The following is a 288358-nucleotide window of genomic DNA, read 5'->3' on the forward strand; positions in this document are numbered from 1 at the left end:
TAAAACACAAACTCAAAAATAGATTTTTAATGTAACACTGTTTTTATGCTAAACCCTCCCCCGAAATATTATTATAAGAACAGGTTAAAACCTTAGAGGGGGGGGGTAAGTACCTGCACTATCACAGATTCATTCTGGCCTATTCTTTCAGCCATATTGCCAACATACAGGCGTACCCTGGGCTGGCAGTTTTCTACTAACAGGAACAACAGCCAGAGGTTAAGTGCTAATTGACCATAATCATAAACAGGGGGGCACCCAACATTTGGTGGTATGCACCCACTGAAATTAATTAGAAAACACAAAATACACCCGGTGGAAAACAAAAAACAAGAGGGGATGTTATTTCTAGTGTCCCAGATTCTCCGTTAGAGTGAGATCAGAATTTGATTGGGCGATTGTTGGATGTTCCTGTTTATGAGCCACTCCAATGGTAATTCCATCTTGTGTTATGATCATTGCATAAAAAAAATTGTCAGCCCAATCTGCAAGTTTCTGGTTTTAACTGAAACTGGATTCTCAGTATTTACTCAGTATTTACATGGATTTCTCACTAGGGATGGGCTTGTATGGCGGCGTGCGACAATTTTTTTTTTGCCGCGCGTCCAAGCGAATCCGGTCAAATTCGCCCATCCCTATTTCTCACTATTAATTTGTCATTAACATATTAACATAACAGGTTCTGTTCCTACAGCAGGGACTGGGCGTCCCAAGGCCCTTTTGCAGGATGAATGTGCTATAATAAACCAAACCAAAAAACTAGGGATGTACTGAATTCTTATGTTTGGGATTTGGCCAAATCCAACCCGAATCGGAAACCCTAATTTGCATATGCAAAGGAATGAAAAATAAAAATGGTCGCTCTAGCTTTCGGGTTTGGATTTGGTTTGGCACTTGGATTCAGGCCCAGACTGGCAATCTGTGAGTTCTGGCAAATGCCAGAGGGGCTGCTGTAGATTGCGTAGAAAGTCACTATTTCGTGGGCTGGTTGATGGCTGTTTGGGCCTCTATGAATTTGAAATGGCAGGTCCTATTTTGACTCCCAGTCCAGACCTGCTTGGATTCACCGTCTAAAAAAAAAAAGGCTTGGATTCTCCTGAATCCTGGATTTAGTCATCACAATTGAAAACCCTGATCTAAATCAATAGCATTATTTGGAAGCAGAGGCCATTGAGAGTCTGAATAATCTGAAAAAATCTGCCTGGAAGAATAGGGCCGCATCAACCATGGAAAGCCGCTAGCTACTTACCCCAAAAAGTTTAAATCTGTTATTGCTGCAAAATGCACCACTAAAATTTCATTATTGGGACGGAATACACATACAGCACATTTCTGTTGGCTTTATTTTTCATAAAATATTGAACAAAAAAAAAAAAAAAAAGAAACTGAACAAATAAAGTGAGTTATATGCTTTAAAATAAAAATATGATGGAGAACAACATTTCAGGTGCAGATTTATCAAAGCTAGTGATGAGCGAATCTGTCCCGGGTTACTTCGCCAAAGAAATTAGCGGCACGGTAAAAAATTTCAAAAGACGATGCAAATCAGTGTTTTTTGCAACAAATTTTTTCCTCTACACAAAATACATTGACGTTAATGGGTGTTTTTTCTCAGCAATGGTTTCTGCCCAAAATAAATTGCGCAGAAAAGGACTTCGCAGAAAAAAAGTCCTTTGAATTCAATGTTGAAAAATTCACCGCAATTAAAGTGTCCACTGCCCTCAAACTACATTGGATCATTGTTTTTTTGTTGCCGTGCTTTTTTGTGCAGTATTATTCGTGATGGTGAACTGCACAATTTTGTTGCAAACCCTGCTGAAAAATTTTGCTCATCACAAAACCGGGTTTGTTTTCCCTGGTAACATTTTTTCCTGTTTAATTTCATTCCCCACAATTATGAAGCACTGAAGCTATTCCGAAAAGTTTTCCAGAATCTAAAAGGTTTATCACACTCTCAGAAACATATGACAGTAAATATAGCGCCAGACAATTGTGCAATTTAGTCAATTTAGTGCAATTTGTTTTTCAAATCTTTTCAAACACTAGGGAACAACGATACCATTTTGAAACATTTTCAAACTTTTTACCTGTGAATTTGTGTTCAACCTCAACATAGATCTGTTCTCCATTAAATATATGATATATAAATATATAATTATGGCCTGTGGCACATTAGGGGGCAGGACATTTTCTATTCGCCTGCAATAAATGTGTCTCTGCCAGTGAGTGGCTACATTAAGTGCTTTCTATTGAATGCAAATTTTGCATTCACACGAAAAATTACAAATACAACACAAAATATCAAATTGTGCCAGAAATAAACTTGAAATATATTCAATACCAAGACACATTAATTTATGATATAAAAATGTTTTCTCAAAAAGTTAAACTCAATACACCTGTAGAATAACCACCTGCACTAATGAACTTGAGCGCTAAGGAAATAGAAAAGGGTGCTAATGTGATGAGCAAGAGAATAATAGAAGCAAGCATTAGCGATATGCAATATGGCCGCAGAAGCCCTGTTTGCAAATTTCAGGCTTGAATTACGATATTGTGATATAAAGTGATAAGATAAAATAATGAAGTTCCTTTGCACCCCGCTCTTGCATAAAAAGTTGAACTGATTGGGCCTTGTGATATTCAGAGGAGAGGGAGCTTCACACAGGGGGCTCTACTGGACTATATTGATTCCCATTACAATGATAAAATAGATTTCAATATAATTAAAAGAGAAAATACTCATTACCCCAGAACTCCAGGTCACAATAGCAGCAATGCTAAATGTTGGGCATTAGTTGGTTTTTAACCTTAAAGTTCACTTTTAGTATGATGTAGAGTGCTGTGCGAAACCAATTTCTAAGACCCGGACTCGACCTGACCCGAGCCACAACCCGCATATTTTCCCACTTTGATCCTCTACGCGACCTGGATCCGAAACTGCCTTATCTGCAACCCGACCCACAACCCGCCGACCACCATCAATCAGGAAGTGATGGTGCTGCAAACTGGAAGTGACGTCATCAAAAGTGGGCGAGGACAGAAACACGTTTTGTAAAACTTTAAAATAGACAATATTACATAATATACGAAATTTAGATGAGACCCGCAACCCGCGGCTATACCCACACCGGAAAATCCTCCCCTCATTCCGTAGAGTGCACACTCTTTTTGTGGGTACCCGACCCGCTGCAGGACTCTAGTATGATGGAGAGAGTGATAATCTCAGACAATTTGAAATCAGTTTTCATTTTGTTATTATTTGTGCTTTTTGAGTTATTTAGCTTTTAAGTCATCAGCTCTCCAGTTTGTAATTTCAGCCATCGGATAGCTAGGTTCCAAATTACCCTAGCAACCATGTATTGATTCGAATGAGAGGCTGGGATATGAATAGGAGAGGGGTTGATGGCAAAGAAGAATAATAAAAAGTTGCAATAACAATACATCGGTAGCCTTACAGAGCATTGGTATTTTAGATGGGGTCAGTGACCCCCATTTGAAAGCTGGAGGGAGTCAGAAGAAGGCAAATAATTCAAAGACTATAAAAAATGAAGGCCAATTGAATAGTTGCTTCGAATTAGCCATTCTCTAACATACTAAAAGTGAACTTTTTGCCGAACCACCATCTGAAATATTTAAATCCAGTACTGAAATCTCATAAACACGCAACATGTTCAAATCACTTTACACAATCTTCAGTCATGTTGAATGTAGGGAAGGTATAATAAATTGGCAACTGTTCTTGTGTCCTTGACAAGAGAATTATTGTGGATTTACAGCGGTAGCTTAGCGGCTATGTTCTTGCCGTGAAAATGAACATTTAATAATATTTCGAAATATGATCAATCAAAAACTCTGTACCATTTCTGAGATAATCAGATTAAGCTTCAGTATCCCCATCTCAGCAATATGTCTCTCTCATGGAGTTTTATTTCACATTTTGATCAAATAAATTAGTGTGTGCTGCCTTTGCTTAGAGAATGAGTTAGAATCAACTACATGTATGGGATCCCTTACCTGGAAACCCAATATCCAGAAACACCGGCTCCCATGGACTCCAGTTAAAGCAAATAATTCAAATTCATATTGGTGAAAACACAATCCTAATGGGTTTATTATGGGCAGATTTATCTAATTTCGAGTTTGTGATTTTTTTTTACTCTAATAAATTGAAATATACTCAAAATTCGAATGGGAGGTTATTTAAAGTGGACCTGTCACCCAGACACAAAAATCTGTATAATAAAAGTCCTTTTCAAATTAAACATGAAATCCAATTTCTATTTTTTATTAAAGCATTCATAGCTGTTGTAAGCTCATTTAAAAATCTCAGATGTCAATCAAATATTGTCTGCCCCTCCTCTATGCCATGGGCATAGAGGCGGGGCAGACAATTACTTTCACTTTCCATTTAGCACTTCCTACATGTCACTGCTCTCCCCACATTCTCCCGTTCTTTTTACCATTTAATTGTGTAGCCAGGGCATGGGAATGGACATCGGGTCCCCCATTCTGGTGCACAAACAAGATTCTGAGATGATGCAAGGCTTTCCTTAAAAACAGTGTCCACAAAATGGCTGCTGCCTGCTTGCTATCATTTTAAATTCCCAGACTGAAGGAAACAAGATTCAAATAATTTAAACAGTGTAATTAAAGTTCATTTTGCTGTAATAATGTGATAAAATAGGATTTTGAATATTTTTTTTGGGTGACGGGTCCCCTTTAAGAAAAAACTTGAATATCTAAAACTCTAATTAATATTCCCGACCCGAAAACTTGAATCAATGTCAAATCTAATTTGACTTAACTCGAATGTCAGAAAGGCTACTAACATCTTCAAATTGGTCTCTGGACCTCTTCCATTGACTTCTACATGAACTCGGCAGGTTTTAGGTGGCGAATTGTCGAATTAAAGTTGTTCCCAGGGTCCAGGTATGATAAATCTCGAATTCTAATTATTCCCAACTCGAATTTGTAAGTTCTGACCAAAAATCCAAATCGAAAATTCAAATATGAATTTACAATTTGACCCTTAATAATTCTGCCCCTTAAGTTGACGTGCAGATTTACCTTCTTATCGGACGATCGTTCGGTGCCATCTCCCGACCTGCCACTAACCATTCAGATCAAATAAAGTAGTAAAATTACAGATCAGACAATGTTCTGCCCTGACCGCAATCGTACCAAAGTTATGTCTGACAAAAGCTGGTGACAGTCTCCCACTGATATAGGCAATACATGCAGAGATAGTATCGGCAGCTGACAGAAATTTGCTAACCTGTCCGAAAGTCTGAACGACCGATCGGCACGAAAAATGTCGGGGCACTCCACACACGGCCCGAAAATCGTACGAATTAAAGATTCGTACGATCAAATTGTTGCGTCTATGGCCAGCTTAAACGTTTAAATGTTTTTTAGCAGAAAGATGTAGGAAGAGAAATGGCTGAAATGATTACTTGATTATTTCAGAAATGGAACAGAATCTCTAAAAGATTATATTTAGAACGTTTCTTATTTCCTCGAGATGAAGTTCATATTCAGAATTTTGTTTTCAAGACAGTTCCCATTTAAAGCATGGGCAGGTAGCACAGAATTTCTGCAATCATTAAATGGCATTTTCAGTCAAACCGAATCTGATTTGTCTGCGTCTGGTTGTTGAATAACAAGAATACTGATAAAACAACACTCTAATGTTGATTCTAGCACGCTCCACAATGTAAGGGATTTCTAAGCATCCCTGTGCCATGTTTTCTTTAGGAAACAATATCCTTCTGCTAATGCTTTCTCCAAAACAGGGAAAAATGTAAACATTGGAAACAATGCATTCTGAGCACAAACCATAAGAGAGAAAGTAGAAAGAAAGAAGTGCGAGAGAGAGGTTTGTGTATCATGGAATACATACAAAGTGTTCATTCCGGTTAATGATATTCTGTGAGTGGGAATATAAAAAGTGCATACACTTCAGTTTAACCCCGCAAGGCAGGGAAATAAAAAGTTCCAATAACATAGCTTCATGGAACATACTTCTCCCTCGGACACAGCAGGTGTTAATAAGATTTTGCATAATCTTGCTTGCTGATCAGAACTTCCAGAAGTCTCAGTTTGGCTTTAACTTTCTTGTACTCTCTGTATACTTCGAACATTGGCGCTCGGTCATCTTTCTGCACATGCCTACGAATATAAAAAACAAACAAAAACGAAGAGTTTAATGACACACTTGTAATAAATAATCTGTAATGCTGAGTAGCGTCGGACACGTAACTACCATATGGCAGACCCTGCGGTTGCACGGGGGGCTGCGGTAGGACTGCTGCATGATAGTTTGCACATACCAACTACTTCCAGCGCCAAACTTGCTGCCTCAAAAAAACGTAATGGGCTGCAGCACTGGGGGTGGCGCAGGGTGGAGAACAAGGGCTTGCAGGTGCACACTGGGCCCCGAGCCAAAGCCTTTTGTGCAGGGGATAGGGAGTGACCTGGTTCTATGTATGTATTGATTAATGTATGTATGTATGTATGTATGTATGTATGTATGTATGTATGTATGTATGTATTTATTGATTAATGTATGTATGTATGTATGTATGTATGTATGTATACCACTGGAGTGGAAAATGGGGAGGCCCATTTATGAAAGGTCGAATTTCAAATTCATGTGAATTTTTTTTTAATTCATTTATTCTCACAATTCAACTGGGAGCTTATTTTAACATCTCCAATGGCTCAGTGGACCCATGCCATTGACTTGTACATGAACTCGGCAGGTTTTAGGTGGCGAATATTCGAAATAGGACTGTTTCCATGGTCGAGGTGCGATAGATCCCACATTCAAATTTACATAGGGGGATTAAAGTTTAAAAGTATGAATTTTGACACTCAAAAATTTGTATTCAAAATTGAATTTACTAAATGACCCTTTATAAATCTGCCTCGTAGAGTAACGTTTGGTGCTTACATTAAAGGGGTTGTTCACCTTTAAGATAACTTTTAGTACGATGTAGAGAGTGATATTCTGAGACAATTTGCAATTGGTTTTCATTTCTTTATATTTGTGTTTTTTATGTTATTCAGCTTATTATTCATCAGCTCTTCAATTTGCATTTTAAGCAATCTGGTCGCTATGGTTCTAATTACCCTAGCAACCATGCAGTGATTCGAATAAAGGTGGCCATACACGGGCCGATAAAAGCTGCCAACAGACTGTGTCAGCAGCTTATTGGCCCGTGTATGGGGCCCCCCCCCGACGGGCTTCACCGATCGAGTTCTGGCCGAAAGTCGGCCAGATCTCGATCGGATGGGACGAAAAATCCCGTCGGATCGCGGCCGCATCTACTCGTTGATGCGGTCCCGCAATACGACCGCCCATTACTATTCGTTAGGATCCGATCGTTGGGCCCTAGGGCCCACGATTGGATCAGCCCGATATTGCCCACCTCAAGGTGGGCATATCGGGGAGAGATCCGCTCGTTTGGCGACATCGCCAAACGAGCATCGGATCTCTCAGTGTATGGCCACCTTTAGAGACTGGAATATGAATAGGAGAGGCCAGATTGAAAGAGAAGTAATTAAAACTAGCAATAACAATACATTTGTAGCCTTACAGATTGTTTTTTTAGATGGGGTCAGTGACGCCCATTTGAAAACTGCAAAGAGTCAGAAGAAAAAGGCAAATAATTATAAAACTATAAATAATGAAAATCAATTGAAAATTTGCTTAGTATTGGCTATTCTATAACATACTGAAAGTGACCTTAAAGGTGAACCACCCCGTTAAGTCCATTCCTGTAGCTGCAAGATTACACACCTGGGGGCCCATTTACTAAGCTCGAGTGAAGGAATAGAATAAAAAATATTTCGAATTTCGAATGATTTTTTTGGCTACTTCGACCTTCGAATCGAACAATTTGAACTAAAAATCGACTATTCGACCATTCGATAGTCGAAGTACTGTCTCTTTAAAAAAAACTTTGACCCCCTAGTTCGCCACCTAAAACCTACCGAAGTGCAATGTTAGCCTATTGGGAAGGTCCCCATAGGCTTTTTAATGTTTTTTAGGGCGAAGAAAAATCATTCGATCGATGGATTAAAATCCTTCAAATCGAATTTTTTTTCGTTCGATCGAACTATTTGCGCTAAATCCTTCGACGTCGAAGGATTTAACTTCGATGGTCGAATATCGAGGGTTAATTAACCCTCGATATTTGACCCTATGTAAATCTGCCCCCTGCTGTGGTGAGCAAGTTTCTTTCTTATGCTGTGCGGTGTAACTACATGGCTCATGTATGCTGTGAATTTTCAGGTCGGAGAGCGGCTGGGTAATGGGGATTTCTACACAGCAGACCCTTCAGTCTAGGTCCATCTGTCTGTCACCATGGGGTCGGCTTTCTCTAGAATTACTCCACTGTTCATGAGTCACTGTTCATCTGAAAATCAATGATATTCTAGATGACAGACACAGTTTCTTTCATGAGCTTATGATTAAGTGTCCTTGGGGGACACGAAACGCAGAAGGCTTTTATCTTTTATACATAATGTAAAATAAAGACTTTTTATATTATTTACAATTTGGGCTCCTGGATTCTACGGACATTTATGATTTTGGTGTTCTGGGTTAGGATTACGGTACCTGCCTGCAAAATTTTCGTCAGTTTCTTTCATGCACAGCATAGGAACATGGGAAACCTTTTAAAGGAAAAAATACTCCCTTATTGACACACACTTATTCAGTTGTAATCATGTACAAAAAAAAAGATGCAGAAACACTACAGTACAAAAAATTTACATTCAAATTTTATTCACACCTTCCATTCTGTCGATGGAATTCTTCTTCAAACTCCCGTAAAGATTGACGCAGTTTCTTTTTTTCTGCCTTTGTTTTCCAGAGCTGCTCAATCAATTCTGTCCTAAAAGGTAAATCACAAATACACAGTTACACTCTGGAAGAAAGAGCACCCCTAGTGGGTAAAGTCAGAACAGATTGTATTCACCTGAAAAAAGCTTTAAAAAGTAGATATCCAATATTTATACTGCACCGATATATTAGTTTTTTTCAGGTATTACTAATGATCTATAACAACAAAAATGTAAAGTGAATGGCCCTGTTCAGAAGAGGAAGGAGTGTGTTTTCAATAGCTTGAGAGAAAATATTACAAATAAGTGCCTCCAGCGGTAAAGCAGTAGCCAAAGTATTTTTATAAAAGTAAAAAAATCTTTATTAGGACATATGTAATAGTGATGTGCGGGCCGACCCGAGGCCCGCGGGTCGGACGGGTTCGGGCCGACCCCTGGACAAAACGCGCGGGTCGACCTAGTACTGCCGGCTTCCGACGCCAGAATTTATAGACTAGCGCCCGACCCGCCCCTTTTGTGACTTTACTGAAGGGCGAGCTCGGGTCTATAAATAAAGGGGAGCAGCGGGCCCGGGTCGGATGCGGGTAGGGAGCGGGCGGGTTAGGGTCGAGAAATTCTCGACCCGCACATCACTAATATGTAGGCCTGATGCGTTTCGTGCCCGACAAAACGCGTTTAAGGTACGAAATGTGGCAGGCCTACATATGTCCTAATAAAGATTTTTTAACTTTCATAAAAAATACCTTGGCTACTGCTTTACTGTTGGAGGACCTCTTACTACATCTAAATGCTTTGAATTTTCCCAAAAATTTGGCAAACCCTTGGACTAGGGGGTTACCCTGGTAAGAGACCATCCTTAAAAAATATTTTTGTAATTTTGACTTTGTACTTGTTCATTATACATTATCTCAATCTTTGCTTTTTTGACCTTTGTCAAAGAAATGGAGCCACACACCAGCATTTATATGGCTTTAGAATAAGACAGAGTGACCTTCTACTTCTATAGGGGAAACATCCAAAATGTTAAAGCTAGTATTTAAGTTTAAGAGAAAACAATACAGAGACTTCCAGCTATTACTGAACTACATCTCCTCCCCCCCCCCCACCTCAAGAGCTCATTTAATCTGCATCTCCAGTCGGGGAGACAACATTTTGGTTAATATTAGGATGCTTAAATATCTCACTAATATTTTCCTAAGTGTTTTTGCCATTTCAGGCATCTTTTTTCAAGGAGCATAAAATATAGCATAACTTACATAGAAGTAGTCCTAGAACTTGATAAACTTTCTATTGACAGTTTCACTTGATGTTTAGTTAACGGAGTTTCATCATCCTGCCTCTGCAAAGACTGCTCCATTATACAAGTGTTGTCACCGCTGTCTGAAAACAAGCTGCTACTTTCATCCTCTTCTTCCTGCTTTAGAACAGAAAGTACAATGTTACAAGATGTTACCTGTTGGTTTTAGGAAACAGAATAAGAATAAGGTTAGCCTTACCTTTATGTCATCAAAAAAATGAGATGTTTCGCCTTCAATAATTGGTGGCAGGATCTGAGCTCTTCGTTTTAAAGATGGTGAGCCCTAATAGAACAAAACAGGCACACATATATTACAAAAAAGTGCTATAAAAGAAAAACTATGGCACCCAAGACCGGGTAAAGGAGTAGAAAGAGAAGCAATTTATTGTGAATTCAAGAGTCATATTGGGCCAGAGACTTAAGCTGAGTACTACAAGAAGAAAATGTGGTGCAAGATGGCACTCATAATGATTTGCCCTTTTTTTCTGCGTCACAGACCCTATAGCCAAAAAGGGGATTTTGTGATACTCACCATTAAGGGCAGAGACACATGCGAAGATTCGGGGCAATAAATTACCTCTTCTTCGGGCGACTAATCCAAATCGGCAGCGGGATGGCACTCTTAGATCTTAGTTTTCCGAAGTCGCAAGAAGTTTCCTTGTGAGGCAACTTCGGAAAACGAAGCACTCCGAGTGCCATCCCACCGTCAATTCAGATTCTAGCTGGTGGGAAGGCAGTTCAGGGAGATTATTCGCCCGAAGAAGAGGTGATTTGGCGCCCGGTCGACTAGATCTCCCCGAATCTTAGTGTGTGCCCTTACCCTTAATCCTTTTCTCTTGGGATGTCTTGTGAGACACAAAGACCATGAGGTATAGCATCCACCAGCAGGAGGCAGGACACTAGAGAAGAGGACGAAAACTCCTTCCTGCTGCTATCCCACTCACCACTGCCTGATCTACTCAATTTTATTTAACAATGAGAAGTAACTAGCAGTAACATATAAAAAATGGCAGTCAATAGCAATTGAAAGAAGCCCACTTCCAGGAGGGAAGCCGTGTGTGCCACAGACACAAACAGAGAAAGGGATTTAACAGGGATTATCACAAAATCCCCTTTTCTTTGAAGGAGTCTGTGGATCACATGGACATAACAAAGATGTTCCATCACTAATGGGTAGGTAGAAGTGAGGCCTGGGCTTTAGCCACCGTGGCCTGCAACACCTTTCTGCCAAAGTGTGAGTCAGATGCCACAAAGACCTCAAGACAATTTTAGAATTTAGAGAAGGAATATATGGCTGGCCAGGTAGCAGCTTGACACAATTGCTCTTTGGAGGCCTGGTTATGAAAGGCCCAGGAAGTGGCAACCACCCTGGTAGAATGTGATGTGCAGAGGTGGAAACTTTCCCCTTGCCACATAGCCCCTGCAAATGGCCTCCCTGATCCAGCGAGATTGGGGATTTCGAGGCAGCTGCTTCCTGGTTAGTGCCAGATGGAAGAACAAAGAGTTTGAAAGAACCTTATGTCTTTTGTCCAGTCAAGGTTAAATGTGAGGGCCCTGACTGGGTCCAGGGAATGAAGTGCTACCTCCTTGGGGTTGTGAGGTTTAAGACAGAATGTCAGAATCATAGTGTTCTGGCTTTTATAAAAGGAACTGACCACTTTGGGGGACAAAGGATGGAGTAATACGGAGTACGGCCCAGTCAGGATAAAATTCTAGGTAAGGCTTCTGGCATGAAAGGGCCCAGAGTTCTGAAACTCAGTGCACTGAGTGAGTAGGAATACGATCTTCCAGGTAATCCACATTAAAGGTACGGATGTCATAGACTCAAAAGGTGGAGTCTGAAGTGCAGAGAGCACTAGGTTAAGGTCCCAAGGCGGCAGTCAATCCCAATAACGGGGGGGAAGGGGTGTAGCACCCTGCAGGAATGTGCGGATGTCTGGGATAATAGCAAGGCATCGTTGAAATAGCGGCGAGTTGTGATTTAAGGGAACCAACTGATTAACCTTTGCCCATACCGGCTGGTAGGAAGGCCAAGACATGGGGAACAGAGAACGTCTTGAATGGAATGCTCTGCTGGATGTACCAATTTGTCTTCCATACCCAGTGGTATGTGTGGGAAGACACTGGCTTGCAGGATGCTAGCATAGTGGAAACAGCTGCAGAAGAATCCCTTTTGCCTAAGGACAAATGTCTCAGGAGCCATGCCATCAAACTGAGGAAGGTCGGATCTGGATGGCAAATGGGCCCTTGAGAGAAAAGATCCAGAATCTGTGGGAGATGCCAGGGTTCGAATTTTCCGAGGTTCACCAGGTCGGGAACCAGGCTCATCGTGGCCAGTAGGGAGTGATCATAAACAAGGTTGACCGATCCGTTTTGATTTTCTTGAGGACCCTGGGTAACAGAGGCAGGGGAGAAAACACGTATGCTAGGTCAAAGTCCCAAGTGACCGTCAGAGCATCTGCTGCCAGTGCCAGCTGATCCAGACCGTGCCATGAATTGAAGCACCTTGCGGTTCTGGGGAGAGGCCATGAGGTCCACTTCTGGAAGGCCCCATCGTTTGTTGATGCATAGGAAGACGTCCTTATTTAAGGACCATTCCCTGGGTCGATCTTTTGGCAATTTAGGTAGTGTGCCTGCCAGCTTTGGAGCAGTATGTGGCTGACTTCGCTCAGGGCTTGACAACTCCTTGTGCCCCTTGATGATTTATGTAGGCCACTGTTGTGGATATGCTCCTTGCACTTGATTGCCGTGTTCCCGAGACAATTCTGCTAATGTAGGAGTGCTAGCTGCACCGCCTGGCCTTCCAGAATGTCAATGGGGAGGAGTGCATCCCGTTGGAAAAGAGTCCCCTGCACAGTGAGGTGTCCCAAGACAGCTCCCCCCCCATCCCTGAAGGCTGGCATCCGTCAGCATGACCCAGTGCAGTTCCACAAACAACCTGCCCCTTGATAAATGGAAGGAATTGAGCTACCACAAGAGGAAGGTTCTGGTCTGGGAAAGAAGTTGAATCTGCTGGGCGAGAGAGGTGCAGTGCCAGTGGGTCAAGATGTTCCTTTGAAGTTGTCTCAGGTGAAAATGGGCAAATGGAACTGCTTCCATGGCGGATACCATAAATCCCAGAATTTGCATGGTGAACCTGACTGATGGGATCTGTCTGGTGGAAGATACATCTGCTCAGCAACTGTATCGAATATCATCCCCAGAAAGATTCGATTTTGTGGTGTTGACTGTACATCCCAAGCAGGTGAGGAAGTCCACAACCATGGATAGTTGTTTTTTGGTTGCCATGAGTGATGAGGCTTTTAGGAGGATGTCATCCAAATATGGAGTTCTTGAACTCCTGGAGAACGTAGTGGGGTGGCCACAGTATCCATCACCTTGGTAAAAAGTCATGGGGCCAAAGTAAGTACAAACAGGAGAGCAATAAACTGGAAATGATGATTTTGGAATGTGAAATGCAGGGGGAAAGATGGGAATGTGCAGGAATGCGTCCTTGATGTCTAACGCCATGAGAAACTGATGGATTAATTGCTGTGATGATTGAGCAAAGAGACTCCATTTTAAAACCGGGAAAACAAATGAAGGTGTTGAGCCATTTGAGGTCCAGTACTGAACCAAAAGAGCTGTCCTTTTTGGTACAATGAATAGATTGGAGTATAATCCTCTAAACTGGTCTTGTTTGATCTTTTCGTCTAGTAGGTTTTGAATGATAAAAATGCAGCAGTTGAGGTTTTTGTGGTGTCGGAGACAAAAACTTGGGGAGGGTTTTCAAAGAAACTCCAGGCAATAGCCATGGGATACGATTGTGTACCCATGGGTCGTGGGTCGTGTACCCAGGCTTCCTAAAAGTAAGCAATTTCCCCCCCCCCCACCTGGGACATGTTCTGTGAGCCTTGTGTAGTCTTGTTGATGATGGTTTATCTGAAGATTTGGGTTGGGAATGCTTCCTTTCCACAAGAATTTTGGTTCTGGAAGTGGGGCTTTGTTCCAGTGTTCTTATCTCAGCTGTGGTAAGAGGGTTCTTTTTCCCCCTGTCGCTTGACTTATAATGTTGCTCAACTTCAGTCCAACTAGAAGCTTCCCTTTGAAGGGTAATTTATGGAGGGATTTTTTTGAATGAAAGATTCACCTACGAGATTTTCAACCTAAGAGCGGCGGGCAGCCACAGACAACACCAAGGTGCAACTAATGGCCTGAGTGTCATCAAGAGAAGGTTCGCAGAGGTACTCATTGGCATCTCTGAGCTGTATTGCCAGTTTAATCAGTCTTGGTACTCCAATATTAATTCCATCTATTAGGGAACTGGACCAAGTCTGCATTGCTCTGGTAAACCAAGCCAATGCCAACACTGGGCAGAGGCTTTTGCCCAAGGGGAAGAATACAGTTTTAAGGCATTTTCTTATCCACAAGTCCTTAGATTAGGAAACATCTGGTACTGGGAGAGCAGAGTTCTTCAATAAACTGGTGCATCCACTGAGAGGATAGTGGACCATTTCTCAAGGATTCCTGTGGGAAGGGATAAATGCTCTGAAAACGGCGATTAACCTGAACCTCCTCTCTAGATGTTCCCATTCTGATTGAATTAAGTTGTGCATGAGAGGGAAATATGGGAAGCAATTTCATGTGATGCTTAAATATGGGCCAAGCCAATTCCTGTTCATAGTCAGGGCCTTTAAGGTCTAGGCATGAGATGATCATATTAATTAGGGAGTCAATCATGTCCGAAGATGTTTCAGACAAGATTTCCGTGTCATCTGCATCATCTCTTCTTCACCGAGACTGATCATCCCAGTGAACAGAGGCTGGTTGCCTTCTCTCCCGGTTTAGTGCGGGATTCTGTCAAACCTTGGTTAAGGTTATCAAACAATTTACCTATACATTTCCACTAACTTGGGAATGCCAATGGAAAGTTGCATTGCCCAAGCAGGAGGGTCCTGATTGGAAGTAGACGCTCGAGCAGGTAAGATCTGCGGCACAAGAGGAGCAATAATTGCTTCTGGCTCCAGCGGTATTGGAGGGGTTGCTGGTTCCAGGTCCTTGGGAAACTCCTCAGCAGAGTGTTTTGAGCATGTGGCACATAAAGGGTCTTTTTGGCCAGAGGGTAGGCATTTAAAGCACATAACACAAGCCAGGTATTTTAGTGTAACTTTTGTGATTTTTGCAGTCCTTCTAGAAAAGGGGTCCCTCTTGATTTCCCTCTGCCATGGTACAATGGATTCTACATCTGAAACAGTATCCCCCCGCTCAATGTTAAGCAATACCAGGCGATAACGTAAACACGATGCAGCAAGTACAAATAAATGCAGAAATTGGACTGATAATACAGCAGTAAGCAGGTAACAATTCTTCTGCTCTGGTATAGAAGAGACAGGTATTGCTGTGTGGCCCTCTCCAGAGGAGACTCACTGGCCCATCAGGAAGTGGTGAGGGGTATAGGGAGGAGTCGTCTTCCTCTTCTCTAGTGTCCTGCCTCCTGCTGGTGGATGCTATACCTCATGGTCCGTGTCCCACAGACACAGAGAAAAAACTATTGACTGTGCAGCTAAAATCTTTTTTTTTTCTTTTTATTCAGGCACTCTCCTACTCTTATTCCAGTCTCTCATTCAAACCCAGCCAGGTTGGTAGAGAAAAATTGGACCCAAGCAACCAGATGAACAATAAGCTAAATAATTAAAAAAAATAAGTGTCTACATCATACTAAAAGTCAATTTAACGATGAACTAACACCTTTGTTGCCACTTTCAGTTTTCATTCGACATCGATTACATAGCTACAGAGTAGCAGGGTTGGAAAAAAAAAAAAAGACATTTTCATGAAGATCAATCTGTCATAGAACAAAGTCATCTCAATGTCTTTCACGGTGAAATAACCATATCTGAATTAGTTTAAAGGCTCTTGAATAAAGCATCAGAAATGTTATTGGAACACCTTCTAAGACTGCTTCAAAACAGCAATAGTTAGAATAAAATGAAAAGTGGCTACTTACAAGAATCGGGGTGATAGTTGCACGTGCCAGCATCTGCTTCACAAGTCGATAACGATCATACAGTGGTTTCACAATTTGTCTTTCTTCTCTCGTTACCTTTGAATTGAAAAGTGCAGCTATACATTATTACAAGTGTATGTCATTATTATGGACAAAGTGTGGGGATACATAAAATATTCAGCCCTTAATGTAATAGTCAAAACTGTTAGGGTGGAATGTGGTCAGTGATCCAGCGTAAAGGGCAGAGTCTTGAAAAAGAGAAAAAAACCTACATGGGCAGCACTTTTGGCACTGGGGTCCTAGGTTCAAATGTAGCCAAGGAACTATTTGTATGGCATTTGTATGTTCTCTCCATGCCTGTTTGGGTTTCTTTCAGGTACTCCTGTTTCCTCCCACATACAGACAGTCTAAATGTCTTAGGGGCAAATTTACTAAAGGGCGAAGTGACTAACGCTGGTGAAAATTCGCCAGCGTGACATCATTTCAGAAGTTCGCTGATTTACGGTCGCAGGCGTAACTTCACTAGTGAAGGAGATAGATTCTAGTGGTACTTCGCTCCCTAACGCCAGGCAAATTTTCGCTCTGGCGAATAGGTGTAACTACGGAAATTCACTAAGATGCGGATTTTACTGAACGTTACCTCTTGCGCCAGACTTGCCTTCGCCACCTCAGACCAGACGAAGTGCAATAGAGTAGATAGGAGTTCCTAAAAAATAGTTGAAAAGTCCCAAAAAACGCTGGCGTCTTTTCCTTTTTTCAGGGTGATAGGCTGCAAAAACGTGTACTTTTTTTGGGGGTAACTGGCTCCCCCCTACATTTTCTAACATATGGCACATAAACTATACACTGGGCTCATGTGTAGGGCAATAACACAACTCTATTTTATTAAGGTTTCCTGGACTTGTGTAGTGTAATGTTTTTGCTGAAACATATACGTCCATTTAACTTTAACTTCCCTCTGTATGCAAATTAGGCAACGCTAGCGCAACTTCGCTTCACTTGGCGCAGTGACGCTAGAGCAACTTTCAGTGGAAAGTAGAAAGAGAATCGCACAGACACCAAATATGTTGCAGGTGGGGAGCGTCCCCTATTTTTTATTGTGACCACCTGTGCATCAAGCTAGAGCAACTTTGCCAGTGTTCGGTGCCCTGGACGCAACTTTGGATTTTAGTGAATTAGCGTTGTCCTTGCGAATCTACACCAGGACAACGCTGTGAGTGAAGCCGTCGCTGGCAAATTTTCGGAGTGAATTTCCCCTTTAGTATTCATAAACATAGTATTTAAACATTGTATTTAAACATAGTTTTTGTGAATATTGATAGGTTGTAGAGTTGGGGAGCAACTCAAGCATACAAAAATGTTCCTGCTTGGTGCAAATTAAGTGCTGTGATTGGCCATTTGGAAGTCCCTAAGTGGGACTTGGACAGCCTACAGCTGACTCTGTTTGGTAGTTCACCTGTTTTTTTATGCAACCAAAACAAACCAAAAATTTAAAAATAAGCACCCATTTTGAGGCCACTGGGAGCAACAAACAAGGAGTTAGTGAACATGTTGCTCGGGACCCTCTGGTTGGGGATCACTGTTCTAGAACAAGTAGGGCTATGCTAAACTTTATGCCGCACGAAGGCTTGCTACCTACACTCTACATTTTTCAAGTTGCTTAAAAACATATGCAGCCCTGTATTAGATATAAGTAGTTATAGCAAAGAAATAAATATTACCGGACGGCCATGTAAACTTTCATAATAAAGCAGACTCTTCTGGAGAGAAGTCTTTTCTTCTGCAAGGTTGTCTTTTGACATTTTCTGGAAAGACAGAAACAAATTCCCACCTATCGCACAAAGGAAACATTTAATATTGTATAGAAAGGTGGCTTGATGAGGATGGTAAAATAATGATTTCTGTCAATCATTGACACTTATTGCAGAAAGCCCTCTTTTTGGCATATAGCCAGCCAAACTCTGAGGTACCTGTAACTAATTCATGCTGGAAACTGGGTTCCTGTCTATATTTCCTTATGCACACAAGCATCCACCCAACTTCTTAAAGGGGACCCGTCACCCAAAAAAAGTATTTCAAATCCTATTTTATCATTTATTCAAGCAAAATAAACTTTACTTACACTGTATAAATTATTTGAATCTTGTTTCCTTCAGTCTGGGAATTCATAATTATAGCAAGCAGGCAGGAGCCATTTTGTGGACACTGTTATTAAGACGTCTTGCAACATCTCAGAATCTTGTTTGTGCACCAGAATGGGGGACCTGATGTTCATCCCCATGCACTGGTTTATACAATTAAATGGTTAAGAGAACGGGGGGAATGTGGGGAGAGCAGTGACATCTAGGAAGTGCTGAATGGAAAGTGAAAGTAATTGTCTGCCTACCTCTATGCCAAGAGGTGGCCATACACGGGCCGATAAAAACTGCCGACAGACCGAGTCAGCAGCTTATTGGCCCGTGTATGGGGCCCCCCGACGGGCTTCCCCGATCGAGATCTGGCCGAAAGTTGGCCAGATCTCAATCGGATGGGACAAAAAATCCCGTCGGATCGCGGCTGCATCTGTTCGTTGATGTGGTCCCGCGATCCGACCGGCCGTTCCCATTCGTTAGGATCAGATCGTTGGGCCCTAGGGCCCACGATCAGATCAGCCCAATATTGCCCACCTCAAGTTGAGCATATGGGAGAGAGATCCGCTCGTTTGGCGACATCGCCAAACGAGCGGATCTCTCCGTGTATGGCCACCTTAAGGCATAGACGAGGGGCAGACAATATCTGATTGACAGCCGAGATTTTTAAATGAGTTTACAACAGCTATTGCTTTAATAAAAAAATTGGATTTCATATTTAATTTGAAAAGGACTTTTATTATACATATTTTTGAGTCTGGGTGACAGGTCCACTTTAAAGGAGTAGAAAAGGTTAAAAGCAATTAAGCTTTATCAGAAAGGTCGATATAAATACACCAATAAACCCTCAAAGTAATGCTGCTCTGAGTCCTCTGTCAAAAGAAACACTGCATTTCTGTCCTTCTATTGTGTACTCATGGGTCTCTGTATCAGACTTCCTGTTTTCAGCATAAAGCTCCAGGGCTTGGGCTTGAGCATGCTCAGTTTGCTCCTCTCCATCTCCACCTCCCTTTTCTCTCCTCCACTCCCCTCTCTGAGCCCAGAGCTATGACTGAGCAGGGAGAGACTCAGGCAGGAAGTGATGTCACACCAAGCTAATATGGAAGCCGCTATCCTAAACAAACAAAGAGTTTCTAGAGCTGTTTACTCAGGTATGGTAAAGCTTTCTACAGAATAAATATAGCATTCTAGCTTGCACTATTGTGGTTAATCTATTGGCAATAAACTGCCTCTGTAGCTTTCCTTCTCCTTTAAACGACCATAGCTAGTCTGGTCAAAATTTCCAGGCAACTATTGGTAAAATGTATTTCTTCTTTATATAGTAATAGTAAGGAAATTAGGTCCTGGAAACCGCACACAAATCTTTTTCATATAGAATCTCAACTCCTCTAAATCTCTGTAGTAATAGACAAATTAACCCACAGTTGCATATAGGTCTTTTTGCACATCAAAAAGACACCTTTCCAAATGCAGCTTGGGGTGCCAAGTACAAATTTTTGAAAAAGCAAGTTGCCATGTGGCTGCGCGTTAAAAGACGAGCTACACTAAAAATGTTTATATTTTAAAGAAGTGACAGTATAATATACTGTTGAGCTGCACTAGTAAAACTGGTGTGTTTGATTCAGAAACTCTACTATAATTTATATAAACAAGCTGCTGTGTAGCCATGGGGGCAGCCATTCAAGCACAGGATACACAGTAGATAACAGATAAGTAAACTATAGTTTATATAAACAAGCTGCTGTCTAGCCATGGGGACAGCCATTCAAGCAAAGGATACACAGTAGATAACAGATAAGAACTACTATAGTTTATATAAACAAGCTGCTGTGTAGCCATGGGGTCAGCCATTCAAGCACAGGATACACAGTAGATAACACATAAGTACTACTATAGTTTATATAAACAAGCTGCTGTGTAGCCATGGGGGCAGCCATTCAAGCACAGGATACACAGTAGATAACAGATAAGTACTACTATAGTTTATATAAACAAGCTGATGTGTAGCCATGGGGCAGCCATTCAAGCACAGGATACACAGTAGATAACAGATAAGTACTACTATAGTTTATATAAACAAGCTGCTGTGTAGCCATGGGGGCAGCCATTCAAGCACAGGATACACAGTAGATAACAGATAAGTACTACTATAGTTTATATAAACAAGCTGCTGTGTAGCCATGGGGTCAGCCATTCAAGCACAGGATACACAGTAAATAACAGATAAATTCCAAAGAATCCCATTGTAGGCTAAACAGATTATCTGCTGTGCATCCTGTGCTACAATGGCTACCCCATTACTACACAACATTTTATTTACATAAATTATATTTGTGTTTCTGAAGTAAACACATCAGTTTTACCAGTTTAGCACAACTGTACAAAACAGTTAAACAGTTTCATTTTTTGCTGTTCCTTTTACTTTAAACTGCACCAGCCACAGTTGTGAACAATGCTCCAAAAAGGCCCAAATTACGTTTGTTTTTATGAAGTTGGTGCTAGTTGTGGGTAGCATTTGCAGAGAAGGGATGGAGTGCCCTTTATGAGTACAACTTTGCGTCCGTTTTACCATGCCACCCTTATAAATGAGCCCGCAAGTCTTATAAAAATATCAACAGGCACAACGAAAGAAACAACAAAAAAGCAGCAGCTCAGTTGTGTAGGCTTCCATGCAGGTTTATACGAGTCAGAATACAGGCAGGCAATGCATAGAGTGATCTGACTGTGTAACCATGAATCTATATAAAGAATTTTAGGGGCAGATTCATTAAAAAGTTTGAATGCTAAATTAGAATCCTCGTTTTTTTTGTATCAAAATTCACAAATTTTAATTTAAAAGCACCAATTTGAATATTCGCCACTGCCGAGTTTATTTACAAGTCAATGGCAGAGGTCCTTTGAACTATTTGAATATATGTTAATTGCCTTCCTGACATTTGGGGGTTTTTTTTTCAGAGGAAAACTTGATTCGAATTAGATTAGAATTCTTGGGTCGGGACTATTCCATCGAACATTACAGGTTCAAGTTTTTTCATAAATAACCTCCCATTCGAATTGCGAGTACATTCGAATTTATTAGAGTAAAAAAAATTCGACCTTTGATATAATATTCCCCCAACTATGTTATCTGAAGCACTATTTTGTAAACATACCATATTAATTTTCTCTGGAAGGCCTTTATCAGTTCTGTTTTCTTCTAGTCTTTTAAGAATAAGTTCAACAGTTGCTTCTTTACTGGGCTTCTTCTCTGCTTTAGTTCCATCCTCCTCCTCTTCACGTTGAAGAGATGACCCAAAGCTTTTTGGAAGTGTGTTGCTGCGTGGACGTGTTTGAGGTAAAAACTCTTCATCCAGGTTTTTGTGCTTTGTATCTAAAGGACATTTAAAAAAAAAAAAAAGCTCATAATTACCTGTACCATTTGTACTGTATATTAAAGGAGAACTAAACCCTAAAAATAAATGTGGCTAAATATTATATTTATTTATTTATTTATATACTGAATTTATTGCACCAGCCTAAAGTTTCAGCTTGTCAATAGCAGCAATGATCCAGGACTTTAAACTTGTCACAGGGGGTCACCATCTTGGAAAGTGTCTGTGACACTCACATGCTCAGTGGGCTCTGAGCAGCTGTTGAGAAGCTAAGCTTAGGGGTCGTCGCAAATTTTCAAGTAGAAAATGAGGTTGTCCTGTATTATAAGCTGATGCTACAGGGGTGATTATTAAATTCTGATGCTAATTGCAATGGTTTCTCTGCTGCAATGTAGTAATTATCTGCATTAGTTACTAATCAGCCTTATATTGTGGCACTTCTATTCTATGTGTACTGTATATTGTGAGTGGGTCCCTAAGCTCAGTAAGTGACAGCAGCACCCCCTTGACTCCAGCAGCCCCCTTGTTAGGAAATCCGCTTTTTCCGCCGGGCCTGCAACCTAAACTATTTCAATGGTGGCAAGATCAGAACTTTTCGTATCTAGGACAGCTTTTCTCCTTATTGGGGCCCTATACCCCTCAGAGCTTTTCTCAGAAATATAGTGTGCCACAGGCAGAAAGCTATAGAGTAAACCAAGTGTTGCATTTTGCTCAATCTTTATGGAGATCTTCAGGGGTGGTGAACGGTTCTCAGACCTTTTTTGAGCATTGGTGTTGTATAGCACCCAAATCGCGGAGAATGATTTCAACATTGTACAATAACTTTTTTGTCCTAACTGACACCCGACAGGTTTCGTATACACAAATATGGCAGAGGACATAGGCTGTCAAATGGGTTTAGACGACTGGGAAGTAATTTGGTCTAATATCAAGAAATCTTCACGGAATGTCTCACTCCTAGAAACAAAATTAAGGTTTTACTCCGGTGGTACCTGGTCCCCGCACGTATAGCGTGATTTATACCTTCAGCTGATGATAGATGTTTTAGAGGTTGTACCCACAAGGGCACTATGTATCATATTTGGTGGCTATGTCCTCTAGTTCAAAGATTTTGAATAAGAATATATAATATGATTTATTCCATTTTTAATATACCTATTCCAAAACACCCTAGCACGGCCCTATTATGTAAAAAACCTGATGCTTTCACGTCAAACCAATTCCAACTTTTCCTAATGACGGCTGCAAAACAAATAATCGCAAAGGCTTGGAAAACCAAGCATATCTCTATCGAGGTCACGAAGGGTAAAATTGATTGGATAATGGTCCAATAGAAGATGTCTAGCATCTTACTGGATACTCAACAGAAATACCTGTTGGTTTGGTCCCCTTAAATTGAATATAGATTTGGTACTAATTATCCGACTGCCTTTCTAAGCATTTGAACCGTTACCACTGTCTTATCTCACTTGTAACTATTTTTATAGGATTTTCAGGACTTGTCTGCTAGTTCAAGGTTAATTCTATTGTCAGTATTCTGCTTTCTGTTCACCAACAGTGGATGTTCACAGTTTAACTATAAGCTATGTGTTACATTTGTGAGTATTTTGATGTAACTACACGAGGAGACTATATGATATATTTGAAGACTCAATCTGTACTGTCTCTTAATGTGCTACTGTAAGCTACTATCAACTTTGTTTATTTTATGTAAACTCAATAAAAATATTGGAATATAAGTGACAGCAGCACAGAGCATGTGCAGTGAATCAGCAGAAAAGAAAATGGGGAGCTACTGGGGCATCTTTGGAGCCACAGATCGTTACTGCTAAAGGGCTGTGGTTGCCTTGGCTGGTACAGGAGCCCAAAACATAATGTACAACATTTCTACCTACTTCTTTAGTTAAGCTTTAATTCTCTTTTAAGTACAATAACACAGTACTTATAACTGCAGTTACAGTGTATTCTTTCCCATGTACTATTTCTAATATTGTAAGGGGGCATTATATTTTGCAAACGTCCTAAAGAAATAGAAATAATTATTAAGCCCTGATTTTGAACAAACTCTTAAGTTAGAAGAGACCCAAGTATTTTGGTTTTGCCGTTTTTGGTTGGCAATAAACAATTTCATCGTCATCTAATTAATTGATATAGCTCTATACCCAATGAAATGCTACCGATTTAGAAGCCCAAGTTATAAATACTTATCAAAAATATATACCTTTCATTTGTCTTTTCAGTTTGGTAAGGTCTGTCATCCACTTAAGAACCTTTGGATTGGCAGCAATATCATTATATGTTGGCTGAAAAAAAGAAAAAAGCTGTCAATAAGAAAGAAAAGCAATAGAAATGATCAAATGGGTTTAGGAGTATGTACAGTATAAATTATTGCAACAGACGCATAGATTGAAAACTTGAACCACTTCCCCTTTAATGACACTTAAGCTGGACATACGTAGGCTGAAATAAGCTGTCTAATTTGGGAGGCTTTCCAACAGGTTTTTGATGAATATCTGGATGACATTTATTGGGCAGTTTGGAAAATCCAGTCAAATAAACATGATGGGATCCTCGTCTGTGAGCACAAGCCCCTATTAGGATTTGACCACTGGCCTGAGGCCAAAACAATTCCATCAGTTTGACTGTGCCCAGGACACAGGTGGCTAAATTATGCATTCTTCATGTGGTTTCTCATTTGGTGACCTTGCCAAATATGCAGATGCAGGGCCACCATCGGGGGGGACAGTTGCCCCGGCACCATGGGTTTTGGGTCTTAGGGGGGCCTCTCTGTGCGGCACTTACTTGGATTAGCCAGTCCCCCTACTGTCAGTGAACTGCAGACTTCAGAATAGAGAGTGTAAGTTTGGCTGCCTACATCTCCTGCCTTCTTACAGCATTGTGTGTGCTCATTGGCCACAGAAGTTCTGGCATAGCCGAATGGTGATTGGATGGGCTGAAGGGGAATTTCCAGCTTCACCCATCCAATCTCTGTGCAGCTCTACTGGCACTTAAAGGAGAAGGAAACCATGCAGAAAAAAAACCCCATACCCTCCATCCCACATAGCCCCTCCTCCCTCCAGGCTTACTGCCTCCCCGGGGAAATGGTCAATACTCTATACTTACCCCTCGTTGCAGATTCTGGCAGCGGACTTCAAGGAACCCATCTTCAGGGTCCTCGGTAAGCTGACTGGGAGATCGGCAATCTCCGTCAATTGGGGCAACGAAATTGACAGAGATTGCCGATCTCCCAGTCAGCTTACCAAGGACCCTGAAAATGGATTCCGTGAAGTCTGCAACCAGAATCTGTGACGAGGGGTAAGTATAAAGTATAGGGAATTTCCCCGAGGGGGGGCAGTTAGCCTGGGGGGAGGAGGGAGGGGGATCTACGTGGGGTGGGGGGTACTTGGTTTTTTTCTACAGGGTTTCCTTCTCCTTTAAGCTTCAGTGAAGAACCAGCAACCAGAGTTTGCAGCTTACTGTGCAGGGGGTAAGGAAAAGTGGACGAACTGATAAATTATCAAAAATAATTATGCAGAATTATGCAGTAAATCAAAAATGATTTATGCATAATAAAGTTTTTATGCTAATTGACTAACTGCAAAATGTAGATGTCAGTCCAATCAGAATGTAGTACTTTAGCTAAATAGTTCACACTGTTTCTAAGCATTGCACCTCTCTTTATTGGATTACCTGGTGCTCACATGTATAATATTTAGCTACCCTGCCTCTTTCTCTCTGCAGCTAATATAACTCTGTCCTCACATAAGCAGAAGTAGCTACATGTGTCAGTCTCTGCAGCATAGCAATATAAATTATTGCTTACAACATCCTCGCACCCAGGAGAACAAAGATCATCATCGTATTAAAGCATGTTCTTTTTTGTAACTCCACACTGGCTATTCCATCCTCGTAACAGAGTTCGACTCGTTCCCCTGTATATTACATGGACTGCTCCCAACTCTCTAAATAAACAGACAGAGTTTTTTACATTGTGAGTTTATTCGAAGTAGAAAAAAAACTCTTAAAACCTCACAAATTCTATGTTTTTTTTTTAAATAAGACCAATGCTGTATAGTTGGTCAGTTTTATAAACCTTGATTGGTTTATACATTTTACCCACTTGCTTGCAAGATGTAGGTTTTGCCTAATTTCAGAATCTATTAACAGACAGGCCTGGAACAAAGCTATACAGGTATAGGACAGAAACCAGGGCTGTCTGCTGAGACATTTTATGGCCCAGCATGCCACACAGATTTGAATGACATTAAAGGAACAGTAACACCAAATAATTAAAGTATATCAAAGTAATTAAAATATAATGTACTGTTGCTCTACACTGGTAAAAGCTGTGTGTTTGCTTTAGAGTAGCTGTGTAACCATGGGGGCAGCTATTCAAGCTGGGAAACAAAAAGGCACAGGTTATTTAGCAGAAAACAGATAAAACACCATTGTACTGGACAGGTCTTATCTGTTATTTGCTATGTATTCTGTGCCCTTTCCTTTTTTCCCCACAGCTTGAATGACAGCTTGAATGACAGCTTGAATGACAGCTTGAATGACAGCTTGAATGACAGCTTGAATGACAGCTGCACAGCAGCTTATTTATAAAAACTATAGTAGAGTTTATGAAGCAAACACACAGTTTTTAACAAAGCAGGGCAGCAGTACACTATATTTTTATTACTTTGCTGCACTGTAAGTTTTTGATGTTAATGTTCCTTTAACATATCATCATAAAGCAGCCCACAAATGTATTAGCATTATTGGGCCTTCTACCTTGAAAGCTATTCCAGAGCAGCAGATGTTTAATGCACTCACCTTGTCGTTTTTCTCAATTTCAAACTGTTCTTCATACTGACGAATTTTCTTGTGAAACTTTTTAACAAGCTGATATGGCGTTTTGTCTTCTCGTTTGTCATCTTTGGAACTGAATGAAGCTTTTCTCGTCCTAGTAGAAATATAAATATTTAAAATTCACCTCATTCCATCAGAGGACACTACTCAGTTATATAAAGCTAAAATATCTACACCTATGACTTATCTCACACCTGCTTCACAGCATGAACACACTGCAAGAAAAGCCCCGACAACTTATGGGCAATATGAAATACATGTGCATAGGAGTATGTAGTTTGGTGAAACCTAATCCAGAAAATGGACTGGCAGGATGCTGCCCATTTATAAATCTCAATTTGTAACACACCACAGTTTTTTTTTTTGTTCCTTTTTTTTTTACCTAGAAGAGGATCAGGGTGTTTCACTGACAATGCTGACCAAACTTTCTTCAGCCTCTTTCAATCAACTGGGCATGGCTATGAGTAAGTCAATTCTCTAGGACCTCAGTCTTCCAGCATGAAAGGGGCAAAAAAATGTACAATTATTTAAAAAAAAAATCTAAGTAGTGTTAGAGTGCCAGCATACCTTGGATATTTAAGGTCTTTCTGTGACAGAACAAACTGTTTTACCTAAAATAAAATGTCATAGATGAGCAGTTGGACTCTGGGTTATGCAAAAAGCGCTGACGCTGTCCAAAATCCAATGAACGATGCGATCGAACCGGATTGGTGTCTTCTTCAACATAATTATTTATTCTTCCAGCCTGAGGTGAGAGTTGGGCTTCTCCATATTCCAAGTCCTGTTGCCAAGATTTGAAGTCAGGAAATGGTTCTGAAAAAGAAAATCACAATAATATGCAAAAAAACAAGTTTTGCAGGTGAAAAAAAGATGATTAAGAGACATATTATTCAATACTATTAAAAGGGATCTAAACCCCAAAAAAATATAATTGATGTAAGCTTACCCTGGGATATTCCCTGAGCATTTATGTTCTAAGAGTAGCACCACCAGTGTATATTTGTAAAGCTTTTTAGAAAATATTTATCCTGAGGATCTAAATGGTTTAGAATAGAAAGGCTATACTGCAAAAGCCCAGCTGACATCAGACATTTCTAAAAATGCCTTAGAGCTTGCATTTTGCAGCAACTTATCTCCCACGTCAATAGGTACTGTGATGTGATAAAACATAATACATTTGAATGCCAGGGTTATTCTATGCATAGGGACTGCAAAAGCATGTGGCATATAGAGACCTCAAAATGAAAATAACGCACACACTTTTTTTTTCAGACAATAACAAGAACACTGCAGAATCCCATGAGATCACTAACAAACTAAAATCAATTAAAGCAATAAAATGAAAAAATACAATTAGTTCCTAAAATATGGCTCTCTGTATAGTTTTGTAAAACTATCACATGGTACAATTGCATTGGTTAGATGAAAGTTGACTTTGGGCTAAAAACACATGCCAGACTGGAGCTCAGCACCTTTGAAAAGCCCTAGGTAAATGTTTTGTCCTTTTGCACAACATGCTGGTGCAATCTGATTGGTCAAACAGGCAGGGATGTCATCTTGGGTAAACAGATAACAGCTTAGGCTTAGGGGAAACATAATATAAATGTACAGCATTTAAAAATGTGTTTGAACTAGACTATTTGTGTAACCAATGTAAAAAGATTGTTAATGCCTTCTGTGTGTTGAGCCCGATGCATTTCATGCGAACAAACAGTCCAAAGTGAATAGGTATCTTATAATAAATAAAGTTGGAATGTTTAATGGAGAAATGTATCTTCCAAAACAACTTTCAGAATGATTAGATCACGGACATTCTGAAACAATTTGCAGCTTCTGAATTCTCTTTCAGTTCTGTCTTTCCCTTTATGCTCAGTGATGTATTAATATTTTTATTACTTAGCTTTCGGTTTGAGTCCATGTCCTATTCATCATCCCAGCTGTAATTCAAACTGCTTGGTTAGTAAGACCCATAAAGCCATACTGTACCTTCTAGATCATCACTGGAAATATTTCTTAGCTCTAGATGATGAATGCTCACAGTTTCACATCTAGAAGAGACACTTGCTTGTGACATCTCAAATTCAAGGTTTGCATTGTAATCACAATTACTGGAATCCTGTAGAGGCAGACACAAAATGGATTCAGTTAGTAAATAAGATTTTTAGCTTCATTGAGTTTATTGATAAATCATATTAGTGTGAATGACTCATACATGAGCCGATAAAAACTGCCGACAGACCATGTTGACAGCTTATCAGCCCGTGTGTAGAGCCTCCCAAAAGACTTTTCCGATCGATATCTGGCCGAAAGAGGGCTAGCTGATGATCGGGCAGGTTAGAAAATCCCGTCGGATTGTGGCCGCATATTTTCTTTGATGCAGTCCCAAATCCCACCACCCATTTGGCCTCCGTTCTGATACGATCGTCGCAATCAGTCCACTCTCGCCCACTTCAGTATGAAAAGAAACATTGCTAAACGGCATTTTGCCCATAAAGGGGTGGTTCACCTTTAAGGAAACTTTTATTATGTTATAGAATGGGCAACTTTTCAATTGGTTTTCATTATTTATTTTTTATTGTTTTATAGTTAGCCTTTTCCTTCTGACTCTGCAGCTTTCAAATGGGCATCGTTGACTCCCTTCTAAAAAAAACAAATGCTCTGTAAGTGTACAAATGTGTTGTTATTGCTACTTCTTATTACTGATCCTTCTATTCAGGCCTCTCCTATTCATATTCCAGTTTCTTAAATCAAATCAATGCATGGTTGCTAGGGTAATTTGGACCCTAGTTACCAGATTGGTTAAAATGCAAATCGAAGAGCTGCTGAATAAAAAGCTAAACTAGAGAGGTACATTTCCTGAAGAAAATGTGAGTGGTGCTTGCCGTGGCAAAACTCAGGCCCAAATCTGATTGGCTGTTGTTGCCCCGCCCCTTTTTTTCCTAATTGTGAACCACAGTCACTCAGTGACTAACATACCAAAGTTTGGGAATGCTGTCATTTAATGTGTAAAAATGGCAGCATTTCTATTTTTTTCTATTGAAAATCAATGAATGAAATTTGATTGGTTGTTGGTGGCTCCGCCCACTTTTTCTAAACTTGAAGTGGAAACCCCCAGCGACCACATTTGTGATATTCAAGGTCCCTGACATCAATACTGAGAGAATGGCAGCCTTCTTAATTTTTCCCATTAAAACCAATCAAAGAAATCTGATTGGTTGGTTTTGGCTCCACCCACTTTTCTTAATTTTAATCCCAGTCCCCCAGTGACCAACTGTGCCAAGTTTGAGGACCCTGCCATTAACCGTCTAAGAGCGGCAGCAGTTTAAAATTTTCCTATTTAATTCAATGGCTGAAATTTGATTGGCTGTTGTAGACTCCGCCCACTTTTTGTAAATTTTGGCTGCAGTCACCCAGTGACCCACGGTGCCAAGTTTGGGAGCTCTGGCTTTATTACTGTGAGAATTACAGCTGTTTACATTTTCTCATTGAAGTCAATAGGGAAAATCTGATTGGTTGTTTGCGGCTCCGCTCACTTTTTTGGGTCCCCAAAATAGGACAGAAAAGTCACAACACCCCATTCCCGAATAAGCTGAACGGTTTGACACCTCATTCATGGGTCTGCGACAAACTAATTATTCGATAAATTCCCCATTATAAGTCAATGGGGCAAATTTGGGGACCTCTCCTGCCCCGGGGGTAAAACTTATACCCTCGTGTGGGGTATCATCTGACACAGGTCGCAAACCTCTTCAAATGTGGTAAATTTAACGTTTCTACAAGATTCCCTCTCTGCGCTAGAATCCGTCAAAAGTTGGCCTCAATGTTAATCTATGGGACTTTTCGGGGTGGTTAATTGCCCCCGCAAGGGGCAATTAACCACCCACCCCTTAGAAAAGTCATACCACCCCATTCCCGATTAAGCCGCACGATTTGACACCTCATTCATGGGTCTAGGACAAACGGTGCGGGACTAGTTACGCGCCAAACTTTCATACGGAAGAAGAATAAAAATAAGTTTGCAAGATAACAGTAGTGATGCTTTGCTTCGCAAGCACCACTAAATAAAAATAAGTTTGCAAGATAACAGTAGTGATGCTTTGCTTCGCAAGCACCACTAATAACTTAAAAACCACAAATAATAAAAATGAAAACCAATTGCAAATTGTCTTAGAATATCACTCTCTACATCATACTAAAAGTTATCTCAAAGGTGAACAACACCTTTAAGTTAACTTTTGGTTATAGAATGGTTAATTCTAAGCAACTTTTCAATTAGTCTTCATTATTTTTATTTTTTTTATAGTGGTTGCATTATTTGTCTTCTTCTTCTGACTTATTCCAGCTTTCAAAGGGGGCTCGCTGACCCCATCTAAAAAAACAAATGCTCTATAAGGCTACAAATATTGCATTATTGCTATATTTTATTATCCATCTTTATATTCAGGCCTCTGCTATTCATATTCCAGTCTCTTATTCAAATCAGTGCATGGTTGCTAGGGTAGTTTTAACACTAGCAACCAGATTGCTGAAATTGCAAACTGGAGCGCTTCTGAATAAAAAGCTAAATAAATGAAAAACCACAAATAATAATATCAATCTCTAAGTTAACTCAATCCCTTTGAGGCTGCATGCTTATGGACAGCTTTAGCTACATTTAATATTTTTGATAATATGTTTTTAGGTGCCCCTTGTGTCTACAGACTACAATACCAAACATAAGATTCCATAATTTTTGCACCAACACCAAAAAATAATAAGCAATCTTTACTGAATGAATATACTCCCAAGATAACAATGGTACACAAAAAAAACCACTAAACTAGGGGAAAGAGACAGGAGCGCTCCAACCCCCCCGCCGTATGTTTAATCCAATATATTGGAAGCCTTTTCTTTTTAGCAGTTACTTTTACGTTCTCAGAAACTTGCTCACCGCTATTCTAAAATGGTTCGGGTGCACTTGCCCCGAACCCTTTTAACTTTCCAATGCAGTAAATTGTGGGTCACTCACCGCTCCTGTTCGGTGGCCCGGGTGCTGCGCCCCGAACCCTAGGCTATGATTACGTGTGGTAACACACGAAACGCGTTAGGACGATAGATGTTTGTGTAATAAAGTAAAGTGATATTTTACCGCTGTCTGGAGTCCTGTCGAGTGCAACACATAAAAAATAAACACACTTAAAAACCTCAGGACTGCTTCACCCCTCTGCTGCTAATTAATTATTTTATGTCCCACAGCACTGAGCGACCAAGTGACACTCATGCTGAAACATGACTCAGGTGTTATCTAAACAGTTGTGCAATAGAATATTCACATAATCAGAATCTTAAAGGGGAACGCCGGCTTCCAAACCAAAATTTGATAAACATAACACAGAAACCCCTAATATATGTATCACAGTTATCAGTTTCTTCTAAAAGTATGAATAAATGGCATTTTCTATGCTGAAATCCAGCTGTTTAACAGTTCTTCTCTTTCTGCATCATTTGAAATCCTGGCAGGGAAGGAGGGACTAAGCACTGATTTTACAAATTGTAACAACTTCTCCACAGCTTACAGACAGCATGCAGGAACTACATAACCCACAATGCATTGCACTATGATGTTCTGTTCCTTATTGAAATCATGTGTGCAGGGAATTGTGGGGTTTGGAGGATGCAGGCTGAGGACAGATGGCTGTTGATACAAAGTAACAGTAGTCAGACAGCTCAGCAAAGTAGTCAGACAGATCAGGAGGTGGCTAGGCTTAGGGAACTGTCAGAAACCATAACAAATCATGAAAATTCTTCATATTTTTCAATTGATGTATATTGCAAAGTTGCTTGAATTTATGTTTACTTTTCAAAAAGCTTAAGTTATGTTTGTGTGGAGTTCCCCTTTAAATACAGAAATGTACACACAGTACAACAAGTGAGTCCCAGAATATATCTATCACAATATGGATGTAAACACAGTGGGGGAGAAGTGTCCATGATTCCACGGCACTTGGTCGCTCAGTACTATGGGACATAGAAAATAATCAGCAGCAGAGGGGTAACGCGGTTCTGAGGTTTTTAAGTGGTTTACATTTTGTGTGTATAGTTATTTTCTTGGCAGTATATCAATTAAAGTGGACCTGTCACCCAGACACAAAAAGCTGTATAATAAAAGTCCTTTTCAAATTAAACATGAAATCCAATTTCTATTTTTTATTAAAGCATTCATAGCTGTTGTAAGCTCATTTAAAAATCCCAGCTCAAATATTGTCCTATACCTATGCCTTGTGGAAGAAAACAAGATTAAATTAATTTATATAGTGTAATTAAAAGTTCATTTTGCTTGACTAATGTGATAAAATAGGATTTTGAATTATTTTTTTGGGTGACGGGTCCCCTTTAAATAAACATTGCCTTTTTAACCAATTATTTTTTTGGTTTTGGTGCTAAAATAACAATCTTTTTTGGTATTGTAACGTGGATTGATCTTTGTCCGTATACACATAACCATTCTATTATTATATGCCTGATGCACTGCTCATTTTTTGTGTGACCTCATGCCTACAGGGCTATAGTTATTTAACATTTACTTGGATATTTTCTGAGCTACAGGTAAGCTATGGTTGCATAACTAGTTCTTCTTCTTTCTCTTCTACCAACATCTCATCAGCTCATGCATATATTCACATGAGCAGGGATACAAATACAGGTACGGGTTCCATTATCCGGAAACCAGTTATCCAGAAAATTCTGAATTAGGGGAAGGCTGTCTTCCTCCTGATGAAGGGTGGGTTAAACCCCCCAAAACGTTGATTCTGTTGGTGGCACAATAAAAGGGGAATCTCCCCAACGGCAAAATCATATGTGTGTGGGACCGTTTTCTCTGTTTTGCTGTTGCTAAGGGACCTTGCCCGGTCTACGGAAGTCCAGCACCACCATAAGCAGTGAGAGTAAAATGACAGGTGTGCGGGGGTTACAATATATAAATCCACTGTCTTGTCTCCCATTGACTCCATTTTATCCAAATAATCCACATATTTAAAAAGTTTTTCCTTTTTTTCCTATTATAAGAAAACAGTACTTTGTACTTGATCCCAACTAAAATATAATTAATCCTTATTGGAAGCAAAACCAGCCTGTTGGGCTTATTTAATGTTTACATGATTTTCTAGTAGACTTAAAGGAGAAGGAAAGTCAAAACTCAAGTTCAGCTCTAAGTGTTGCCAATAAATAGACTATATCTGTAACACCAAACATTACATCGTTAGTTTCTTTCTCAATATTAGTGCTGAAATCGTTTTAAAAAAAAGTTTAAATATGTATATGAAATCATACCCTGGTTGCAGTCCGAAAATCGCTCTGAATAGGGCACACGCATGTGCAATAGTTAGCAGCGGTGCCCTGCAGATGCGCACTAATCCGATGGGTTCCCGGTGTAGCGATGATGATGCGCGTAAGAGGAAGCCACGGGATCACGAAGAAGGCGCATGCTCAGTTACGAGGGAGCGCAGGGCGGAAATGATGCGCCTATTTAAAAATGGCAGCGCCAAACTTCAAACTGTGGGAAAACTTTAAGACGCTGGTGCGCAAAAGCTGTTATGAAATGACAGTTTTTAATCCGGCGTTTCAGGAGGGGGCCTGATGTCACACATAATGGGGTAGGTTATATTTTTTTTCGTTTCCTTCTTCTTTAAGGTATGAAGATCCAAATTACAGAAAGATCCATTTTTCCAAAAAATCCCAGGTCCCGAGCAGTCTGGATAACAGGTCCCATACCTTTACCTTGTACTTGATCCAAAATAAGATATAATTAATCCTTATAGGAAGCAAAACCATCCTATTAGGTTTATTGAATGTTTAAATGATTTTCTAGTAGACTTAAGGTATGAAGAGCCAAATTACAGAACGATCCATTATACGAAAATTCCAGGTCCCAAACTTTCTGGATTACAGATCCTACACCTGTATTCCAGTGTTGGCTATGCTAAGATTGGTACCCCTATTTGGAATAATTGGCCTTGCAAATGCTCTCCCCAGTATATAGGTTAAGAAAGCTGGACAATGCTGCACCCAAGACTATGAGAATTAGAAGTGATCTGAATCAAGTAACCATCAAAGTGATCAGCCAGCTACATTAGGGGGCACATTTACTATTGGTCGAATATCGAGGTTTAATTAACCCTCAATATTCGGCCGTCAAAGTAAAATCCTTTGACTTCGAATATTGAAGTCGAAGGGATTTACCGCAATTCGTTCAAACGATGTAGGAAAAATCGTTCGATCGAACTATTAAATCCTTCGAATCGAACGATTCGAAGGATTTTAATCCATCGATAAAACGATTTTCCTTCGATCAGAAATTGCCTAGAAAGCATAGGGGACCTTCCCCATAGGCTAACATTGTACCTTGGTAGGTTTTAGGTCACGAAGTAGGTGGTCGAAGTTTTTTTTTAAAGAGACAGTACTTCAACTATTGAATGGTCGAACGATTTTTAGTTCGAATCGTTCGATTCGAAGAAGTCGAAGGTCGAAGTAGCAAAAAAAAAAAAAAAAAAAAACTTTTTTTTATTCTAATCATTCACTCGAGCTTAGTAAATGTGCCCTAGGTGATAAGATTTCTATTTCTTCCTGCATTAGTCATGCATTTTTTTTTTATTTTGCTCGTGTTCATTTTCCTAAATGATGCAGTCTTTACGTTTAAATTAAGCAACGTCTGCAGTCATTTTATCCATTCACATTTCCTTCCAAAGGAAATATACCGAGAAGCAATATACGAATATGATTTTAAATTACAATTACTTTTGTTCAGTTTAGGATTTGTGATGCTGAATTTTTGATGTTTAAGTACTTCTTATTTGATTGAATAAAGGCACTTGCAAGAGATCAGCATTCAAAGTCAACAGGGGATATTTTCAGGTATTTGTTTCCTACCCAAGGAGCTACAAAATGCTCACAATTGCCACATGTGCAATTGTCGTAAGGTTCAGGAAGAAGGATGTAATTAATGCTTGTCGGGAGTTCGTTTTAAACATATGAAAATTTTTTCAGTACTGTACAAAACACTAGTCTGGAAGTATATTTCTGAATCTTGGGCAAAATAAACACAAAATGAACAGAGAGCTAATGATTATATCATTTTTACCATAGCTGGAGAATGAGGTCTATAGCTGTCATCAATAGGTTTATCCAGGCTGCAATATAATAAAAAATAACTCATGACAATATTAAAATAAAATAAGATATAAACTAGCGATAAGACTAAATAAAACACAATGACCCACTTTGATAAAAAGAAATGACAAACACACCCTACCAGCAGGAAGCTGCAAACTTAATCATTAAATGGATTCTGTCATTATATTTATGATGGTGTTTGTATTTCTAAATTATCCTGCAATACTTAACTACAATATAAAATGTCATTCCTGAACCAGCAAGTATATTTTTTTTAGTTGTAATATTGGTGTGTAGGCGCCATCTCAGGTCATTTTGCCTAGTCATGTGCTTTCAGAAAGAGCCAGCACTTTAGAAAGGAACTGCTTTCTGACAGGCTGTTGTTTCTCCTACTCAATTTAACTGAATGTGTCTCAGTGGGACCTGGATTTTACTATTGAGTGCTGTTCTTAGATCTACCAGTCAGCTGTTATCTTGTGTCAGGGAGTTATCTGGTTACCTTTCCAGTGTTCTATTGTTAGGCAGCTGGGATGGGGGGGGGATGATATCACTCCAATTTACAGTACAGCAGCAAGGGTCTGGCCACACGGGTATATTCGGGGAGCATATAGAAGGCCACAAATCTCCTCTTCTTCGCGGCGACTAATCTCCCCGATTTGCTTTCCGCCGGATAAAATTGTTGTCGCATTGTTTTCTGAAATTTCCTTGTGAATCAATTACGGCGACTTTGGGAAATGAAGTGCTCCATGTGCCTGCCCCCAGGCGATTTACATTTTAGACTACGGAAGGCAGATTGGGGAGATTAGACGCCGCAATGAAGAGGAGATTTGTTGTCTGGCTACTAATCTCCCCGTGTGGCCAGACCCTAAAGAGTAACTGAAGTTTATCAGAGCACAAGTCACATGACTGGGTGTGGCTGGGAAACTGACAATATGTGTAGTCCCATTTCAGATTTCAAAATTAAATCTTTTGAGAAATGGATTTCAGTGCAGAATTCTGCTGGAGCAGCACTATTAACCGATTCATTTTGAAAAAAAAATATTTTCCCGTAACAGTATCCCTTCAAAGAGCGAGAGAATAAATATGCAATGTATTCATGTTTGCCAATGACAACAAATGATGTGGAGCAATTAAGTCTACCCAGGATGCATCTTCCTTGCAGGGGGATATGGACAAACTGCTAATCAGCAACTAAGTGGCAGATGTGATTCAATGTTGATAAAAGGGCATGCATCTGGAATTTAAGGATGATGGCACACCAGATCTGTCACCTGTTATATATATATGAACAATGTTAGACAAGGGAAAGGTATTTCTAGGAGATCTGTCATCTGTGGTAATGCAGACTTATTGCTGGAGACAGCCCTCAGGCAAATCCTTGATGAGGAGCCTGGGATACTTGTGGATAAAAACAAAGCTGCAGAAAGCAATGCAGTCAGCAGTAGCAAGTATTACTCTGTACTAAAAGGGGTATAGATTAACCCCTCTTTCCCTTTACAAAGCACTGGGGAGGCCCAATCTAGAGCAAAAGCATCTCCTCCTGGGGTAAAAGGTTTCTGCAGGTCCTCTAGACTTTCAGAAACCGAATGATGAAATACTCCTTATTTTACAATTTATCCTGTTGTGCTAGGGCTGTCTTCCCTATGCTGCAACATAAGGTTAAGGCATAGAACACTGATGGACAAAGAACTTAATCATTTTAAAGGAGAACTAAGAGAAAGCCCCATCCCCTACCCTCCATTGCCCCCTGCTTTATTCCCACATAGTACATTACTTGAAAAAAGTGTCTCTGAATGTAATACTGACTTATGCATGCAGAGCGGCACAGAGTAGCTCATGATTGACAACTCCTGTATCTTTGTATCCTCTTCGAAGTTTTCAGGCACATATGCAGTAGGTGTGAACAACAGACTGGGGCTCATTTATCAACACTGGGCAAATTTGCCCATGAGCAGTTACCTATAGCAACCAATCAGTGATTAACTTTTTAAAGCCAGCTGCAAGTAGAACAATGAATGCAGCATTTTGATTGGTTGTCATGGGTTACTGCCCATGGGCAAATTTGCCCAGTATTGATAAATGACGGCATATGCGTCAGAAACCTCTGTATTGGATGTTACTTAGCCAAGAAATCGGAAGATAACGAAGATTGCGCCAAAGTGCTCCACTGAGTATTATAAATTATACGGACATCTCACTAAAAAAAATGTGAACAAATACAGGTATTATAAATTATACTGACCTCTCACTAAAAATGTCTTTATCCATAACACCGTCATAATTTGTTTGCTCATCAGTTATTTCCAGTAAAATATCAGACACCTTTTGATTAACGAACACAAATAAATATTTGAGAAAAAAAAACTAACCAGGACAAAGGAATACAAAGGTTTAAAGTACAGAATCACAAGAATGTGATTAAAATAAATGGGTACAAAGTCTGATGGTTTTGGCATTAGATATGCTGCCTCTTACCTGTGTTTGTTCCTGCCCCAGATAAGAAAAGACACTTATACTTTCCGCATCTTGATGTTCAGAGAAGCCGCTTATCAGAGGCTCTGAGTATTCAGTATCATCGCTTTCTATATTGGCATTGTCCACGGAGATATCTTGCCTAAAGCATAACAAAAATAAATGGTAAAGGAATGGTTCAGTATAAAAATAAAAACTGGGTTAATAGATAGGCTGTGCAAAATAAAAAATGTTTTCACTATAGTTAGTTGGCCAGAAATGTAATGTATAAAGACTGGAGTGACTGGATGTCTAACATAATAGCCAGAACACTACTTCCTGCTTTGCAGATCTCTTGGTTTCAACTGATTGGTTACCAGGCAGTAACCAATCAGAGACTTGAGGGGAGACCACATGGGCCATAACTGCAATAGTGCAATATTTAAGTAAATATTGCACTTTTAAATCTCTTGCTTTGAACTACCATTTCGTGATGGTCCCTGTGCTGCCTCAGATCACCTGCCCAGAAATTGCAGCTCTAACTGTTACAGGAAGAAGTGTGTTAATTGGCTGATGTGACCTAACATGTATAGTTTGTTTGTGTGCACCGTGAATCCTACGATCCCAGGGGGCGGCCCTTATTTATTTAAAATAGCAATTTTCTACAGATGATTATCCAATGGCACATACTACTAGAAAAGTATATTATGAAAATGGTTTATTTACATAAAGCAGGGTTTTACACATGAGCTGTTTTAGCAATTTCTTTTTATAGAGACCTACATTGTTTGGGGGGGTATAGTTTTCATTTAAAGTAAGTTCAGGAGAGCAAATTTTAGTACATTAGATAACTTCTTTCCCCTTACAGAGTATGGTAAGTACTCAGTGTAAAACAGATTTCGTCACCAGTACTCGAAAGGCACATTCTGAATTAGAATTATTAATCACTTAATAAAGGGAGATCTTAGTTATGAAGATTGTTTACATTGGGGGGGGGGGAGGAGATTTTATTGCCATGTATAAAATACATACATACATACGGAAACTATTAAAAAAATCTCTCTCTAAACAACTAGCTCTAAATACCCCAATGCATAACATACAAAAAGCAAACACTGTAAATAAAAAGAAATATCTAAGCCATGGTTCCCCAAGAGTTGAGGAGCAGCACAAGCATCAGAAAAGTCCAAGGGGGAGCCGAATAAGGGCTGTGATTGGCTATTTGGTAGCCCCTTTGTGGACTGGCATCCTACAGGAGGCTCTGTCAGAACACCTGTTTTTTTTATGGTAAAACTTGCCTCCAAGCCATGAATTGAAAAATAAGCACCAGCTTTGAGGCCACAGAGAGCAACATCGAAGGGGTTGGTGAGCAACATGTTATTAACAGATGCCATTGGTTGAGGATCACTGATCTATGCAGATCTCTGAAATTTGAGATTTTTTAAACCTGCCCGATGAATATCTGGCCAATATTCGGTCAGATATTAGTTTGGCAGACCTATCAGAGGGCCCCATGCACAGGTCAATAAGCTGCCGACTCAGATGAAGGACCGAATCAAAATTTTTCATTGGCCTGGACACTGTAGGCCTTTAAAATCGATTAGCCATGGGGACTCCGACATTTTTTACCCCTGAGCCACAGCCAATTATAAAAAGAGTTGGGGAGCAATACATGCATGCATCATTGGGATGCCAAATAAGGGCTGTGTTTGGTAGTACTTATTTGGAGTGGCAGTCTCAATCAGGCTCTTTTTGGCAGTACACCTGGTTTATATTCAACCAAAACTTGCCTCCAAGCCAGGAATTCAAAAATAAGCAGCTGCTTTAAGGCCACTGGGAACAACATGTTGCTCACAAGCCACTAGTTGGGGATCACTGGCTTAGACAGTTCAGACTGCCTTTAACTATTCAAATTATTACAAATGTTTAAAGCCTCTATAGTGGTCTCAGACAGCTGTGCCATACCTTGTGGACCCAATTACATCATTTAATTCCAAAAGGTCTTCAGAAATATCCACCTTGGTTACATTAGGTTCTACTTCAAAGCATTCTTCAGATGTGACCTCTGCATGTTCTTCCTTTTGCAAATCATTATTCTGTGGGAAAAAAATAGCAAACGTGTGTGACAAATGAGAGAAACAAATGAGAGTAAACTGATGTGCAACACCGAATTTTAATGGAGCAATATGTATACCATTAGTAAAAAGTTGTGTAAATTGTGTATTTTCGCAAATAATACTAATAAAAGAAGTATGTTATTATGTTTGCCGAAATAAAAAGACTATATTTTATCATTTCACTTGCACCCAGAAGTCTTTGTGGGCTGTAAATGTGAAAAATCTGGACTATCAGCACGGACTGCCCAATAGAAAGAATGGCAGGACTGGTGCCGATTATATAAACAATACTGGGACTGACAAGTAAAGAAATCATTGATGTCTATTAAGGAGACAGCAGTAAATGTTGGAGGTCTGAAGAGAAAGCAAAAGAGGCATTATCAGGTTAAAGGACACAAGCTCTGGGGCACATTAACATTATAATTAACCTGGCTGAGGGTTTACCATTTTAACAAAACATCGACTATTGATTTTGTGCCCGAGTAATTCGTGTAAGGAAGTAAATTAGTAGTGTTATAAAAGCTATGGTAAAGTAGTACCTGCTCAGTAATGGAACTGATATTGTTTGAAGAAAATTCCTCTTCTGTTTCAAAATAATCACAATACCCTTCCAGAAGCCCGGTCATTATTTTTGTCACTATCTCTTGGTCCTTCATATCATCATCAGAGTAAATACTGTTAAGAAAGAATCAACATAATAGAGAAAGCGTTAATACATCACAGGGACTACATCACCAGTTACTTTATAACTACATTTTATAAAAATACCTTATATAAACTACATGCTAGCGGTCAAAGGCACAAATGGTCAGGAATGTAGGATATACAAGCACATACAGTAGCATGCATTAAATTGCAGACAATTAATTCATTTTGCACTAATTCAAGTGACAGCCAATGCAGTTCATATGTACTCATTTTGCCGTTTCTACATGCAGGATACTTTTGTAATCCTTTGCATATAAGGTATCAATCTGTTTAGAAGATAGAGGCATTCATATTTGATATTTTGATAACTGTTTATTCTGGTAATTCTGCTATATCCATACACTGCCATATCCATATACTGCAACTGTTTATTCTGGTAATTCTGCTATATCCATACACTGCCATATCCATATACTGCAACTGTTTATTCTGGTAATTCTGCTATATCCATACACTGCCATATCCATATACTGCAACTGTTTATTCTGGTAATTCTGCTATATCCATACACTGCCATATCCATATACTGCAACTGTTTATTCTGGTAATTCTGCTATATCCATACACTGCCATATCCATATACTGCAACTGTTTATTCTGGTAATTCTGCTATATCCCTACTTGTATTTGTTAACCCCAATAACTTTTGTCTGTCAGGCCTATTCTACTTTAGTTCTTTGATAAATATCTAAAGCACACATCTGTGTCCCCTCCTCCGTGAACAAGAGATATTTTTATAGCCCCAAACCTGGTTCTGGTGTCTGTAAAACTCTGCCCTTTGTTAGCTATTTAATTGATTAATTGATTAATTAGGCTCTGGTTTTCCCAATCAGCTACATATAAATTCAGACCCAGTATTGGGGATGGCACTCGTGTCTGGGGCATGGCACGAGTGCTAACCTTTCCTAAGTGCTAAAATTTCACAAGTGCTTAGAAATGACAGTTAAACAAGGCAGCTGGACAAGGCAAAAGGAACCGGATTCCCCTGCAATCAACAGCGAACCATCTGGGATAAGAAGAAAACAGATTTGCTTGTACCTGCTAGTTTGTTACTTCTTACTCCAAACATGCTTTATCCTGCATTTCTCCTCCTTTCACTCTCATGCTTCATAAAACATTTTTCACTACCTCCTCCATCAAATCCCAGTTCTATACAAATCTCAGCCTCTCTACTCTCCTCTCCTTCCCTCTCCACACATGAAGTTTATAAAGTACTCTGTTTAGCTATTCCACAAAACTCCTCCTTTTCATACAAACGAAGGACTTATAAATCCCACTCTCACTTAGTCTATCTTTCCTTTCTATTGCTGGCAGCTGGGGACATTTCCCCAAACCCTGGCCCTTACCCCATCCCAGTTATATCACGACCACGAGCTCCTTCTCTCCGGAGCAAATTCAATCAGTACAGAACACTTACTCCTATACCCAAAAACCCAGTTAATCTTTCATGTGCTCTCTGGAATGCCAGATCTGTTTGCAACAAACTCACCGCTATACACGACCATTTCATTGCAAATTCCTTTAACCTACTTGCGCTTACTGAAACCTGGCTCTCTGCTACTGACACTGCCTCACCTGCTGCCCTGTCCTATGGGGGCCTACACCTTACTCATACTCCTAGACCTGGTAACAGACCTGGAGGTGGGGTAGGTTTGCTTCTCTCTCCCCGCTGTACTTTTAAAGTTCTTCCACCTATCCCCTCTTTATCATTCTCCTCATTTGAGGCTCACTGCATTAGGCTCTTTTCTCCTGTTTCACTCTGCATTGCTGTTATATATCGACCACCAGGACCAACTGCACAATTTCTGGACAACTTTGCAGCCTGGCTTCCTTACATCTAACATCCCATCCATCATATTAGGTGACTTTAATATACCCGTTAACAACATCAACAACTCTTCTGTCTCTAAACTTCTTTCACTAACCTCCTCCCTAGGCTTATCTTTGTGCTCAGACTCCCCCTCTCACTCCAATGGTAATGCTCTGGATCTCATATTTACCAGACTCTGTTCAACCACCAATTTTACTAACTCCCCATTTCCCCTCTCTGATCACAATATGGTCACATTTCAACTCTCACTAACTCCCTCCTCACCCCCTGCTATTCCCCAAACACGTACTTACCGTGACTTGCAAGCTGTAGACGTGTCACCTCTCTCTTCTTCCTTTGACTCTCTTCACTCTAATATCTCAGCCATCTCATGTCCTAATGTGGCTACCTCTGTCTACTGTAGTACTCTCACCACTGCCCTAAATGAGCTTGCTCCTATAAAAACTAAACGTTCTCGACCCAAACCACTTCATACTGCTCATACAAAAGCGCTCCAAAGACACTCACGTGCACTTGAGCGTCGCTGGCGCAAATCCCGTTCAGAATCAGACTTTTGGAGCTACAAATCCGCCCTGCGCTCCTTTAACACCAGCCTCTTCCAAGCCAAACAAACATACTTTACTTCACTCATTAACTCCCTTTCTAAAAAACCAGCACAACTTTTCTCCACCTTTAACACTCTCCTTTCCCCTTCTCCACCCCCTCCATGCACATCTGTCTCTGCTCAAGATATTGCTGAGCACTTCAAAAACAAAATTGACACTATCAGAAGGGACATTACACTACTCAACCCCCCTAGACTTCCACCACCCTCCCTCCACACTGCCCAGTCTCTCCTGTGCTCCTTCACCCCTGTCACTGATGAGGAAGTCTCAAAGCTTCTGGCCTCCTCTCACCTTACCACCTGCCCGCTTGATCCTATTCCCTCGAAACTTCTCCGCAATACCAATCCTTGTCTAATCAAAGCCTTAACTCACCTATTTAATCTTTCGCTCTCAACTGGACTGTTTCCTTCTCAACTAAAACATGCTCTTGTCACCCCCATTCTGAAAAAACCCTCTCTTGATCCCTCCAATCTTGACAACCTCCGACCTATCTCTCTGCTACCTTTCATCTCTAAACTACTTGAGCGCCTAGTCTACAACCGACTTACCTCATTCCTCTCTGACAATAACCTGCTGGACCCCCTACAATCTGGTTTTAAGCCACAACACTCCACGGAAACTGCCCTGACTCGACTAACTAATGACCTTTTAACCGCTAAAGCCAACAATCATTTCTCACTACTAATACTGCTTGACCTCTCAGCCGCATTTGACACTGTAGATCACCCTCTCCTCCTCCAGTCGCTTGGCCTTCGTGACACAGCCCTGTCCTGGTTCTCTTCTTACATCACCAATCGTTCCTTCAGTGTCTCCTACAATGGAGTATCATCTTCTCCCCTACCTCTTTCTGTTGGAGTTCCTCAAGGCTCTGTCCTGGGACCATTACTATTCTCCCTCTATACTTCCTCCCTTGGCAAATTAATAAATTCGTATGGTTTCCACTACCATCTCTATGCTGACGATACTCAGATCTATCTCTCATCTCCTGATCTCAACCCAGAACTCCTAACTCGCGTCTCCTCCTGCCTGTCCGCTATCTCTACCTGGATGTCGCAACGCTACCTTAAATTAAACCTCTCTAAAACTGAAATGGTTCTCTTTCCTCCAAGAAACACCAGTAGCATCCCCGAAGTATCCATCATAGTTAACAATTCCACTATCACCCCCTCTCCCCAGGCCCGGTGCCTTGGGGTTATCCTAGATTCTGCCCTGTCATTCACTCCTCATATCCAGTCACTTATTAAATCATGTCACTTCCACCTAAGGAACATATCCAAAATACGATCATTTATCACCCAAGACGCTGCCAAAATTCTTATTCACTCTCTCATCATATCGCGTCTAGACTACTGTAACTCTCTTTTAATTGGCCTCCCCCTCCAGAGACTGTCACCTCTCCAGTCCATAATGAACACTGCTGCGAGGCTCATACACCTCAGCAACCGCTCATCCTCTGCCTCGCCATTCTGTCAATCCCTGCACTGGCTTCCGTTACCTTTCAGAATCAAATTCAAATTAATGACACTGACTTTCAAAGCACTTCACAACTCTGCTCCACCCTACATCTCTGAACTCATCTCTATATACTCACCCACTCGCTTACTACGCTCCTCTACTGACCTGCTACTCAACTCTTCTCTCATTACCTCCTCACATGCTCGCATTCAAGACTTTGGAAGGGCTGCACCCCTCCTCTGGAACGCTCTCCACGATCTGTCCGATTTTCTCCCAACCTTTCTGCTTTCAAAAAATCTCTGAAAACGCACTTCTTTCGAGAAGCCTACCCTCACTCTGCTTAACTACCAAACGCAACACCACATACAACACCACATTTCTCACCCACTTACTTCGATCTTGCCCACTCCCACACCTTGTGTATTACTCCCTTCCCTTTAGACTGTATGCCTATGCATAGGGCCTTCCTCACCTCTTTGTACCTGTATTGATTGTGATGTTTGTTACTCCATATATTCTATGTATGTAATTCATGTGATGTAGTTGTATAATCACAGTTACTTTACAGTGCTACGCAATATGTTGGCGCTATATAAATACATGTTAATAATAAAAAAATAATAATAATAAAATATTTTATCTTATCAAAGGATATGTATAAGATCAGATTGTGTAAATACAAGATTTTAGGTCATTTTTGAACATGTGATAAAAACACGAACTGTAGCTAAGCTTTGCAGTTAGATCATTTGGAGTAGAGACTTTTTTACCAATTTTGAATTTATCAGAACGCGTACTTTCCAAAAATATATGGTTTTCTGGGGTTACTTTACTGTTTGCGACATTTTCTGCGTATCAAACCTATGCTGAATTCTGGCTTTATGCTTGATATTGTACCGTTGTGGGTTTTTGATCTAGAAAAGTCAGGAATCTCTAGAAAAAGTAGATATTTGGTACGGACGTGAACACAAGACACGGAGCCAGATCATCAGATTTCTTTGCATATAATAAATGATATTTGATTTCTTTAACTTTTTTTTTTTTTGTAGGTATCCATACTCCTAAATATTGCAGAATATATATCACATAAATACTATATTAAAAAAGGCACATTTAGAAAGCTAAGGGTGTCCTAAAAATGATATATACAGTGGTGTGAAAAACTATTTGCCCCCTTCCTGATTTCTTATTCTTTTGCATGTTTGTCACACAAATGTTTCTGATCATCAAACACATTTAACTATTAGTCAAAGATAACACAAGTAAACACAAAATGCAGTTTTTAAATGAGGGTTTTTATTATTTAGGGAGAAAAGAAATCCAAACCTGTGTGAAAAAGTAATTGCCCCCTGAACCTAATAACTGGTTGGGCCACCCTTAGCAGCAATAACTGCAATCAAGCATTTGCGATAACTTGCAACGAGTCTTTTACAGCGCTCTGGAGGAATTTTGGCCCACTCGTCTTTGCATAATTGTTGTAATTCAGCTTTATTTGAGGGTTTTCTAGCATGAACCGCCTTTTTAAGGTCATGCCACAACATCTCAATAGGATTCAGGTCAGGACTTTGACTAGGCCACTCCAAAGTCTTCATTTTGTTTTTCTTCAGCCATTCAGAGGTGGATTTGCTGGTGTGTTTTGGGTCATTGTCCTGCTGCAGCACCCAAGATCGCTTCAGCTTGAGTTGACAAACAGATGGCCGGACATTCTCCTTCAGGATTTTTTGGTAGACAGTAGAATTCATGGTTCCATCTATCACAGCAAGTCTTCCAGGTCCTGAAGCAGCAAAACAACCCCAGACCATCACACTACCACCACCATATTTTACTGTTGGTATGATGTTCTTTTTCTGAAATGCCGTGTTACTTTTACGCCAGATGTAACGGGACGCGCACCTTCCAAAAAGTTCAACTTTTGTCTCGTCGGTCCACAAGGTATTTTCCCAAAAGTCTTGGCAATCATTGAGATGTTTTTTTAGCAAAATTGAGACGAGCCTTAATGTTCTTTTTGCTTAAAAGTGGTTTGCACCTTGGAAATCTGCCATGCAGGCCGTTTTTGCCCAGTCTCTTTCTTATGGTGGAGTCGTGAACACTGACCTTAATTGAGGCAAGTGAGGCCTGCAGTTCTTTAGATGTTGTCCTGGGGTCTTTTGTGGCCTCTCGGATGAGTTGTCTCTGCGCTCTTGGGGTAATTTTGGTCGGCCGGCCACTCCTGGGAAGGTTCACCACTGTTCCATGTTTTTGCCATTTGTGGATAATGGCTCTCACTGTGGTTCGCTGGAGTCCCAAAGCTTTAGAAATGGCTTTATAACCTTTGAAATTGAACTCAGGTGTGATAAACCACAGTTAAGTTATTTTTTAACAAGGGGGGCAATCACTTTTTCACACAGGCCCATGAAGATTTGGAGTTTTTTTTCTCCCTTAATAACGTAAACCTTCATTTAAAAACTGCATTTTGTGTTCAATTATGTTATCTTTGACTAATAGTTAACAGTTTTTGATGAGCAGAAACATTTAAGTGTGACAAACATGCAAAAGAATAAGAAATCAGGAAGGGGGCAAATAGTTTTTCACACCACTGTATATCTCTCGGAAAACTAACATTGACCCAGGGAAATGCTCATGACAGTGGTGTAACTATAGATGTAATTGGGGCCCACAGCAAATTAATTTTAGGGCCCCCAACATATCCAGAGGCTGCCCTGTTTTACCAATATATATTGAAATTGCTCATTAATTAGGGTCTCATGCTCTCCCTATACCTCCTGCCCCCCCCCCCCTGCAACCACAGGCTCTGCTACCTTTGTAGTTATTCCCCTGGCTCGTGAAGTTTATAGCACAATATATTGAAATATATTGAAATGTGGTGGCATTATCTTTCTTTAGATAGGACTTAAAGGGCATCTATCACGAAAATTAAAAATGAATAAAACCTACTGTATATCTTACTGAAAGAAAATTTCGAAATATACTCAATTAAAAATTCTGTATGGTTTATGAAAGAGTGAAGTTATTCTTCACTCTCCACTCCTGAGCAACCTGTCGCTGTTCATTTTTTCCTTCATGCAGTAGGTGGAGTCAGTTTTTGGCAGTAAAATCTATTAAATCCTTGGGGGGGGGGGGCCTAGAAGATGTATTAGAGCTCACTCTTTCAAAGTTACCATCTCTGAAGGAAATCCTGTTTCTGTGCATTCAGGGTGTTTGCCAGAGTCAGTCTTTTTGTTAGCTCTTGTTTGTGCTGGTTTTGGCTATTTGCATTAACTCTAAATCGAAGTCCCTCTTAAAAACGTATTAGACCTACCTGCCAATCAAAATCTGACCTAGAGGTCAGCATGAAGAGAGTATGAAGAGTGACAGGTTGCGGAGTGTGAGATACTGAAGACTATCTTGATTATTTCTTAATGGAACAGAATTTTTAATTGATTATATTTAGAAAGTGTCTTACTATAGTAAGATGAAGCTTATATTACATTTTCGCGATAGATCTCCTTTATGTTTTTACCATACTGTATAAGCTGAACTCTGCTCAACTGCTTGGCAACCTTACCTGATGAGAGGATTTTTATATGCATGGTCAGCTTAAAGCTGGCCATAGACGCAAAGATCTGATCGTACAAATCGAGGATTCGTCCGATTTTCGGACCGTGTGTGGATAGTCCCGACATTTTTCGTCCAGCGGAGATCGGTCGTTTGGTCGATCAGAGAGGTTAAAAGATTCCTGTCGGCTGCCGATAATATCTCTGCATGTATTGCCGATCGTACGATTTTCAGAGGGAGACTGTCACTAGCTTTGGTCGGACATAACTTTTGTACAATTGCTGGAAGGGCAAAACATTGGCTGATCTGTTCTTTTGTACTTTATTTGATTGGAATGGTTAGTGGCTGGTCGGGAGATGGGGAAGTGTGATCGTACGATGATTCGTACGATCGGATCTTTGCGTCTATGGCCAGCTTAAAGTGATACTGACAATAAAAAATGAATTTTAGCATATGAATGTACATTAAATGTTACCTATAGGTCATGTTGATCATTTTTTGCTGAGAGGTTTGTTTTTGTATATAATGGTCAGTTGAAGTTCCTAAGCCTCACTCTCTGACACTCTGACTTTGCCAACCTGACTGTCCCATCTCAGCCTGTTAGTTACAGTTTCTAATGCTAACGGACTCCTGCTGCACAAATATGGCAGCCCCCTCATACAGGAACCATGGGGGATCAGACAGGTAATGTAAAAGCATCATGCAAATACTTTATGGCAAAGTTAGAAGTAGCTTGCAAAGCCAATATTATAATAGATGTAAAAAAAAGTTTAATTTCAGGTGTCAGTATCTCTTTAAGAGTAGATAAACTTTGTCAGTGAATAACAAAAGCATAAGAAATTAAACAAAAAAATATGTTAACTCACTGAAAAAGATCTGGACCAAAAACAGCAGCCAAAGCAGTTGTTGGCCACATTTCTTCATGATTTGATGCTACGTTAGCTAGAAATCTGCAGAGAAACTTGAGCAAGCTGTAATTAATGGGTGGTAGCTGCTGTAACAGGTATTGCAATTTCTTGGAAAACTCATTTTCATTATCGAAATCTGAAAAGGAAAAACATGGCATGTAATAGGATAATTAACCGAGCATGGCCAATAGTGATTTGCGCAAAAGGAAAGCTCACTAAATGATTATATTCCCCCAACAGATTAAGTAGTTAGATAGGTTTTAAGGTAGATAGGTTAACCCTGGGGTCTCTCAAAAAAAATCTGTCAATTACTTAAATGATTTAGTTTTAAGATGTTGTACCTTATTAGCCATTGAAAAAATGTAGAAAATGTAAAGTTTGGGGATACCTTTTATCGGCTAATTGAATAAGTAACAGTTGCAAGCTTTTGAAGCACACAGGCCCCTTCGTCAGGCAAAATACAAATGAAAGGCTGGAAAGGCACATTATATATATACGGTTATAATCTGGATAGCTAGTGAAGAGGAACTCATGTCTTTCCACAGGAACTACAACTCCTTTCACCCCACCATAGAATTGAAATTGAACTACTCCAAAGCAGAAATCAATTTTCTAGACACCACAATCCATATAAGAAACAATACTTTGGTAAAATCCAATTATCAAAAACCCACAGACAGACGGACATTCTTCAGAAATGACAGTTCCCACCCCAAACATATAAGGAAATCCATAAATTACAGCTAAGCAATAAGATATAACCGCATTTGCTCAGACCCCACTGATCGGGATACATGGCTGTCTGAGCTCAGGAGGGACTTTATCCAACAAGGTTATAGGCCTGGAATGACAGACAGGCAAATAAAGAGAGCAGTTTCCATACCCAGAGAAAACCTCCTCAAATACAATGAGACAGACAATAACCGTGTCCCCCTTGTTGTTGCCAATAACACACATCTGGAGTCCCTACGCAAAACCATAATGGAACTGCAACCAATACTCCTTAATGACAAGAGGCTGCACAATATATTTCCAGAACTTCCACTCCTAGAATACAGATACTGCCCCTAGGGGGCTAATCAATAGCTGGGCTGAAATATTATTACAATTCCTATTTGTAGTCTATTTATAGCTACCTGTATCTTGTCCAATTCCTAATTTGCACTGTTGTGTTAATCTTACCCTATTCTGTCTTGGTCTAGTTCAAGCTATGTGACCTGACTGAAACCAGACCCCTGGACTATTTACAACCTACCCTAATTACTTTTATTAGCTCTACAAGTTATCTCAGTCTGATTTATTGCCCATAAACCCTTTTTCAGTGATCTAACAGTATATATGATGTGCCTTTCCAGCCTTTCATTTGTATTTTGCCTGCCGAAGGGGCCTGTGTGCTTTGAAAGCTTGCAATTGTTCCTTATTCAGTTAGCCAATAAAAGGTATCGCCAAACTTTACATTTTTAACTTATTTACTAAGTTAACGAAAACTCAACAAAACTGGTTTCCTAGCAACAGATTATTCAAACTCCTTTTCCTCTTCCCTCCAGCTCCTATACAGTTTCCAAATGGTGGAGTTAAAACCATTTAGGATATGATTTGGGGATTATAATTATACAACCATCTGTAGAGTGTTTTTCTATTGTTTATTGTCTTAGGGAACAATTCCCCACTATGAAAGCTCGTTATTCATCATATAGATATATGGCAATGGTTCCAAGAGTGTTTGCATGTTTTTATGTCCATGTGTCTGTAAATGTCTTCATGTGTGCTTGTGCTTCAAGGTTTTTAGTAGAAGCTAACTTCCAAAATATGCGTTCTTCTATTAAGATTAAAGGCCTAGTTTACCTAGCTATGTCTGACAGCACCATCTCCCATTCTCTTGAAATCAGCATGGTTGGCAACCATGCTCTCTGCAGCAGGAATCAATCAAGAAAGAGTGCACATGGCTCCTAGCAAGTAGTGTTGTTTTACCTTTACAGTAATGCTTTCATATCATTTTAGTTTGCATAAACACCGTAGGAATCCAAATTTCAGAACCTTGAAGTTTTGTCATACAACTATTCAGAAATTTTTTCATATAGAGTACTATTTATTTTTTTAAATACACATTTAGTGCTTTAGAATTTATTTTCAGCTAGAGAATGCTAAAAAAGAAATATCTGCTTTACCTTGAGAGAGCTGCATAAAGCGATGATGAAGGCTATGTAGAATAATGGGTTGTGGAAGTTCTTGAAGAAAATGTCTAAGCAAACTAATAGCAGATGGCACATCTGCTTCTTTGACCAGGTCCACCTCTTCTCCATTGTCGTACCTTTGCCTGAGCCATTCTACGGTCTCTGCGTTTCCATTTACTTGGAACAGTCCTTCTTGCTCAAGGCCTCCTACACAATGGGAAAGTAAAAAAAGGTTCCACCTAAATAATCGGAAGGGGTTTTTTAAAAGTGAGAGCTGTGAAGATGTGGAATTCTCTCCTTGAATCAGTGGCACAGGCTGATACATTAGATAGCTTTAAGAAGGGGTTGGATGTCTGTTTAGCAAGGAAAAGAATACAGGGTTATGGAAGATAGCTCATAGTACAAGTTGATACAGGGACTAGTTTGATTGCCATTTTGGAGTTGGGAAGGAATGTTTTCCCCCTCTGATGCAAATTGGGAGAGGCTTCAGATGGGGTTTTTTGTATTCCTCTGGATCAACTATCAGTTAGGCAGGTGAAAAAAAATTAAAAGGTTGAACATGATGGACGTGTGCCTTTTTTCAAACTAACTTACTATGTATGTTACCATGCGTGTAACATTTGCAATATTGTTAATATAGAATTCTGCTAGAATTCAATATTTAAGTCTATTTTGGATTCGTCCGAACCCCCGAATCCTTCGCGTAAGATTTGGCCAGATACCAAACCGAATCCTAATTTGCATATGCAAATTAGGAGTGGGAAAGGGAAAACATTTTTTTCCTTGTTTTTTCACGAGATTTCCCTCCCTGTCCCGAATTTGCATATGCAAATTAGAATTTGGTTCCACCGGGAAGAAGGATTCAGCCAAATCCGAATCCTGCTGCATAAGGCCGAATCCTGGCTGAATCCCGAACTGAATCCTGGATTCGGTGCATCCCTAAATTTTATGGGGTTCTGTTGGTGAAATTGGTAAACATTGCGTGGTTAGATTTACAATAAACTTAACAAAAAAGTAAAAGTTACAAGATGCAAGGTGCTTGTGTTATAAGTGCTATAATATATACTGGGCATAATTTAGAATCTAGAAAATTAGGGATAGATCCCATTGTCATTTGACTGAATGATAATAATACAAACTGTTAAAGAATAACACTTACCATGTACTTCTATATAGTTCACAATATGACGAACTATGAAAGGGACTTCATGATCTGGCTGCCCTTCCTGTTGTAGCTCAGCAAGTGAAATTCCAAATATCTTGTTAGCAATAATATTGCAATTTTCCAAGGAAGGATAAGAACTTTTCCTCATATCTTTTAGGCCAGAAATCACAGCTGCCTTTTGTGTAGACCAATGCTAAGGAACAGATGCAAGGGAGAAAATCAAGTGTGGTTAGAAGATGTTGCATTAAATAACACCACACTTTATTTAATAAAGCATGATTTGGATGTATGTCCTCAATTTAGTCACAATCATTTTAAATGATTATTCTTTAAAAAAACCAAAAAAAACAAATGTGTTGTGTGAAATCTTGTACTATTTATAGGTCAACTTCTGTTCCCTTAAGAGATTTGGTGCAAGATGCAAACTGTTCACTTAACAATCACGGTTAGAATTGGGACATAATTCTAATGTACAAGATCAGAAGTAAAGAAATACTCTGGAAAAGTTTTTGAAGCTCCAACCACCCCTCACTTTCACATGTGTGCGGTTTACACATAAAATATATTACATTACTTCAGCTTCAATACCCAGTACACACTCAAATGTTCAATAAATAATCTTTACCGCAGTTCTTCCACGTGTGGAGAGGTTCCTTAGTGCGGCATCATCAGACAGCTCAGCAAGTGCACGGAGATGTGTATTTATACACCACTGATTAAAATAAATGGTAAAATAAACATTAAAACATGGAAGGAAATGTAAAATTTAAAGTACATTATGAATAAAACAAGCTTATTCATCAACATTAGGCTCATTTGCATCTGGGCAGTAATCAAATATTTGCATTTTTTGTTTTACTAGATTCCAGCTGACAAATCGAATCATTGGTCGGTTGCTCTGGACACAGTGCTAATTTACAAAGTTTTGGTAAATAAGACCCACTTTATTCCCCCATAGTGGGGATATGCACAGGGTATACAGTATATTATAATTGCAACACTTAAAGGGGATATTTACCTTCCAAACATTTTCTTCAGTTGAGTGGTTTTCAGATCACCAGAAATAAATGCTTGTTTCAACTCCTTCCCATCTTTTATTTAAAATTTGTTCACCATTCAAAAAATTTTGAGTTGTTTTTAGTTTGTTCACCAGAAATAAAGACTTTTTTCAATTACATTCTTTCTTTTATTTTTTACAGTTTTGCAAAAAATTTAAGATGAATGTTTGTGTCTCAGTCTGGCTGCTCAGTAATCCAGGTATACATTCTAAACTGTTACAATTTGCTACAATTAGTTGATACATTTCTCAGCAGCATCTCTGGAATATTAGCAACTATTGTATCAAGTCTAACAGTTGCCTTTAACGACACTCAGATATTCTGCTCAGCAGGGACAAATAAGAAATGTATCAACTAAATGTATTAATTTAAAACAGTTTACAGGGTCGGCGACCCCCCCCCCCCAGAGCTGCTTTAGAAGGTGAAACATGACAATTTACACTTCAATATTAGAAAAAACTTCACACACAGAAAATAGAAAGTAATTGGAAAAAGCCTTTATTTCGGGTGAACTGAAACCAACTAGGTGTTTGAAGGTGAACAACCCCTTTAATGGAACTCAGGGACTCTACTTAGCAAGTACAAAGATAAATGTATCAACCAAATGTATCAGTTAAATCAGTTAAAGATTCAGCGGCTTTAGAAGGTGAAAAATGAAACTTTACATTTCAATATTAGAATAACGTCAACAAATAGAAAGTAATTGGAAAATGTTATTTCTGGTGAACTATCTGAAACCAACACCAACAAACAAAGTGTTTGAAGGTGAATAACCCCTTTTGTGTTCCCGTATATGGAGTCAGTCTGGCAGCTCAGTAATTCAGATGCAGATCCTGAACTGATACAATTTGCTACATTTAGTTGATACATTTCTCAGCAATAGCGTTGGAATATTAGCAACTATTGTATCAATTCAAAGAGCTGCCTTTAAAGGGCACCTATCACAGTCAAAATCAAACATATACCGTATATACTCGAGTATAAGCCGTCCCGAATATAAGCCGAGGTACCTAATTTTACCTCCAAAAACTGGGAAGGCTTATTGACTCGAGTATAAGCCTAGGGTGAGAAATGCAGCAGCTTCTGGTAAGTTTCAATCAAAAAATTGAGGGTTTCTGCTCCCATTGGAGGTGCCGGCGTCTCGTTTTTGGATGCCGGCGACCATTCTTGGATGCCGGCGAATATACTTGGAGACTATTCTTGGACGCCGGCAACTATTCTTGGACGCCGGCGACTATTCTTGGACGCCGGCGACTATTCTTGGACGCCGGCGACTATTCTTGGACGCCGGCGACCGTTTTTGCGCTTGACCCGAGTATAAGCCGAGGTAAAATTTTTCAGCATATTTTGGGGGCTGAAAAACTCGGCTTCTACTCGAGTATATAAGGTATTAACAATCTGACCAGTACAACCCAAACACATTTAATCAAACTACAAATACAGTTTTTTTGGGGGGGAAAAGAGCAGTTTTAAAAAAATCCCTTACTATGTCAAATGGGTTCTTTCACTGAGGGAGTCCATACTGTGACTCTAACATGCAAATTAGTTCACGAGCATGCTCAGATTGTAGAACTGCCCTGAGTATTCTACCCAGAATGCTTAGCGTTAGTAAACTCCTCCACTAGAAGTATCACAAGATTTCCCTATCTTGTCCCCTGCTGGTGATGTCATTATGCAAATTAGATTTTAATCCTGATGAAGGGAGGTTAAATCCCTGCAAAACATTGATACAGTGGTGTGTGCGGATCCTTGAACATAATTGCTATTATGCAAATGAAGGGCACACACTAACTTCCAGACAAGTGGCAGCACTACTGAACATCTAACACAGAAGTTTGGCTGATTTGAGATTATCTTAGAAGGGTTGCTAGGCAACCAAGGAGTTGCGATTGAGCATGTGCGAGATTTCAGAGCTGCAGTTGGCTGTGAAGATATAGGTAGGAGGAGGCAGTGAAATCCAAGATGCCTTGCCTCAACTAGAACTGCAGTGGAGATAGGGGAGATCTTGCAGAAGGTATAGTGAGCTGATGATTTACATTATACAAACAATTCTGTTTTAAAAATCGTACATAGGGGGCTATTTATCAAGGTCCGAATATCCAAACCTTGAATAATTCTTAGTTTTCAAAGGTAAAAAAAAACGACAAGTTTTTCAAGATTTATTAAAGTCCGATGGTCTAAAAACTCGGAATCCGAAACTCCAGCATCTAAAAACTCTCGAGGTCCTGTATAAGTCGATGGGGAAGGTCCCAGTGTCTGCGCTGATGTCCGTACTGATATCCGATGATTTCAGGGTTTCTGTGGAAGAAACGCCAAAAACTCCCAAAAAAAATCAGTTTCGGATTTTTAAATTAGAAATGCTGAGATAAATTCGAACCTTGATAAATAACCCCCATAGTGTATTTACTTAGTAAATGATTTTAGTTATGATTGGTGCCCTTTAATGAAACTGGGGGATTCTGCTCATCAGGACCAAAGATACATTTATCAACTAAATAAAACAGTTACAGAATCAGCACCCCCCACCCCAGAGCTGCTTTAGAAAGACATAAAGTGAAAATGAAAATTTAAATTTCAATGTTAGAAAAACAGTTACAAATAAAAACAGGAAGGTAAAAATAGGAGTAATTGTAAAAAGTCTAATACTCGACCATGCTCAGGTTAAATTGACAAAATAAACAAAAGTTAAATTAACTGCAAGGTATGCTTACCTCAAGACCATAAGCAATAGTTGTAAAACTCTACCACTGAAAGTTAGCCTCAATAAGCACAGCTTTTTTGGTAATTTATGGCTGCTTAAGATTGTGGCAGAAGATCAGCCTATAGTTCCTCATTGAAGAAATCCAAAGCTCGATTAGCTCTTCAGCAGTATGTCTGCAAAGGAAAAAAAATAATGTTATCACCAAATCATTAAAGAGAATCATAAAGAAACATTAAAAAAGTTGTCATGCCACTGTTTTATTTATTTTATCATTGCCTTTTAGGTTCAACATTAGCAGGCACTTTAACAAACATGGACCCAGAGATCATCAAGTTCGACAAACGATAAATACAATATCGTTTTGAAGAATTATAGAAAAGAAACCCAAAACATACATTATTAAGTTGGCTGAAAATTAAGTGGGAAAAAAAATCACTTCCTGAACACAATGCATTCATTTGTCAAAACTAGATTAACAGTCTCTGAACAAGTATAGTATCAATTATATGGAATGTTGGGAACTGGAAAAGCATTCTCCAGAATAAATATAGCGTTCTAACTTGCACTATTCTGGCTAAACTATTGACAGTAAACTGCCTTGGTAGCTTTCCTTCTTCTTAAATAGGATTCTATAGAAAATGGGGACAAAATCGTGAGTCAAATCGAATTGAGCAATTCTTTTAATTTGACGCCCAATTTTTTAATCAAACGAAAACCAGTGCAAACAGCATGAAACTTTTGAGAACCATGAAGGCATAAAACATGTTCCAAAGGTAAAAGGAACCATCTGCTACTGACTATTACATGATTTTAAAAGGTTTTAACTAGATTATTTTCAGATTTGAATGGTTGGCAACTTTGGGGTATAATAAATCTCTTAAAATTTTAGGTATTTTCCTCTCAAAATCTGAGTTTTTCCCCCTTTAAGGGTAAGGCCACACAAGGAGATTCTGGGAGATTTTGTCGCCTGGCGACTAATCGCCTCGCCTTTTGCGCGACTATCTCACCGAACTGCCTCGGCTTTTTTCCCCATAGGCTAGAATGAAAAGTCGCCTGCGCTAATGCACACGCCGCGATGCGTTTTCAATAGTTGCCCAAAGTTGCCTCAGTGAGGCAGTTCGCAGAGATAGTCGCGCAAAAGACGTGGTGATTAAGTCGCCAGGCGACAAAATCTCCCCGAATCTCCTCGTGTGGCCTTACCCTAAAACTTGACAAGAAAAAATGGTGTTTTAGTAAATAACCCCCTAGTAGCTACAGAGCTAAAAGTAGCAGCTACTTTTTGTAGCTACAAAATACCCTGCCACAGACACTACGGAGAATTGCCTCTGCTAAAAAAACACACAGGGGCATATTTATCAAGAATCAAAATTTGAGGGTTTCTCTACCTTGGATAAACTCGAATTTCTAATGTTTGCGTATTTATGAAAAAACGCCAGGTGAAGAAAAGCTAACGATCGAGTTCATGTCCCGAAAAAATTTGAATCGATTGAATTTATGTCCCGAAAACTCGAATTGATCGAAAAATCGAACACAAAAACTTGAGCTTTGCCTAGGACAACTTCCATTGACTTCTACATGACCTTACCAGCTTTTAGATGGCGAATTTTTACATTCAAATTTGAATTGTTTTTTTTCTTTTTGCTTATCAACTCAAAAATATAACTCGAATGTGAGTTTGGGTGCAAAAAAAAAAAAATTTGAATCGTGGGAGGGAAAAAAAAAATCACATTAGATTTTTGATAAATCTATCTATTTGATTTTTGATAGGGGCAGATTTACTTATGGTTGAATATCGAGGGTTAATTAACCCTCAATATTCGGCTGCCGAATTGAAATCCTTTGACTTCGAATATTGAAGGATTTACCGCAATTCGTTCAATCGAACGATCAAATCCTTCAAATCGTTCGATTCGAAGGATTTTAATCCATCGATCGAACGATTTTTCTTCGACCTAAAAAAGCTAGCAAAGCCGATGGGGACCTTCCCCATAGGCTAACATTGACTTCGGTAGGTTTTAGGTGGCGAATTAGGGGGTCAAAGTTTTTTTTTTAAAAGAGACAGTACTTCGACTATCGAACGGTCGAACGATTTTTAGTTTGAATCGTTCGATTTGAAGTCGAAGTTCGAAGTAGCCCATTCGATGGTCGAAGTAGCCAAAAAAAACAATCGAAATACGAAGTTTTTTTTATTCTATTCCTTCACTCGAGCCAAGTAAATGGGCCCCATAGTGTCATAGCAAAGCCAATTATCACTACTGTCTATTTTGTAGCTGTGACAAGTAGCTGCTACTAGAACCCTGTGTGTCTACATAAACTTCGAACCAATGCAAGTAGCCCACAGCAACAAGCCAATTAAATGTGGAATAAGAAGCTAATATTGATGCAAATTCAGAGCTTGAAACGGTTATTCTTCCCCATATAGGTTTCGCATAACTTACAGGTAGGCTTTGGAAAGGAGCACCAAACAAATTGCATTTGCCTGTTTTTGTGGATTCATTTAAATCAGTCTTTTTCCCACTGAGAACAACTCGCTATTAAAGTTGTGAACCCTGGAGCAGAAAGAAGCCCTAACAAATGATTATAGTAGCTTAAGTTTTTCTGCAACACTCACCATTAACTGCTAAAGGGCCACAATCTGAACAGGATGTAACCATAAAGCACCAAAGTGGTTTCAATTCCCTAAAGAAGAAAAAGAAATATGTTATATGAAATATGGTTATGGCTAAAATAATACTTAATAAAAATGCCCTAGTGCATACAATTTCTAGGACAAAATCTTCGTAGGAAAAATATGTTAAGTAAATGATGCAATAAATGGTTCCATCTATATAAGAATCTTTAAAAAAAGATCTGTGCCAGGAATATATATTTTCTAGGTTTCTCTGTGGCCTCTTTTTCTACGCCATGTGTGTTCCCATTGCAAGTGTCATAAATCACACTGTCAACTACTGATATGAAAATGGTTAAATATAACGTTTATTATTCCTTTTCCTAGAGGTCATTAAAAAAATCCACTTTCCTCTCTAATAATAAAACAATACAAAGATATAATTAATTCTTATTGGAAGCAAAACCAGCCTATTGGGCTTATTTAATGTTTACATGATTTTCTAGTAGACTTAGAAAGTTATGAAGATCCAAATTACAGAAAGATCAAGGTCCCTAGTGTACACTTCACTTATTCACCTATGTAGAATTATATTGATCGGAAATTACATTCAATATATTGAAAATGTTATTACATTTTTTCTGTAGCTCTTTCTAGAAGTATATCTGGTGTGTAGATATATTTTCTCTGCGCCTATGGTGAAGATATTCCCACAAAAGCTTGATAGGGACCAAAGTCTGTGTCGGCCAATCCATCGAAGACAAAGTTATATATATATAATACACAAAAGCCGTGAATATCTTGTAAATTATATCCTTATAAACGGTGAGTAGTGATGTCATCAGTTATAAACGGTGAGTACTGATGTAATTTCTGTCACATGACTCACTAAAATTTGTGTATTATAATAAATAAAGTACCCCCAGTTGTAAAATATGAGGATATTATAAGTTACCTCGGAGTTCCATGACCTGTATAAAAACACTCGGCCTTCGGCCTCGTGTTTTTATATGGTCATGAAACTCCTCGGTAACTTATAATATCCTTATATTTTACAAGAGGGGGTACTTTATTCACTATATATATATTTCTCCATGTACCTGGGTACAGTGAACTTTGTCACCTTGCTGGCAATTTAGTATATTTTAAGGGGTTTATTTACTAAACTCCGAATGCAAAAATCACGAAAAAATTGTGATTTTTTTTTTTTATAAAATCTGACTTTTTGTAATTCATTAAACCCCAAAGATGGAAAAGTCAGAATCTGAAAATCCGGCATCTCAGACCGGTCGAGGTTGCATTTAAATCAATAGGGAAGTCCCAATGATTTTTTTGCTGTGCGCTGGGATTTTGGCAATACCCCGACAACGTGTAGAGTTTTTGAGTGAAAAATCCGAAAAAAATCGTGAAAAATGGATGAAAAATACGAAAAAATTGTGAAAATCTGTCTTTTTTTAAGATTTTTTTCATCCCACAAAAAATTTTTTTGTGAAAGTGTATTAATAAATAAGCCCAAAAAACCTATGCGGATTTGGTTGGAGTTGTTTTCAGAAAATATTGAGATAAATTCAGACTTTGATAAATAACCCCCTAAATTGTGTGATTTTTTTTTTTTATATTGGTACGGAACCGGTTATCAAGGAACCTTTGGACCTGGGGTTTTCCGGAAAACTAGAAAATCATGTAAACATTAAATAAACCCAATAGGCTGGTTTTGCTTCCAATAAGGATTAATTATATATTAGTTTGGATTTATTTAAAAATAAAATGGAGTCTATGGGAGAAAAAAAAAAAATTCCGAAAAATTTGTTAAATTAAAAAAATGACTATTTTTTTGTGATTTTTGCATTCAGAGTTTAGTAAACTGTTCTAAATTGATACATTTAGTTGATACATTTCTTATCTTTGTCCCATCTGAGCAGATTCCCTGAGTTTCATTAAAGGCAGCTGTTAGAATTGATACAATAGTTGCTAATATTCCACAGATACTGCTGAGAAATGTATCAACTAAATGTATCAACTTGTCACAGACCTCCTATGTGGTGACTCCATACTGTGTCAGTCCCACTGGGGCAAACAGAACAAATTAATGAAAAACTAGAAAAAAAGAACAAAAGCACAAGTTAAGGTTTTTGCAGTAGGACACATGACTACTACAGCAATACTCAAGGACGGCAGCCATCTGAAGTACAGGTATGGGAACTGTGATCTAGAAACCCGTTATCCAGAAAGCGTTAAATTTTAGGAAGGCATAGACTTCATTTAAAGGGCCAGTAACAACATTTTTTTTAAAAAAAAATGTGTTAGTATACCATGAAAGATAACCACCAAGAATAATTAAACTTTAAAATCGCAACAGCCTTTATTAAGAAATAACTTACCGAACTCTGCTTGCGCTCCTTTTTAGAAAAGGCAACACAGCCATGATCCATTGTGCGGCACTTGATTTCTCCTCCCTGGCTACCTCCAGGAGTAGAAATCAAGCGCCGCGCGATGGATCGCCTTTTCTGAAGAGGAGCGCAAGCGGAGTTTCAGTAAGTTATTTCTTAATAAAGGCTGTGCGATTTTAAAGTTTAATTAGTCGGTGTATTTTTTTTTTCATGGTATACTAACGATTTGTTTTGATGTTACTGGTCCTTTAATTAAATCATTCAAAATCTTAAAAACATATTTTCTTTTTTGCTGTAATAATAAAAACAAATTAACAGTAGCTTGTACTTTATCCCAACTAAGGTATAATTAATCCAAGGCTACTTCACCAAAGTTGAGAACAGACAGGACGCTGAAGCAGAATTACTGCTGATATGCTCTTTTATTTTCCACACTATAGTGTGGAAAATAAAAGAGCATATCAGCAGTAATTCTGCTTCAGCGTCCTGTCTGTTCTCAACTTTGGTGAAGTTGCATTACTAAATTTTGGTGCTAGGACGGAGCGCCAGTGAGACAGTTACAGGACTGGCGATACTCTCCACCTTGTATATATCTACCATTGTGAATCCAAGGCTGTTCCAGTTGATTTATTTAATGTTTAAATGATTTTTCAGTAGACTTCACGTATGGAGATCCAAATTACAAAAAGACTCCTTATGCAGTAAAACACCAGGTTCAGAGTATTCTGGATAACAGATCCCATACATGAACTAGCCGTCCCCAGTGGTGACATTTGGCCGTTAGCTCACCAGATCAGTACTGCAGCTCACTGTATATTCACTTTAGCGCAAGTAGATGTTGAGGTGGGCAAACTCTGGGCATAGTGAGTTATATACACAAAAGAAATCACTCATACATCTTATTCCATACACTCATAATTGGTTAGTTCCTTGAAAAATTAATATTTAGCATGATGCACAAGTCCTAATCTTGAAATCTGGAAATCACCTTAAAGGGGTTGTTCACCTTCAATGTACAAATCTTATGAAACCACTAACAATGCTCTCAATGTGTTAGAAAAACCATTTTCCATAACAAAAAGTAAAAATGCCATTGTAAAAGCTAATTTTTATACCTATTAACTCAGTCCTTCTCCTGTCTCTCAGACCAGTTTTCTGAAGTGATGGGAGTGGCCTATTTTGAACCTGACACACCAAGAACTTCCTATATGATGACATCATCATGCCCAGGCTTTGCCCTTACTTGTTTCCTATTGGATGTTGATACTGCCCTCCTCCTAGTAATTTATTGGGTGCTTGTGAACTGTAACCAGTCACATAATTTGAATGGTCATTGGTTGGTTATTCAATTGTATTGGCAGAGGTTAACAGACGCAGCATATAAATACTGCAGAAAAGGAAGGAGCAACATTGTTTGGCAACCTTTGGCATTAAGCATAATGTCAGTTATTTACAAAATTGCAACAAAACCAGCACTAACTTGCTTAGAAACATATGTAACTTACACATCTAGCAGGGACAGTAGGGTTGCCAGTTGCCACCTCACCATTTTAAAACCAAACACATATGAAATCCACAGGCTGCATGGCTAATTATCAACTTATTTAGATGCTGCAGACTGAACTGATTTCTGTGCAGCCATGGATCATGAATCTAAATGAATTGCTAATTAGCCATGCAGGCTGTGGATTTCATATGTGTTTGGTTTTAAAAGGGTGAGGTGGCAGCCCTAAGTGACAGGCAGAGCAGTGATGAGGGCAGGTACATTTTTTGAACATTTTGTGCGCTCTCCCGGGGGGGGGGGCGGTAATTTACCTAGGAAAACGATACCTTTTTTTAAGTGTTCCACTTCTGGAACAAGATTTAGAGCTCTAAATACCAAAAAATGAAAAAGTTATATTTTTCATGATATAGGGATCTATACCAGAAAAATATTTTACCTTTTTTATGAGGTAAATACACAATATAATACATGGACCCCCCCAAAAAAAATAATAATATATTTCTGGAAAGTACAAGTGTCATCTCCCATAGTAGCCATTATAATCCAATAATTCAAATTTTTAAAAATTATATCTTTTTCCGGTGTAATAATAAAACAGTAGCTTGTACTTGATCCCAACTAAGATATAATTAATCCTTATTGGAAGCAAAACCAGCCTATTGGCTTTATTTAGTGTTTACACCATTTTCTAGTACTAAGATCCAAATTACAGAAAGATCTGCTATCCGGAACACCCCAGGTCACAAGCATTCTGTATAACAGATGCCATACCTGTACCTTGTACTTGATCCCAACTAAGATATAATTAATCCTTATTGGAAGCAAAACCAGCCTATTGGGTTTATTTCATGTTTACATGATTTTCTAGTAGACTTAAGGTATGAAGATCCAAATTATGGAAAGATCCATTATCCAGAAAACTCCAGGTCCCAAGCACCTTCATCCCCCCATCTGCACAGTTGAAGTCTCTGCAGTACACAGCCCACACTCCCCCTCCCTCTCACAAACTTGTAACAGTTTCTCTTCAGTACCTGAATGCTGCTCAAATTCCCCAGCACAGGAAGCAGTGGCAGATTGACAGCAGACATAGCCAATAGGAGTTAAGTTAGCTGCCAGTACAATGTGTGATGTCATATAAGGAAGAGGAAGTGAACACTGTAGTGTTTTTGGGGGTCAGTGACCCCCTCCCAGCACAGGGTCTGTGTGGAACTGAAGGATTAGTACAGGGACACTTCTGAGGTGAATATCTCTTGAACTGTACTTTTTCTGTTAACTATTTCTATGGAAAAGTTTGTTCTATTCATGTGAACTGTTAGATTTGTCAATTTATTAAAAAGGTGAACAACCCCTTTAACAGAAATTCTGTCTCTTTATGGGGCAGATTTATAAAAATGTGAGTTCAGATTTTAATAAATAAAAATTCACTCAAGTTCTATTCATTCCTATGGGATTTTTAGAAGGGTATTTATCAAAAAGCGAGTTCTAATGTTCACCCATTGATAAATATCCTTCTAAAAATCCCATAGGAATGAATAGAATGAGAGTGAACCTTTATTTATTAAAATCTGAACTCACGTTTCGATAAATCTGCCCCATGTGTCAAATGCTATATGGTGCTGCAGTCTACAGACTAACCTGGATGTGTGTTCTTAGTTACCATCCAGTACAGTACATGGTACTGTTTTATTACTAAAGAGAAAAACATTACCATGTTTCATTGGAAAAAATGAGAATTGCTTGCTTAAACTGGACTACTACTAATACTACTGCCTCATTTAGGATCTTTCTGGATAAGGGTTTCATAATAATAATAATAATAATAATAATAATAATAATAATAATAATAATAAAGAGGGCAAAATAAGTATCCAATATGAACCTGTAACATTACTAAACATTCCCTCAGTAATTCAGTTCAAGGCAAGAATTGTAGAAAAAAAAAAATCTGAATTTACAACAATTTTGATTATTTTAAAAGAACAGAATCAGTTCAGAAACAATAACGGTCTATAGCATAAAGGAACAGTAACACCAAAAAAGTAAAGTGTTTTCAAGGAATGACAGTATAATCTTTTGTTGCCCTGCACTGGTAAACTGGTAAAATTGTGTTGTTTGCTTCAGAAACTCTACTATAGTTTATATAAACCAGCTGCTGTGTAGCCATGGGGGCAGCCATTCAAGAACAGGATACACAGTAGATAACAGATAAGTTCTTAAACGGGACTCGTCACTCAAAAAAATAATTCCAAACAAAATCCTATTTTATCATGTTAGTCAAGCAAAATAAACTTCAATTACACTGTAAAAAATGTTTTAATCTTGTTTCCTTCTGTCTGAGAGTTAATAATTTTAGCAAGCAGGGAGGAGCCATTTTGGGAACACTGTTATAAAGACAAGCCTTGCATCATCTCAGAATCTTCTTTGTGCACCAGAATAGGGGACCTGATGTCCATCCCCATGCACTAGTTACGCAATTAAATGGTGAAGAGAATGGGGGAATGTGAAGAGAGCAGTGACATGTAGGAAGTGCTGAATGGAAAGTGAAAGTAATTGCCTTGCCCGCCTCTATGCCTAAGGCATACAGGAGGGGCAGGCAATATTTGATTGACAGCGGAGATTTTTAAATGAGTTTACAACAGCTATGAATACTTTAATAAAAAAAAATATTTGGGTTTCATGTTTAATTTGAAAATAACTTTTAATATACAGATTTTTATGTCTGGGTGACAAGTCTACTTTAAGGATCCCTTTGTATTCTTCAGAGCTTATCGGTTATCTGCTGTATATCCTGAACCTTGTCTCTCTTTTTCAGCTTTGAATGGCTGCCCCCATGGCTACACAGCAGCTTCTTTATATAAACTATAGTAGTACTTATCTGTTATCTACTGTTTATCCTGTGCTTGAATGGCTGCCCCCCATGGCTATACAGCAGCTTCTTTATATAAACTATAGTAGTACTTATACGTTATCTACTGTGTATCCTGTGCTTGAATGGCTGCCCCCATGGCTACACAGCAGCTTCTTTATATAAATTATAGTAGAGTTTCTGAAGCAAACACACCAGTTTTACCAGATCAGCTCAACAGTACATTTTATTGTCACTTTTAAAACTTTAATTTTTTGGTGTTATTTGTTCACCTTTGGGTTAACTTTTAGTATGCTATAGAGATCAATTTGTGTTTCGCCTTCATTTTGTATTATAAGTGGTTTTTAAATTATTTAACTTTATTGTTCAGCAACTCTGGAATTTTAGCAGTTATCTGGATGCTAGGGTTCAAATCAACTTAACAAACCAGTGAGTGACTGGAGACTGGTATTTGATTATGAGAGGACCTGAATAGAAAACTAAGTAATAAAAAGTAACTATAACAATAACATTTTAGACTCACAGAGCAATAGTTTTTTTGATTACACTTTAAAAAAAGTTGTTTTTCCGGCTGATTTATTGAAGATTTCTTCCAAAACCCTGCTAGTCCTGCCCATCTGTTGCACTTTCTGTTGCCTCCTTTCCCAGGCTGTGCAGGGGAGCAAGCAGCACACTGTATTGTAGTGTAGGAACCTATCAGAAGCTAGACTAACCTGATGGAGAACTGTGTGAATGCGAGACTGTGATTAGCTATTCCCCTCCTACTGTTTTCCTGGCAGGGACCGTTAGGAGACACCCACCCCTTATTTGAAACACGGACAGGGATCATAGCAGATCTATAGGTAGCTCCAATAAAGGGGCAATTTTTAAAAATATTACTTTTTGGCTGAAAAGTAAGCCAGCACCATATATTAATCATTATTGCCTACCTGATTGGATGTCTTTTTAGTTGTGCTCCAGCAAAATTCTGTACTGAAATCCGTTTTAAAAAACAGAACAGATTTTTTTTATATTTAATTTTGAAATCTGACATGGGGTCAGACATGTCAGTTTCTCAGGTGCCCTCAGTCATGTGACTTGTGACTTGTGCTCTGATAAACTTCAGTCACTCTTTACTGCAAGTTGGTGTGATATCACCACCTCAACCCCCCCCCAGCAGCCTAACAAAACAATGGTAAGGTAACAGATAGGTCCCTGGCACAAGATAACAGCTCAATTGTAGAACAATTGTAAGAACAGCACTTAAATGGTAAAAATCCAAGTCCCACTGTGACTCCTTCAGTTACATTGAGTAGGAAAAAATAGCCTTTCTGAAAGCAGTTACATCATGAAGTGCTGGCTCTTTCTGAAAATGCATAACCAGGTAGAACTACCTGAGATGGCTGCCTAAACATCAGCGTGAATTGTCTGCAGTGTAATTTAAAAAAAAACTACACCATACAAATCATGACAGAATAATTTAGTCATTTATCAACACTGGGGATATTTGCACTTTCATTTTTCTACTGATAGTAGGCTACTGACTGATTAATTTGCATGGGTTACTCCCCATTTACATAAACGCCAAGTGTTGATAAATTAGCCTGAGTAAGTTTTGCCGTTTCCACACCCTCGTCACAGCAACCTGACTGGCCAAGGAATATTCTCAGTCAATTAGGTTGCTGCCTACTAGAGACTTGGAACCTGCACAATCTTTTCAGACACTGAGGGACTTATTTATTAAATGTGGAATTTTAGTGGTTTTAGAGCTTTTTAAATCCACAGCTAAATTGACAAACTCTAAAACCGCAGCTGTCATTGAATTTATTAAAAATTCCATATACAAAAATTACTAAAAAACAAAAAATGGAGTCTATGGGAAACTGCCCTTGTGTAATTCAGAGCTTTCTGAATAACTGGTTTCTGGATAATGGATCTCATCTTTTTACTGTATATATATATATATATATATATATATATATATATATATATATATATATAAAATATATAGAGCGAAGAATGGTGGCACAACACGTGTATAGGTATAAGGTGCCTGGGTGCAGAGCTATGTAGAAGTATGTACAATGGCTCTAAATAAGCTAGCACTCCCAGGTCTTAAAAAGTGGAGAAAAGAGTTTTATTCAAGCAAAATATAACTAACTTTTTTGGCTAGGTCCCTACCCTTTCTCAAAGCACTATATATATATATATATATATATATATATATATACACACACATATACATAACATTCAAAAAATGACCAGCAACACCAGGATTTAGTGAATCCAAAAAAAGTATTGTATTTTAGAGTGCATTACACTCTAAACGCACTCTAAAATATAATACTTTTTTGACTCACTAAATCCCGGTGTTGCTGGTCATTTTTTGTATGTATGTATATAAATATATACACACATATTTCTAAGTGAAAATACAAAATATATATATATATTTTACTCAAACTTATGATACATCTACATGTTTCAATCCACAGCTTGGCCACCCTCACGGGCCATCTCACTGCTGATGTGGGGGGGGGCACACTAAATATATATATATTTTTTTTGTTTTCCCCCTTTCTGAATTTCTCGCACCTCCAGACACAGAAGTGTTTTTTTTTTTTTCTGTGATCGGGTCCCCTTTAATTCTGTCAAGTCATGATTGGTCAGGCTGCAGAGTTTTCAGCACTCGCATGTTTTTATTAGTAGCCAAGACCGATGGATATGGCGATGCATCACTGCCAATTATCAGCCGGAGCGAAGGAGCAATTGAAGGTTGAAATATCCGACTCATGATGAAGGCTCAAATAACATAAACACCCATTAAATACAAAGCCAAATCTTAAGCACTCAGACTCTTATGGGCCTCTGTTTTGGGAAATACAGTTGAACCTCAATTTTACATCCTCTGATTTTTAGTTCATAGTATATATATATTATGCAGAATACATTTCCCTGATTTTACATTTCCCTGGATTTTTCTGGTCCCCTGGAAAACATTAAATGGGGGTCCTACTGTAATGCTGTTTGTTCAAAGCAGTCAGAGCAGAAAGTGACATTTAGAAAGACTGACATTTAGCAGCGAGACTTACTTGGTCTGAAAGCCCCAAATCCAAAGATGCTCCAGTAGCACCTGCAAATATGGCACAGGCTCTCCTCTTAACTCAAACAATATCCCTTTGTAGATAAACGCAAACCCAGACAGGCGAATAGCGGCGAAAACAGGCGCTAAATAGAAAGGCAACGCTATAAATCTATTATACTGCAGGGAATAGACCTATTCTATCCTCACACCCACAGCTCGTCGCTCAGCCAAATTCCCACTACCTTCCTTGGAGATGCGCATGCGCCGAGCAGCGAGGCGGACACTTCCTGCGAAATGTGTTTCAATTGTGAGTGATGGGTGCGGTCACGTGCCACCGCGCATGCGCCTTGAATGACGCGCCGGTTGTGAGGCAGAAGTTCTATACTCGGCCCCCTGCGTTTTGCCGCGGTGTATAGTCGTGTATTTGCTATAGAAATAGACGCGTGCGTCGGCATTCAAGTAGTAAAACGGGCGCCACTTGCTTCACAACAGAGCGAAAAAAGCGTGACGGGTCTAAATCCTTAATGTAAAGTCCATATTCATCTTTATGTATTTAAACAGCGATAGGTTATTTGGATTTAGACTTGGGGGCCTAATTAGAGAAGAAATTTGAAGTGTGACCCCCCTCCACCATGAAAATGAATCCGCCCCTGACAAGTGTGTTTATTGAAATAAAAGCGATGACAAATAACACGGTGGACTATAAACAATTACATAAAGACAATTGCGTTCAACATTAACCTCCACATGCAATAATAAAGGTGCAGTAACCCATAGCAACCATTACAATGTTTGCTTTTAAAGGAGAACTAAACCCCCATTAATCAAAAATCCCCTTTCCATCAATTGCCCCCACCCCCTTACTGCTTTCTCCCTCATTAAGTTGGCCATAGACCAAATCAATTTGTACGATTTTCGGACCGTGTGTGGAGAGTCCCGTCGTTTTTCGTCCCACAGAAATCGGTCGTTTGGTCGATCGGACAGGTTATAAGATTTCTGTCGGCTGCCGATAATATCTCTGCATGTATTGCCGATCGTACGATTTTCAGTGGGAGACTGTCTCTAGCTTTGGTTGGACATAACTTTCGTACGAATGCTGTCAGGGGCAGAACATCGGCTGATCTGTTCTTTTCTACTTTATTTGATCTGAATGGTTAGTGGCAGGTCAGGAGATGGATTCGAACGATCGGATCTTTGCATCTATGGCCAGCTTTAGTAACTCAGTGGAAAAAGTATCCCTGTCATGTACCTTGGGATAATTATACAGAGTAGCGCAGCAGAGCTCTTTGGCGCCATCTTCTGTATCTTCCGATACTCTGCTTTTCCTTCGGCAATCTTTGGAGCTTTCTGCGCATGTGCAGTAGGCATGAATACCAGAATGGTCCCAACTGCGCATGAGCGAAAAAGCTCAGTGCCGGCGCTCACTTCCGACAGGAACCAGAAGATGGCGCCGGAGAGCTCCGCTGCACTACTCTGCATGAATATACCAAGTTACATGACAGGGACACTTACTAAGGAGGGAGAAAGCAGTGAGGGGGACAATGGACGGAAGGGGGTGGGGTTTTTGATTAACGGGGGGTTTAGTTCTCCTTTAAGCGGGTGACCAGCTGATTTCTTACTATAGCTTAGGGTTGCCACATGGCCGGCTAAGCATGTAAAACACCTGCCAAGGCCAGTATTACAATTTTACCCTTAAAGGAGACATTTTGTGTAAAAAATAAGAATGTACCAGTGCGTTATACTCATTTAAAGGGAATGTAAAGTCTAAAATAGAATAAGGCTAGAAATGCTGTATTTTGTATACTAAATAGAAACATGAACTTACTGCACCACAAGCCTAATCAAACATATAATTTATGCTTTCAAAGTTGGCCACAGAGGGTCAACATCTTGTAACTTTGTTAAACATCTTTGCAAGACCAAGACTGTGCACATGCTCAGTGTGGTCTGGGCTGCTTAGGGATCGTCGTAAACAAAGCTGCTTGAGTTCTGCATGGCTGGGAAGTAAGGCGAGGGCTCCCCCTGCTGTTCATAAGTATGATTGTTTCCCTGCTTAGCAGTTAGGGACCATCTGACAATTCCTATCCACAGCAGTAAATGAAGGGAGAATTTCACTGCATGCAGTCAGGTTTCTTATAAAAACGGAACACATTTTTTAATTAAAGTATATTGGAGATAGGTTTCTTTTTCATTAAAGAAAGTAAAAATGGTATTTTATTTTTTTACCTTTACATTCTTTTTAACCCTTTAAGTGCCACAGAACGTAGAATCTACGTTCTGTGGAAAAGTAACTTGAAATGCCACAGAACGTAGATTCTACGTTCTGCAGCACTTCCGGGTTCTGGAGCGGAGGAGCGGCTGTTAGAGCCGCTCGCTCCGTTCCGCATCGATCCCCTGCCCCTAGGCAACGAGCAGAGCAGGGGATCGAGTGGCCCCTGGGGCGCGATCGCCCAGGGGCCCAAAAACAGCAGCAGGCACGTGTAACTTACGTGTCCTGCTGCTGCAGCCTACACCGCGCTGGATATCTCCGCCCCCACAGCACAGGCACACAGAGGACGTCGCAGATCTCTTCCTGAGGCCCTTCCAGATCGCCTGCAACAGTCTCCAGCGATTTTTTCAGGTTAGTGCAACAATTACACACACAAACACACACTTATTACAGTAATACACACTTAGATTCACACTTACACACACTTACACATACATTTTTGGGGATTGGGGGGGTCACTTACACTCACTGCACTTACACACATGTGCACACGCACACACGCGCACATAACATGTAATTTACCATTTGTACACACGCACACGCACATACATGGCATTGTGGCTTTTTTTTTTTTTTCTTATCGCATCATTTCTTTTTTTGGCTGAAAAAAATGTTTTATTGCCATTACGAATAGCGTATTCGCTAACCGTACTGTGCAATATCTTTTTTATGTTATTTCGGTGATTATATTGCAATTTTGGGTATTTTGGTGCATTTTTAGCATTTTTATTGAATTTTTAGCCATTTTATTGCATTTTCAGCTCTGCGTATGTTGTGTTCACTTGTTTCTAGCCGTATAACCTGTTTGGCCCAGCTAAAATATTCAAACTGTGATTCTGACGGCCGATAACACGAGTCTGGAAAAAAAACATTGATTTTTGTGGTTTTATTGGATTTTTTTGCATTTCACTCTTTACTGCCTTATTTTGTTTTGCCTTGTAAATTTTATTTACTATATATCCATTTCCATTTGGGGGTCTCTGTGCACCACATAGTTTGGTACCCATGGCGTTCATATTTCATATTTAGGATGTTTCATATTTAGGATGTTTTATGCTGATACGTTACGAAATGTGGGGCATATAATGGGGTAAAATTCAAGCTTTGTGACGATTTTCAGAAATTTCATAAAAACCTTTATGTTCAGCATTGCTTTGCAGTTTGGCAGTTTACAGTAGAAACATTTATTTACCCATATTGTATTCGTCAGAATGTGTACTTTCTGAAAATATATGGTTTTCTGGGGTCTCTGTACTGTTAGGGGGGTCTAATGTCGCATAATACACACACCAGGTGCTCAAATTGAAGCAGCCAGCGCGTCAGCCGTGAAAATGTATATACACTATTGTCATTTGGGGGTCTCTGTGTGCCACATAGTTTGGTATATCTATGCATATTGGGCATCAAAGTGTTCAGTAGACCCCTGGCGTTCATATTTAGGATGTTTTATGCTGATAAGTTACGAAATGTGTGGCATATAATGGGGTAGAATTCAAGCTTTGTGACGATTTTCAGAAATTTGATAAAAACCGTTATGTTCAGCATTGCTTTGCAGTTTGGCAGTTTGCAGTAGAAACACTTATTTACCCATATTGGATTCGTCAGAATGTGTACTTTCTGAAAATATATGGTTTTCTGGGGTCTCTGTACTGTTAGGGGGTCTAATGTTGCATAATACACACACCAGGTGCTTATATTGCAGCAGCCAGCGCGTCAGCCGTGAAAATGTATATACACTATTGTCATTTGGGGGTCTCTGTGTGCCACATAGTTTGGTATATCTATGCATACTGGGCATCAAAGTGTTCAGTAGACCCCTGGCGTTCATATTTAGGATGTTTTATGCTGATACGTTACGAAATGTGTGGCATATAATGGGGTAGAATTCAAGCTTTGTGACGATTTTCAGAAATTTGATAAAAACCGTTATGTTCAGCATTGCTTTGCAGTTTGGCAGTTTGCAGTAGAAACACTTATTTACCCATATTGGATTCGTCAGAATGTGTACTTTCTGAAAATATATGGTTTTCTGGGGTCTCTGTACTGTTAGGGGGGTCTAATGTTGCATAATACACACTCCAGGTGCTCATATTGCAGCAGCCAGAGCGTCAGCCGTGAAAATGTATATACACTATTGTCATTTGGGGGTCTCTGTGCGCCACATAGTTTGGTATATCTATGCATATTGGGCATCAAAGTGTTCAGTAGACCCCTGGCGTTCATATTTAGGATGTTTTATGCTGATAAGTTACGAAATGTGGGGCATATAATGGGGTAAAATTCAAGCTTTGTGACGATTTTCAGAAATTTGATAAAAACCGTTACGTTCAGCATTGCTTTGCAGTTTGGCAGTTTGCAGTAGAAACACTTATTTACCCATATTGGATTCGTCAGAATATGTACTTTCTGAAAATATATGGTTTTCTGGGGTCTCTGTACTGTTAGGGGGGTCTAATGTCGCATAATACACACTCCAGGTGCTCATATTGCAGCAGCCAGAGCGTCAGCCGTGAAAATGTATATACACTATTGTCATTTGGGGGTCTCTGTGCGCCACATAGTTTGGTATATCTATGCATATTGGGCATCAAAGTGTTCAGTAGACCCCTGGCGTTCATATTTAGGATGTTTTATGCTGATAAGTTACGAAATGTGGGGCATATAATGGGGTAAAATTCAAGCTTTGTGACGATTTTCAGAAATTTGATAAAAACCGTTATGTTCAGCATTGCTTTGCAGTTTGGCAGTTTGCAGTACAAAACACTTATTTACCCATATTGGATTCGTCAGAATGTGTACTTTCTGAAAATATATGGTTTTCTGGGGTCTCTGTACTGTTAGGGTGGTCTAATGTTGCATAATACACACACCAGGTGCTTATATTGCAGCAGCCAGCGCGTCAGCCGTGAAAATGTATATACACTATTGTCATTTGGGGGTCTCTGTGCGCCACATAGTTTGGTATATCTATGCACATTGGGTATCAAACTGTTTAGTAGACCCATATGTTTATATTTAGGATGCTTTATGCTGGTAATGATACATGGACAATACGATGCTGGAAAGTTGAAGCTTTGAGGCAATTTCCAGATATTTCACCAAAACCGACAACTTTGGGAAAGCCTTGCGACTCAGTAGTTTGGAGCAATAAGGCATGGGTACCCATTTTAGATTCTGTAGAATGTGTACTTTCCAAAAATGTATGGGTTTGGGGGGTAAACATATATTTCTGTGTTTTTACCCCACAAAAATGCAGTCAATGTGTTGATTTTTCATTAGCTGAAGTTACCCACGGGACTGTTTGTATGCGCTAACTTCATTTTGGGGCCTCTAAATGCCAGATACTTTGGTAAACCTATGAACAATGGCCACCAAACTGTTCGGAGGAACCCTGGCAATCATATTTAGGGTGCTTTTTCTTAGTGCATAACGATACATGGGTGATATGGTGCTGAGAAGTTGAAGCTTTGACGAAATTTTCAGATATTTCACCAAAACCGACAATTGTGGGAAAGCCTTGCGACTCAGTAGTTTGGAGCAGAAAGGCATGGGTACCCATTTTAGATTCGGTAGAATGTGTACTTTCCAAAATATATGGGTTTTGGGGGGTAAACATATATTTCTGTTTTTTACCCCACAAAAATGCAGTCAATTTGTTGATCTTTCATTAGCTGAAGTTACCCACGGGACTGTTTGTATGCGCTAACTTCATTTTGGGGCCTCTAAATGCCAGATACTTTGGTAAACTTATGAACAATGGCCACCAAAATGTTCAGAGGAACCCTGGCAATCATATTTAGGGTGCTTTTTCTTAGTACATAATGACACATGGGTGATATGGTGCTGGGAAGTTGAAGCTTTGAGGCAATTTTCAGATATCTCACCAAAACCGACAATTGTGGGAAAGCCTTGCGACTCAGTAGTTTGGAGCAGAAAGGCATGGGTACCCATTTTAGATTCTGTAGAATGTGTACTTTCCAAAAATATATGGGTTTTGGGGGGTAAACATATATTTCTGTTTTTTACCCCACAAAAATGCAGTCAATTTGTTGATCTTTCATTAGCTGAAGTTACCCACGGGACTGTTTGTATGCGCTAACTTCATTTTGGGGCCTCTAAATGCCAGATACTTTGGTAAACTTATGAACAATGGCCACCAAAATGTTCAGAGGAACCCTGGCAATCATATTTAGGGTGCTTTTTCTTAGTACGTAATGACACATGGGTGATATAGTGCTGGGAAGTTGAAGCTTTGAGGCAATTTTCAGATATTTCACCAAAACCGACAATTGTGGGAAAGCCTTGCGACTCAGTAGTTTGGAGCAGAAAGGCATGGGTACCCATTTTAGATTCTGTAGAATGTGTACTTTCCAAAAATATATGGGTTTTGGGGGGTAAACATATATTTCTGTGTTTTTACCCCACAAAAATGCAGTCAATGTGTTGATTTTTCATTAGCTGAAGTTACCCACGGGACTGTTTGTATGCGCTAACATCATTTTGGGGCCTCTAAATGCCAGATACTTTGGTAAACTTATGAACAATGGCCACCAAAATGTTCAGAGGAACCCTGGCAATCATATTTAGGGTGCTTTTTCTTAGTACGTAATGACACATGGGTGATATGGTGCTGGGAAGTTGAAGCTTTGAGGCAATTTTCAGATATTTCACCAAAACCGACAACTTTGGGAAAGCCTTGCGACTCAGTAGTTTGGAGCAGAAAGGCATGGGTACCCATTTTAGATTCAGTAGAATGTGTTCTTTCCAAAAATATATGGGTTTGGGGGGTAAACATATATTTCTGTGTTTTTACCCCACAAAAATGCAGTCAATGTGTTGATTTTTCATTAGATGAAGTTACCCACAGGACTATTTGTATGCGCTAACTTCATTTTGAGGCCTCTAAATGCCAGATACTTTGGTAAACCTATGAACAATGGCCACCAAACTGTTTGGAGGAACCCTGGCAATCATATTTAGGGTGCTTTTTCTTGGTGCGTAACGATACATGGGTGATATGGTGCTGGGAAGTTGAAGCTTTGAGGCAATTTTCAGATATTTCACCAAAACCGACAATTGTGGGAAAGCCTTGCGACTCAGTAGTTTGGAGCAGAAAGGCATGGGTACCCATTTTAGATTCGGTAGAATGTGTACTTTCCAAAAATATATGGGTTTTGGGGGGTAAACATATATTTCTGTGTTTTTACCCCACAAAAATGCAGTCAATGTGTTGATCTTTCATTAGCTGAAGTTACCCACGGGACTGCTTGTATGCGCTAACTTCATTTTGGGGCCTCTAAATGCCAGATACTTTGGTAAACTTATGAACAATGACCACCAAAATGTTCAGAGGAACCCTGGCAATCATATTTAGGGTGCTTTTTCTTAGTACGTAATGATACATGGGCGATATGGTGCTGGGAAGTTGAAGCTTTGAGGAAATTTTCAGATATTTCACCAAAACCGACAATTGTGGGAAAGCCTTGCGACTCAGTAGTTTGGAGCAGAAAGGCATGGGTACCCATTTTAGATTCAGTAGAATGTGTACTTTCCAAAAATATATGGGTTTGGGGGGTAAACATATATTTCTGTGTTTTTACCCCACAAAAAATGCAGTCAATGTGTTGATTTCTCAGTAGCTGAAGTAAAGTCCTGAACAATTTGGATGTGCTAACTTCATATTGGTGTCTCTAAATGCCAGATACTTTGGTAAACCTATGCATAATGGGTATCAAATTGTTCAGTGGACCCCTGGCAATCATATTTCAGGTGCTTTTTCTTGGTACCTAATATAGTTTGGGATATGCGGAGCAGCAAAATAAAACCTTTGAAATGATTTTTCAGAATTTTGAATTTTTTGTTGAAAAACCGCTATGTTCAGACAAGCTTTTATGTTTGGTAGTTGGGAGTAGAGAGACATAGTTACCCATTTTGTAATCGGCAGAATGTGTACTTTTCAAAAATGTATGGTTTTCTGGGGTAAACCTACGGTTTCAGGATTTTTTTGCCTTGGAATCTAAAGCATGCCGTTTTCTGCCTTAGTGCTTTCAAAATTCGGTAATATACTGCCGGGAGTTTTTGCTGTACAGAAATCCTAAATCTCCCTAAAACTATACATATCTGGTATTGGCACGTTCGAGAGACATAAGGCTTTCCAAATCAGTTGGATTTTCATCCGTAAAATGAAATATTTTTCTGATATAAATTGATATACGATGAAAAATGGTAATTTTTCATTTTTTTTTGGTATTTAGCACTATAAATTTTTTTGCACAGGTGGAAATACATGAAAACTCAGGCAGATTTAGAAAGCTCAGTTTCTACCGAAAAAAACAATGTATAGTTTTCCTAGGTAAACTATAGGTTTCCCCTCAGAAAATGCCCCTAAAGTGAGAGAGCACAAAATGTTTCAAAAACGGCTGGCATTTCGCGTAACCAAAATGTGAAATTCTGCTGGCACTTAAAGGGTTAAATATAGAAGAATTGTGCTTAAAATAGTAGTGTTGATTTATTGAATATTTCTGCAAAAACCCTAATTATCTCTCCCTTCTCTTCCACTTCCTGCTCCCTGAATTCCCAGGCTGCGCAGGGGAGCCGGCGGCTCTCAGCCCACTGCACTGTAGGACAGGAACCAATCAGCAGCTAGCAGGACCTGATAGGGAACTGAAGCCTGTCTGTGCTTGTGTGACTCCAGGGCTCTCATTGGCTGACGCCCTCCTACTGTGCTTCTGGCAGGGACACGCCCACCCCTCATTTGAAACACAGACAGTAACCAGAGAACATCTATTGGGAGCTCCAATAAAGGGGCTATTTTTAAAGATAATATAAATAATAATTTAACACCATGTAAAAGCAACACCACATATTACTCATAATTGCCTATAAAATCTTTTTTTTTTTTATTTATCCTATATGTCAAAAGTCCTTGGCCCTTCCCAAATGCTCCCAAAATTAACTTATCTCTGCCTTCTGGACATTGAGTGGTGTGACTCCACCCCCTCTTACATCACAGTCCGTTCCTTTTACATAACGGCCTGCCCCTTTTGTTCCTGCCCCCAACATCAACATTTTAGGAAACAATGGCAACCCTACCCAGGGCCGCCATTAGAAATCAAGGGGGCCCCGTACAACAAAATTTTTGGGCCCCCCTGGATCCCTCCCACCACAAGCCCCACCCCAGATCTGCCCATACCACAGTTAAAAGACCACACAGACATCAGCGCTAAAAACGGTAAACCCCCCCCCACACAAGTTATAAAAATTCATGATAAGGTCCCCATTGGCTCCTTTTGCGGCTTGAGGACTTCAAGTTCTGCTCTTTTCGTTACTTCGGGTCTTTTCGCGGCATCAGGACTTCGGCAGTTAGGGACTTCAGCGGTTCAGGACTTCGGAAGAGGCAGCATGGCTTTGGCTCTGTCAAGGGAGGCCTGGCTATTTCGAAAAGTGGGCACCACTTTAGGCCCGGGCCCGGTACAGGAGTACCCCCTGTGCCCCCCGATGGCGGCCCTGCTTACAAACATCAGATATGGGACCTGTTATCCAGAATGCTTGGGACCTGGAGTTTTCTGGATAACGGATTTTTCCATAACTTGGATCTTCATACCTTAAGTCTACTAAAAAAATCATTTAAACAAAATTTAGAACAATAACCTCCAATGAGAATTATATCTCAGCTTGGATCAAGTACAAGGTACTGTTTTATTACTAGAGAAAAAGTAAATCAAATAAAAATGTGAATTGTTTGATTAAAAAGTCTATGGGAAATGGCCTTCCTGTAAGTTCTAGCTTTCTGGATAATGGATTTCATATGTGTATACAAATGTCATCAGGTATACACTTTAAAGTGTTTGGGTAGTGGTGTGGGCCAAGAAATAAAGTAACAACTGTTTTGCTAAAAAAAAACAAAAAAAAACAAATATTATTTCAGAGGTAAATTTATTTTACACACTAGATTTTTTTTTCTTTCTTTTTATTAAGTGCAAAAATATTTTTTGTTCATAACACTGATTTTTTAATTTTTTTTTGTAATTTCATTGCCGGTTCCTTCGGGATTCAGATGATGATCAAATGTAAAACCAGTGTCACTTTTAGGCAAGTATGTGAAACAGTAAGCAGTGTGAATCCAACACAGGAAATAACTGTTGCCGACTGATTAAGCAGGGGGTTACAAACAAGTTATATGGAAACATACAGGCAACTGTGAAGTGTGTTCCTAACCAAGATCTCCTGTTTAGGAACCGTCGGACGTCATTTTGTGTGAAGAAAAGGGAGAGCAACTCAAAAGAAAGAAGCAGCACATGCAGCATTTTAATTTAGCGAAATACTCCAAATGGTACACTGTAACAATCCGGGTATAATCTGTCATATTGCATAAAAAGACCATGACATGACGGCAGTCAATGCATACGTGACGTATAAAGACATATTGCACTAGGATCCTTTGGCACCATAATGTCAGAATTGTAACTAGTGTTTTTCTTTACCCTGCAGGTTTTCCAGTCAACAGCTTTGAATTAAAAGGAATTTCCAAAAATAAAGATAAAGCTGATTCCATAGACCAGGGGTGCCCAAGACGTCGATCGCAGTCTACTGGTCGATCACTTCAAAGTCCCTGGCAGACCACAGAAAAAAAATCACTGCAAGTAAAAATTGTGTGCACAAAATAAAAAAATGTATCGCTCGTGAAAAAAATTGTTGCGCGAAAAAGTCGCTCATAGACATCAATGTATTTTACCAAAATGGGGTATTGGGGGCAGGGCGATCCTGGTCCCTCCGCCGCCTGAGGCAGCTTGGTGTTGCTGCCGCTCCTTTTTCGTCCGAGGGGGTCCGTGAGGGCGGCGAAGAGGACCAGGACGCCAGCGCAGAGAGCATTATTGCGCTCTCTACTCTAGAAGAGCCAAATTTCCAGTTTGAAAAACGGAAATTCAGCTCTTAATCAAGTACCAGGAGCAGCATTTTTGTCGCCCCTGGTACCTAGTGGGGCGCTGCCATCTGAGGCGACTTCCTCTGCTCACCTGATTGGTGGAGCGCCCCTGATTGGGGGTATTTATACATGGAAGTGCCTCTGTGCCATCCTGCTATGAGTTCTTCAGGTAGATCTCATGATGGTGTCAGGTGTCAAGAATAGATTGCGAGGTGACAAAGTCTGAGCACCCCTGCTGTAGACTGAAAGAAAACATTGACACTGTTAGTAATTTCCCGCTCCTCTTAGGCTCACAGTGCTATGCAGCTCCCATGTCCCCTTTTCCCACTGTGAAGCGATGGACTCTGGGACATGATGTCCCTCTGCTTTCTAGAGAATCTCAGCACCACCCACTATGGAAAGCAATGAGATTTTAAGTCCCAGAATCCCTCGCTTCACAACAAACAAGGTGAGGGAAGGGTTACGCGACACTGTGAGCCTAAGGGGGAATGAGAAATGTTTCCTTTGAATTAGAGAGAGACTATAATGGTTTCCTTTCATATATGTGAAAAAAAGAAATATATTTAAATTTATTTTTGGAAAATCAGAATGTTTATGCACCTCCTCTACATAAGCCCAACTGATTGAGCTCATGACAAATATGAGGATCTATTTTCCCTTTCAATACAATGCCTAGGATGTAATGTGTTTAACAGTACTTATTTCCATGATTTTGCCTTGTAAAGCTTTTTGTGAGTATGATTTTAACTTATTGTTTTACTACAGCACCATTGTCGTTGCTTCTTGTCTAATAACAACTCTTTTCTTAAAAAAAAAAAACAGTAATATTTTTACACTGAGATCAATTTGACTTCCTTTTTGACTCCTGTTTGACCTTCTCTGCAATCAGCTGTTGGATTCGTTGGTTCTTCGTCTTTCCGAATGTGGATCTTCTCCGGGGAATGGCATTGGGTTGCGGCACTTCATTCTGTAAGTCCTGGATTTTATTCGGAATGTCAACCCTGTTATTATGTTGGTCAGTGAGGCTGGAGTTTGAAACATTTTGCTTGTAATTAAGAGTGAAGGTCAAAGTGGTATTGTAGCGAGTGGGAGGTGATGGAATTGGGCGTGCAGGATTACCACTACTATTCGTTTTGGTGTCATTGTGCAAGCGAGATGCATTGCATGATTTACAACACATTCGGCTGTAGCCAGGCATTGAGCAGTAACGATGCAAAATTCCCAGACGACAAACCATCGACTTGTCTTCAAGGCAGCTTTCATCTGTGAAAAAAGGGAAAAATAATACAACTATAAGCGCATATTTTAAAGTGCTTTAGCTCTATACAAGGAATTATTATTCAGAATGCCTGGGATCTGGATTTCATCTATAAGGTGTTCTTTCTGGAATAACCATACCATGAGGTTACCAAAAGAATGGAAACATGAAATAAACCCAATAGGATTGTTTTGTTACCAATACGGATTCATGCAGCTTAGTTACCATCATGTACAAGCTACTGTTTTGTTATTACTACAGAGAAAAAGAAAATTATTTAAAAAGAAGTCTATGGGAAATAGCCTTCCTGTAATTCTGAGCTTTCTGGTTAATAGGTTCCTGGATAACAGATCCTATACCTGTACCTTGTACACTGTGCCATTCTGTCATATAGAAAAAAAAAATCTGTTACAAATTTGATTTTAGGACACTAAAATCTGTTACAAATCTTTACAAATTTAGGACACTATAAGGGCAATGGTAGATTCATTTTATTGCCGGTGGGAGCATCTGGAGGAGATTAATCACCAGCAGAAGAGGAGATTTGTTGTGGGCGTCTAATTTCCTTGTCTACCATTGCCCTAAGATGTTTAAACTTAAGTAATACAGAGGGATAGACATATGATAAAAGCTAGCAATGAATGAAAACTGTTCAAGATAAAAACTGGTCATTTGAGCTTATTCAGGGCAGAGACACACGGCCAGTAGCGATGGTAGAATAAATTCGCCTGACGCAAATTTGTTGCGAATTTCCACGTTCGCCCCTGAGCAATAAATCCGCAAAAACTCCAATGAAAATTCACCAGCGGGCGGACGTCCGAAAAGTCATTTGCGTCAAAATTGCCGCGCGTCAACACTATCTGGACGCCCAATGACTTTAACGTCAGCATCACAATTTTCTAGTAGGTTTTTAGTAACTCCAGGAACTTGCTATCAAGGCATCCAACCTGTTCTTGAAACTATCAGATGTATCTGCAGTGTAAACACTTTAGGGAGCACGGATGTCCATTGAGGGGGGAAGCAGATTTGGTGATTCGCGATTGCCGCTGTGGACTGATCCAACAGATTGTGCTGTGTCTCTTGTAGGAAGTCTTTTGCAGAAGTGCCATTTAAAGGAGAAGGAAAGCTCTGTTTAATTAGGGGTGCCAAAAGTTAGGCACCTCCAAGTGATTGTATTTACTTACCTCACACCCGGGGCCGGTGCTCCTATCTGGAGAAAACTGCACCGATACAGGGGTTCTTCCAGCGAGCACCACAGATCGATCAACTTCCTTCTTCTTCTTTCTACACGTGGGTGCGCATGTGCAGTAGAGCGAAAAGCTGAACTTTAACAAAGAAGTCAGCTATTAAGTTCTACTGTGCATGTGTCTGCCTGGGAAATTTGAAGAAGGAAGGCGATCGCTCTGTGGTGCTCACTGTAAGACCAGTGCAGTTTTTTCCTGATAGGAGTACCGGCCCAGGAGACCGGTAGACGCCCTTGGCAACCTGGCCGCACGCATGCGTGAACTGCTGCTTGCGGAAGCACATGTGCAAATGGACACATATGCGCGAATCGACACGCGGACGCCAAAATAGAAGATACTGTCGGAGAGAGGGGACCGGGCATAGGGTAGGCGACAGAGAAGGTACGCGCCTGGCACCCCCCCACAGCTTTTGCTCCCTAGGCACGTGCCTACTCTGCCTACCCCTAGTTCCGGCCCTGCCTGGGGGTTCCTAACTTTTGGCACCCCCAAGTAAATAAAGCTTTCCTTCTCCTTTAATATTGCTGTGAGGGAGCAAACCAATTTATATACTGTACTTGCTGGTGGTGTATATCAGTTGACCTACTTTTGCATTATGATTTGCCAAAATGATTCTCATTTGCCAAATGCTTATTTAGGGACTCCACACCTGAGCTGGTAATCAAACAAAGGAAACAATATCCCGAGGCTCTATCTCTCTTGATACTTTCTCCTTCTTTTTTCTATATAAATCGATGTTTAAAATGTAATAAAGAGAATCTGTTAAAAAAAAAAAAACAAAGGAAACAAAATCTAAAACTGCACCTCCAATATACTGCAATGGTGTTGGAAAAAAATAACTTTTCTAGACTTTCAACAACAGCACTTTATATAGCACCAACAGGAGACCATCACTGTTTTATGATCACTGTGATCTGGTGGCTATTGGGCAAGCCACTCTTGGCAAAGATGACTTTACACACAAATTGGTGTGTGTCTGTTTAGTCACCTTTACTCTATAAGCACAGAATTAATAAATAGACCCTGGTACAGTGAGTGATCCGGTTTGCTAAAAAGTGCCGGGTACTACTTTTGTGAACTGCCCCATCTCTTCTGATGTCCCAGGGATTGTTTGAACGTTCCTGAACAACACACATGCGCAGTAGAATAAAAATCTGGTCTTTAACTTTCAAGTTCAGTTTCCTACAGAGCATGCGACCTGCCCTGGACTGTCCTGGATAGCGAAGAGGATAACAGCCAGTGCCGGTCCAAGTCGGCCGGGCAACCAAGGCAACCGGGTCAACTACATCGCCCCCTTCTGATGTGCGTGCACACGAACGGACAAGCACACAAACTGATGTAGTGCATGCACAGAGGAGTGCACGCATTCAAGAAGTATTGGATTGATGCCACATGTGGGGAAACAAGGGTCTGAACTAGGGGCAAAGAGGCAGAAGAGGTACCTTTTGCACCTTTGCACTCTTGACCAGTGTCAGACTGGGCCGGTGGGACACCGGGAAAAAACCCGGTGGGCCCCTGGCTCTTGTGGGCCTCGCCGGCCCAGGACTGTACCCATATTTGCCTCTTAATGCTGTGATCCCCTTTATCGGAAGTTGCGGCAAAAAAAATTTGGTGTGCACTCGCATGTCGCATGTGTATAAATGTGGCGCCACGCGCAGAGACGCAGCACACAGGCCGGCGCAGAGACGCGCCAAACATGGTAGCGTGGCGGGCGGAGGGGGACCCTGGGGCAGTAGCCCCAGTGGGCCTTGGGCCACCCAGTCCGACCCGGCCCTTGGCACGTGCCTTTTCTTCCTACCCCTAATTAAGGCACTGATCAAAGCAAAATCAGAAGAGATGGCGGCACAGTTCACAAAGATAGTACCTGGGCCAGTGCACTTTTTAGGAAACAGGAGCACTTGTCTAGGGTCTAAGGTAGGGATACACTCAATCCTAACTCGCATATGCAAATTAGGGGCGGGTAGGGAAATCACGTGACTTTTTGTCACAAAACAAGGAAGTAAAAAATGTTTCCCCTTTCCCACCCCTAATTTACATATGCAAATTAGGATTCAGATTCAGTTTGTATTCGGAATCTTTCGCAAAGGATTCGAGAATTCGGCTGAATCCAAAATAGTGTATTCGGTGCAGTCCTAGTCTAAGGTAAGTAGTTATAGTTACTGGGGGGGGTGCCTTAAACATTGACACCCCCAGTACACTTTGGTTGATTTCTTTCCTTTAGATATTTTAGCACTATGTCAGCCACAAATTATAGTTAGTTATGTTTATTAAAACTGAGAAATTCAGCACTTCGTACAGAGAGCAGCATCTCAATGATATGCAACATAGGGGCGGCTGAGGGGATGCCCACTTAGCCTCCCCCCGCCAACCTTTTTTAGATCCTGCACTGACTAATCCAGCCAGTGCTGGATCCAAAGGTCGTGCCACATGTCTGTTTTGGAGACCATCCCTATTTCACAGAGGCCTTCGGCCATTGCAGACTGATGAACACATCATTTGTAAGAAGAATTGAGCCTTTTTCCTTTTCACTTACCTGAAGGAATCTGAAGAATACTCCTGCCATTACTTTGTCTGTGTCTGTGTCTTACCATATGGTTCAGTTTTATATCAGTAATTCCCATCAGAAGTTACTGGGATTTAAGTCATGCTTCACATACATACAACCCTTCCTTTTCTATTGGAAACAATGTACAGCTTTCTGTAATTACCGCCCTGGTGCTGTCATTCAACCATGGCTCAGGGCCAATGACATTCACTAAAGCTTTTTTTTCTTTTAACTTATCTACAAATATACTGCATGGGGATAACATTCAAATTTCTATTGTTCTTAATAATTTCTAAAAATGGTGTTGTTTTGTTTTATTTCTTTAAAACTCTAAATATTTGAGATTTATTAAAGGAGAACTAAACCCTAAAAAATAATATGGCTAAACATGCCATATTTTATATACTGAACTTATTGCACCAGCCTAAAGTGTCAGCAGCAATGATCCATTACTTCAAACTTGTCACAGGGGGTCACCATCTTGGAAAGTGTCAGTGACACTCACATGCTCAGTGGGCTCTGAGCAGCTGTTGAGAAGCTAAGCTTAGGGCTCGTCACTAATTATCCAGCAGAAAATGAGGTTGGTCTGTAATATAAGCTGATGCTACAGGTTTGCTGATTATTAAATTCTGATGCTAATTGCACTGGTTTCTGTGCTGCCATGTAGTAATTATCTGTATTAATTACTAATCAGCCTTATATTGTGACATTTCTATTCTATGTGTACTGTATATTGGGAGTGGGTCCCTAAGCTCAGTAAGTGACAGCAGCACAGAGCATGTGCAGTGAATCAGCAGAAAAGAAGATGGGGAGCTACTGGGGCATCTTTGGAGACACAGATCTTTACTGCTAAAGGGCTGTGGTTGCCTTGGGCTGGTACAGAAGCACAAAATATAATGTACAACATTTCTAGCTATTTCTTTAGTTAAGCTTTAGTTCTCCTTTAAAGGAGAAACAAACCTTTATTAAAAAAAAACCCTACCCCACATAGACTCCCCTGCCTCCTCCCCCCAGCTTAGCTGCTACTCCAGGCAAATGTCCCTAACTTTTTACCTACCCCTCGGTGCAGATTCAGGGATTGGAGCTCATCTTCCGGGTCTTCGTGTCTTCTTCCGGTGCTTCGGCAATTTTCGTCAATCTCGGTACATGCACAGTTGTTGCGAACCGGGAAATTGCTCCAACTACGCATGCAGATTACCGAAAACCCGGAAGATGGCTGCCGTGAACTCCGATCCCTGAATCTGCACCAAGGGGGAACTTTAATAAATGGGCCTTCCCATAATGAAAATCTGTAAGAATATCCAAGTTTGATGCTGAATTACCTGACCATTTGGAAGCCATCACAGTACCAACAACAAGTCGTTTTGTAAAAAAAACCAACACAAGCTATATATGACATTTGAATCACTGTATAAGTTTTATACAAAAAAAGAAATCACGTTAAAATGCACATTTCTGAACAAAGAAAATATCCCTGATAATGAAAAGTGCAATTATAGTGCACAATGTTAAGACACCTTATATTACTCTCTTCTTTACCATCAATGCCGTGAAAAAAAACCATTCTGTTAATACACTGACAATAGTTTAACAGTCGTCAACACAGCAGAACAAGAAACCATCAACTGAATTACATAACAGTACTAATAGCCAGGTTTTTGGGTTTTTTTTTTTTTGCATTACACAATTTACAAAAATAATTCACACACATTGTGATTTACTCTTAAGAAATAACATTAGTATACCCTGACAAAATGCCTTTAGTAATAGCATATTATAATACTCTGCTTAAAACACAAAGACAATTAGATTTTCATAAGAGGAAAAAAATGCAGCATATTTTGTTTACAAATATAGTTTTACAACTATCCTTTTTTTAAGTTTAATGCTATATACATAAAGCTGTTGGCAAAAGTATTTAGAAATGAATTGTGTCGTACGCTCTGACTTCAGCAGACTAATGCATTATTATTAGTGAAGAGCGTAAAAAAAAGTATAAAGGCAAATAAGCTGCCATCGATATTGACTCAGCATTGGTGTGTATATAATATATACATCGTACTGATCTATGGTGGAATTGTAAAAGGCCACCAGATTGGTCATACAAGTACGGTCTAAATTAGCCAACGCTGCTTCAATGGTGATCACCAGTTTCTTTTTCAACTTAATTAATTATATTGAATTGTTACTATACTATTACCATATTAACACACACACACAATATATATATATATATATATATATATATATATATATATATATATATATATATATATATATATACAAATCAGACACCATTTTAATCAACATTTCAGTAGTGCACACAAGTAGATTTTTTTGGCAAATTCGAACATGTAATAAGAAAGTTTTTTTTTTTTTCACCAACAACATTTCAAAAAGAAAACCAATGCTAAGGCAACAGATGACAGTAAATACATCTTAAATAAATATTGAAGCATTAGCACTTGGCTACAAATGTGTGATTATAGTCATTGTAGGTAGTCAACAAGGCATGTTATGCAAAGCAGCAAATTCGAGATCTGATGAAATCTTTCTATCTCATTTGAAAATTATCCAAAATATTTCCTCAGTAAAAATACTGTATGATTATGCTCTTCTAACTGGTTTAAGTCTGGTTTCTCTAGCTTTTCACTTAGTGACCTCAACTTAAAACCTATAAGAGCAGAGACACATGCTCAGATTCGGAGAGATCAGACCTGTCTCCCTAAACTGGCTCTGACCGGCTAGAATGTTAATCGCCGGCGGTCGGTGTGCTTCGTTTTTCGAAGACGCCCGAAGTTGCCGCACAAGGAAACTTCGGGCGACTTCGGAAAACAAAGTGCTCCAAGTGCCATCCCACCGGCGATTTAGATTCTAGCTGGCGGGAGGTAGTTCGAGATTAGTCACACCAAAGAAGAGGCGTTTTATCGCCGGCGACTAAATCTCCCCAAATCTGAGTGTGTCTCTGCCTTAAGGCTCATGTATGTCCACAAGTGCAGTTGCAGTTTCCAGGTCTGGATTTCAAAGTTATGGGCCCCTAGGCCAGCAATTATATATCTGGTCTGCCTCCCGCCTCCTCCGCTAAATGCATGTGCATTCACACACCTGCAACACAGAACTGTGTACGCCCCTCAAATCACTTTACAGGAAGAAACTGGATCTGCACAAGGAACAGGAGCTCTGAAAACTGGCGCAGTCCCTATCAGGGCCAGAACTAGGGGTAGGCAGAGTAGGCACGTGCCTAGGGTGCAAAGCTGGGAGGGCGCAGGCTCGTACCTCCTCTGTCGCCTACCCCATTTTCCGGTTCCCTTCTCTTGCCGACTTTTGTGCCTTGTGCGCAAATCCGCGCGTGCGCACTCGAGCGCCGCAAGTGCCGGGCCTGCCTAGGGCGCCTGCCCAGCGTGGCCCGGCACTGGTCCCTATTAATGCATACCTCCCAACTGTCCCTTTTTTGCAGGTTGAACTATCAAAATCGGTTTGAGTTTGAGTTTGATAGCTCAACCCGCAGTCCCAGGTTTCTTACTGAAATGTCTCAACTTTCTTTTTGATCTCCTGCACTAAACAGCCAGAAAAAGATATAAAGTTTCTAAAACGTAATTGGCTTTTGGCAGAGAGCCCAGTATATGTGCCAGGTGCACTTTGATACATTTGTAACAATTTAAGATAAGCAAAGACACAATTTTAACAATTTAAGATAAGCAAGTCTCTTGGGGGAAACAGTGACTTGCAGCTTAAAGGGCATTTCACTTTCATTAGCAAAACTGTAATAACACATAAAAACCACAGAAATGTGTTCAAACTTTCATAAACTGCTAATTAACATGGTAATTAGGGGGTGTGGCCACAAAAATGGGCATGGTCAAACAAATTGCTGCACACCAACTCTTTTTGTCCCTCTTTCTATTTCCAAAATGTTGGGAGGTATGATAATGCGGGAAGCAGAAGGCATGCCACCCCTGAAACTTTGCCATCCTAGGCCAGGTGCTTTGTAGCATTCGCACAAATCTGGGTTTCCCTGCAGTCAGTTGTGTGTGAAACCACTTTAAATGTACTTGTGTCAAAAAATACAAGGGATGCACCGAATCCATTATTTTGGATTCGGCCGAACCCCTGAATCGTTCGAGAAAGATTTGGCCGAATGCCGAATCAGATTCGGTTTGGCCAGGCAGAAGGATTCGGCTGAATCCGAATCCTGCTGAAAAAGGCCGAATCCTGAACTGAATCCTGGATTCAGTGCATCCATAAAATGTACTCCTCTAGCACTTCTATATGGTTGTGTTCTGCATAGCGCAGTCCTTTCAGCCTTCCACTCCAGTCAAGTGATGCCACATCTATTGATGCAGGGGAACCTTTTTTGTTATCGCCACCTCCAGACCAGGCAGGAGCTCCAGGGTTCCCTCAGCTCCCTGCATAAATTGCCGCAGTTAAGTAAACTATGGCAAAAACATCATTTGCAAACCGAACACCAGAAATGACACTGATGCAATAATGCCTGATCTGCCCAAAGCACACATGCATTTGTGTCTAGTATTGCAAATTGGGCACCACTTCGGTAGGCACAGGTAAATTGTGCCAAGTGTAAAGAAATTTTGTTCACTGCACTTGCAGATGTACATGTGCCCATATGTGTTTCTTACTCCCAGGTTAAAGTTAAACAGGCTTTCTTCAGTAGTAGAAAGAACTAAATGCTGAAAATTTGTTGGTGTGGAATAATGGACTCATACCAGAGCAGCAATTTATCTTAAAAAGCAGGAGTACTCTAGCATGGTTGGGATTAACCCTGTAACCTGTGTAATGGCTTATGGCCATTTTATCACCTGAATAAAATTGCCTTTCAGGCATATGACAGAATGCCTGAAAATACCTTGGCATTGAAAAGAAACGTAATTTTCTTCCTTTGTGCAAAGTTGACCTAGTTTTGTGCTATTTATGCAAGGGAGGTCAAAGAGTTGTTGATGAGGTTCTTCACCTGCAGCCACATAGTTGCTCTATTTTGCCTCAAGTAATTGCTCAATTTTTTTTAGCTGAAGACCACGACTTGTATAATAAGCTAACTGAAGCAAATGGCTGGGGCTTGACTGTAGTGACTGATACAGACATCTGCTGCAGAACCAGATCTTTGCAGGCTTGAGGAGCACTAGTTTAGGGGGAGAGCAGTAGAATAAAATACAGGCTTCAAGGTGATACTTTTGAGGTGCCAGGAGAAGGACACAGTTCCAATATATAGTGAATAAAGTACCCCCTTTTGTAAAATATAAGGATATTATAAGTTACCGAGGAGTTTCATGACCATATAAAAACACGAGGCCGAAGGCCGAGTGTTTTTATACAGGTCATGGAACTCCGAGGTAACTTCTAATATCCTCATATTTTACAACTGGGGGTACTTTATTTATTATAATACACACATTTTAGTTAGTCATGTAACAGAAATGACATCACTACTCACCGTTTATAACTGATGACATCACTACTCACCGTTTATAAGGATATAATTTACAAGATATTCATGGCTTTTGTGTATTATATGTAGATAAGCTGCAGCTCACCGTTAAAAGGAGAAGGATACAGGGCTGTTGAATGCAACTCTAGGGCCAAGTGAAATGGCAGATAGTGGTCCCAATGAGAATCACTATAATGAAACGATTGAATGGTCAAAACAACTGGATTCAAGGGGTGGACTGCCAGCTGCTGAAACAGTGTCCAGACATGCTTGGCTGAATAGTTATGTTCAGCACAAGCCCTATTTATTTAATCCACGTTGAAAAAGGGGGTATACTGTCCCTTTTAAATCTTTAGTAATGAACCGCTCCTCATCTAAAAGACTACTAAAGAATTCAGCTCAGGGAAGGGGGATATGTTTATACATCAGTACACTGATGATTTGTTTTGATTATGCTCATAAGAACCTGAAGAATCTTATATTCACCAAGGCACATTTTTGGAGGGAAAGAGGGACCAACTACACCAGATACAACCTTTAGCAGGCTTAGCAAAGTCCTGATAATTTTAGCCCCTTTAAACTTAAATTATTGGCCATGATGTTCCCAGTGATTGGTGGACTTTTATGCAGATATTTTCACTGACAAGAACCAGTTGGGGTATTGCTAAGCTGGGTGCACTAGAGCATAGATGGTGTTTCAGCTTGCTGAGTAGAATTACACCATCAACTATAATCTGGACAAATTTGAGCTGATGCTTTATTTCACAGCCCAAGAAAAGGCTCCTTGGGGAGAAGTGGAGGCAAGTGTGCAATGTTCCCTCTAATTCCTTCTCGCCCTTGTATGCAAAAAAAATTTTCTGTGCGAACATTTTAAACTTGTGTGCACAGTTTTTTAATGTGGGTAATGTGGACTAATGTAATTCTTTCTTACTGCTGCCCCCAAAGAGTTTTATCAGACCAGGGGCACAGTTTTAACTCTCAGCTAGAGATGGAACTGAACAAATTCCAAGGGGTGTGAGCCTCATCAGGGAAATAGTGAGTGTAAATAGCATAATCACACCCTCTTGAACCTACCACCCATCTTGGTGGCATTGCCAAATGACAGTTGGCCAGAATATGTGTCAGATGTATTCTCATCATATACACACTCCAGTCTTTTTTCTGTTTTTGAGATGAACTTGTTTACACTTAGACCTATTGTCACCCTCATCGGGGACCCAGGAATCTGAAGCCTGATAGACTTGGGTGAGGATGGCAAGCATCCTGTAGTGTAATGAGGAAAAGAGTGAGGAAAGGACTATCCCAATTTTGCACTTGAGAGGTGTATGGTATGTTGATTTCTTTATTAGGAAGTCTGTGTTTGTAGTATCATACACTTTGGGGTATATTTATCAAAGAGTGAAGTTAGAGGTCGCCACAGTCTGCTAAAGTGAAATTCTGCCACTCTCCATTCATTTCTATGGGATTTTGAAAGCCATATTTATCAAAGGATGAACTTTCACTTTCACCCATTGATAAATACTCTTTTAAAAATCCCATAGAAATGAATAGAGAGTGGCAGAAATTCCCTCTAGAGCAGGGATCCCCGACCTTTTGAACCCATAAGCAATATTTAGAAGTAAAAGGAGTTGGAGAGCAACACAAGCATGAAAAATGTTCTTGGGCTGCCAAATAAGGGCTATGATTGGCCATTTGGTAGCCATATGTGGATTGTCAACCTAAATTGAGGCTCTGTTTGGCAGTGCACCTGGTTTTTATACAACCAAAACATGCCTCCAAGCCTGGAATTCAAAAATAAGCTCCTACTTTGAGGCCACTGGAAGCAAAATCCAAGGGGTTGTAAAGCAAAATGTTGCTCATGATCTACTGGTTGGGGATCACTGCTCTAGAGGACTGTGGTGATCTCTAACTTCACTCTTTGATAAATATAGCCCAATGAGTGGTCCAACTGTGTTACCGTTTTCTATTTTATTAATTCAGTTTTTGAAATGTGATATTAGCAGTTGTCCTCCTGTGCGAGGGATTAGAAAATGGGATAAGAAATGCAGAAAATGATAGGCTGCTCACCTAAAATGATCACAAATGCATTAAAATTTCAACCAAAACCTGAAAGACTTGGAAGAAAATGGAAAACTACCATTCAAATGGATAGAAGAATAGCCAAAATGGCAAAGACTCAGCCAATGATCAGCTCCAGGAAGATCAAAGAAGGTGTAAAGTTACCTGTGATACTGTTACAATTAGAAGATGCCTATGTGAAGCCAAGCTATAGGCAAGTCCCATTGTTGAAAAAAATACATGTGTTGAAGAGTTTACAATTTGCCAAAGAACACATTGAACAAATGGCACAACATTTTATGGACTGATGAAAGCAAGATTATTCGTTTTGGGTCTAGGGGCCGCAGACAGTTTCTCAAACAACCCCAGACACTGAATTCAAGTCACAGTACAGTGTGAAGACCGTGAAGCTGGTGGCACAAGCATCAAGATATGGGGAAGTTTCTCATACTATGGTGTTGGGCCTATTTATCTCATACCAGGGATCATGGATCAGTTTCAATATATCAAATTACTTGAAAAGGTCCTGTTGTCCTTTGAATGGGTGTTTCAACAAGACAATGACCCCAAACACACCAGTAAATGAGTAACATCTTGGTTCCAGACCAACAAGATTGACTTTATGGAGTGGCCGGACCAATCCCGGACCTTAATCCAATAGAAAACTTGTGAGGTGACATCAAAAATTTGGTTTCTGAGGCAAAACCAAGAAACGCAGAAGAATTGTGGAATGTAACAGGTGGTTTTCATATTGAACACTGTTAATTATATAGTAAAAAGCTAAATAGCTTGCGCACTTGCTCTAGCCTTAATTCTGCCTGAAAGTAAATGTTATTTTGGCCGAAAAACTGTTTATAATTAGGTTTCATTAAACTAGTAAATATCACAAAGATCAAAGAGTCCATTAACAGATGAAAAGGTGTAAAAAAAATCCTTTAAACTCCCATGCAGTTAAGGCCCCCATACATGGGCCGATAAAAGCTGCCTACAGACGGGCTATCCCAGCCGATATCTCGAATGAGTAGGTTAAAAAATCCCATCAGATCGCAGCCGCATCTGTGTATGTATGCAGTCCCGCGATCCGACCACCCGTATCGGATGCATTATAATCCGATCGTAGAGCCCATGATCGGATCAGCCCAATATCGCCCACCTCAATGTGGGCATATCGGGGAGAGATCCGCTCGTTTGGCGATGTCGCCAAACAAGCGGTTCTCTACATCTATGGCCAGCTTAAGGGTAGAACTCCATGGGCGATTTTACCTGTGATAGCTTCCATTCCGAATGAATTAGACTAATCGCAGGCGTCACGTTGGATGCGCAGAATCTAACGTAAGTAATACAAATGTCGCAGGTAGAACCTGATTGCATCCGATACGACACGACTGTCGGATGAAGACGCAACATGCAGCATTCGCATCCGACAGTCGTGTCGTGTCTGATGCAATCAGCTTCTACCTGTGACATTTGTATTACTTATATTCAATTTGGCACATCCGACGTGATGCCTGTGATTAGTCTCACTGCGTCGGAACGGAAGGTATCGCAGGTAAAATCGCCCTTGGAGTTCTACCCTAAAGTTTGGGCCCAGTCCATGGTTCTAGGGTGCTAGGAAGCCTACTACTTACACCCCTAGGTGCACCCTAGCTTGCACATTTAGAATAACAAACAAGTTGAAGGTGAGCCAGAAGATGGCCACATTCTGCCTTCCGATTATCCCTTCTGCATGTACTGCTGCAGAACACAGACTCCATTACATTCCATAACATTCAGCGAGTTGCAAGAGGAGGCCTGCAAATAACATTGGACACACAAGGGTGCAAAGAGCACAAATATACAGAATTCTTTGCAACTTGCTGTGTTTTGTAAATGAGCCTACTGAGTTTTATGTACGCAAGATTTCTACAAAACATACTAATTCAAATATATAAATACTATTTAAAATGTCACATTGATTCTTATAATTGCAGACGCCCCTTTTAAAGGAAAGTACTATTAAAATAGCACCATACATTCATTTGCCTGGGTTAACAGTCCTGTAGAAAACGTTAGCTAAACTGAAGGCAATGCTTTCATAATACTTATATATCGAACGCAGGGCCAGGGCCTGACATGCAGCACTTCCCTGATAACTTTGATTAGAGTGCAAGTGCATATAGCAATAGCAGCAACTCAATATTAAGAAAAATAATATATGAGTCTTAAAGGAGAACTGTCATCATGGCAACATTAATATTATCAGTCGTTGAATTCCCTGGTCACACTGGGGCTTATTTATAAACACGGGGCAAATTTGCCCCTGTGCAGTAACCCATGGCAACCAGTCATATGCCCAGTGTTTAAAAATGAGCCCCCATGTGTCTAAAACGCCTCCCTGCCGAACAGCATTACTGAGGCACCAGGTAGAGTACTTTAGACTGACATGTCATGATAGTAAGTCATTTTACCTCTCAAAACCTATACACACAAAAATCGAAATTGTGAATCGGAGTTATAAATCACTCAATGTGGGTGTGATGTCAAATAGCCCAAACAGTTCCCCTTTAAGAAACATTGCACAGTATTCTGAGTGTTTTTACTCTAACGAAGATAAATTAAAAAATAGAATCTTTTGCAATTATAATCTTATACACTTATGAAAAAGTAACGAGAATGTAATAGAATATTGAATATATACACATTTATATAAAAGTTACAGTGAACAGATATGGGATCTATTATCTGGAAACCTGCTATCCAGAAAGCCCTGAATTATGGAAAGGCCATCTCCTATATAGTCAATTTTAGGCAAAAAATGTTAATTTTATTTAAATTTTCTCTGTAATAATAAAACAGTACCTTGTATCTGATCCTACTTAAACTGTATCCATATTGGTGGCAAAACAATCCTACTGGGTTTATTTTTAGATATTATTTACTAAGCTCCGGTTGGGCTTTTTGGGCCAAAACTTGAATTTTTCTGTTTCGTTTTTTTTTAAAACTCTAATTTTTCTAAATCTATTAAAGCCCTAAGCAGCAAAAAGCCTGAAAATCCGCCATCTCAGACCTGTCGAGGTTGTGTCTAAGTCAAAACTGTATCCATATTGGTGGCAAAACAATCCTACTAGGTTTATTTTTAAATAATATTTACTAAGCTCCGGTTGGGCTTTTTGGGCCAAAACTTGAACTTTTTTGATTTTTTTTTTTTTTTAAAACTCTAATTTTTCGAAATCTATTAAAGCTCTAAGCTGCAAAAAGCCTGAAAATCCGCCATCTCAGACCTGTTGAGGTTGTGTATAAGTCAAAACTGTATCCATATTGGTGGCAAAACAATCCTACTGGGTTTATTTTTAATTATTATTTACTAAGCTCCGGTTGGGCTTTTTGGGCCAAAACTTGAATTTTAATGTTTCGTTTTTTTTAAAACTCAAATTTTTCGAAAACTATTAAAGCCCTAAGCAGCAAAAAGCCTGAAAATCCGCCATCTCAGACCTGTCAAGGTTGTGTATAAGTCAAAACTGTATCCATATTGGTGGCAAAACAATCCTCCTGGGTTTATTTTTAAATAATATTTACTAAGCTCCGGTTGGGCTTTTTGGGCCAAAACTTGAACTTTTTTGATTTGTTTTTTTTTTTTAAAACTCTAATTTTTCAAAATCTATTAAAGCCCTAAGCAGCAAAAAGCCTAAAAATCCGCCATCTCAGACCTGTCGAGTTTGTGTATAAGTCAAAACTGTATCCATATTGGTGGCAAAACAATCCTACTGGGTTTATTTTTAAATTTTATTTACTAAGCTCCGGTTGGGCTTTTTGGGCCAAATTTTTCTGTTTCGTTTTGTTTAAAACTCTAATTTTTGGAAATCTATTAAAGCCCTAAGCTGCAAAAAGCCTGAAAATCTGCCATCTCAGACCTGTCGAGTCAATGGGAGAGGTCCCTATCCTGTTTGGAAGTTTCTGTGGTCTGCGCTGGAGTAAGCCCGAAAATCCTACCTTTTCAGGCAAAAATCCCCAAAATTTGGGCTTTTTGGAAAAAGAAGCCCAAAAAAATTGAGATATTCGGATAAAACATCTGAAAATATCGTATGATTCGGGTTTACGCTCGATTTTATCGAGTTTCTACCCCAACCGATTAAATCAAGCTTTTTTTTAATAATAAATAAAGTCAAATCTTGGATTCTAGTTTGGTCGGACTTTAAAGAATCTGAAAAATTCCGATTTTGATAAATGCATGTCTCAATGTTTGTATGGTGATCCAAATTACCTTTTAAAAAAAGAAACCCTTATCCAGAAAAAGGTCCCATATAATACATCCCATATCTGTAGTTTAAAATTCACTATGGCACAATGACAGCTTTGGAGGTTGAAGAAGCAGAGCACAAATACATATATATATATAGATATATATATATATATACACACTTACGCATGTATATATATATATTAACAGTCAACAGCAGCAAGCTTATACAATTTTAGATTTGAGTCAGTTTAAAGATTTCCCGGAAAAACACTGTTATAGAGACAAATTACAGACTTACAATAGAAAGTCCTTATAGTGACATAATGCCATTTAGTCCCAGTACCTTTTCCTGCATTAAACAGCACCAAAAGCCAGCGAGGAAGCATTCCATCATCACCAAAATGCAGGCATGCATTTCAACATTTTTTGGCAGATCCTCTGTTAGAAATAGCCTTAGATATTATCCACTGCCAATGCTACAATAGCTTGAGAAAGAGGAGCACGACAAGCATAGGTGCCCAGAATAAAAGAAGAGGCTCAACCCAAGGTGGAACTCAGGAATTTAGAACTGTCCGGCATAACGAGAGGAAAAGAGCAAAGTGCATAGTCCAGAGCTGCTGTAGCATGCATTTAATGCCAAAGGCAGAATTATAAATTGGTCTTTTACTTGAAGATATCTTGTGAAGGGGATAGTCGGGGTCCAGTTTTGACAGCCATTGCACAATGTAATTCTTCTTGTATGGATCCGATGCATTTCCTGAAATGCAAAAAACCATCGCAAAATATTATTTACTTTATGAAATGGAAAAAATAGCCTCATTTTGACGTGAGCTTTATCAGTTCTGCATTTGTAGAAAAGGTGCAACACTATAATTTACAGAAATTACTACAGGTATAAAGGTTTTTTTTTTTTCAAACAGACATAACTAATTTCACTGATTATAAGGAAACCATTATAGGAAACCATTATAGCAGTGGTTTATTCAACAAGCAAGTAGTAACCCCACACTATCTGACCAATTATTTTATTCCGATATAATTAAAAACAACAACTACCGTTGAAGTGCAAAAATTTGTGAAAGTGCTTGGTGCTAAATGTACCGTCCAAATTCATATAGTAAATTAGTTGCTAACACAATTGAATGGTTCTAAGTGGGGATTTGCGGTTTTTTTAGATAGCTTCTTATCATAAGAACAGTTTAATATTTAAGACCGCAGTCCTCAACGTCCTGCCTTTCTCCCCATTTGGTGTCCCAGGGCCTAGAAAAAAGCCTAATTTAGGAGATTTTGGGACAGCTCCACCGCTACTCTATTTTCCTTTTCAATCTTTATTTCATGAATTGCTGGTTATTTCATAATTTTCTTAATTATTGATTTTGTTTTTTAAAAATACCTTACTACCTATTTATATTAGAACTTGAATGAATTGACAACTAAAGATGAATTCATAAATGAATGGATTGTATTTATACGTACCAGCACTTGATAAATCTATGCACTCAAGTGACATCCTTTATAAGTATTTAAACAGTTCTTAGCAATTGGCAATTAATTATATAAGCACTAGCACTTTAATTAATGAATATATACACCTATGCAGTGATTTAAACAAGTACTCCAAAAGTTTATTTAAAATGGTAATTAATTGATACTTAGAACCATTCAATTGTGTGTTAGCAATTAATTTACTATATGAATTTGGACGGTACATTTAGCACCAAGCACTTTCACTTGTTGTCGTTTTTAATTATTTTGGCATAAAATAATTGGTCAGATAGTGTGGGGTTACTACTTTCTTGTTGAATAAATTGTTAAATTCACCTCTACACAATCTAACATTATAATTTGATAACTGCAAGAACAACCCTTGGTTTTCGACATTATAGCAGTGGTGTAACTATAGAGCGGGGTTCCCCAACCTTTTTTACCTGTGAGTAGGGTTGCCACCTGGTGGGTATTTTATCGGCCGGGCTGGTAAAAATGATGGCTGATCTCAATGTTATCAATAGGGATAAAAGATAAATATAGAGGGAGGCCAGTATTTTTTACCAGAAGAGGTGGCAACCCTAACCGTGATCAACTTTCAGATGTAAAAAGAGTTGGGGAGCATGAAAAATGTTCCTGGGTGGTGCGCAATAAATGCCGTGATCAGGGCCGGATTTACATAGCGGGCGCCCCTAGGCACACTGCCGTTCGTCACCCGTGCCCCCCCTTTATTGATGCAAATTTTCATTATCGGGACCTGAGCAATGTGGATTGGGCACGGGAAATTTACAAAATTATTGTATCTTCTGCGCATCCCCAGTGTTTTTGAACCAATGTGGATGTGGTTGGACAGCATGCTGCCCCCCTAAAATCCTGCCGCCCTAGGCCTGGGTCTAGGTGGCCTTTCTACAAATCCGGGCCTGGCCGTGATTGGCCATTTAGTAGACCCATGTGGACTGACAGCCTACAAGAGCCTCTGTTTGGCAGTACACCTGTTTTTATGCAACTAAATTTTGCTTTCAAACCTGGAAATCAAAAATAAGCACCTACTTTGTGGCCACTGGGAGCAACATCTAAGGGGTTGGTGAGCAACATGTTGCTCACAAAGCACTGGTTGGGGATTACTGCTATAGAGGATAAAGAGGGGAATGTATTTAAAGTTGCAAAGAGCAAAACAATTCAAACCAATAAGAATAAAAATCCACATTTCGCAATGTAATGTTCCTTAAACTGTTATTGCATTGCGAATTTTAATTGCCCACTGAGAATTTTAATAATGCACTCTTAAGAAGTGCTTGAAGGTGTTGTATTCCTCTGGAGCAAACATAATGTCTTTTTCAGTAAGCCTTATTACATTTACTGCGCATTGGCGCAAACTATTTAAATTCGCAAACAGCCTTCCACTGTCGGAAGTGGTCGGTAAACAGTTTCCGGGTTCGCAAAAGCTATATTAAATTCGCACAAAGCAAAATTTGTTAGCGCAAAGGCATAACTTTTCGCATTGCGAATAGTTTTTCCGTTACCGACTTTTATTACATTTCCCTGAAAGACTCAGTAGTCACGTGGGAACCCCCCCTCCCGAGCTGCGGAAGGTGGGTGCAAGCAGCTCCAGTACTCGGGCACCGGATGGGAGTGGGCAGGCATGAAGTGGGGAGTGGGTGGATATGGAGCCGGGAGAGGGCAGATGCTGGGCTGGGAGTGGGCGGGCACGAGGTTTTGTTGGGAATTGCAATGCGTCGGGCACTTCGAAGATGTTTTTTTTCAGGGGGGCCGGGGCGCACTATAGTTACACCACTGCATTATAATTTGTAGGAACCATTTCCCAACCCCTCAGGGCACAGATTCACTGGCCCAGCAAAGAATTAGGCTAATCACAATAATTCTGCCTACATGATACAAAGGTTCATTGTAAGGTGAACTACTTTAAGACCGTGTATTCCATTCTACATTGCAGCCAAAGTACATACCAGAACATGGAGGTAATCTGCATATCCGTATTATTTCTGGCTTTTCCGCACTACAGTTGGCAGATTTGGTGACATCCGAACCACAATGCACCTGCCTTTCTTCTGTGCCATTGCCACAAGTTACTGAACACTATAATTAGAATGAAACATTTTTTTTTCAGGTTATATAACTATATTTACTAACAGTTACAGTTACGTTGGCAGGACAGTCTTTACCATAGCCGTTTCAGGAGACGTAAACCTAAAAAAAATTTGTAGAATTGCTCAGGGCACTTTTCTAAGTACTTTTGCAATTTACACTCATTTTGTTTACATTTTCAGAGCTATTTATAGTTGTATTAATTATCAATATCCTGAATTTTGTAACAAGGGCTCCACCTGCTGGTCAGGTATTCTGAATGCACAGAGAGATACATTTGGAAGAAAAACAAAGTAAGCATTCTTATATTGCTCTGTTTAGAAAAGATAAGGATAAGTACACCTTAAAAAATTAAATATAAAATTGCTCAGGCCACTTTTCTAAGCACTATTGCAATGTACTTTAATATTTTTTATTCTTCATTTTCAGAACTATTGAAAGTTGTATTAATTGTCAGTACAATACATTTTGTAACAATGGCTCCACCTGCTGGGCAGTAATTCTGATTGCACAGTCAGAGAGATATAAAGTAAGTAAGCGTTCTTATGTCTGCTCAGGTAAGAGAACAGAAGCCTCAGAAAACCTTTTTCTGTCTCCTTCCTAAGCAGAGCAACAACAAAATGCTTATTCTGTTCTCCTATAAACTTATATCAGTCAATCTTAAATATCTCTGAAATGAAATAAAAAAGATAAATGACATAAATGTTTAAAAAAGTGCCTTGAGCAATTTTACATTAATGTGTTTTTCCTGCTCTCATAATGCTTGATTTCCACCAGAAACTCTGGGGCGTATTTATGTACACTGAGCAATTTTAAATCATACAGTAATCACATAGCTTTGGATGTGTAAGTCAAGGTAACACTGTACCACCCCTGATACAGTGTAAATAGAATGAAAACAAATGTTATATTATGATCAGTGATAGGTGAATCTGTCCCGATTTGCATTGCAGAAAAATTCGCAAAACTGCAAAAAATTGGCGAAACGCATTGAAGCCAATGGGCGCCAAAATAATTTTGGCGCGCCACAATTTTGACATAAGTGACAATTATTTTGTCCAAAGGCATTAAAGTCAATGGGCGTCTGAATTATTTTGACGCACTACAATATTTTCGCATGGCAATGACAATAAATTTGCATGTCACAAATTTGCGGCCAATTTTTGCATTTTGCCGCCGGGGAATAAACTTGCTTATTTCCCATGCTAGAATCCAAATCGCGGGCAGGATGGCACTCAGAGCACTTCGTTGCCTGAAGAGGAAACTTCAGATGACTTTGGAAAACAAAGCATTCCGAGGGCCATCCCGCCGGCGATTTAGATTCAAATCAGCAGGAAGGCTTTTTTTGGGAGATTAGTCGGCTGATTTGCATGGCGCTAATTTGCCGCGAATTTTCACATTCAGGCGAATAAATTTGCTTATTTCCCAGGCTAGAATCCAAATCGTTTTCCAAAGTTGTCGAAGAAACTTCGGATGACTTCGGAAAACGAAGCGTTCTGAGTGCCCTCCCGCCAGCGATTTAGATTCAAGCCAGCAGGAGGGCTTTTTGGGGAGATTATTTGCCCAAAGAAGAGGTGATTAGTCGCCGGGCAACTAAATCTCCCTGAATCTTCCTGTGTGTCTCTGCCCTAAGACATATACTAGGTGCCCAACAACAGTTTTATACTGAATACTGGCCTGCTGGGAGTGGGTAAAAGGTATACTGACAAGGGAATTTTCTTCTACTGTTTAATGCCCATTTGGAATTATACAATATCTGGGATAAAAAAAATCATTATATTGCCCGGAAAGGCAATATAATGATTACAGACCATCTTATACTATATAATTACTTGTCTACATATAATGTAAAGATCTGATCTAAAGATCTAATGAAAAGGCATTCAACAATGGCTGAAGAGCCACAGCTTGGACAACCTTAGTGTATATACTAAATAACAGAAGAATAAAATGTATAACTTTCCTCCCTAGGAGACCATATGATGCTACAGTCCCCAGAGCACATTTTCTACTATAGAATAAAACTACAAGTTAACCCAACTGCACCAAAATTTCTTACATCTCACATTTCTAACCATCGTCCACCTCCCCCTTTAAAAACAAGCTTTATCCTGTAAACATTTTATAGTGGCATAAAAACAAAACTTAGATTGCTGTACATACTTGTGACCAAGACCCAGTTCTCCACTGAGCAGGACAAGGTTGACGATTACATGGTCTTTTGGCTTCTGGACGATCATCGCTGCAGTATTTGTTGTGAACAGAGCGATTTTTATTGTCATTTAATGGCTGAATACACTTAACTGTTCGGAACTGGTAACCTGATTTACCACATGTCACAGTGCAAGGATCCCATTCTCCACTAATCCAGCTAGAACACAAAAACATTGCATATAGTGTAAGTTCAAATTACTGTAAGAACCCTATCTGTTAATATTTTTTGTAAAGAATAAGTCATGGACAAATCTGTATATTTTGTTGCTGTTACTTTGCCTTGGAAAGGAGAAGCCCCAATGTACCCAAATCTCTTATAATATAAGAAATGTGGTGGCATTTGGGGAGATGTGCAACTGTCAATTTTCTACTAAAGTAAACTCTAACATTATAAAGCTTTTACAAGTGGAGTTTTTTTTTAACTCCCACAACAAAAAGACCAATCAAAATGTATTAAAAGAAAATCAAAGTGTTTTTCTGTGGGTGAACAGGCTGTATTCAAATTCGAAGTAAGATCGTATTCGATCACATTTGATTCTAAGTATTTAAAAAAAAAAACTTTTTCAAAGTCCACCAATTGACTCCAAATTCTAGGAGGTCCCCCATAGGCTGAAACAGCAATTCGGCAGGTTTTACATGGCGAATCGTCGAAGTTTTAAAGAGACGTTTTCAAATTCAATTCGAATTTGGACTATTCCCTAGTCGATTTTTCAATTAGACTCTTGATAAATCTGCCCCTTAGACATGGGAACCATTTACATAGTTCCAAAAAGTACTAAGAGCTACAATTTAAAAAATTGTCTAAATATTAATGTATACTTAAATTCAGAGAGTAATCATAACACTTAAAGGAGAAGGAAAGGTTAAAATTAAGTAAGCCTTATCAGAAAGGTCCACCTAAATATACCAATAAGCCCTCAAAGTAGTGCTGCTCTTCTTTTCTCTGTCAAAAGAAACACAGAATTTCTTTCCTTCTATTGTGTACACATGGGATTCTGTATCAGACTTCCTGCCTTCAGCTTAAACCTCCTTGCCCCAGGCATGAGCATGCTCAGTTTGTTACTATCTCCTCTCCCCCTCCCTTCTCTGCTGTAACCTGAGCCCAGAGCTATAAGTGAGCAGGGAGAGACTCGGGTAGGAAGGGATGTCACACCAAGCTAATACTGCAGCTGCTATGCTAAACAAACAGAGAGAGCTTCTTGAGCTGTTTACTCAGGTATGGTTAAACAAGCTACAGAATAAATAAAGAATTCTAGCTTGCACTATTGCAGCTAATCTATTGGCAATAAAATACCTCCGTAGCTTTCCTTCTCCTTTAAGAGCTATAGTAAAATAGAAACGAAGAATGCACATACTTACAGTGGCTGGGAACATTCCTGAAGATTGCAGACTCTTCGAATTGGTTTCAGTTTTTGGATAGAGTCACAAAAGTTTTTGTGAACCATTTTGTGGTCAGATTTTCTTCTACAGCCGTATTTTGTGAATTGATGGCCTTGAATAAAAAATATTATACAACTTGAAAATGGAATAATAATAACAACCATTTTCAATTCATGTAAAACTTAATGATTCCACATCCAGTACATGTTTCACAAGTTTCAAGCATCTCACTGGCATATTCAAAAAGGATTGAATCCAGTGCCCAATCTGAGACCCGAGGCAATTCCTACCAAAAGCCATTAGATTCTGGATTTTTTCAACTTCTTGAACCTTATGCACCTTCTTTAGCCTACTGCCTGTTACTTGTACAGTAATTGAACATTTGCTGCCCATCTTGACCCTTGGCCTGGCCTTGCCTAATACCACTTTTTTATCATTTGGAATCTAAGGTGTAGCATGTAAAAACTTTACATTTTCATGGCAATAGATGAAAAGAGCTGGAATGTCATTGCGAAGTCCAGTTACAAGCTGTTATCAGTTTACCTCCTCCACATGGTTTGGAACAGTGGGACCACTTCTTCAAAGTCCATTCATAGGTCACAACCACGTCTTCCACCACATTGTTGTTATCTACATTCAAGGAATCTTCGTGTATCATATATTTATAACTCAATGAAATCTTTGAATGTCCATGGGGAATTACCTAGGAGGAGACACAAAGTTATTCAAGTTTAGTAAATGAAATCCTGTCTTAAATCATTTGTCAGATTGTGGAGGGTATATACAGAAAACAAAAACAAAAAAATAGATTGCTTCAACAAAAACTTTAAACTACACCTGAACCTTTATTACCATTAGTCAGTACCAAATGTCCTCTAAATTCTTTATGTGTGTGCAAGACTCAAAATTACTAGCATTACAGTCTCCACTACCATAAAAGAGCTTATATATATATATTTCTGAAACATCCAAATGTACAAAAGTTCACATGAAACAAAATAAATGCAAATAAAGGTAATACATAATTAAACACTCACACCATATTGATAATTCAGAACGCAGTCATTCAAATTTGATTGTAGACACCATAGTCCTTAATTACAATGCCCCACAAAGTGTGCAAAGTGAAGAGGGCTGCAACCTGCAATAGGCTTGAGAGATACTTGCCAGATCAGGCACCAGTGGGCAGCTAGTTATGATTTGCAACCACCTCCTGAGCTACCGAAAATCACAGGTAGGGGTGCTGCCTGGCTGGTTAACAACCCTAATATGTAAAGTTCCCAAGTCAGACATTCCTTTTTCAAAAACAATTTATACCAGGGGCGTCCAAAAGGTAGATTGGGATCTACCAGTAGACTTTTAGCTGGGGATCAGTAGATCTCAAGACACTGTCAACAAACATCTTGTCTAAATCACCCTCCTGTTTTTTTTCTCCTGCTTTTCATTCAGATATTTATTATGTTCAGGTTACCTAAGAAATAGTTGTTTGTTAAATATAGCAATATACATTTTCCCATTAATCGGTATTTAAGTAATGTTTTCCATGGAATATAATGCTAACAATACTGGTTGTAGATCATAATGGGACAACATCACTAAAAGTAGACCTTGCATTAGTAAAGTATGGGCTCTCCTGATTTATACTCACAATTACGGTGACTGGATTGTGAAGAGGTCCCATGGTCTGAATTGTTTCACGGTTCTCATCGTTTTGATACTCCCATTCAATCCCCATGTTAATAAATAATTTGGAGTCGGGCATGGTGACATTTTCATCATTCAGGATGAATTTTCCCGTTGCTTGATTTTTGATAGCTAGACAAATACATACACACAAAATGGCAAAGGTTATTATAGCTGTGCAAGTGTCATGGTTAACCAAGATGTCATATTCCAATGCTAGAATTTCTTACATGATTGTGGCGAACATTATGTACCGTATATACTCGAGTATAAGCTGAGTTTTTCAGCCCCCAAAATATGCTGAAAAACTCTACCTTATACTCGGGTCAAGCGCAAAAACGGTCGCCGTCGTCTAAGAATTGTAGCTGGCGTCCAAGAATAGTCGCCGGCATCCAAGAATAGTCGCCGGCATCCAAGAATATTCGCGGCGTCCAAGAATGGTCGCCGGCATCCAAAAACGAGACGCCGGCACCTCCAATGGGAGCAGAAACCCTCAATTTTTTGATTGAAACTTACCAGAAGCTATCCGGCATCCTTACTCAACAGGCGAAGGAACCGACCAGACACGCCAGCCGCAAACTAACCTCACACTGAAGACATATGCGATCAGATCTCTTTTGCGATATGATCATTCCATGAATGTGAGTAGATCTGATTATTTAATACCCGCTAAAGTATACAAAGGATACTACACTAGATAGGCTGTGTCTCCCTTTCTCTACAGGTATCCCCAGCGCACCTTTCATTCCCTATTTTTCCTCTGAATTTTATGTGGACAAGTGGATCCATAGATTGAACTTTGGTGCAGCTTTCTTCCCCACCGTTTTGGACAGAGCGCAGTCTTCACCCCATTGACAAATTACCAGAAGCTGCTGTTTTCTCACCCTGGGCTTATACTCGAGTCAATAAGCTTTCCCAGTTTTTGGAGGTAAAATTAGGTACTTCGGCTTATACTCGGGATGGCTTATACTCGAGTATATATGGTACCCTGTTCCTTATAATTTTCTGAATTTGCAGTAGTAGGGGAATTTAATCACTGGAGCATCTTATTAATGTACGCCAACTATCTGGTTTCAGACAGTGAGTGAAGTAGGGCCATCCTTTGCATTATTAGCATTATTGGGGAAAAATTAGTGGAAAATAAATCAAAATCTATCAAACCTAAAACAAGTAGACAAACAGTAAGAGGGGGCAAGTTGGGGGTAGATTACCTAGTTCATAGGCCTGGAGAGGTGTGAAGTTTCCAGTTACTTTCTCATCGTAGGCCTGGGACAACTCTACTGGTAACCTGTCAGGATCAGGCTACTGAGTTTATTGGTTCTTGCATTTCTGACACTATTAGCCTTTTAGGGGGCAGATTTATTAAGGGTCAAATTGAAAATTCCAATTTTTGAAAATCAAAGCGGTCATATTCGACTATGGAGTTATCTAAACTTGATTCGAGTTTTTAAAAGAATTCTAATTTTAGAATCTTTTTTTTTCTAATAATCGAATTTCGAGGAAAATCTAACATGAATTTGAAATTCAACCCTTAATAAATGTGCTGCAGATATCTAGTATTTATAATTGTAAGGAACAGATTCAGCAGTAGCAAATAATTATCATATATTATCTAACATGCATGCAGTGAATGTTCAAATGTTCAAATTAGGGATATTTCCCTGTAACACTTACCAAGATTGTGTAAGGATGCACCAGTTTCTTGAATCAGCAAATGACGTGCCCCAACTGGAATTTCAAATATTTTTACATTCCCTGTTTTAGTAAAAAAAAAAAATCCATCAAAGCTGAAGAAGATGACTATGTGGCTTCTAATAAAACACAATTATTTGTATACAGGGTATCTGCTTAGCAAATGTCTTAACTCAAAATTAGCGCAAAGGGTGCAAATGTATTGTGTATTATTATTTCAGTTTGACATTTGTTTCACTCACCCCTAGTACATATATGTCTACTGAAGAATCTCAGTTAGTCAATGTGCCTCATAAAAAAAAAGAGAAAAAATGCATAACGCTAATCATAAGTCAGTTTTCATGTTATTTTAACCCTTTGCCTGGCAGCCGTTTTGTCCTAAATGCGAACCTCTACTGCCAAGCAGTTTTTAGACATTTTGTACTCTTTCAATTTCAGGGCCTTTCCTGGGGGGGTGGGGGGGTCTTTTAGTTTACCCAGGAAAACAATATATTGTTTTTTTGAGCTTTAAATATGAATTTTGGTGTAATTCTACTTCTGTAAAAAAATATATAGGTGTACCTAAGCACGTGGCATATAGGGGCCCCAAAATGAAGACCCCCCATATAGTCTGTAATTTCAGGTACTGCAATATACTGCAAGTGTAGATTGCGTCACAGATCCAATTCGACAGCCCCCCAGCCTCGTTGCCCAGGGGGTTGTCATACCTCTTGACTCTCTGCAGGAATGCTTAAAAAGTAAATTGAAAAGCTGCTGAATAAAAAGCTAAATAAATCAAAAACCTTAAATAATAAAAAATGAAAACCAATTACAAATTGGTAGATATCACTCTCTACATCATACTTAAAGTTATCTCAAAGGTGAGCAACTCCTTTAAATAAACTCAACAGGCTGGTTTTGTCTCCAATAAGGATTAATTAGTTTGGATCAAGAACAAGGTACTGTTTTATTATTACAGAGAAAAAATAAATAGTTTTCAAAAATGTGGATGAATTGGATTAAATGGGGTCTATAGGAGACAGCCTACCTGTAATTCAGAGCTTTCTGGACAAACGGTTTCCGGATAATCTGAAGAATACTATTGCCACCAAAATAAGTTTGATTCCTTCATCAGGCTGCATAAGCCTGAAGATAGGTGTACAAGATGTGTTAAAGGACCAGTAATTCTTTCACAAATTAGTGCCTATGCATTTATCTTACCCCATAACCATACATATTTTGCTACTGCAGACTGGATCTATCAGTGGATGAGTAAGCATGAGTGTTCTAGGTTTTTGTTTATTGGCCTTGCCAAGTCTCCACCATATTTACCTTCTCCTGGCCCCCTCCAACCCAACTTGTGTGCTCACACATGTAACTTCCTTTCCTTGTGACCAGAAGTGATAGCATCGAAGGAAATGGTGCTTAATAAGCAAGTCATTATCATACCAAAACTATTTATAATGGTAAGGCTCCACATTCCATACCATCCTGCACATTTGTAAATGATATGAACTGGCCCAATAAGCACTATTTAGATATAATATTGAGGTCAACAGCAGCATTTTTTAAATTGTTTTCACAAGTATATGTATTGTTTTAGAGGTAAGTGGTGAACTTCACGTCATAATCATCATTCTCTGCAGTAAATGGTGAATTTCTGGCCCATGACAAAAAAATAATTTGTTTTCTTTTAACCAAAAATGTCCGATTATAATCTGCTCTTTTTGATTTACATGATTCAGCTGCCCTCTTGTGGGCAATTGTGAATATTCTTTTAATCTCTATTCCTAAAGGTGGCCGTAGACATAGAGATACACTTGTTTGGCGATGTCGCCAAACGAGCAGATCTCTCCCCGATATGCCCACATGGCAGTGGGCGATATCGGGCTGATCCGATCGTGGGCCCTAGGCCACAGATGCGACCGCGATCCAACGGGATTTTTTAACCTGCCCGATCAAGATCAGGCCAACTTTCGGCTAGATATCGATCGCGGAAACCCGTCGGATGGCTCCATATACTGGGCAATAAGCTGAAATCTGTCGGCTGCTTATATCGGCCTGTGTATGGGAGCCTTAAGGCTGATTTAATCTGTAACAGGACTCTTCCTTGATGTTGCCATTTCCTCCTTCTATTGAGGAAAGATGAAATGTCTACCAATTAGTTCACTATGGATACGGACCACCTGCTCCATTTGCTGAGACCCAGTGGATAGTTTGCAAAGCACTAGTAACACCTCTACCACCAGGATGAAGAAAGCCACCATTAAGTACCACAAGTGGTATATTCCTCTTTGTTGGGGTTCTTTATAAATCCATGACTTTGCAGAGACCGAAGGCATCAGACTCTTGATGATCAATTATGCCTTGGGCTTCACCGCTTCTCCCAAACATCCCAGATTAGCAGATTCACATCCCTGCTGTAGCAGATTATGTGTGGTACAGAGTATGTTATCAATGGAGCAAGGAAACACCGTCAGAGAAGAGCACAGAGTTTGTTTTTTTTTATCAGAAACCACAAAGAGTGATCACATGGAGAACTTCAATGAAAAGGAGACTTTCAATACCTGCCTAGGGCAGGTGCAGAGCAGTAGCAGAGAAAAATGTGCTTTGAGAGGACAAGGACATATTGTATTAATGTAGTATTTTAAAACCAGTAGAACAGTTCTAATAGATTATTTTTAGAAAATGATTTTATTCAACAAATGGAATATAAATTGTGAAAAGTAAAGTCACGAGAGTTCCTCTTTAAATGCCTGCTGCTGTGTCTTCTTCTGATAAGGAACCCAAAATTCCACCTCCTCCTTGTTATAACAGAGACCCTCAGGCATGTAGGGACTTTGTCAAGCAGTGCCACCAAATTGATCTTCAGCCACTCAAATGATGTTGTTTGACTGCATCAATGAGCTACAATATCTTGATGTTGGCAAAGCACCGGTGTCCCTACTCTGGGAAAAAAACATGGAAGCCAATTCAAACTTCCCTCTGTTTTCATTATCTTCTTCCACTCCTTCTGAGGAACCATTGCAACAAAGAAGACACATCTTAGTGGAGATCTACACCTTTGTGTTTCTTCTGTTGAGGGAAAACTTATTTTGTTTGACCTGTTGCCTGTCCTGACCCTGTTGCCTATACTTGACTACAATTTCAGATGCTGATTTGGTACTGCATTGTTCTTGCGGTATTGACCCTGGTCTGTCCCCTGTCTACATAATGCTTGATCCCAGTTCATCTGTTTTACCCCTTATTCATTGTAAAATATTTCACCATTTCTACCCTACTCCCATTAAATTTAGGATAACAGGAAGAAAGCTGGGTGACTATATAGGATACTTTCCTGTTCTTCAGCAGTAAAGTTGTTGTTTAAATAGGCAGAACATCTTCCATAATTTGCTTTTGGACAGACAGCGACATGCTGTTATGGGCATTTTCACATCAGCTGTTAGATCACCCCATAAATAATGAAAATAATAGCCAATAAGCATTTGCAGAGACCATTCCTGATGTGACAATCTGCCCAAATGAATACTACCGTGAACATACTGCCTTAATTGCGGTTTAAGGTTTTGAGGAACATATATTTTATATATTTAAAATGCAGATAGCACCTGTAAACACCCCTAAGCCGGTAATTACCCCCCCCCCGTTGCAGAGTCAGCGCAGCGGAGCTCACAGGGGCCATCCTTAGCCACTTCGGTAAACTCTGTATTGGCGCATGTGCAGTTGGAGCATTCTACCGGTTTACTACAACTGCACATGCGCCGGAAGTGATGACCCAAAGAAGACCCAAAGATTACCAAAGCGGGGTTTAGTTCTCCTTTAATGGGACCGGGACCAAACTGTGTCAATTCTGGGAAACTGTAAAATCCATAGATGGAAAATTAGGGTTCTATTGTAGTATAATATCTTTTCCTTTAATTTATTTCAGAGCCTATTGCTAAGCACTTATGAACACAGTATTAACACATATAGGTACCTTGTTTCCTAGGTGTTCTTGTGAATGTTCCTTTAACAACCTTGCAGTGTGAGTTATCACCGCCGCACACCCCGCACTTATCTTCTTTTCTTTTTGAGCCGACTACGTTGTCGCAACCAACTTTCTGCACACACAAAACAGGACAAAACACACTACTGTAGCCATGTTAGAAATGCACACAACATTGTCTATGTATACACTTCATGCAGTAAATATTCTGAGACAATTTGCGATTGTTTTTCTTTCTTCTTTTTTTTTATCAATTAGCGGTTTATTCAGCAACTCTCCAGTTTGCAAATTCAGCAATATGGTTGCTGGGGCCCAAATTATCCTAGCCACCATGCATTGATTTGAATTAGAGACTCGAATATGAATAGGAGAGGCACTGAATAGAAAGATGAGTAATAAAAAGCAGCAATAAAGATACATTTGTAAAATTTGTACAGAGCATTTGTTTTTTTAGATCGGGTCAGTGACCCCCACTTGAAGCTGGAAAGAGTCAGAAGAAAGGAAAATATTTAAAAACCTGTATTAAAAAATGAAGACCAATTGATTGCTATGGAAATTGATGACTGATAGGGCATCTATTGTTTCAATTTAAAGGAAAACTATACCCCAAAATGAAGCAACAGCCAGATTATATCAAATTAAGTGTCATATTAAAGAATATTATCAAACTGGTCTATATATTTCAGTAAATATTGCCCTTTTACATCTCTTGCCTAGAACCACAATTTTGTGATGGTCTGTGTGCTGCCTCAGAGATCACCTGACCAGAAATACTGCAGCTCTGACTGTAACAGTCTATTATTTATTTTACATTTTTGTTCATAACTATGGTTGATTTAGCTTCAACACTTCTATTTGGTATTTCCTGCAATATGTCTACTGCCGTATCTTGTCATTTTAACAATGTACAGTATTCAGAGGGTTGGATGCAATTCTTAATTTCCGACCATTCCTCTGTTATCTGTGCTGCCGGAATTCTGCCTGCCTCTGCCTTTTCCTTGTTATTGACTTTGAGAATGCTCATGTTCCCGTGCTGTCTGGCTGAGCTTTTGCTGACCTTGACTGTTAAATTACAACTCTGCTTACTCCATCCAGTTTCCCCATCTGTTCTTATTTTGGCACCCTGGCCAGCATTTGTGGGAGTTGTGGGATGCTCATGAATCTAAAACCTGGCAGTGCCCAAGTAGCTGAGGGCCAAGCCACAAGGCAAAGATCAGTATAAAAGGTATTAAAGGACACTAAAATCATTATCCTAGTTATTGGTCACATAATATCAAAAAATATTTTTTTTATTAGCAATAAATTTGTCTTTGGAGCATCAGCAACAAATAGTATTTATATATATATATATATATATATATATATATATATATATATATATATATATATATATATATATATATATATATATATATATATATATATATATATATATATATAATCCAGCTGAGCCGCACACCTTCATTTGTAGAAGTAAAATGTAGCATGCAATGTCGTTTATGGCGTTTATTTTATACTGAAAATAAATGCTACGTTTTACTTTTACAAATGAAGGTGTGCAGCTCAGCTGGATTAGATATGTATTTGTGCTATGACTTACACTATAGATTTATCATCCCCATATGCTCTTTATACTTCATTTAACAAGAGTGCATTATATTTTTTACAATAAATGCTTTCCTGAAAAAGAGCAGTTACTGCGTTGACATTCTTTATGCTTAATACATAGAAATTAGGCAATTATTTTTAAGTTACTGCAGATGCAAATGTAGGGAATTAGTGCAAACCCCTTGCTCTGTAAGGGCAGAAGCAGAGAGCCTGTGTGTGTGTGCTGTAAGCGGTTACCTAGCAACCAGCTGTTCAGTGATCTCAGTGCAACAGGAAGTGACACAGCAGCTAGTGAGTGGCTGGCAGGAAAAGGAAGTCACAGATACTGGCAAACGAAGAGAGCCTGGCATAAAGAGCCGCATGGTGAACAGAGAAGGAAGCCAGAGAGCTGCCGGTGGGCCCAGAGAGCTGAGAGGCTCCACCAGAAGCAGTAGTTTGGATCAGGTTGGCACAGGGAAGCCACATACTGTGCCAGGAAAGACCGAGAGTGTGAAAGGAATCCAGACTGGAGAAACAACCAGCAGGAGATTCCTATCTGACCATCCAAAGGGGCTGGTAATCACACTGTATGACTGACTGTGCTGGACTCGCTTGAAGAGAGCTCTAAAGTATCCAAAGAGGATTTGTGTGAGTATCCTGTTTAAAGGGACAGTACCCAAAAGAGAGCTGAAGATAAAAAGACTGTTTATTAAAGGACTGCCTTTTTAGGTAGCTAGACAGCTTTGCGCTAGCAAGTAAGTTAGTGAGGCTCTATTGCCACTGGTTAGGAGTGCTGCATGTTCTAGTTGGCCATTTATTTTATGGTAAACTGTTATTCAGTTTAACCAATTCTGTGTGTGTGTTATTACTGTATTCCTAGTGGGGCCACCCGTAGGTGCATTCCCGGATCCCACTAGGTGGAGGCACTGCACTAGTAAGTACCAGGTACCCAGTCTCTCCCAATACCACTGCGGAGTGGCTCAGGTTTGTCCAGTGCCATCAGGTAAGCGCCACACCTGGAGTGTAACACCAACAAAGGGGTGTTGAAAGGGTTACACAGACATCACTTTCTTCCTTATGAGCACCCACAACCGTTGGGTTACTCATAAGGAAGCATAAGCACTTTCCCAACTGTCAGCCCCAGACTGAAACTGCCCTGAAGGGGAAGTGTTCTGTGACTGGCGTCTTCAGTTATGAGCACTAATGATGAGTGATGTTAATCCAAATGAAATGCAAGAATTGACAAAATTGACAAAAGGTAAAAGAGAGCCAATAAATCACAATAAAGCACTGTATATCTTATCCAGTGTGCTGCAGTAAACTTGAACATTTTGCAATACAACAGATGATGCGCTGTGTAAATTCCATTAACTCACAGAATAGCAGCTTAGCGTTGCCTTCTGGTTTAAATCAACGGATCCCTTTTGTGCTTTATAATCACTTACCAGACATTCACCACGAACGCAAATGTTATAAGAATCTTTGTATGAGCACCGTGTTCCATCGTGTGCTAATCTCTTCATATACACAACATCTCCATTTTGTTTTGATTGGCAGTAAAGATGGCATCTTTCTTTTTCTGGAACACAGCAAAGTTTATACATTTTTACACATTTGTGCAAAATATGGGCATGTAATAGGGGTTACAAATAATATGTACATTCATTTTGAGGGCTTGAGTGCTGTGGTTAAACAAGTGATGCACCAAATCCCGATTCAGACAAATCCTGAATCCTACATGAAAGATTCGACTAATACTGAACCAAATCCGAACATATTTAAATTAGGTCAAGGATGAGGACCATAAAACATCAGTAGCACATATTTATCCACAAATATAACCACTAATATTGACACATAAGTTAACTGCTATATCACAATGCACCCTTCTGAACATTTAAAAATTTAACACACATATAATGAGACTATTACCAGTGAGTAGATATCAGGAAATGGCCCCACAACTACTTCACAACTCATACCTGAAAAACCTGTTAAAGTAACAGTAACACCAAAAATGAAAGTGTTTTAAAGTAATGAAAATATCATGTACTATTGCCCTGCACTAGTAAAACTGGTGTATTTGCTTCAGAAACACTACTATAGTTCATATAAATAAACTGAAGTGTAGCAATGGCGGAAACTGAAAAAAAGCCTATATGTCACAGGACAAATAGTGGATAACAGATAATATTATGTTCTACAGAGCTTATCTGCTATCTGCTGTGTAACCTGAATGGCTGCCACCATTGCTACACAGCAGTTTATTTACTGTATATAAACAATAGTAGTGTTTCTGAAGCAAGCACAACAGATTTACCAGTGCAGGGCAACACTGTATTATATTTTTATTACTTTAAAATACTTTCATTTTTTGATGTTACTGTTCCTTTAAGATGGGAAATCTCCACCATGACAGGTGTCTTAGATGCCATGCCTCGGAGGTCAGTCCCTTACATAGTTGTTGGCTATGCCCTAAAATTGAGGCATTTTGGGTGGAGGTAACCTCCTATTGGATGCAGATGGTTGGAAAACCTCTTCAATTAAACATACACCAGGCTTTATTTAGTAATGCACACTTACTCACAACTTAATAAAACAGAAAGACCTGGCAGGGAGATTAGCGGAGGCTCGAAAGGCCATATCACACCAATGGTTTTCTGTAAAAACTCCATCCATTGCACTCGCAAAACAGAAACTACATTCTTCCACATGGACTGGTTGGAAACCACAGTAAACAAGGAGCAACAAGTAAAATTATTTTCTATCTTGTCCATGTACATATACACTCTTCCACAGACAATTATACACCTAAAGGTGGCCATAGACATAACAATTATGATCTTTCTTGGAAAAGATCTTTCCAAGAAAGACCGTTTGTTTCAATACACACGTGTAGAGCTGAATCGTCATATATACAGGTAGAAACAATAGAATTCTACCTGTATCTGGCGATTCAGTGCTAACAATGAGCGATGTTTGGGTGCCTTCAACGGAACCCAATCAAAATTTTCCGTCCAGCCCGATCGACAAGCCGACCGATATCCAAGTCTTCTGCCGATAACGGTCGGCTCTTTTTCCACCATACACGTATCGAATATCATACGAGAATTTGTTTTGTACGATATTATCTGTGCATCTATGGCCACCTTAACAGTCTGCACCTTTCACAACCCAACATGGTAAGAAATCTTAAAGTAGAATAGAAATACACTGGCACTCAAGGCAACTTCAATGCAGGGTTACCCCTTGCTGGTTTATTAGGGCGAACTCAAGAAATCTTAAAGGTCGACTCACTCCTCCTGGAAAATAAACAATATATCCGAAATATGTTCCAAGACATTGGATGTGCCGAATACTCCCCACCTCACAGGAGTCACTGCCTCAACTGACTATTGACATTTATCCCCAATAAATTATGCCTACCCTGTGAGGCTTATTGGAATGGCTCTGAAAGAACCTCTTATATTGTTATGTAGAATCTTTTAGTTTCCTGCTACTTTTGATGAATGGACAGATATTCTGGATTTTGTTGTTTAAGTTTAAAAACTGAATAAAAACATTCAAATTTAAAAAACAATTAGGGCAAGGAAGGGTCAAATAGTCCCGCGTGCAGCAAGTGGTTAAACATTTTTTAACTTCCTTGTTTATGTGATGAAAAGTAACATGATTTTTAAGATTACATTTGATTCAGCCAGGCACTTGGATTTGGCTGAATCCTGCAGAAAAAGGACGAATCCTGAAGCAAATCTTGGATTTGGTGCAACCCCAGTTTAAGCCATACTGCACAAGGCAGCACCACCATATCCCCCGCCTCAGGAGATGGACGATCTAAAAAGATAGTTGCCCACTTGCTATTGACTCGGCCATCCTGACCCAGGGTAGACAACCAAAATGCAACTTGTGCCAGAATTACTAACAGGTTCACTGCACCTCTTAGTTTGTGCTTAGTGGAAAATTAAAGTTTTGCAATCACTTGAGACTGCTGCATTTTGCTAAGATAATACAATTTGTAGCTAAGATTTTCAAATGCTGTGTAACAACCAGCAAAAAAAGTTTTCTAAGGTGCATTGTTTAAGTGTAACATTATATATATGAACACAAGATGGCAATATTTTTTCAGAGCTATAAGGAAGCCAAACAAAGTCATGGGCAACATGCAAGAGTTCAGAAGTGAACCGTGACTACTCAAAAGGACCACACATATTGATAGCGCAACACAATACACTAAAGATAACATTGTTCTGCTGGAATACAGACTTGCAATACAAACAAGAGAGACAATTCTTTATTTGGTTTTAGCTCCAGCAACTAACCTTGGTTAAAGCTGGCCATACAAAGAGAGATCTGCCTTGAGGTGGGCGATATTGGGCTGATCCAATCATGGGCCCTAGAGCCCAAAGAACGGATCACAACAAGCAGAATAAGAGCGATCGGATAGAGGATCGCATAAATGAACCGATGAGGTCCTCGATCCAACAGGATTTTTAAAGCTGCCCGATCGACATTTGGCTGACTTTTGGGTAGATATCGATCAGGGAAGCCCGCTGGAGGGCTCCCATACACTGCCCAATACATTGCTGACTTAATCTGTCGGCAGTTTATATCTGCTTAACAGTGGCTCCAGTCAGTTTGTATGGGATTGATAGCTCTAATTAATAGCCATGAAAGAAATTGAGAAATGTGCTTCTTGTGGTTAGGGCTTAAGATATATTATGCAAACTCACATACCCCATGGGAAATGCAATGAAATATCTTAGGACAGATTTCATTTTAAGGGATAGCAGGTTTGCTGTCGGATCACTAATGCTAAAAGTAAAGAAGAACAATGTCTCTCTACTCCATTAAATCTATATTCTTTTTAAAGGAGAAGGAATACCATTTTCTACTTGGGGGTGCCAAAATTTAGGCACCCCAAAATGACTACTTTTACTTACCTGACACCATGGGCTGGTGCACCTATCAGCAGAAAACTGCACCGGCCCGGGGTTCATCTAGTGACCACCATGGAGCGATCCTCTTCCTTCTTCTTCTTTCTTGTTGCAGCTGCACATGCACAGTAGAGCGAAAAGCCAACCTTTAAAAATCAAAAAAGCCTGATAGTTTGCTCTATTCCGCATGAGTCTGTCCCGGGAAATTTAAAAACTGAAGAAGCAGGAAGAAGATTGATCCGTGGTGGTCGCTAGAAGAACCCCCGGGCCGGTGCGGTTTTCTGCTGATAGGAGCACTGGTCCGGGGTGTCAGGTAAGTAAAAGCAGTCACTTGGAGGTGCCTAATAAATATAAAATGGTATTCCTTCTCCTTTAATACTGCTCAAAACTTGCTGGGCATTCTGGCTGCTGACTGGCATTGCTTGCTATAGCAAAGTTTATTTTCCACAAGTAACCCCAGGCCCTACTCCATCAAGGATTTGCTTAGACCCATTAATCTATACATGGATTGAATATTTTTAATTTCCAGGTGCATAACCTTCCATTTATTATTTATAAGCATTGAATCTCATCTGCCACTTGGCCGCCCAGAGTGGATAGAACTAATTAGCCTGCATCGTTTTGTGCCCTCTGCAAACACAAGTACTTTGCTAACGGCGTTTACCCTCAAGTACTTAGAAACACATTTTTAAAAAGTGAACCAAATACAGAATAGAAAACTTATTGTAAGGTCTTCGGGCAGGGTCCCCTTTACCCCCTGTTATTGTTATTGACTGCTTTGTATGTAAATATGTACGTTTAATGTATACACCCAATTAATGTACAGTGCTGCCAAAGGTAAGTGCTTTATAAATATATGATGATAATAATTATATAACTTTCCCAAGACCCCTAACAAACTTTCAAATAACTTCCCCACCTCAGATGTCAAACTGATGGGTCTATAACTGCTAGGTGGGCATTATAATTTATTTTTACATAATGGAATTACATTAGCTTTTCTCCAATCCTACTAGATGAATCTGGACAGTCCAGATTTTGACAGCTCAGCCTGTTGTTCTGGATTTTTATTTAAAAATCCAGCTTTTCTCTTTGATCTCCTGCACTGGCTACAGAAAAAGATACAAAGTTTATACAAAGTTTCTGAAACTCAATTAAATAGGAGGCTCTTTGGCAGAGAGCCGGGAATACTCAGCACCTGCACTTAGATACAATTGTAACAATTTATGATAAGCAGAACTGTGCTTTCCAGCTTACAAGCAATTTCACCTTCATATAACACATAAATTACCTCCCTAAAAACCCCAGAAATACAGTATGTTCATACTTTCATAAACAGACACATTTTGTAAAATGGACATGGTAATTAGGAGGTGTGGCCATAAAATGGCTGAGGTTTTCCACGAGTAGCACGGCAGGTCTTCTTGTCCCTCTTTCCATTTTTTTTTTACAAATGTTGGGAAGTATGCTCTATGTAAACGAGAGTCCTATAGCCCTGTTTCACAACTTTCCTTAAACATTTAAGCAACATTTCCTGCATTACCCAATGACTTAATTGTGCTGAGCCATCTGTGCAACTACAGAGTGGGTCCTGCAACAGTGGCTCCTCTGTTTTTACTCATATTTCATGAAGGCTTCAAGTTTTCGTAGATTTGCATTTGTCTGGATATACAGGAGCAAAACATAGAATATGCATAAGATATTCATAGAATTACACCAGTATTGCATTAATGGTTTGGCACGTTGTAGGTTAAAGTGGACCTGTCACGCAGACACAAAATTCTGTATAATAAAAGTCCTTTTCAAATTAAACATGAAATCCAATTTCTATTTTTTATTAAAGCATTCATAACTGTTGTAAGCTCATTTAAACATCTCAGCTGTCAATCAAATATTGTCTGCCCCTCCTCTATGCCTTAGGCACATAGGCAGGGCAGACAATTACTTTCACTTTCCATTCAGCACTTCCTACATGTCACTGCTCTCCCCAAATTCCCCCGTTCTCTTCACCATTTAATTGTGTAGCCAGGGCATGGGGATGGACATCAGGTCCCCCATTCTGGTGCACAAACAAGATTCTGAGATGATTCAAGACTTGTCTAAATAACAGTGTCCACAAAATGGCTCCTGTCTGTTTGCTATAAATATGAATTCCCAGACCGAAGAAAACAAGATTCAAATAATTTATATAGTGTAATTAAAGTTCATTTTGCTTGACTAATGTGATATAATAGGATCTTGAACACTTTTTTTGGGTGACGGGTCCCCTTTAAGTGGATGGGCCAATTTTAAAGGACTCCCATCTATGGGAAAGCAATATCAATGGCATGATATAAACAGAAAACATATCCTACACAAGCGACCCTTTCAGTCCTGCTCTATTGATTCAATGTTTAGAACATTTCTTTGAAAGGGTCTGCTTGGTTAGGAGTGCATGTCAGAATTTGTACCAGGGAATTATCATGGCCGGATTTACATAGCGGGAGCCCCTAGGCCCACTGCCGTTCGTCTCCCCTGTCCCCTCCCCTTTTATTATCTGGACCGGAGCAATGGGGATTGGCGCACGGGAAATTTAAAAAAATGATCCATCTCCAGCGCATCCCCTACTGTTTTTGAACCAATGTGGGTGTGGTTGGGCAGCATGCCGCCCCCCTAAAATCCTGCCGCCCTAGGCCCGGGCCTAGGTGGCCTTTCCACAAATCCAGGCCTGGGAATTATACAGAATAAAAAAGTGGTTTATTGTTCTGAGATCAGATGTGTGCTTGACTTCCTTGTGGCTACTGGATAAAACAATGGGTTAAGTCCTGGCTAAACACTGGGTTAAGTTTTGAGGAGCACAGTTATTTGGTGCGTTGTAACACGTGGTTGGAATGCTGCTGGATTCTGCAGGAATAAATAATAAAGGAATATACATTAATATTAATATGCATTTTTATGGGGATATTCATTATTAATTCATTTCTCCCATTTCCCTCAAGGCAATAAAAGTCAGAAGTTGATCCTCATATATCAGTATGCCAGTCAGGCAATGGCGGCATGCATGAGCCAGTCTGATCCTTTTATGCAGGTGAGAACAGAGTTTTCATATTGTTCCCATAGGTGCTTTGTCTGTGCTAGACTAACTGCTATATTCTATGGTAGGTATTATCCTGTTCTTCTGTTCAGTTCATTTAAGGGACCAGAATATTAACTGGATCCAGGGGCTTATACAGTATATATAGAGTAAGGATGGGCGAATTTGTCCCGTTTTGCAGAAAAAGGTGCGAATTAACAGCGAAATTCATGAAAAAATTTGCGAAACGCATTGAAGCCAATGGGTGTCAAAACTATTTTGATGGGTATCAATTTTGACACCTGTAACAATTTTTATATGCGTGCCTATTTTGTCCAAATTCATTAAAGTCAATAGGCGTCTGAATAGTTTTTACGCATGATCATTTTTATGAGTACGTCAGAAATGTTTTGTTTTTTTTTGCCATGATCTTTCATCAACAAATTTTCACCGCAGTTTCACAAAACGTGGAAATTCACCTCAAATTTGCACCTGGCGCCTTTTTCCGCCCATCACTAGTGGTGTCAAATGTTTTAATTTTTTTTTGTTTCATAACATTTTGTGACTTTTTTTTGTTCACCTTGATATTAGGTTTTAGCATGATGTAGTTACATAGTTATGTAGGGACCTATAGGATTTGTTATGCTCCTATAGCTTTAAGTCCCTACCCTTCCTCCTTTTCCCTAGTTGCTGGTCAAAAGCCCATGGGGCAAATTTACTAAAGCGCGCGAAAATTCGCCATCGTGACGTCATTTCGGTGCTACGCCAATTTACTAATGGTGGCCGGCGTAACTTCGCTATCGAAGGAGATAGACTCTAGCGGTACTTCGCTCCCAAACTCCAGGCAAATTTACGCTCTGGCGAATGGACGTAACTATGCAAATTCACTAAGATGCGGATTTTACTGAACGTCACCTCTTGCGCCAGACTTGTCTTCGCCACCTCAGACCAGGCGAAGTGCAATAGATTCGATTTTAGGAGTTCCTAAAAAAAATAGTTGAAAAAGACCCAAAAACGCTAGGGTCTTTTTCTTTTTCAGGGTGATAGGCTGAAAAAGAGCATAGTTTTTTGGGGGGTAACCGGCTTCCCCCCTACATTTCCTAACATTGGCACATAAACTATACACTGGGCTCATGTGTAGGGAAATATAACAACTTTATTTTATCTTATTAAGGTTTCCCTGGGCTTGTGTAGTGTAATGTATTTGCTGCAACATATACGTCCATTAAAATTTAACTTACCGCCGTATGCAAATTAGGCAACGCTAGCGCAACTTCGCTTTGCTTGGCGCAGTAACACTAGCACAACTTCGTCAGCATTCGGTGCCCTGGACACAACTTCGGATTTTAGTGAATTAGCGTTGTCCTGGCTAATCTACACCTGGAGAAGTGTTGCGCTGTGTTAGCGAAGCCGTCGCTGGCAAATTTTCGGAGGTTAGTGAATTTGCCCCCATGTATCTAGTTATATTTACATAACCAGTGTTATTGGCCAAGAGGTGTAATGATCACTTCCTACCACACTTACATATAGTGGGTGGAAAGGGGTGGATCTTCCTCTTTGGCTGCTGGTGTCCTTACCTACTGGATGTTCCCATTGAGCCTGGGTACACCAAGGCCCAGTAAAGCCACCGCCCTAAAGGGACCTGTACCTTTAGCGATTGAGTCAGGGACCAGGGAACCTTGTGAACGAGGTTTAGCTAGAACAGGACAGTTCTGTTATAGACTCTCTAGGAGAATAAGATAGAGAGCTTAACTAGCAAGAGCAGCTGTGTGCTCCATCAAGGATCTGTAGCAGGGAGTAGCTTCTCAAGGCTCCTAGATTGCCTTTAGTGAAGGGACCTCAGTGTATAGGGCATCAGGCTTAGACTCCTTCTCCCTGACCACTCCATTGGGTGGGATCCGGACCAATTTGAGGTATATCTGCCTGAGGGAATTGACTGCAATGCCTTATGGGAGTCACATTCTCTATGCTGTGTCATCTGCCTGTTCTACCAACATCTGATGTTCTGCTAATACCTCAAACCATATGTAAGTAAACCTGTGGTCATTGTCTTGCACTAATAAATCCTGGCGTCCAATCATTCCTACTGTTGCTATACAGTAGCCTGAGTGTTGTAGTTCCACTACACCTTTATGGGAATCTTCCACTTAGCGAAGGCCCTGATCCTGAAGTGTGAGTCGCAATGTAACCCATGCTCATTTCACTAGCTGGACACTGAATTTAACTACTTGTGGTCTGGATAGCCCAGATTAGCATTACAGTTAATTTGGGTTAAAAAAAACAAAAAACAAAAGTGCATCTAGTTCTTTGTTCTTTTCTATGTGAAAAAAAGCATCCCCTGCTATGTGTCTATAATGTCATCCATGCCCCCTAGCAAACACTTTTCTCCAGAAAAAAATAAGCCCAACCTTGATAGAAGGTGGCAGTGGTATTCTAAGACAATAGACAATATGCATTGAGTTTATTTTTTTTGTTTCCAGTGTGGAATTTAGTTAATTAGCCTCTAGATTAAACTGCACTTTAAAGGAAAAGGAAAGCTACCGAAGCAGTTTATTGCCAATAGATTAGCTACAATAGTACAAGCTATAACTCTATATTTATTCTGCAGAATGCTTTACCATACCTGGGTAAAAATCTCTAGAAGCTGTTTGTTTAGGATAGCAGCTGCCATATTAGTTTGGTGTGACATCACTTCCAGTCTGAGTCTCTCCCTGCTCACTTATAGCTCTGGGCTCAGATTACAGCAGAGAAGGGAGGGGGAGAGAAGCAAACTGAGCATGCTCAGGGCCGGGGCAAGGAGGTTTAAGCTGAAAACAGGAAGTCTGATACAGAAGCCCATGAGTACATAATAGAAGGAAATAAAGCAGTGTTTCTTTTGAAAGAGCAGCATTACTTTGAGGGTTTACTGATGTATTTATATAGACCTTTCTAATAAAGCTTACTTAATTTTAGCCTTTCCTTCTCCTTTAAGGGGAATATTTATTATGCTGTGTAAAGAAACAGCGGGATAATACACCACACATCGCCAGGCTTGGTCGTGTAATAAACCACGTTAAAAAAGCAATGTAAAATAACGGCAGCAAATCTTCCATTACCATGGCGTAAAATTACACACACCCTGATAAATTAGCTGTTTAATTCACACCATTTTTTCAGCGAATTTCATTTTACACAGCATAATAAATATGCCCCCTAAATCTTATTCCATAGAAAGGCAAAGCTCTCAAAGACCATCAACATTTTAGACCAATTGCCTGAGAATCTCAATAGCTATGCCTTCTAACTATATATTTTCAAAATGATTAGCACTTTTAAAAGGGATCCTGTCATCGGAAAACATGTTTTTTTCAAAACACATCAGTTAATAGTGCTACTCCAGCAGAATTCTGAAATCCAATTCTCAAAAGAACAAACAGATTTTTTTATATTCAATTTCGAAATCTGACATGGGGCTAGACATTTTGTCAATTTCCCAGCTGCCCCTGGTCATGTGACTTGTGCCTGCACTTTAGGAGAGAAATGCTTTCTGGCAGGCTGCTGTTTTTCCTTCTCAATGTAACTGAATGTGTCTCAGTGAGACATGGGTTTTTACTATTGAGTGTTGTTCTTAGATCTACCAGGCAGCTGTTATCTTGTGTTAGGGAGCTGTTATCTGGTTACCTTCCCATTGTTCTTTTGTTTGGCTGCTGGGGGGAAAAAGGGAGGGGGTGATATCACTCTAACTTGCAGTACAGCAGTAAAGAGTGATTGGTTTATCAGAGCACAAGTCACATGACTTGGGGCAGCTGGGAAATTGACAATATATCTAGCCCCATGTCAGATTTCAAAATTGAATATAAATCTGTTTGCTCTTTTGAGAAATGGATTTCAGTGCAGAATTCTGCTGGAGCAGCACTATTAACTCATTCATTTTGAAAAAAAAATTTTTTCCCATGACAGTATACCTTTAATGAATGAGGAAACCCTAATTCTCTAGGGAAGGCAAGATGTAATGCACCCGTGAGTTTAGATGGGGGGAGGGGGTCTTTCTATAGCATTGTTGCAGTGATGGGTGAATCTGACCTGCTTTGCTTTGTCGAGAATTTGCGAAAAGGTGAAAATTCGCCAAAATACATTGATGTCTATAGGAGATAAAAACTTTTTAGCAAGTGACAAATTGCGCAAAAGATTTTTGACGTGCGACAATTTTTTTCACCCATTGGAGTCTATTTGGCTTTAATTATCATGTGTATGCTGATGATACCCAAATATATTTATCCACCCCTTTTCAACAGCTGAAACAGAGGCTCAAATCTCTAACTGCCTCCTAACTATCTCAATTTGGATGAACCAGCGCCACCTCAAACTGAACCTAACAAAAACTGAACTAATCATCTTTCCACCTAAGCCTGGTCCTACTCCCCTATTTACTATCTCTATTGATGGCTCATTAATCCTGTCAACTCAGCTCGCTGTCTGGGGGTAATCTTTGACTCATCTCTCTCCTTCTCTGATCATATTAACACCACTGTCAAAACCTGTCACTTTTTCTTGCGCAATATTGCCAAAATCCGTCCCTTCCTTTCACCTGATACATCCAAGACTCTCATGCATGCTCTCATCCTATCCCGACTAGATTACTATAACTACTAACTGGCCTCCCTAACTCCCATCTCTCCCCTCTACAGTCTGTATTAAACACTGCTGCTAGAATTATCCTCCTCTCATCCAAAAGGGTACAGGCCCCTCCGCTGCTGAAGTCCTTATCATGGCTTCCTATAAAACAAAGAATAATTTATAAACTCCTCCTCATAACCTTCAAAGCCCTTCATTCCTCTGCACCTAACTACATCTCGTCTCTTGTTTCTCTATATGTTCCTGGCCGAAACCTCCGCTCCTCTCAGAGCAACCGCTTGGTTGTACCCCCCACTACTACTGCTGTTTCCCGTAACAAACCCTTCTCTCTTGCGACTCCTTATATTTGGAATGCCATTCCTGAAACTCTCCGGAGAGAATCCTCCTTCAGTGTTGAAAACAAAACTCAAAGACTACCTCTGGGAGCACCTGGATAACACCTGAACTGGCACTTATATAACAGTGTAACAAACTGTAACCTACAGCACCTTAATACCCCTCTGAACAGGGGTGCTTCGCCAATGAGGCGAGTTGAGGCTGTCGCCTCAGGCAGCAGCGCCCCACTAGGTACCAGGGGCAGCAAAAATGCTGCTCCAGGTACTTTAAGAGTGAATTTCTGGGGTAGGGGGGGCAGCAGCAATTGCTGCTGCCTCAGGTGGCGGAGGGGCCAGGATCGCCCCTGCCTCTGAATTGTGTCTGTATGTTACCCTCCCATTTAGACTGTAAGCCCTACGGGGTAGTGTCCTCTAGCCTTTTGTTTCCTTGACACTGAGCACTTAATCTGTATTGTAATTATATTTTATATCTATGTGAATTGTATTCTAATAATGCACTTATTGTTACTTTTTATTTCAATGACCCCTTGTTTCTAATTTATCGTTTTGCTGTACAGTGCTTTGCCCTCAAGGAGCGCTATACAAATAAAAATATACATACATACATTTTGTGGTGAAACTTGGTAAAAAATTTTGCTCATCACTATTGCACAGCCATATTAACTGACTATCCAGGTTCCGTAGTGCAGACTTACACTTGCTCTATGTATTACTGATATTGATGCACTGAATCCAGGATTCATTTTGGGATTCGGCCAGGATTTCGGCCTTTTTCAGCAGGATTCGGATCCGGCCGAATCCTTCTGCCAGACCGAATTGAATCCGAATTTGCATATGTAAATTAGGGGCAGGGAGGGAAATCACGTGACTTTTTGTCACAAAACAAGGAAGTAAAAAATGTTTTCCCCTTCCCATCCCTAATTTGCATATGCAAATTACGGTTCAAAACGGTTCGGAATTCGGACGAATCTTTTGCAAAGGATTCGGGGGTTCGGCCGAATTCAAAAAAGTGGATTCGGTGCATCTCTAATTACTGATAATACCAGGTGATATGGGTCTACACAGAACTGCTACAGAAAGACATTTGGGCTGGCATATTTTTTCTCAGTTAGAACCATCAACCCAAAGACAGAAAACTGGAGTGTGTCTAACATATTGGCATACCCCTGTGAATTAGGGTTTCCTTGCCCATGAATGTCTGGACCGTGGCCCAAATCAAAGCCACATGGCACAAAAGGGTAATGCATACGTAGTGGGAGCACTTGCTCTGACGTGCATCACATCCACTGCGATCCCAGAAGTTTAACGTAGCAACAAATTCAATCAAAAAACGGAGCACCAGGGTAGCCAAAACTCGTCAATAAAAAGGTGAAACATATCACATAATCATTAAAAATTCACATGCCTCAAACATCCGAAACATACGAGTTTTGGCTTCCCCGGTGCTCCGTTTTTTTGATTGAATTTGGCACACAAGAGCATAGCACAATTCACACAACTACTACATTCTAGGTACATGCTGTGACCACCTGGGTGCAGGCACATGGAGCAGATTTCAGGGCCGAAACTCACAATTATGCAGTTTCACAACAATATCTGCTCTGTGTGTGTTTGCACCTGGGCCAATGCTGTACCTGTGAGTGAAAACACACAGATAAGCAAATCAGTTGATTATGGGTCTGTGTTTATTCTCTTTCTGTGTTTATACACAGGCAGAGAAACAGTCCCATGTGGCAAGACCCTTGCAATTAAACTTCTTTTCCCATAATCAGTGAGTTTACCATCGGGATGTTCGTATGGAAGCCAGGTATGTTTAGAATCTTGATATTCAAAGTACGGATCCCATTGTGTACATTGCTCTTCCCGGAAGTCATCAAAATCTGTTTTGCAATCTTCAGTGTTGCAAAGCTGTAACTCGTAGTTTGGGCCACTGCAGGAACGACCGCCATTAGCTGGACTGAAATGAAATGCCATAGAATTCATTAACCATATGCTGCATATCTAAAAAACAGGCAATAAAAAGAATTACATTTTCATAAATCCAGTGGAAGAGTTATAGTGAAAATTTTTTACATTTTTTTAAGCTCTAAAATGTTCGGCATAAATTCCTTCTATATAAAAGGACAGCCAAGTCAATTAAATTAAATCTATATTGAGCCACAGTGTAAAACAATGAGAGTCACAATTATACCAATTTGACATTTATTCAACCTGTAATAAAAAAAAACCCCTCCCTCCTACCCTGAGTAGACCACCCTTCCTCCCCCCCCCCGGCAAATGGCCATAATTTTTTACTCACCCCTCCATCCAGATTCTGGCCTATGAGTTCATGGCAGACATCTTCTTCTTATCCGGTAATCTTCATGTCTTGACAGCATTTTCGGCGAATGCGCAGTTGGAGTAAATTTTCTGGTCTTGAACAACTGCGTGACTTTCGGCGCATGATTCGGGACCGGAAATTAACTCCATCTATGCATGCACCGAAACTTCCGAAAAAGACCGAAGAAAGAAGATGGCTGCCGTGAACTCCGAGGCCCGAATCTGCGTGGAGTAAAAAATTAGGGGCATTTGCCCGGGGGGCAGGTAGGCTGGAGGGAGGGGGGTCTACCCAGGGTAGGAGGGAGGGTTTTTTTAATTACAGGTTGAATTCTTCTTTAAGATATTTAAGATATAGAACGGAGAGATAATGGGAGATATTTATACATAATACATAAAGCTATGAATATCCTGTAAACGATATCCTTATAAATGGTGACTAGTGATGTCATCAGTTATAAACAGAGCTTGGTGATGTAATTTTTGTCACATGACATAAATAAAGTACCCCGTGTTCAGGGCCAGAACTAGGAGAAGGCAGAGTAGGCACGTGCCTAGGGCGCAAAGATTGGGGGGTGCCAGGCACGTACTTTCTTTGCCTCATACCCTAGTCTGATCCCCTCTTGTCGACATTTCCAATGTGTGTCTGCGTCCTTTTTGACATACATCTGTGCCCGTTTTGATGTGCGCGCGTCCTTTTTGGCTCACGCGTATAAGGGCACATTCTCCCTCCCCCTTATTAACAACTGAACAGAATATTTTTGTACTGTCTCTATTAGAATATACAGTATAAAGATACAAGAATGATCTTATCCGAGCTGTGAATATATAAAAGCACAAGGCCCCAGCCTTGTAGGACACAACATTCTCAGTCTCTGCAGAGTTTGCCAAATTACTTGGAAGACAAACATTTTAAGAAGCCAATTCAAACAATGAATTATGAAAAGAATCTGCATATACACTTAAATTGTCGTGGTAAAAAAGGAATTTGGGATGAACTCGCATTTCTAATGAATAAATATTGCAGGGGAATAAAATACAGGCAATCCCCGGGTTATGTACGAGATAGGGTCTGCAGGTTTGTTCTTAAGTTGAATTTGTATGTAAGTTGAAACATATACATTTACTTATTAAATGCAACTTAAACAGATGTTTGTCTTACATAGTATTTATTTTTACATTTCTGTGCTCTGCAGTAGACAACACACACCATAGGTGACTGGGGCAGGTGGTTTATTAAAGCTAAATGCTAATAAAGGCCAAGCAAACCAGAGTATGTTACTAGAACAGTCCCAGTCTGTAAGTGTGAGTTGTATGTAAGTCGGGTATTTGTAATTCGAGGACTGTCTGTTTTCAGCAAATGTAAAAAAGGAGAGGGAAAGCGATGCAAGAGCAAACCAATCACCAAACCAGAGTAAAGAAGAAAGAGTGAAAAGATTTCTTACTGTGGATTGTCACAGCTGCGGGTTCTATATTTTACTCCTGTGCCACAGCTGCGAGAGCAAGAGCCAAATTTGCTCCACTGCCCCCAGTTTCCATCTTGCCTGAGGAGATCTGGAGTGAGCCCGATGCAGTGTCCTTTGAAGCAGCGCTTATATAAAAACACAAAGATATTCTTCCATTAGCCTTGAGTCATGAATACATCTTTATGCCCATATATAATACACTTCATTGCATGCAGTACTATACTGTAAAGAAAATACAATAAAAGCGCATTGTATGTACACCACATTTAAATATTTATTAAAATATGCAATGTATGGTTGTATAATTACTTGTAGTTTTAATTGAAAATGCCATGTATTCTTTGCTGTCTATATTATAGAAAGAAATGCCTGTGACGTGTTCTGGAACACAGTTCACATTTGACTGGGGTTCAGTATTTTCGGATGTGTGATGTCACTGCTTTTGCTTTAAGTCCTTGTTGTCAACACAGATGACTGACAGATGAGGACTTTCTGAATAAGGACTTGATCATTGTAAAATACTTCTAGATGGGGTAGGTAATGTTCTTCAAGCAGGTAACATTTAGCTTGTTGTTTATTAGTAGTCACACATTATGGCCTCACGAACTTAAAGGAGAACTAAACCCTAAAAATAAATATGGCTAGAAATGGCATATTTTACATACAGGACGTATTGAACCAGCCTAAAGACTCAGCATCTCTATAGCAGTAATGTTTCAGGCCTTCAAAGTTGTCACAGGAGTTTCTGCTGCCCCCGTGCCTTGCTGCTTTCTACTGGCTGGGAGATATTTTAGGCAGGATTCAGGCAAGATATAGCTAGATTTAGGCAACAACTATTTAGACTGCGTGTCTTCTGCTGGAAACTCGGACTGCGTGTGCACGCTCAACTCTAAAGCCGCGTGACGAGTCTGCCTCTTTGGCGCGCACCAGTGATGTCACCGATGCTCGCCAATTCTGCAAAAGAGACTACACATCCTGGCTTTGCACACACATGACTATTATATAGTGGAGAATGTACTCCCTACTGTAGTTTATAAAGATATTCTAATATCTTTATAGATTTCAGTAGGGGGTACATTATAATCTACATTTTGTGTGAAATGTTGGGAGGGGGGTCGGAGTCCAATTCTGGTCGCTGGTGTCCAAATCGGGTACGCCGGCGTCCAATTCGGGCTCGTCGGCTTTCAATTTGAATGTAGCGGGTTAAATTTGTACGCACTGCATCAAATTCGGCGGCCAGGGACCCCTGTTATAAACGGTGAGTTCTGCCGTTTATAAGGATATAATTTACAGTCTGGTTCCATAAGGAAATGACCAGACTGTAGAATATCACATTTGCATTCCTACCATGGATGTAGAGCTGCAGAGGAGGGTACAGAAGGGCCTGAACTAGGGGAAGGAGGTAGAAGAGGTACATGCTTAGCACCCGTTTACCTTTGCTTCCTAGGCACATGCCTTTTCTGCCTACCAATAGTTCTGGCCCTGTTTCCCTGTATGGGCTTTACCTAATTAACATTAGTAACAGCAAAATAGATAGAAACACTAAAATCTGTAGACACAGTGCTCAAAGCAGTGATTCATTGAAAAAAGAGAAATTATATATATATAATATATTATATATATATATATATATATATATATATATATATATATATATATATACCAATTACAAATGTGTGAATTGTTTGACCTGTGGAGGAATGTCACAGGGCACCTTCTTCACACACCCAAGAACGGGGACAAAATACAAAATTAAACACAGGGTAACTTGCACTTCTGACCATATTGTATATATGGCCTGGTGCCCATGTGGACTTCACTACGTGGGCAAAGCTTCCACAACCTATCGGGAACGCATGAATAACCACCGCAGTGCAATTAGAAGTGCTCTAACTACAGGAAAGGCGGACCAACCGGTTCCCAGACATTGGCTCAAAATGAAACACACAGTCCCTCAATTTAGACACATGATAATAGACCATGTGCCCATTCCCAAGAGAGGAGGCAATAGGGATCTCCTTTTATTGCAAAAGGAGAGCATGTGGATTTTTACTTTGGACACACTGGCCCCGAGAGGATTGAATGAGACTCTTCCTATGTCCCCTTTTTATTGAGAAAGGGTTACTATGACTAATGGACTCTAAACACACTATCTAGCTATTTGGATACTCTGTTTCCTCTGGACAGGATGCTTCTAATGACAAATATGTGGACTACTTGGTTGCAACATTATGTCACAAGAATGAGACGTTGCAGCTAAAACATATGAAACAATGTATAATTTTTAATTATGTGAGCTGATAATATAAGGTTGCTTTGATTTTATCCTTCTTTTTTTTCTCCTTTTTTCACAGAATCTGATCATATGAACTATAGGACATGGTTGCTATGTTCTGACCCCATGGAAACACTGAATGAATGGTAGAGATGACTGACAGGCCTCAGACAGGTAAGACGTATCCCACAGCTGGACACCCCGCATAATCTTCGTATGTTTAAAATATTACAACCCCACAGAGCCAGCATCGTTGGGTTAAGTTGCCGTTTACCTCCCTGGTCTCTTTGCATTGGACTGTCCCGTGCCAAAAAGAATACTTAACACTTAGACCGAGTTAACTTAGCCCACCCAGATGATCATGCGCTAGGGGACAGGCTGAGTGGGATGTATTCTCACCCTAGCTTTAGTCCCCTTGGTGTGAGATGGTACGTAGTAGCGAGTAACAATAGGGTCTGGAACTGCCTGGACTGTACAGGGCTTACAGATGATACGTGCGGGCGCTACCCGGCACTGGAAAGGAGGCGGATCCAGACGCAGAGTTCTATGGGGAGTTCGGCACGCACCGGGAGTATGAGTAAGTCTGGCGGGGCGTCGAGGAGCGGTAGGGGGTGCCCGGCTGTAATGTGGACTACGCCTCTGTCCGTACAGGCGATATGGAGCGTATACCTATTGACATTCGTGTTCCCTCTGGGGTAAGTGATGATCAGCACGCAGCTTACTTGGGCCACTTAGAGTGAACTTTCTTTGCACTCGGTAACACTATGCTTCTTAATGCACTTTGAAACTATGGTTTTTAATGGCACAAACCTCTCTCCTTAGAAGCAGGACATTCTAAGTTCTGCCCTATAGGGGGAATGCTGTTATAATATGCTAAACTTATACACGATTCACTTGATGACGCTCACATGATGCTATGACGTCACATGGTGGGCCTTGGCGCCATTTTGTGTTTAAATATGGATGATTAATTGCACTGTGCACTCCACTTGAGAAAGGCTTCAGTACAGAAGCCGAAACGTCGTAATAAATATGTTTTTTTTCACCTTTGAGAAGACCTGAGCGTGCGTTTTTTTGTACAATAATTGGTTTACATAATTTTTGAATACCGCACCTAGGCAGCTGTTTTTGCGTAAAGGAGTGCTCCAGTTTTGCGAATATATATATATATATATATATATATATATATATATATATATATATATATACAGTATATATATATATATATATATATATATATATATATATATATATATAATAGATATTTCTTTACAAAAAAATCTTGGTATTTCAGTAACATACTGCAACAATTTAGTCTAAAACATTAATGGCTGTCCGAATGGCTGTTATGATGAATGTCAAAAATTGTCTATGTTGTCCCCCCATAGGGTCAGATCAGTTTTAAAGGGTGGTTTTAAATCTTGCACTTATGCAGTGCATATTTTGTAACTAAATTAAGCTAGAATAAGAAATGAAATATGACGTGTGGAAGATACTGAAGAATGGAATTATTTGTGAGTTGTATAGACAACATATCATGTTAGACCTAAAATAAAATGAGTGATTACAAAGAAGCTCTTAAACAATCTACCTTCATATGGTAACAGGTTTATCAATTTTAGAATATAAAAAATATTCTATTACATTTCCTGGTAGCTCCAAATGACACACTTCTTCTTGTTTGCTGCCTGCCTTGACCTATACCTGCTTCATGGACTTGCTCTGGTTCGCCGCCTGCCCTGACCCCTTGCCTGCCAACGGATTTGTTATTTGTTGCGAACTGCCTTAACCACTAGGTTGTTATCAGACTTGCCTCTCCATTTGTACCTTTGCACTGTTCTGCTGTTCTTCCCTTTTCCATCAATCAACCACATTTGCTTCATAATAACATGCCTTCTGCTTTTCTTCAAGCCAACAACAATGTATAACCTGAGTTACACAGCACATAGGCTCCTACCCACCAGCCTCACTCCTGAGGTATCTCCAGCATATTTCTCCAGGAGTTTTGTACTTTTACCTTCCTTATTGGAAATGTTAGCAAGAGGAGTCCAAAACACCCTAGTGACATATTTAAAGACACATATACACACAGATATACAAATATTTAGTGACACGTTCATACACATGCACTAACACAAATCTAAACAAATACGCATACACAGACAGATTGTAAAAGGCACTAGAGCACCTATAATTAATCAATATGAGGCTATTAGTGTATTTCACTGCATTGAAATGCAACTTTTTATTTATCGTTGGTCTGCCCTTTTGGTTTATAAGTTGAACACAGAGAAAATGGACAATATGTGATGTTAGCTCTTGATAGCACTGCACTTGTTTATGTCTTCTTGTTTCTGTGAGATGTCAGTAATGTATATCCCAGTATACACAGCTCCTTACTGAAATGATATATAAGAACGATTTTCTATGTCTCAAGGCTCCCTATGTAGCTCTGCATATATCTTTCAGTATTGTATTAACTTCGTCTAACTAATATCTCCCAGGGTTTTATTAAAGCAATAAAAGTAACAAAGAGTGCTCTGATATTCTAGGAATTCTCAGGGTTTTTTCTCTAGTACATTAAATTTACAAGAATAAAATTTGAATTCATACATAAAAGAATTACAATATCAATAGACAGTATGCCATATACTGATGGAAATAAAGTTATTCTCAAGAAAGAATTTGGATATTATAATGGGAGACAAACCCACCATCCATCTTGCAGTTGACCTCTCAAGATGATAGTAGTTTGGGAAAGGTGAGGTTGAGTGATCAGCCGACGTCCTACCATGCCCAAGACATGCTTTATTGGCCGTATAATCTAGGGAGGGAGCAAAGAAAAAAGGCCACTTATTGGGCATTCAGACTGATTAATTTAACCCATGAGTATGGATAACATTATGTGGAAACCTTTCTAACTCAAATATACCTGACAGAAAAAAAGCTTTTCCATTCTGTTGGGATAGTGAGAGGTTTGTAAATTTGCACCAGAACTTGTACCCCATAGCAACTAATCAGTTTTTTACTTTCAGTTAGCTGACTATTAGGCACTTGCTACTGATTGGCTGCTATAGTACAAACTTTTGCAACTATTTATAACTTGCGCCATACTTTCAATACATTAATACGGTCAATAATGTCTGCTTATCTGACAGTTTAACTATTAATGATTTGCAGTTCTACTATAGGGTTATATTATATTTTGCTAAAATGGATATCTTTAAGGACACTTACCTGCCAGCGCGCTCTCGCCATCAATGAGTCATTGTCCTGCGCAGGTTCCGAGGTTCGTGTCCAGTTCGTCATCATTTGCGGAGGCAGGCGTCATAACGTGCTATCGTCAAGGTTCGCAGCCGTGCGTCTGGTCCATCTCCTGTGTCAATTGGTGCATGCTCCCTGCATACAGGGACTTAGACAGATTGCTAAGTGATCTTTTGCTCCTGCGGACACAAAGCCTTTGTTTCTGTTCTCCTGTTTGATTCTAGGGTTTGACTTTGGCTTGTTTTTACCCTTGATTCTCTGCTGCCTGACCCGATCCCGGTCTGTTTTCTAATTAAGACTCTTTGCTGCCTGAACTGACCTCATACCAATTCTTGACCTTGATCCCACGCTGCCTGACTTGACCTCAGCTCATCCTTGACCTTCGTTTGGTTCTTCGGATCCAGCTTCTCCTATTACCGGCACTCCTGCCTATTTACACAATCCTCCCCCTGTTCTCATTCCAGGGGTTAGTATTGTGGAATCTGAAGGTGTGGCTTTAGAGCATCTGACTGGAAGCAACAACCTAGGTACATGATAGTGTCACTTAGCCACAAGATGGAGTCCAGTTGAGATGAAGATCCTTCCACCTGCTCTCCCAACAAATTGCAGCATTGACTCAGTCGGGGAGATTCCTGTGGCTTCTCTGTCTTTTCCCTCTTCTGCTGCTGCCTCCGCCCAATCTCCATCTGTAATGATGAAGATCTATATACCTGATCCCTTTACTGAAGACCAATCCAGTTTCCATGCCTTCTGAAACTCCTGCCAGCTCCTTACCCTTCTGACCAAGTGAGAGTGAGAGCAGTCATCTCAGTTTTGTGTGGCAAACCCCAAGCTTGGGCTTACCATTTGATGGAGTAGCAGAATGCAGTTCTGAATGACCTCTCTGCATTTTTTCTTGCTATGCCAACCTTATATGATGACCAAAGATGGGCTGATACTGCAGAAGCTGCCATTAGATTCATGCATCAGGGACATCATCCTGTGGAAGACTATGTGGCAGAGTTTAAGCATTGGACAAGCACCAGTTCTGTTTGGGCCTGACTCATTAAGGGACAAGCTTTCCCGTGTAGGGTTGTCAGAAGCATTGGAAGATCTTGTTGCCCTGGTTACATGCAGCTGAGTCTCATGCATTCTTCTTTATCTACTGAGAAACATGCAATAAGAAGACAACTAAATGTATGTTTCTACTGCGTCGATGCTGGACATCTTCTAAGTGCTTGTGCTGGTCATCCTGAGGTTAGGTCTATGCCTCCAGCTTTCTTAGGAACCTATTCCAGAAGTAAAGATACCCATTTCTCTGTCTCTTTAACCCTTCAGTTCCAATGATGAAGGATTGAGGCAAGTGCCATCATAGACTCTGGGGCGTGTCGATTCTTCATAGATAAAGAATTTTTCAGAAGACACGATATCCTGACCAAACCTAAACACTACCCATTGATTCTTCGGTTGGCTGATGGTTCCTCCCCTCCTATGGGTCCTATTTTCTGTGAGACTTTGGTTTTAGAAATGACTTGTTTGGGCAAACACAAAGAAAGTGTTATTTTTGATTTCGTTTCTTCACCTATGTTCCCTGTTATTTTTGGGTTGCCCTGGTTATTTAAACATTACCTGTTTATCGGCCAACAGGCAAATGAAATAAATTTTTGTCAAACCCATTGTTTAAGAGACTCTTCATTTCCTCACACTTCTATAGAAGAGATTTCGACTCTGCGTTTATCCGGAATTTTCTGACATCTTTAATGGAAAGGGGGTGGATAAACTTCCTCCTCATAGTCCTTACGACTGCCCAATTAACCTACTCCTGGGTGCATTCCTTTTGGGCGGATTTATCCTCTCTCTGAACCAGAATTAAAAGCTCTTAAAATTTACCTAGACGAAAATCTACATAAGGGTTTTATTCATCATTCTACCTCCCCAGCGGGCACTGGAATTTTCTTTGTTGAGAAGAAAAACAAGTCTTTAAGACCTTGTATTGACTACAGAGACTTGAACAACATTATGATCAAGAACCGTTATTCTCTTCCCCATATTCCTGAATTGTTCCAGAACCTTCGATCCGCAAAAATATTCTCCAAGCTGGACCTCAGGGGAGCTTACAATCTTGTTTGCAATTAGGAAGGGGGATGAAAAATGTATTTGAAAAAGAGGAGTTTGAATTCTTGGGGTTCTGGATTTCTGGCACTGGTACCTTAATGGATTCTAAGAAGGTTGACACTATCATTAATTGACCTGTTCCCAGTACCTGTAAGGCCGTGCAGAGATTTGTAGGATTTTCAGATTTCTATTGCAAGTTCATTAAGAATTTTTCCTCTATTATTCGTCCTGTTACTGATTTAACTTCGGTCAAGAAAAAGTTTGAATGGTCTTCAGAGGCTCAACATGCTTTTGTTCAACTCTTTATGTCAGCACCCATTTTTCAACATCCGGATTCTACCCTTCCATTTTTTCTGGAGGTGATGCTTGAGATTCCACGGTAGTAGCAGTGTTGTCCCAAAGAACTGATTTTAACAATAAGCTCCATCCTGTAGCGTATTTCTCTAAGAAACTCTCACCTTCCAAAAAGAATTACTCAGTTGGAGATAAGGAACTTTTTGCTATTAAGTCAGCTTTAGAGGAATGGAGACACCATCTTGAAGGAGCCCTGCATCCAATACAGATCTTTTCAGGCCACAAGAACTTAGAATATGTACTTCCGCTAAGAGACAAACTCGTTGGGCTCTGTTTTTCTCCAGATTTAATTTTCTTATTTATTTTCGTCCTGGTGCCAAGAATGGGAAAGTGGACACTTTATTTTGTCTGCTCTCCAAAGATATCCAACCGTTATCATCAGAGGATACTATCCTTCAAACCAACAACTTTCTTCTCATTCAAACAGATTTTATCACTCAGCTTCAGTCCTATAAGAATCAAGCGATTACAGAACACTCCTCTGAAACGGTTTTTTCTTGTGAGCAAGATCTCATTTATGTTGATGGGAACACCTTTATTCCTAAGGCACTACAAATTGAAGCATTAAAACTGATTCATGACTCCCCACTTGCAGGTCACTTGTGCCTAGCTAAATGCCTTTTCTGGTAGCCTGGAATTTCGAAAGACTGAAAGTCTTATGTTTTGCCATGTGAAACCTATTCTTGAATGCCCCGTCAGTTCAATTTCCCTGGATTTTATTGTCGAACTTCCAATATCATCAGGCTGTAATACCATTCTAGTGGTAGTTGATAGACTTATCAAGATGGCTCATTTTATTGCGCTTCCCAGTCTTCCTTTGGATGCCCAGACCACGGAAGACATTACTTTAATGTCTTCATTAAAGTAATTGTCCGGTTACATGGCCTCCCTCAGGAAATTGCCTCAGATCGAGGTACCCAGTTTACCTCTAAATTTTGGAGGACCCTCTGTTCCAGCCTCAAGATTAAAACATCTCTTCTGCCTTCCATCCACAGTCTAATGGACAAACCAATCAAACCTTGGAGTAATATATTTGTTGCTATTCTTCTTTTCTCCAAGATAATTGGGTCACTCTACTTCCGTTGGCTGAATTTGCATATAATACCTCGTCATCCTTCTTTGAATTAAACCCGTTTTTTGCAAATTGTGGTTATCATCCCTCTGTTACCTGATCTCCCTTTCCGATATATTTGTACATCGACTATTGACTGGAATTTCTAAAAAAGAACATTCCTCTGCTTCAATAATCTATTTCCAAAGACCAACAGAACTACAAGTTCTATGCAGATAGATGGCCCAGCGCTGATCCTGAATTCAAGGCTGACTCATATCCAAATTAACACATATTGCCAGACTTAAAAATAAACACATCATAAGCAAGCATGACCCAAAAAATACACGGACACACTAAAATGGATACATAAAAACACTCACATTCACACTAATTCTGACACACTGAATTTCATATTCGTTTTAAGCACAGTGATGGAAACATAATACAAATAATAGTAAAATTATTACTAAAAAACAGTTGGGGGTCTTCATGTTAACGCACCAGAAGTGACGTCATTCTAATATAAAATCTAGGGAAATAGTGTGTGCCACAATTTGTTTGCACTTCACCAAAACAGACTCTAATTGGTGTCCATGTTGTTGCATCACGGGGCAACCTGTGGTGGATGCAACGTAGAGTGTGCCTGCAACTATGCTGAATTTCTCAGGAAAATAAATGAAAATGTATGTGCTGTGTTCGTAATCACATAAATCTGGTTTCTAAAAATATGTTTTCAAAAACTGTGATAGAACAAGCCACTAAACCTAAGGCAAAAGTTTGTAACCATACAAGGTGTACAGGTGCCATAAACCCGTTGTGGCTGTATGCACAGCGGGAGAGCAAATTTACACGGATTTCCCTTTTCACTAATAATAATAATGTAATAATAATGTGATAATAAAACAGTACATTGCACTTTTATCCAACTAATATATAATGAATCCTTATTAAAGCCAAAACAATCCTACTGGGTTTGATTCATATTTAAATGATTTTTTAGTAGACTAAAGGTATGGTGATCCAAATTACTGAAAGACATGTTATCAACAAAAAAAAACATGTCCCGAGCATTTTGGATAACAGATCCTGTACCTGTATAAAGTTTTTTTTACTGTTTAAATATTTTTTTAATTTTAGACTGCAAACCTTTCACATTTTGAATTTACTTCTTTCTCTAAGTGAATTAAACTGTAGCAGTTATGAAGATATTATACCTTAGTACAAAACTTTGGCCCATCCAGATTCTGTGAAACATTTCCCTAAATGATGCTCCCTGATAGATAAATGTTGGTACTTGATAATGTGCATGGGCAATAAGAACTGCATAGGTCAAGAAAGGCACAAATTAATAGCAGCAGAAGAGAAAGAGAATATATAATAACAGCTGACCATCTCTGACATCTCCTGACTTACTGTGCGTCCCATTGATGACGTAAGCTTTTTTCATGGCAAAGGCAACTGTCATTGAATGAGATCCTACACTTCAAAGCAGATGCCTCAGATTCCTACAGCTAAAAACACAGTAATATTCTTCCTCTTCCCAGGCATACCTTTGCAAAAAGTCAAGATTGCATGCCCAATCCAGAACTTTGTGGAAACATTTGGAGCAGTGCATGTGTTTAATCTGACCTGGCAGAAAGTTTGTCATGAAAGAAAAAGGAATATGACAGCTGCCTTCTCTAAGGAAAGCTTCACTGGGCCAATGTAATTTATAAAGGAGAGGGGTATAATGCAAGCAATTAAAGTTACTAGTGGGTTCCTAATAGTTTGGTACCATGGTGACTTAAAGGAGAACTAAACCCTGAAGTTAAAAAACCCTACCCTACATAGACCCCCCTCCCTCCTCCCCCCCAGCCTAAGTGTTACCCCGGGCAAATGGCCCTAAGTCTTTACTTACCCCTCCATGCAGACTCTGTCCACCGGAGTTCACGGCAGCCATCTTCAGCCTCTTCGGTAATCTTCGGAATGAGACCGGCATACTGGTGCATGCGCAGTTGGAGTAATTTTCTGTTTTGCAACAACTTTGCATGCACCGAAACTCACGAAAATTGCAGAAGCACCAGTCTTATTCCAAAGATAACCGAAGCTGCTGAAGATGGTGCCTGTGAACTCCGCTGGACAGAATCTGCACGGACGGGTAAGTAAAGACTTAGGCACATTTGCTCTGGGTAATGCTTAGGCTGTGGGGAGGAGGGAGGGGGGTCTCTGTAGGGTACAGGGGTAAGGTTTTTTTTAACTTTAGGGTTTGCTTCTCCTTTAAGCTATCCTTGTCCTTTACAACCACTTTTAAAAATAATGTACTGTCTTCCTGTTGTTGCCTCTGTATTTGCAAGTGCATGTCTAATATCAGAGCTTAAGAGATGGAAAAGCTTTTTGAGGCAAGCGTTTACCCAGGGTTAGTAGTTTGCTCTGGGTAATGCTTAGGCTGTGGGGAGGAGGGAGGGGGGTCTCTGTAGGGTACAGGGGTAAGGTTTTTTTTAACTTTAGGGTTTGCTTCTCCTTTAAGCTATCCTTGTCCTTTACAACCACTTTTAAAAATAATGTACTGTCTTCCTGTTGTTGCCTCTGTATTTGCAAGTGCATGTCTAATATCAGAGCTTAAGAGATGGAAAAGCTTTTTGAGGCAAGCGTTTACCCAGGGTTAGTAGTTTTTACAACAGAAATTGATGCAAAAATGTATTTATGTCCCATTAGCACTAAGTATGTATTTTCAGTTTATAATCATAATACTAGGATAACATACTGGGCATGGGGACGTTGTAAGGTGTTAAAATAAGTAAATATACCTTTTTACACAAAACTAGAGAGACATTGTTTTTAATAAACTTGTGGTTTTCAGAAAATGTCCATATATTAAATGAAAAGTTGCACTTGGTGACTTTGCTTCCAATAACTTGAGGACAAAAGGGCTCATTTGCGTTCATGGAAGAAAAACATGGGGATTGTGCTTGAAATTGCACTTTGCTCACTGCACTTGAGGACGTAAATAAGTAAATGAGCCCTGTATTTTTGGAAACGACACTTTTTGAAGAATTCTAAGTGGGTATATCATTCTTTGTATATTAAAATACCAAACTGCAAATCTTTGGTGAATATTAATAATTGAAAACATTTTATTCAATATCAGACCATAGTTACCGCTCTGCAGCCATATTCTTGGGTACAAATAAAAACAATTCAATATACAAATGCCATGGGTTGCCTCATATAATTCTAATTATGCATTTATGCAGGGAAAACATTGTATTATATTTTTTGCACCCAAGAACATTTGGGATATAATATTCTAAAAAGTGCTATACAGTAAGTTAATTTTGCCAAGATTTGCAGTTTGGTATTTTTGTGGGCAAAGAAATCTACATCCATGAATTCTTCAGGCAGTTTTGTTTCCAAAAGCATGTGGTTTACTTGTGCGGAGCGATCCTATGCAAATCATGTATTAAACTATTCAGAAAGCCCATTGAATTCATTTTACAACATTTTGTCTTTGAACCCAAGAACATGCAGGAGGTTAAGATGGTATAATACACAAAATTGACAATTTCGTGGAAATAAAAAGAAAACACAAGATATATGTGCCCATTTTGAATTCTTCAGAAAGTGTTTTGGTTTCAAAAAGTACGTTTTGCTCTGGTTAACTTATTGTTTAAGAGGTTTTATGCTCCACAATATACAGGCAGTGTGCTGTGTAAAGTACAAGCTTTTTTTTTTTAAATGGAGCAAAAGCATGGTTTGGACATAGCACCCATTTGTAATCCAGTGTATTTTTTCAAAAACATACAATATCCTTGATTTAATGTAATGTTTTGAGACACATTCAGGGGCCAATTCACCAAGCTCAAGTGAAGAATTTGAAGTAAAAAAACTTCGAATTTCAAAGTGTTTTTTGGGCTACTTCGACCATCGAATGGGCTACTACGACATTCGACTACGACTTCGAATCAAAGGATTCGAACTAAAAATCGTTCGATAGTCGAAGTACTGTCTCTTTAAGAAAAAACTTCGACCCCCTAGTTCGCCATCTAAAACCTACCGAACCCAATGTTAGCCTATGGGGAAGGTCCCCATAGGCTTGCCCAAATTTTTTTGGTCGAAGGATAATCCTTCGATCGTTGGATTAAAATCCTTCATATCGTTGGATTCGAAGGATTTAATCGTTCAATCGTAGGATTATTCCTTCAATCTAACTATTTGCGCTAAAATCCTTCGACTTCGATATTCGAAGTCGAAGGATTTTAATTCCCAGTTGAATATCGAGGGTTAATTAACCCTCTATATTCGACCCTTGGTGAATTTGCCCCAAAAATTTGTGTGTTGCTGATGCCGCTATTGAAGTCTGTATTGGCGAAAATGGTGAAATTGCCATTGAACACTATTTTTTTGCACGAACGTAATTATACTAGAATGTTGCTAAAAAAATTCATTGTGGGATACAGGAAAATGACAAATTGTGGCAGAATTATCTGCTTTGAAGGTAGAGCCGCCTTCTTATAGTTTCGGAAATGTGACTGTAGTGTTGATATATATTTATGTTTTAATTTATTTTATAGAGGAAATATAGAGGAATAGAGGAAAAATACTTTGAATTTCGAAGTTTGGCTACTTCGACCATCGAATGAGTTACTTCAACCTTCGACTTCGAATTGAACGATTTAAACTAAAAAACGTTAGACTATTCGATAGTCGAAGTACTGTCTCTTTAAAAAAACTTCGACCCCCTAGTTCGCCACCTAAAACCTACCGAGGCCAATTCCTATACATTTTTTGATCGAAGGATAATCCTTCGATCGATTGATTAAAATCCTTAGATTCGTTTGATTCGAAGGATTTAATCGTTCGATCGAACGATTATGCCTTTGATCGTTCGATAGAACGAATTGAGCTAAATCCTTCGACTTCGATTTTCGAAGTCAAAGGATTTTAATTTGGCAGTCGAATATCGAGGGTTAATTAAACCTCGATATTTGACCCTAGGTAAATTTGCCCCTAAATTTGCCCCTAAATTTGCCCAGGAGCAGGAACCTATAGCAACCAATCAGCAGAAAGGATTTACTGGTCACCTGTTTAAAAGCACACATCTTATTGGTTGTTATGGGTTACTGCTCCTTGGCAAACTTAGTGCCTTTAATTACATATGGGGGCATGTGTCCTAAAATGATATTTTATATATATATTATATATTAGCAGTAAACAAATACTGTAATCAGGCTTGACGTAAGCATGAGTATGAATATTTGCCTTTCTTTGCTGGAAATATACACTGAGCAGATTTCTTCAGACTATATAATAAGTTTATATATGGGAGATTGTGTCTACAGATATACATATTTTAATAGGAAAATGGGAGCAGCTGCTCTGATTTTGGAATTCAGTTGCATGAAACGTACCTTCGCTAGGAATAATGGATTGAAAACAAATCCATTCAGGCTTCTTATTGAGGTATGGAAGCCTGGTTACCATGAAAATGACTTATGGGATGGCAAAGGCCACATTACCATGACTACCAATCACCTATCTGTCACTCTTTGTGGATCTATAAAGCTGAGGAGCGCTGTGATTGCTTCCACTTGAAAAAGAATCTCATTAGAGACTGAAATGTTTATCATACAATAAATCGTTTGCATTGATTTGCTACTGAACTTAAACTTCTTGTACCTTGGACCTTCCATTATTTGTGCTGTTATAACAAGATGCCCACTAATGAAAAGCGAGGCCACGACAAAAAAATGACCTATTTACACAGTGACAGTAGTAGGTGAGGATGAAAAAAGAAACCAGCCTAAATGCTTGTTGATCCAGAGGAAGACAAAAAGCCCCATCTGAGGCCTCTCCAAAGAGAAATCTTCTTGACTCCAAGATGGCAACCGGACCTGTCCTACATCAACTTTGTACTAAGGGTTCATTTCAGTAACTTTCTATTTTTTCACTAAATGCTAAATAGGCATCCAATGCTTGAAACTATATATAATGTCATATTTCTCAGTGTAACAAGCTTTTTCCGTATCTCATTTACTCTCATACTTTCATTTAATCAGAATTTAATCTACCAGTGTGTCCTGACCCCCCTGTAAAGATGCCACAGCCTGTGTGTGACGCTTAAGGCGATGTACAAACAGCATTACTAATAGCAACAAGCCTTGCCTTATAAACTATAACCCTGTAGCACATGAAAACAGCCAATTGTCACACGGATATAAGAAAAGTGGCTCTTAGCATTTGGTAAAAACAAATATTCCAAGGGCCAAATTCATTAAAGGGCGAATTTTCACCAGCAAACGCTCCACCCCACACTTTGCGCCACTTTGACAGGCGTAAATTCAGTACCACTACACTAATTCACTTAAATGAGAAGTTGCGTCTCAGCAGACGAACCCTGGTGAAATTTCGCTAGTGTTAATTTGTCAGCACAAGCAACGTTCTGTAAAATTTGCCATATAGTGAATTTTCGGATTAATGATCATTCGTCTGAGTGAAAATGTGCCTGGTGATAGGGAGCAAAACTGCGCTAGTGACTGTCTCTTTCGCTGGCGAATTGTCGTCTACGCCTGTTAGTAAATTGGCATCCCTGTGGATGAGATTTCTGGCGAATTTTTGCAATCGATGGCCACGTCGTCCTTTAGTAAACCTGCCCCAAAAAGTCTACTGCCATGTTGCGCCAGCGTCCGCTTCGCCGTGCTTCGCCGCACTTCGTCAGGTGTATTTTCGCCAGAGCTATGCAAATTCACTAAAATACTAAGTTGCGCTCAGGGGAAGCATAAGGATGTGAAGTTGCGCTAGTGTTAATTCGCCAAGCAAAGCGAAGTTACGCTAGCGATGCTTAATTTGTATACGGCGCCAAATTGAAGTTACAATGGAGGAATATGTAGCAGCACTACACAAGCCTGGGAAACCTTCAAAACAGCAAATAAAATTTTTATTTTGCCCTACACATGTGCCCACTGTATAGTTAAGTTGCCATGAGTTAGGAAATGTAGGGGGGAGGGAGGGGAGCCCCAAAAATTTTTTTGATCTTTCTCAGCCTATCACCCATAAAAAATTTAAAAAAACGCAGCGTTTTTTGGGACTTAGAAAAATGTTTAACTTTTTTTGAAGCAATCCCTATCTCCTCTATTGCACTTCGCCTGGTCTGAGGTGGCGAAGGAAGTCTGGCGTAAAAGGTAGCGTTCAGAATAATTTGTGCATTAGTGAATTTGCATAATTACGTCCATTGCGCAAATTCACCAGGCGTAAGGGTGCGAAGTAACACTAGCGAATTTATGCCAGCGTCCGTTAGTGAATCGCCAAAGTAACGAAAATGTGCTACGCTGGAGTATTTACGCTAGCGTTAGGCGCTTCGTCGTTTAGTGAATTTGCCCCTAAGTGGCCAGGCGTTCTGGGAAAGTTAGTTTTTCCTATTCTGGCTTTTCAGCACATTTTTCTCATAATTCCTTAATCCACTATTTTTTAGGAAATTATGAAGTGTAAAATCCACAAATACAAAAGTATGACAAGTAAAAGCTATTGAGGTCATGTAGAAAACAGTGGAAGCTGCTCTTCTTTTCTTTCAAAGATCTTTTATAAGGGGAACGACTGCTAAAATGAACATTTAATATAAGCTTACTCATGCTGAAATAAGAATTTTTCTAAATATAATTGAAAATTCTGTACAATTTCTGTAATAATCAAGTTATTCTTCACATTTATCTTTCTTTATTCTTTCTCTAATGCTGGAGTTGGAGTCCGAATTTAAATGATGTTATTATCAGATCTAATACAGCCTTTGGAAGACGTCTCTTTTACCCAGAACATGTATTAGAGCACACTCAAATTAACCAACTCTAAACATATCTTATCTCTCTCTATATGCAGGATTTCTGATGAAGTCAGTTATTTGAGTTAGCTCCAATAGATCTGCTAGGAAAGGAAATCCCCCTAAAAGATTTAGCTCTAACTGTCATTCAAAATCTGACTCCGACTCCTGCATGAAAAAAGAATGAAGAGAGACAGATGCTGAAAGAGGGAATGGAGAGAACAGGTACAGAATTTTTAACTGATTATATTTAGGGTGGTGGCACATGTGGCGATTCCGGGGAGATTTGTCGCCAGGGTCGGACTGGGACTGCTGCTGAGGGCCCCCCTCCGGCCCCCATCCCCCTACTGTGACTCGCCGGATCAGCGAGGAAGCCACTCGGTGCACATGCGCAACAGTGTCGCTCAGTGCACATGCGCGGGCGGCGCTGCGCCGGGAAGTTATTTTTTTTCTTAAATCTAAATATTTAGAGAGGGGGTCTGGCCCGGCGGGGGCCCATGAGGGTCGGGGCCCACCGGGTATTTTCCTGGTGTCCCGTCGGGCCAGTCCGACACTGTTTGTCGCCCAGTGACATATATACCCCTTCTTTGGGTGACTAATCTTCCAGAAATGGCTTCCCGTCAGCAAGAATGTGAATAGCCGGCAGGATGGCACTCGGATCGCTTTGGTTTTTTCAAAGGAGCCCAAAGTTTCTTCGTAAGGCAACTTCGGGCGACTTCTGAAAATGAAGCGATCTGAATGCCATTCCACCGGGAGAGATTAGTCGCCCAAAAAATCTTACCGTGTGCCACTAGCCTTAGATAGAAGAATGGTACTCGGTTGGGCATGATGAAGCGTATAATAAATTGTCATTTTTGAGATACAGTAGCTCCCTTTAAATTAAGACTGTTTTGTGAACAAATATTGTATTTCACCGACTGTATTATAAAAGGAGTGTGTTTTATATTATATTTCATCCACTGTATTATGAAAGGAGTTTATTTCCTACAGTATTTGTTGTTTAGACTTGTCGAAGGCTTTAGGACTGAAACCCTGTGTTTGGCACCTTAATAAAGCTATATCTTGCCTCTACATCTTATTAATGTAACTGTTTGGATGCCACAGGTCAGTTTTTCTTCTGATTACAGTGTTTCTTCTAGACTGCATGCGTTGTTGTTTTGTTCCTCAGTCCCAGCCCAAGTGAAGCTTACAAGTTAATGAGCACCATTTAAGTTCTATGTCTCGGCTGCCTGAGACATGACATGCCTATTTGATATAATTAAAAACTTGTTTTAGTTTGATGTGCTGCCTATTCCACTACTCCAATAAATTCCTGAGGAATACGTTCTCTCCATGATTGAAACTAGCAGCTCTATTTATCTTAAGCAGGCGCAGAGCATCTTTCTTTCATTAATATGAAATGGCCCCTAACAAAATTCCTAATTTATATTAGTTTCCTTACACTGAATTAATAATTCTACCCACAAAGCTACATTTCGGTTAAAGTAAACATCCTTAGAATTTGCCTTACACTTGGAACATATTGGTGGCCCCCCAGTGTTTTGCGAGCACCTTAATCCAATACCGGGGTGATTGTGTTCTTTCTTATCCCATTACTCCTATCCTTGTATCTTTCCTTGTGCTCACTGGCTGTAACATCAAAACTTGTAGATCGCAAGAAAAAAGTTCGAAAAGAAAGAAGAGCTGCAAGAAATTGCTGGGTATTGATTTTAACACTTTCACATTCCAGTATCTGACACATCCCCACTTTGGCTATCAGCCTCATTTATTCCTCCATTACCCTGTTCCATATTAAAATGATGGATTCTGCAGAGCCTCTTCAATACAATACATCACTTCAATCAAATACAGTCACTATTTATTGAGCCTTTAGGTGCTGTTTGGATCTCTATAAATGTATAATCCAGGGGCCTATCTTGAATCTCAGTCCAGACAAGCTCTCAAAACATAAACAAGTGAGGATTACATAATTATTCAGAGAGATTGAATGTCCAATGCCCATCCATAAACCATTCTACACTAACTTTTATTCTCTATAATTCTATAATTGTATTTTCAGTTTCTCAGCTCCAACCATGCCTTTCCATTAAACCATCTACAGCTCCCAGGATTATTTTGGCTCATTCCAGGTTATTGTGTAGGACTAGCCAGAAAGCATCACCAAGGCCAAGGCTACAGTCGTCTTTGTACAACGCAGTCATTACCCAATCCCAACCCTGTGGTTCAACCCTGGGCAAATGTCAAAAAGAGCCAAGTTTTTGGAAGCTCAAGGTGAGGTCAGGGAATGCCACCTTTTGGCTACTGTGATTAATAAAGATCAGTAACACCCAACAGATTGAGCCATTAACATGTCTCTGTGTTTTATTTACAATATGTATAGTGAATATTGAGGGCAGGGAAGGGCGCTCCAGTGTTTCGCGTATCGCGAATGAGCAGCTGTGTAACAGTTGACATTTATTCTTCTTGGAACTGATAACATGCAGTGTCTGACTGATCGGCGGGACACCGGGAAAAAACCCGGTGGGCCCCCGCCGGGCCAGACGCCCTCTCCCCATATTTTGAATCACCAAAAAGAAAACCATTTCGGTGCCGTTTGCGCCTTGATGCGTGTGTGAGTGCCTAGCGGGACCTCAGTAGGGGGCGGGGAGGCCGGAGGGGGGCCCTGGATAGCAGTCCCGGTGGGCCCCGGGTCCCCCAGTCTGACCCTGATAACATGGGTAAGTGCAGGGCAGGCTGGAGTAAAAACTGGTAACAACTCAGGTTGTGAAATTGGGTTGGTTAATAGTTTTGTAAATCTCCCTTTGATAATCTCTTTAGGGGATGCCCAACTTCTATCCATAACACACACAAACACACTTGTTTTATCCTTGGTCCTTTACACATATAATTGTGCTTAAAGGAGAACTAAACCCTTAAAATCAATATGGCTAAAAATGCCAAATTTTAAATACTGAACTTATTGCACGAGGCTAAAGTTTCAGCTTGTCAATAGCAGCAATTATCCAGGACTTCAAACTTGTCACAGGGGGTCACCATCTTGGAAAGTGTCTGTGACACTCACATGCTCAGTGGGCTCTGAGCAGTTGTTGAGAAGCTAAGCTTAGGGGTCGTCACTAATTATCCAGCAGAAAATGAGCTTTCCCTGTACAACAATTATCAACAGTATCAACAGTATCAGCACAATCCATATCTCATATTAATACTCTCTCCTGTCCCAATATGGCAGCTTCTCTCTACAATGATGCCCTTTCAACAGCACTTGACTCCCTTGCACCTTCTACCACCCGTCACAGCCGGCCAGCTAAACCCCAACCCTGGCACACTAGTGTAACACGGTACCTCAGAAGATGTAGTAGATCAGCTGAGCGACGGTGGAGAAAGTCACGAACTGATCCTGACTTCATCCACTTCAAATTCATGCTCTCCTGCTATAACCGAGCTCTATCATTAGCCAAAGAACAATACTTCTCTTATCTAATATCTACTATGTCCTCCAAACCACAGCAGCTGTTTGCCACATTTAACTCACTCCTATGCCCCCCTCCACCTCCTCCACCTATTAATGTTACCGCCCAAGACCTTGCTCATTTCTTTAATGAAAAAATCGATCTCATTAGGCTGAGCATACCGTCCGACAACAATCTCAGACCAACGTGCAGTCCACTCACATCTACTTTGCACTCCTTCACCCCTGCAACTCTAGATGAAGTTAGCAAACTTCTAGCCAGCTCGAAACCCACCACCTGCTCCCTTGACCCCATACCCTCTCGCCTTCTCCACCCAATCTCTGATACACTCTCTCCTGCACTTACCCACCTATTCAATCTTTCACTCTCTACTGGTACCTTTCCATCATTATACAAACAAGCACTAATCACTCCTATCCTCAAAAAACCTTCCCTTGATCCCAGCTCTCCCACTAACTATCGACCGGTCTCCCTTCTTCCATTCGCATCCAAATGACTAGAAAGGCTTGTTTACAAACGCCTGATCCAGCATCTCACTCACAACTCCCTTCTCGACCCATTGCAATCTGGCTTCCGCCCATCACACTCGACTGAAACTGCACTCACCAAAGTAACCAATGATCTTCTATTGGCAAAGTCTAAAGGTCATTATTCCATTCTAATCCTTCTAGATCTCTCTGCAGCCTTTGACACAGTTGACCACACACTCCTCCTTGACATTCTACACTCATCTGGCATTCGGGACACTGCTCTTTCATGGTTTACATCTTATCTGTCTGACCGTTCCTTTAAAGTTTCCTTCTCTAACTCTACTTCTACTACTTTCCCACTCTCTGTTGGAGTTCCTCAAGGCTCTGTTCTTGGCCCCCTGCTGTTCTCGCTCTATACAACTTCACTAGGAAAACTCATTCAGTCATTTGGACTTCAGTATCACCTTTATGCTGATGACACCCAACTCTACTTGTCTACTCCTGATCTTTCTAACTCTGTCCTTTCCCAAGTCACAGACTGTCTCTCTGCTGTCTCCTCCTGGATGTCACAGCGCCACCTGAAACTGAACCTTTCTAAAACAGAACTCATCATATTTCCTCCAAGATCTTCCCCTGTCCCTCAGATATCACTCACCGTAAACAACACCACCTTTCATTCCACCACACGGGCTGCCTAGGAGTCATCTTAGACTCTCATCTGTCTTTTTCACCACACATTCAAACACTTGCAAAATCTTGCCGTATTCAACTGCGCAACATTGCTCGAATACGACCCTATCTCAGTTCAGAATCAACTAAAACACTGATTCAGTCTCTCATCATCTCCCGCCTTGATTACTGCAACTTACTCCTCACAGGTATTCCAACAAGTCACCTTTCACAACTCCAATCTATTCTAAACGCGGCCGCTAGACTCATTCATCTATCTCGCCGCTCAACATCAGCTGCTCCCATATGTATGTCCCTTCACTGGCTCCCAATCTCTTCTAGAATCAAATTCAAATTACTTACACTCACATTCAAGGCCCTTAATAATGAAGCCCCTCCCTATATTTCATCTCTGATCTCCAAATACTCTCCTTCACGAAACCTATGCTCTGCTTCTGATATTCGCCTCACTTCTCCTCTGATCACTTCTGCCCATTCTCGTCTACAAGACTTCTCTCGGGCTTCTGCTTTTCTCTGGAACTCTCTGCCTCGAGCTGTCGGACATTCTCCTTCCTTCCAAACTTTCAAGCGCTCCTTAAAGACCCATCTGTTTAAAGAGGCTTATTTGATGTACCTTAATTAATCATTGCTGTATCAAAAATGACAAAGTGTTTATACAATCCTAATGTCTCAATTGTACCCTAACCTTTTAGTTTGTAAACCCTATTGTACTCTGTAATCCTTCTCTGTTATCCACCATTTATTCCCTGTTTGCTATAACTGCAGTAAAGCACTGCGTATCTTGACAGCGCTATATAAATAAATGATGATGATGATGATGATGATGATAATATAAGCTGATGCTACAGGTTTGCTGATTATTAAATTCTGATGCTAATTGCACTGGTTTCTGTGCTGCCATGTAGTAATTATCTGTATTAATTACTAATCAGCCTTATATTGTGACATTTCTATTCTATGGGGCACATTTATCAAGGGTCGAATATCGAGGGTTAATAAACCCTCGAATTTAAATCCTTCGAATTCGAATATCGAAAATTTGTAGAACACTTTAACTTTAAATAACATGCAGACATATGTATCTCTTCACAGTCACTCTTAGATGGCTGCTGTTTGTAGTCACACACACATGCATATCAATAAGTGCTTCCAAAACACAATCATCCAGTGTATACTCACAAGCTTCAGGGCGAGTGTTCACAACACCCCAGAGGTAGCATTGCCGGCTTTTAGTGAATAATCCCCACTGAAGACGAATCTCACATGGGTCCCATGCGACAAGGATCTCTCTCTCTCTCTCTCCCTGAGTTTAAGGGAGTCCCTAAGCTGTGGCCTTGTCACCGCAGGCTACTAACCCTCCTAGTCTCCTCCTTGGAGCCTCTGGCTCCAACTACTGATTCTGTCTTTCACTCCTAGAGTGGCTATAAGAGAACTGCCATTACATACCTCCCAACTGTCCAGTTTTCCATGGGACAGTCCCAATTTTGACAGCTCAACCAGCAGTCCTGGGTTTATTACTGAAATGTCCCGACTTTCTCTTTCATCTCCTGCACTGAACAGCCAGAGAAAGATACAACGTTTCTAACTTAATTGGCTTTTGGCAGAAAGCCCAGAACAGCCACCAGGTGCACTTGGATACTTTTGTTACAATTTAAGATAAGCAAAGAAGCAATTGTAACAATTTAAGATACGCAGGTCTATTGGGGAAACTTGCAGCTTAAAGGGCAATTCACCTTCATTATCAAAACTGCAATAACACATAAAACCACAGAAATGTGTTCAAACTTTCATAACCTGCCAAATTTTGTAAATCATACATGGTAATTAGGGGTGTGGCCACAAAAATGGGAGCGGTCAAAAAATGTTGCTACGCTCCGTTCTGGAAATCTTTTTGTCTCTCTTTCTTTCTCAAATGTTGGGAGGTATGGAGCAACACTGTACTTTCTCCAGCTAAGAAAGTACAACTCAAAGAGACTGAGCACACTAGACCTTCCCCTTTTATGAAATAGAATAGTGACATCTACTGGCCAGTCACTGAATTGCCAGTGTGATACTTTCACAGAGTGGGTTGTTTTTTTTTTTTTTTGCTTTTGGTACTATGCATCCTGTTTATATAATCCCTCATAATTCCTAAATACTTTGTTATTAAGCAATTCCAGGAACGAGTTACATTTAATCTATATTATAAATTTATCCTTCCCAGGAAAGAGTAAATATAGCACATGTAAATACTGAATTGGCTCTCTATAAATAATTACATACAATATGCCGTTACATTAACATTGGATGATTTATTAGGTAATTCTGACATTTTCTAACAAGACTTTGCTGCACAAGAAAATATTTTTTTTCTACACACAGCTATGTACACATCCTCTTCTTGTAACTCATTTCTGCATCCCAGATAGAGCACCAAGTGTACATGCCACTAGTCCTGCTCATAATGCTCGTTAAATTGACAATTTCTCTATTGCAAAATTTATTTAAATGTAATTTAGCTTAAAATATACTAAAATTTTCTAAATATATTTAAAGGGGAACTAAAACTAAAATTAAACGTTTTCCACTAAAAGCGGGCTGGTTGGCAGAAGTGATGTTACGGGCACACATTGCGTGACGTCATTTCCGAGACGTCACCACATAGGCGGCGTTTTTAGGTCCGGTGCCTAGGGCAGCATCGGACCTAAATACAGTCCTGTCTACAATATAAATTTTAATTCCTTAACCAGCAAGTGCATCTTTTTAAATTTATAATATTGGTGTGTAGGTGCATCTCAGGTCATTTTGCCTGGTCATGTGATTTCAGAAAGAGCCAGCACTTTAGGATGGAACTGCTTTCTGGCAGGCTGTTGTTTCTCCTACTCAATGTAACTGAATGTGATGCAGAGGGACCTGGATTTTACTATTGAGTGTTGTTCTTAGATCTACCAGGCAGCTGTTATCTTGTGTTAGGGAGCTGATATCTGGTTACCTTCCCATTGTTCTGTTGTTAGGCTGCTGGGGGAAAAGGGATGGGGAGTCCCTTACGTTGAATTTGTATGTTTGTATGTAGGGGAGAAGAGAAATCCTTCCCCTGCTTTTCTGTCTGTGACATCATTCAGCCCAGTAACAGGCTGGAGAGCGACCTGATTGGCTGGACACCGCAGTGCATCCTGGGAGGAGAGGGTGTGCCAGACTGTGAAGCTGTGTGTGTAGGCCCTGCTGGATCTGTGTGTATAGGCCGTGTGTTTGAGTGCTGTGGAGAAAGGATCAAAGGGGAGCCAAGTCCTGCAAGAGCTGCTGGATCTGTGAGTCTGCAGGAGTGCAGAAGAGAGGCTGTCTGACCCTGCCACGCTGCTAAAGCTTCAGAGGAGGAAAGTGCCATTTGAGAAGAGTTTCCACTGTGATCTGCCTCTGAGAGAGATTGCTGAATAAATCCCTTGAAGAGAGGATTTGCCACAGTACTGAGCCTAACAGGAAGACAGGCCTTGTGTGATTTTGCCTGCTACGTGGGAAGCTGCTATTTTCCAAGGGAAAAGGTACTCTGGGAAAGGTAGCGCTACCAGGGGAATAAGAGCTCTGGGGAAAGGGACATTGCAATTTGAACTGTGTGCTTTTAACCCTTCCAGACAAGTGGGACTGTGATACTATAAGAACTGTGTTTGAACAGATAGTTAAAACCTAATAGGGATTTAGGTGGTGTCCCTTATATTCCCATACAGGCGTGACTTGTGTATTAGTTACTACTTTACAGTTTATATAAAGTTAAATATTGTTATCCGCAAAGTGTGTGTTTATTATTTCCTAGGGGATTCCTCTGAGGTAAGTTCCTCAGTGCTCCCTAGGTGGAGGCACTGCGCTGTGATTCCTAGTTCCCAGTACTTTTCGACTTGCAAAAGGGACTCAGGGCCCCTGAATTGCCAAGGAAGCTATTATTTAAAGGGACAGTAACCAAAATAGCGTTACATTGGAGGCACTGCTGAGATGTCGACTGGGAAGCTGGGGATGTTTGATGAAAATATGTCTGCCTTTGAAACTCCACAAAGTGTTCGCCAATGGTGTACTGCATTGGGACTTAACCCCCGAAAGGTTGCCGCTGTTGGGCCCATGGTGCCCAGAGTGAAGGAAGAATTTATTTATCAAGTTCTGGATGGGGAACAGATTTTTTACCGCCCAAGGGTGGCTGCGTCACGGCGGGATTCTGCCGGGGTCCTGTTGAATGTTCTTATAGACAGCCCCAGAGAGATAGATCGTGACCGTGTTCCCCCTGATATTGATGCTGAAAGTGAAGGGCCCTGGAAGATTGTTCTGCCTGATATGTCTGATGACGCAGATGAGTTAACTTCCCAGGGTGATGCCCTTACTACCCAGTATGCAGTGAAGGCACCGGAGAGTGTGCAACTGAACAAGACGTTGTTTGATTCGCCAGCTGAAAAGAGTCACATAAAGAGATGTCCATCCTGTGAGAGCGTGGTCTCCAAGGGGAGTCGCCATAGTTCTGGTGGCCGGCTGGATACCCCAGAGATTGTGAGCGCGCTGGGACAACTTACTGACCAACTGACACAGCTAGCCTGGAATGGTAATTTTAAGAGACTTAAAGTGTTTTCAGGTACCAATCCTGTACCCTCAGGTGAAGAGTCCTTTGAGAGTTGGAGAGACTCCACTGTTGTGTCCGTGAGAGATTGGACTGGGCCCGAGACTACTATGAGAAGGAAGATCCTTGAGAGTCTTCGCAGCCCTGCCGTGGATGTTGTTAAGTCCTATATGGTTGGTCACCCCGATGCTACTTCGGGTGATCTGATTGAAGTCCTGGAGGTGACGTTTGGCCCTGTAGAGAGTGCTACAGAGATGCTCTACCGCTTCCACTCTACTGTCCAGAAAGAGAAGGAAGATTTGTCTGCTTATCTTGTGCGGCTAGAACAAGGCCTGAGACTGCTAGTGAGCCGCGGTGCAATTACAGACGATGAAATGGATTCTATGAGAATTCGCCAATTGAAAAGAGGGACTCTGAATAGTGACCCTGTTGCCATGACAATTAGAGCACACTACCAGGATAAGCTACCCCCTGGGTATGTTGCTCTGATGGAGAGGGTTCGGCGAGAGGAGGCTGATGCCTACGTGAGGGTCAAACGGAGTTCCACTGCAGGGCATACAGAGAAATCCCCTGCTGAAGCAAAACTGGCAGAAGAGAACAAGAAACTTCGCAAAGAGTTGGAGGACTTAAAAGCTCAATTGTATGAGAGAGCCAAACCCCCAGCTGAAACTAAGAGAGTTCCTACGTGTTACCGGTGTGGAAAGCTTGGCCACATCCAGTCAAACTGCCCAGTTCCTGATGAAGGTGAAACCCAATCTGCACTGTGTAAAGTACGCCGTAGGCGTAGAAGATTCCATGGGAGATGTTACAAGTGCCAGGTGATGGGTCATCAGGCCCGAAGTTGTAAGACTTACAAAAATTCCACCATACAGAAGTCTTATTATGAGCCTTCTGTCTGTGAAAGTGACTCCCCTGAAGAGGATAGGGTGTTGAGTCGAGAGAAGACTACTGTGGAGAACCCTATTGGCATGAAGGTGGCCCCTGAAACCTTTGATACCCCCGATAGATCTAAAGTACTGGGTCTGGGTAAGCGCAGGTCTCCAGGTAAGGCCAATGTTAGGGTCCCAGGTAACAATAGTGATAAAGACATTTTTGACTGTTTTGCTGTCCAGGCATGCCAGGGCATACGGCAAGCGAGGACGTTGCCGATTTGTCCAAGGGGAGAATGTAGGGGAGAAGAGAAATCCTTCCCCTGCTTTTCTGTCTGTGACATCATTCAGCCCAGTAACAGGCTGGAGAGCGACCTGATTGGCTGGACACCGCAGTGCATCCTGGGAGGAGAGGGTGTGCCAGACTGTGAAGCTGTGTGTGTAGGCCCTGCTGGATCTGTGTGTATAGGCCGTGTGTTTGAGTGCTGTGGAGAAAGGATCAAAGGGGAGCCAAGTCCTGCAAGAGCTGCTGGATCTGTGAGTCTGCAGGAGTGCAGAAGAGAGGCTGTCTGACCCTGCCACGCTGCTAAAGCTTCAGAGGAGGAAAGTGCCATTTGAGAAGAGTTTCCACTGTGATCTGCCTCTGAGAGAGATTGCTGAATAAATCCCTTGAAGAGAGGATTTGCCACAGTACTGAGCCTAACAGGAAGACAGGCCTTGTGTGATTTTGCCTGCTACGTGGGAAGCTGCTATTTTCCAAGGGAAAAGGTACTCTGGGAAAGGTAGCGCTACCAGGGGAATAAGAGCTCTGGGGAAAGGGACATTGCAATTTGAACTGTGTGCTTTTAACCCTTCCAGACAAGTGGGACTGTGATACTATAAGAACTGTGTTTGAACAGATAGTTAAAACCTAATAGGGATTTAGGTGGTGTCCCTTATATTCCCATACAGGCGTGACTTGTGTATTAGTTACTACTTTACAGTTTATATAAAGTTAAATATTGTTATCCGCAAAGTGTGTGTTTATTATTTCCTAGGGGATTCCTCTGAGGTAAGTTCCTCAGTGCTCCCTAGGTGGAGGCACTGCGCTGTGATTCCTAGTTCCCAGTACTTTTCGACTTGCAAAAGGGACTCAGGGCCCCTGAATTGCCAAGGAAGCTATTATTTAAAGGGACAGTAACCAAAATAGCGTTACATGTATGTAAGTTGAAACATATACATTTATTTTTTTACTTTTATTTTTACCTTTCTGTGCTGTGCAGTAGACAACACACACCAGAGGGGATTGGGGCAGGTGGTTTCTTAAAGCTAAATGCTAATAAAGGCCAAGCAAACCACAGTACTTTACTGTAATAGCTTCTGTTTGTAAGTGTGAGTTGTACGTAAGTCAGTTTTACATCATGTAATGTTGTATGTAACTCGAGGACTCCCTGTATATAAAACAAATGATATATATATATATATATATATATATATATATATATATATATATATATATATATATATATATATATATATATACAGTATATATGGTGTGTCTTATGTTCTCCTATTTTAAGTATTAATTCAGTTTTCAACATATTTGCAAGTCCAAAATTATCTAGGAAATACATTTTTATTGGCACAGCCAGCTGTTGCAAGCATATACATAATAATTTAGCCAGCGTTTCTATTGTTCACTGGTTTTCATTAAAATATTCATTAATTAATTTATTAATTAATAGCCAGATTAATGGGATTAAAATACTTCTATAAAAACACTGCATAAACCACCAAAATTGTACAAATGTTCATAAAAAATGCCATTTCACCTTTTTTTGGTCTTACCTTTCCATAAGAACACATTGTTCCATCCAAGGGAGGGCCCTTTTTCGTTTTACAGAAGTAAGGGTTATCCGAGTGACTGCACCAAAGCTGCTTGCAGGGGTCAGGTGTCCGAAACTGTAAAACATGATAAAGGTTTGCAAACATATGTGAAGTAACTATTCCATATGATTGTAAAGTTAAAGGATTATTAAACTTTAAAAATATGTGAATATAAAATTGATTTGCTAGTTAAAGAACTTTTGCAATGTGCATTCATTACTTATTTATTTTTTTAATTTTAAGGTATTAAAAGATACATTAAGGGGCATATTTATCAAACGCCGAGGTGAAGTTCCGAATTGAAAAACTTTGAATTACGAGCTATTTTTTATGTACTTCGACTAGGGAATAGTCCAACTTCGATTCAAATTTGAAAAAACTTCGAAATTCGAAGGTCGATTTTTTTTTGAAGTACTGTCTCTTTAAAACTTCGACCATTCGCCACCTAAAAGCTGCCGAAGTGCTGTTTTAGCCTATGGGGGACCTCCTAGAACCTGTATGGAGTCAATTGGGGGAGTTTGAGAGATCGATGGTCAAAGTAAAAAAAACTTTGAATCGAAGTAGCGCTACTTAGAATCGTACGATTCGAAGTAGCGCTACTTGGACCCCAAAGAATTTCGACCACCGTTCGGTTAGTCTTTTTGAATTCAAAGTTCGAAGGTTTTTTTAACTTCGAACTTCGACCTTTGATAAATATGCCCCTAATAGTACTGTTAATATGAATGCATTTTGTTATAACAGCGCCACCTGCTGGTCATTTTCTGACCATTCTGACCACCAAGTAGTCAAGGAAGTTGTCAGGAGAAAGAAAGAGGCTGCTATGATGTTCTTCTGCTTAGGAAAGATTTGAGAAAGGTTTCTAGTTTTTTTCCCCTATCCAGAAGAACATCAGAGCAGCCTCTTTCTTTCTCCTGACAACTTCCTTGGCTACTTGGTGGTCAGAATGGTCAGAAAATGACCAGCAGGTGGCGCTGTTCTAACAAAATTCATTTATATTAATAGTAAATGTATCCTTTAGTATCTTGTAATTAAAAATAATGAATTAATGTACATTGCAAAAGTGCTTAGAATAGTACCCTCATCAATGTTACATTCACTTATTTTAAAGGTTTACTTATCCTTTAAAGGAGAACTAAACCCCCCCTGTACCAAAAGCCTGCCATTGCCCCCTCCCCTCTCTCCCCGCACTGGCATTAATCAAAAAACAATCCCTTCAAAAAAATCTGACCTTTGAAGTTGTACTGGAAACACATTGTAGGGAGGTTTTGGGGTGGGCAGGGTGAGATATCTATATCACACAGCTTGTTTATCTAATGCATAATGGACTGTCATTAAAATCTATTCAGAGAGCACCAAACAGTGGGGAATGAAGTTCTGATGTTGATCTCAAGGGCAAGAAGATGCATTACTTTCTTATTAGGATGCAGCTGGAAAGAAGAGGTGTCATGGCTCCTCAATAAATTGACACTAATATGTTTGCATGTTGTAATTAACTTAGACTGAAGGATAAACAGGATCAGGGCCTGATGAGAATGATTAAGATTCATAATAACAAAGAATAAATAATGGCTGGAGATAATCACTTCGGAAGGTCTTTTTATTTGCATGCAGAGCTTTTACTTGTCCATTAAGCATGCAGTTAAATGTTCTATTTTTGCCCTTAACCAAACAACGAAAGGGTTCTGTATGCATTTATTATAATGTTCTGTTACCCTGTATTGATTAAAACAGCAGTTGAGATATATATATATATATAAAATGACATGAAGGCAGCCATTCATGTTGAAATGATGCTATGGGAAACGTTTACATGCCAGAAAACAGGTAAGCTGCATACAATACAATGGTTTCAGTTCTTACACAGTAAGATAAACAGGGGTAGAATTTCATGCATTGCTTTAATATCTCTTGTGTAAAAAAAAAGTTACTGATTAAATGAAAGAATATTGGGAACATTAGCTTTGAACATCATTTTTATACTTGGATAGAGAACTAGCTGAAGGTTTAGGTAACAAAGGGTGGTGGTAAATGGACCATTTTACAATTTTATTGATAAGTATTTATAAAGCACCAAAAAACCCTCCTCCCCAGCCGCGCTCTTACCGTTGAGGAAGGGGAAACATTTTTGGATGGGAGTGGGTGGTGTTGGGGCAGGACATGGGCAGGGCAGAGGTGGGGTGTGGGTGGGGCATAGTCAGGGTGTGGGCGGGGCAGAGTCAGGGTGTGGGAGGGGCAGAGGCTGGACAGGAAGTAGACGGGAGGATGGGGATTTGAGTGTGCCGGGCCTGTCTGAAGATTTTTTTGCAGGGGAGCCTGGCGCACTCGTAGTTACGTCTCTGCACTGCACTGAGTATACAACAACCAGGTTACAATGAGATTGTAACCTGCCCTTACAATCTTACAGAGAGTGGTGGTAAATGAAACATTTTCTTGATGGACCAGTGTTGTTGGAGTACCGCATGGCTCTGTACTTGGTCCTTTGCTTTTTGTTTATTAATGACTGTGGTTGGCATTGTACTGCCTCATTTTTGTCAAGGATACTAAATTGTGCAAAACTATGTAATTATTGTAATTAACTGCTAGTTATACACTAAATAGTATTGTGTTGGGGTCATGCTTAATTAAGAAGAATTTGGGGATTTTTGTGGATATGAAACTGTGTAACTCTAGGCAGAGTCACTTAGTGGCTACTAAAGCAAATAAAGTGCAGTCTTGTTAAAAAGGGGCATTAACGTGAGAGATGAAAAGATGATTTTGCAACATTATAGGTCCCTGTTAAGGCCTCACTTTAAATATGGGCTCAAAACATATTAAAGAACAGGAAAGAGTGCAGAGCTGTGCAACTGGACTGGTAAAAGGGATGGAGTTATTAAACTATAAGGAAAGACGTTCAAGATTAAGGTTGTTTCCTCTTGAGAAAAGGCACTTGCGAGGGGACATGATTAATCTTACAAGTACAGTCGAAGACATTGTTCCCATAAAGAAGATCAAATCACCAAAGGCCACCTAATTTTAGAATTTAGGAACTTACATTTTATTTAAAGCAGCGTTGGTGGTTCTACATTGAGGTTGTGGAATTCCTGTAAATTTCTTGACCCATTTCACATACCTAATCATAAATGGGATTCCTCCACTCTTACAAAGAACATTTAGAAACTGTAAATAGGAACAGGTTGAATACTTACCGCTGTACACATCATGTAACCCAACCCAAAATCAAATCTGCATTGATCATTCATAGAGTAATGCATCCCTGGTAGTTGAGGTAGAGAAGGCCAATTGTGATCAAAAGGATCATTTCTGAGACAATCATATGAACTGCAAAAATGAAGGAACAAGTTATTATTTTATGGGTCTCAAATGCTACAATACTGTTGTTTAGAGACTAAACCAATATATTCCATAGCTCAGTGTGGCTCAAAAAAAGAACCATATTGATGTCAGTTTTGTAAGAAAGGGAGGGAGGAGAAATGAAGGGTAGGAAGGAAGGGAAAAACATTACTTTTAAAGATCCAAGACTGAGAAAATCTCCATATAATGAGATTAGCTAAAGATATTGTTAAAGAATTAGACATGAAAAGGACACAGCAAAAGGCACCATTAGAACAATATACTAACAAAATCAATTTGAAAGCAAAACATACAAATTTGGCAATTTGGGGACAAACGCAGCAATCACATACCCCCATCACAGCTGAAAGCAAATGATGTATTAGTCATCTTTTAAAATAGCAGACTATTTTAAAGACTTTTTATTAGAAATACCATCAAGAAAAGGAACATTCTATAACTATTATTGAAATAGAGACAATTGAAGAATATCGAAAAGCTACCCCTATAAAAAAGATATTCCAAAACCAGGCAAATTGGTTGGATTTACCTTATATTGCAAAAACCATGAAAATGGAAGTTTTTGACAGAGCTCCAGAAAAAAATTAGAATATCAAGACACTTTCTAAAAAGGTATTCATTAATTGTAAAGCACCTATTTATAAAGGGGAAAAATATTTTAAGTGGTGTCCTTGTCCTTTAAATAAAGATGGCACAAAAAGCTTTCAGGTTGTCCTGGGATTTTCTCAGGGTAGGACTATAAGACTTTGGTATAGCTGATATTACAATTACTAAAATAATGGCAATACAATTACTAAAATAATGGCAATATACAAAATGGAACTAATGATGTGCGAATTTGTCCCGTTTTGTGTCAAAGAAAATTAGAGCATTGACAATTTGACACGCATCTATTTTGTCCAATTGCATTAAAGTCAATGGGCGTGCAGTAAATTGTCGCATCAATTTCGCTAATTTATTCACCATGGCAAAACGTGGAAATTCACTGGGAATTTGCGCCTGGTGAATACATTTTCCAATTACTAAATGAAACACATGAGACTGTACATTGTTGCCAATTTGTGTTGGTACTCTGGGAGAATCTGTTGATTAATATATATAATATAAGAGATAACCCTGATATTCCAGGTATTGATGCGGGCAAGAGAAAACAAAATGATTGCATTTGACAAAGAGTTGATATTTTTAACGGAGCCAGTCATTTTATCACTAACTTAGTCTTGCTTTTAAAGGGGATCCGTTCCCCCAAAAAATTATTCCAAATCCTTTTACAAAAGGATCTTTAATTACACTATATATATTATTTTAAACTTGTTTCCATCTGTCTGGGAATTCATAATTATAACAAGCAGGCAGCAGCCATTTTGTGGACACTGTTATTAAGACAAGCCTTGTATCATCTCAGAATATTGTTTGTGCACCAGAATGGGGGACTCGATGTCCTTCCCCATGTCCTGGCTACACAATTAAATGGTAAAGAGAACTGGGGGAATGTGGGGAGAGCAGTGACATCTAGGAAGTGCTGAATGGAAAGTGAAAGTAATTGTCTGCCCCACCTCTATGCCCAGGGCATAGAGGAGGGGAAGACAATATTTGATGGACAGCTGAGATTTTTAAATTAGTTTACAACAGCTATGAATGCTTTAATAAAAAATAGAAATTGGATTTCATATTTAATTTGAAAATATCTTTTATTATACAGATTTTTATGTCTGGGAGACAGGTCCACTTTAAAGAGCCTTATCAAATTGTAATGTATTAGGAGGTGATTTTTATGCTTAGCTGATGGAATGGACAAAGCTACTCACCTCAAGTAACGCCTGAGCTCTTGCTGGCTACACCGAGACCAATGAAAGCGATGAAATGCTGCCTGTACCAGTGGGGCCATTATGCTTCCCATTCGTACCTCATCTCCACAATGATTTCCTTGGCCATCATGTTCCATACCTAGCCTACAATATGCATATACAAAAGAATGAGAATTTTTATCAAAACAGTAAAAAGAAAAGATATACAGTATATATATATATATATATATATATATATATATATATATATATATATATATATAAATATAGTGGTAATGAGTAACCCACAAAACTTTAACCCGCACCCAACCCGCAAAACGTTGTAGAACCCACGCCCAACAAGTACCCATTTCTTATTCCTCTGTGTACTACTTCTCTGTGCATCTGTTTCCAAGATAGGAAATCTCTGGGAGCAGGAAAGTAATGTTCCCTAGTCTGACCCACACCCAACCCTAAGTCACAATTATTGGCCAAATTTCAACCCCAACCCGCCCAACTGGAGGTCAACTCATGTGTCAACACAGGTTTTGGGACAAACCACACATCACAACTATATAGGGTTTGTTTGCTTTCAACTATAAATGTGTGTTACCTAATTTAAGCTGTTACTAGATCCATGCAGACAAATTATCACAATTTTTTTAATTATTTGTGCTGGACTCTACTGCTGTGCTGGCAGAATAATGGTGGGGGAGATATGTTACTGACATAAGAGTGAATTCCAGCCTTATGTAACAAAACCGAGCATATCTTCTACTTCAAATGCAACTGATCTTATATCACAGCTGTTGACTCATCCAACCCCAAGTGAATTAATTCTTTTTTTTTTCTTTTTTAAAGCCCATTAATCATAATTTCGGTAAAGTTCTGTATCACTGCTGGCCCAGGACACAATGATCATTGATTGATTATTTAATTTCCTAAAGATGCTGCCATAAGGAAGTCAATATGAAATGAAAGGTTTGCCTGCTAAAGGGGTTTATTTGTTCTCCTTAAACCCCATCTTAGAACCAAAGCAAATTTGGGAGGTTAGATGATGAAAATGGTAAGATTTCAGGTGAATTTCACGCAACAGATAAAACTGCTAAGTTTAGCATAACGAGTGGCGTTGAAAGAAAATAGCCCATTCTGCATGTTTCCTCTACTAAAAAATAAAAAGCATTTCCCTTCAGTGCAGCTTTAAGGAAACAAAGACATTTTGGGGGAAAAAAAAGAAAATTATATTGTGAAAATAGTAAAAATATATAAAAAATGCAAAAATATAAATTTAAACAAACAAAAATGATTACAACAGACTCACAGAAGAGCAGAGCTCCGTGTATATATAAGTTTAATAGACAAGGATAAGGCATGGAGTCCCAGCAATGCTAAAGCAGTTATAACTGCATGCTTTATACACACACCGGCCCCAAGTAATGACAACGCACCAGCATCTTATTACTTACACATGACCAGTCTCATGAGCTATTACAAAAGCTGAAGAAAATCCATCTTCGTGATTAAGTGTGCAGCTCCGTACAGGGTGGCACATTCCGGTAACTGGAGCATAACCTAAATATTAAAATACATACAGAGAAACATATCAAGTTACATTAACCTAAATATTAAAATACATACAGAGAAAAATACATTTATTATGGAAGATCAAATGGTTTATATTATTGAACTCATGGAAAATTGCTAAACAGATCAATTTGGCAAGTACAGCAGGCCCATTTTAAAGGGATACTGTCATGGGAAAACATGGTTTTTTTTTTTCAAAATGCATCTGTTAGTAGTGCTGCTCCAGCAGAATTCTGCATCCGTTTCTCAAAAGAGCAAACAGATTTTGTTAAATTTAATTTTGAAATCTGACATGGGGTTAGACATATTGTCAGTTTCCCAGCTGTCCCCAGTCATGTGACTTGTGCTCTGATAAACTTCAGTCACTCTTGACTGCTGTACTGCAAGTTGGACTGATATCACCCCCTCCCTTTCCTCCCCCCAGCAGCCTAACAAAAGAACAATGGGAAGGTAACCATATAGTAGCTCCCTAACACAAGATAACAGCTGCCTGGTAGATCTAAGAACATCACTCAATAGTAAAATCCAGGTCCCATTGCGACACATTCAGTTACATTGAGTAGGAGAAACAACAGCCTGCCAGAAAGCAGTTCCATCCTAAAGTGCTGGCTTTTTCTGAAAGCACATGACCAGGCAAAATGACCTGAGATGCACCTACACACCAATATTATAAATTAAAATAAATACACTTGCTGGTTTAGGAATAAAATTTTATATCGTAGAGTAAATTATTATCAAGGGTCTGACGCTGGCGTCAAAACTCGCGTTTCGCAAATTTTTCGACGTTTCATGAATTTCACAATTTTTGTCATATTGAAACTAAACAAATTCGTGAGGCATGTGCTTATTACTTACTATATCAACAGCCAACTCATGTTTCCCTTCAGTACACAAAGTTTTGTCAAGACTCAGTTCAGCGTTTACATAACAACTAAGTCTTGACAAAGTTTCATGAACTGAAGGGAAAAGTGATTCTGCTGCTGCTATTAGTGGCTGGCAGGGAGCATGGGGTGGAGATAAGGAATTGCTGTAAACTGGATGATGTGGACCTGGGCGAGGATTTAGATAAGTGATCCATCACTGAAAAGATCCATAGGCATCATATATATTCTTTGGTAAAGTGGTAAGACACTTTCATTTTACCAGGGTTTGCCCAGAAGTGCAGTTTGGATCCATTTAACCATGGAAACGATTGTTGTAACTACATACTCCAGCTTGGTGCAATAATTGTGAGATTTAGAAAATAGAGGGCCTCCTATTAAGGAGAACTCAATCCTTCACTAATAAAAACCCCTACCCAGTACCCCCCGCATAGGTGATAACACCTATAAGTGCCCCTAACACCCATAAGTGCCCCTAATCTTGTACTCACCTATAAGTGCAGAGTAAGCGCAGCAGAGCTCATGGGCGCCATATTCTGGCTCCTCGGATTTCTTTGCAACGTGAGCGCCATATTGGCCCATGTGCAGTTGGATCCGTCTTCCGAATGTGCCAAAAGTGACGGAAATTGCCGAAGGAAAGGAAGAAGACCGAAGCCGGGAGTTGGCCCCCAGGAGCTCCGCTGCACTTATTTTGCACCTATAAGTGAGTAAAGGATTAGGGGCACTTATAGGTTTTATCACCTATGCGGGGGAAGCAGGGAGGGGGGGTATGTAGGGTACTGGGTAGGGGTTTTTATTAGTGGGGGGTTGAGTTCTCCTTTAAGAAATTCAAACCTACAATATATGCACTTTTTCCAAGCGATGCGGGATGAGCACACTTAAGGTGGACTTCATAAAGATTTCTGTACACACTCAGCCCCATACCTTGCATGCCTGATGGACCAAATTCTTGCCTTGTGAGAAATATTGCATGATCATGATTTTCAGCTTGTCCAGCCTCTGGTTTCCGCAGCCGATATGCCCACCGACAGACATTCTCTAAACTCTGAGAAGGATTTCCAACCTCAATTAAGGTGGAAGACTATGAGAAAGCATAAGCCATGTTTAGAGAGAGTTACCATTTGCAAAATAAGAAATCAAAATGTGCCAGAATTTTATAAAAAGCACAGACAGTGTTTAGCATTGTCCTAGCTTCAAATAGTTGCAATGTGGCCATTTATTTAATCAATGTTACAAACAGAGCTATCTTAATTACTGTTTAGAACACTGCCTCTCAGTTGTTGGTTGATCAGTCTGTGTTTACATCCATGTCTCTGTCTGTTCCTTGGTTTTATATAGAAAACTGTTGTAAAACAGACATTGGTTCTTTGGTTCTTCACAGAAATTGTTGGTCTCAGGACCAAAAACTGACTCCAAAACCAAAAGAAGATGTCTTCTTTCCAAAGGCAGTACTAAGTTAATAGACAGTAATAGAAAAAAACCAAAATAATTTCATATGTATTTGTGTACAGGTACTGGACCTGTTATCCAGAATGTGCGGGAACTGGGGTTTTCCAGGTATGGGATCTTCCTGCAATTTGGATCTCCATACCTAAAGTCTACTAAAAACTATTTAATCATTAAATATACCCAATAGGATTGTTTTGGCACCATAAATTTTGAGTATACTGTATCTTAGTTAGGATAAAGTACAAGGTACTGTTTTATTATTATAGAGAGAAAGGAAATCATTTTTTAAAATTCAATTTATCTGATAGGATAATAGGAAACAGCCTTCCCGTGATGTGGAGCTTTGGATAATGGGTTTCCAGATACCTGTACAATACTCTCTTAGGGGTTGAATTGAAGGGTTGAATTGAAAATTCAAATTTCGAGTTTATTTTAGTGTAATTCGACTAGGGAATAGTCCAAATTCGATTCAATTTAAACATTTTAAATGTATCATGTACTGTCCCTTGGGGACCTCCTACAACCGATTTGGAGTCGTTTGGTGGACTTTTTTTATTTTTTTTTTAAAAAAAAACCACTTTATTATGCTTTTGTGTAGTGAGGTGCATGGAAACAGCCAAAGTATTACAATCATATCCAATCAAAATTTTGATGTCATATATTTTGTTACATAAGTGAAATTACTCAAATATCTACTAATTCCCTTTATGTACATATTACAAATATAGCTTACCCGGGAGATAAATAAAAATATGCTACCCCAGGGGAGAGAACAAAATGTACAAGAATCGCCACAGATAGGGCCAGATTCAATCAAGAGAGAAAAAGGTTTCTCATGGTTTATCACATGAAAAATCATGGACAATTAGAGGAGAAAAGATCTTTCTCCTAATTCACTTCCTGTTTTCCCCCGAAAGACTTCAATAGAGTTATCTTGTGAGATAAGTTTTTATGAATTGAATTGTATCTCTAATTGAATCTAGTCCATGACTTTTCACATGACAAACCTTTTTCTCACTGAATTGAATTTGGCCCATTATTTGTACTGTAAATGAACCAATGGTTCAGTGAAGTGGCAAGGGTGTATTTATAACCATTAATATATTTTAAAAAGCCCAGAATGAAGAGGCATACAGTGTGGGAGAAAAACATTTTGCAACAGGTGAATGCCTTTGAAAATGCCAAAAAGAAACTTTATTTCCAGGGGAAACATTTTTTTTAAATAATTAAGGCCAAATTCTGTACAAAAAATTCAAACTTCACCAAAACAGCACCAAAAAAACAAAATAAACTTACTTCTGCGTGGCTTAGCATTTTGATCTGTGCAACCACAATGTTAATATGGGCACCCAAAGATTCATCATGGTAGATTTCATTAACCTAGAATACACAATAAATTGAAATGGTAACGGTCTTGCTTTGTGTGTACTGTGATTTATTCAACATTATATATTAGCTGAGTGTACTGGTGTAACGTACCCTGGTGGTCATGGGGGCCGGCGGGCGCACTTTCGGTTGTATGCGCCATGTGTGTGACATCATCACATCCTCTGTGCAAAATTCTTAGTATTTAAAGGGAATCTGGGCTTGTGAACATTGCCCATGGTTAGGTCCAACTTGTTAGTATCCTAGGTGTGATTCCTGTCTTGTTTGGTTCCAGTGTATTGACCCTTGCCTACCTGACTATCCTGTGAAAGCTACCTGTACCAATCCTGGCCTGTCTGACCTTGCTTGAACTCCGCCTGAACCGACCACTGCCTGTCTGACCCTGCTTGAACTTTGCCTGTACCGACCCCGGCCTGCCTGACTACGATTTTGTCTATTCCCTGAACTGTTGCCTTCCGTCCAAAACCTTGTTAATGACCATGCCCCTTTGCCTGTCTCTTATAAAGACCTGGTGGCATCTGAGTAGCTGAGGGATCCTCCCAAGGCCGAAGGCAGCTGCTTCAGACGGAAACAGAGCCGTGACCAGGGAGCTTAGCACTTGTTCTGGATTTAGGGAGCCGATAATGATAACTGGGCAAGGAGCATGGGTCAGCTTTCACTGCATATTTCTTGCTGCAAATCAACGCCATGGCACCTGGGAACAGGAGTGATGTAGACAAACATGGCAGCATAAGGAAACCCTGGTATTAATGCCGGCCTGGATGTAGCAGCAGCAGTTCCAGGGTTCCAGCAGTGAATTACATGAAATGTCATACAAATTCAGATTAAATTGCATCCATAGAAAGTTACAGGCAATATGCCAAACAGGAGCTAAATTGTATTGATACTGGTGCATTGTGCACAAGTTTCAAGTAGCAAGTGCCCTCAGTAATGCTAAATTTTCTTCTACTAATTTTCCTTCTATTCTTTCTTCCTATAGCAATAGTGATGGGCGAATTTATTCGCCAGGCGCGAATTCGCGGCGATTTTGCGCGATTCGCGTCGAGCGAATAAATTCGCGAAACGCCCGCGAAAATTCGCGGTAAAAATTCAAAAAAAAATTCGAAGTCAAAAACGGGCGCCGGCGTCGAAAAAACGGGTGCCGGCGTCAAAAACGGGCGCCGGCGTCAAAAACGAGACGCCGGCGCCGTTTCGCGAATTTTTAGCCGTTTCGCGAATTTCGTGCGAAATTCGCGAATTTTTCGGCGAAGCGAAACGGCGCAAATTCGCCCATCACTATATAGCAATGCTATCAAATTACTTATATTTCCCAGGGATCACTTGCATAGACTTAGATGCCTGTTTATTAACGGTTAAATATTAGAGGTTTTTGAAAACACAACTAAACTCACATTCTCTAAAATCACCAATGTCATGGAATTTTTTTAAAAGATCCGAATATAAAAAAGTATGAACCAAAAAAAGGGCTGAACGATGTCCTAAAAGATAAGAATACATCTAAAACCTCTAAAAAAATTTTAGTATTTCAGATAATTCCTAGTCAAAAAAATCCAAAAACCTCTAAACGTCTGAATTGAAATTAAAATGAGTCAAATAAGATCAGTGCATTTCCCCGCTAAATTCTATAGGATTTGGCCAACCTTTACTTGGTGAAGTTTTACATTAGAGGTTTTCATGGTTTTTATATTTAATAAATCTGGATTTTTTACAGCTTTTAAGAAATATAGAAGAACCAAGATTTTTTAGAGATTAGTGGAATAAATAGAAATTAGATTTTTAGTAATTGGGCCCCCTAGGCTTCCGATTCTACACCTACACAAGTAATGCCTGGAAAAAACAAGCAAGATGAAGACATAGCACAATTATAGAAAGATCCCCTAGGCCAGTCTATTTTTTGCTGTTTAGGAGCAATTTAGGGGGATCCCTAACATATTCCAGACATTAGGGGGCACATTTACTATATCGAATATCGAGGGTTAATTAACCCTCGATATTCGACCATCGATTGATCGAAGGAAAAATCATTCGATTGGACGATTAAATCCTTCGAATCGAATGATTCGAAGGTTTTTAATCCATCGATCGAACGACTTTCCTTCGATCAGAAATTACTTAGAAAGCCTATGGGGAAGGTCCCCATAGGCTAACATTGAGGTTCGGTAGGTTTTAGGTGGCGAAGTAGGTGGTCAAAGTTTTTTTTAAAGAGACAGTACTTCGACTATCGAATCGTCGAATAGTCAAACGATTTTTAGTTCGAATCGTTCGATTTGAAGTCGAAGTCGTAGTCGAAGGTTGAAGTAGCCAAAAAAAACGTCGAAATTCAAAGTATTTTTCATTCTAATCCTCCACTTGAGCTAAGTAAATGTGCCCCTTATAGTGTACAACTATATTTTGGGATTTGTAAGAGCTACATGGAAAATTCCTTAACAATTTTGCTTTACAAAAAATTTTGGGTTTTTTTTTGAACCATATTTTTAGAAACTAAAATATCTTTATTCAAAATGAGTAATTATTTCTTTTAACATCATCATCATATATATTTATATAGCGCCGACAAGATACACAGTGCTTTAACACAAAAACATACATTTTTTACAGTTCACAATTATCCTATATCACTGCATTATTGCACAAAGCAACAACTAAATAAACAACACATATTTTAGAAGCCAAATAATATTTACTAGGCCTGGGACTGGTACCTTAAAAAGGGTAGAATTGAATATTCGAATTCTCCAAACTTGATTCATTCAAGTTTTTTTAAAAATTTGAATTTTGATTTTCGAGATTTATCAAAGTCTGGCCCTTTCGAATTCAACTATTTGACACCTAAACCTGCCGAATTCCTGTATAAGTCAATGGGAGAAGTCCAGTGACCAATTTGAAGATGTTTGCAGCATTCCTGGCTTGAATTGAGTTTGGTTGAATTTGAATTGAATTCGTTTTGAGTTTTTTGGGTCGGTAAAATTTGACCGAGTTTACCATATTTGATTTTTTAATAAATAATCGAATCTTCGGGTCAAATCTAATTCATGGTTAAAAAAAACTCGCATGAAATTCGACCCTTGATAAATGTGCCTCAAAATGTCTCAAAGGCACTTTGTGTTCATTTAAAGGTTTCATACATTTTTGTTGCAGCCCTGAAAACATGTAATATGAGCAAATGAGTGATATCACTTTGAACATGGTGTCATCCATTGGCCTTTATCCAACTTTCCTCCCCAGTTATGTCTCGGGGGGATTAGGCTAGTATTAGCTATTTAGAATTCAAGATTTTTTTTTTTAAATTCCTATATTGGCAGCAAGCCCATGCTTACAGCAATATAACTTGGGATAAATACATATGTGACTTTGTACGCCTAATGTACTGCCAATTTTTTTTTTTTTATGATTGTATGTTCTCATTACTATTAACCTACAAATTTAAGGGGCCTATTAAGTCACATTTTTTAAGGGAAAAGCTTGAATTTTTAGAGGAAAAAATAAACAAAAATCTTTCAAGATTTATTATGCTCTGAAGTTAGAATCGGAAAATACTCCAGATAAAAATCTGTTGAAATCATATTGAAGTCGATGGCCCTTTAAAAATTGTTTTTACCTTCAGGATTCTTAATAGTTTCTGGCTGTTTGCGATGTTCAATAATCCCATAAATTTGAGTTGTCAAGGCGACAATCCAATAAATTCGAGTTTTCAGAGTGACGATTCGAAAAACTTGTACAATTCGCATTGGCGCACAACCTTTTCCTTGAACCAATTTTTTGATAATAATTATTGGTAAATTAAGGAAATACAGGTTTGGGAGTTTGGTGGAATTTCTAAAACAATTTGAATCGTACGTTTATTCCATATCTGATGCCAGAAAACTCGTCTTTTTCGGATTATCGACTGAAAACCACAAATGTTTCGGATTATTGTATGAAATCCAGTGCAGATCATGATATCTTCCAGTTGTAAAAGGGACATCTGCCATTGACTTCTTCATGACCTAATGCACTCATTTTACGTACCATGTAAGCAGGATATCAAAATTAAATAACCTACATCTAGTTCTAGTATGTGCTATTTCCATTGAAAGTTCAGTTCCTAATGTCTAAAGAGATGGCCTCATACTTTTCTATGTATTCTTTTAATGTCCTTGTAGTTTCCTTATAGTTTCCTCATTGTTGTTGTTTTTATGCAAGAGACAACTTATTTTACTGACTGAAACTGCATCTAGTTGTACAAACTGTTATCCACAAGAAAGGGATTGGGACAAGGATGCCTTCATGCTTCTTTCACCTGGCTTTCCTGAATACATTGCTCACAAACACAGCATGAAGTGCTGTATTCATGGCTGAAATACAGGTATTTGTGCTCCATTTTGAATCTTAGAAGGAATTCTATATTTTATACATGACTATAAAGATTTTCATTCATCCAGGTCATGGTATATATAGTATAGGTCAATCTAAATTAGATTGACCTATACTAGATATATATTTTATACAGATGTACAGAACGTTTGGCAGATTGTGGCCATTTTTTTGCACTCTGTACTGAAAAATGCCCTAGTTTTGCACAATTTAGTATTATCAGCAAAAACAGAGAGAATACTTACAATGCCAACCTCAACGTCATTTATGAACAAATTAAAAAGCAAAGGACCAAGTACAGACCCCTTTGGTACTCCACTAACCACACTGGTCCAATCAGAAACAGTTTACTTACCACCACTCTTTGTAATCTATCCTTTAACCAGTTCTCTTTCCAAGTACAAATATTATATTCAGTTCAATATTCCTTAATTTAACTGTTAACCTTCTAAATGGTACTGTATCAAATGATTTATCAAAATCTAAGTAAATCACATCCACTGTCACCCCTATGTCTACGTTTCTGCTCACTTCCTCATAGATGGCAATTCAAAAAATTGTTTAGCACAAACTCATAGTATTATAATTTAAATGTATTCCAGTATCATTATTGCCTTCAAACCATTCCTACCACTGATGTCAGAACTACAGGTCTATAGTTTTCAGGTTAGAAATAACACCACATCAGAAACTTGCAACTAGCAATCACAGAGCTGTTATTTTAGTACCCTGGGGTAATGGACCATCTAATTTTCCCTTGCTCTCATTAATTAATCTTCCTCCCTCTGATAACAAGGGTCACACCCCTCTTATGTCACTTACATTTTTTGGGATTTGTTTTGCTTTTCGCTGCTACATTTTCGGCAGTCACAATGGGGAGGCAGATGAAGTGGGTGGGCTTGTGTCAGGACGGATTTGTGATGGAGGTGGGGGGGGACCTGCTGCTGCTGCTGTGGTGGTGGGGCCCTGAGATGGGTGACCCCTGTAGGCCCAGCACACCTCAGTCTGACACTAATTTTGGGTGACCATTCAATACATTTCAATGAAGCAGGTAACATTTTCATTTTGAGCGCAAATTACTGCCAGTGGATGATGGACTTGTTATTGCAAATAACCAAGTAAGGGTGCATAAATTAGGGTGACTCCTGAAAAAATACGGGTTCATAGTGTGTTCATAATAAGCCAAAGAATAAAAATGTTATGAAAAACGAATCTCACTGAAAAACATAGGAACATATACCTGGTACTGTGGCTTCAGCTCTCTAGCCATTGTTACTTTTCCAGAATCCTCTCTGCTTTTGACTATAAATAACTGGAATCCGGCTAATCTGGTGGTTGTGCAGGTTTCAAAAAGTACTGTTGCCTGTCACAGGACAAAAGGAAAGCACTTTGCAGTCATAGCTACTGCTCTGGATTTGTCCTGCTTCTTACAATTATACTTGAACCTGTCACAGGACATAGGACAGGAACATGATGAAAGGCAAACTAAGCTACAGCCGCTGTATTAATTGCCCCTCTCCCACAGAGAGCATTCAAGCACATCATATATCAGCTAGACAAAATAACATTCTCTGCACTTCAACTAGCATCCAAACTTCCACACCCTCAGTTTTGCTTATATTAGGAATACGCCCATTCAAGCCTTATCATCTCGGCATTTTTTCCCCTAGATTTGCATTAAGACAAATGCTTGTTATTCAGCCAGACCACATCCAAACAAATCCAATAAGCACAAATGATACCGTTTTTTTTCAGTTGAAATTAAATTTAAATAATCAAAAGCGTATGTCTCGGAGAATAAGTTACGACAGAAGAACACTTTTTATTACCTTCTGCAACAGGGACTTTATACGTTTGCTATACCTCCCAGGCTTCCATTATTAACATGCTCATTGATTATTCTCTTCCTCATATATTGCTCATTGGGGATGGGGATGATTGAACAACTGCTATACTGTGACTTTGAGCTTTCCTCATATAAACAAAGCTTTCCAAATAAAGATGACTACTCTGGGCCAGGTGTGCTCCTTCCTAAGGAAAGATGTTGATGCTTATAAAGTCGTTTCTACATTATCAGCATGAAGTTTGTGTGGACCTCAATCTTCAGTTTAGGCTGGGTATGTGATTGATCTTATGAAGCTAAATTAGAGCTTAACACACCTTCCAACTACAGTAGCTCTTTTGGACAGGGACCGTTTTACCTTTTGTATTGATTATTGTATGTTTTGTAATGTATACAGCCATTATATATATTAAAGGAGACATATAGGATAAATTAAAAACCCTAATTTTGTAGGCAATTACGAGTAATATATGGTGTTGCTTTTACATGGTGCTAAAAATTAATATTATCTTTAAAAATAGCCCCTTTATTGGAGCTCCCTATAGATGGTCCCTGTCTGTGTTTCAAATGAGGGGTGGGTGTGTCCTAACTGTCCCTGCCAGAAGCACAGTAGGAGGGGGACAGCCAATCACAGCCCTGCAGTCAGACAAGCACAGACAGGCTTCAGTTTCCTATCAGGTCCTGCAAGCTGCTGATTGGTTCCTGTCCTACAGTGCAGTGAGCTGAAAGCCTCCACCTCCCCTGCACAGCCTGGGAATTCAGGGAGCAGGAAGTGGAAGACAAGGGAAGGATTATTAGGATTTTTGCAGAAATATCCAATAAATCCACCTGAAACTGCTTTTTTTAAGCACAATTCTTATATATCTTAATGACTATAATGCACGGGTATATTCTTATTTTTTACATAAAACGTCTTCTTTAATATAAATACATGTAATTATTATTATAATAATTATTATTATTATTAATAAAAATAGACTGCTGTATATTTGTGCTCTCTCTGTGGAAGTAAACACTTACAACACCAGGAGAGAAAGAAAGGGACCTATAATCTCCAAAAGAACTGGTGACTGTTTTATCATTTTAATTTGCACCAGAGAGAAATGTCTTTTCAGTAGCGCCTGCAATTCTGATCTGTTGACATCACTGATATGTTCTGATTTACTGATATTAACAATACATTTTGGAGTGATGAGACCCTTTCCCTTATGTGCTGGCAAAACAGCAAGAATCCTGGGAAGAAAACCAAGTTGCATTCCTGGCTCCACATATGTTGATCAGAACACGCAAGCTGACAGATCCAGGCTGGGTAGCCTGTACTTCATGCTCCTTTGCTCTAAAGAGAGTATTTGTCCACTCCTTAGCACTCCAGCACTTGTACCTGTACTGTTAGTACATTAGCCCTACAATCCCTTCATGCCCTTGATCAGTTCTCAGTTCCATACCTCCCAACATTTGAAAAATTGAAAGAGGGACAAAAAGATCTGCTGCGCGCAGAGTGGTCCATTTTATGGCCATTTTAAAAAATTTGGCAGATTATGAAAGTTTGAACACATTTCTTGGAGTTTTAAGGGCCATGTTTTATGTGTTCCAACAGTTTTGCTAATGAAAGTGAATTGCACTTTAAGCTGCAAGTCTCATTTTGCCCAACAGACCTGCTTATATTTATATAATTACAATTGCATCTTTGCTCAACGGGACAGTCGGGAGGTATGGAGATCGCCCAGTTCTCGTTTTGTAGAATGACAAAACATTTTTTGTCACTTGTGAGATTTGTTTTTGTGACTTTGTGCATTAAAAAAAACATAGCGCTAAAAATTAAAACATTTAAAGAAGCTGTTTGTGCAAGTACTGTATATCCCCACATTTCTGTTTCTTTGGCATATGTGTTCTGTATATTTGGTATCACAGATGTGGATTTCAAATTCCTTACAGATCAGTTAACAGGTTATGTCTTTCCAAAGAATGAAAGCAATGAGCCATCACCTGCCAGAATCAGTCCCCTTTTTCACTAACAAATATGGTGGATGGGCAAGGGGTGCGTGAAGGGCATATCAGGCCCTCCAAAGGACTACAGGTTTGACCTGAAGAAGTTATGGCCCTGATTTAGTCAATTTCAATTCAGTCGCTTTCAATTCCTCTACAGAACTCGCTTGACTTCAGTGAGGTTTCATTTGCAGGACTAGGATTAGGGGTAGGCAACAGGAGATGTATGCCTGTCGCACCCAAGGTTTATGCCCTAGGCACATGCCTCTTCTGCCTACCCCTAGTTCCATCTCTGGGTTACCCTACCATTACACAAATCCATAGGCACATGACTTGACTAGCTAATGATTTGTAGACTAGGCAAATTAAGTGTTTATGTGCAATTTACTACCATCCTACATTTGATAACATGCCTAGTGATCATATGCTACTTTAATTAGTTGAACTGAAATGCACTCCAATATAACCGCTTGGACCTATTAAACAATACTCACAATATTTAAGAGTGTCAGAAGGTATTTCTGAACATATTCCTTTCCATGGAATTCTACAACAGAATAATCAACTCCAAGAAGAATTTCAATGTTATAGGCATCGTCGCTTGCATGTCTCCGAGTTCTTTTTCTCGAAATGTTGACTTGGTCTTGAACGCTGTCAATAATATTTTCCAAGAGATTTGCGTTACGCTGCGTGGTTTCTGAAATAAAGCACAAATGCAGTCATCTAAACAAGCTGCCAACTAATGATCTGCATGGACACATAACAAGACAGAGAGGGAGAGATGTCAAACCTATTATTTTTATTCCATCTTTTAACGTTCACCTTTTAAAGTAAGTGTTGATAGTCCCGTAATAACTAGCCCTCTGTGCCGCCCTCTTTCTCACTACACTGGGCAGTTGAATTTTCCTGCATATTTTTGGATTAATGTGATTTAGAAATACATACCACACTCTTAGTACATCAACTGCAAAGCTGCTATGTGCCACCAAGTGAGGATCCAAAAAAAATGGAGACAACCACACACCTTACGTTCCCAAACCTCTGCTCTTGGTGCTCAGTAATAGGGGTATCAGCAACCTCAGTACAATGTAGAAGAATCACCGGCACACAAGACATGCGTTAAGCAGGGCAAGCCCTTGTAATTTTATTTAATGCATGGTGTAATGAATCGAGGACAAAGGGGAGTGTCTCTCTGTAACGTTGCATCATGCATTAAATAAAATTGCAAGGACTTGCCCTGCTTAACGTATGCCTTGTCTGCCGGTGATATTCTTCATACGTTCCACCAAGTGAGGAGGCACAAATGCTGCCCAGATGTTCTTTAGGCAAATCTGGATTCAGCTTAGGAAGCATATACAGTAAATACATATCACCAGCAATAGACAGAGATTTTGGGCAGATTTATCCATATGTTAGATTCGAGCTCACCGCAGAAAACCCACTTTCTATTCATCCCTATGGATTTTTCAGAATCAATCACATTAATCAAATAGTAGTCTCTTACTTTCATCCACTAATAAATATGATTCTAACATTCCTTTGGAATGAATATATAGTGGGTACGTTTTACTGTAGTAACCTCAAATCTCACAAGTCTGTGAAGTTCCCCCTAAATTCACCGCTATTATTTTCTACTGGAAAAACACCCATGGGCAGGTAATAAAGTGAACATCGTGGAAAGGCTCTCCATAAAGAGATAAGGACATAAAGAAAAGCACGTGTATAAAGAGTGTGTGTGTCAGGGACCTATCGGCTCCCGCCAGGGAATAGTAAAGACCAAGGAGGAAGCTAGGGGTAAAGTCCAAGATTGCGGTACAGATTAGGGTTCAAGAATCAGCGTAATCAAGTCCAGGCAGAAGTTGAGCAGGCAGGCAGAAAATCAGCCCAGTCAAGGAACAGGCAGGGTCAAGGTCCAGGAAACATCAATAAACAGTATATTAGAACAACCAGGAGTCACATAGGAAATCCTATTATTGGGTATTGAACCAGTGACCTCTGCGTCTTTTTATTTCGAATCTTCGTGCCGGGTGTGACGTCATCGTGCCTGCGACGAAACGCCAGCATCGCTAGCCACGTGGCGGCCATGGGCGCTGCCATTTTGTATGCGTCCCTGGATTGAAGGAAGGTGCCAAGAGGTAAGACCAGGCTGAGCAGGCCTAACAGCAGACATCTTGAAGTTATTACAAGGCATTCTGAAATATTACATCTTGTAACGGCGGTGTACTGTTTGACTGGTGACACATTGGTAATCCTATCACCGTAACTACACAGAATCAAAACCACTGTAAATTTCAGATGTCACCTCTTTGAAGAATGTGCCATTGTTATTGGATTAGTAGAAGAGTTTATATGCCGAGAACTTCCCACACCAGTCAGTTGAACTGAAGAAGCTGCTCGGATGAGTAGTGAAACGTCTTTAATGATTACTCAGCAAGTCCAGTTGATTTAGATTTACCTATACTAGATATACCATGACCTGGATGAATGAAAATCTTAATAGCCTGGTATTGTAGCCATTAGAATGAAGAGATGGTGGAATTGATGCAGGAACAAGCTTATCCATATACTTGCAACTGCTATATACTGCTTATTCTGGTAACACAGTTTATATCCCTTCTTGTATCTGTTAACCCCAATGACTTCTGTCTATTAGGCCTATACTGATTTAGTTCTTTGATAAATATCTGAAGCACACATCTGTGTCCACCCCTCAGTGAACAAGAGATATTTTTATAGCCCCAAACCTGGTTCTGGTGTCTGTAAAACTCTGCCCTTTGCTAGCTGGTTAATTGATTAATTAGTTTTTCCTATCAGCTACATATAAATTCAGGCCCAGTATAGGGGAAGGCACTAGTGTCTGGGGCATGGCACGATTGCTAACATTTGCTAAGTGCTAATATTTCACAAGTGCTTAGAAATGGCAGTTATACAAGGCAGCTGGACAAGCCATTGACAAGGCAAAAGAAACCGGATTATCTTCTATCAACTTTGAACCAGCTGGGATAAGAAGAACACAGATTTGTTTGTACCTGCCAGTTTGTTACATCTTACTCCAAACATGCTTATCCTGTATTTCTCCTCCTTTCACTCTCATGCTTCATAAAACATTTTCCACTGCCTCCCCCATCAAATCCCAGTTCTATACAAATCTCAGCCTCTCTTCTCTCCTCTCCTTCCCTCGCCACACATGAAGTTTATAAAGTACTCTGTTTAGCTATTCTACAAAACTCCTCTTTTTCATACAAACTAACAACTTACAAATCCCGCTCTCACTTAGTCTATCTTTCCTTTCTATTACTGGCAGCTGGGGACATTTCCCCAAACCCTGGCCCTTAACCCATCCCAGTTATAACACGGCCACAAGCTCCTTCTCTTCGGTGCAAATTCCAACAGTACAGAACTCTTACTCCTATACCCAAAAACCCAGTTACTCTTTCCTGTGCTCTCTGGAATGCCAGATCTGTCTGCAACAAACTCGCCACTAAACACGACCATTTCATTGCAAATTCCATTAACCTACTCGCACTTACTGAAACCTGTCTCTCTCCTACCGACACCGCCTCACCTGCTGCCCTGTCCTATGGGGGCCTACACCTTACTCATACTCCCAGACCTGGTAACAGACCAGGAGGTGGGGTAGGTTTGCTTCTCTCTCCCCGCTGTACTTTTAAAGTTCTTCCACCTGTTCCCTCTCTATCATTCTCCTCATTTGAGGCTCACTGCATTAGGCTCTTTTCTCCTGTTTCACTCTGCATTGCTGTCATATATCGACCACCAGGACCAACTGCACAATTTCTGGACAACTTTACTGCCTGGCTTCCTTACTTTCTTTCATCTAACATCCCATCCATCATATTAGGTGACTTTAATATACCCGTTAAGAACCCTTCTGTCTCTAAACTTCTTTCACTAACCTCCTCCCTAGGCTTATCTTTGTGCTCAGACTCCCCCTCTCACTCCAATGGTAACACCCTGGATCTCATACTTACCAGACTCTGTTCAACCACAAATATTACTAACTTACCATTCCACCTCTCTGATCACAATATGCTCCCATTTCAGCTCTCACTAACTCCCTCCTCACCCCCTGCTATTCCCCAAACACGTACTTACCGTGACTTACAAGCTGTAGACGTGTCACCTCTCTCTTCTTCCTTTGACTCTCTTCACTCTAATATCTCAGCCATCTCTTGTCCTAATGTGGCTACCTCTGTCTACTATAGTTCTCTCACCACTGCCCTTAATGAGCTTGCTTCTACAAAAACTAAACGTTCTAGACCCAAACAACTTCAACCACTTCAATAATAATAATAATAATAATAGCTGCTTGTGACACACTTGACACAAAAGTAGCCCATTCCTATATCTGCCATTAAAGAACCTTTCTAAGAACTCAAGCACCAAATCCTGGGTGGAGATTTTTTTTTTTTTAAGAAAGAACCCTTTGAGAACAACTGATGCAGCAAATCATGGGCATATCTGAGCCTTTTTTGCAACAGGATTTGGGTAAATCAAAAATTGACCGGACCATATCCAAACTCAAATCTTGCGACTACCGAATTTTCTTCTGCATGTTTCATGCATATGCTTTACCTTCAACGTTATCAAACTGAAAATAAATATAGGTTTGTTAACACAGGTATGGGACATGTAGTCCAAAATGCTCCAGACCTGGGGTTTTCTGGTTAAGAGGTCTACTGTAATTTGAATATCCATACCTTAAGCCTACTAAAAATAATGTACACATTAGTTAAACCAAATAGGATTGCCTCTAATACAGATTAATTATATTTTTGAAAGGATCACAAAGTATTGTTTTATTACTACAGGGAAAAAGGGAAATTATTTTTAAAACTTTTAATTATTTGATTAAAATTGGAGTCTATGGGAGATGGCCTTCCTGTAATTCGGAGCTTTCTAGATAATGGGTTTCCAGATAACTGATCCAGTACCTGTAGTTAACAATCAATGGAACAGATTTAATGAGCTGTAAGTAAATTTTCCCTGGGCCTGTTTTATATTAAGCGAACTTAAGATGATTTCGTTTTGCTATTACATTTTGTGGAATGCAAGATATTTTAATCTTGGGAAACTTTAGGGTGAAAGGTTTAAAAGCATCTGCTTCAGGCATTAAAACATTAGTCAAAGTCTTTGTTTACAGAGCCACATTTTATATGTCCTTATATAAGCCCTGGGATGCTAAATCAAATTGTGATAAATCTTCCAAATGTACATTTTTCAAAAAGTTTTTTTTTTGTTACAGTAAATGCAAGTTGTTTAAGCACTGTGCCATACCATTAAAGAATGAATTCATTTTCATAAATCAACATCTGTCATCTGGAAGGATCAAATTGACAGCTTTTATTTTTATTTATTTTTTTATTAATTTTATATATTTTATCCAACATTTGTAATTCATTCACATAATGCTATTACCATTAACTCACTCATTAACTCTAAAGTGCACACGTGCAAAGTGTCAATCCATCTAAAAGTATCCATACATATTCAAAATAAGTGTCACATTATTATTTAGACAAATAGAGGGTCTCCCACAATTGGAGTATATTGAACCACATGCTGAATCAATTATAAATATATATATAGTACAAATTTTCATAAAAATATATCTAAACCTCTCAAATGTGAAGAGAGTTATAGTTCCTCACCAGTAACCCCATTTAGATTCCAAGGGTGGTTTTACTAAGCTCCGAATACCCGAAATCCGAATAATTTGTGATTTTTTTTTTTTATAATAGGCTTTTAAAAAATCTAAAATTTTTCGGAATTTATTAAACCCCGAGGGCTAAAAAGCCTGAATATAAAAACACGGCATCTCAAGCCTGTCGAGGTTGCATAAAAGTCAATGGGAACAGTCCCATTGATTTTTGGTTGTGTCGGGGGTTTCGGGCAATTTCACGATGTTTTTGGAGCCTTCAGGTGAAAAATTCGGAGATTTCAGGGGAAAATTCACGAAAAAATCGTGAAAATCAGAGCTTTTCCCGCAAAGGTAATTTTCTGGAAAATGTATTAATAAATAAGCGTTAAAAACCCGAGCAGGTTATATTGGAGTTATAGTTCCTCACCAGTAACCCCATTTAGATTCCAAGGGTGGTTTTACTAAGCTCCGAATACCCGAAATCCGAATAATTTGTGATTTTTTTTTTTATAATAGGCTTTTAAAAAATCTAAAATTTTTCGGAATTTATTAAACCCCGAGGGCTAAAAAGCCTGAATATAAAACACGGCATCTCAAGCCTGTCGAGGTTGCATAAAAGTCAATGGGAACAGTCCCATTGATTTTTGGTTGTGTCGGGGGTTTCGGGCAATTTCACGATGTTTTTGGAGCCTTCAGGTGAAAAATTCGGAGATTTCAGGGGAAAATTCACGAAAAAATCATGAAAATCTGAGCTTTTCCCGCAAAGGTAATTTTCTGGAAAATGTATTAATAAATAAGCGTTAAAAACCCGAGCAGGTTAGATTGGAGTTTGTAGCAGCTGCCGATATTGAGATATATTCGGACCTTGATAAATAACCCCCTAAGTGTCTCAATAGACACATAGGATTTAGGGGAAAATTCACCAAAAAATCGTGAACATCTGAGCTTTTCCCACAAAGGTAATTTTCTGGAAAATGTATTAATAAATAAGCGTTAAAAACCCGAGCAGGTTAGATCGGAGTTTGTAGCAGCCGATATTGAGATAAATTCAGACCTTGATAAATAACCCCCTAAGTGTCTCAATAGATACATAAGATATACATATCAGAATTCCTCCTCCGTAGTTAGTCCGAAAATACTTCCAATTGTGAGTAAATCCCTATATTAGCAATTCAGTGTATATATATATATATATATATATATATATAATATATATATATATATATATATATATATATATATATATATATATATATATATATATATATATATATATATGTGTAATAATAAATAAGCGTTAAAAACCCGAGCGGGTTAGATTGGAGTTTGTAGCAGCCGATATTGAGATCAATTCGGACCTTGATAAATAACCCCCTAAGTGTCTCAATAGACACATAGGATTTAGGGGAAAATTCACAAAAAAATCATGAACATCTGAGCTTTTCCCACAAAGGTAATTTTCTGGAAAATGTATTAATAAATAAGCGTTAAAAACCCGAGCAGAATTCCTCCTCCGTAGTTAGTCCGAAAATACTTCCAATTGTGAGTAAATCCCAATATTTAGCAATTCAGTGTATATATATATATATATACAGGTATATATATTCACACAGCATCTTACCTCTCAAAGACAAAATATAAAAATATCACATGGTACTATAGCAATTTAGGCTATACCTGTGTTCTCCCCCCCACCAAAAAAAATGCCTGGATGGGTATTAATAAAGGGGGGAACCTTTACCGTTTCCTCTGTAGTATGCGCGGAGGAACTGGTATCTAGTAGGCTACTACATATATTTTTTTTATTTTTTTGAACGTCTTGGAAAGGCTTAGGAGGAACAGTCCTACCTCTAAAGGGCTTTTATTATTTCACAAAGCAAGTGCTGAAACCAGATGAATCTTTATTGTTGGCAGAAGCTTTACAATGAACGGCTGGTGAATGTATTTGTTCTAGAATACTTTTGTTTAGATGACAAGGATTTTCACGACAGTGTTGATCTGCATACCTGTTATGCCTTTCTATTAACTGGATTGACACTCAATGAGTATTTTGTAGTCTTCTGATTTCTTCAACTCCTTCTACCACTCACAAAGTTGTATCTAAAGCTGTAAAGCTGGTCTAAACCCATAGTCAAGAATGCAGCTAGTGTTGGAGCTCATTGAAGGATATTTTAAGAATCGCCATTGAAGAGGTTTGGATGGGCAAGAGGTGCAGGTGCAAGGGAGTGGAGCATCATACTTATTGCAAATGTGTTTTCTGTATGCAAATGCAGATAAGTACTCATGGAAATTGAGTTTCACTGTTCACACATTTCACTTAAGAACTTGGATATATGGCGACCACTAGTTTTAAACCTTAAACTACTTTCTGCACACATCCCTTTCTAAAGCTGCACTACTTCTGGAATACTGTTTGTAATTATATCATGAATAAATCTGTAGTTGGGGGTTTCACATTGAAAGTGATTACTCACCACATAAAAGAAGTGGCCCTGGTGCACCGCCCTGAGCCCTCAGCACGGGGAGCAGTCAAACCGAAAATTTCTTTAGAGCAGGCACTCAATGAAGGCAAACTTCCACCACTCAGTCAGTTGAAAGTAAAAGTAGTTTATTGTGTCCACAGCCCATGGACACAATAAACTCCTTTTACTTTCAACCGACTGCCTGGTGGAAGTTTGACTTCATTGAGTGCCTGTAATTATATCACACAAACAGTTGTACAAGCTTCCGTTGAGTTTCGTTATAATAAACAATTTTACAACTCCAATAATCTAGCTATCTAGTTTATGTTTATAAGGTTATGTTTGTTTGAAATCTAATTCAGTAGTGTTGATTGTATAATATCATTGACTTTTTGTTTTTATTTGAATCATAAACTGCTTACTATTATGTTATATTCCCCCGTATGGCTGAGTACATTTACTATTTGACCATGGAGAAAAATAGCAGGCATTTACAGAGACAGGCGAATTAAAGGAACTGCAGACTTTATTTAGGCAAATAATAGATATACACAAAGTCTTACATTTAAGGCACTTACTCATAGGTTACCTTATGATTGACTAGATGACTAGCTGAAATGCCAGCAATGAAAAACTAGTGCCTTGAAAACTCAATATTGTACAGCAGTGTATTTTTGAACTGCAGGTATGGAACCTGTTATCCAGAATGTATCTGTAATCTGAATCTCCATACCTTAACTCCGCTAAAAATAATTTAAGCAGAAAATAAACCCAATAGGTTTATTTTGCCACCAATATGGATTCATGCTGCTTAGTTACCATCAAGCTACTGGTTTTTTTTTTATTTCTGAGAAATAGGAAATTATTTTTTTTTAAAAATGTAATCATTTGCTAAAAATGTCTCATTTGGGAAATTGCCTTCCTTTAATTTGAAGCTTTCTGGATAGAGGTTTCCGGATAAAAGATCCCATACCTGTCAGACTCTCCACAAACTATACATATCTGATAGAGGTGTAATTGGGAGACATGGGGTATCTAAATCAGTTCTGTTTTTGGACATATAATAAAATATATTGCTGATATATTTTTTGTAATCAGTTCTTTTCTTCAGTGTATACAATAGAGGAGTCTAAGTTCCCAGGCTCACTTCATAGCTGCACTGATGGCTCAGCTCAGTGGCTGACTCAAGATATGGTGCATAAAGCATTAATAAAAATGAATGTAAACAAGACACCAAGGCCTGATGGCATACACCAGCATCAAGGGCAAATAAGGTCTTGAGCTGTATTAAAAGGGGCATAGAGTCACAGGAGGAGGGGGTCATTCTTCCACTGTATAGAGCACTTGTAAGGCCCCGTCTAGAATATGCCGTACAGTTTTGGTCTCCATCACTCAAACAGGACATTATTGTATTAGAGAGGGTACAGAGAAGGGCAACTAAGCTGGTAAAAGGCTTTGAAAATCTTAGCTATGAGGAAAGACTGGCCAAATTGGGGATGTTCACTCTGGAGAAGAGGCGCTTAAGGGGTGATGTGATAACTATGTATAAATATATAAGGGGATCATATAATAATCTCTCTAATGCTTTATTTACCAGTAGGTCTTTCCAGCTGACACGAGGTCACCCATTCCAATTAGAAGAAGAGGTTCCGCCTAAATATTCGGAAGGGGTTTGTTACAGTGAGAGCTGTGAAGATGTGGAATTCTCTCCCTGAATCAGTCATACAGGCTGATACATTAGATAGCTTTAAGAAGGGGTTGGATGGCTTTTTAGCAAGTAAGGGAATACAGGGTTATGGGAGATAGCTCATAGTACAAGTTGATCCAGGGACTAGTCCGATTGAGCCATTTTGGAGTCAGGAAGGAATTTTTTCCCCTCTGAGGCAAATCGGAGAGGCTTCAGATGGGGTTTTTTAATCTTTCTCTGGATCAACTGGCAGTTAGGCAGGTTAAAACAGAGTTAAAAGGTTGAACTTGATGGACGTGTGCCTTTTTCAACCTAACTTACTATGTTACTATGTATATTACTCAAAATGTTAAATAATGTTACAAAATAGGAATTGCATTACAATTCAGGCAGATTGAGCACGTTTAGGTTGTCCTGAACAAAATGCAAATATTGGGCTGATAGATTAATATTAAGGCAAGGGGATCAAATAAAAAAATCTTACTTACATCGTTTTTGTTGTTGACCGACAGTTCTGTTCAAAGAATCAGAAGTATGTTAGCAGTTACTTTACCTAAAACTTGGTAAGTTTTCATTTTGATTGTTTGAAGGAAAACCACACAACAAAAGTAAAAAAAAACTATTGCGGGGGGGAAAAATGCGAATGAGTTAAATAACTTGTCCCTTTACTTTAAAAATAATAAATCATCCCCCTAGTGTTTCTGTTAAAGGTCAACATTAGGAGATGCACCTAATGCAAACAAAATTCTTTCTTCTGATTATTCTTCCATGGGTAAAAATGTCAGAAAGAGAATAGACAGGCAAGTTCTAAACATAATATCAACATTACAAAACATTTTCCTGCTCAGTAGCTTACTAACAAACCTGCAATACCGATGTGATTGTGATCCAACAATTGCAGACTCTGCAAGGTCGATCATAATATTTCTCTTTCTTATATCTTATATCCTGGCTCTGTATGATAAAGGTACTCTTTTATTTCCACTGACAATGAGTGGCAAAAAAATAGTACTATCGCTAAAGAATACTGACAAGCTGAATGCTCACTGAGTGCCATATATAGAATTTTTATTATCTTCACCTTGCCCTCGGTGGCTTTAGATTGCTATGACAACGTATAATGTGTACTATGTTCTTCGAAATACAGATAAAATGGATCTCATGTTGGTTTTTTTTTCAGTATCCTGTTGCCTAGAAGAATATATATATATATATATATATATATATATATATATATATATATATATATATATATATATATATATATATACATACATACATACATACATATATACGCAAATTGGACTGATATCAGAATTTATGTCTAACTGATATCTAACTGATATCTAACTAATATCAGAATTTATGTCTAATTTACTAGTACAACCCAATTTCCCAATAAGTTGTGACCCTACGGAAAATGTAAATAAAAAAACGATGGAATATTTTGCAAATCTATATTTAATTGCAAAGAGTACAAAGACAACATAGCAAATGTTATTGTTTTCTGAAGAACAAACTGTATGCTAATTCTGAATTTCATGCCAGCAACATTTTTAACAGAAGTTGAGAGAGGGGCAACAAAATACAATGTAATGGTAAAAAAAAGCTGATCCTATAGGCTGGGCTCACAGAAGAAAAGTTTGGGAGGGTGCGAAACACTGCTTGGAGAAAAAATATTGAAATCATTTAAAAATAAAATTGTTCAACTTAAATTTCAAAGACTTTGGGGATTTCATCATCTACAGTACATAATACCTTTAAGAGATTCAAAGAATCCAGAGAAAGCTCTGTACACAAGGGACAAGGCCAAAGCTAATATTGGTCAGTGTCAGTGATATTTAGGCCCTCAGATGACACTGTATTAAAAACAGACATGGCTCTATATTGGAAGCCACTGCATAGGCTCAGGCATCCTTCCAAAACCAATGTGTGTTAACATCGTTCGTCGCTGCATCCACAAATCCAAGTTCTACCATGCAAAGAAGAAACCATATAAAAACATGATCCAAAACACCTCCCTGAGGACTGAGGCAAAGTGGAGAACTGTCCTGCTTTCTACCGAATCATTGTACAGTTCAAAAGCACACCTGTCACAGATTAGAAACAGTTTGAAAACAAAAAAATATGACAAAGAAGACCCCGAATTGTTGAGCCGCTGAAATTCTATATCAGACAAGAATGGGACAACATTTCCCTTTCAAAACTTCGGCAATTGTTCTCCCCAGTTCCCAAATGTTTACAGAGTGTTGATAAAATAAGAGCTAGTGGAACACAGTGGGAACCATGTCCCCTTCCCAATGACCTCACCACCAAACTTTACTATGGGTCTAGGTCAACTGTTTTTTAGAAAATATATGAAAAAGCAAAACCTTTACATTACAGCATCTTATCTCTAATATGATATTGGGTACAAAGATAATACATAATAAATACGAATGCAATGTGTCTTTTGAACAGTTTGATAACCAATACGCATAATGTTTCCCAACTATGGGCCAGATTCAATACAGTGAGAAAAAGGTTTATCACGTGACAAGTCATGGACGAGATTCAATTTGAGATGCAATTCAATTCAGAAAAAAAACTTCTTGGTTTATCATGAGAAAACTCTATTGTAGTCTATAGGGAAAAAAACTGGAACCAAATTTCAAGAAAAGTAATCTCTTCCATGGCTTTTATGTGTGAAATCATGAGAAAACTTTTTCTCGCTGAATTGGGTCTGGCTTAATATATATTATTTTTATTATAATATGTTACACATTATGGTTAATGTGTAGATATATTTTCTTTGGTAATGTAGGGGATCAGACACCCCAGTGAGTGAGCCACCCAAGGGAGGATATTGGCAAGGCTACAAGTGTGGGGCCCCTGTGTGAGAACAGGTCTTGTTCATGTACCAGTGGGTGTGGCTGCTAAGTTCCAAAGGGAGAGGTACCTTTGGGAAAGTAGCGCTACCTGGGTTATAAGAGCTCTTGGGAAGGGACATTTCGTTTGAACTCTGTGGTCATTAACCCCTTCTGGTGTGATTGGGACTGTGATAATAAAAGGACAGTGTTAGAGAGACAGTCAGTGTGATGCCTAATATTGAGTTAGGCAGGTGTCCACCTGTCCCCAGTGCAAGAGTGCATTGTGTATTAGATGTCCTATTTCTTTTTCTTCAGTTAAATATAAAGTTGATATTTGTTTTACTGCAAACTTGTGTGTTCATTGTTCCTAGTGGAATTCCACTGAGGTATAACTCCTCTGTGCCCACTAGGTGGAGGCACTGTGCTGTAAATCCCATTGCCTGGTATCTTTCATAAGCAGGGCCCTGGATTGCAAAGGGTTAATCACTGTTTAAGAGAGCGTACCAAAATAGGGTTATACCAACATCATTTGTTTTTATGAAATGTTCTAAATCCAGTGATTTAAAGCATTTCTGTAAACACAGAATACACTATAACACTTCAATCCATTCATCCACAGATCATAGATTCTGTGGGACTACAATTATAAAAAAAAAAATCTCCTTTCCCTATCCTATTTTATTCTTCCTGAAAATGATATTTCTGATTATGATTTACCAGTATTTTAGCCAGCCTTACCTCCAGTTACTAGTTCAATGGCAAAACTGGCAACAGTGGGGTTTGTTGGCCCAACCAGGATCCCTATATTGGATCAAATTTATCAGGTCATCCGCATGCCAGATACACATGTTTATGCTTAGGTAGAGAGTCTTTGACCAACTTTATGCAGAAGCATACTGAGGAAGGAGCAGTGTTATCTTTTTAATGCACACTGTATCACAGCACTCTGACATACTTAATTCTAGTTTACCCATCTTATCCATTATATCTAGCATTCATGTATACATATCAGTTTTCCCCTTTTAGAATTTTATTAGACTCTGTTTTTATTACCATCTCTTCCACCCATCAATTCTTCTTCCCCGGTCTCCCATCTACTCTCTCTTGTCCAGCTCATAGCTCTTAGGTCATATTATCCACCTAAAAGCCCTATTAGTCATCTTCACCCCCCCCTTAGTTTGGGGTGAGCCCTTACAAAACGATGCTTGGCTAATAGCAAAGCCATGACAGTACTATACTGCTTCATTTGACTGTATAGCTATAAATTACATGCCATGTTTATTTATCTGTCTACTAGTATTTTAAAGGCATTGTATTTTGCGAGTGTAACAAATAAAACAAAAAACTAAATAAAATCACTCTTATTAAAAAAAATAGTTCAATTCATAATCTTTACAGTACCCTTCTTCAGACTGTTACTCCTCTAAAGGGATGTATCACCCCATCACTAGAACAAGCTGTAGCTAGAAGCCAGTGCCTTCATGCCCGGTACAAGTCAAAGTGTTCTGAAGAATCTGGGCTGCTCCAGGCACTACTTCTGAAAGAGCTATCTGTTGACCAAGGATATATTTATTCTCATATACACACGTACATAAGTATCCCAGGTCATACGGGTTCTTTAATGAAAAAAATAGTTCAATCAAAATATATATTTATTTACAAAGCTATTGACACATATCTACAGAAATAATACACATACAAAACAAGTTACACTAGATAGAATGCATAACGAATATTTACAGAAAATTACAAATATGTATATGTTACATCTAAATCCACTGCCTCCCTGCTACTCATCCTTCCATTTGGGTCTGGTATCTAATATAGCCTATTCTATTAACCTAAAGACTGACCATAGGTACATGTGCCAGATTCCGATTGGTCAGTGACCATTAAGTTAGTTTAATTTGGCATGGATTCCTGAGGCAGTTCATTCAAGAATCAAGAATCAATACAATGGAAGGTGGACAAGGCAGTGTGAAGTTTTCTCAACTGCCCTTGGTCAAAGGGACTTTAAAACTATGTACTAATAAGGTGTCTTTGAAGCTCGTATCTGTTATGTCTTGATGCCATCTAATCTGTAAATAACTCAACACAACATATGTAAAATGTAAAAATGTACACACATTATATATAAGAAAAATATGAATATGAATATTTCACCAAGGTAATACTATCCATTGTGGAGCACATAAATAAGTCCTGCACCTGTTTTTTTGTTTTTTTTTAATAAACTGAGATGTATATTATTTTCTCCTGCATGGTGTCCATTCTTACTACTCAGGGTCTTAATAATGGTTTCACTACTTTACAGAAGTAGTGAATACATAGTCATATAGTTCATTTGGGTGGAAAAACAGTCTATTATTTACAGCTATATCAACAAATGTGTCACAAATTTGCTGTATCCCTAAAAGCACTTTGTGTTCTATCTCCATGTCATGGATTTTCTCCAAGAAACTGATAACATTTCCCAGAATGCATAATTAATGCAAGCCTCATTGTATTGCATAAACTTTAACTGTTCAATCAGCATCTCTGTTTTCTACACATTCCATAAATTCTGTAGTACGGACGGTGAACTTGAAGTGTTTCTGTGTATTCTCCTCTAGCCTTGATGCTGATGTGAATGGTTAATTTTATCTCCTGGTGAAAGTGTGGTTGCCTAGCAACATGTAAGGTGCAGATATTAATGAAGAGATAGAGACATTAGCAGTGCAAAAGTTCAGATCACAAAGAACATTTTTTTCTCAATATTGTTGTCTGGGCTTAATCTTAATCTGTTGAGAATACCCCCCCCCCCCACTAAGAATTTACAAAGTCAAAAAAAACTATGGTCTTCTTTGCTTCTTGGACAAAAAAACGATCGTTCTCTTATGGCTAAAACTCCAAGCTATAGAGTTCCTCTCTAGGAACTAGTGAAAAAAATAGTTGCTTAGCAGCATGTAAGAAGCATATATTCATGGAAATTGTAGAATAAGTGGATAAACATCTTTTTGACAGTGCTAGTCAATATCTGATTACTGCTCAATGTTCTCCTTGAAGACCACATTGACTAGAAGACTCAGTGAGCTTTGCAATAAAGCTGAAAAAAGATCCACCTTCTGTGGTTAAAACTCTAATTTGTAAACTAGAATTCCCTGAAGATGCCAGGATCAAGGATATAATTGTTACATGTCGTACTGATGTAGTTACCCTCAAATACCATAAGTTAAATAATTAAGCATAAGTTTCTGGTACATGTCTTGACATTTTTTTTGTTCACAACTAACCATCCATTCCTCCACAAAGGATGCCCTTGTTGTCTGTTAAAGGGACAGAACATCCTTTTTTTTTTCAACATGAGAAAAAAATATTTCCTATTTAAAGGGGACCTGTTGCCCTAAGAAATAATTCCAAATTCGTATCTATTGTGCTTATTAAGCAAAATAAACTTTACTTACACTATATAAATATTTAAATCTTGGTTGTAGTCAGCCTTGAAATTCACCACCACAGCAAGCAGGCAGCAGCCATTTTTTGGACACTGTCATTAAGAAAAGCATTGAAAAAACATAAAAATCTTGTTTATGCACCAGAATGGGGGATCTGATGTCGATACCTTTGCATACCTCCCAACTGTCCCTTTTTCGGAGGGACAGTCCCTCTTTTGACAGCTCAACCCGCAGTCCCTCATTTGTACTGGAAAGTCCCTCTTTTCTCTGCACTGAACAGCCAGAAAAAGAAACAAAGTTTCTCACTTAATTGGCTTTTAGCAGAGAGCCCAGAACAGCTAACAGGTGCAAATAAGATACTTTGTAACAATTTTGAGACACAAAAACACAGTTTAGATAAGGAGAAATATTTTCAAACTTTCATAACCTGCCAAATTTTGTAAAACAAACATGGTAATTAGGGGGTGTGGCCACAGAAAGGGGTGTGGTCAAAAAATTGCTGCGCTACGTGCAGAAAAAATATATTTTCCCCTCTTTTTACTTCCAAAATGTTGGGAGGTATGCCTTTGCAATGGCTACACAATTATAGACTGTGAACAGAGAGGGGGATGTGAGGAGTGCAGCAACATGTAGGAAATGCAGAATGGAAAGTGAAAGTAATTGCCTGCCCCGCCTCTATGCCTAAGGCATGGAGGAGGGGCAGGCAATATATGATTGACAGCTGAAATATTTAAATGCATTTATAACAAGTATGGATGTTTTAATGAAAAAAAGAATTTGGGTTTCATGTCTAATTTGGAAAGGACTTTTACTATACAGCTTTTTATGTCTGGGTGACAGGTCCACTTTGACTAAAAAGCAGTAATGCAAAATGTGTTTGCTTTTATACTTACTATCTCCCTGTTTTGGTTTTAGAATTGGAAGATCATCATTATATTTCCACTAGGAATGCACTGAATCCACTAATTTGAATTCGGCCGAACCCCCAAATCTTTCGCGAAAGATTCGGCCAAATACCGAACCAAATCCAAAATCCGAATTTGCATATTTAAATTAGGGATGGGAAGGGGAAAGCATTTTTTACTTCCTTTTTTTGTGACAAAAAGTCACGCAATTTCCCTCCCGGCAAATTAGGATTCGGTTCTGCCGGGCAGAATGGTTCGGCCGAATCCTGCTGAAAAGGGCTGAATCCTTAACAAATTCCGAACCGAATCCTGGATTTGGTGCATCCCTAATTTTCACTGATATGAAGTGAGTGGGATACTGTCAATTACAGGTTAATTGGGGACCACCCACATATGTCAATGGGAGGCTTATCAAACCTTATTTTATGTAAGAGAACACCAACTGAATTTTGAGATTCTGAAAGTGCCTCTTGAGATATTATGAATGCGGGCAAACTGCCTGTCCATATTATAAGCAACTCTTCCTTCTTCAGCTTAATTTTTATTTCACCTAATTCCTTTTTTTTTTTTAAAAAATTAAAGGTTGATCTCAAACAATATTTACAGGCATACCTGTTATAAAATAGCACTGTACATTACAAGAAAGTTTCACTATGAGAGACTAAAAAGATACACTGAAATTCAAATGTATGAGATACAAAGCGATACAAAACCAAACCACTAAAAAAATAGAATGAATGTACTGTATACTGGAAAGTTGCTTTGCATTCAATTTTCTTTTTATTAGGCAGCATTATTTTGAAGGGTTTACATTCTCTTTGGATTTCAATCTGTTTATTCTGCCATAGTTAACCTTTATTTTTTTTATTCTCATTGTTAAATGAGCCTCAGGTATCTACAAACTGTGGTGTAGGAAATGTTAACGAGCCATTCCCATAAAGGTTAATTGATACTGCTTTGTCTTCTGGGACAGACTTTTTTTTCTTTGCCATGAAGGAAACAACAAGCGTCATATGGGAATTGAGACATGGATTCCCTCACACAAGAATAAGATACATTTTTTTCCAAAGTAAAACATTTTATTCCAAGCTTTCATTATTTTACACGGTATTCCAGTGTTTTGAGGGGAAAAAAAACAATCTTTGTTTTGATTACCAGATCCCTTCTTTTTTTTTAATAAAATGTGCGGTTAGTCTATTTTGGTTTCATAAAACTGCTTCAGTTTATCATCTTAATGTTTTCCAGGTTTATTAAATCAAGTCTTTGTAGAAGACTAGATAATTTGATGATGGCCACTGCCTTATTTGATATCATATCAGTTATATTTAAATATAGGATTTGTGTAATGAAAACTCAACCCTGGTGGTCTAGTGGGCTGGTGGAGATGCCCGCCACATGATGCTTCTTCTTCCGTTGTTGCCGGTAATCACTAGGCACACGGGACGCACACTTCCGGGTTTTATGTGCTGTACACGAAACGTCATCATGCTGAGTGCCGCGAAATTCAAATATTTAAAGGGGCTTTGAGCACAAAATCATTGTCTAACTTGTTAGTATCCTGGGTGTGATTTTTTCCTGTTTGATTCCAGTTCTGACCCTTGCCTGCCTGACTATCCTTTGAACGCTACCTGTACCGACCCTGGCTTGATTGACCTTGCTTGAACTCCACCTGAACCGACCACTGCCTGTCTGACCCTGCTTGAACTCTTCCTGTACTGACCCCGGCCTCCATGACTACGATTCTCGTCTATTCCCTGAACTGTTGCCTTCTGTCCAAAACCTCGGTAACAACCGTGCTCCTTTGCCTGTCTAGAACTCTTGCTTGGCTCCTCTCTTATTAAGACCTGGCAGCATCTGAGTAGCCAAGGGCTCCTCCCAAAGCCAAAGGTGGCTGCTACAGGCGGAAGCAGAGCCGTGACCAGGAAGCCTAGCACTTGTTCTGGATTTAGGGAGCCGATTGTGACAAATGATTTGAGTTGCCTCATTAGCTTAAACTAATCTAATAATGGTATTTTACCACTGAAGTCAAACAGTTCATGGCAATCACCCTTAAAGGAAAGTTAAACCCCCCGAACAATGTAGGTCTCGATAAAAATATATTGCATAAAACAGCTCATATCTAAAATGCTGCTGTTATTACCCGTGTTTAATGTCAAGCCAAACAGGTTACAATGTTTTCGGGGGCGTACCCCTTCGTCACCTGTTTGGCTTGACATTAAACACGGGTAATAACCCTCGAGCAGATTACGTGTGCTGGAGTACTCTATTTTGTTTCACTTGCTGGAGGTGCCGTCTTCCTATGCCCCATGCACCGTGAACGTTAAAGAGGGACCAGGTGTGCATCTGCACTTTGTTGACTGAATTTTAGTAGTATGTGCCATTGGGTAATCATAAATAGAAAAATGCCATTTTTAAAAATAAGGACTGCCCCCTGGGATCCTATGATTCACGCTGCACACAAACATACCATACATATTAGGTCACATGAGCCAATTAACATAAAGAGTAATGTGTTTTGCTTCCACACTTCTTCCTGTTACAGCTAGAGCTGCAGTATTTCTGGTCAGGTGATCTCTGAGGCAGCACACAGACCATCACTAGATGGTGGCTCAAGGCAAGAGATGTAAAAGGGCAATATTTACTTAAATACTGTATATATTCCAGTTTGGTAAGATTCTTTAATATGCCACTTAATATGATATAAACTGTTAAATGATATAAACTTAAACTGTTAAATGATATAAAGTTAAAATGATATAAATCTGTTGCTAAAGTTTTCATTTTGGGGGTATGATATTTCCTTTAAGATAAAAAACGCTAAAATTTAAACTATGAGAAAATTATTAATATTATTTTATTTCCAAACAGGATAGTTAAAGGATAGCTGACCCCAAGTATGTGGAAAGAGGATTTTTTAAGACCTCTGCAGCTGAAACTGAAATGTTGCAGCCAACAGTCATGGGCCACTGGGCAAGATCACCAAACATGCATATAGTCCCCTTGAGCTAAATAGCCATGAAAGAAAGTTGAAGGTGAACCACCTAAACAGCACTTTGTAAAAGGGCTCTTTAATACTGACTCTAAGAGATGTGAATTGACAGCAAACATTTGCCCATTTTGCTGCTTGGACTGAAGTTTGTGGATCTGTTCCCATGACTGCACATATTTATATGGGTTACTTGGGTCTGCTTCAATTATCAGGGACTAGAGTTAGGAAACTATCCTTTTGGCACATTATGGAAGTTTATACTGGAATTAAAAATGTGAGTCCTCCGGTGTTGCTCCATTAACAGGTAGAAGTGAGACATAACACAATAGTGGAAAGCCTTCATTTTTTTTATATTAAATTTTGGTATTTGCAATGTGTTCACCCAAAGGAAGGCTGAGACCCTAATATGGCAACAGTTACATTTCTAACAATCTATCTGCCTAGAGGGGAGGGCCACTACATCTGTCTCCATGACTGGGGAATTGAGATTTCATTCTTTCTGAGAAAATTTAAATAGCATAATATCTAACAGGGTCTTTCTACACTGAAACTTTTGCAGATGCATAACAAGAAGTGTAGCTGTTATGAAACCAGTTAAAATTGCCTGCCAACTTGGAATAGGAGAAGGGAGAAGTTTTGTTTGTTTAACGCCTCCAGTTCAAGAATTCCTTACTAGTGTCTTAATGGCAATTAACTGACATGTCTATTTATGGGAAGCCAGATTAATACAATCCGGACTGTTTGTTGCCATTAAAAAGTCCCAGCCTATCTGTTCAACCAGTAGATCTCCAGGGCAAAATAAATGTTACCAGAAATAGTAACATCTATCAATAAAGGTTCATTCAGGTGCCAGGAATGTTTTGGCTCCATTACAACTGGCAGTTGAAGGGAAATAGGTATCGGGGCACGATCCAACCAAGTAATGGGAAGAATCTTGGCATCGCTAATGTCAGTAATTGCTCCAATGAATTAAAGGGAAGGTACACCTTTGAGCAACCGCCTAATTAAAAACAACCTATTTTAAAGCTTTTCTTTTTTTTACAAAAGATCTTCATTTTTTACAATAAAGCATTTTTTTTTAACTGACAAAACAAAAAAGGTTAACATTGATGTGAGGTTGTAGAAATTGTATTGCTCAGTGAAGTCTGTGTTTTATTAAGCCTGTGTGTATCCATAAAAAGGGCAACGTTTCGGGCCCCTCTGGGCCCTTTATCAAGCCTGAAGTGTTCACACTAAAAGATCTCAATTTAATCAGAGAGTGAGGGGTGAGAGGTGAGAGAGGGGAGGGCAAGGGTTACAAAACTCCTCCCACATCCAGGATACAATTAACCAATCACAAGTGGTATTTGTATACATATTAATTCAGAGACAAGCTCAAAGTCCATACTGAGGTGTCCATAACAAAAATCCTTTAAAAGTGTCCATAAAAGTGTCCATTGTATTCTGTACAAAAGACATTTTGGGCTAAAAAGTCTACGGTAAAGTCCATGTATAGATATTGATGACTGAAATGTACTTCTCAGATCTGAACTAATATGTATAAAAATACCACTTGTGATTAGGTTAATTGAATCCTGGATTTTTGTAACCCTTACGCCTCCCCTCTCTCACCCCTCACTCTCCTTAAAATGAGATCTTTTAGGGCAGGGACACACGGTCAGATTTGGGGAGACTAGTCATCCTGGGACAAATCTCCTCGTCTTTGGGGCGACTAATCTCCCCAAACTGCCTTCCGGGCGGCTAGAATGTAAATCGCCGGCGGGATGGCACTCGGAGCAAACTGCCCGAAACTGGTAAAGCACCCAGCACTTATTAATCAGGTAGAGCGCCCCACTATCGTGCAATACTACAGTTTCCAAATGTCAGCCCTTCATCACAGTATATGACAACTCTTGCCTATACAGAGGTGGATGCAGCTCGTATAATTGGAGTGGAGTATGGCAACAGCATTTTCCTGACAGTACCCACTGGGGATACCCTAATACGAGAGCTTGAGAACACGCCTAACAGGCTTGGAACTACATACTATCACCTTAACAGAATAAACAAAACAATTCCAAGAGGACTACGAGTGAGACTGAGACCCATTATTTTTTGGGACAACACAGACTTTGTTCGTTCAACATCTTGTTACGTAACATAGAATATCAACAAATAGCCATACCAGAAGTGTGGGAGCAGATTGCAGAAATTGAAGGCAGACTCAAAGATTCGGTCCAACCAGATAATTTGCAACTCCTACTTACACGCACCGAGAAGACCATCAAGAAGCACAGATAATAGAAGAGAAGAAACGCACTAAATTTTTGAGAGACAGTGAGGATCACCGTTCCAGTAATATCTATAATCGCAGCTGAGATAACAATCAAACACCACGAGAACGTCAAACATTGAGAGAACACTGGATCACTCGTACACAGAATCCCCAACATCATTCAATACATTATCCTGGAAGGGAGCATCTACAACTTCGAACAGCTGTCGCGGAGAGACTCCTCAAGCGAAACTACAGCGGATAGCTCTGCTTCCACATCCTCCATCTCTATTTTAGGAGTGCCTCCTGCAGACCATACAAGAAAAAAAGAAGGAGCATACGGAGAAACCACAGGCACAAGGTATAAGAGAGAATCGCCATCTTACCAATACCGGCCCCTGGAGGAACAGAGGCAACAACCATGGAGGAGGGCATAAGAGACCAACTACAAGAATCTATAATATCTCAGACACTGCTCTTTCACCATTACAAATGTCCATATTACAGAGAGGTCTTTCTTTTTGCCTCACTACAACGTGTGATACCTTTTCACTGGATATCGAACTTCAAAGGTTTTTTTCTTACTCTGAGATTAAAGAGTAATTTTTCCAGATTAACCTTTGACCGAAGAACAATACAAATGAGTAAAGCTCCCCATAGACATGACGATTCTTCTTGCCGAATGACCGATTTTAGGGAAGTCTGACCAATCCTTCGAAATTATTGTGTGGTTAGTGGGATTCGAACGATAGACCATCTTACGATTTTTTGGCCGACATCTGTCAGGAAATTGATCGGCCAGGTTAAAAATCTATCTATGTTTGCAGGGCCAAGCAGGCAGCTCCCATTTGTTTTCCTGGCAAATTGGTCTTTTTAGTTGATGGTCAATTCGTACGATTGTATAATCGTTCCAAGAAAATCGTGGTCTCACAATGAGGATCAGATCTTTTAAAAATCTCAACATCTATGACCAGTTTAACTATATTAATATAGGCTTGGGGCATTCCAAATTATAGATTAAGAAATTGGGACTGAGCAACAGCAGCATGTTTATACCACCTAACACGGATTGTGGAAGCTTATGTAAAATAAGTAACAAATGATGTTGAAAAACGTAAAAAGAAAAACATACATAACCCTCGGTATGGACATAGATCCAATCTCTGAACTAATAACCTGTAATAATAATTTTGCTCAGTCTAAATTCAGGTTTGGTTATGCTGTAACTTTTTAAAAGAGAACACCCTAAAAGAGATGGAAATTTAAAAACAAAATATTCCCCAACGTAAAAAACCCCAACTTTCCAATATACATTAAATCACAATTGGTCATTGGTTTTAATGCAATTTGTCTGCACAATGAATTCTGACTCTTGAAACAGAAGGCAGCTCTCCTCCAGCCTGACAAGTCTGTTAATCAGATGACTGCTGCTGCTGCTGCTACACTATTTCCAAAGTCTGACCTACCAATGCAAAGAGTAGCAAGGGACACTCATATACTTCTTATATCAGTAGCAATTTACAAATAACACCACAAATAAACCATTGCCTTTTTTCCAATAGATGTTTATGAAAAGTTGTGTTTAATAATAATTCCTTTAGCAAAAATTGAACATGCCTTACATTGACTCATGTTAAAGCAAGCAGTATTAGATGAAGATCTATTGAAATTTACATTTGGCAATTCTGACATCAACTGTGAGCTCTAATATCTATACAAATGGTTAGAGGACGACAAGGTGCTCCAGAATTAGTTGTAAAGTTACTCACCAAACAGTGAAAGTGGTCCGGGTGCACCAGCCCCAGACCCCCAGCATCGGGGAGTGGTAAAGCAGAAGATAAAGAAGCAGGGCTGACCGGCACTCATACGGATCCACAAGACCATCGATATTCAGTTAAAGATATTAGTCATGGAGCCCATGACTAAGCACCCTGAAGGGTGTGAACAGCGCCGGATTCGCTGGGCGGGCGCCCCTAGGCCGTACGCGCGCCCCTAGGCCGTGCGCTCCGCACGGTCCTATCGCCCGCCCGCACTACCACATGCTGGCGCAAAAGCGCCAGCGTGCGAGCGCCGGAGCACTGGGGAGCACAGGCTCCCCACAGAGCGGCTGGGCGGCATGCCGCCCCCAAAAATGTGCCGCCCTAGGCCCGGACCTATGTGGCCTCGCCACAAATCCGGGCCTGGGTGTGAAACGCGTAGTGTGGATGGAGATGAAGCTATAATTTTAATTTTTCTACCAATAAATGTATCTTTTAACTGAATATCTCTGGTCTTGTGGATCCGTATGAGTGCCGGTCAGCCCTGCTTCTTTATCTTCTCTAATATCTATAGTCAGTGTCGGACTGGGATGCCAGGGGCCCGCCAGAAAACCTAAGACCATGAGCACACTGTCCAAACTATTATTCCTCCTCTCCTAAGTCAACCTCTTTATTCTCCTAGTCATTTATATCTACTTACTATACTATATTCTTCCATTATTAAGCCTCTTTTTACCATAAAGAAATAGGGAATAACCATGAAATTGGGCAAATGATTAGAAGCAAGAGGTCCACTGACATCTGGGCCCACTGGTATCCCGGCAGGCCAGTCTGACACTGTCTACTATACGAGTATGTCTATTCACTTAAGATTTAAGTAATAATGGATTATTTTAAATTATTCATTGGCTGTCCCGGACTCCAACTGATTTTACATTTAATGGGGTGAATTTTATATTGAGTCAGGATGATTTTAATCATAATCATTTTTAGTGGATGTGAAATGTATGCGAATATCTCAAACACAATCTCATAATAGTGAACTGTTAAAGACTTACAGGTGCTGGTTTACTGGTATATAAGCTAAATTGCACATATGCAGTTGCCTAGAGCCAACCAATCAGCAATAAATTTGGATCAGGCTACTACAAGTGCTGGCAAAATTCTTTGGTAACGAGGGTCATAATTGTTATGGCTTTCAGGACAAAGGGCTGGTAATAGACATTAAAAAGCAAAAAAAAAAAAGTTTATTGTGTCCATTTTCCACTCCCACTTTTAGACTAAACATCCAGAACAGCGTCAGAAACTGCATGAGTGGGAGTATCGAACAGTTGACAACTCCCTAGTTCTCGGTGTAAAACAGACAAATATTATTCTTCCCTTGGACACTTACTGCACAACCACCAGAGGAAAAACATGAAAATCATAGCATCACTACCCACAAATATCCATTCCAAACCTTTGAAGGCCCATAAATAACACAATAAAATTGACAATAAAAAGAAATATTTCATTAGCACAAAACATTCCCTGTAGTAACAGCAACCAATTAAAACTGCACATTTAGTTCTGGTACAAAGAAAAGTCAAAGATCAGTAGTTATAGAATAATGGCTCCAGATCTCTGCTTATCATAGCTAAACTTCTGCTATGTCAATAATAAGTCAATAACAAGAGCAGAGGGTCAGCGGCTAAAAGAACCATTTCCAAGTAAATGAAGTTATATAAAGAGCACTCTCTAATAAGAAACAGATGTAAAGTCATTTATAGAAGCATTTAAATATCATATAATTAAATGCAGGATACAATAGTTTTAAAACATGATTTCATAATAAAACATTATGCATTAGTTACACGGTTAATTTGGGTTAAAAAAAAGACAACAGTCCATTAAGTTCTATACAGAGCTATCTACACCATCACATGTATATACCAATTGCTATACTAACTGTAGATCTTAAAGGAGAAGGAAAGTCGTCTTGCATTTGGGGGAGCCAAATGTTAGACACCCCCAAGTGATTGTAACCCCGGGCCGGTGTTCCTATCAGCAGACAATATACCAGTGAGCACCACGTATCGATCCTCTTCCGGCTTCTTCTTCTTTAAAATTTCTTGGGGCAGACGTATGTGCAGTAGAACAAAATAGTCAACTTTTTAGTTAAAGTTTGGCTTTTTGCTCGATTGCGCATGCACAGCCGGCTGAAGAAAGAGGAAGACGGAAGAGGATCGCTCCGTGGTGCTCACTGGTATAACCCCGGGCCGGTGAAGTTTTCTGTTGATACGAGAACCAGCCCAGGGTTTCAGGTAAGTAAATACAATCACTTGGGGTGCCTAACATTTGGCACCCCCAAGTGCAAGACGACTTTCCTTCTACTTTAAGATCATAAGCAACCAATAATTAATTGTCAATGAACCCCTAAAAATACTATCCTAAAGCACAGCCAGCGGCGTTTCAGGGACTGCTGCTAATGCGCTTGCTGCCTTAGCAGAATCAAATTTAACATGGAAATTTGGCTCTTAAAGGGATACTGTCATCGGAAAACATGTTTTTTTCAAAACGCATCAGTTAATAGTGCTGCTCCAGCAGAATTCTGCACTGAAATCCATTTCTCAAAAGAGCAAAGAGATTTTTTTATATTCAATTTTGAAATCTGACATGGGGCTAGACATTTTTCAATTTCCCAGCTGCCCCTGGTCATGTGACTTGTGCCTGCACTTTAGGAGAGAAATGCTTTCTGGCAGACTGCTGTTTTTCTATCTCAATGTAACTGAATGTGTCTCAGTGGGATATGGGTTTTTACTATTGAGTGCTGTTCTTAGATCTACCAGGCAGCTGTTATCTTGTCAGATTTCAAAACTGAATGTAAAAAAATCTGTTTGCTCTTTTGAGAAATGGATTTCAGTGCAGAATTAACTGATTCATTTTGAAAAAATTTTTTTTCCCATGACAGTATCCCTTTAAAGATACCAGAGACTGCTACATATGCTAAAGAACAACACACATTCAAGACTTTTCCCCATTCTGGGGTTCTCACCATACAGGGTGGCTTCCACACTATCCTGGGCTTCCCACTATGCCCTGCTGACTCTCCCATCCAGGGATACAATTCACCAGCCTCTGGCCTGCCTCTGGCTTTCCTCAATCATTCTAGACTCTGCTTCTTGCAGTGTGAGGCAGCACCCCCAGCCCCTTTGGGAGTTCCTACAGGTAACCTTCCTGTTATGTGCCCTGCTCAGAGAGACTCAGGGGCACATTTACTAAGCTCAGGTGAAGGATTCGAAATTAAAAAAACTTAGAATTTTGAAGGTTTTTTTTGGGCACTTCAACCATCGAATAGGCTACTTCGACCTTTGACTACGAACTAAAAATCATTCAACCATTCGATAGTCAAAGTACTGTCTCTTTAAAAAAACTTTGACTTCTTACTTCGGTAGTTTAAACCTACCGAGCTACAATGTTAGCCCATGAGGACCTTCCCCATTACTTTTCTAAGGATTTTTAGATCGAAGGAAAATCCTTCGATGGATGCATTAAAATCCTTCAAATCGATTTTTCATTCGATCGAAGTATTTGCAGTAAATCCTTCGTCTTCGATATTCAAAGTCGAAGGATTTTACTTCGATGGTTGAATATCGAGGGTTAAATAACCCTCGATATTCGACCATTAGTAAATGTGCCCCTCAGTGTCAGACTGAGACACCAGGGGCCCACCAAAAAACCTTAGACCAGGGGCACACATTTAGTACTATTATTATTCTTCCTCTCCTCACCTCTATTCTCCTAGTCTCTTTTCTTTACATACTATAATCTATTATTCCATCTATTTAGCCTCTTTGTTCTCATAGAAATATGGAATGGCCATGAAATAGGCCAAATATTTAGCAGCAGGAGGGTCCACTGACACCTGGGCCCACCGGGAGTTTTCCTGCGGGTCAGTCCAACACTGGAGAGATCTTCACTCTCTCTACCATTAATACCATTCCTCCTGTCTGCCGAAAATGCATTGAAGTTCAGAAAATGCTGGCGACTTTTTCTTTTTTTAAGCAGGATTGCCGGCCGGCAATATTGGTCCTTTAGACCAAGTCCTAACTTGCACTTTTTTTGGGTAACTGCTATTCTCCATACATCTCATAACATATGGAACATGTATTTTACAGTGGGCTCATGTGTAGGGCATTATATAAACTCTATTGTCTTTATTAAGGTTCCCTGGACATGTGTTATAAAAACTGGTAATTTAAACCATTTGCACCAACATTTATAATAAAGACGTCCATACAACTTTAAATTTCCCACCCTATGCAAATTGACCTAAGCGTAAGATCACTAGTGAATTTGCGCTAGGCACAAATGAACGCTAGGGCTTCGCTATGTAATGCTCACACAGCCGAAGTAACGATAGCGCAAAAAGTCGCCAGCGTTCAACGACCAGGACAAAACTTCGCATTTTATAGAATTAGCGTATTTGTAGCACATTTGCGCCTGGCGAAGTTGTGCAAGGGGTGTGAAGCTGACGCTGGCGAAAATTTGCCCATTAGGGAATCTACCCCTAAACGTTACCTACTGGTAAAAAAGGGGAAATCAATGATTAGTTTGATCCAAAGTATATTTATGGAAGACAATTGTGGGTCTAAAACTATTTGTCTCACTTTGTATTGACAATGTGGCACAAATATACAACAAATTCCCTGCTGTTTTGATACAATGTGGAGCCCTTATAAATTATAATTTGCCATTTATCAGTTCATTCTCATAACTCTGGATTTCCAAAGCTAATGAAGGTTCTGAACAAGGTGAATCTATAGAAGTTGCTGTCTATTTAAAGCGTCATTTCTCAATGACTTACCATTTCGTTGAATGTCAATCTTATTGCCTTGAAACGACTTTAATATAGCTGATCTTCGATAAACAATATGAACTCTCCCTTCTTCTTCTCCGTCCCTGTCCTTTTCCAGTGGTTCAATAAAGAATTCTTCCTCATCGGTGCGAATTATACCAGCCTAAAATGAAACAAAACAATTTTTACTGTAACCCTATTTTCTTATGCATAAATACTGTGGCAGATTTTTATATAATCTGTAATATTATATATATAATCTGTAATATTATATATATATATATATATATATGGTCCGTGCACCCTGAAAACAATCGAGACCTGCGTGCTCATGCATGGATAATTAAAAGAAAAAATAAAGTGATAGCACAGGATTTGTTTGAAAAAGGCAAATAAGGGTAAAGAAAAAAGGTTTATTTGTCCAACATTTTGGTCCCTCACAGGAACCTTTATTCTTCCTTGATAGAGGTTCCTATGAGGAAATATGGAGGGATATGGCTGGCTTAAGGTGGCCATACATAGGCAGATAAAGCTGCCGATATCAGTCCTTTAGACCAATTGTAATTCTAGGGCCGAATGTTCGGGTTACCCCGATATAGCCCTGCCGTTCGGTGAAAGATCTGCTAGTTTGGCGATGTCGCCAGACGAGCAGATCTCTTCATTTATGGCCAGATTTACAGTAGAATTGTTAAACTGGCCATAGATGTTGAGATTTTTAAAAGATCAGATCCTGATCGTGAGACCACGATCTTCTCAGAACGATCGTACGATTGTACGAATTTACCATCAACTAAAAAGACCAATTTACCAGGAAAACAAAGGGGAGCTGCCTGCTTGGCCCTGCAAACATAGATAGATTGCACTGGGGCCGACAAAGATTTTTTTGACCTGGCCGATCAATTTCCCGACAGATGTCGGCCGAAAAATCGTAAGATGTACGATCGTTCGAATCCCACTAACCGCACGATAATTTTGAAGGATTGGTCGGGCTTCCCTAAAATCGGTCGTTCGGCAAGAAGAATCGTCGCGTCTATGGGGAGCTTTAGGGTTTGAGCATAATGGGACTAAAGGTGGCCATACACGGGCAGATAAAGCTACCAATCCTTTAGACCAATTCGGCAATTTAACTGCTCGTGTATGGGAGCTTCTGACGGGTCTTCCCGATTGATATCTGGCCACAATATCAATCGGGAAGGTTTAATTTTTCCACCGACAGACCCGTCAGAGCCGATTGCTCCTCATTGTAATCCGATCGTTCCGATTACCCCGATATAGCCCTGCCATTGGTCGGCATATTGGGGAAAGATCCTCTTCATGTATGGGCAGCTTTAAGGCTCAGATGCACAGATAATATTGTACGAATCAAATTTTTGTACGATATTCGTTGCGTGCATGGTAGGAAACAAGCCAACCGATATCGGCAGAAGACTTGGATATCGGTCGGCTCGTCGATGGGGCTGGACGGAAAATTTTGACAGGGCGCTTTTGTAGGCACCCGAACATCAGCCATTGTTAGTGCTGAATCGTCAGATACAGGTAGAATTGTATTGTTTTTATATGTATATCTACCTGTATATCTGACGATACGACTCAACACGTGTGTATTGTAACGAACGATCTTTCTTGGAAAGATCTTTTCCAACAAAGATCGTAATTGTTACGTCCATGGCCAGCTATAGAGCGGTAGATCAGGGACATGGTCAATTATAGATTATTTACATCCTATTTATTTCTGATGGAGACCCTGCTCTACCCATAATGCCAAAAATGCAGCTCAGCATTGTCACAACCAATAAGGACATTCTGCGCAACATTGTTTTTGAAATAATGAAACAAAATCCTAAACGACAGGACTCGAGCGCTGTTGGGACAATACTAGACCTCGACACAGTTTGCGACACAAGAAGAATCTTTGGAATAGCTCTGGAAAATTCCGATACAGTGCTATTTTCCACACTCCCTAATCATCCCTCAGAAGGTTCAGTGGGAAAATGATATATATATTATTATACATTTATACAATTCAAAAGAGTATGTTTCTGTAATAATGTATTAAAGATATATGTGTGTGTGTGTGTGAGATGGATGGCTGTTTTGCTAAAACAATAATTTTAAATGAATAAACAGGTATGGATTTTTTTATAGGATGGTACAGTTCTGCATTGTTGTCTTAATCTTTTGTGTCTGACATTACCATGGAAACTTCATGACTGCCCGCATCTCTAGGGAGACCTTTGTTTTAACAACCTAGATTCTTATTATTCCAACTGCTCACATCTTCTCAGCAACATACAAGGCTGTACATAAAATATGGACAAGGCAGGTTTTATTACAAATACCACATTTGCAATTATTATGCAATTACATATACAAATTTAAGTCCCTCCATGAGAGCTTCCTAGTCAAGTGAAATTCTGTCGTCTAAGACTCTGTAGGGTTCTTTTAAAAATGGCTGGGGGGAGAGTTTCAGATGCAATGGGTATATATTTGTATTGTATTATTTTATTAATTTATATTGATTAAGCATCTTTGTTACTGGATTTTACCAGTCCACACTATTCTAAGGCTTAGGGAAAAAAAGCAGTAAGAGCCACATGGCCAACACACTGAGCTCTAGACAGATATCAAAGGGATGGTTCACCTTTAATTTAACGTTTAGTATTTTATAGAATGGCTCATTTTAAGCAACTTTTCAATTGGCCTTCATTTTTTCTTCTTCTGCTCTTCCCAGCTTTTAAATAGAGTCATTTATAAAGTTCCCGCAGCGCATATTTATTTGCAAATGGTTGGACTGCCCATGTTTTTTCCTGAATGCTAAAATATTGCACCGCTGTGCCCGTCTTTCAGTTTTTTGCGAATTCGCATTGAGAATACACTTTCGCAAGTGGCTCGCAAATGAGACAGGTTTTACGTGAGTGAGCACACTGTGCGAGGTTGTTGCCGTGCACGAAAATAGAGTTGACAATAACTTAAATTCCAAAACTGTTTTGCAAATATTTTCTCCGCCGCCAAAGTTGTGGCGTAATTCAAACGCACAGTGTGCACATAATATTCACAATTTGCGATCTTTGCCATGTGTAAAAAGTTCTTATAGACGTTCAAAGTGTAAGAAAAATTCGCAATTCTGTTTGCACACTCTTATTCAGCATTATAAATGAAACCATGTGCAGGGCAAATATATTCACTGTGCGAACCAATCTGCCATACGCAAAGTATATAAATGAGCCCCACTGACACCATCAAAAAAAAAAAAATACTTTGTAAGGGTACAAATGTATTGTTATTGCAACTTTTATTACTAATTTTCCTCTTCGAGTCCTCTCCTTTTCATAATCCAGTCTCTTATTCAAATCAATGCATGGTTGCTAAGGTAATTTGAACCCTAGCAACCAGATTGCTGAAATTTCAAACCGGAGAGCTGTTGAATAAAAAGCTAAATAGCTCAAAAACTACAGATAATAAAAAATGAAAACCAATTGCAAAATGTCTTTGAATATATCTCGCTAGATCACATTAAGGGGCAGATTTACTAAGGTTCGAGTGAATTTTCGAAGTTAAAAAACTTCGAATTTCGTAGTCATTTTTTGGGTACTTCGACCATCGAATAGGCCATATCCGACTTCGATTCGAACGATTCGAAGTAAAAATCATTCGACATTCTATAATCGAAGTACTGGCTCTTTAAAAAAAACTTCCACTTCAATACTTCGCTAAATTAAACCTGCCGAAGTGCTATGTTAGCCTATGGGGACCTTCTAGAGGTTTTTTCTAAGTTTTTGGCATTCGAAGGAAAATCGTACGATCGTACAATAAAATCGTTTGAATCGTACAATTCAAAGTATGATTCGGAAAACGATCGTACTACGATCGGAAACAATCGTACGATGCTAAAAATCCTACGAATTCGAATTTTGTAGGATTCAATTTGATAGTCGAATTTCGAAGTATTTTACACTTCGAAATCCGACCCTTGATAAATCTGCCCCAAAACGTTAATTTAAAGTTGAACAACCCCTTTAAGATTGGTGGTATACATGGAATTCTAATATTGTGCTCAAATCACAAGCCCCATAATGCAGAACAGTATAAAGCACTTTAAGGGGACATAAATCCAAAGTCAATATTTTGCTAAATCAAGAGGCAGATTTATTAAGGGTCGAATAGTAAAATCGAATTAGAATTTTTGATTTGTATTTTTGGTCAAAACTCACAAATTCGAATTGGGAATAATCCAAGCACGATTCGAATTCAAATTCAAAATTTGAGATTTCTCAAACCTTGACCCTGGGAACAATTGGAAATTAACTATCGCCACCTAAAACCTGCCGAGTTCATGCAGCAGTTAATGGCAGAGGTCCAGTGACCCATTTGAAGATGTTAATAGCCTCCCTGACATTCGAGTTTTTTTCTGAGAAAAAACTTGATTCGAGTTTAGTCAAATTTGATTTGAATTCAATACGAGTTTTCTAGTTGGTAATATTCGTACCATTTTTAGGCGTTCTAAATTTTTTTTCTTAAATAACCTCCCATTCAAATTTCAAATACTGTATATTTGAATTTATTAGAGTAAAACAAATTCACATGACTTTTCATAAATGGGCCCCTAAATGTATTTTAAGCAACTTTGCAATACCCATTCGTTAGTATTTTTTTTTTAATTAACATAACATTACTTGCAATAGGTTTTGGTCCCTGTCAACACTGCAGGTTCTCTCTGTTGATGAATGTAGCACAAGTCAGCCTTCCATGCTTCTTCACTTCAGAACCATGGCAAAAAAAAAAAAACAGAAAAGGACAGATACTAATTTCAAACAACTTTAAAATTGTTGTTGAAATGTAAATTGCAAAGTTGTTTAAGTTGTTAAGTTTATATCCCCTTTAAAAAGTACATGTGATCAGTGGTGGTATCTCATTTACAGTACAGTTATGGGACCTGTTGTCCAGAATCTGGGGTTTTCTGGATAATGGATCTTTCTGTAATTTGGATCTTCATACCTAAAAAATCATGTAAACATTAAATAAACCCAATAGGCTGGTTTTGCTTCCAATAACGATTAATTATATCTTAGTTGGGATCAAGTACAAGGTAATGTTTTATTATTACAGGTATAGGATCCCTTATCCGGAAACCCGATATCCAGAAAGCTCCGAATTACGGAATGGCTGTCTCCCATAGACTCCATTTTATCCAAATAATCCAAGTTTTTAAAAATGATATACTTTTTCTCTGTTATAATAAAACAGTAGCTTGTACTTGAGCCAAACTAAGATATAATTAATCCTTATTGGAAACAAAACCAGCCTATTGGGTTTGTTTAATGTTTAAATGATTTATAGTAGACTTAAGGCACGAAGACCCAAAATACAGAAAGATCCGTTATCCGGAAAACCCCAGGTCCCGAGCATTTTGGATAACAGATCCCATACCTGTACAGAGAAAAAGGAAATCATTTTTAAACGTTTGGATTATTTGGATAAAATGGAGTCTACTGGAGACAGCATTTCCATAATTTGGAGCTTTCTGGATAAAGGGTTTCCAGATAACAGATCCTATACCTGTATATGAAGTAGCACACACACACACATAAAATTGACAACTGTAATCAGCAACTTTGCTAAATACTACTGCCTTCACTGTATTTTCACTGGACTTTTGCCATGAGCATGAAAACTGCTTGCGTCTGTTTTTTTGTTTGTTTATTTGTAAACTGGAATTTGTATCAGATTTATAGTTAAAATAGCTGCAAAAAGATTGTAGAAGTAATTCATACAGTAGTTGAGAAAATCGACAACATTCGTGTTGTTTGGCTGATCATATACTGATACTACATTTCAATTAAGATTAAGGGGCCCATTTACTTTGTTCGAGTGAAGGAATAGAGGAAAAATAGTTCGAATTTCAAATGTTTTTTTTGGCTACTTCACCCACAACCTTCGACTTCGATTCGAACTAAAAATCGTTCGAGTATTCGATCATTCGATAGTCAAGTACTGTCTCTTTAAGTACTGGGGAAGGTCCCCATAGGCTTCCTAACAATTTTCTGATCGAAGGTATATCCTTCGATCGATGGATTAAAATCCTTCGAATCGTTCGAATTGCGCTAAATCCTTCGACTTCGATATTGTGCCCCAAAATCATAAAAGTAAATAACTTTAGAAGTATTATCTTCTAGTTTATGCCTAGTTTGGTTACACATGCAGGGCTAAAGGTGGCCATAGACGTAACAATTACGATCTTTCTTGGAAAAGATGTTTCCAAGAAAGATCGTTAGTTTCAATACACACATGTAGAGCTGAATCGTCAGATATACAGGTAGATATACGGGAAGAAACAATAGAATTCTACCTGTATCTGATGAATCAGCACTAACAATGGGCGATGTTTGGGTCCCTTCAAAGGCACCCGATCAAAATTTTCCGTCCAGCCCAATCGATGAGCCGACCGATATCCAAGTCTTCTGCCAATATCGGTCGGCTCTTTTTCCACCATATACGCACCGAATATCGGACGAAAATTTGTTTTGTGCGATATTATCTGTGCGTCTGTGGCCACCTTAAGAGTTTGTGGTCATTTTAATGGGCCAACCATGGTAGAAATATATTGTCATTTTTAAGCAGGAAGGTCCGTTTTTCAGGGCTCAGGTACAGTGAATGTGTTTGGGAAGCATTTTGAAGTTACAGGGTCTTATAAGGTTTGACACAAATGTCACATTGCACTTTAATAAACAATTGGGCTGAAATTTACCCCAAATGTCAACTTTATTGGTCTTTAGGTTATGCCCCCTATCATTTACCTAAGCCCTCCATCCTAGAATTTGCCAGTTTTGGAACCAGTGCCCTGGAGTAAAGTTTTCTTTAATCACTATTGTGATATGTATTGAATTCATGCAAAAGAAAAATGTAATTTAAACCTAAGTAGCTTACAGAAAGTTCTCAAATGAACGCCTCGGTCAAATGCAATGGCTGGAGGAATCAAATGTAATAAAGGAATCTCTTTAATGAATCCATGGGCCAAGTCAGGAGCTGATGGGTGCTTGAAAAATACACCAACCACCACAAGGATGTCATATCTGCAGACTTAGCAAGGCCAAGAACACACCAATGGATAAGGACAAGGAAAGGTACAAACAGTCTTATGCTGGGAACAAAATCTGAAAATGGTGACCACCAACAATATTTTGAAAGCAGAGCTGTAGTTTTTTATACCAGGGGTTCCTGAAAGCTTGGATATGGGTCCAACATCAAACTTGTGGCACCAGAAAGTCACTGTATCAAACGCTTTGGCAAAATCCAAATAGATCTACTGCTCCCCATCTGTCCAGCAAGTTACTTACCTCAAGAGAAAAAGCAAATTTGTCTGACATGACCTATCCTTTATAAAGCCATGCTGATTACAGCTGATAATGCCAATCACCAGGACAAAACTTTGAATGTGATCCCTTAACAAGCCTTCAAATAATTTGTCCATCACAGATGTCAAACTTACTGGCCTATAATTGCCAGGCTGAGTTCATAATCCCTTTTTAAACATTGGAATTTCATCATCTTTTCGCCAATCCACAAGTACCACACGGGCGCATTAACCCTTGCCATGAACTCCATGAGCCAACCTGCAGCACCCAGTCCCCATCAGAGGTCTCCCAGGCTTCCATTGGCACATTCAAATTTCATGACAATCGTGGTTTTAGAGAAACCAAGTTTAGTCGTGGTTTCAAAAATCTCTAAAATTCTACTTTTAATACCTAGGCCTCTATGTAGAATTTTGAAAATAGTACAATTAAAAATACATTTTTTGACGGTGATCTACCCCATTAGCATTAAAGGGATACTGTCATGGGAAAAAATTTTTAAAAAATGCATCAGTTAATAGTGCTAATCCAGTAGAATTTTGCACTGAAATCCATTTCTCAAAAGAGCAAACAGATTTTTTTATATTCAATTTTGAAATCTGACATGGCGCTAGACATTTTGTCAATTTCCCAGCTGCCCCTGGTCATGTGACTTGTACCTGCACTTTAGGAGAGAAATGCTTTCTGGCAGGCTGCTGTTTTTCCTTCTCAATGTAACTGAATGTGTTTCAGTGGGACATGGGTTTTTACTATTGAGTATTGTTCTTAGATCTACCAGGCAGCTGTTATCTTGTGTTAGGGAGCTGCTATCTGGTTACCTTCCCATTGTTCTTTTGTTTGGCTGCTGGGGGGAAAAGGGAGGGGGTGATATCACTCCAACTTGCAGTACAGCAGTAAAGAGTGATTGAAGTTTATCAGAGCACAAGTCACATGACTTGGGGCAGCTGGGAAATTGACAATATGTCTAGCCCCATGTCAGATTTTCAATATAAAAAAATCTGTTTGTTCTTTTGAGAAATGGATTTCAGTGCAGATTAACTGATTCATTTTGAAAAAATGTTTTTTTCCCCATGATAGTATCCCTTTAATCTTCCTTTCTTCTAACCTCAGTGGATGCTCTCATGTCTGCTGTTTTACTGGTGAATAAAACATCTGAAATCAAGAGAATTGCCCCTTTATCCATTGACAAATACACCCTTCAATCTGAACAGCGTGGAAAATTTTCAAACCAAAAAAAAAAATTCCTCTTCACAATAAGTCACGCACTGCTAATTTAACACAGATAAGTAAAACACGTGCAGTCATTAGAATCAGAAATTATGTTTTTTATGGAACATGGCCACCACCATCTGGCCACCATCACTGCTTTGTTTGTAACAACAGGTTGGGAAGGAACTTGTAGGATCTTTTAATATTGATTCCCTTAGAGGTATCAGCTGGTTTTCCTTTTGCAGTTTTCTTTCATTTCAAAAGACACAAGTATATGCATCAAAAGGCTGGCTCTATGTCATCAAACAACAGCTCAATCCTTATAGTGTTTGTGAGCATTCCAAATATTCCTCCGTATAAATGTTCACACAATTGCTTGGGAATAACACTCTTACCAGGAGCTGTGAAGGCAACATTAATATATTCTCCTATATATTTATGCGTGTTTTCAACTCCTTAACTATTTGATCGTGCATGTTTCCAATTACCAGGCTATTCTCTTATTCCAGCGGGGTATTTTTTCAGGACATGTAAATCAATCTGATTCAGATTATATAAAAGTCAAAGCAGCCCGTGAAGCAATATAACGTTTCATAAGATCCTTGATTCACTATGCATAAGCATCTCTGGAATAACAAGCAATAAAATCAAATAAAAAGACAGAAAATACGATTTTCTGTTTTTACCGAGCAAATGTCAAAGGGGAACTGTCATAGCTCGTAGCGGATGTTTTTTTCAAACAAGTTTTATTAATTATTAACTAATAATTAAAATAAACTTGAGCTCACCACTAACATTTAAAGCACTAGGTGGGGATGCATTGAGGCTTGACTATAATCAATATGCTAAGGACATTAAAGGAGAAGGAAAGGATAAAACTAAGTAAGCTTTATCAGAAAGGTCTATATAAATACACCACTAAAGCCTCAAAGTAATGCTGCTCTGAGTCCTCTGTCAAAAGAAACACAGCATTTCTTTCCTTCTATTGTGTACACATGGGCTTCTGTATCAGACTTCCTGTTTTCAGCTTAAACCTCCAGGGCTAGGGCTTGAGCATGCTCAGTTTGATCCTCTCTCCCTCCCTCCTCCCATCCCTGCTATAATCTGAGTTCAGAGCTGTAAGTGAGCAGGGAGAGACTCAGGCAGGAAGTGATGTTACACTAAGCTAATATGGCAGCTTCTATCCTAAACAAACAGAGACAGTGTCTAGAGCTGTTTACTCAGGTATGGTAAAGCATTCTGCAGAATAAATATAGCATTCTAGCTTGCACTATTGCAGCTAATCTGTTGGCAATAAACTGTCTTGGAGCTTTCCTTCTCCTTTAAGGGGTAAATTTACCTAACTGCAAAAATTCACCAGGGACGGCTTCGCACCCATCGCCACACTTCACCAGGCGAAAATTCGCTCAGACAACGCTAATTTACTAAAATGCAAAGTTACGTCCTGCGAGCGAATCAAATCGAAGAAACGATAGCGTTCAATTCTGCCTATTGCAACTTCGCTAGAGGTTTTGCACTCAGGCTAGTTTGCATATGGTGGGAAATTTAAAGTTAAATGGTTGTGTTTATGTTACATGCTCCATCTAATACATTACACTTACACATGCCAATGGAATCCTAATAAAGTCAATTGAGTTGTTATAATGCCCTACACAAAAGCCCAGTGTAAAATAATGTTCCCATATGTTATAAAATGTATGGGGGAAACCAGTTACACCAAAAAAAAATTTAAACACTTTTTCACCCTGTAAAAAAGAAAAACTCGCCAGCGTTTCTTGGACTTAGAAGCTTTTCCCCTCAAAATATATGATGTAATTAACTAAAGATTCAGGGAGTTCTGAAGGTCTGAATTGGCGAAGGCAAGTCTGGCGAAAGAGGTAACGTTCAGTAAAATCTGCATTTTAGTGAATTTGCGGCGTAACGTCCAATCGAAAAGTCACCTGGCGTTAGAATGCTTATCACCGCTAGCGTCTATCTCCTTTGCTAGCAAAATGACGCCTGCGCCCATAGTAAATCAGCAAAGCCCCTGAAAGCCATAACGCTGGCGAATCGCCGTCAGCATTAGTCACTTCACCCTTTAGTAAATCTGCACCTAAGACATTTTCTGCATTAAGCTACCAAAAATGCCCTTCCCGTTTAAACAAAACAAGGATTATTTGTCCATATATTGCAATATACTGTATTTAAGCTGGCCTACTACGTCAAAGTCAACCTTGGCCTGGCCAGTCCTATGCTCACTATCTTCTGATTCATTAAATTCTACTGATTCTATTGATCTACTGAATAAACGTGTTGTTTCATAAAAGTCATGTTTCATTACTATTACTGTCTTGTTATAAGTGCACAATGAAGGTTAGACCACCACAGGAGTCAACAAAAATACGATTTGTTTGACAAGCATAATATCCAAGGCTATTGTGAAACTAAAATCTATAGTTAGTGTAGGAGTATATATATATATATAGGGTATGTGGGAAATATGGTGCTATAAGATGCAAGTTTTGAAACATTTGTAGACACTTTTGGAAAATGATAATTTTAGCGAAGTTTCTAGTTGAGTTAAAAGCCATTTACTTTTAAATTTACTCATTTGGCACATTGTGTCCTTTTCAAAAACAGATGGATTTTCTGGGGTCTTCTTAGCATTAGGGGATATTCTGATCAGGGACAGATTCCCTGCTCCTCAGCCCAGAGATGCCCACACCACTAGCCCCTCCACCCCACAACTCCCCCATGCCTTGATCACAGCCTGCTTCCTGACCCAACACCACCCACAACCTTGATACCACTAGAGAGAGAACAGACTGTCAATCATTCAACTTCGCATGAATTGATCTAGGATTTAGGGTCTCTAAATGGCACCTACTTTGGAAATACTATGCAAACTAGACATCAAACTGCACAGAAGACCCCTGGCATTCTTTTTACTTGCTTTGGATGTAAAGGTTTATAGGAGAAAAAGATGCTGCAAAATGCAAGACATCTTATAAAAAAGCTCAGTTTAGTAAACCCTTGCAGACTGGTAGTTTATACTAGAAAGGCATATATGTGCATTTCAAATTCTTCATGCAGCCAGTGTCAGACTGGGACACCAGCGGCCCACCCAAAAACCTTTGACTAGGGATGGGCGAATTTTTTCGACTCGTTTCGCCCATAGACTTGTATGGCGGCGAGCGTCAAAAAAAAAAAGACGAACGTCAAAAAGATTTTGCCGCGCGACAACATTTTTTTTGACGCCTATAGACTTTAATGGGCGTCTGCGACATTTCACCGGCGCCGAATTTTTGGCGAAACGAAACTGGTCAAATTCGCCCATCCCTACTAGGGACCCACCAATTAATCTTAGACCAGGGCCCCACTCTAAGCACTATTATTCTTCCTCTCCTCACTCAACCTCTATTCTCCTAATCTCTTTTCTTTACATACTATAATCTGTTATTCCATCTATTTAGCCAATATGTTCTCATAAAAATAGGGAATGGCCATGAAATAGGCCAAATGTTTAGTAGCATGAGGGCCACTGATACCTTAAGCCACAGCTCCCGGGACCACTACCAACTTCTACTCCAGTTTAAAGCCTGTCTAAGCACATTACAAAAGTATACACACCAGCCAAATATATAGATGAGTGCCTTATGTTTTTCCATGAGGACCTAAAATTCTGTCAGCATTTCCAAAGCAAACCCTTGGAAAACAAGACTGAAAAGATTCACTTTTAGATCGCACAGGCTATTCTTTTGATTGTCCAGGGCACGGTAGAATGAAAAGGTTGTAGAGAAACATGTTCTTCCAGGAGTCCAGGAGCAATTACTGTAGCTCATGGACATAAAATATTGCTGACATCAATCCATGATGAGTCGTTAGTGTAGATGAGAGAAGGGGCGTCAGCTCTCTTTGTACTTTGTAGAAAATATAAGTAAATGGTTGAAAATGCCATAGCATACCTGCTTTACATTTCATTGAAACGTACCATTGTATACTACTCTACTGATAGACAGGACTGAACTTTATGCTTACAGACTGGTGTGCTCTTCATAAATACAAGTTTCTTGGACAAGTAGAGATGAATAAAAAGCTTCTTCGTTAACAACAATTAGCAGTGCATAATGTCCTTACTTCCTCTTCCACCCTTCTTTCTTCTCACAGGTGCACATGTGCAGTTAAAAGCTGGACTTTAACAAAAAAGCGGACTTTTTCGCTTTACTGCACATGTGGCGGGACTGATGACAAAATTTGTAACAAATATACAAGACTTGTTTTTTCATTGTTTTAAAGGAGAAATAAACCCTAAAAATCAATATGGCTAAAATTCCATATTTTATATACTGAACTTATTGCACGAGGCTAAAGTTTCAGCTTGTCAATAGCAGCAATGATCCAGGACTTCAAACTTGTCACAGGGGGTCACCATCTTGGAAAGTGTCTATACAGGTACTCTATATTGTGAGTGGGTCCCTAAGCTCAGTAAGTGACAGCAGCACAGAGCATGTGCAGTGAATCAGCAGAAAAGAAGATGGGGAGCTACTGGGGCATCTTTGGAGACACAGATCTTTACTGCTAAAGGGCTGTGGTTGCCTTGGGCTGGTACAGAAAATTTCTTGTCTACTCCTTTAGTTAAGCTTAAAGATGGCCATAGACATTACAATCTTTCCAGGAAAGATCGTTCATTTCAACACACACGTAGAGCTGAATTGTCAGAATTCTACCTGTATCCGACGATTCAGCACTAACAATGGCCGATGTTGGGGTGCCTTCAAAGTCGCCAGATCGACAAGCCAACCAATATCCAAGTCTTTTGCTGATATCGGTCGGCTCATCTGCCACCATACACGCACTGAATATTGTACAAAAATTTTTTCATACAATATTATTGGTGCATCTATGGCCAACTTTAGTTCTCCTTTAAAGGGAAACTATTGCGAAATTAAATCAGAGGAGGCAGTAGTGGACTTACCTCCTCCAAGCAGACACAAAACGACTGTAACTAAGCAGTCAAAATTTATTAACGAACTTCAAAATTTATTAACGAAATTTTGACTGCTTAATTACAGTCGTTTTGTGTCTGCTTGGAGGAGGTAAGTCCACTACTGCCTCCTCTGATTACCAAGTTTTGGTTATTAAACTCGTTTATATCCTTTTATTCTTTTGGCACCTCTGTTCTTTTTATACAATACTAAGTTCACCCTGGGTGGAGGGTTGATACCCCTTTTCTATCTACAGAGAGCGACTTCTTAATCCTGAGTGGGGTCAGGACAATCTCCCCACCTGCCTTTACAGTGGTTGCCTATTGGTAACCTTGGTTTGTGAGTATATGTTATCTACTCTTATTTCATTATCCCTTACCAATACATATTACACTATTGGGGCTCTTGGTGTTCCTTTTGTTTATTGCGAAATTAAGAACGGACTGATCTCAGCATCTGTTCCTCTACATTTACTTGTGCTGGAGTCTCTTTTTGGACAGCTCTAAAACCTTATCTAGGCAAAGGAAACACAGGCTAATGATATATTAGAGCTATGAGTCCATCAAAAAACTGTTGCTTGAAGCACATATCTCAATGAAATAAGTGGTTTAATATTGCATGGTGACACATATCTACTAATACTCAACAAAGAAAAAAACAACTTACCAGTCCATCGCAGTTACTTATAGCAACAGAGGCATTTGGTAAGTCAGTTATATCGCCAACATAAAGGCAATTTGTGTTTAGTGGTTCAATAGCAGACACATTGGCACCGTCCTCCCATTCAATTGTTGCGCCTGGTGCGACCAATTTCGAATTAGCTCTTAACCTCAAGTGAAATTCCCTTCCGAAAACAGTGACATTATAATAAATTCTTTCAGCTGAGGTTTTTTCAAGAACGGCAGCATCTCTTCTGAAACGGTTGGTTTCTCTCTTTGCCACAGCGTGAGAAACATATTTTCCCTTCGAGTCGGTACTGACCGGGGTTACAAGCCTGTACTCCTCTAACTTCTTCAAAAGAGAGTCTAAAAGAAAAAAAAGATGGAAAATACATTCATTTCACAAACTAATTAATTTCAATTAAAATAATTATTATTCATCTGCTAAATCTGGCCAACCTGGTAAAGCAATCTTTCTTTTTTTCTTTTTAAAGGTGTAACGATGTGCGTATGTAATGTTACTCAACTTTTCAATATACATAACCAAACCTTCTCTGTTCTATAATCTTTATTTGTTTTTTAAACCTACATTTCTCATGGCAGGAAAATATTTTTCACAGTATCTATGAAAATAAACAAGCAAAAGAAGCAAAAAAAACCCGTAAATATCATCAGGTGGCTTCTTCTTAAAATTAAGGAAAAATAGCTTATAATAGAACCTTGTTTTAAAATAATCTTTACAAAGCTGAATTGCAAATTCATATTCAAAATTACTGGTAACTTATTTTATTATTATTTATGCAGTGTTTGGTACATCTTGTTTTTTTTACAATTTCTAACATCTAGACAAACATTAATTTTCAATGGTTTAAAGGATGTTTGTAAAAATAATTGCCCTTGAAACTAGAATGTGTTGGTTCCTTTCTGTACTTTTTGTTCAAATTTAGTTCTCCTCCAGCAAAGAAAAGTCTGTTAATCAATTGGCTTCTGCTATATTATTGCTAAGTTATTTCAACAGTCAGTGCCACCAGGGCAAGGGATGGTAAGGAACAGAAAGCTTTTGCAATTACATTTACAATTTACAATAAACCGTTAAAATGTTTTCTGAATATATATTGGGTGGTTTCATAAAATGTAATTTATTAAAGGACCAGTAACCTCAAAAAATGAAATTGTTCTAGGGTCTGGCCACACGGGCAGATTCGGGGAGATTAAAAATCTCCTCTTCTTTGCAGTGTCTAATCTCCCCGATCTGCCTTCTCGTGCCTTCCGCCGGCTGAAATATAAATTGCCTGGGGACAGGCACACGGAGCGTTTCGTTTTCCGAAGTCATCCGAAGTTTCCTCGTGAGGCAATTACAGGCGACTTCGGAAAACAAAACGCTCCGTGTGCCTGCCCCCAGGCGATTTACATTTTAGCCGGTGGAAGGCAGGGGAAGGCAGATCGGGAAGATTAGGCCCTGGTTCAAGATGTTGAACATGGTCTACCAGTCGATCACTTTAAAGTTCATGGTAGACCACAGAAAAAAATTGCAGTGCGAAAAAAAAAAATTGCCGCGTGTAAAAATTGTTGTACATAGAAATTTGTCGCTCATAGAAAATTGTTGGCGTAAAAATTGTCACATGTGAAAAATTGATGTGTTGCTCGTAAAAGTCGCCCATAGACCAATGTATTTCAGTGAATTGGGGTATTGTGGGTATTTATACATGGAATTGTCTCTGTGCCATCCTGCTATGAGTTTGTAATGTAAATTTCATGATGGCGTCAGGAGGCAAGAGTAGATCGCGAGGTGACAAAATCTGAGCACCTGTATTTTGATACATTAGTAACTATTTAAGATAAACAAGTTAGCAGTGTCGGGTCCAAAAATTCTCTACCCGCACTCAACCCTAACCCGCCCCCACCCAACCCAACCGGAAGATGTCGTGCAGGTTCTGCGGGTTTTGGGTCGGCCCCCACATCACTAAAAACAAGTCTCTTATGACTCACAGCTTAAAAGGCAATCTCACCTTCAATAGCAAAACTTATAAAATATGGCCCAAAAACTCATAGAAATGTGTTCAAACAATCCATAACCTGACAAAGTTTCTAAAATGGACATGGTAATTAGGGGTGTGGACATAAAATGGGCGAGGTCAAAACAATTTCTCTGCGCTACGCGCAACAGATCTTTTTGATCTAAAGTGAGGAATGAAACTTAAGTCTGTTTCAAAAGCAACATTGAGTGAACAGTATCATTCTGAGCTGGGGAATAAAAGGAATCAAAAGGGCAAGAAGATTCCTTCTTTGTACCCATTGCATCCTAGTGTGAAGTCTCTGAATTAAGTAGATTCACTAGGATTTGGTGATTTAAAAAACAGTTCATATTCACCTAAAACCAACACAATATTATGAATTGCTGCCTCTCCACTGAGTATAAGGGCTTGATTCATAATTTGCCCAAATTTGAAATCAAAGGGCGTATTTATTAATGCAGTGCATACAATTATCTGATGCAACTCAACATGATTATTTTTTACCCCAATGTGCGTTTTTGATGCAGAATTTGGGCATAAATGCAGACGAATACTAAGCAATGTTTCCTGCTACTTGTACACAATAAGCCAATACAAGGGCTAATTTCTGAACAGATCGCAAGTTGCGGCACGCGATTTCAGAGTGTAGTGGCATCGCTACCCTCCAGGTCCAAGCTGGAAGTAACTGCTTTTAAATTCATTTTGGCAATTTGAACACATGGTTGCATTTGGAGAGCCCTCGAGTTTTTAATTGTTTGAAGCCTATGTGACCTGAAATAATCCTTCCGGCCACAGTCATCAGCAGCAGCATCTATCACTCCTTCTCTAATAATACTCTCTCTAAGGAATAGACTTTACATTGATCAATTCTATCTATATTAAGCAGGGACTCTACCATTTCCACCAACATTTGGCCGCTAACAGGAAATTATGGAGAGCAGATTAAAAAAATGGCTGCCAAATCATGTTCCTTATAATAAAGATAGCTTCAAACAGGAACCGGCATCATGCCAGTTTAATAAATATTTAGAAATGGGATTTGAGAAGTAAACAATAAAAGATCCACCTAGTAAGATCAGGCTTTTGAATAAAGAGCAGGAGACAGCAAACAGATGTAACCTCCTTACAGTGCAACCTTCCTAATGAAACCTAAAGGGTGTCTCTCAATAGGTTTATTGAATATTTACAAGAAAGCATTTTTAGAATTCTCATTATAAACCCAATGTAATGGCTCAGGGCCACTTGCTTTCCAATGGGTTAGGTACAGGAGCTTTTCACAAGGAGTAAGGAATTTCCTGAACCTCAAAATTCTTTTTGCCCATCTAATGACTTAGGTGGGGATGTGATAACACAATGTGTTAACAACCAAAGGCCCCAGAAGAGAAACATAGCAACTGTTGAGAATAGTGGGAAGATCCAGCTTGACAGCCACAGGGCACATTTTGAGAAAACATAAAAAGGGTCTATAAAATGTTAGACCTGAGCCAGAAAAGATTTCAGCCTTAAAGAAGTGACCTGACAACAATGTATGTCAACATGTTTCTTTTGGTGAAAATTTCACTGGAGAGCAGGGACTTTGTGCCAGACATCTTGAAGATGTGAAGCATGATCACTGGCAGCAGGAATACTTCACTGAGAAGACAAAACAGGCAACAATTTGGTTTGATAGCAAACTGTTCAAGGTTGAACAGGGATTGTGAGGGAACAGCCATTTTCAAGTCCAGCTGCAAATTTGCTTTGGAACGAGACATGGACGTAAATTATGATGATAGGGAAGCCAGCGTGCAAAGTGCACAAATCAGACCCAATGCACCATTTTTTGGTACACTACATTTTATTGTGAAATTTGGCAAATGAAATGCCCATAAAGTTGTTTCCAGCTCCTGATTCAAGTCAGCCATACATACAGGGGACCTTTGCAGACACTGGAAATGTACAAGAAATAGGAAACCAGGAATTGTTGCCATGACTTTATGGGGAGATGATTAAATAAGTCTCAGATAAGTCTCCCCTAATTCACTTGGACATTGTTCCATCCGGTGCAGGAAAGTTAAAAGACCAGTAACATAAATATTTTTTTTTTTTTTTAAATTGTTTCTTTTTAACGAAAAAATAACACCAAGACAGTTTTCACATCTAATTCGCAAAGTTTTTATTAATAAATGACTTTACCGATTCTCTGCTTGCGCTCCTCTTCAGAAACGGCGACAGGGAGACGATCGATTGTGGGGCGCTCGATTTCTCCTCCCTGCCTTCTACAGGAGATTGCCAGGGAGGAGAAATCGAGCGTCGCACGGTGGATCGTCGTCGTTTTTGAAGAGGAGTGCAAGCAGAGAATCGGTAAGTCATTAATGAATAAAAGCTTTGCAAATTAGAAGTGAAAACTATCTTGGTGTTATTTTTTCGTTACAAAGAAAACATTTTTTCAAAAAAAAATTTTTTATGTTACTGGTCCTTTAAGCACTGGAGGCAAGTGGATGGTGGCATTGCCGAAATAGAAATGGCACTATTTATTTCACACGTCTTACACAACAGCACAGAACACAAACTACAATGATACTGAAAATGTGAGGGAAAAGTCTGCACTATAGGTAAAAATACATGGCGAAAAAAATGTGAAATTGCTCATTGCCCACTGTGCTTGTGATTGTAATGAGCCTGCAGTGTAATATTAGGGTCTGGCCTCACGGGCAGATTCGGGGAGATTAGTTGCCAGGTGACAAATCTCCTCTTCTTCACGGCGACTAATCTCCCCAATCTGCCCCCGGCTAAAATGAAAATCGTCTGGGGGCAGGCACTCAGATCGCTTTCCGAAGTGGCCCGAAGTTTCCGCGTGAGGCAATTACGGGCTACTTCGGAAAACAAAGCGCTCTGAGTGCCTGCCCCCAGTTGATTTTTATTTTAGCCGGCGGAAGGCAGATCGGGGAGATTAGTCACCTCGAAGAAGAGGAGATTTGTCGTCTGGCGACTAATCTCCCCGAATCTGCCCGTGTGGCCGGACCCTTAGAGGCACATTTATCAAGGGTCGAAATTCTAATTCATGTGTGTTTTTTTTAACTCACATGAATCTGATTCAATCGGAGGGTCATTTGTGAAGAAAATTGAATATGCAAAACTTGGACGAATTTTACAGACCCAAAAACTCAAATCGAATTGTAATCAAATTTGACCAAACTAAGTTTGAATTATTTCTCCAAAAAAAACTTGAATGTCAGGAAGGCTCCAAACATCTCCAGATTGATCACTGGACCTCTCCCATTTCCTCATTCTAATTCTTAAAGGGCCAGAGTTTGATAAACATAGAAATTCTAATATTTTTAAAAAAAACTTGAATCGAGTTTGAATTTGACAGTTTTGACCATAAAAAAAAATCGACCCTTAATAAATCTGCCCCTTAGTGTGCCCTGGTTTAAATAGTTCCTTGTTTCCAGGGGTGTCAACCTGAGGAGGCTCACTGCTGCTTCCCCCCAACAACTTTTTGGTGCCGGAGGGGATCTGGGGGGGGTCCACTATGATAATGCAGAGAAGTACAATTGCGCTCCCTATGCTAGACGCGACGAATTTCTTGTTTGCATTTGTTCCGTCCCTGGTAACCAGAGGGTTTCTCAACTTGCCCCATTGGCACAGCTCCCCTGTTTCACAACCAAATTCATTCTAGTCTGGACAAACAAAGAATACAAAAGTTCACCCTTGAATTAACATTTAATAAGATGTAGAGCCTGATATGCTGAGACAATTTGCAATCGGATGTTGTTTTTTATTATTTGTGTTTTTTTTAAGTTATTTACCTTTTTATTCAGTAGCTCTCCAGTTTGCAGTTTCAGTAGTCTGGATGCTAGGGTCCAAATGACCCATACAGTGGCGTAACTAGAGTGCACTGGGCCCCCCTGCAAAAAAAATTTCAGAGGGGTCCGGCGCACTCCAATCCCCATCCTCCCACCCACTGACCACCCCCCACTCCGCCCACTGACCACCCCCACTCCGCCCACTCAGTGCCGACTTCAGTCCCGCTTCCTTGCCACAGGTAAGAGAGCGGCTGGGAAAGAGGGGGTTTTCTTATTAGCTATAGAGAAAGCAGACCCCTGAGTTCCCTGGGCCCCCCTGTAACTGCACCATCTGCTTCCTCTATAGTTACGCCACTGAACCCTTAGCAACCATGCACTGATTTGAATATGAGACTGGAATATGAATAGGAAAGGGCCTGAATAGAAAGATGAGTGATGAAAAAAATAGCAATAACAAAAACATGTAGCCTTACAGGGCAATTGTATTTTAGATGGGGTCAGAGACTCCCATTTGAAAGCTGGAAAAAGTCAGAAGAAGGCAAATAATTCAAAAACTATGAAAAAAAAGGCCAATTGAAAAGTTGCTTAGAATTAGCCATTCTATGACATATTAAAAGTCTCATTAAAAGTGAAAAATCCCTTTAATATCTCTGCTGCTCCTCTATATATCCCAAGCGGTTCTTATCCAAGCAAGAAGCTGAGTAGTTGTGTAACTATGCACTGGCTCACCCACCGCTTCAACACATTTACACAACAACAAAAAACCCACACATTCCCCACTGTCTTGTCATAAATAAATGTCCAGCTTCATTCTCTCATCTCTTAAAGGGGAACTATCGCGAAAATGAAAATTTTATTTAAGCTTCATCATACTGAAATAAGAAACTTTCTAAATGTAATCAATGAAATATTCTGTACCTTTTCTGAAATAATCAAGTTTATGTTCACTATCCCTCTCTCAGCATCTGTTTCTCTTCATTCTCTCATCATGCAGCAGTTGGGTGTCAGATATTTATTGACAGTTAGATCCAATATATCTTATAGGAGGGCTTCCTTTCCTAGCAGATGTATTAGGGGGGGATGTATAGGGGGAGGCTCATTTTGCCTAGAAGTATTAGAGTTCACTCTATTAAAATCAATAGACGTGTCTCTCTACATGCAGAATTTGTGCAAAAGGTAGTTATTTTGTTAGATTTTGTTTGTACTGGAATCAGTTATTTGAGTGAGCTCTAAGGGCAGAGACACACGCTGCTATTTCGGGAGATTAGTTGCCCAGCGACAAATCGCTTCTCTTTGGCGAGTAATCTCCTCGAACTGCCTTCCCCCCGGCTAGAATGTAAATCACCGGCAGGATGGCACTTGGATCGCTTTGGCTTTTTTCGAAGTCACTCCGTTTCCTTGTTAGGCAACTTCAGGCCACTTCGGAAAACTAACCTTTCCGAGTGCCATCCTGCTGGCGATCTACATTCTAGCCGACGGGAAGGCAGTTTGGGGAGATTAGTCGCCCGAAGAAGAAGCAATTTGTTGCTGGGCGACTAAATCTCCACGTATGTCTCTGCCCTTAGGGCAAGGGCACACAGGCAGATTCAGGGAAATTTAGTCGAATGGAAAGTTATCGCTTCTTCTTCGGGTCGACAATCTCCCCGAACTGCATTCCCCCTGCATTCCGCCTGATAAAATGAAAAATCGCCGGTGGCAATGCATTTGCGGCGCTTTCATCGTGATGCAACTACAGAAAATGAATCGCTCTGCCTTCCCGTCAGAGATTTTCATTATAGCCAGCGGAAGGCAGGGGAAGGCAGTTCAGGGGGGATTAGTCGTCTCGATGAAGAGGAGATTTGTCGCCCGGGAGATTAGTTTCCCCCAATCTGAGTGTGTGCCCTGACCCTTTGGGCATAGACACACGTAGAGATTCAGCGAGATTAGTCGCCCGGTGACAAATCTCCTCTTCTTCGGAGCAACTAATCTCCCTGAATTGCCTTTCTGCTTGGCTAGAAGCAAAATCGCCCGCGGGGTGGCACTCTAAGCACTTCGTTCGGGTGACTTCGGAAAACGAAATGCTCCCAGTGCCATCACGTCGGCGATTCAGCTTCTAGCCAGGCGGGCAGGCAGTTCAGGGAGATTAGTTGTTCCGAAAAGGCAATTTGTCATCGGGCGACTAAATCTCCACAGTGTCGGACTGGGCCGGCGAGACACCGGGAAAAAAACTTGGTGGGCACCAGGCTCTCGTGGGCCCGTCGGCCCAGATCCGCTTCTTAGTTGCGCAATCCCTCTTTGTCGGGGGTCACGGTAAAATCAAAATTTAGCTAAAACGTGGCACTGACGCTCATACACACATACCTGGGACCCTGGTGTATGCACGACATGTCGCGCTGGCCGAGGAGGCCCACCAGATTTTTTCCCGGGTTTCCCACCAGCCCAGTCTCACACTGGTCTCTGCCCTTAGGGCAGGGGAACACGGGCAGATTCTGGGAGATTTAGTCGCCTGGCAACTAATCGTCTCTTCTTCGGGTTGACAATCTCCTTCTCCCTGCTACAATGAAAAATAGCTTGCGGCAATGCACTCACGGCACTTCGATTCCCGAGGTCGCCCGAAGTTTCCTCGTGAGGTGAGGCATGCCTGGCGAGTGCCATGCCGCAGGCGATTTCGCATTCTACCAGGCGGAAGCCGTTCGGGGAGATTAGTCGCTACCAAAGAAGCAATTAGTCTCTGGGCTACTAATTCCCCACGAATCTCCAGGTGTGACTTTACCCTTAACAATGATATGACCTTGCAGGAAAGAACAGACCATGTCCTGCATCAGGTGCCAGTGTTTGGGGTGGTGTCAGGTATAAGAGAGAAACACAAAGCTTTTCTGCAAATCCCAATCCAATCTCTCTGTTCCATTATTGGTCAGTTGGAACGTTCTAAGATTGTGGCTTCGGTTGATTTTCTATTATTTACTTCTCTCTCTATGACAGACAGATAGATCCTCAGCTCATGTGTCGCTACTCTCCCATTGGCAAATAGTTGTAATCGCAGCAGCTGGGCTCGGAGAGCTTGTTGTAACACGCAAGGGGGGAACTCGGCGCTGCCTTGAACTCTAGCTGCTAAACTTGCTAATAAAGATAATGGGAAAGGGCTGAGAGCTGATAGAAAAGGGCAGCGGCGACTAAGAGCGATAGAAAAGGGAAGAGGCGACTGAGAGCGATAGAAAAGGGCAGCGGCGACTGAGAGCGATAGAAAAGGGCTGTGGCGAGCGAGCGCGTTCAGTAGATTCCAGCTCAGCGGAAGCGCAAAGAGATGTTTCACTCACACAACAAACTTTCGTGGGGTTATTACATTGTTCCTGGAAGGGGTTTTGTTTCCCTGAAGCCATTGCAGCGTCTCACTGGGGAACAGACAGGAGTGGAAACTTTCCGCTGGGCACTTACCTTTATCGCTGGAGATGTAGAGGGAATGCGCCGGCTGCACGGGCAGCAAACACAAAAGGAAGAAGCAGCAGCGACTCATCCCCAGCAGCGGCTCCATTGCAGATGAACTGCAGCTTCTCTGCCTCAGAAGGAGGATCCAGCGTTGCAACGATTCTCTCGGCTAAAGTCAAGAAGCTTGTCAAGGAGCAGCACGAATGTTTCCCTGGCAGAATTACTCCAGCGATACACACAGCAGTTCATCCCAAGTTGAGATGTAATCGAGCGCGCGATTGGCTTCAGCGCAATGGGGACGATTGGTTGTTTTAAAACAAGTCTGGATAGGCTATTGTCATTTTCCATTCCATGTGGATGTGGCACTGCTGCTGCTGCTGCAGTCCATTATTTCCCTCATTCCCACACAAGTTCTTCCCACTTAACAGACGGAGCATCCCTTGTTTTTCTCTATAGTCCTTATGTCTATAAAGTGTCCATTTATATCTGTAATATATCTAATACTTTCCTGTGTCCATTTATGTCTATAATGTGTCCATTTATATCTATAATATATCTAATACTTTCCTATAGTCCTTATGTCTATAAAGTGTCCATTTATATCTATAATGTTTCTAATACTTTCATGATCCTTATGTCTATAATGTGTCCATTTGTGTCTATAATGTGTCCATTTATATCTATAATATATCTAATACTTTCCTATAGTCCTTATGTGTGTAATGTGTCCATTTATATCTATAATGTTTCTAATACTTTCCTGATCCTTATGTCTATAATGTGTCCATTTATGTCTATAATGTGTCCATTTAGGTCTATAATGTGTCCATTTAGGTCTATAATGTGTCCATTTAGGTCTATAATGTGTCCATTTATGTCTATAATGTGTCCATTTATGTCTATAATGTGTCCATTTATGTCTATAATGTGTCTATAATGTGTCCATTTATGTCTATAATGTGTCCATTTAGGTCTATAATTTGCCCAATACTTTCCTGGTCCTTATGTCTGTAATGTGTCCAATACTTTCCAGTGATCCTATGTGTGTATATCTTTATGTATAAAGTTCTGTAAGGACCAGCAAGTATGTACAATATATAAAAGAATACACATGGAGGACAAGTAACATGATAAATACCAGGGATGCAACAAATTCACTATTTTGGATTCAGCCGAACCCACGAATCCTTTGCGAAAGATTCGGCCGAATACCGAACTGAATCTGAATCCTAATTTGCATATGCAAATTAGGGGTGGGAATGGAAATCGCATGACTTTTTGTCACAAAACAAGGAAGTAAAAGATGTGTTCCGCTTCCCACCCCTAATTTTCATATGCAAATTAGGATTCGGTTCAGCTGGGCAGAAGGATTCGGCCGAATCCAAATCATGGCTGAATACCGAACCGAACCGCAAATAAATGTTTTGCATGAGGCAATGACCATTTTTCTGGATTCAAAGGTATTTTTGGGTGCTTTTCTGCCCACGGGAAAATTGATTACCTGTGGGTGAAAAAGTATTATGTGTGTTATTTTCTTTGTAGTTTCCATGTTCGGTACCTTAAAACACATACCAGAACACTGAAGTGTTTTTGCTGCCACCAGTTATGTCTACGTCACATGTCTACTCAGCCTGCCTCTAGTTCTGGCCAAGGTTTTAACTCGGCCTGGATTTTTGGTGATGGCAAAAATTCCAGCTGCACCTGAATTTTGTTACATAAACATCCTGTCCCCAGTTCTCCGTGACTGAGCTAAAAGCATGTGCTTGCGCATGATACTGGGGAGGGGCGGCCTCGGGGCGGCCTCTGGGCGTCCAGTTTTGAAATCTGGCGCAGGTTTCGTCTATCTTTTCTAGGCATGTTGCTGTATGACATTTACATGCAAATAGCCCATTACTGATTGGGTTTAGCACAATGGCTCCAAAACTGTGGGGGAAGCCCCCATGGGAGACCAGGAGCAGTGTCAGGGTCCTCTCAGCCTGAAGGGGAATTAGGCTCTATTTGCTTCCCTGAAAGGCCAGGTAGAGGGGCCACCACTTACTTGCTGACGTATAATGTATATTTTTGGCACTAAAGCTGAAACGCCAATGTTTTCCTGTATTGTAACCCTATTATTAGATAAGGGGGTCCTAAAAAGATGCTTCTGATCCAAGGGGACTTGAATAAAAAAAGTCAAACCACTAAAGTAGATCTGTGGATAGGCTTGTCGCTTCGGCAAAAAAAAGGGCATCCCTTTTGTGCATCACTTTTATGTTTTAGTTCCAGCTGTGATGGAAAACAAATAGGTCAGTTCTTGGGGGTTTTTTTTACCCTGGCAATTTCCATGTCAGCCATGGGGGGTAGCTATTTAATCTAAGAAAGTAAAGGCACAGTTTAGATAGCAGATTAACTTTTGCTTAGAATATCAGGAGTTTAGATCCCAGGTGTCTTTTTTTACTTCTGACTTGGACCTCAGGCAGTTAGAGATTTTTTTTTCAGGATCCATCTCATATTGGTCTTGTTGAATGGGTAGCTTTTTGGGAGAGTCAAGTTTTATGGATATCCTGACTTTCTGGAACATATAAGATAATGTTCAGTTTTGCTCAAGGCAGATGTCAGTGCTTGCTTTGAAATAAGTGTTTACATAACCTGGGACTTTAGGCTAAAATATACACATGGCCAAGGACATCACTTCCAGGATTTACATAAACGAAATAGGATTGTTTTTCCTCCAGTAAGGAATAATTATAACTTATTTGTGACCTTTCTGTCTGGATAATGGATTTCTGGATAATGGATCACATACTTGTATGTACAGTGATATGGTGTGAAATAAATTTCCAGAGAGGAGAACAATCCTAGAAAATGTAGTTAACTGCCCGGATGTTGGTCAAATAAAATAAATATAGAGCGAGAGCACTGCACACACTGGGACTTAATATAAAAAACAAGTTTTATTACAAAAAATAAAACCAGCATCTAAATGGGGCATTTGGGGCCCACCAGGCTGTGACACAAGGGCCCTCCTCCCAGCCTCCTGGGTCCTCCTCCCAACTTCCAAACTCCCCCTCCTTTAAAATGGCAGTTTTATATTTATGATTACACAATGGCACATACTACTAAAAAAGTATATTATTATGAAAATGGTTTATTTACATGAAGCAGGGTTTTACATATGAGCTGTTTTATGCAATATCTTTTTATAGAGACCTACATTGTTTGGGGGTATAGTTTTCTTTTAAAGGGGTTGTTCACCTTTGAGATAACTTTTAGTATGATGTAGAGAGTGATATTCTGAGATAATTTGCAATTTGTTTTCATTTTTTATCATTTGTGGTTTTTGAGTTATTTGGCTTTTTATTTAGCAGCTCTTCGATTTGCATCTTAATCAATTTGGTAACTAAGGTCCGAATTACCCTAGCAACCATGTATTGATTTAAATAAGAGGCTGGAATATGAAAATGAGAGGCCTCAATAAAAGGATCAGTAATAAAAAGTAACAATACATTTGTAGCCTTACAGAGCATTTGTTTTTTAGAAGGGAGTCAGTGACACCCATTTGAAAAGGCAAATAACTAAAAAAAAATATAATAAAAACCAATTTAAAAGGTGCTTAAAATTGGCCATTCTATAACATAATAAAAGTTATCTTAAAGGTGAACCGCCCCTTTAACTGCTGATCAGGGGAGCAGACCTGGGTTGGCACAGCCCGTGAGAGTCAGGGCCCACCATGTTTTTTCCCAGTGTCCCACGGCCCCAGTCCAACACTGCTCATGACTTGTATTGGCTGTTGAGGAGTTTGCGTGTGTGGTTCTAATAGAAATGCAATACATAAATCTCATAATAGTCAACCTTGCACTGAAAATGTAATTTTGCAGGACTGTATTCCATATACAGATTGGTTTGGGCATCAGTCTTCAATTTTGATTCCCTTTAGTAGCTCGATAAATATGCTAATTACTACTTATCCTAAGAAAACCTAATTCCTAAAAATCCCATAGGAATTAATAGAAAATGGTGGAATTGTATTGGGGTGAGCTCTAATCCCACAGTTTGATAAATCTACCCAGTGTCGGACTGGCCTGGCGGGACACCGGGAAAAAACCCGGTGCACCCCGACCCTTAATGGGCCCCCAGGCCGGGCCAGTCCCCTCTGCGGATCGGAATAGAAAAAAAAAATTTCTAGGCGCCGTGCAGCGCCATCTGCGCATGCGCACGGCACCTATTCATTCAGGGGCGCACGGATGCCTACGCGCTCTGCACATCATAGTAGGGGGACGGGAGATGAAGGGGGCCCCCCAGTCCGACCCTGAATCTGCCCATTAGGTTCAGCTGCTTTCATACCTGTAGGAAAGTCCACATATCACCTCCTTGCTGGCTCTGGATTTACTAGTCATGCAAACGTGATTTTCTGCAGCAGCACAATTTATTCTACACAGTAGGCACAATTGGGGGTATATTTATCAAAAAGTGAAGTTAGAGATCGTAACAGTCCTCTAGAGGGAAATTCCACCACTCTCCATTCATTTCTATGGGATTTTGAAAGACGTATTTATCAAAGGATGATTTTTTACTTTCACCTATTGATAAATACTCATTTAAAAATCCCATAGAAATGAATGGAGAGTTACAGGAATTTCACTCTAGAAGACTGTGGCGAGCTCTACCTTCACTCTTTGATAAATATACCCCTTGACCTCCCTTTATTTGCTTTATGAAGACTAGAGGAGAGCAAATATTTTATCTCGAATTCCCAACTAAATTTTTTATGTACACTTATGTGATATTTTAGAAGGTACAACCAGTAGTACTGAGGTGTAGCCCCCGTGAAAAAAGCAAAACCTCCTCTAATGGTCCCTCTAAAACACCAGCTGTGAAAGTTCAAGTCAATCTTTATAACTGTTTATAATGAGGAGAGCTTGGTTTTGACCTCCAAAAAGGCTAGCAACCTCCATGTAAATGTTTACACACAGTGCTGTTTAAGTACTTCTGAAAACAATGTCAACAAACAAACGACAAGAGTAAGGTCAGGGATTTACACGCTTTACACAAAGCTTTGAACTGAAATTGACCATGGTTCTAAGGGCTAGGCCACACGGGAAGATTTCAGGTAGATTAGTCGCCTGGCGACTAATCGCCGCGTCTAATCTCCCTGAATGTGCGGCGACACATTTTTCAAAGTCGCTCGAGCGTCTTTGAAAAACGTATCGCCGCGTGTGAATAGGCGCAGACGACTTTAGCCCTAGCGGGTGCGAGATGCCAGCAAGCCATTCAGGGAGATTAGTCGCCTCAAAGACGCGGCGACCAATCTCCCTGAATCTTCCCGTGTGGCCCTAGCCTTAGGGTAAGGGCACACATAATGGATTGTCTGCTTTCCTCTGCCTGCGTTTTGTACAGGCCCAGCATTGGTTTGTGTGGCGCTATATGAAGATAATAGCGGGGAAATGTGAAAATATGCTCCGTGTAGCTTTGATAATGGAGCTACTTTCCTCTGCCTGTGGACTAAATGCAGGCAGAGACAAGCAGACAATCCGCTATGTGTGCCCTTGCCCTAAGTTATTTGCCTGAACAATCTGACAACAATTTTTATTTTTATAGTTTTGACACCCTGTACAAGCAGTAAAAGCAGGCGTCAAGGGAGAGGACTGCAACAATGAGGTAAGACAGAAGCTAGAGAAGGGGGGATTTTATAACTGTAGAGGAAGTAGACCCCCCTGGTCTGGTCCCCCCCCTCCTTGGCGCAAGCATGGGGTTGGCTTCCTCTATAGTTACACCACTGGTTCATACAGTTGTGGGTTTTATTAACCCCCACCACCACCAGCTTAAAGGACAAGCAAAGCCCAACAAACATGTTGTCTCATAGGAAAAGCCTTAATTAAATAAGTTATGAAGTGCTGCAATGTCCGTTTTCATGTTGCAGAAGCTTGTTTCCAAAATTAGAGCTGACTAGTTGAAGTACAATTATCCATAAAGTGACGCTCTGTAGAAAGACCAAGACCGTGATTATGCACGTACAATGCTAGCAGCGGATCTGGAGCATGCGCAGAACTCAGCTTTCAAATAGTTACATACTTACATAGTTAAATTGGGTTGAAAAAAGACAAAGTCCATTAAGTTCAACCCCTCCAAATGAAAACCCAGAATCCATACACACACCCCTCCCTACTTTCACATAAATTCTATATACCCATATCTATACTAACTATAGAGTTTAGTATCACAATAGCCTTTGATAAATTAAGTAAAGAGGTTTGGCAATCACAGAGCTAAACTCGCTAATTACCCTGGGATGAATACCATCTGGTCCTGGACCTTTATTTATCCCAACATATTCTAGTCTCTTTTAAATTTCCTCATGAGTGAACCATGCATCCTTAGTTGTATTACTAGAATTGGGACAATTAAGGTTAGTAACCAATGTGTAAAAGAAACGGATCCGCACACACACCGATTAGTGCAGTCGGGGATTATCCCCTTTTATTCAGCCACCAAACATCAACGTTTCGGGGGGGGGAACACCCACCCTTCATCATAAGGGACCCAGCCGGGTCAACGGAAGGAACGCACCACCAGCTTGCAGGATTGGTGAACTACAGGTGTGCGGTAGGATAATTACATTACAATTAAGGTTAGGACTACATGGACGTTTTCGGCGTGATTCAATGCGCTGCAACAAAACGCATGCGACAAAAATAAGGTAAGTGAATGCATTGACGCGTAGTGTCGCATCGTTGATCCGTCGCGACACGACTGTCGGATGCAGATGCTGCACGCTTGTCACAGGCGTTTTATCATAGCCCAGCGGATCGCGCCAAAAACTTCCATGTAGTCCTACCCTAAGAAGGAAACCTTCATTAACTGGTTCCTCATTTGTGTAGACAGAGGAAAAATATGAATTCAGAATCTCAGTTTTTTTTGTTCTCATCAACCAGCTGACCCCCCCCCCTCTGGTATTAAGGGTCCCACCCCTTCCTGCTTCATTTTTTTTTTACTATTAACATATTTAAAAAATAATAAACGCGTCAAGCCCCCGAATGCCCGCCTTCACAAGTAATTCAAATTGCATACAGTGTCAGGTTGCTATAGAAAAGTGTGCTGCCTTAATAAGGAAAGGATAGTGAAACAGAAAGAAACATGGCAGCAGCAATCACTAATGCAACAAACAACTTTTCACTTTTTATAAGTGAAAATGAAGTGAAGGAAGCACTATTTAGACAATGTCTACCACATGGGCAAATAGCCAAACCAAGGCTTGCCTTGTCCTTTAAGCTTATAAAATAAAGGAAGAAAGGCAGTTATTCCATATCAGCACTATACAAATCACAAGTAGCCAAATGATTAATTTCACTTGCTGCTATCTCACTCAAAGAATGCACAAAGCACTGCCAAATGCCTTTTTGTTTTAAACATCTTTTAACATTTATCTTTCCATGGAAAGAGAAGTGCCTTTAGAAACCAAGCAGAAAAACACATTTTCTCTAAAACAACAAACGGCAAGTAATTAATTAAGACAGTGTAATATTAAAAGCACGAATGAATACAAATGCATAACTAATTCAAATACTAATACCATGAAATCCACAAATTTTTCATGCAATTACAAATGAAAAAAAAAATGAAATCCTCTAAAAGTTTGAATAAAAGAAAGATTTTACAATTGCAAAAGGATAGATCCCATTGACTTCTACATGACCTACACAGCTTTTACATGGCAAAGTTTTGTATTGGTGTTTTCTGTGGTTATTGTGTTTAATAATTTACATTTTTTGTGAGTTACAGAAATCTGTAAAATCCACGATTTTTAGCGCTAAAAAATTCGATTTGTGAAAACGAAACAAACAAAATCATCCCCTTACTGTGTAGCCCTGGTGAGATTTGAAAACCTATTGGATTGAATTCCTGGGTAAACTAGGCAAAAGGAAAGGTGAACCTAGTGTATTTTGGCAACTGGAACAGGTAAACCCCTTATAGAAACTACTGGGGATGCACCGAATCCACTTTTTTGGATTCGGACAAACCCCCGAATCCTTTGTGAAAGATTTGGCCGAATACTGAACCGAATCCAAACCCTTATTTGCATTTTCAAATCAGTGAGGGGAGGGAGAAAGAGAGCGGCAAACTTTTGTGACAAAAAGTCACATGATTTTAAGGATTCGGTTCAGCCAGGCACAAGGAATCGGCCGAATCTGAATCCTGCTGAAAATGGCCGAATCCTGGCCAAATACCGAACCGAATCCTGGATTCGGTGCATCCCTGGAAACTATAGGCATAAGACAGAGAGATCAAATGTTGCTCCAACAGAAAAATTTGAGTGTGAATAGCACAGAGGTTGGGGGTGTATCTCCAACCTCCCTAAATTATCCAACTGCTAAAAAGAATTGTCACCTGCTAGCCGATATGGTGACAATAACATAAACAACAAAAGCAAGGCAATAAAACAGAGCCAACCTTTTCCCATCATTATTAGTTACAGTAGAACCCCATGTTTACACCGCTCAAGGGGCTGAACAAAATGACCATAAAACCTGTGATGAAACAAACACTGTATTAATTAAAGCCCTCCCAAACCAGGTTGTAAAGAAGTTCCCAGCGTACTCATAGAAAGTGGGTAGTGTATCTCAATCATAACCACCATCTTTACTTACATCAGCAATGGATTCCGCTGCATTGATAGCATTGATAGCTTGACCCTCATCACTGAAGCTGAATTCACTGTTTAAATGCCAGTGCAAACCTTGTGCATGGAACATGTGCAGGACATTGGTGGGCATGGGTGCAGGCCAGAATGAGCTAAATCCCTCCTGCTGCTGCCAAAAAAGAGTAATAAATACATTATTAATGAAAAAGGTGACCCTTGGGAGCAACTCAAGTGTAATCTAATTGATCTGTAGTGTTTGTAAGTATAGCTATGACTCTGGATTTTCTTTAAATGGTCTTCTGGGCCTGTCTCAGAACTAATGTAAATACTGGTTTTAAACAATCAATATTTAACAGGGTTAACCATACCAAACAAGTAACAAGGCATATAATAACATCAAGCTAAAAACAGTTTATTTCTGCTAGTGTAAATATTGACATCATATTTACCAAACAACTGCTATCCAGGTTATAGTTCAATATGCGATACAGAAAAAGACTTCTGTCGTGGCAGAAATATGCCAGTCAAAAGAAATGGCAACCTGAGCTCATCCATGGTATTTGTATCAAGAAAGGTGGCAAGCTGAAAAGTCTCAAGGAAGCGTTTAGGGACTGGGAGACATCTATCTATAATTCAAAAGGTGACGGTGGTTCTGTTCCAAACAGCAGAAAAGTTGGAGAGCATCAGTGCTCCCACCCCACTTTAGCCAAGGCCCCAGTGAGTGGTATGGAGCAGCAGAAGGTGGGATCATGGACCACTAAGATTTTTCCTGGTACACTGAGCCAGTCTGACCCTGGCTTAAAGAGCCTAATGTTACCCAAAAAACTAGGTGGTAATTAAAACACACACACAAATAATGGCAGATAATAATTCATGAAATGTGCAAAATGGAAAATGAAATGTACATAGACAGGGATGATATGGAGACATTTTACAGTATGTGGGACCCATGCTTTGATGTTGTTCTCAATATACAACATAATGGAACCATGTACACCTACATAAGTGTTAAATGTTTTGTCTGGAGTCAGCTCTTCCAATAAACGGGTAATTCTAAGGGAAAAAAAGTACGGTACAAAAAAAAAAAGAGTAGAGAGAGCAACTTAATAACCTGTGCCTCTTCTGTCCTGTTGCCTGTTTTCTTGCTGAAACACTGTACTGAATGTCTTAACACAAACTTTTTTCTGATCTACGCTGTACCTGCAAACCAAATTGTCTTCATTCTTACTTGCTCTCCCTCCAACTGCAGGATGACAGAACAGTTTTGGGAGCTTGAAGGGGACCCGTCACCCAAAAAAAAATTTCAAATCCTATTATTTAACATTAGTCAAGCAAAATGAACTTAACTTGCACTGTATAAATTATTTGAATCTTGTTTCCTTCAGTCTGGGAATTCATAATTATAACAAGCAGGCAGGAGTCATTTTGTGGACACTGTTATTTAGACAAGCCTTGCATCATCTCAGAATCTTGTTTGAGCATCAGAATGGGGGACCTGATGTCCATCCCCATGCCCTGGTTACACAATTAAATGGTAAAGAGAACGGGGGGAATGTGGGGAGAGCAGTGACATGTAGGAAGTGCTGAATGGAAAGTGAAAGTAACTGCCTGCCCGTCTCTAAGGTATAGAGGAGGTGTAAGCATTCCGCACCCTAGTGTTCTAGTGGATGATGGGGACGCCTGCCGCGTGCATCCTTCTCCTGGTTTTACGCACCGACACTTCCTAGTTTTACACACCGGCGTGATGTCATCATTGCGCAATGGCGCGTAATTCAAATTTATTTAAATGGACTTTTGAATGTAACACATTGCCCGTTGTTAGGTTCAATTTAGTTAGTTCCTGGCTTTGTATTCCTAGTGAATCCTTTCTGATTATCCTGGTATTGACCTGCCTGTTTTGACCACTCTGACCTCTCCAAAACTGAACCTTGCCTGCCGGACTATTCTACACTCTCCAATCCTGATTCTTGCCTGTCTGACCATTCTTTGAACTCTGCCTGCACCGACTGGTCTGTCTGTCTGTTCTTAAACTCTGCTTGTGCTAGCCCGGCCTGCCTGACTACGCCTTCCATCCAATATCCTTGGTAAAACGATCGTGCCCCTTTGCTCGTCCAGAACCCTTTGCTTGGCTCCTTTCTTATTAAGGCCTGGCAGCATCCAATTAGCTGAGAGCTCCTCCCGAAGTGAAAGGCGGCTGTTAAAGGCAGAAGTAAGAGCGGAGAGCAGGGTGCCTAGCACTGGTTCTGGATTTAGGGTGCTGAATGTGACAGGAGGGGCAAGGCAATATTTGATTGACAGCTGAGATTTTTAAATGTGTTTACAACAGCTATGAACGTTTTAATAAAAAACTGAATTTGGATTTCATGTTTTTTTTGAAAAGGACTTTTATTATACAGTTTTTTATGACTGGGTGACACTTTAAAGGAAAAGGAATACAATTTTCTACTTGGGGTGCCAAAAGTTAGGAGCGATCCTCCATTAGTGGTAAAACTGACTAAAATAAAGGATTATATGCACAGCAAGAAGTGGTGAAGTGGTTGCCTTTCCTGCGAAATTTTGCTGAATATGGATGTGCTCGTACATCTAAGGAATAGCACCACTGTATGCAACAACACCTGAAGGGTTGGGGCAGACGGTCAGATTCGGGGAGTTTAAGTCGCCTGGCGACTTCTCGCCTCTTCTGCGGGATGACAATATCCCCGAACTGCCTTTGATTTCCAAAGTCACCCGAAGTTTCCTCATGAGGCAACTTCAGAAATCAAAGTGCCGCAAGTGCATTAGTGCAGGCGATTCTTCATTCAAGCAGGCAGAAGGCAGTTCGGGGAGACTGTCACCCCGCAGAAGAGGCGATTTGTCACCAGGCGACTAAATCTCCCTGAATCTGCCCCAACCCGAACAGTGTAAGTAGTGCTCCCCATATGTCTTATTTGGCACTTAGCAAGTACTTCTTCTATCTGCCTATCCCCCTAATCTGCTTCATTTTGTCATTCTGGGCAGTGGCAGAACAACTTTTTCAAAGTATGGAGTATAAATGAAAACATTAGTCCAACAGAATGATGGATGGCTTGCCTCCACACCAGCGTGACTGACAATGCTGGCTCTTTGCAGGCTTCACTAAGTACCACTGGGCTGGAGGTGCTTGAGAGGGACCTGTGTATGGAAAGATATTGTGGCTTTATAATATCAGTAATGCTGATATGTTCCTTTTCATAGAAATGTGTCAGTATCACTTTAAATTCTAAAGGGGCAGTAGAACCCCAGTATGAGTATTCTTAATAAACAGAATACTGAACAAACATTTTTCTATTATTTATTTAAAAAGTGTCCCCTTGTTACACAGCACTTTAGAATAATTCTTAACAATGTGTGTTCAGATAACAAACCAAGATTACAAAGCAAAAACAGGTTGGAAGGCTCTGCTCACAAGCACTTACAATCTAAATTTCTCACACACAGTCAAAATCTCCCCGAATCTGACTGTGTGTCTCTGCCCTTAAAGGGAATACAAAAAAACAACCCCATAAGTGCATTAATAAGAGCAATAAATGAAGGGGTGCTCAGCTTTAGGGCAGAGACACATGCTGTGATTCAGGGAGATTAGTCGCCCATCGACAAATTGCTTCTTCTTCGGGTGACTAATCTCCTCGAAAATCGTTCCTGCCGGCTACAATCAAAATTGCCGGCGGGATGGCACTTAGAACGCTTTGTTTTCATAAGTCACCCGAATGAAGTGCTCAGAGTGCCATCCCGCCAGAGATTTAGATTGTAGCCGGCGGCAAGGCTTTTCGGGGAGATTAGTCGCCCGAAAAAGAAGCGATTTGTAGCTGGGCGGCTAATCTCCAGAAATAGCAGCAGCATGTGTCTCTATCCTTAGGGTAAAGGCGCACGGGGAAATTAGCGGAGATTTAGTCGCCCGGCGAATAATCGTCTCTCTCCTCGTGGGCGACAATCTCCCCGAACTGCCTTCACTACGGTTATAATGAAAAAATAAAAAAAAGTTGCGGTGCTTCGTTTTCCGAAGTTGCCTGACGAGGAAACTTAGGGCAAATTTGGAAAACGAAGGCCCGCGAGTGCCATCCCGCCGCTGATTTTTCATTATAACTGGCGTGAAGGCAGTTCAGGGAGAATGTCAAGAGGCGATTGATTAGACGCCGGGCGACTAAATCTCCCTGAATATCCCAGTGTGCCCTTAGCCTTAGCAGGGCTGGATATATAGAGATAAGCAATGCTTCTCTCATTGGGACGAGTAATAACACAAAGAGAAAAATACAAGTCTCGTCAGAATAGGAGGAAACGATAGATTATTGTAGAGCTGGAAACACAGAAAGAACAATAAAAAAAAGTCTGGCCAGAATAGGAGGAAACGATAGATTATGGTAGAGCTCGAAACACAGAAAGAACAATGAAAAAAACGCACAACTGAGGGGAAAAGGGCCATGCGCTTCGTCATACAGACAGCAGAGGGCGCTGTCATTCACAGTCTTGCGCAGGGATTACGTCCTTCGGCCTCTTTGCCAGAAGCTTAGTTTGCGAGAGCCACTTCCAGCGTTAACAGAGGCAGGAGTTTGAGTGTCACTAGTAGGCGCCATCAGCGGCCGGTGTAGCGGTTGAAGGTAATTTTGTCGCTTTTCCCTCAGCTTTATCCGAGCTGTTTCCCGTGTGGTGAATCAATGCGCCTTGGCCCTATGGTGTAATGGCGGAGGAGCTTGGTGGAAGGCGGTTTTACAGAGAGAGTCGTGGTGGATACTGTCTATACTGGCGGGGCTGGAGTCTCTGATTAGTCATTGTAGCACTAATTGTCTCCGTTCTGTGCAATGGTTTCAGTGTCTGGATATGAGCTCAGAGTTCTTAAAGGACCAGTAACATCAATTTTTAAAAATGTATGCTATGAAAAAAAGACACCAACACATATTCAACTTTAAAGTCGCTAAGTCCTTGTTAAGAAATAACTTACCAAAACTCTGCTTGCGCTTCTCATCATTGCTGATCCATCGTGCGGCGCTCCATTTCTCCTCCTTGCTTTCCTGATCGGAGACAGCCAGGGAGGAGAAATCAAGTGCCGCACGACCTGTCGTCGTTTCTGAAGAGGTGCAGAAGCGGAGTTTCGGTAAGTTATTTCTTAATAAAGACTTTGCGATATGTGTTGGCAGGTCTGGACTGGGAGTCAAAAATAGGCCCTATCATTGCAAGTACACAAAGGCCCAAACAGCCCCCTACCAGCCCCACTATATGGGAACCATACAACAGCCCCTCTGGCATTTGCCAGAAGCCACAGATTGCCAGTTCGGGCCTGTGTGTTGGCGTCTTTTTTCCGTAGCCTACTAATGAATTTTTTTTAGAATGTTTTTGTTGTTACTGGTCCTTTAATTCGGAGTTGTTTACAGTTCCGGGGCACCGTCCCCAGAAAACCGGTTGGCCACTTCCGCCCCTGCCGCAGAGGTGCAACCGAGTACGCACATGCAACCTTTGACTTCAGAGAGTGCTTACACTTTTCACTGAGGTTACACTTGCTGCCAGACTAGGGGTAGGCTGCACTGTACACAGATGCCCAGGCAGCCCCTCACCAGCCCAATAAATAATGACAATTTACAGCAGCCCCTCTGGCACAGATCCCACAGATTGCCAGTCCGGCCCTGCATGTGACTCTTCTGCTTACCCTTAGTTCTGACCCTGGTTGTTTACCTTTATGCTTTTAAGCAGGTGGCACACGGGAAGATTCCAGTATCCCTTTGGTTTCCCAAAGTTTCCTCGTGAGGCAAATTCGGAAAACAAAGCGATCCTAGTGCCATCCCGCTGACGATTTACATTCTTGCTGGCGGGACGGCATTTGGGGAGATTAGTCGCCTGAAGAAGAGGAGATTTGTCGCTGGGTGACTAATCTCCCTGGAATCATACCATCTGCCACCACCCTTAAAGAGATACTGACATCAGAAAATAACCTTTTTTTATTAACTATCATAACATTGTCTGAATGCTATTTATAATTTTGCCCTAAAAGTCTTTGCCTGATGCTTTTACAAATACCTTTCTTACTACCCTGTTCCTCTATGAGGGGGCTGCCATATTTGTGCAGCAGTAGTCCGTTAGCATTAGAAATTCGGACAGTCAGGTTAAGGAACTTCAAATAATGATTACTTACAAAAGCAGAACTATCGTGAAAAACGATCAACATGACCTATAGGTAACTTTTAATGTACGGTAGATTAAAATTTTTAGTGTCAGTATCACTTTAAGGTGGCCATACACAGTCAGATTAAAGCTGCCGATATCATAACAGAAAATGATTACAGAAAGAAAGACAAGTTGGAAAAGCTGTGTAGATTACATGTATCTGCTTAAAGATAATTTGTCGTCTTTTCCTTTAATTCTCTAAGGAGTCATGATATCGACAAGTCTTGACTAATTTGTACAAGTGTATAGATACAATATGTAATATATAGGCCAGCATGCTTTTAATTGTCAGGACTTTTTAACAGATGAACCACAGCATCCGAAGCAGATGTCCAGATGAGGACTGGTATTTCAACAAATGTTCCAAAAGAAAAAGATCACAAAGCAGCGACAATGAAAAGGAATCCAATAAAAAGATTTTCTCACCATATGACAAGTTTCACTTTGTGTTGTTCCCAAAGTTTGGGTACAGACTGTAAACCTGGCCAATCATTTGGTTGAGCAATTATGGCCTTTTTCAACCATATTGCCAAACATTGGGACATGTGGGTCATCCTGTCCGGTTGCAGTAAATTTATTGACTCTTCGTTACTCTTAGTGTTCACCAGTGTATGGCCACCACAACATTCTCTCTTGATGTCTGTCAAGAATTTGAAATGCTGGAAGTGCTCCACGGTGGTGGTTCACCTTCAAGTTAACTTTTAATATGTTCTAAAACGACTCATTCTAAGGAACTTTTCAATTGGCCTTCATTTTTTCTTTTTTATCGTTTTTGAATTATTTGCCGTCTTCTTCTGACTCCTTCTTCTGACTCCTTCTACTGACCCCATCTAAAAACAAAAGCTCTGTAAGTCTACAGAGTTATTGCTATTGCTACTTTTTATCACTCTATCTTTCTATTCGGGCTCTTTCCTCATATTCATATTCCAGTCTCCTATTCAAATCATGATGCATAGTGCATGGTTGCTAGGGTAATTTGAACCCCAGCAACTAGATTGTTGAAATTGCAAACTGGAGAGCTGCTGAATAAAAACCTAAATAACTCAAAAAACCACAACTAATAAAAAATGAAAACCAATTGCAAATTGTTTCAGAATATCACTCACTTTATCATAGTAAAGGTTAATTTTTTTTTTTTAAGAAAACAATTTTTATTCGAGCAAAAGTTAGATACATTTTCTACAGCTCCGAAAGTGCACAATGATATTTTCGTTACAACAGTTGGCATAATATAGGTGTAGAGAATAACAGTGTCATACGACAAATAGAAACACAGGAAGCATTATGCATTGACATTGATGGTAGTTACTATCTTGTACAAATAAAGTTACCAAAACGTCAAGTAGAAATGGAGATGTAGGCAGTGGTACATGACATGAAGCCATGCGAATGGTCACCGCAAGTATTCATGGACTGTTCAACATATATAACATCTAAACCATTTTAACAACCAGTGTGGAAGTGATGACCAGTACCGGATCTCTATGTTTGTCGCTATGTCTCAGAAGTGCTAGGTGTCGCAGTGCCGGAGGTGCCAGTTACCCACGTTGTGGATGTTCGTCACAAGCTAATAGGAGGATCCCCACTTATAGTTCTCAAGGAAAACCATTCTGTGTGTTGGAAGCATTCTTGTAGCCTAACCTTTATTGCCTGTGGAATGATGTCAATAAACGTCTCCCACGTTTCGAAAAATCGTTGAACTATTGTGTTTTTATTTAAGGACGATTCTACCCAGTCCATATAAAAAACTCTGACTAATTTCTCCAGAAATATCTTGACAGTGGGCGGTGTATTCAATATCCAGACCTGAAGGATCGTTTTCTTAGCTACTGCGGATATAATTAGTAGTAATCTCCGAGCACCCCGTGTGACTCTGGTATGGGTGTCAGGGATTATTCCCCAGAGTGCCCACGCAGCTGAAAGTGGGATATAGTTAACCAGGTGTCTTGTTGCATAGTCCCTTATCTGATTCCAAAACCTTCGAATGAGGGGACATGCCCATAGACAATGTATAAGGTCAGCCTTGGTTTGCCCACATTTCGGACAATCACTATTCTCTCGTCTATGCATTTTGAAAAGTACGTCTGGGGTCAAGTAGGTTCTATGCAATAAGTTAAGGAACATTTCTCTATAAATGCTTGAGGGTAAGGTAAACCATAGCCTTTTATACAGCTTGAAGACGTCCTCCAATCTCAAGTCTGGTATGTCAATTGTCCACTGTTTGGGTCCTGTGGGTAAGCTGTCATAGTCAATGATGTCCTGAAGGAATCTATAATTTTGCGATATAGCTCCTTTGGTGGAACCAAGTCGCAGAAGGTACCTGTCCAAAGAATTATCCCAGTCATTCCCTGTTAAAAGTCTCAAAGTCCTGCTAGTGTATGACTGAGCTTGTAGGAAGGCAAAGATATTGCTCTGTGCATTTGGAAATTCGGTCTGGAATTGTGCAAGAGTTAAGGGTTATCGAGTGTCAGTCTTGGACAAGTGACGTACAGTTGTCACCCCTTCAAGTCTCCAATTTTGGTATATTGCTAAGGCTCGTCCGCTCTGAAAGTCAGGGTTCAGTAAGAGGGGCAGGTATAGAGAATGATGGCTATTCAGATTATACTGTTTTCTCAGTTCCTTCCAGGTTTGCCATGTGGAGTATAGTAGGGGGTTGTCTATGACGGCAGGTGGAAGTTCTGCTTTGTGCAGGTGTAGAATATGCAGTAAATTGGTCTGTGGGATAAACTGTTGTTCCTGATGTGTATTAGTATAAGTGCTGGAATTGTGAATCCAGTCTTTTAAGTGTCTAATAGTAGCTGCCATATTATAGTGTTTGACGTTTGGAAAATTAAGGCCTCCATTTAGGGTGTTTTGTTGGAGTTTCTTCAGACTAACTCGCGCTTTCTTCCCATTCCAAATAAAAGTCCTAAATATTTTATAAAGTGCCTGAATATCTTTCTCCTGTACCAGTAAGGGGAGACTTTGCAATTTGTAGAGCAGTTTAGGGAATGCTACCATCTTGAGCAGATTAGCTCTACCCATAGGAGAGAGACGATAGGACTGCCAGTTCTTTATGTCTTGCGTGATTTCTCGTATGCTACATGTAATATTGCGGGTATACAACTCGTGTGGTCTTTTTGGTATTTTGATGCCTAGATATGTGATCTCGTCCTTGGTCCATGAGAGATTGTATTTATTGCCCCATCTGGGTTTCCCCCTTGTCCCCAACGGCATGATGACTGATTTGGTAACATTGATACAGTATCCGGAGGCCAGGCCAAATTGGTTAATGGTGGAGAGTATGTGTGGTAAGGCTTGTTTGGGATTCGCAATATATAAAAGGAGGTCATCAGCAAAGGCTGTTAATTTCGTTTCGTGATCTCCAATTTTTATACCGTGGAAGATCGTCATGTTATGGAGGATTCTCAGGAGGGGGTCTAAGGTCAAATTAAATAGTAGGGGTGACAATGGGCAGCCCTGTCTAGTGCCCCTGTGAATAGTGATGTAATCCGTTAGAGCGCCATTTATTAGTAATCTAGTCCGTGCATTCGTATAAAGGTTGCGTATGTACGTTCCAAAAAAGGACCTAGATTCCTGTGCTGTAAAAATCTGGAATAGAAAGGGCCATAATATTTTGTCGAAAGCCTTTTCTGCATCGAGGCTGAGGAGGACATTTTTGGTGTGCTGTTGTTGACAAGAGATTACCGTTGCAGCTATAGCTGCTCTAATTCCCCTCGTCGAGTGTCTGTGACGCACAAAGCCCAATTGATGATCTGTAAGGAGATCTGGTAACAGCGATTGTAATCTGTGGGCTACGATTTTAGACAGTATTTTAAGATCGACATTCAACAAGGAGATAGGACGGTAATGAATTCAGTTGGGTTGGATCTTTCTGTGGTTTAGGAATCAAAGTTGTGTACGCTTCTATTTGTTCACTAGCGATAACCCCCTTTTGATACATGGTATTGTATACGTTTGTTAAGAGTTGAATGGCGTGTGGATGTAAAATTTTATAGTATTCCGCAGTATAACCATCTGGGCCCGGTGATTTATTGTTAGCCAGAGTCCTTATTGTGTCAATTATTTCTGTGTTTGTTATGGGTGCATTCAGCATATCTCTTTGTGTTTGGGTTATCTCCGATAAAGAGGCTTCACGAAGGATGTGGGTTATTAAGTCCTCCGGTGGAGTCTCAGCTGCATATACTGTCCGAAAATAAGCTTCAAGTGTTGTTTTAATAGCTTGCGGGGTGTAAACCGGCGTCCTATCCCCTTGGGGTTGTAATTTAAGGATGTGTTTGGCTTTAGAGCGGGGTTTTATGAGGGTAGCCAAGAGCTTTCCTGTTTTATTTCCCCATCTATAAAATTTATACTTGGTATAATCCAGATTTTTCTTGGCTCGGGATGTCGCATACGTTTCTAACAGTTGTCTGGCTTGCATATACTGGTCTTTAGAGAAATCCGACGGTGTAGAAAGATATGCACTATGTGTTTGCTTAACTGAACTCATTAGTTGTTGGAATTTTTGCTGTTCTTCCTTATGTAATTTAGTAGTATGGGCTATGAGATGCCCCCTCATCACTGCTTTCGTAGTGTTCCATAGTAGGAGTGGTTCCTCCCAGTGTTCTATATTGTCATCAATCATGTTATGCCAGTGATTAACTAAAAGTGTGCGAAAGGAGTCAGTTTGGGCTAAATATGAGGGGAAAGTCCAGCGTCTACAGTGATCGTGCGGCCTCACTAATTGTATGCTAATATGGATCGGGGCATGGTCTGACAGTACGATTTCCTCAATATCTGCCTCGCGGATTCTAAAAAATAGCTGTTCGTGGGTGAGTATATAGTCAATTCGAGAGTGCATATCATGCACTTTGGAATAATGACTATATTGTCTTTCTGCGAAGTGTAGGAGTCTCCATGGGTCAGTCAAGCTTAGTTGCGCCTCTAATTGTGCTATACTTCCCCCAATGTTGCTATTATGTGTGGTGTGGGGTCCCGTTCTATCAGTTATGTAGTCCCGTAGTGCGTTAAAGTCCCCTCCCACTATCAAATTTGGAGTGTGAATTCCTAAGAGTGTTTGCGTAAGTTGCGTAAAGAACGGTTTGTTGGGTCCATTCGGGGCATAAATATTAACTAGGGTATATACCGTACCTAATACGTCTATATGAGTAATTAGGTATCTACCCTCCGGGTCGATAACAGAGTCTTGTATTTGATATGGCAATGATGTACATATTAAAGTGGCAACACCCCGTTGTTTGGATGTATACGAAGCCGAGATACACTCCGGGATCCATGGTGCTTTGAGCGCACACGTGTCCCCTATCTTCGTAAAGGTTAATTTAAAGGTGAACAGCCCCTTTAAATGAGAATAAACCCTAAAAATGAATAAGGCTACAAATGCCATATTTTATACACTGAACTTATTGCACCAGCCTAAAGTTTTAGCTTCTCAATAGCAACAATGATCCAGAACTTGTCACAGGGGGTCACCATCTTGGAAAGTGTCTGTGACACTCACATGCTCAGTGGGCTCTGAGCAGCTGTTGAGAAGGTAAGTTTAGGGATCATCCCAAATTATCAAGCAGAAAAATGTTTTTTTCTGTAATATAAGATGTAATATAAGATGATGCTACAGGGCTGATTATTAAATTATGATGCTAATTGCACTGGTTTCTGTGCTGCCACATGTAGTAATTATCTGTATTAATTACTAATCAGCCTTTAATTGTGACATTTCTATTCTATGTGTACTGTATATTGTGAGTGGGTCCCTAAGCTCAGTAAGTGACAGCAGCACAGAGCATGTGCAGTGAATCAGCAGAAAAGAAGATGGGGAGTTACTGGGGCATCTTTGGAGACACATATCTTTACTGCTAAAGGGCTGTGGATGCCTTGGGCTGGTACAGAAGCCTAAAACATAATGTACAACATTTCTACCTACTTGTTAAGTTTCTTCTTAACGTTCCTTGTCCTTTAAAGGAACAGTAACGTCAAAAAAATAAGTGTTTCAAAGTAATGAAAATATAATGTAGTGTTGCCCTGCACTGGTAAAACTGCTGTGTTTGCTTAAGAAACACTACTATTGTTTATATAAATAAGCTGCTGTGTAGCAATGGGGGCAGCCATTCAAAGGAGAAAAGGCTCAGGTTACACAGTAGATAGCAAATAAGCTCTGTCTGTCTAATGGTGTTATCTGTTATCCATTAGTTAACCTGTGCCATATAGCCGTTTTTCAATTTCCGCCATTGCTCCACAGCAGCTTGTTTATATGAACTATAGTAGTGTTTCTGAAGCAAACAGAACAGTTTTACCAGTGCAGGGCAACACTACATGATATATTCATTACTTTAAAACACTTAAATTTTTTGGTATTACTGTTCCTTTAAGATGCTGCAAAATATAATGGAATCTGTTCGCTGAACCACTGAAACATGTGTGACAAACACAAAAAAATCCTTTGTTTTTTATGTTGTTCCAGAGGAAGGTAGAAAAAAACATCTCAAGCTTCTTCAGCTTGCCTCAAAGGGGGTAAAAACAAATCCATACTTACTCCTAAGAGGGCAATCAATTTAAATTTGATTCATGAACTGGTCTAAGTACCTTTGTATTTGCAACTGCCTCAGGGAGAGAATTTTGCACAATTAGAAATAAGAATCATGAAAAACACCCCCACTATAAAAGGCTGGAGTGACAGATATCTAACATAATAGCCAACGATTTCCTTCTTTGCAACTCTCTAACCTCTTTAGTTAGTCAGCGACTGACTTGAAGGGGTGGACATAACTGTTCTAAAAATGCTAGACATAACTGTCTGTCATTTTAGGTTAAGCTTTGAAATGGTTAATTCATTGTTTTTCATATGTTGTAGCCACTGTTTGGAAGACAAGTCTGTGAGGGACAGAGGTCGGAATGACAGATGATATTTGGAACTGAGAAGTAACTACAGGGGTGGAGATCTTGACCATAGACACCATTACAGATACAACAAGTCATATGGGCAAAGCAGCAGTCACAAAAAGAGACATCGAAAACATCACCATTCAAGACGCACTTCACATTTGGTATTAAAAGTTAAATTTTCTTTAATGTGATAATATGATATAATCTCTTGGTTATGTTTTAGTTTTAACTAGAAAGTTTAGGGTAAAAGTTATAGCAGTGTCTAAAATGTTTTCTTTGAATACAGTTTCCATCTACATTTTAGGGCAGAAACAGACAAGAAGATTCGGGGAGATTTAGTCGCCACGATTTTAGAAGAGACGAAAAATCGCCTCTTCTTCGGGCGGCTAATCTCCCCGAACTGCCTCCCCACCAGCTAGAACCTAAATCGCCGGTGGGATGGCACTCGGAGCACTTCATTTACCAAAGTCGCCCGAAGATGCCTCACGAGGAAACTTTGAGTGACTTCGGAAAACTAAATGCTCCAAGTGCCATCCCGCCTGCGATTTAGATTCTAGCTGGTGGGGAGGCAGTTCGGGGAGATTAGCCGCCCGAAGAAGAGGCGATTTGTCGTCGGGCGACTAGATCTCCCCGAATCTTCTTGTCTGTCTCTGCCCTTAAAATCATCTATCTTGCTGTGGTTTGTGACACTGGCACATTATAAATTTTTATTCTAGAATTTCAGTGATTGTGTGTCTATGTATGTATGTATGTATGTATGTATGCATAAGCGTATGTATAACATTCATTTATAAAGCTTCAATATATTTTGCAGCATGTACATAAGGGTGAAATACATAGATTTATGGGGGTGTTATGTTGGAAAATGTTAATGCTAGTGCTATGACCTAGTGAGGAGATAATGGATCAGCAGGATAGAGTCCTGCAGTGGGTCGGGTACCAGCGGGTTACCCCAAAAAAAAGCGGCACCCTGCAGAATGAGGGGAGGATTTTCAGGTGCGGGTATACCCACTGGTCTGTGGAGTTGTGGTTCGAGTTGTGGGTCTCATCTAAATTTCTTATCTTATGTAATATTGTCTATATTTTACTCCTTTTAAAGTTTTACAAAAACTTATTTTTGTCCCCGCCTACTTTTGACGATGTTCCTTCTGGTTTGCAGCACCATCAGTTCCTATTTGATGGTGGTCGGCGGGTTGCAGGTTGGGTTGCGGATAAGGCAGTTGCAGGTCCGGGTCAGGTAGTGGATCAAAGTGGGCAAATATGCGGGTTGCGGTTCGGGTTGTGGGTTGCGCATTCAGGTGGGTCTGGGTCTTAGAAATTAGTTCTGCGCAGGACTCTAAATCAGGATGTTGTTTGAAGGCTGATGGGTTCTTGTGGGAATTTATAACTTGCATAGGGGAGCTGTTAGTTAATAGGTTAGTGTGTAAGCTTGACGGAAGAGGTGTGCTTTAATGGAACATTTTTTTAAGCTGATATTGAATTGTTGAAAAATTGTGGTCTATGTGAATGGATTAAAGACATCATAAATGAATACTAAATTAAGCAGTGCTGCCTGCTATTGCTAAGTTATTTTTGTTGTCTGGTGGTGAGTTGCTGCTGTGGGACTGTACTCAATTTAAAGGAGAAGGAAACCCTTTTGCAAACCCCCCCCCCACCCCAGGTAGACCCTCCTCCCTTCTCCCCAGGCTAACTACCCCCCCCCGGGAAATGCCCCATACTCCATAGTTACCCCTCTGTGCAGATTCTTTCAGTGTATTTCCACGCATCCATCTTCCACGTCCTCTGTAAGCTGACTGAGAGATCGGTATTTCTGCAAATGCGCAGTTGGAGCTGTTTGCCGGTTTGCGACAACTGTGCATGTGCGGAATTACATGGAAATTGACGATCTCCCAGTCAGCTTACTGAGGGTCTCATAACGAAGATTACCGAAGAGAAGAAGATGTCACCCGTGAACTCAGATTCCTGAATCTGCACCAAGGGGTAAGTAAATATTTAGGGGCATTTGCCCGGGGTAACACTTAGGCTGGAGGGAGTGGGGTCTATGTAGGGCGGGGGGAGGGTGTGTTTAACTTTTGGGTTGGCTTCTGCTTTAAGTACAATTTGCTAACCACAGGCTTCCTCCTTTAGTTAATAAAATGTCCTGTTCTATGTGTCAAAACACATAGAACAGATTGTAAAAACTTCTATGATAGCATGATAGCTCTACTTAAAGGGGAAGTAAAGTCTAAAATAGAATAAGGCTAGAAATGCTGTATTTTTTATACTAAATAAAAACATGAACTTACTGCACCAGAAGCCTAATAAAACAAATGATTTATACTTTCAAAGTTAGCCACAGGGGGTCACCATCTTGTAACTTTTTTATACATATTTGCAAGCACAAATAATATTGCCAGAAGCCAATACAGCAAGACTGATTAATAATCAGAATAATCAGACTGCACTGGGTCCTGTGTTGTCATGTAATCTAATGTGGATTTTATCGTTTTTGTATTGTTTAATACAAACTTTCTCCAACTCTGCAGAACCAATGGCTGCAGCAAAATAATCCTCCAAATAGAATCTCCGTTTATCTATTTAAATCTGGCTCCATGATCTTTGTCCCTGCAGCTGGAGTTGGAAACCGTTAAGGGGATGTAAATGCAAAAATAAAATCCAATACAAATCTCTACACAGTCGCCAACTGCTCTACAGGGAAACAAACAAAGCTGATTGAGTTCTGCATGGCTGGAATGTAAGGTGGGGGCTCCCCCTGCTGTTCATAAGTATGATTGTTTCCCTGCAGAGCAGTTAGGGACCGTCTGACAATTCCTATCCACAGCAGTAAACGAAGGGAGAATATCACTGGATACAGCCAGGTTTGTTATAAAAATGGCACACATTTTTTAATTAAAGTATATTGGAGATAGGTTTCTTTTTCATTAAAGAAAGTACAAATTAAATTTTATTTTTTTGCCTTTACATGCCCTTTAAGAAACAATATATCTTTATTCAGGCCACATCATGTAAATTACAAGCACCTGCTCTGTTTTGTAAAGATTTTGAGTGCAGCTTATTAGATATAACTTTAAAATGTACTGATGAACAAATCCCATCAGACTAGTACCTCAATGGTGGTGGATGTGTACTATTCCGATGGATCTGTGAAGGCCCTGCCATATAATTAACCTGGAAGCCCACTGAGGTCATTCTACTTTGGTATATATATTTACTGTGATTAAGGGAAATAGCACAGACTCCATGGCTTGTAGTTCTATATAATCCCTAGTAGGTTTCATATCATACTCTATTATGTTCTTTTGTTAAAATTAAATATAAAACTAAGATTTATTTATACCTGTATTGGAAACGACCTTGTTCTAATTGTTTTGCTTCTCCAGAATTAGGTTGGTCCGGGCCTTGTGATGTATGGAGCATAGGTTGTATTCTAATTGAATACTACCTTGGACTAACTGTTTTTCAGGTACGTTTATAGAGAGCAGTACGGTTTTACCTGTAGTGGGAACTAAAATCCGAGAAGGGTGGAACTTGAAATGGTGTGAATCATACGTGACTTGACAAAATTGAATGTGAAGCCCTGTTGGGGTTACATTGAGAGGTATTACAAATCACCCTGGAGTTCTGCTGCTGATGTCATATAATTACTGATTTTACAGTGAAGGGGCTTTATATTTTTACCTGTACAATATCCATACATTTTCTTCCCTTCCTTTCATATAAACTCAGACAGCAAAGAACACCAAGCAATGATGGAACGTATACTGGGACCTTTACCTAGAAAACTAGGTGAGATGTATGAGAGTAATACTCATAGATCCAGTTATCTTCTTTTTTTAGTTTGTGCCAGAAGCTAGTTGCTAACTAATCAGATTGACTGAAAAGAGAATAAAGAGAAAAACATGTAAAACATTGTGCCTTGGGGGTGCACCTGTTGCAAATTCATGATATTACTGGTGTAAAACTGCTAATATGTAAATGTAATGGGAAAAAATCAGTTAATTACAAAAGAGGAACACTATATTATATTCACCTTCAATGAATATTAATAATGATGAACCCTTGCATTTAATAAACCAAAACTGTAAACAGTGCTCATTTTGGGGTACGTTTAGATCCAGCCCAATAGATTCAAAAGTCTGCAGCCAACAAGCATTTTAAGGTGACATTGAAATGGTATAATTTGTGTATTTTTATGCAAACTTGTGTAGATAGATAGATAGATGGATGGATGGATGGATGGATAGATGGATAGATAGATAGATAGATAGATAGATAGATAGATAGTGCAAACCCTTTAGAACCCTCCCCCTGTGCAAAACATGGCACCAAAAATAGGAATCCAATTAATTACTATAGAACCCCAAATTGGGAGAAAAAAACTAAAGAAAATCAGCCTAACAAAAGATAGTAAAAGTAAATAAAATGAAAACAAACAATAACTGTATATGCAGCAAGTTATGGACAATCATTAAAGGGGTTGTTCACCTTTAACCCTTTCCCTGCCAGCCGTTTCGTCCTAAACGGACAAAGCAGTTTTTAGACTTTTTGTACTCTTTCGCTTTTAAGGGCTTTTCCTGGGGTACCCAGGAAAACAATATATTGTTTTTTTCAGGACAACCTGAGCTTTCAGAATATGCTAGTGTAATTCCACTTCTGTAAAAAGATATAGGCTTCTAAGTGTCTAATAAAATGAAAAAAAAAACCAGGTTTCACATAGTACAATCACATATATCAGAAACATAATTTATTTTATGTATGAGAACACAGCAGATTTGGAACCGTCTATGTCTCCTGAACGTGCCAATACCAAATATATCGTTTTATGGAGATTTCTCACTTGTATAGATCAAAATCTCTAAGCAGTACACTAGCAAATTTCCAAAGCACCGCTCCACAAAATGGCATACTTCGGATTTCAAGACCAAACACTCCACTAACAGTAGGTTTACCATAGAAAACGATGCATTAATAGAAAGAGCAGATTCTGGAAAATCAAAAATGGGTAAATATATCTATGTACTACACATAGAATAGAAATGTCACAATATAAGGCTGATTAGAAAATAATACAGATAATTACTACATGGCAGCACAGAAACCAGTGCAATTAGCATCAGAATTTAATAATCAGCAAACCTGTAGCATCAGCTTATATTACAGACCAACCTCATTTTCTGCTGGATAATTAGTGACGAGCCCTAAGCTTAGCTTCTCAACAGCCAATCAGAGCCCACTGAGCATGTGAGTGTCACAGACACTTTCCAAGATGGTGACCCCCTGTGACAAGTTTGAAGTCCTGGATCATTGCTGCTATTGACAAGCTGAAACTTTAGCCTCGTGCAATAAGTTCACTATATAAAATATGACGTTTTAAGCCCTATTCATTTTTAGGGTTTATTTCTCCTTTGAAAGTGCTAAAGTATCAAAACTGCCCAGAGTGGACTGCACCACCCGTAAGGCTCTGAGATTAGAGGCCCCTTATCACATACAGCTCAAGACTTTGCAAGAAATACATATCAGGGAATGAAGTAACAAACATTGTAGCCACTAGGGGTCAGGCTTCCTAAACCTAATAAAAGAAAAGGGATTGGTTGGACTACACCTCTCAGAACCATTGGTATAACAATATTGAAAAAGTTAAAAATGTAGTCTATTTATGGGGGGGCATAATCCCAAAAGTGCAGCATGTGCACCACAAACATGATGTGGAGCAAAACATTGATTAAATGTGAACCCTATATATATATATATATATATATATATATATATATATATATATATATATATATATATATATATATATATTTACATTTTTTTTTTTTTTTGCACAGAAAACCCAAGTATTTTTATCGTGATCGGCTGGATTGGGATGAACATAGCTCTGCTGGCCGATATATTAACAGACTTTGTAAGCCATTAAAGGTAACTATCCATAAATGTTAGAAGTGCAAGAGGATTTAATTGTTTATCATCACTTTCATGTGTTTAAGATACTTTAATCTTACAAAATATATGGATCAAATAAATTATTGCTAACGGAAACATTTACATTTGTATGTAGCAAATCAAAGTAAAAGAATCAGACTGGTTTCATGTTTTGGTGCTCCGTTTTCAGGCCTGGTGCAAGTCTTTGTAGTGCTTACTACTGCTGTGACTTTAAGTTGGGTTCAGTATTTCTAAATTAAGTAATTGGTTCCTCATTTTTTGTTTTTGTTTTAAAACTAGGGATGCACCGAATCCACTATTTTGCGAAAGATTTGGCCGAATACCGAACCGAATCCCAATTTGCATATGCAAATTAAGGGTGGGAAGGGGAAAACATTTTATACTTCCTTGTTTTGTGACAAAAAGTCACGCGATTTCTCTCCAAGTGCTTAATTTGCTTATGCAAATTCGGATTCGGTTTAGCCGGGCAGAAGGATTCAGCCGAATCCGAATGCTGCTTAAAAAGGCCCTTGATAAATATGCCCCTTGCTGTAGTTACATGAATTTAAAGAAGCTTCTGGCCCCTCTGCACTGTAGTTTTCAATGCTTTCATCTTAATTTCTAGTACTTACACCTAAGTTCAATCACTTTTTGTCTACTACCATCTTTATGTGGAGTAGTTAAAGGAAAACTATACCCTCTGAACATTGTGTCTCTAAAAAGATATTGCATAAAACAGCTCATATGTAAAACCCTGCTTCATCTCAATAAACCACTTTCATAAAAATATACTTTTTTAGTAGTATGTGCCATTGGGTAATTAGAAAATTGCCATTTTAAGAACTAAGGGCAGCCCTCTGTGCACACAAACGAACCAAGGGCACACATACATGTTAGTTAACATTTTATGGCCAAAGTTATGTGTTCTAGAAGCTGCTAATTGCTAACTAATCATATGGACTGAAAGAAAAAAAGATTTGTAAAATGTGCCTTAAAGGGATACTGTCATGGGAAAACACGTTTTTTTCAAAATGAATCGGTTAAGAGTGCTGCTCCAGCAGAATTCCGCACTGAAATCCATTTTTCAAAAGAGCAAACTGATTTTTTAATATATAATTTTGAAATCTTGGGGCTAGACATATTGTCAGTGTCCCAGGTGCCCCCAGTCATGTGACTCATGTGTTCTGATAAACTTCAGTCACTTTTTACTGCTGCGGTGCAAGTTGGCACCCCCAGCAGCCCATCAGCAGAACAATGGGAAGGTAACCAGATAACAGCTCCCTAACACAAGATAACAGCTTCCTGGTAGATATAAGAACAACACTCAATAGTAAAATCCAGGTCCCACTGAGACACATTCAGTTACATTGAGTAGTAGAAACAACAGCCTGCCAGAAAGCAGTTTAATCCTGAAGTGCTGTCAGAAGTGATGGTCATCTAAAGATGTTTTAAAGAAGCACAGAATCCAGTGTAAAGGATTGACATTATTGATCATTAAACCGTATTAAAACTTGCTTTAAAAATTTTTCGTCCACTAGGAATACATGGTTTCTGACAAGGATCATCGGCAGTTGATCTTATCCGAAGAAAGTTGGAGTATGATCCTGCTAAAAGAATAAACTAGAAGAAGCAATGAGACATCTATTTTTTGAACTGCTAAAATTTTGAGTTTAGAGCTTTAGACATTTACACTGAATGATTTGTACTTAGTTTAATATGTATTTATTTTGTATTTCAAGCCAAGTTAATGTATTTTAAAACATTTTCTGTAAATTAAATGTATACATATTCTCTGTATATTTTGTCACTGTGTGCCAGTGAATATGGCATCTGAGCTGCCTGGGTGGAAAGAATCCTAAATTTGATTCAGGATAAGGCCAAATGACACCCTCAAAGTCATGTGACTTTAAAGCGCTGGACAACTGTATGCAACATTTTTTGTTTAAAGGGATACTGTCATGGGAAAAAATTTTTTTTTTTAAAATGAATCAGTTAATAGTGCTGCTCCAGCAGAATTCTGCACTGTAATCCATTTCTCAAAAGAGCAAACAGATTTTTTATATTTAATTTTGAAATCTGACATGGGGCTAGACATTTTGTCAATTTCCCAGCTGCCCCTGGTCATGTGACTTGTGCCTGCACGTTAGGAGAGAAATGCTTTCTGGCAGGCTGCTGTTTTTCCTTCTCAATGTAACTGAATGTGTCTCAGTGGGACATGGGTTTTTACTATTGAGTGTTGTACTTAGATCTACCAGGCAGCTGTTATCTTGTGTTAGGCAGCTGTTATCTGGTTACCTTCCTATTGTTCTTTTGTTTGGCTGCTGGGGGACTTGCAGTACTGCAGTAAAGAGTGATTGAAGTTTATCAGAGCACAGGTCACATGACTTGGGGCAGCTGGGAAATAGACAATATGTCTAGCCCCATGTCAGATTTCAAAATTGAATATAAAAAAATCTGTTTGCTCTTTTGAGAAATGGTTTTCAGTGCAGAATTCTGCTGGAGCAACACTATTAACTGATTCATTTTGAAAAAAATTTTCCCCCATGACATTATCCCTTTAACACATGTGCAATGTGTGTAATTTTTTTTCCAAATTGAATATGCAAATTAGGGGTCAGAGTCTGCGCATTTGGCTTGTTTTTCCATGGAATTAAGGATTTGGCACATCCCTAGTCACAAGGGCAGAATAATTCTATTGTATATAGAACACTTTTATCATAATGTTTTTATAAACCTCTGTGGTTGGTTTTTAATTAGTAAAATAAACTGCTCTGTACCTTGAGTGATTGTTTTTCTTCAGTATTCTGTCCTATTTCCATTACAGTTAGCAGTTGGTATTAGACGAACATGTCCTAATTATATGGAGGTCTGACCTGATGTAACAGCATACTGTATGCTTCAGTGTATGAATTATTACTCTAACACAGGTGGATCAAGTTGTGATCCACCTGTGTTAAGAGTCCTGCACGAAACCAATTTGTTAGGGCTCTTACAGACTGGGGGAGGAGGGAGGGGGGGTCTACCTGGGGTGGGGGGTGCGGGTTTTTTGCGAACATGTTGAATTCTCCTTTAAAATTTGGCATGACTGAGCATGTGCACATGTCGAGAAGAAGCAAAGAAGACTGCCGCTTGGTGTTTGCTACCCTGGTCATCAGTTAAGTGATTAATAATTGCTTGAAGGGTATCGGACATTTGGCACCCCCTTGTGATTAAAACTTTCCTTCTCTTTTAAGTCATGTGTTGGGAGTGTAAGGAAAGGTAAAAATAAATGCTCATGTAAAAGCCCAAACAAACTCACCCGTTAGTGTGCCCGTATGTCATTGAAATAAGTGGAAAACAATTCTGAACATGCTGCCTGCCTTCTAAACTATATATCTCTCATTTTAAAAGAAATCCCTGGATCACCCCCTTGTACAATTTCCCACACATTGCTCTTACACCCTTCACCTGATACATTTTGACAAATTACAATGTAATTATCCTACCGCACACCTGTAGTTCACCAATCCTGCAAGCTGGTGGTGCGTTCCTTCCGTTGACCCGGCCGGGTCCCTTAGCAACCAATGTGTAAAAGAAACGGATCCGCACACACACCGATTAGTGCAGTTGGGGATTATCCCCTTTTATTCAGCCACCAAACATCAACGTTTCAATGTTTGTCATCTGTGGCAACGATTGAGCTGAAGCTACAAATAGCACAACATAAAAGTAACTGGCAAAAAGTTACACAATATTTGAATAAGCATTTCGATTCTCCAATGTAAATGCCCATAATTGTGGTGCATTTCCCTGACTGTGTCTTTATTGAAATGGCATCTCTGTGTACTGATAACCTATGCAGTGTCTAGTTGAGGGCCTTTCCTTCCCAAGGTTTCAAGTATTTCAAGAATGACCCATCCTGTATAAATGCCTGTTGCCAAACAGAACTGTTATTGAATAAGTTTAAGTAGACATAACTCATTTTATCATTAACATATATTTATATAGCACTATGCTGATAGGAGTATATGTGTAAATTAAATATACAGATCACATAGAAAATTACAACCTTTAAAGAGATACCGACATCAGAAATTAACCTTTTTTTATATATATCATAACATTGTCTTTGAATGCTATTTATAACGTTGCCATAAAGTATTTGCCTGAAGCTTTTACATTACCTTTCTTACCCCCATGTTCCTGTATGAGGGGGCTGCCATATTTGTGCAGCAGTAGTCCGTTAGCATTAGAAACTCCAATTGACAGGTTGAGAAGGGACACAGGTTGCTAAAACCTGTCAGGTTTAGGAACTTCAAGTAATAATTACTTACAAAAGCAGATCAGCAAAAAATGGAAAGAAAAAAAAGTCCCCAAAAGCCGCCGAACTCTGGGAAAAGAGCCGAAAGCCAATGAACTCCACGAACAGAGCCGAAAGCCAGCGAAAACTGACGATTGGACCCGAAAGCCACCCAATGAATCCGAAGAAGAAGAGAAGCTGCCGAAAGTTGGCGAATATTGGCCACCAATGTTTTTGGTTTTTTTTAAACTTTTAAGGGGTACCCTGGCTGCCAGTGATTTTTTTTTAACTTATAAGGGGGCCCAGGCCACCAATGTTTTTTTTAACTTCTAGAGGGCCCTGACTACCAATGACTTTTTATAACTTGTGTGTTTTTACTGTTTTTAGTTATGTCTGTGCGGCCGTTTTACTGTGGAGTGGCCGGATCTGAGACGGGCCCAGGGGCCCAGAAAATGTTGTTGTACAGGGCCCTGTGATTCTAGTGGGGCTAGGGTTTCCACCTGGCTGGTATTTTACCAGCCTGGCCGGTAAAAATTATGGTTGATCCCAATGTTATTAATAGGGGAAAAAGATAAATATATAGGAAGGCCGGTATTTTTTTCCAGAAAAGGTGGCAACCCTAAGTGGGGACCTGACTACCAATGACTTTCTATAACTTGTGTGTTTTTACCGTTTTAAGTGCTGATGTCTGTGTGGCCGTTTTACTGTGGAGTGGGTGGATCTGAAATGGGGCTTAGGGGCCAGGGGCCCAGAAAATTTTGTACAGGGCCCTGGCATTCTAGTGGGGCCCTGACTACCAATGACTTTTTCTAACTTGTGTGTTTTTACCGTTTTTAGTGCTGCTGTCTGTGCAGCAGCGTAACTAGAGGGGGGCGGGCCCTGGCGCGGGACGTGCAGCCGGGCCCCGCCCCACTCCGTACACCCGGAAACGGCTGCATTTACAGCCACATTTAGGTAAAAACACAGTGGTGCGCAAGCTGCTGGGGGCCCTGAGGGGGTGCAGGCCCTGGCCCAATCGCACCCCCTGCTCCCCCGGTAGTTACGCCACTGTGTCTGTGTGGCCATTTTACTGTGCTGTGGAGTGGGTGGATCTGGGGTTGGGCTTGGGGCCAGGCTGGGATGTGGCTAGGGTTGCCACTTGGCTATAGGGTTGCCATCTTTATTAAAAAATTTTACCGGACAGTGGGGGGCGGGCACCAAAATTGCATTGCCGGTAAATTTGTAATACCGCCCCCGGCCTTGGCTAGGCCGGTAAAATACCGGCCGGGTGGCAACTCTACTTGGCCAGTATTTTATGGGTCTGGCCGGTAAAAATGATGGCTGATCCAATGTTATTAATAAGGAAAAAACTAAATATATAGGAAGGTCGGTATTTTTTTCCTTAAAAGGTGGCAACCCTAGGTGGGGCTTGGGGACCAGGCTGGGATTAGGGCACCTGCCAGTATTTTATGGGTCTGGTTGGTAAAAATGATGGTTGACCCCAATGTTATTAATAGGGACAAATGATAAATATATAGGAAGGCCGGTATTTTATTGCTGAAAAGGTGGCAACCCTAGCTGGGATGGGCAGGGACCAAGGGCCCAGAAGATGATGTTGTACATCTGATTTGTGATGGCGGCCTTGTCTATGGCACAAGCATTCTTTGAAAAATACTATTGCCCCCCCCCCAATCTGGAGTGTGGAAAAGTTTTCAGGTGACCATTAATAACTTCAATCTTACACCAAAGTGTCATTGTTCCTTTAAGTAAAATGGCTGCCTGTATCTGTGGCAACATTAACTCGTTAAATCGGTAACTGACTCGGACACTACCGCACGGTTTATAAAAAAAAATATAACTCGTTTTTTTTTTAACCCCAATGGTTTGGAATGCCCTTAATTTTAATTGCTTTGGGTCCAGTGATTTCTACTGTGTATTCCACATGAGACGTTAAAATGTAGCTGGTGCCGCCACCAACAAAACAAAAATTGCGGCCTCCTCCCGCTTTTCCACAGTACAGCAAATTAACGGTCGGAAGACGCGCGACATCACGAGTTCGCGGTGAGCCAATAGGCAGGCTTCTTCCATTACGATTTCCGGTGCGCGTAACCGGAAGCTGAACACTTAAGGCTTTTGTGACGTAAGAAAGAAGAGCAGCCGCAACTTCCCCTCTCGACACCAGATAAGAAGGAGAGTGATAGAGCTGTGTTTGCGTTTCAATGAGTACCGGCGACATGGACACCACGCAGCTGTGCAAGCTCTTTATCGGAGGGCTTAACGTGCAGACCACGGAGGAGGGCCTACGCCAGTATTTTGAGACGTACGGGCAATTGACTGACTGCGTGGTGGTGATCAACCCACAGACCAAGCGTTCCCGATGTTTCGGTTTCGTAACCTACTCGAGCGCCGCGGAGGCTGACGCAGCTGTGGAGGCCGCGCCGCACGTGGTTGACGGCAACAACGTTGAGCTAAAACGTGCCGTGTCCAGGGAGGATTCGGCCAAGCCGGGGGCGCACGCTAAAGTGAAAAAGCTCTTTGTTGGCGGCCTGAAAGAAGAAGTTGGCGAGAGCGACTTGCTCGAGCATTTCTCCCAGTTCGGAGCGGTGGAGAGAGTAGAGATCATCGCTGATAAACTGTCCGGCAAGAAACGCGGATTCGGCTTCGTGTACTTCGCCAGTCACGATTCTGCCGACAAGGCCGCGGTGGTCAAGTTCCACTCGGTCAATGGGCACCGCGTGGAGGTAAAGAAGGCCGTGCCCAAGGAAGAACTTGGTAACAACAGATCCTTCCGCGGTGGCAGAGGCGGGAGAGGCCGAGGAGGCGGCGGCCCACCCCGAGATTATAATGGAATATCCGCCAGTGGCGGCAAACCTGGCTTCGGCGGAGGTTACGGCGATGGTTATGGGGGCGGTAACCAGGGTTACAGCTCGTACGGAGGCGGCTACGGGGAGCCCAGCGATTACGGCAATGGCTACAGCAGTTTCGGGAGCTACAGCCAACACCAGTCTTCTTATGGGCCGATGAAGGCAGCTGGAAGCGGCGGCTGGAACCGTCCAAACCCCGCAGGCCCCTACCGCGGGGGATATGGCGGCGGAGGAGGAGGTTATGGCGTCGGCAGCTCCTATGGCGGCGGCGGCTCCTTCTGACAGGTTAATAACTGCGCGCACACGTGGAAATAATCCTCTCACACACACAACACCGATAGACTCGAACTTCTTTCATATTTTCTTCGTGTGTGTCTGAGTTGGGCTCTGGTTGTTTTTATACTATTGTAACCCGACATCTAGAGCGGGAAACGGACAATGGCCTCGTTGTGGAACCCGAATTCTCCCCACACGCCCGCCCTGATGTTTGTTTGTGGCGGCTGCGATGAAACTGGACCTCCTTGTACCTTTTTTGTTTTTACTTTTTAAATAAATCCCTGTATTACCCATTTGTGTCCCCCCCCCAGCATCTTCACTTTTTATTTTGTCTCCTATTCTTCAAGCAATTAAAATGTTACCTGCCAAGTGTTTTCTGTGCTGGAGTTGTCCCCTGATTTCCTCGGCCATCTTGAAACGGCCCAATCACTGCTCTGTGGCAAATATGAGGCTCCCCCCAATGCTGGGCCGCCATTTTACTTTCCCATTGGGTCTAGTACAAAGGCTGGTTATGTGGTATGTTAGAACTTGTGGCCCTAGAGTTCATGGGCGCCATCTTAGGGTCTTCTTCCGATAGGAACATTTTCAGGTGATAGGTGACCATTAATAACTTCAATATCTTACCCCAAATGTCATTGACTTAAAGTAAAATGGCTGCCCGTATCTGTGGCAATATTTGCTCTTTACACCTCTGTCTTAGTACCTGTGGTAATGTTATGTTAAAGGAGAAACAAACCCTTTTTACTAGAGTTCACAGGCATCCTCTTTTCTTCAGTAATCTTTGGGTCTTCTGGTGGGCACATTTTCAGGTGATAGGTGACCATTAATAACTTCAATATCTTACCCCAAATGTCATTGACTTAAAGTAAAATGGCTGCCCGTATCTGTGGCAATATCTGCTCGTTATCTCAGTTCGAACCTGTGGTAATGTTAAAGGAGAAACAACCCCTTTTTACTAGAATTCATCCTCTTTTCTTCAGTGGTCTTCTGGTGGGAAAGTTTTCAGGTGATAGGCGACCATTAATAACTTCAATATCTTACCCCAATGTCGTAACTTAAAGTAAAATGGCTGCCTGTATCTGTGGCAATATTTGCTCTTTACACCTCTGTCTTAGTACCTGTGGTAATGTTAGCTTACAGGAGAACCAAACCCCTTTTACTAGAATTCGCAGGCAGCATCTTTTCTTCAGTAATCTTCGGGTCTTCTTCTGTTGGGAAAGTTTTCAGGTGATAGGTGAATAAATAAATATTGGGAAGGGGTTTGTTACAGTGAGAGCTGTGAAGATGTGGAATTGTCTCCCTGAATCAGTGGTACAGGCTGATACATTAGATAGCTTTAAGAAGGGGTTGGATGGTGTTTAGCAAGTGAGGGAATACAGGGTTATGGGAGATAGCTCATAGTACAAGTTGATCCAGGGACTGGTCCCATTGCCATTTTGGAGTCGGGAAGGAATTTTTCCCCCTCTGAGGCAAATTGGAGAGGCTTCAGATGTCTGGTTTTTTTGCCTTCCTCTGGATCAACTGGCAGCTAGTTATAAAAAAAAAAAAAATAGTTAATAAAAAAAAAAAAGGTTGCACTCGATGGACATGTCTTTTTTTTTTTTTTTTTTCAACCTTACTTACTATGTAACTATGTAGGTGACCTTTAATAACTTCAATATCTTACCCCAAATGTCATTGTACCCTGAAGTTAAATGGCTGCCTGTACCTGTGGCAATATTTGCTCGTTACACCTCCGTGTTAGTACCGGTACCTGTGGTAATGTTATCTTAAAGGAGAACCAAACCCTTTTTATTAAAATCTCCTCTCCCTGCTCCCCACAGCCTAGTTGTTACCCTGGGTAAATGCCCCTAACTTTTTACCTCTAGGTGCAGATTCAGGACATCGGGGTTCACAGACGCCATCCTGTCTTCAGTAATCTTAAGGTCTTTTTCCGGCGCTTCAGCAATTTCAGTAGCTTTCAATGCATGCATAGTTGTTTGGGACTGGAAGAATGCGCCGCTCTCTTCACGAAGAATACCAAAGAGAAGATGCAGCCTGTGAACTCTGATGCCCTGAATCTGCAACAAGGGGTAAGTAAAGAGTTTGGGACATATACAGAGGGTAACACCTAGGCTGGGGGGGGGGGGTCTATGTAGGGTAGGGGGTTTGCCTTTAAAGGATAGGAAGAACTTTAAAGTGAGTGAATGTAAAACTGATGAGGGTGCTATTCTAAGCACTTTTGCAATGTACATTCGTTGATTATGTTTAATATGCAGGGATAAGAGTAAAAGGAGACATATTGTGTAAACAATAAGAACGTTCCCAAACTGGTCTGTGCTTGTGTGACTGCAGGGCTGTGATTGGCTGTCCCCCCACCTACTGTGCTTCTGGCAGGGACCATTAGGACATTCCCATCCATGATTTAAATACAGACAGGGACCAGTGAACATCTATAGGGAGCTCCAATAAAGTGGCTATTTTTTTAAAGATATTTTTAGCACCATGTAAGAGCAACACCATATATAAATTATAATTGTGTACAAAATTAGGTTTTTTTTTTTTGTTACCCTTGTTAAATGCCCCTAACTCTTTGCTTATGCCTCGTTGCATTTTTCGGGCATCAGAGTTCACGGGCATTATCTTCTATTCAGTAATCTTCGGGTCTTCCGGCGATAATACGCCGTTCTCCTGAAGAATACCAAAGAGAAGAAGATGGCGCCCGTTAACTCTGATGCCCTGAATCTGCAGCGAGAGGTAGGTAAAGAGTTGGAAATTAATAAGTGCCGGTTTTCTTCTTGCTAAAGTAAAAAGTTGGAGGCATTTACCCACAATGACACCTGGGCTGGGGGTGCAGGGCAGGGGGGGTTCTATGTAGAGTAGGGGATTTTAATAAAAGGTTTGGTTCTCCTTTGAAGGATAAGTAAACCTTTAAAATAAGTGAGTGTAAAATTGATGAGGGTGCTATTCTAAGCACTTTTGCAATGTATGCATTCATCAATTATTTTTAATTCCAAGATATTAAGGGATACATGTACTGTTTCAGTTTCTGACAATCAAGTAGTCAAGGAAGTTCTCGGTAGAAAGAAAGCTGCTGCTCTGATGTTGTTCAGAAACCTTTCTCCCATCTTTCCTAAAGCAGAACATCATCAGAGCAGCCTCATCAATTTTACATTCATTTATTTTAAAGGTTTACTTATCCTTTAAAGGGGCAGTGTACCAATGGAATGTGGTAAACATACTTTTGCCTGTTTCGCACAACATTTTGTGATCATTGAAGTAATTTTGTGATGAAAAACGACTCCATGTTTGGTCCTTGTGAGGTATAGGATTCCCCAGACACACCCCTTCACCCTGTTACTGTATTGCAGGAATCTATTACACATGGGTTTTATTGGTAGTTGTAAACTTATGTACCTTGCAACGACCAGATGTGGATCAGCTTTATTTTCCTTTTGCCTTACTTATTTCATTTATGTTCAATTTTTATCGGTAGACTACCTCCTCTCCACTTTGTGCATTGCATGTTATGAAGCAATTTACTACATCTGCGCAGCCTAGGATAATCTAGGAAAGTCAGTGTGTTGAGGATTTAAGGTGGCCATACACTGGCAGATTAAAGATGCTGATATTGGTCCTTTAGACAGACTGTAGCCTATCTGTCCATGTGTGGGGGCTTCCGACTGGGTCTCCCCGATCGATATCTGCCCAATGTTTTGACGAGATCAAGGATTGCATGGGCTAGTTGATGCCGTCCCACAACCCGTCAGCGCTCATTTCTTTCATTACAATCAGATTGTTTGGCCCTAGGGCCCAATGGGTGGTTAGAAAACATGTGCACCAGCTTGAGTGGTGGTGTAGCACAATTCTGCCATCATACCTTTCTGAAGCACAAGCTTAGACTCCACATGGGTTTCAGAGGGAAATACAGTTATGATATCAGTTATCCATAAAGCTCAGAATATGGGAAGGCCATCTCCTATAGACTCCAATTGAAAGAGATGGTTCACCTTAATGATGTGCAGGTTGGGTCATCTCTAACCCGCCCTACCTTAGCCCGCATTCGACTTCCGGTTTGCTTTTAAGTAGAAAAAACAAAAACAGACACCGCTCAAGCTCACAGCTTCCCCCCCCCCCCCACCAGGTGCTCAGTCTTCACTGTCCCCACTGTATCCCACGACAAACTCGACATAGATGGCACTTCTGCATAGGATTTATTGTAGCAGGTTGCTGGTCAAAGAATGACATCAGCTGATGACATCACAAAAGGGGCAAGCAGGAGCAGCTTCTATAAAAGACAAACCCGGAAGTCTGCATTTGATGGGGGCGGGCGGGGAGAACAGGAGAAGAGCTCAATCCACCACCCATGAAGAAGATTGCGAGGTCGGCCCGACCAGCACATCCCTAGTTCACCTTTGTTCGCTTTTCATGTTATAGAATGAACAATTCTAAGCAACTTTACAATTGGTCTTCTTTTTTTTTATAGTTTCAAAAGGGGGTCCCCAACTAACCCCAACTAAAACAGTGTCTGACTGGGACACCAGCCCCCCCCCCCCCCCCAAAACCTTAGACCAGGGGCCCACTCATAGTACTATTATTCTTCCTCTCCTCACTCAACCTCTATTCTCCTAGTCTCTTTTCTTTACATACTATAATCTATTATTCCATCTATTTAGCCTCTTTGCTCTCTTAGAAATAGGGAATGGCCATGAAATAGGCCAAATGGTTAGAAGCCAGAGGTCCACTGAAACCTGGGCCCACCGGGAGTTTTCCTTGTAGCCCTGTGGGTCAGTCGGACACTGAAAACATATGCTCTGTAAGGCTATAAGATTATTGTAATTGCTATGTTTTATTACTTATCTTTCTATTTTGGCCTCTCCTGTTCATAATCCAACTCTTATCCAGAGCAATGCATGGTTGTTAGGGTAATTTGGACCCTAGCAACTGGATTGCTAAACATTGCAAACTGGACAGAATAACTGGAGAAATAACTCAAAAGCCACAAGTAATAAAAAATTAAACAAATTGCAAATTGTCTCTGCATATCATTCTCTACATCATACTAAACTCAAAAGTGAACAACCCCTTTAATAAAACTTTATAAAAATGATTTTCTTTCTGTAATAATACAGTACAGTCTACCTAATCCCAACTAATATATCATTCTTATTGGTGGCAAAACAATCCTGGGATTCTTTACTGTTTAAATATTTTTTTAGTATAATTAAGGCATAGTAATTGAAATTACTGTCCCTTATCTGGAAAACACCAGGTCCTGAGCATTCTATATTTATGTGCCGACACTGTATTCCTGTGATGGGAAGTTTTTAAAGCCACAAGTTAAAAGTTGTAAGGGAAAACTTAAAATCAGGGGATGTAAAATTGAGGTTCCCTGTATATGAACTGTTTTATTATTACAGAGAAAAAGGAAATCGTTTTTAAAAATTTGGATTAATATTTATTATAACAGAGTCTACGGGAGACGGGATTTCTGTAATTCGGAACTTTCTGGATAATGGGTTTCCGGATAACCAATCCCATACCTGCATCTTGGGTTTATTTAATGTTTAAAATATATTTTAATATATTAATATATATAAGGCATGGAGATTACGGAAAGATCCCGGTCCTGAGCATTCTGGGTAACAGGTCTCATGCCTGTATAAGATATTTATTATGAGCTTGTCTCAAGTGAAATGACCAGCAGGTGGTGCTGTGTCGGATGTATTGTCCGGTGTGTTTAGCAATCTTATATTTACTACACGCTCACGGCTATAGGCAAGTATTTAGATCAAGTGAAAACTGTAGATGCATTTTATGTGAATGCAGCCTTTAAATACTGAGACAAAATGTGATGCAAGGACACACAAAACTGAGGTGACTCTCATACTGGGAGTAGGTACAGTCCCACTTCTTCTGCAACAGATTTTGTTTATGCCCCGCCGGCCACAGTATAAAGCAAATTGGAAATCTGCTGTTAGTGGCTTCAGTGTAAGTTCTATGTGTCTTTGCTGCCAATTTTATACCACAAACTGCCGCTCTCGTTGACTGCAAACTGTTCAGTATAATTTCTTCTGGTGCGAGTTCCACAAACACCTTTGTTTTGGTTGGAATGCGTTTGTATTTGGAAACTTGCATGTGTGCGACCCACCATTTGTCATTATTAACCCTTTAAGTGCCAGCAGAATTTCACATTTTGGTTACGCGAAATGCCAGCCGTTTTTGAAACATTTTGTGCTCTCTCACTTTAGGGGCATTTTCTGAGGGGAAACCTATAGTTTACCTAGGAAAACTATACATTGTTTTTTTCGGTAGAAACTGAGCTTTCTAAATCTGCCTGAGTTTTCATGTATTTCCACCTGTGCAAAAAAATTTATAGTGCTAAATACCAAAAAAAAATGAAAAATTACCATTTTTCATCGTATATCAATTTATACCAGAAAAATATTTCATTTTACGGATGAAAATCCAACTGATTTGGAAAGCCTTATGTCTCTCGAACGTGCCAATACCAGAAATGTATAGTTTTAGGGAGATTTAGGACTTCTGTACCTCAAAAACTCCCGGCAGTATATTGCCGAATTTTGAAAGCACTAAGGCAGAAAACGGCATGCTTTAGATTCCAAGGCCAAAACTCCTGAAACCGTAGGTTTACCCCAGAAAACCATACATTTTTGAAAAGTACACATTCTGCCGATTACAAAATGGGTAACTATGTCTCTCTACTCCCAACTACCAAACATAAAAGCTTGTCTGAACATAGCAGTTTTTCAAAAAAAAATTCAAAATTCTGAAAAATCATTTCAAAGGTTTTATTTTGCTGCTCTGCATATCCCAAACTATATTAGGTACCAAGAAAAAGCACCTGAAATATGATTGCCAGGGGTCCACTGAACAGTTTGATACCCATTATGCATAGGTTTACCAAAGTATCTGGCATTTAGAGACACCAATATGAAGTTAGCACATCCAAATTGATCAGGACTTTACTTCAGCTACTGAGAAATCAACTTCTCAGCACCATATCGCCCATGTATCGTTACGCACCAAGATAAAGCACCCTAAATATGATTGCCAGGGTTCCTCCAAACAGTTTGGTGGCCATTGTTCCTAGGTTTACCAAAGTATCTGGCATTTAGAGGCCCCAAAATGAAGTTAGCGCATACAAACAGTCCCGTGGGTAACTTCAGCTAATGAAAAATCAACACATTGACTGCATTTTTGTGGGGTAAAAACACAGAAATATATGTTTACCCCCAAAACCCATATATTTTTGGAAAGTACACATTCTACCGAATCTAAAATGGGTACCCATGCCTTTCTGCTCCAAACTACTGAGTCGCAAGGCTTTCCCACAATTGTCGGTTTTGGTGAAATATCTGAAAATTGCCTCAAAGTTTCAACTTCTCAGTACCATATCACCCATGTATCGTTACGCACCAAGAAAAAGCACCCTAAATATGATTGCCAGGGTTCCTCCAAACAGTTTGGTGGCCATTGTTCATAGGTTTACCAAAGTATCTGGCATTTAGAGGCCCCAAAATGAAGTTAGTGCATACAAACAGTCCCGTGGGTAACTTCAGCTATTGAAAAATCAACACATTGACTGCATTTTTGTGGGGTAAAAACACAGAAATATATGTTTGCCCCCCAAAACCCATATAGTTTTGGAAAGTACACATTCTACCGAATCTAAAATGGGTACCCATGCCTTTCTGCTCCAAACTACTGAGTCGCAAGGCTTTCCCACAATTGTCGGTTTTGGTGAAATATCTGAAAATTGCCTCAAAGCTTCAACTTCTCAGCACCATATCACCCATGTATCGTTATGCACCAAGAAAAAGCACCCTAAATGTGATTGCCAGGGTTACTCCGAACAGTTTGGTGGCCATTGTTCATAGGTTTACCAAAGTATCTGGCATTTAGAGGCCTCAAAATGAAGTTAGCGCATACAAATAGTCCTGTGGGTAACTTCAGCTAATGAAAGATCAACACATTAACTGCATTTTTGTGGGGTAAAAACACAGAAATATATGTTTACCCCCCAAACCCATACATTTTTGGAAAGTACACATTCTACAGAATCTAAAATGGGTACCCATGCTTTTCTGCTCAAAACTACTGAGTCGCAAGGCTTTGCCAAATTTGGCGGTTTTGGTGAAATATCTGAAAATTGCCTCAAAGCTTCAACTTTCCAGCATCGTATTGTCCATGTATCATTACCAGCATAAAGCATCCTAAATATAAACATACGGGTCTACTAAATAGTTTGATGCCCAATGTGCATAGATATACCAAACTATGTGGCGCACAGAGACCCCCAAATGACAATAGTGTATATACATTTTCACGGCTGACGCGCTGGCTGCTGCAATATAAGCACCTGGTGTGTGTATTATGCGACATTAGACCCCCCTAACAGTACAGAGACCCCAGAAAACCAGATATTTTCAGAAAGTACACATTCTGACGAATCCAATATGGGTAAATAAGTGTTTCTACTACAAACTGCCAAACTGCAAAGCAATGCTGAACATAACGGTTTTTATCAAATTTCTGAAAATCGTCACAAAGCTTGAATTTTACCCCATTATATGCCCCACATTTCGTAACGTATCAGCATAAAACATCCTAAATATGAACGCCAGGGGTCTACTGAACACTTTGATGCCCAATATGCATAGATATACCAAACTATGTGGCGCACAGAGACCCCCAAATGGATATATAGTAGATAAAATTTACAAGGCAAAACAAAATAAGGCAGTAAAGAGTGAAATGAAAAAAAATCCAATAAAACCACAAAAATCAATGTTTTTTTTCCAGAATAGTGTTATCGGCCGTCAGAATCACAGTTTGAATATTTTAGCTGGGCCAAACAGCTTATACGGCTAGAAACAAGTGAACACAACATATGCAGAGCTGAAAATGCAATAAAATGGCTAAAAATTCAATAAAATGGCTAAAAATGCACCAAAATACCCAAAATTGCAATATAATCACCGAAATAACATACAAAAGATATTGCACAGTACGGTTAGCGAATACGCTATTCGTAATGGCAATAAAACATTTTTTTCAGCAAAAAAAAGAGACGATGCGATAAGAAAAAAAAAAAAAAAAGCCACAATGCCATGTATGTGCGTGTGCGTGTGTACAAATGGTAAATTACATGTTGTGTGTGCGTGTGCACGTGTGTGTAAGTGCAGTGAGTGTAAGTGACCCCCCCAATCCCCAAAAATGTATGTGTAAGTGTGTGTAAGTGTGAATCTAAGTGTGTATTACTGTAATAAGTGTGTGTTGGTGTGTTTGTGTGTGTAATTGTTGCACTAACCTGAAAAAGTCGCTGAAGACCGTTGCACGCGATGTGGAGGGGTCCCAGGAAGACATCTGCGACGATCTGCGTGTCTCTGTGCTGTGGGGGCGGAGCTGATCGGCGCAGTGCAGGCTGCAGCAGCAGGACACGTAAGGAACACGTGCCTGCTGCTGTTTTTGGGCCCCTGGGCGATCGCGCCCCAGGGGCCACTCGATCCCCTGCTCTGCTCGTTGCCTAGGGGCAGGGGATCGAAGAGGAACGGAGCGAGCGGCTCTAACAGCCGCTCCTCCGCTCCAGAACCCGGAAGTGCTGCAGAACGTAGAATCTACGTTCTGTGGCATTTCAAGTTACTTTTCCACAGAACGTAGATTCTACGTTCTGTGGCACTTAAAGGGTTAAAGGTGAGGCAGCTTTTTTTTATTGTAGAACCCGATGACTATTGCTCTATGTGATCAGATACATGGTTCAGACTATACAGGATTTTACTTATCTTGCCTTTTGCGTTGGTCCGATTTAAAGTATAAATCTGCAGTATGTCAGATGTAGTATAGTCTTGATTTAAAGGGCACATGTCAAGATTATTCCCAACCAAAGGTGAAGGCTAATAGAGCCCACACTCCAATGGGGTAACAGTAGTTTTTTGTTTTAAATTGTCCCTCACCAGTCCTAGGACACTCTCACTGGGAGGGAGCTCCAGGTGCTAGCGGCCATGTTGGTCAGAGTGCATATACATAACACGCTTCTGATGTTGCGCACATAATGAGCAAGTTGAGGCATTAGCTCATTATGCATGTGTCCTAACATGGCCACTAGTGCTCGTGGGGGGGGGGGTGGCAATTTTTTAAAGAAGAAATAAAACCGTTACCCCCGACTGGAGTGCAGGCTCTGTAACAGATGCCCTTTCAAAATGAAGCAAAGGACTCGGAAGTGTTTTTAGCAATGCACTGCCATATTTATATAGAATCTGCGGCACAGTCTGTTTTGGCTAAACAGACTTTAGGGATGTATTTATTAACATTGGAGACAAAAACCACCGGTGATGTTGCCCCTGGCAACCAATCAGCAATTAGATTTGAACAGTCACTACAAGTTAGGAAAAAGCTTTAGGCATCATCACTGGAGGTGTTTGTCTCCAATAATAAAAGCTCGCCCGTGCTCAATGCAGGGTCCCTCACCCGCTAGTTTTTAAAATTTTATGTGTGGGGCGGGTGAAGTTAGTGTTACAAAAAAGGAGGGGGGTTTGGGCTCATGGGGGATGATGTTAGGCTCATGTCACATGTGGTGTTTATTCACCCCTACACTCCTAAAAGCCCCCTCGGAACAGGCACAGCCATGCTCTCCTTGCAGACAGGGCCAGTGATGCAACTTCCCGGAAGTCTGGATGAGAATGAATTTGCATATACAAACCTAGCAACAGTTCCAGGAGCTGGTGAAAGATTTGAGGTAGGACAGGCTCTGTGCCCCCCTGCATGACACTCTAATCCACCCCGTGGCCTGAGAGGGTCGCTCTGGTATCCATTGTCCTCCTCTGACTGAGGCACTTGGGGCAGTAGTAACGGACATCTTGTCTAACCCCCTTTCTCTGGCACACCTTGCAGGCTCTCTGGGGATACTGCTTATTGGGTGTGGGTGGGATGTGGTCAATGAAATGTTTCAGCCGAGGGACATTCTCCCTAGCAGCCATCTCTGGTGCCTCCTCCACATCTCCAAACAGCAGGGCAGGGATCAGCTGCAACTGGTAGTTATAAAATGACAATTTTGTTGTACTCTTGGCTACACAGCGGCTTCAATTTAGGGGGTTGTGGATGGTAGTAAGCATTGTGGTGTTGTGATATTTTATTGCCAGGAGCTCATTGCTTCTTAGAGCATATGTATCCCCACGCTTTAGTTTTTCGTTCACTAGTTCCCTGGGCAAGCCTTTCGGTTACGCCTGGCTGTGCCGCAGACTGGGGTGCCACAAGAGTGGAGGGCTCTAAACAAGGCTATACTGGTTAAGTTATTCACATATAAGTGGTAACCTTGGCCCAACAGTGCGGTGATGAGCTCCCAGACAATTTTGCCACTTACAGTCAATCCAAGTGGAAAACCTGAGGGATCTAAACTGGAGTCCTTGTCTTCGTAAATGAAAAAACCTTGGGTGTACTCTGTGCTGCTTTTCGCAGAGTTTGTAGAACTTGATCCCGAGAACGTACTTGGCATCTACGGGTGAAATTTTAAGAGGCCTTGCTGCTCAGCATATAAATTGGTGTCGAGAACCATATCCTCTAGGATGGCCTTTGTTACAAATAAATGAAAGAAATCAAGAAGGTCGAAGTTAGCCATATCGGCCTTAACTCCAGGGACTCCGGTAAAAGTGGGGATTTGGGGGGCATAGTTACTAGGAGGCCCCAATGCAGACTCCTTTGCCTCTGCTTCCAACTTGTCTATCTCCAAGGGAACTTCAGGGTCAGTGTGCTACTGCTACCACTACCTTCGCATCGGTAGATGAGTCAGTTTCTAGGTCGCTCAGCACATTGTCTAAAATTGGAAACACTGAATTCCGTTGAGCTAGAGTCCTCTGTGGACTTGCCAAGCCTTTTGGCCATGCCACCCCCTCCCCCCAAGAATAAACAACAAAAAAACAATACAGCCCAATCACAGAATGGACTATAGGGTGTATGGCATGTGTAGCAGTGAGAAAACCTGTTCCAGGCAGACAGTCAGTCTGTATCGTCTTCCAGAAATGTAAGTAGGTCAATGGGAGGCAGCAGGGGGGCTTCAAGATGCAGAGGGTGCAGCGAGGAGTATGGGAGTGGCATGTGAGCACAGCTTTATATAGGGAAATGGCAGTCCTGCAAAGCTGGCTTCTGGTCCCCATTGGCTGCGAGGGTGTCAGTCAGGTTTAAAACCCGGAGGTGACATGAAAAGTAACGGGAAGCAGCTTGTAACCTGCACCGCCTCAAGTTTACAGCTTGGCTCCTGGTCCCCATTGGCTGCAAGGGTGTCAGTGGTTAAGTTCCTGCATTATTCACACCTGTAAAGCCCTGTACTGTTCACACCTTAGACCCAGACTGTAAGTGCCTACATTGTTCATCTGTTCTCACCTCAGACAAACTACTGAAGGGGCACCAGCATTGTGTCATTGTATCTAGCCCAGTATGAACTGTTCATCTTACAGTCATACTGTCTCCCTGTGTGTGCCATACTCTGCCTTCCCTATGCTCCCTGTGTGTGTTGCCATACTCTGTCTGCCCTATGCTCCCTGTGTGTGCCATACTCTGCCTGCCCTATGCTCCCTGTGTGTGTGCCATACTCTGTCTGCCCTGTGCTCCCTGTGTGTGCCATACTCTGCCTCCCCTATGCTACCTGTGTGTGTGTGGCATACTCTGCCTGCCCTATGCTCCGTGTGTGCCATACTCTGCTTGCCATACTTTGTCTGCCGTATGCTCCCTGTGTGTCATACTCTGCCTGCCTTATGCCCCCTGTGTGTGCCATACTCTGCCTGCTATATATTCCCTGTGTGTACCATACTCTGCTTGCCATACTTTGTCTGCAGTATGCTCCCTGTGTGTGCCATACTCTGCCTGCCCTATGCTCCCTGTGTGTCATACTCTGCCTGCTATATGCTACCTGTTTGTGCCATACTCTGCCTGCTATATATTCCGTGTGTGCCATACTCTGCCTGCCATATGCTCCCTGTGTGTGCCATACTCTGCCTTCCCTCTGCTCCCTGTGTGTGTTATACTCTGCCTGCCCTATACTCCCTGTGTGTGCCATACTCTGCCTGCCCTATACTCCCTGTGTGTGCCATACTCTGCCTACCCTAGCCTGCCTGTGTGTGCCATACTCTGCCTGCCCTAGCCTCCCTGTGTGTGCCATACTCTGCCTGCCCTATGCTCCCTGTGTGTGCCATACTCTGCCTTCCCTATGCTCCCTGTATGTGTTATACTCTGCCTGCCCTAGCCTCCCTGTGTGTGCCATACTCTGCCTGCCCTATGCTCCTTGTTTGTGCCATGCTCTGCCAACCTGTGTGTGCCATACTCTGCCTACCCTACCCTGCCTTTATGTGCCATACTCTGCCTGTGGGAACATAACATGGTAGGGTTTGTTAGAGTTTGGAAATTGTTGTTAGGGGCCCCTAAGGTGTTTAACTATGTTCTGGGGGGGGTGCTGTGTTATCCACATTGGAGGAGAAGGCATATGGATTTATGGGTATGTTTTTATATGTGGGTATAGTCTTTAGTTAACAGGGGTGTGGTTTAAAAACAGGGAGTGGCTTCCATTATTGGCCCTCCACCATGTAGGCCTGAAAAATTCCATCCCTCTGTGCCACAGAAGTTGGACAGCACTGGTGTAGAACAATGTATATCTTGTAAAATGCTAGTCTATTTCTTCATTATAAATGTGGCGTTTATTCTGGATTTTAGGTCACATATTGGTAAACACAAGGAGAGCCGTGCCTTTGCTATCCCTTGTTTAGCAGCCATAAATATATGCGTACAGGTATGAGAATGCTCGTGTCCTGGGGTATTCCACTCCATACCGTAAACTGGCTAAAATTAAGTTTAACATTAAATAAAGCCAATAGGCGGGTTTTGCATCCAATAAGCATTAATTATATCTTAGTTTGGATCAAGTACATGGTATTGTTTTATTAAAGAATCTTACCAAACTGGTATATATATATATTTTGGTAGATAGTGATGGTTTCTGTGCTGCCTCAGAGATCACCTGAACAGAAATACTGCAGCTCTAACAGAAGCAGAAGACAGAACTGTCTGTTGATTGGCTCATGTGACCTAACAGGTATAGTTCGTTTGTGTGCACTGTGAATCCTACGATCCCAGGGGGCGGCCCTTATTTTTTAAAATGGTAATGATTACCCAATGGCACGTACTACTAAAAAAGTATATTATTATGATATACTAACATTAATCATATCTTAATTTGGATTAAGTACAAGGTATTGTTTTATTTTTACAGAGAAAAAGGAAATCATTTTTAAAAATTTTAAGTATTTGCTTATGGGAGACAGCATTTTCCGTAATTGAGAGCTTTCTGAATAACAGGTTTTCCAGATTATCCAATACCTGTATTCCATTTCTGGGCTTCTATAGTTATACCATGTATTTATAACTGAGGAGCACTTCTGTTTATGTAGCTAGAATAAATGAGCTGATACCATGGGTGCCAGAATCACTGTGATTTATAGCAGGGCCACTGAATATGTTCGTGATAAAAGACACAGACGTCTCTGAAACCCTGTGGGATTGGCATTGGGTCCCAGGCTGTCAGGACAGACACCAACTACTAAGATGTCTCTTTTGTTAATCGAACAAGGTAATATTGATTGTGCTGTGACCCAGTCAAGCCCCATCTGTGCCTAAATGAGTTTCTTTAGTTTATAATGTAAGTACATACATATTAAATAAGCTCATAATTATATTAATGCGTTGCCTAGAAGATGGAGATTTCATGCAGTTTGTACCAGAGGGCTTGAAAGTTCCTCCATACAGAAATAAAACAATTTTATATCCAATGGTATGAAAATAATTCTATATCTGGTGGTGTTGCTGAAAAGTGAGCCAGCCTGGGAATATACCTTGCAGTTGATATTATAACCTACTAATGCCTTCATGATTAAAGGCAGGAGGAGCCATTCCTAAGAATTTAGGAGACATTACTTTTGAGAATTTTGGATCGCAGAATCATGGGGTTTCTGGTGATATGAGAGAACGATGGCAGATATTTTATCTCAAATTTTTTATAGAAAATGATACTACTGGGGAACTTGGATCTATCCCCTGATGTACCCACATTCATAGAGGCACTGTGAGTTTTCAATGTCTACCTATGGCTGGTGTATCATCAGGGAGATGCCATCTAGTTAAAGGAAAAGTATACACCCAACATTAACACTTAAAGGATAACCAAACCCTTTCTATTAAAATCCCCTACCCTACATAGACCCCCTCCCTGCTCCCTGCCCAGCCTAGGTGTTACCCTGGATAAACTCTTTACTTACCCCTCGTTGCAGATTCAGGGCATTGGAGTTCACGGGCACCATCTTCTTCTCTTCGGTAAACTTTGGGTCTTCTTCCAGCGTTTCGGCAATTGCCCCAACTGTGCCGGTGGGCCCCTGGCTCTTGTGGGCCCTGCTGGCCCAGATCCGCACCCAGAAACTTCTACATGCCGTGACCTCCCTTTGTTGGGCGGCCACGGCAAAAACATTACGCGCACACACATTGCAGTGTGTCGGCATGCCGGCTCAGCAAGGGAGGCCGGAGGGGCCCTGGGAAAGCAGCCCTGGTGGGCCCCAGGCCCCCCAATCTGACCCTGAGCATTAAAGTTACACAATGGGGGGCATATGCAGGGCCTCTCTGACAGTCACATGCTCAGTGCACGACGCCATGAGGTGCACATTAATTGAAATTGACTATTTACAGGCATAGTATTTGTCTGATTAGTATTTTAAAACCTCTAATATTCATAGAGGGCAAACAGACATGTTTGGAAAGGTTTGGGGTGAGAAATAAAATGGCTGTGGGCAGTAAGTCCTAGTTACACCACTACATTAATGAACGAACATTAGATGAAACATTAGCACCATACCAGACAAACTATTGGTACCATACCTGATGAGTAGTGATTTGCAGGCCAACCTGAAGCCCACAGGTTTACCCGAGGTTCGGGCACACTTCAGCGCAACGTTCACTCACGCCTGCATGCCCCACCCCTTTTGTGACAGCAGAGTGTGGTGGGCGCGGGTGTATTAATAGGGAAACGCACTGGATTATGGTACCATACCTGATGAACCATTAGTACCAATTCAGTTGAACCATTGGTATCATGCCAGGATAATCATTGACACTAAACTAGAAGAATATTGTACTATGCCCGATGAAGTATTTGTTCCATATCAGATACACCGTCAGTACCATACCTAATGGACCATTGGCACCTAGATGAAAGAAAAGCCTTTATAAAACTTGGGGCCTTCTTTTTCCCACCTCTGATAATTTGTTTGATCTGAGCCTTCTAAAGCAGTGATCCCCAATCAGTGGCTAACAAGCAACATGTTGCTCACCAACCCCTTGGATGTTGTTCCCAGTGGCCTCAATGCAGGTGCTTATTTTTGAATTCGTGACTTGGAGAAAATTTTAGCTGCATTAAAACCAGATGTATTTCCAAACAGAACATTATGTAGGCTGCCAGTCCACATAGGGGCTATGAATAGCCAATCAAAGCCCATATTTGTCACCCCAGACACTGTGTTGCTCTCCAACTTCTTTTTACATTTGACCCACAGGTGAAAAAAAGGTGCAATTCTTCTGCATTTCTTGGTTTTGCCTCAGAAACAGCTTAAGCAGAAGTTTACTATTGGATTAAGGTCTGGGTATTGGGCTGGCCACTCCATAATGTCAATCAAGATGCTGCACATTTACTGGTGGGTATGGGGTCATTGTCTTGTTGAAACCCCTAATTTCAAGGACATTTGCTCTTTGGCATACGGCAACATGTCCTCCTCAAGTATTTTGATTTATTGAAACTGATCCATGATCCCTGGTATGAGATAAATAAGCCCAACACCATAGTATGAGAATCTTCCCCATATCATGATGCTTGTGCCGCCGGCATCACTGGCTTCACACTGTACTGTGGCTTGAATTCAGTGTTTGGGGGTCGTCTGACAAACTGTCTGCCGCCCCTAGACCCCAAAAGAACAATCTTGCTTTCATCAGTCCACAAAATGTTGAGCCATTTCTCTTTAGTCAATGTGTTCTTTGGCAAATTGTAAGCTCTTCAGCACGTCTTTATTTCAACAATGGGACTTTGCGGGAGATTCTTGCCAATAGCTTGGCTTCACATAGGAGTCTTCTAATTGTAACAGTATCACAGGTAACTTTACACCTTCTTTGATCTTCCTGGAGATGATCATTGGCTGAGTCTTTGCCACTTTGGCTATTCTTCTATCCATTTGAATGATAGTTTTCAGTTTTTTTTCACATCTTTCAGGTTTTGGTTGCCATTTTAAAGCATTTGAGATCATTTTAGCCGAGCAGCCTATCATTTTCTGCACTTCTTTGTATGTTTTCCCCTCTCCAACCAACTTTTTAATCAAAGTACGATGTTCTTCTGAACCATGTCTGGAACGATCCATTTTACTCAACATTTGCTCCTTCCTTACTTAAATAAGGGTCATAATTGACACCTGTTTTTTCACAGAATGAATGACCTCACTAATTGATCTCTACAATTTGGAACAAGCTATTGTTATTTTGAACAAAATGTATTACAAAGTTAAAATTGCAAAACAAACAAAATTTGCAAAAAGTAAACCCTCAGAATTTTTTTGCAGTTCCTCCACTGAAAATCATAGATCACAAGCTATAGAAAAAAACAGAACATAGCACAATATCGTTACTATTCAGTGCAGTCAGTAGGGTGTTGCAACACAAATTTGTGTATTTTTTTCAGTTTTTTATTGATGAACAGACGATCAGTAGATATCATAGGCAGTGTTGATTCATGGAAGTATTGGTACAACAGTATTACAGCGCTGATTCACCTACATTTTTTTGTTTTAGATTGTATACATGTAGTTTTGATAAGCATCATCATAGCTCCAACAGAATACATTTAGAGTGAGGATATGGTGGTGCTTTTGTTCTGTGAAGCAGCATATTATTTCATACAATATGGATATACGGCAGATACCCTCCCCTTTTCCCTTTTTTATTCTTCCCCCCCATAGTGCATGGTCTGAGCTATTGTATTACAATTGGAGGATCCTGGAGGAGTGTCCTCTTTGTATACCAGGAGGTCCCTTGGAAGCACTGCACCAATGTGTGTTGTTTTTCGTTGGGTAACATTGTAATATGGCTCTCCCATGTGTCAAAGAATTTTTTAACACACACTTCTTTCTGCATAGAAGCTTCAATCTAGTCCAGGGATCCCCAACCTTTTGAACCCGTGAGCAACATTCAGAAGTAAAATGAGTTGGGGAGCATCACGAACATGAAAAATGTCCTTGGGTGCTAAATAAGTGCTGTGACTGGCCATTTGGTAGCCCCTGTGTAGATTGTCAACCTATATTGAGATTCCTATAGCTGGTTTTTATGAAACCAAAACTTGCCTCCAATCAGGAATTCAAAAATAAGCACTTGCTTTTAGGCCACTGGGAGCAACATCCAAGGGTTTGGAGAGCAAAATGTTGCTCACAAGCTACTGGTTGGGGATCACTGATCTAGTCCATATTAAACAGATGACAGTTTTGACATAAAGAGAGGAATGTATGGAGACTGTGGTTTGATCTAGTCGTGGAGGATAGTTTTTTTTCGCCACCGCTATTATAATTAATAACCTTTTGCTACCCTTGGTTAGTTTGGATGGAAGGCGTGATGTGTGACCCATTCTGGGGATATTGGAGTATAGTTTATGAGGTTTGCATTACAGAAGTCTCTTACCTCCCTCCAGAATTTCTTAACGATTGGGCAGTTCCAGAGGTTGTGAAACATGTCAGCACCCTCTTGGTTGCATTTCGGGCATTTGCTATGTTGCCATATGCTTAATCTATACAATTTTTAGATAATATTGTGAGATGGCTCCCTTACTTATGCCCTTCCTTTTCAAGAATCTGTCCAGAGGGTTGTCCCAGTCTGAGTCTGATAAGTACAAAGCTATTTTGTGTAACTTTGTAGTTGCATGAATGCCATATTGTGTGAGTGCACTATTGGAACTTTTCCTGGAGTTCTTGGAAAGTCATCATGGCCATACCTGCCAGGTAGACATTATTAAGAGGTTGTCCAATAGTTCTTTTGTGATTTCCGGCTTGTGTAGGTGTCCCAGATTGTGTATGTTGATGTGGAGTGTAGCCAATTTAGTAGGATTCTTGTGAGTGTGGCTATTTTATATTGTTTAATATCTGGGAGCTTTAAGCCTCCATACATTGTTGGATGTTGTAGTTTTAACATGCTAAAGCAGGGTCTTTGCCATTCCAGATAAAGGTCCAGAAGAGTGCAGTGATTTCCTTTAAATTGTTCTGTTTTAGCAAGAATCACAGCATTTGTCGGGGGTATAGCAATTTCGGGAATGCTATCATTTTAATTAAGTTTGCCCTGCCTATGTAAGAGAGGGGATGGTGTTTCCAACTGTTGATTTCATCTTTAAGTGTGTTATTACCCATTTAATATTTAAGCCATATAGTTTATGATAATTACGTGGGATGGTAATGCATATTTTATGTGATCCCATGCCCATTTTAACTTGTATGGTTTGCTCCACTCATGTGTTTTGTTTAAAGAAAGGGCTGTAGATTTTTAAAAATGAATAAGGAATACTGATATGTCTCCTAAGAGCCATATTTCTTCTAAGATAGCTGGAAGGAAGTGTTCTGGGTTTGATACATAGAGTAACAGGTTGTCTGCAAATGCAGTAATTTTAAGTTCCGTGTGGTCAAAGGTGATACACTTGAATGATTAAATATCCTGTAAAATTCTAAATAGGGGATTGATTGCCAGGTTAAATAGTAAGGGGACATCCTTGTCTGGTGCCCCTACACATTGTTAGCTGGTCCCATCTAGGATGGAGTGTCATATCTGTGAGTAGTAGTGTGGGGTTGAGGGAGATTTTATTTTTTTAGACTAAACCGCCGTCCCAGTGAGTTGGGGTCTTTGTCAGTGAAGATGTGTACTCGTTCATAGAATGTAGTGAGCCGTTTAATATGCATATCTCTGTGTTCTAATTTGGAGAACATATGTGTATTAATATATAAAAACATCATCAATATAAAGAACCTGTGTAGTTGTCTCATCATTTTTTCCTTATGTTAACTTTAACACTCCCTCTTCCAGGGGGTTCTGATCAAGCAACTGAACATTTTTATATCTAAAGATCAACAATAAACACAGTAATAAAACCCATAGCAGAAGATTCAACCTTATTCCTGACTTTACCATCAGCTCAGGATTAGATGTGTTCTATAGGTTTGGCAGAGTTGCCTATTTGTTAAATTTGCTCTCAACTGAGGTAGACCTAGATGCCTGCCTAGCCTTTCAGTTCCTTTTCGTTGGAAAGTCCCATCATTCAATTCCAAAGTGTGCTTTAGCCTCTATTGGCCTTTCAAAGGTTAAGGTTTGTCCCTCATGGGTGACTGAGTTTCACTGGGTATTGTAATGCAAACCTTATGTTGTGCTTGACTAGGTGTTTGCATACAGGTGAGAACTCCCTTCTCCTCTGAGTTACAAAGGGGGAGATATCTTGAAAAATTTAAATTTTTTTGCACATTAACAAACAATTCCCTCTGTTTTTTTGTATGCTTGTAGCATTAGTTCTTTCTTGACGTGAGTAAGGAATTTAGCGAGCACTGGTCTTGGTCTATTGGCATTGTTTTGCCTTTCTCGGCCCTATGTGCCCTTTAAATGTTTACCAAAGGCAGTGATGGGATGTTTAGGGCCTGACATAGATCTGTTGCCAGCAATTTAGGTAGATCTGCTCAAGTTTGTTTCTGAGATACCTATGAAGCGGAGGTCATTCCTTCTGCTTCGGTTTTCCAGATGGTCATCCTTTTCCTGCAGCTCATGTACGAGTAGCGTTTGTACACTAACCTGGTTTTGCAGATGAATGATCTGGTCATCATTATCGCTAATTCTCTGTTCAACCACATTTAAGCATTGGACGTTGGCTTCTATTCTGCTTGGTGTGGTGTTAATGGTTTGTTGATCAAAGAACGGCATTAGCGTTTTTAAGATATGGTGTGGGTTGTGCTTGATCGGCGTGGAATGGTCTGTTGTTCTGTGAGGGGTGGGTCTCCAGATTCCTCTGGTAGGGGCGATCCTGTTTTTGGATGTGCCCGTTTTTGTGCGTACAAGTGTAGCCAGGTATTTTTCCATGTAGGGGGTTGCACACCCACAGGAAAACATTTTGCTACCCTCCTGTTTGCCGTATCAGTAAAACAGTGGTTAGAGGAACTGTACCCGGCTGAGGTAACACAATGATGAACAGTTACATTTCTTTTCACAAACCGTATAACAATATCAAAGAAAAAATGTGAGGTTAGTCGTTGGGTATAAGTGAGGGTATGAGTGCGGGTATGCCTAAGCACCAAGGCGTTGTTTAACTTATCCTGGGGTAGTACAGGCGATGAGGAATATGAAGAAAAAGCAAGGCCGACCAGCACTCAAACAGATCCACAGGACCAGAGAGAATAAGTTAAAAAATATATTTTTATTTATACAAGTTAAAAAATGTATATCTGCATCTCCATCCACCCTACGCGTTTCGCACCCACTTAGTACAGGTGGTACCACCCTTTAGCGTGGAGGGGATCTAATGAATATTATCTGGTGTCCACTCCACAGGGTAGTCAAATGCATTCCACTTTTTATTTATTTCAGCCTTGAGCCTTGGTGGTCCCTGTGGTGGTTGTGACGGCTGGGGAGTAGGGGTCAGCTGGTTTAGGTAGGGGTGGAGTTGGCGGATTTTTCAGTTGCCTTGCAATATATACCCTCTGTCTTCATGTAATTCAAGTCTCCTTACATGCTAGTTTTCCAATGTAGGCAATACAACGAAACCAGCAGGGAAAGGAAATCCACCTCTGAAGCAGTCCTGAGCGAAACGCATCAGGTGTGACATCACTTCCGGTCCACAGTGAGTGGATGTACAGATGAGACGCCGACAGAATCAATCACTTTGTATTGCAAACATTAACCTCTGTGCTCTGCACTATAAGACTGGATTGTTTGATATGTGCTCAGAAGTGCAAGTGCAATAGGTTTTAAAACCTTTTTAAAAATGTGGTCAAATTACACTATGGGTGCTGTCCTTGCTTTTAAACGTTTTTACAGGAAAAAAAACCCCTGGAGTTAATACGGATATAATACACAAGAGCCATGAATATCTTGTAAATTAAATGCTTATAAATGGTGACTAGTGATGTCATTAGTTATAAACAGTGAGTAGTGAGGTCATTTGTCACATGACTCACTAAAACTTGTGTATTATAATAAATAAAGTACCCCTTGTGAAATATAAGAATATTAGAAGTTACCTCGAAGTTCCATGACTTGTATAAAAAAAAAATTATATGGTCATGGAACTCCTCGTGAATTATAATATCCTTATATTTATTTACTAAATATTGTATTGAAATCAGGAATCATGTAAACCAGAGAGTGGAAAAGCCACTTGCTGAGTTTTATTGTGTGAAGAAAACACGTTGCACCTTCTTTAATTCTTTCTAACTTTTGAATAAAGCGCTTTAAGCACCTTGTTTAAAAATTATAATTTTATTTTGGAGATAGCACCTTGTAAAAATCACTATAGCACTTGTACAACACACAAGAAAAATCCGTCCATAGACTTTTTATGGTTCAAGACACACACAGATTTGAATGAATATGAACAATATTTCGCTGTATTTGTCTGTAGCCTGTGGCACGGATCTAGGATTTTATCTTATTTTGAACAAGCCTCAATTAATGTTTAAATTACACAGAATCAGCAGCATATCATGACTGTTAGTTTTCTATTACACCTTCTAGTAAATGATTTGCCATGTAGAAATATAATTTCTAGCAAACAGTGATTGATTTTCTCATGATGGGGAAACCATCTAAGCCCATGAATAAGTACCTTGGAGTAGGGATGTGCGGGTCAGAGTTTTCCTGACCCGCCCTGCTCCAGCCCGCCCCCGCGCTTCCGGGGTCCTTTTATAGACCCGCCCTCCGATGACGTTACAAAAAGGGGCGGGGCGAGCAGACGCGAGACTATAAAACCGGAACCCGCCATTTAAAGGTGGCGGCGGGGAGAGCAGCAGAAGAGTTCAACCCACACCCGCGAGGAGCAGTGCGAGGTCGACCTGAACCCGCGGGTATCGGGTCGGCCTGCACCTCACTACCTTGGAGGTATGAAACGCGTAGGGCCTATGGAGATGTATTTATAATTTTAACTATGCTCAATAAAGACTTAATTTTTTAACTTATATTATTGGCCCCTGTGGATTCCTCTGAGTGCCGGATAGACCTCTCTTTGTTGTACACATCAGGAAACTTGCTAAGAATAGTCAATTCAAAGTGATGAAGGCCTTCTGAAATAGTGATGAAAAAATGATGTCAGATTTTAAGTTGAATTATATCATCATCCAGGCAGAGAGCTCTGAGCAACATCCATCACTAAATCATGATCTAACACAGGGATCATCAACCTTTTTTTAAACAAGGGGAGCAACAGAGGAATACAAAAACTTCCTGGGCTGCAAATCTGGTAGCCCCTATGTGGACAGGCAGCCTACAGGAGGTTCTGTTTGGCAGTACACCTGGTTTTTATACTTAACTTCTCAAGCCTGGAATTCATAAATAAGCTCCTGCTTTGATGCCACTGGGAGCAACATCCAACAGGTTGGTGAGCAACGTTGTTCATGAGCTACTGGTTGGGGATCACTGATCTAACATGGCACCATTCCCAAACGCTGTTATAGAATATATATCCCCTTTTTGACAGGCTTCATTGAGTTGGATTATATATAAATTGATATACAGTAGAAAGCCCCCCCCATATTGATTCCATTGTAAAAGGAGATTGTGAGACATGAAGTTCCTCCATTACCATAAGGGGACATCAGGTGACACAATAAACAACAATGGAACAAGGCAAAAAGGGTTACAGGATAGTGAGACGGGGGAACTGGCAGACAGCAGGTCAGACAAGTCTATGTGTTTCTTTAACAAAGAGTGGAATATTTTATTTCTCAGTGCTCATTTACTTTCCATACAAAGACAACTGAAGCAGCTCAGGTTGAAATGGAGGAATATTCTCCCCCCCCCTTGGATTGAACCATTGAGCAGGAAGGTTGGCCTCTTCCAATGTTTCAGTTGGTTCTGTTTTGACATCGCTTTAAAGGAGAATGAAAGGCAGAATTTATGCACTACCTGCCTCTA

General features: G+C 40.0%; 3 protein-coding genes and 1 long non-coding RNA gene across 5 annotated transcripts; 2 read left to right on the plus strand and 2 right to left on the minus strand.

Moving 5' to 3' along the window:
* Positions 1-5311: 5311 nt before the first annotated feature.
* fam13b.S (family with sequence similarity 13 member B S homeolog) lies at positions 5312-69110 on the minus strand. 2 transcript variants are annotated; one of them, XM_041588763.1, is made up of 24 exons: positions 68781-69110; positions 58953-59020; positions 56352-56514; positions 53208-53294; positions 52577-52775; positions 51412-51624; positions 49202-49379; positions 40742-40877; positions 40051-40181; positions 38110-38248; positions 37877-37956; positions 35603-35651; positions 28474-28603; positions 27099-27300; positions 26452-26581; positions 23855-23936; positions 21415-21632; positions 17855-17938; positions 16134-16229; positions 10347-10430; positions 10107-10267; positions 8802-8903; positions 8627-8682; positions 6051-6171 (listed from the first exon to the last, which is right to left on the minus strand). In XM_041588763.1, exons 5-23 carry the CDS (start codon positions 52728-52730, stop codon positions 8655-8657), a joined length of 2397 nt encoding a protein of 798 aa, XP_041444697.1. In that variant the 5' UTR covers positions 52731-52775; positions 53208-53294; positions 56352-56514; positions 58953-59020; positions 68781-69110; the 3' UTR covers positions 6051-6171; positions 8627-8654. The 2 variants fall into 2 exon arrangements, with proteins under 2 accessions (XP_018111705.1, XP_041444697.1); XM_018256216.2 differs by lacking the exon at positions 8627-8682 and having other exon boundaries at positions 5312-6171; positions 68781-69108.
* Positions 69111-79319: 10209 nt separating this feature from the next.
* Positions 79320-229493, minus strand: adamts2.S (ADAM metallopeptidase with thrombospondin type 1 motif 2 S homeolog). The gene is made up of 22 exons (XM_018256219.2): positions 229168-229493; positions 219961-220319; positions 205782-205935; positions 177434-177636; positions 168668-168751; positions 166847-167003; positions 164924-165029; positions 163479-163622; positions 161505-161637; positions 158281-158394; positions 129534-129679; positions 127554-127729; positions 114286-114419; positions 111245-111368; positions 107272-107352; positions 105563-105729; positions 104458-104617; positions 103894-104026; positions 102484-102691; positions 100182-100311; positions 97397-97486; positions 79320-81228 (listed from the first exon to the last, which is right to left on the minus strand). Exons 1-22 carry the CDS (start codon positions 229262-229264, stop codon positions 80807-80809), a joined length of 3522 nt encoding a protein of 1173 aa, XP_018111708.1. The 5' UTR covers positions 229265-229493; the 3' UTR covers positions 79320-80806.
* Positions 229494-241896: 12403 nt separating this feature from the next.
* Positions 241897-244373, plus strand: LOC108713292. Its single transcript, XR_001935141.2, has 2 exons — positions 241897-242385; positions 244249-244373. It is a non-coding gene; the product is annotated as an uncharacterized LOC108713292 (long non-coding RNA).
* An 18774-nt stretch (positions 244374-263147) lies between these two features.
* hnrnpa0.S (heterogeneous nuclear ribonucleoprotein A0 S homeolog) lies at positions 263148-264520 on the plus strand. Its single transcript, NM_001087024.1, is given in 1 exon segment — positions 263148-264520. A coding segment is annotated over 1 exon segment (927 nt). The 5' UTR covers positions 263148-263227; the 3' UTR covers positions 264155-264520.
* Positions 264521-288358: the final 23838 nt, after the last annotated feature.

Source organism: Xenopus laevis, chromosome 3S, assembly GCF_017654675.1.
Source record: "Xenopus laevis strain J_2021 chromosome 3S, Xenopus_laevis_v10.1, whole genome shotgun sequence".
Lineage (NCBI taxonomy): Eukaryota > Metazoa > Chordata > Amphibia > Anura > Pipidae > Xenopus > Xenopus laevis.

What these genes read in the sequence shown, in the direction of transcription:
- fam13b.S (XM_018256216.2), bottom strand. Translation starts at nt 52,730, where the DNA reads ATGAGGAAAAGTTCTTATCCTTCCTTGGAAAATTGCAATATTATTGCT. An exon ending in GATGTAATTGGGTCCACAAG is followed by an intron (nt 38,249 to 40,050) that starts GTATGGCACAGC and finishes GTTATGCTTTAG; the next exon opens with GCAAGATATCTCCGTGGACA. An exon ending in AAAGTTTACATGGCCGTCCG is followed by an intron (nt 16,230 to 17,854) that starts GTAATATTTATT and finishes TTCAATTCAAAG; the next exon opens with GTAACGAGAGAAGAAAGACA.
- adamts2.S (XM_018256219.2), bottom strand. Translation starts at nt 229,264, where the DNA reads ATGGAGCCGCTGCTGGGGATGAGTCGCTGCTGCTTCTTCCTTTTGTGT. An exon ending in TTCTGACACTCTTAAATATT is followed by an intron (nt 168,752 to 177,433) that starts GTGAGTATTGTT and finishes TGTGTATTCTAG; the next exon opens with GTTAATGAAATCTACCATGA. An exon ending in GCTCATGAGACTGGTCATGT is followed by an intron (nt 163,623 to 164,923) that starts GTAAGTAATAAG and finishes TGCATATTGTAG; the next exon opens with GCTAGGTATGGAACATGATG.